The following is a 281,672-nucleotide window of genomic DNA, read 5'->3' on the forward strand; positions in this document are numbered from 1 at the left end:
TATGGGTTAAATGCAGAGGACAAGTTTCGTTGTGTGCTGTGGTGTGTCAACAATGACTACTCACCTCACCTCATTTACTGGTTGAATGAACACCAGAGGGCAGTATTGCGGCGAATTGCTTTTACGGGAAATTTTGCAGCGTTAGCTTATTGTGAAACACATAACGGCTACACAAATTTTCTGTAAAACAGGACGGCTTGATTGCTGGATGTAAAATTATAGATTTGAGTTCCTACATATTGTTTCACTGTCTGCACAAACCACATTTTCCCAGATATATTGCACAATGTGTTTGCAGCCTAAGAAGGTGTTTTCAGAGCCATTTTGTTTTGTGCTTGCAGAACTTCATTTTCTTGCTCACTTGTTAAATTTCTTTCCTTCTAAAGTGGGAAATACCAGTATGAAGTGGACATGTGGAGGCTCAGGTAGCATCCAAAACCAGCCCCTATACCCAAGCAGCATTAAATGGAGAGGCATTGCACCACACATGCAGACAGGAAAACCTGGGGAGAACAGAGAAGATGCACAAAGGTGAAAATCTCTACCACTCTTAGTGCTGCCCCATTGCAGAGTTATATTATGCAATTTCAGAAGCAGGGTTGTCAACTCTCACCCATCTGGTGTGACACTCAATCTTTCTGACGCAAGAAATCTTACGGAAAATTTATATTATTCCATTATAAATCTAAAATTAGCTACATCTAAAATGTTGGGGTAGTTTGCAAACCCTACAGACTGTTTACAAGTTAATAAAACTGTTACATACATGTACATGTGTGTGCAGACTAGTCTCTAATGGAATATTGCACGCCAGCCAGCTGACCAAAATTGGTGACACTGCAGAAGGTTCATTTAAGCCATTTATTTCCATCACATCTACACCTCATGCTGCAATAAATGGGCTTCACTTAAATCAACTCCACGTTCAACTCCACGTTGCTGCAAATATAAAAAGGGAGGCTGATACAACAATGCATCTCAATGAACATCCTCTTTTAGCTTATCGGAGTGAAAATATGATATAAATGACACTTTATACAAGTACAAATGCCTTGAAAGTCCATGCCATGGATCGCTTCTTAATAACATTTTAGTTATATAAACTGTCCTATTTTTGTCATGCAAACAAACGTTGAACCGTGTAAACCTGTAGGGAACATTTATAATAAATACAAAAATGTCCAAATCAAAAAATCTTTAGAAAAAGGACATAATAAATAGAAAACGAAAAAATTCAAGACTGGAATGAAGGTCTAAAGCCCCAGGAATACTGACCATAGCAAAACCTCATTTGACCTCAGGAAGTGGAAACTTGCTGTATTATTTCTCTGGCAGTTAGTCAGGATTGTTTTTCCTTACGTGGGATCTGAGTCACATACAGAACTGCCACAACAACTGTTTTTCTTTCCTCATAACAGAAGGAAGTGCCACAAAGATGAGTAAATTACGTTAGAGATGGCTGAGCAGTTAAGACTTGAGGTAGGGGAGAGGGAAGAACTGCATATTAATAGATGCTGGTCGGAGCCCCAGGAGGGAAGTTTGTGCAGCTAAACAAATAAGTGAAATGAAGCAATAAACAACATGCTGGGTTCGTGTGGGAAAGAGGAAAACGCAGGATCAGCATCCTTCATCAGAAAACCATTATGCATCCAAGATTCTCAAGGCATCATGAATGCTTTGTTAATGAAAAAAAGGTTGATTAAGAGGCTGCCGTCTTGCTGTTCGCTGCCTGCTCATGTGACATTCTGCAGTCTGCATTGTGGATAAAGGGGATGGAGGCGCTGTGCTCTCAGTCCCCGTTGGGGGGGCGTGTGTTCCGCGGCATTCTGAAGCTCTTCTTGTGTGGCTCCTTGCTCATGCTGACAGTAGGTTAAGTCAGACTCCATATGTGCTGTGAAGCCTCACAGGTGACCTTCTCTGTCACCGTGTCATCCACCCTCAGGAAAGCATGGGGCTGTCAGTGAGGCATGGATACCCCGGCAGGTTCAGGGAGCCCAGCACTATAGAGGAACCCCAACCCAGGGGGACCCCTCCCTCCCGGTCGGCAAATTATATACTGTACAAACCCCAAATCAGAAAAAGTTGGGACGGTATGGAAAATGCAAATTAAAATGCAGTGATTCAGAAATTTACCTTGAATTTAATTTAATTGCAGATAGTATGAACTGATGATGTTTCATGTTTTGTCTAGTCAGCTTCATTACATTTGTTAATATGCATCCATTTCTGCAGTGATTGTACTCATGATTTGGTACAAAAGCAGGATCCACGAAAGCCTGAGACTTTGAGGAGCAAAGATGGGCAGAGGATCAACAAATGTGTGAGAAAATGATTGAAATCTTTATTGAAATTTTTTCAGAATTAAAGTGCCTACTCAAGTGGGAGGCCTAAGGTGACGGGGGGGTCAGGGGGCTGGAATTTTTAGCTATGACTCTGAATGAGAGCCATAAGGTGCTAACAGGTTTGAAGGACATGGGGCGATGCTGTGTCTCATGGTGAGTCCTGTGGACTCCTCTGTCAGTAAGGCTGAGCGCCAGGAAGTGCCTCGCAGCCAGATTCCATCCACGGCACCCGCCGCCTCGGATTGGCTGAGACAGAGACGGGGCTTCTGCGTGGCTTTGTGCTCCTGGCTCCAGTAACTTGCAGTCTCAAATGCTTAAACATTTTTTTTTAATCTTAGCTGGAGTGAAAATGGACCCCATCAAGTCTGGACTGAGTAAAAAGTCATAAATACTGGGAAGCTAAACCAGGTTTGAAACGTCCCCCATGGTAACAACGGCTGCTTGCTAAGCCTCCAACCCACTGGGTCCTGCTCATGACCCTGAATGTGAAAAGAAGTCAATAAAATTATGAAATGGTGCCCTATATTCACAAACCTGAGTACAGGTCCATTTCATTGCTTCTTTTCGCATATCCCATCTTGCTTTGAGATACACAACAAACACGGGGGGCTGAGCGCCTGCCCCTTTGGCCTGGACAATCGAAAGTCCCCTTTTTTGATCACTGACAATAAGACAAAAGTCTCTGCATGGACGCGGCACCGACATGCACACACATACTGTATATACCAGGGGTAGGCGGCCCTGATCTTGGAGGGCCAGCGTCCAGCAGGATTTCTATCCTCCCTGGTCTCTGACGAACCACAGCTGATCTCAGGCAGATAGTAACTCATCAGCTAGGGCAGGAAACCTGCAGGATACCGGCACTCAAGTATCAGGGCTGCCTATCCCTGGTATATAAGATCGAGAGCAAAACTTAGGGTACAAACACAGGGTCAGCCATTCATCCGGTTCCCCGGGGCATTTGCGTCAATATACCTGTATTATTAGTGTAGCAGAAAGCTTGGTGTGAGCTTTGTAGCTGCAGAGCATATAATGGCTGACTTTCTGTGTAGATGTACTTCATACCTTTGGTCCTCCTTTGTGAGTCTTCATTGGCACCATTCTGCCTCTCCCTGTGGCTTTCCGACAGAAAAGAATTTCTGTAGTAAAATAGATGATTTTCTTCACTGAAATGTTGTTATTGCTGGGACAACTGTGCTTTAAACCCTCTAGTTGCATTTAAATCTTTCAGCTAATGTTTGTTCCCAGTAAAGCACATGCCAAGGTGAAACTTGCTCTGTTTTTTGAAACGTTGTATTTTTCCCCAAAAAGAGACACTTCTCAGGAACATCCATATTAACGAACCTCGGTAGTGAAATCCTTAACTAGATTTTTCCTCATGATTTTCAAATATAGGAACCTTGTCAGTATAGATGCCTTGGATTTAATAGGAACCAAACTATGCATCTGGAAGCTCAGCCAAAACTGGACTTCAAATCAAGATTTCCTTGCTTGCAGTAAGAACATGCCAACTTATTCAAGAGGCGTCCATATTTCCTGGAGAGGTTCCTGTTGGATCTGTACCATGTTTGAATCGCACAGTGAGTTGTACCACAAAAAAATAGTTTAATAGTATCATGTATAACATATGAGGAGGCAATGGGGAAGTGAGGATATGTAAATGATTTATGGGTAGGGATTAAGGGGGGAGGAGTGTATAAAAATGACCCCCATTGACACTTTATTTTTAATGTCATTACCAAAATTATTAAGATTTGAGGCAAAGCATTTATTCCTTCAAAAATCCTTTTTTTTGTAGTGAAGAATACGCTGCCCCCCCCCACCGGCCAACAAGGCACTTAACCACAATGCATAATTCTGAATACTGGCTTAACTCCCAGTCCAAGATAAAATCTTCCTTGCAGAAAAAAAGCATTGATTAGGCACGAATATGCTGGAAGAACTTAAGCATAAAGATTGTGTTTCTGTTTCTTTATGTTACTACTGTGTAGTATATAAGTACAAAGTACTACTGCTGCCTGTGTTTTCAGAGGCACACAAACGGTGCTCCTTGGCATTACATGGCACAAACTGAAGTCCTTCTCCCAGCCGAATCTTAACCTGACATCTGTTGCTAAATATTTACGATAGAATTCACCCCAGCATTTCTTGCAAAAACATAAATGACACAGTGCTATCTCAGTGCCCTCAGAACTGAAGCTCCCTACTAAGAAAGTGATAAGAAAAAAAACATACAATATAAAAACTCAAAAGTACCTTATTTAAAGTGAAAGAAAGTGGTGATTAGATAACATGAAAGCAAGAATAAGAACTTACTCTCTGCATTATCCACATGAAAGGGCTGTTAGCACAGGTCTGCTGTTAATCCCTGTATTCTGAAGGGTTTAAGATGCACTTGCCTCTTAAACACAGATTACAATCTCCCTTTGGCAGACAGAAGGGGGCGATATTACCTGCTAACTCACTTGATAACCTGGGATAATGTCCTGGAAAATGGGTTCCTATAGTACTGCAATTGCTGTGCTCTTTGTTTAAAGCCATCTGTGCCACAACAACTGTCATCACCGACTGTCAAATTAGAAGTGACTTTGTGGTTCTGTACCTGACATTTTTTAAAACTTAATTTCCATTCTTTCAGTGGATAACTGCAATCCCTTTGGTCTGATCAGGAGGACCCGCTGTTTGCTTTGAATGCTGTGAGAAGTAATAGTTTCCTTCACATACTCTGAAAACCAAAGGATGACATTAGAGGTCAAACATGCGAATCGTGATTTATTTCTGTACCCACAGTGAACAGCATAGGTTGTAGCCTCCGCTGCCTCTAATCAGGCTCTGAGCCTAAGCCTCAGCATTGTGTAAGGCTGCTTGAAAGTCTGCCTGAATTAGATCAGCATATTTCCACTTCAGTTGACTCTGATTAAAATGATATTTGCTCTGAAGTTCTGGAAAGAAAGTACAGCACGTTGCAATGGGTTTTCTAGACTGGGGGAAGAAAACAATGTGTCTCAGTTGTACAGTAAAATCCAGTTATAACAGACTTCAAGGGACCTGGCAACACAGTTCGTTATATCCAAAGTCCGTTATATCCAGAGTTGCTGTATGCCCAGAATACAACTACAGGACACCATTTACTCATGCCACACCCCAGCAGACACACTTGTGGTATAGATTATTATATTGTACATGTAGTAATCCAACTTTACCTGAGCAGATGCGTGACTATTAATAATCCCGACTACGTATCTGCACTGGAAATCACCCGCACGCCAAGTGCCTTGTGTGTGTGTTTTGAACTGCCCCTGATGCTTTTCATGGAAAATGTTGACTTGGCTGGTACCCTGAGTGAGCTCTGATTGGCAGAGGGACCTGTCCGAGAGGCACGAGACTCAGAGGCATGGTCCTTTGTCCTGCCTGTGAGTGTACTGTCTTGCTTGTCAGTGTACTGTCCTACCTGTGAGTGTACTGTCCTGTCTGTGAGTGTACTGTCCTGCCTGTGAGTGTACTGTCTTGCTTGTCAGTGTACTGTCCTACCTGTGAGTGTACTGTCCTGCCTGTGAGTGTACTGTCCTGTCTGTGAGTGTACTGTCCTGCCTGTGAGTGTATTGCATTTGTGCACCCACCCAATTTCAGCCCTGTCCATATGATGTGCTTTTATACTAAGTTCACATGTAGACTTTGGGCCTGATTTACTAATGGTTTGCGCCAAACCCTCTTATGACATTAAAATACTATTGCCAGGATACACTAAAGATGCGCAGTGAAATGTTAGAGGTGGAAAGGAATTTGACACAGTTTATTTTGTGACTGGCTGTATTGCATATGCATCCGTAGGAGCTCCCTTTCAGATCGCAAAATTTGGGAGAGGAGAGCATTTAAATGAATCATTCAACGTGATCTGCTAAGGTTTTGGTAGGCAATTTATTGCAAATGGAATTATTATTTAACGCTAAAAAAAGCATGTCTTATTTTGTACTGCCCTTGGTAAATTGGGTCGGTCATTATTTAAATAAACTGACTATATCTGTGCTCATAAATTTGCCCATTTTTAATAGATCACCCACCAAACTGGCCGCTTCCATCGGCGCTTTTTTGTTTGCACTCTCACGCTAATCTGATCTTTTATTGTTTGTATATTTTGGTTTGACATCATCTTTTAATTTTGTAGCTGCTACCCAGCTGTGAGACAAGATGAGGGCGGACAAAATCTGTGGTCAGTGCTACCAGTGCTGCCGATGTGTCTTGTAACCAAATCGGTTGGCTACGCTGCAGAATATGGAGTCAGAACATCCAGATCATGTGTGTCGACTGTCAGAGTTGAAACTGGGTAAGGCTGCACGATCTGAAGGAGGCTGTTTTGAAACCGCAGGCTTTAGAGGCTGCAGCTGAAGGCTGACTCTCACGGGAGCAGAGGAATTTGAGAAAGCTGGGGAGACTGTGTTGTGAGGGCAGACGTGCAAGGAGACCAGACAAGGACAGGTGGCATGGGGTAATTAGCTAGTTTACCAGATATTTTGTAACTGGATACTCTGAAGTTGGAGGGGTGGGTGTGAGACTGGTCTCTGGGTGCCAAGAGGGGAGCAGAGGATTAAGAAAAGAAGGGCAGCTCTGGCTCATATGTTCAAAATATGTGCTGAATACTGGAGTACTTAAAAACACTAAGCTTAATGTCTATTAATTTCCTAGTTTGCTTACTAGTTTATATGAAATGCTTTCTTACTCAATATCCGGATATGCACGTTTGTGGTGTGGAGTTTTGGATTTGGTGGAGTGATGGACTGGGAGTACTGTCAAAATAACTATCAAATAACTTTACCACTTCACTTTACTTATAGAATTCAAGATCGTCACATGGACAGTAAGCAGTCAGTTTCGCTATGCGAAGAGATGCAAATCAAACACAATACACAGAGAATAACTGCATGACAGTATGTAGACATGGTGCAATGTACATTGTGCAATATAAACGTAATTGGTAACACTTTACATTAACTGCTCCTTCACAATGCATTTATTATGCATTCATAGAACATTCATAAGCAGCATATAAGCATACCATAACATGCTTACATATTTTAACAGCTTTAATATACTTTCTGTGGGAGAATGTTGCCCATACAGATAAGGCCCATACAGATAAGGTGCATCAAGAAATGTATAAAACCTGACTAATGAGGGTTGTTTTGAGTTTTCACCACGTAAGATGTGTTTGTACAGTAGAATTTGTGTGAAGTTAGCCCTCTGCTTTGAGCAAGAAGAGTATCTGAAAAGTGTCTCAGGCTGGGGTTTTTGTGTGTGTGTGTGGGGGGGGGGGGGGGCAAGCACTGATATTATCCCTCATAATTACACAGCTTTGTTTTAAGACTGCTCCTTTTCTGACAGCTGACTCTCAGCCTGAGGCTATTTGCCTGCGATGTGATTTAGAGCAAAACACGCCGAGGCAGCTGCTTTCGTGCCACGAGCTGCATGGTGACGGTGTTTTTCATTTAAACGTCCCCGCATCTGAGGAGTTTTATCCATTTTTAAAATCTGTCTTGCATCTGAAAGATAGTAACTTCTGCTTTTTACAACAGTGCATCTAGAGCGTCTTTGAAATTTTGACTTTTTACACTTTTGCTTTGAGACACAGCTTGGAAGACAAAAAAAATCCTCCATCCTAAGATAGTGTTTTAAGCAAACCTTAGTTTTCGGGCCTGAACCTGAGGCATTTTGTTCTGGGGATGTTGAAGGCATAAAGGGCATGAACATGAGATGAAAGCAGGGTGAAAAGCAGACACAAAGGGAACGGATACATCAACGGAAGTTATTTGCATTGTTCTCTCTTTCAGGTGTACTGTGAATAACAATGCATTATGTAATAACACAACAGAATTTAACAAATTGAATGATGATAATAATAACAATGATGATGATTATGATAATGATAACAGGGTAATGTTGCAATATAAAATTATAATGTAGTCTATAAATTTGCATAATGCAGTGTTAATACATAATGTGTTGTTACATTGCATTTTTGAGATGAAAATTAGTTACATTTTGTCAAGTTATTACATAATGTGGCATTATTATATAATGCGTTGTAACAATCATGGTTCTAGGACAGCCTCCTTTTCTTGCTGTCCTTGACCCATCAGACCTACACGGCAGGCCAAGCACTCTGGGGATAAGCCAGTAACACACATCTGTCTCTTGAAGTTGTAGACCTTAGAGGTCTAGCAGCTGTGGCTGGGAATTCTCCCTGAGTCCCCCCCCCCCAGATGCATCACAAGCCTGGGGCATTCAGAGCTGAAGCCCCGAATGAATCCAAATGAGCCCTCTATGATTTGTTTAGCTCAAATGTTTTAACAACCATGCTCTCAGTTGCTAAGTCCAACTTCAACTTCAAAGAGAGATACCAAATTCAATATAATGACCCTTGATATCTTTAGATCTTAGTAACATCCCCAGTCTGCACTACTGTCTGACCATATGTGTGGTCAGTGCAGGATCACACTGTTTCTTTGTCCCCCTGAATGGCCTTTGCACAGAATGCATGGTCTTGCTCTCATTTCTTCACAGGTAACCTGGCGGCTCTCTGTACATCATTCACAGTCTGGCTCTCCCAGCTTCTGGTCTTTCCACTGTGATTCATGATCCTTTCATCTCTCATCTGTGATAAAATATCAGTTTTGTAATACTTAGTCTCTTTTTGCACATTTCTTTAACATTTATAAGCAGGTCCCATGAAGTTGTGACCTCTTTCATGCTTCATGTTTCAATGCACAAGAAATTTACATGGAAAAACATTAATCAAATTAATCACACATCCTCCTGCCACTCCTACCCAGGAAAGGGTCACAGTCAGTCTGGAGCCTCTTCCAGGAAGCACAGGGCATCCACTCACACGATGGGCAATGTATAGTTCATTTCAAGGTATGTTTTTACACTGAAGGGAAAAACTCACACAACACAAGGATAATTTTGTGATCTGCATGCAGACATTGGAGGTGTGAGACTGTGCTGTTACCCATCAAGTCACCCATTAATAAAAAATATTCAAACTGAAATTTTATATAAAGAATGTATTTGTTGGTGGATTAAATGAGGTGACCTTTACTAGGCCAAAAACAAAGAAAAAAAAGTAGCTACTTACTTGCAATGTCTTGGTTTAAAATAGTAATGTTCACCTAAAAGGCCTGACTTTATCTTCTCAGTTTGGGGTGGTACTGCTGGACTACCAGTGCTAATGAGTTTCAACTGTGACTCTCCCTGGGGAATTTAGAGAGGGGGGGATGAAACTGGAGCTGAAGCTCTCCCGCTCAGCGCACTTTCAAATGGAGTGAAAAATGATTTATGAGGAAATGCGCTAGTGTGCATTCTGTCCTCTGTTTTCCCCACATTGTTTTGCAGGCACTGGGGGTGTGATTGTAAGGAGCTCTGAGCCCCCTGTCGTTATACTGAAAAGCACGCGGCGTACTCCCATCTAATGTCTCATCCGCTGAGTCTTTCATATGGATCGACTTAAAATCCATTCCAGGTTCATCTCAGAGTGTCATGGGCACATGGCTGCATATGCCTTACGCTGTCATGTGGCGCTGTTAGGATTCAAAAGGATGAGTGAGCAGTATTCAGATGGGCAACGTGCCAGTTCTGGGTATTTGCCAAAGTGCGATGGAATCGTCTGTCCTGTCACGGTCCCATATCGGTGCCTGTGTACCACTGGTATCTGCATTCATCTCCCATTGGTGTCCAGCAGCTGTCTGCCCAGTTGCCCCAGACATGCTCTAAAATCAATTGCACCTTGACTCGGTGCACGTGTCCAGCTCCGCCCCGCTGGTGTGCCACAAAAATGGCCAGCCCAGATTAAAGGCTGCAAAGCCTATCCTTCACCTAATGCTCATTAAGTTCCCCACAATATTTCTCCCGTTCCTACCCATTCATTAACACATGTTGCCCCAATACAGCTGGACATGTGACGTCACGCAAGGGAGACAGGTAACAATAGCTGCTGATTCCGGATAGAGATTGTGATGCTGTTCACGTGCTTCAAAGCCCTAATTACCCTCTATACGCAAAGGGCTGTCATCCTGTTTTTCTTCAAAGGAAACTGAAGTGTAAACTACAGAGAAGTAGCTGTTGATGGCAGAGTCTTTTTCATTAGGAAATCAGTGGATGACAGATGAGTAGGGAGGGGGACAGATGGGGGGGGGGGGCTCATCGCTACGGGGGAACTGGTAGTTCTGTCCTGTGAATGGACCTTGTGTTTTTGTTTAATGTGCTGGTATTTGTTACTTGCTGAAATATAATGTTTTTTCTCTTACTCATGTAAACTCAGGTGAAATCTACATCAAAGCATTTGTTCCATGTTTAATCAGTCTGCAGGTGAAAGCTATGACCCAGAATCCAGGTGGCATTAGAGAGATTTTGATATTGTGATATTGGGGGGGGGGGGGCATCTTAAAAATTTAATTACAAAGGTCTGGTGTTTGGGGGTGGGAATCAAGTCAAATTAAATATTGGGGGGTACATGTCCCCCCTCTCCCACGGTTCCTGTGCCCTTCATCCTACCCTAAACTGCTGAAACCTTGCAAAAAGAAGCTTTAGTTTAGTTAAGGGGCACATTTTTGTGAAGGAGGTATAAATAAATAGAAAGAATGAGCATTGGATGGGGTCAGTTACGAAGAAGAGACATGCAAGAGTCAAAAGACAAGAGGACACAGTGGTATCCGGCATGAAACTGTGCCCAGAGTTCTTTTTAAAAGTCTGGGTGACCTCAGGTCAGAAGGGTGAGGATTTTAAGGGTTATGAATTCCTATGGCAGTAGGGAAGACAGGGCTAAATGAGGGCCCAGGAGAGGGGAGGGGCGTGTGTGGTGTCAGAGCCTCACACGACCACCAGCGGAGATGGATACGCTGGACCTGCCTCTGGGTCTCATTTACCTGCCTCCCCCCCAGCCCCACCTCTTTGTTAAGTTATATTTAGTTAATTCAGATTAATGGTAGCTTTCAACCAATCTGACATTGTTCCCACCAGCAAGTCTGTCTTGTGACAGGAGACAATTCACTTTGGTCCACTGTCTATTATAAGGTAAATGTGAATTATATGCAAGTATCAATTAAGCCTTAGGCTGCTTGTTTTTGTATGCAGTTTTGCAGTGAAACGGCTCTATGATGAAATGCATCTGGTTTGGCATGCTTGTGGCTTGGACAAATAAGTACCCCAAAATCCCTGATTGTTACATTTCCTTGTTTGGTTTTGTTTTGCAATAATAACAAACAAACAAAAAAAACCCCAGATGAAACATAACCGTCAGACAGCTTTCAAATGTAGTAAATAAATGCTAGCTGACCTCAGTCTGCTACATGCTTTCCTCTATGAGGCCAGTGAACATTGCACCTTACATACAAGCACCACAGTGATCCTTTGTATGGTCGATTCTTTACAGTGTCACCTATTGATGGGGAGAAGTGATGGGGGCAGGGTGGGGGCTGGTGTTCTTAATTATTGGTCCTTGTTTCATGCCTTTTACAAGCAGAACCTCTTCCTGAAAAATCCATTTCCTTGCTGAAACTGGCAGACAGGCCAGTGCAAGGGGACACCCCCGGTGACTCATGCACATGCATCGACGCCGCTCACATCTGGTTCCCATTGCCGCTATTGAGCTCCGTTGAGGTGGAGGAGGGGAGGCGCCGAGCTGCGGCTTCAGCGCAGGGCCTTGCGCTGACTTTACTCTGCTTTTGAGAGCATCAAAAAAGCAAGCTGTCCGACAAAGGTGGCCCATCTGTTTAGAACTGTTTACCATATGCCACATCCAGTCTGTTTGTTTGACCTGAACTTTAGAGACGCTGTCGTTAAGAATGTTTACCCTAAAACATTTGGATGTGGCAGATTCTATGGAGTGACTCACAGGTAAAGTAATCATAATTATTATCGTCCGTCTATCGGTGTCGTCACGGTGCTCCTTTATGGGCGTCAGATGTCTGCGTGCAATAGGAACAATTGACCCAGTTGCCCACGTGTGTCGTGACATTCCGTGACGTGACCCCTGCCTTTAAATCTTAAAGATGTGAGCTCCAGGTATATGGGGGAGGGGGGGTGGCACATAAAAAAGTATACCGGTAAACCAAACTCCACCACCATCCCCTCCTGGTTCCACAGTCAAGGCCAGGCTTTTAAGATGCAGAAGGCTAGGAAAAATCACTTTCCTGTTCCAGCTTTGAGTCTAGGCCAGTTGATGAGTTCCGTAGACGGGCTTTCACAGAGTCACTGGGCAGTTAGCATATTCACTACAGTGAGCTTTTCATCAACTGCACTAGAGTGTGACGGTTAGGAAAAAAAAAAGACTCAGAGAGCATGACAATGTAAATCCTTTCAGCTGCACTGTGTTTGCATTTGGAATCAGAAGCACATGTGTCTAAAACCCCCAAACGATGCCCCCCCCCTTTTTTATGTTTGAATGCAACATCCATATTCCATAATCGGGGGGGGGGGTCATGATTTAAGTATGGTTATACTCCACCCTCACCGGGTCATGCATGAATAGAGTAAAAAGTTCTGTAATAGTTTAAGAAGGCTGGCTTTGTACTTTGCAGCACAATGGGTGTAAATTCAAATTATGGGAGGGGACTAGATGTTAGGGTGGTAAACAGCCAGATGTAGCAATGTGCAATAATATAGCCCAGTAAGATATGTAAGCTGTGTAAATGAAAAATGTTTAAACTCAGAATGGGCAAGGCCTGTTAACAGAGTTGTGTCTTTCAGGATGGATTCAGCTGTATCACAGGAAAAAGGTGCCCTCCCACCACTAAGGGGTGCTGTCCTGCTCTCCTGAGACTCATACCTGTCATATCCTGCACGTCATGTGTCTGCCTGGTTTTCCCATCTCCTCTCTGATGTAGCAGAGGTAAACTTTAAACCGATTTTTGAACATATACCACATAATCTTTCAAAAAAATAATCATTAAAATTGCAATGCTTGCTAAGATTTTTCTTTATGACACAGTAAGACGTTCCAGACCAAGATCCAGGCCTTCAATGACTTCTTAGGCACAGCCATCAGTAATGTGTTTGTCTGCAGGGAGAATGTCGACCTTATTTCGGCAGTTACATTCAAAGTCAAAGTCAGCTTTATTGTCAATTTCTTCACATGTACTAGACATACAGTACAAAGAAATCGAAATTACGTTCCTCACTGTCCCATGTGCAGACAAGACACGACCGGATAGGACAAACAGTAAAGTGCAAAGGGCACAACAAAAAACACATTGTAACTACTGAGTAACAGTATATACTGTAAAGTGCAGGTAGCTTAAGGTATATACTCTTAGAAATTAGAGTGTAATAATAAGTGTTTATATTATAAAGTTTATATTATAAAGTGTTTTTGTGCTGAGACATTCAATAATAGCAGCTGTAATGGTAATAATAATAATGGTAACATTCATATCTCTGGTGACTCTTCTTATGAAGAGGGGGTGAGGTAGGTAGCTTGATGCCATCAGGTTGGGGCACTTGTGTAAATTCCAGCTGATCAGAGAAGTTCTCACAAGCCCTGGACCAAACTGTTAATGGATATCACTGGATTTGTACTCTCTGAACTTTCCACCTCTGGTTATTAGTATGGAAACTAGCCTGTATCTACTGCTATATGCTGTTGTGGATTTTACATTTTAATTTGATTTGGGTATGATTTGTTCTGTCAATGGAAGAATAGTCATGGATAGATGGAATGTCAATATATCCATTTGGGGAGAGAACTGGGAAAGGTTATGTCTGTAACAAATGATTTATTACCTTTGATCTAATGATTCATGTTTCCTTTTGCATTTTGTAATGAACTGCATTCTTAACATTCAAAAGGCAACAGACCTCTGAAAACCAGTGAAAGACTATTCCCCCAATTTTCCATGGTTGTAAAGTGGTTATTGAGTTTATGCTATTGTTGAATCACAACTGAGAAAATGTAGCAGTAAGCAAAATTTATTATCTGTGACTTAATCACGAATATAAATTTAAATACAAAAAGCGAAGAAAAACAGAAACATCTAACTAATAGTGACTAAGTTGAATATTTGCAGCAAGGCTTGGTGGGGCACAGTAATAGATGACTTCTGACAAAGTTAATCTATTGCAATGACATCTGTAAGTCCTTCCAGCATCTAGATCTAGAATGATTTCTTAATCTCTGGTCGGTGTTTTGGCAAATTTTTTGGATGCTTTTCAAGAAGTGAGTTGAAAATGAAAAGGAGACCTTTGAAAAATATCCTAGGGAACTAGCTTCTGATATTGTTGTTTAGCTGGAAAGAAGATGCACACCCATGTAAACCATGGAAACTCAACAGTTGATGGTCCTGTAACATGTTTAACCTCCTGTGTAGAAAGAATTACCATGTCATGTAAAGAATGAGAAGTGTTAATTTGTAAAGACCATTTAACTCAATCTAAACACCTTCTCTGGGCCAATTTAGGACTGCAATGTGTCACAGTTTGGCAAGCGGGCGAGCGGAGAAGCAGGGGAGCGTGGCACACACGAGGATTGTACAAGCTGGACGTGACAGAACCCCCCCCAAAGGCATGCACACCGGGCGCACTCCAGGAGAGGCGACGGACGAGACGAGACTGAGGAAACAGGACCTGAAAGACAAAACCAAAACCATCACTGGGGCACAGGAAACAGGACGGAAACACAAAACAGGCTCAAGGGCAAAAGCCAGGACAGGACCTGACACAGAACAGGGAACGCAGACAAACAGACCAGGAAAGGAGAGACAGAGGAACAAAAGGACCAGGAGTGAACGGAGGCACGACAGGGGGACGAGGAGCAGAGACAGGAGGGACAAAGGGACCAGGAGCAGACAGGGGAGACCAGACAGGAACGGACGGAGGACAAAGGGGAGCCCGAGGGAGCCCAGACGGGCGACGGGCGGAGGGGCCGCAGGCGACAGGGAGGCAGGAGCAGGAGGGGAACACGCAGAGGGCAAGAAGACAGGCCAAGGGACAAACGAAGGGGACAAGGAGGGAGTCGGAGGGGACACCAGCGAAGGCAAGGAGGAGGGGGAAGCTGCAGCAGGCGACGGCGCAGCCACAGCTGGCAAAGGCGGCATCTACCGACGCGCCGGAGCAGGGGGACCCGCAGGCGAGGAGTCGGAGGCGGGACCGAGGCCGGGCGACGAGGCGTTGGAGGGGGACCCGCAGGCGACAGCCGACCCGGAGCCGCAGGACCCGCAGGCGCACCCCGAGCCCCAGCCAAAGCAAGCGAGGGTGAACCAGGGGGCAGGGCGGGCAGGACCACGGCCCTATGCCTGTGTCCCCTCCCCTTGCGAGACACCGACAGGCGGGGCTCCAGCCGGGATCGCCCTTCGCCGGGGCGAGGGCAAAGAAGTCATAAGGGAGGTCCCCGAGGGGTCCCATTCAAGCTCCTCTTCCTCGGGGTTAGGAGCAATTGTTAGGTCATCCGGGACATCCTCAGGGACTGGGACCAGAGCTGGGGGAACTGGAGCAGGAGGCAGAGGCCTAGGAACCCGGGCAGAGCAGGAGCGTGGCGGCAGGCGGTGCAGCCGGAGAGACAGGTCGGACGGGCAAGACGAGCAAGCCGGGCTGGACAGGCGAGCCGGGCTGGACAGCAGGCGCTGCAGCAGCGGCAGGCGAGTGCGTTGCGGACAAAGCAGTGGCTGGTGAGGGCACAGTAGCAGGCGCCACCGATTTATGGCCAGCTGGGGGCACCGTAGCATACACCACCAACTCATGGCCACAGCAAGAGCCTCGGGTGCAGCCTGAGGTGGGGCCGGTGCAGGATCCCCAGCCATAGCTGCAGGCAGAGGCGGGGCTGTAGGCGGCGCTGGGACCTTAGTCACAGTGGCAGGTAGTGCCGCAGGCGAGATGGGCAGGACAGGCAAGGCAGACAGGACAGGCAAGACGGGCAAGGCCTCAGGCGGGACCTCTGCCATAGCAGCTGCAGGTGGAGGCGGCGCCGACTTGTGGCCATCAGGGCACGCCGCAGCAGGCACCGCAGACTCACAGCCATCAGGGGGCGCCTCCGCAGGCACTGCAGACTCGCGGCCATCAGAGGGCGCCGCCGCAGGCACCGCGGGCAGAGCGGCGGCATCAGCAGGCACCTCGGGCGTGCGGCCAGCAGGGGCGCGCCGGCCGGTAGCTGTAAGCCTCCAAGGGAGGCGGCTTCTACTCGCAGAGGCTGATCAGGCGGGCGACAGCGGTGTCTTCACAGGTGAGCGAGGAACTGCCTCGCCCACTGGCGGGGAACAAAGAACAGGCTCCCAGGAAGATCGTTGGGGCTTCTTCCTTCTGCCCTCTGTTTCTCCTTCCCCGCATCTTCCGGCTGCAGATTGCGGAAGGCGGATCCAGTTCGGGTAAGCTGCCCAGGCTCCAGGCGATGCGCTCTTCCCGCCGCTCCGTAATGCGTTGTATCAGGCGTCGGAGGCATTTTCTTGCCCTACGGAGGGGATAGTCCTGCCCGGGCGGGCGCTCCTCCGCGAGGAGGTCCACGCCCCGGTTGGCGAATTACAGGGCTACAGGGCCTTCTTGAACCTCAGGCTGGGACCGCCAGTACACAACTTCTTGCAGCAGACCGAGCTGGTGGTGCTCGATCTGCTGCGCTGTGTCGTTGGGGAGTTCTGTCATTCTGTCACAGTTCGGCAAGCGGGCGAGCGGAGAAGCAGGGGAGCGTGGCACACACGAGGATCGTACGAGCCGGACGTGACACAATGTATAGGATTTTATATTATCAGATGAAAATAATCAGGTTCCATACAAAGTCCATGCAAACAACCTGGTAAGAAATGGCTACAAAAATAAAATTCTCAATTAACTTTCAAGTTCCAGGGAGCAAAAAAAATACTGAAAAAATTTTGCAAGCCCCAAGTCATCAACTTTGGGTCTTTTACAATAGATTGAAGGTACTGCTGAGATTTGAACCCAGGATCATCCTATTTATTAGATAAGCACTTTAACCAACTAAGCCACAGCACCCCCAGGTAGGAATCACACCTCTAACTTCAGGGATTGTCCAACTACTACAACTAGTAGCCTGACAGCATAAAATGTTTAGAACCAAGCCGATTGTACACTCTTCATTATCTGAGTCAGTCAAGACTCCCCTGCTTCTTCACTCAATGGATCGAGATGGTGGCAATTGAGATAATGAAAATCTGCTTAAACTTCAGCCAGATTTCAGTGATTTACTACATAAGGAAAGTAAGGTATGGGCCCAAGAATATTGTGTGGACATTTTTGAGAAAACACTGACATAGTGTACTGAGACACCTTGAGTCAGAAGCTCCTGTAATAAAGCTGACACTTTTCCTCTTAACATACAAGGTCTACACTTACCATGCCTGCAGCAGACATGAAGGTTGTTCTTGGCAAAAGATTCATCAACATTAACAAGGTGCTGCTGGGATTTGGACCCAGGATCTCCTGTTTACAAGACAGGCGCTTTTGACCACTAAGCCACAGCACCTGCCTTTAAGAGTTGCCACTCACATTTCAGAGATTATCAAACTACTAAAGTCAGTAGCCTGACAGCAGAAAATGTTTAGAACCAAGCCAATTGTACACTCTTCATTATCTGAGTCAGTCAAGACTCCCCTGCTTCTTCAATCAGTGGATCGTAATGGTGGCAATTGAGATAATGAGAATCTGCTGAAACTTCATCCAGATTTCAGTGGTCTACTACTTATGGAAAGTAAGGTATGGGCCCATGAATTTTGTGTGGACAACATTTCTCGAGAAAGCACTGACATAGTGTACTCACACACCTTGAGTCAGAGGCTCCTGTACTGTAATCAGTCAGCGTGTGCTATGCACATGGCAGTGTCTGGTTGGGCCATGCTGAGATTATGAACTCAAGCCTCACCTGGAGCAAGTGATTTGTTTCTGACAGCTTTTTCCCACAATGACTGCCTTCAGTTGAAAAAAGGAAAGAACCTCACAGCATGTCATTTCCTACAGTGAAATTCAAGGCACTGCTGGGATTTGAACCCAGGATCTCCTGTTTACTAGACAGGCACTTTAACCAACTAAGCCACAGCGCCAGGAGACAGGAAGAAGTAGGGCCACCACTGCCCTTGTCTGTCAGTTACGTATTTTACAATTACGTGATCGTGGCTATGATCCTTCCCAGCCGTTGAAATTGCTCAACACTTCCTCTACAAAACCGCTTCAAATTCTTTCTTCTCCATAACTTTCTTTCTCCAGGACATTGCTGTTCACCTCTGTCATGTTCACTGCCCAACGAGGAAGGTAGCTGTGCGGCTTCTAGCAAACTCTTCAATATTGAACTATTTTCTCGAGCAGCACTATTGTAATGCCTCCATGGCATGAGCAACAACATGTTGTGCGAGTGCATAGCTGACACTTTTCCTCTTAACATACAAGGTCTACACTTACCATGCCTGCAGCAGACATGAAGGTTGTTCTTGGCAAAAGATTCATCAACATTAACAAGGTGCTGCTGGGATTTGGACCCAGGATCTCCTGTTTACAAGACAGGCGCTTTTGACCACTAAGCCACAGCACCCGCCTTTAAGAGTTGCCACTCACATTTCAGAGATTATCAAACTACTAAAGTCAGTAGCCTGACAGCAGAAAATGTTTAGAACCAAGCCAATTGTACACTCTTCATTATCTGAGTCAGTCAAGACTCCCCTGCTTCTTCAATCAGTGGATCGTAATGGTGGCAATTGAGATAATGAGAATCTGCTGAAACTTCATCCAGATTTCAGTGGTCTACTACTTATGGAAAGGAAGGTATGGGCCCAAGAATATTGTTTGGACATTTTTTGAGATAACACTGACATAGGGTACTGAGACACCTTCAGTTAGAGGCTCATGTACTGTAATCAGTCAGCGTGTGCTATGCACATGGCAGTGTCTGGTTGGGCCATGCTGAGATTATGAACTCAAGCCTCACCTGGAGCAAGTGATTAGTTTCTGACAGCTTCTTCCCACAATGACTGCCTTCAGTTGAAAAAAGGAAAGAACCACAAAGCATCTCATTTCCTACAGTGAAATTCAAGGCACTGCTGGGATTTGAACCCAGGATCTCCTGTTTACTAGACAGGCACTTTAACCAACTAAGCCACAGCGCCAGAAGACAGGAAAAAATAGGGCCACCACTGCCCTTGTCTGTCAGTTACGTATTTTACAATTACGTGATCGTGGCTATGATCCTTCCCAGCCGTTGAAATTGCTCAACACTTCCTCTACAAAACCGCTTCAAATTCTTTCTTCTCCATAACTTTCTTTCTCCAGAACACTGCTGTTCACCTCTGTCATGTTCACTGCCCAACGAGGAAGGTAGCTGTGTGGCTTCTAGCAAACTCTTCAATATTGAACTATTTTCTCGAGCAGCACTATTGTAATGCCTCCATGGCATGAGCAAAGACATGTTGTGCGAGTGCATAGCTGACACTTTTCCTCTTAACATACAAGGTCTACACTTACCATGCCTGCAGCAGACATGAAGGTTGTTCTTGGCAAAAGATTCATCAACATTAACAAGGTGCTGCTGGGATTTGGACCCAGGATCTCCTGTTTACAAGACAGGCGCTTTTGACCACTAAGCCACAGCACCCGCCTTTAAGAATAGCCACTCACATTTCAGAGATTATCAAACTACTAAAGTCAGTAGCCTGACAGCAGAAAATGTTTAGAACCAAGCCAATTGTACACTCTTCATTATCTGAGTCAGTCAAGACTCCCCTGCTTCTTCAATCAGTGGATCGTAATGGTGGCAATTGAGATAATGAGAATCTGCTGAAACTTCATCCAGATTTCAGTGGTCTACTACTTATGGAAAGGAAGGTATGGGCCCAAGAATATTGTTTGGACATTTTTTGAGAAAACACTGACATAGTGTACTCACAGACCTTGAGTCAGAGGCTCCTGTACTGTAATCAGTCAGCGTGTGCTATGCACATGGCAGTGTCTGGTTGGGCCATGCTGAGATTATGAACTCAAGCCTCACCTGGAGCAAGTGATTCGTTTCTGACAGGTTCTTCCCACAATGACTGCCTTCAGTTGAAAAAAGGAAAGAACCTCAAAGCATGTCATTTCCTACAGTGAAACTCAAGGCACTGCTAGGATTTGAACCCAGGATCTCCTGCTTACTAGACAGGCACTTTAACCAACTAAGCCACAGCGCCAGGAGACAGGAAGAAGCAGGGCCACCACTGCCCTTGTCTGTCAGTTACGTATTTTACAATTACGTGATCGTGGCTATGATCCTTCCCAGCCGTTGAAATTGCTCAACACTTCCTCTACAAAACCGCTTCAAATTCTTTCTTCTCCATAACTTTCTTTCTCCAGGCCACTGCTGTTCACCTCTGTCATGTTCACTGCCCAACGAGGAAGGTATCTGTGTGGCTTCTAGCAAACTATTCAATACTGAACTATTTTCTTGAGCAGCACTATTGTAATGCCTCCATGGCATGTGCAAAGACATGTTGTGCGAGTGCCTAGCTGACACTTTTCCTCTTAACATACAAGGTCTACACTTACCATGCCTGCAGCAGACATGAAGGTTGTTCTTGGCAAAAGATTCATCAACATTAACAAGGTGCTGCTGGGATTTGGACCCAGGATCTCCTGTTTACAAGACAGGCGCTTTAACCAACTAAGCCACAGCACCCACCTCTAAGTGCTGCCACTCACATTTCAGAGATTATCAAACTACTAAAGTCAGTAGCCTGACAGCAGAAAATGTTTAGAACCAAGCCAATTGTACACTCTTCATTACCTGAGTCAGTCAAGACTCCCCTGCTTCTTCAATCAGTGGATCGTAATGGTGGCAATTGAGATAATGAGAATCTGCTGAAACTTCATCCAGATTTCAGTGGTCTACTACTTATGGAAAGTAAGGTATGGGCCCATGAATTTTGTGTGGACAACATTTCTCGAGAAAGCACTGACAGAGTGTACTCACACACCTTGAGTCAGAGGCTCCTGTACTGTAATCAGTCAGCGTGTGCTATGCACATGGCAGTGTCTGGTTGGGCCATGGTGAGATTATGAACTCAAGCCTCACCTGGAGCAAGTGATTTGTTTCTGACAGCTTTTTCCCACAATCACTGCCTTCAGTTGAAAAAAGGAATGAACCACACAGCATGTTATTTCCTACAGTGAAATTCAAGGCACTGCTGGGATTTGAACCCAGGATCTCCTGTTTACTAGACAGGCACTTTAACCAACTAAGCCACAGCGCCGGGAGACAGGAAGAAGTAGGGCCACCACTGTCACGCCCACAGGGGCGGGGCAACACTGCTGCAGGCATTCATCACAATCCAGCCAAGTTATTTAAGCCCAACGCAAATCTCCACCGGTTGCGAAGTATTGTTGCCTACCCATGACACATACCGAGCGCTTTTCTGTCTTCTGTCGAACCCTTCTGTCCTCCCTGTATCGTCGTCTCCTATTGTCACCCCTGCCAAGCTTCCCTGATCATCTCCGCCTGTCCGCCCGATCCTGCCGTCCTGGTTTCCCTTCGTCTACGGTCCAGTCCCATCGCTCCCTTGTCTTGTCTCTTTCTGTAGGATTGACAACCCCGGCTTTTGACCTCCCGCGACCAACTCGACGCTCCGCCTGTCTCGCCCCTTTGGATTTGGATGCACCCAGCGTCTTGTCGAATAAAACATTCTCCTGCATTCCGGGGTCCGCTTCGTCTCTGATCACTAATCATAACAACCACTGCCCTTGTCTGTCAGTTACGTATTTTACAATTACGTGATCGTGGCTATGATCCTTCCCAGCCGTTGAAATTGCTCAACACTTCCTCTACAAAACCGCTTCAAATTCTTTCTTCTCCATAACTTTCTTTCTCCAGGCCACTGCTGTTCACCTCTGTCATGTTCACTGACCAACGAGGAAGGTATCTGTGTGGCTTCTAGCAAACTATTCAATACTGAACTATTTTCTTGAGCAGCACTATTGTAATGCCTCCATGGCATGAGCAAAGACATGTTGTGCGAGTGCCTAGCTGACACTTTTCCTCTTAACATACAAGGTCTACACTTACCATGCCTGCAGCAGACATGAAGGTTGTTCTTGGCAAAAGATTCATCAACATTAACAAGGTGCTGCTGGGATTTGGACCCAGGATCTCCTGTTTACGAGACAGGCGCTTTTGACCACTAAGCCACAGCACCCGCCTTTAAGAGTTGCCACTCACATTTCAGAGATTATCAAACTACTAAAGTCAGTAGCCTGACAGCAGAAAATGTTTAGAACCAAGCCAATTGTACACTCTTCATTATCTGAGTCAGTCAAGACTCTTCTGCCTCTTCAATCAGTGGATCGTAATGGTGGCAATTGAGATAATGAGAATCTGCTGAAACTTCATCCAGATTTCAGTGGTCTACTACTTATGGAAAGTAAGGTATGGGCCCATGAATTTTGTGTGGACAACATTTCTCGAGAATGCACTGACATAGTGTACTCACACACCTTGAGTCAGAGGCTCCTGTACTGTAATCAGTCAGCGTGTGCTATGCACATGGCAGTGTCTGGTTGGGCCATGCTGAGATTATGAACTCAAGCCTCACCTGGAGCAAGTGATTTGTTTCTGACAGCTTTTTCCCACAATCACTGCCTTCAGTTGAAAAAAGGAATGAACCACACAGCATGTTACTTCCTACAGTGAAATTTAAGGCACTGCTGGGATTTGAACCCAGGATCTCCTGTTTACTAGACAGGCACTTTAACCAACTAAGCCACAGCGCCAGGAGACAGGAAGAAGTAGGGCCACCACTGCCCTTGTCTGTCAGTTACGTATTTTACAATTACGTGATCGTGGCTATGATCCTTCCCAGCCGTTGAAATTGCTCAACACTTCCTCTACAAAACCGCTTCAAATTCTTTCTTCTCCATAACTTTCTTTCTCCAGGCCACTGCTGTTCACCTCTGTCATGTTCACTGCCCAACGAGGAAGGTATCTGTGTGGCTTCTAGCAAACTATTCAATACTGAACTATTTTCTTGAGCAGCACTATTGTAATGCCTCCATGGCATGAGCAAAGACATGTTGTGCGAGTGCCTAGCTGACACTTTTCCTCTTAACATACAAGGTCTACACTTACCATGCCTGCAGCAGACATGAAGGTTGTTCTTGGCAAAAGATTCATCAACATTAACAAGGTGCTGCTGGGATTTGGACCCAGGATCTCCTGTTTACAAGACAGGCGCTTTAACCAACTAAGCCACAGCACCCACCTCTAAGTGCTGCCACTCACATTTCAGAGATTATCAAACTACTAAAGTCAGTAGCCTGACAGCAGAAAATGTTTAGAACCAAGCCAATTGTACACTCTTCATTACCTGAGTCAGTCAAGACTCCCCTGCTTCTTCAATCAGTGGATCGTAATGGTGGCAATTGAGATAATGAGAATCTGCTGAAACTTCATCCAGATTTCAGTGGTCTACTACTTATGGAAAGTAAGGTATGGGCCCATGAATTTTGTGTGGACAACATTTCTCGAGAAAACACTGACATAGTGTACTGAGACACCTTGAGTTAGAGGCTCATGTACTGTAATCAGTCAGCGTGTGCTATGCACATGGCAGTGTCTGGTTGGGCCATGCTGAGATTATGAACTCAAGCCTCACCTGGAGCAAGTGATTAGTTTCTGACAGCTTCTTCCCACAATGACTGCCTTCAGTTGAAAAAAGGGAAGAACCTCAAAGCATCTAATTTCCTACAGTGAAATTCAAGGCACTGCTGGGATTTGAACCCAGGATCTCCTGTTTACTAGACAGGCACTTTAACCAACTAAGCCACAGCGCCAGGAGACAGGAAGAAGTAGGGCCACCACTGCCCTTGTCTGTCAGTTACGTATTTTACAATTACGTGATCGTGGCTATGATCCTTCCCAGCCGTTGAAATTGCTCAACACTTCCTCTACAAAACCGCTTCAAATTCTTTCTTCTCCATAACTTTCTTTCTCTAGGCCACTGCTGTTCACCTCTGTCATGTTCACTGCCCAACGAGGAAGGTATCTGTGTGGCTTCTAGCAAACTATTCAATACTGAACTATTTTCTTGAGCAGCACTATTGTAATGCCTCCATGGCATGAGCAAAGACATGTTGTGCGAGTGCCTAGCTGACACTTTTCCTCTTAACATACAAGGTCTACACTTACCATGCCTGCAGCAGACATGAAGGTTGTTCTTGGCAAAAGATTCATCAACATTAACAAGGTGCTGCTGGGATTTGGACCCAGGATCTCCTGTTTACGAGACAGGCGCTTTTGACCACTAAGCCACAGCACCCGCCTTTAAGAGTTGCCACTCACATTTCAGAGATTATCAAACTACTAAAGTCAGTAGCCTGACAGCAGAAAATGTTTAGAACCAAGCCAATTGTACACTCTTCATTAACTGAGTCAGTCAAGACTCCCCTGCCTCTTCAATCAGTGGATCGTAATGGTGGCAATTGAGATAATGAGAATCTGCTGAAACTTCATCCAGATTTCAGTGGTCTACTACTTATGGAAAGTAAGGTATGGGCCCATGAATTTTGTGTGGACAACATTTCTCGAGAAAGCACTGACATAGTGTACTCACAGACCTTGAGTCAGAGGCTCCTGTACTGTAATCAGTCAGCGTGTGCTATGCACATGGCAGTGTCTGGTTGGGCCATGCTGAGATTATGAACTCAAGCCTCACCTGGAGCAAGTGATTCGTTTCTGACAGCTTCTTCCCACAATGACTGCCTTCAGTTGAAAAAAGGAATGAACCTCAAAGCATCTCATTTCCTACAGTGAAATTCAAGGCACTGCTGGGATTTGAACCCAGGATCTCCTGTTTATTAGATAGGCACTTTAACCAACTAAGCCACAGCGCCAAGAGACAGCAAAAAGTAGGGCCACCACTGCCTTTGTCTGTCAGTTACGTATTTTACAATTACGTGATCGTGGCTATGATCCTTCCCAACCGTTGAAATTGCTCAACACTTCCTCTACAAAACCGCTTCAAATTCTTTCTTCTGCATAACTTTCTTTCTCTAGGCCACTGCTGTTCACCTCTGTCATGTTCACTGCCCAACGAAGAAGGTAGCTGTGTGGCTTCTAGCAAACTATTCAATACTGAACTATTTTCTTGAGCAGCACTATTGTAATGCCTCCATGGCATGAGCAAAGACATGTTGTGCGAGTGCCTAGCTGACACTTTTCCTCTTAACATACAAGGTCTACACTTACCATGCCTGCAGCAGACATGAAGGTTGTTCTTGGCAAAAGATTCATCAACATTAACAAGGTGCTGCTGGGATTTGGACCCAGGATCTCCTGTTTACGAGACAGGCGCTTTTGACCACTAAGCCACAGCACCCGCCTTTAAGAGTTGCCACTCACATTTCAGAGATTATCAAACTACTAAAGTCAGTAGCCTGACAGCAGAAAATGTTTAGAACCAAGCCAATTGTACACTCTTCATTATCTGAGTCAGTCAAGACTCCCCTGCCTCTTCAATCAGTGGATCGTAATGGTGGCAATTGAGATAATGAGAATCTGCTGAAACTTCATCCAGATTTCAGTGGTCTACTACTTATGGAAAGTAAGGTATGGGCCCATGAATTTTGTGTGGACAACATTTCTCGAGAAAGCACTGACATAGTGTACTGACAGACCTTGAGTCAGAGGCTCCTGTACTGTAATCAGTCAGCATGTGCTATGCACATGGCAGTGTCTGGTTGGGCCATGCTGAGATTATGAACTCAAGCCTCACCTGGAGCAAGTGATTCGTTTCTGACAGCTTCTTCCCACAATGACTGCCTTCAGTTGAAAAAAGGAAAGCACCTCAAAGCATCTCATTTCCTACAGTGAAATTCAAGGCACTGCTGGGATTGGAACCCAGGATCTCCTGTTTACTAGACAGGCACTTTAACCAACTAAGCCACAGCGCCAGGAGACAGGAAGAAGTAGGGCCACCACTGCCCTTGTCTGTCAGTTACGTATTTTACAATTACGTGATCGTGGCTATGATCCTTCCCAGCCGTTGAAATTGCTCAACACTTCCTCTACAAAACCGCTTCAAATTCTTTCTTCTCCATAACTTTCTTTCTCAAGGCCACTGCTGTTCACCTCTGTCATGTTCACTGCCCAACGAGGAAGGTATCTGTGTGGCTTCTAGCGAACTATTCAATACTGAACTATTTTCTTGAGCAGCACTATTGTAATGCCTCCGTGGCATGAGCAAAGACATGTTGTGCGAGTGCCTAGCTGACACTTTTCCTCTTAACATACAAGGTCTACACTTACCATGCCTGCAGCAGACATGAAGGTTGTTCTTGGCAAAAGATTCATCAACATTAACAAGGTGCTGCTGGGATTTGGACCCAGGATCTCCTGTTTACGAGACAGGCGCTTTTGACCACTAAGCCACAGCACCCGCCTTTAAGAGTTGCCACTCCCATTTCAGAGATTATCAAACTACTAAAGTCAGTAGCCTGACAGCAGAAAATGTTTAGAACCAAGCCAATTGTACACTCTTCATTATCTGAGTCAGTCAAGACTCCCCTGCTTCTTCAATCAGTGGATTGTAATGGTGGCAATTGAGATAATGAGAATCTGCTGAAACTTCATCCAGATTTCAGTGGTCTACTACTTATGGAAAGTAAGGTATGGGCCCATGAATTTTGTGTGGACAACATTTCTCGAGAAAGCACTGACATAGTGTACTCACACACCTTGAGTCAGAGGCTCCTGTACTGTAATCAGTCAGCGTGTGCTATGCACATGGCAGTGTCTGGTTGGGCCATGCTGAGATTATGAACTCAAGCCTCACCTGGAGCAAGTGATTTATTTCTGATAGCTTTTTCCCAAAATGACTGCCTTCAGTTGAAAAAAGGAAAGAACCTCAAAGCATGTCATTTCCTACAGTGAAATTCAAGGCACTGCTGGGATTTGAACCCAGGATCTCCTGTTTACTAGACAGGCACTTTAACCAACTAAGCCACAGCGCCAGGAGACAGGAAAAAGTAGGGCCACCACTGCCCTTGTCTGTCAGTTACGTATTTTACAATTACGTGATCGTGGCTATGATCCTTCCCAGCCATTGAAATTGCTCAACACTTCCTCTACAAAACCGCTTCAAATTCTTTCTTCTCCATAACTTTCTTTCTCCAGGCCACTGCTGTTCACCTCTGTCATGTTCAATGCCCAACGAGGAAGGTATCTGTGTGGCTTCTAGCAAACTATTCAATACTGAACTATTTTCTTGAGCAGCACTATTGTAATGCCTCCATGGCATGAGCAAAGACATGTTGTGCGAGTGCCTAGCTGACACTTTTCCTCTTAACATACAAGGTCTACACTTACCATGCCTGCAGCAGACATGAAGGTTGTTCTTGGCAAAAGATTCATCAACATTAACAAGGTGCTGCTGGGATTTGGACCCAGGATCTCCTGTTTACAAGACAGGCGCTTTAACCAACTAAGCCACAGCACCCACCTCTAAGTGTTGCCACTCACATTTCAGAGATTATCAAACTACTAAAGTCAGTAGCCTGACAGCAGAAAATGTTTAGAACCAAGCCAATTGTACACTCTTCATTACCTGAGTCAGTCAAGACTCCCCTGCTTCTTCAATCAGTGGATCGTAATGGTGGCAATTGAGATAATGAGAATCTGCTGAAACTTCATCCAGATTTCAGTGGTCTACTACTTATGGAAAGTAAGGTATGGGCCCATGAATTTTGTGTGGACAACATTTCTCGAGAAAGCACTGACAGAGTGTACTCACACACCTTGAGTCAGAGGCTCCTGTACTGTAATTAGTCAGCGTGTGCTATGCACATGGCAGTGTCTGGTTGGGCCATGCTGAGATTATGAACTCAAGCCTCACCTGGAGCAAGTGATTTGTTTCTGACAGTTTTTTCCCACAATCACTGCCTTCAGTTGAAAAAAGGAATGAACCGCACAGCATGTTATTTCCTACAGTGAAATTCAAGGCACTGCTGGGATTTGAACCCAGGATCTCCTGTTTACTAGACAGGCACTTTAACCAACTAAGCCACAGCGCCAGGAGACAGGAAGAAGTAGGGCCACCACTGCCCTTGTCTGTCAGTTACGTATTTTACAATTACGTGATCGTGGCTATGATCCTTCCCAGCCGTTGAAATTGCTCAACACTTCCTCTACAAAACCGCTTCAAATTCTTTCTTCTCCATAACTTTCTTTCTCCAGGCCACTGCTGTTCACCTCTGTCATGTTCACTGCCCAACGAGGAAGGTATCTGTGTGGCTTCTAGCAAACTATTCAATACTGAACTATTTTCTTGAGCAGCACTATTGTAATGCCTCCATGGCATGAGCAAAGACATGTTGTGCGAGTGCCTAGCTGACACTTTTCCTCTTAACATACAAGGTCTACACTTACCATGCCTGCAGCAGACATGAAGGTTGTTCTTGGCAAAAGATTCATCAACATTAACAAGGTGCTGCTGGGATTTGGACCCAGGATCTCCTGTTTACGAGACAGGTGCTTTTGACCACTAAGCCACAGCACCCGCCTTTAAGAGTTGCCACTCACATTTCAGAGATTATCAAACTACTAAAGTCAGTAGCCTGACAGCAGAAAATGTTTAGAACCAAGCCAATTGTACACTCTTCATTACCTGAGTCAGTCAAGACTCCCCTGCTTCTTCAATCAGTGGATCGTAATGGTGGCAATTGAGATAATGAGAATCTGCTGAAACTTCATCCAGATTTCAGTGGTCTACTACTTATGGAAAGTAAGGTATGGGCCCATGAATTTTGTGTGGACAACATTTCTCGAGAAAGCACTGACATAGTGTACTCACACACCTTGAGTCAGAGGCTCCTGTACTGTAATCAGTCAGCGTGTGCTATGCACATGGCAGTGTCTGGTTGGGCCATGCTGAGATTATGAACTCAAGCCTCACCTGGAGCAAGTGATTTGTTTCTGACAGCTTTTTCCCACAATCACTGCCTTCAGTTGAAAAAAGGAAAGAACCTCACAGCATGTCATTTCCTACAGTGAAATTCAAGGCACTGCTGGGATTTGAACCCAGGATCTCCTGTTTACTAGACAGGTACTTTAACCAACTAAGCCACAGCGCCAGGAGACAGGAAGAAGTAGGGCCACCACTGCCCTTGTCTGTCAGTTACGTATTTTACAATTACGTGATCGTGGCTATGATCCTTCCCAGCCGTTGAAATTGCTCAACACTTCCTCTACAAAACCGCTTCAAATTCTTTCTTCTCCATAACTTTCTTTCTCCAGGCCACTGCTGTTCACCTCTGTCATGTTCACTGCCCAACGAGGAAGGTATCTGTGTGGCTTCTAGCAAACTATTCAATACTGAACTATTTTCTTGAGCAGCACTATTGTAATGCCTCCATGGCATGAGCAAAGACATGTTGTGCGAGTGCCTAGCTGACACTTTTCCTCTTAACATACAAGGTCTACACTTACCATGCCTGCAGCAGACATGAAGGTTGTTCTTGGCAAAAGATTCATCAACATTAACAAGGTGCTGCTGGGATTTGGACCCAGGATCTCCTGTTTACAAGACAGGCGCTTTAACCAACTAAGCCACAGCACCCACCTCTAAGCGATGCCACTCACATTTCAGAGATTATCAAACTACTAAAGTCAGTAGCCTGACAGCAGAAAATGTTTAGAACCAAGCCAATTGTACACTCTTCATTACCTGAGTCAGTCAAGACTCCCCTGCTTCTTCAATCAGTGGATCGTAATGGTGGCAATTGAGATAATGAGAATCTGCTGAAACTTCATCCAGATTTCAGTGGTCTACTACTTATGGAAAGTAAGGTATGGGCCCATGAATTTTGTGTGGACAACATTTCTCGAGAAAGCACTGACATAGTGTACTCACACACCTTGAGTCAGAGGCTCCTGTACTGTAATCAGTCAGCGTGTGCTATGCACATGGCAGTGTCTGGTTGGGCCATGCTGAGATTATGAACTCAAGCCTCACCTGGAGCAAGTGATTTGTTTCTGACAGCTTTTTCCCACAATCACTGCCTTCAGTTGAAAAAAGGAATGAACCGCACAGCATGTTATTTCCTACAGTGAAATTCAAGGCACTGCTGGGATTTGAACCCAGGATCTCCTGTTTACTAGACAGGCACTTTAACCAACTAAGCCACAGCGCCAGGAGACAGGAAGAAGTAGGGCCACCACTGCCCTTGTCTGTCAGTTACGTATTTTACAATTACGTGATCGTGGCTATGATCCTTCCCAGCCGTTGAAATTGCTCAACACTTCCTCTACAAAACCGCTTCAAATTCTTTCTTCTCCATAACTTTCTTTCTCCAGGCCACTGCTGTTCACCTCTGTCATGTTCACTGCCCAACGAGGAAGGTATCTGTGTGGCTTCTAGCAAACTATTCAATACTGAACTATTTTCTTGAGCAGCACTATTGTAATGCCTCCATGGCATGAGCAAAGACATGTTGTGCGAGTGCCTAGCTGACACTTTTCCTCTTAACATACAAGGTCTACACTTACCATGTCTGCAGCAGACATGAAGGTTGTTCTTGGCAAAAGATTCATCAACATTAACAAGGTGCTGCTGGGATTTGGACCCAGGATCTCCTGTTTACAAGGCAGGCGCTTTAACCAACTAAGCCACAGCACCCACCTCTAAGCGATGCCACTCACATTTCAGAGATTATCAAACTACTAAAGTCAGTAGCCTGACAGCAGAAAATGTTTAGAACCAAGCCAATTGTACACTCTTCATTACCTGAGTCAGTCAAGACTCCCCTGCTTCTTCAATCAGTGGATCGTAATGGTGGCAATTGAGATAATGAGAATCTGCTGAAACTTCATCCAGATTTCAGTGGTCTACTACTTATGGAAAGTAAGGTATGGGCCCATGAATTTTGTGTGGACAACATTTCTCGAGAAAGCACTGACATAGTGTACTCACACACCTTGAGTCAGAGGCTCCTGTACTGTAATCAGTCAGCGTGTGCTATGCACATGGCAGTGTCTGGTTGGGCCATGCTGAGATTATGAACTCAAGCCACACCTGGAGCAAGTGATTTGTTTCTGACAGCTTTTTCCCACAATCACTGCCTTCAGTTGAAAAAAGGAATGAACCGCACAGCATGTTATTTCCTACAGTGAAATTCAAGGCACTGCTGGGATTTGAACCCAGGATCTCCTGTTTACTAGACAGGCACTTTAACCAACTAAGCCACAGCGCCAGGAGACAGGAAGAAGTAGGGCCACCACTGCCCTTGTCTGTCAGTTACGTATTTTACAATTACGTGATCGTGGCTATGATCCTTCCCAGCCGTTGAAATTGCTCAACACTTCCTCTACAAAACCGCTTCAAATTCTTTCTTCTCCATAACTTTCTTTCTCTAGGCCACTGCTGTTCACCTCTGTCATGTTCACTGCCCAACGAGGAAGGTATCTGTGTGGCTTCTAGCAAACTATTCAATACTGAACTATTTTCTTGAGCAGCACTATTGTAATGCCTCCATGGCATGAGCAAAGACATGTTGTGCGAGTGCCTAGCTGACACTTTTCCTCTTAACATACAAGGTCTACACTTACCATGCCTGCAGCAGACATGAAGGTTGTTCTTGGCAAAAGATTCATCAACATTAACAAGGTGCTGCTGGGATTTGGACCCAGGATCTCCTGTTTACAAGACAGGCGCTTTAACCAACTAAGCCACAGCACCCACCTCTAAGTGTTGCCACTCACATTTCAGAGATTATCAAACTACTAAAGTCAGTAGCCTGACAGCAGAAAATGTTTAGAACCAAGCCAATTGTACACTCTTCATTACCTGAGTCAGTCAAGACTCCCCTGCTTCTTCAATCAGTGGATCGTAATGGTGGCAATTGAGATAATGAGAATCTGCTGAAACTTCATCCAGATTTCAGTGGTCTACTACTTATGGAAAGTAAGGTATGGGCCCATGAATTTTGTGTGGACAACATTTCTCGAGAAAGCACTGACATAGTGTACTCACACACCTTGAGTCAGAGGCTCCTGTACTGTAATCAGTCAGCGTGTGCTATGCACATGGCAGTGTCTGGTTGGGCCATGCTGAGATTATGAACTCAAGCCTCACCTGGAGCAAGTGATTTGTTTCTGACAGTTTTTTCCCACAATCACTGCCTTCAGTTGAAAAAAGGAATGAACCGCACAGCATGTTATTGCCTACAGTGAAATTCAAGGCACTGCTGGGATTTGAACCCAGGATCTCCTGTTTACTAGACAGGCACTTTAACCAACTAAGCCACAGCGCCAGGAGACAGGAAGAAGTAGGGCCACCACTGCCCTTGTCTGTCAGTTACGTATTTTACAATTACGTGATCGTGGCTATGATCCTTCCCAGCCGTTGAAATTGCTCAACACTTCCTCTACAAAACCGCTTCAAATTCTTTCTTCTCCATAACTTTCTTTCTCCAGGCCACTGCTGTTCACCTCTGTCATGTTCACTGCCCAACGAGGAAGGTATCTGTGTGGCTTCTAGCAAACTATTCAATACTGAACTATTTTCTTGAGCAGCACTATTGTAATGCCTCCATGGCATGAGCAAAGACATGTTGTGCGAGTGCCTAGCTGACACTTTTCCTCTTAACATACAAGGTCTACACTTACCATGCCTGCAGCAGACATGAAGGTTGTTCTTGGCAAAAGATTCATCAACATTAAAAAGGTGCTGCTGGGATTTGGACCCAGGATCTCCTGTTTACAAGACAGGCGCTTTAACCAACTAAGCCACAGCACCCACCTCTAAGTGTTACCACTCACATTTCAGAGATTATCAAACTACTAAAGTCAGTAGCCTGACAGCAGAAAATGTTTAGAACCAAGCCAATTGTACACTCTTCATTACCTGAGTCAGTCAAGACTCCCCTGCTTCTTCAATCAGTGGATCGTAATGGTGGCAATTGAGATAATGAGAATCTGCTGAAACTTCATCCAGATTTCAGTGGTCTACTACTTATGGAAAGTAAGGTATGGGCCCATGAATTTTGTGTGGACAACATTTCTCAAGAAAGCACTGACATAGTGTACTCACACACCTTGAGTCAGAGGCTCCTGTACTGTAATCAGTCAGCGTGTGCTATGCACATGGCAGTGTCTGGTTGGGCCATGCTGAGATTATGAACTCAAGCCACACCTGGAGCAAGTGATTTGTTTCTGACAGCTTTTTCCCACAATCACTGCCTTCAGTTGAAAAAAGGAATGAACCGCACAGCATGTTATTTCCTACAGTGAAATTCAAGGCACTGCTGGGATTTGAACCCAGGATCTCCTGTTTACTAGACAGGCACTTTAACCAACTAAGCCACAGCGCCAGGAGACAGGAAGAAGTAGGGCCACCACTGCCCTTGTCTGTCAGTTACGTATTTTACAATTACGTGATCGTGGCTATGATCCTTCCCAGCCGTTGAAATTGCTCAACACTTCCTCTACAAAACCGCTTCAAATTCTTTCTTCTCCATAACTTTCTTTCTCTAGGCCACTGCTGTTCACCTCTGTCATGTTCACTGCCCAACGAGGAAGGTATCTGTGTGGCTTCTAGCAAACTATTCAATACTGAACTATTTTCTTGAGCAGCACTATTGTAATGCCTCCATGGCATGAGCAAAGACATGTTGTGCGAGTGCCTAGCTGACACTTTTCCTCTTAACATACAAGGTCTACACTTACCATGCCTGCAGCAGACATGAAGGTTGTTCTTGGCAAAAGATTCATCAACATTAACAAGGTGCTGCTGGGATTTGGACCCAGGATCTCCTGTTTACAAGACAGGCGCTTTAACCAACTAAGCCACAGCACCCACCTCTAAGTGTTGCCACTCACATTTCAGAGATTATCAAACTACTAAAGTCAGTAGCCTGACAGCAGAAAATGTTTAGAACCAAGCCAATTGTACACTCTTCATTACCTGAGTCAGTCAAGACTCCCCTGCTTCTTCAATCAGTGGATCGTAATGGTGGCAATTGAGATAATGAGAATCTGCTGAAACTTCATCCAGATTTCAGTGGTCTACTACTTATGGAAAGTAAGGTATGGGCCCATGAATTTTGTGTGGACAACATTTCTCGAGAAAGCACTGACATAGTGTACTCACACACCTTGAGTCAGAGGCTCCTGTACTGTAATCAGTCAGCGTGTGCTATGCACATGGCAGTGTCTGGTTGGGCCATGCTGAGATTATGAACTCAAGCCTCACCTGGAGCAAGTGATTTGTTTCTGACAGTTTTTTCCCACAATCACTGCCTTCAGTTGAAAAAAGGAATGAACCGCACAGCATGTTATTGCCTACAGTGAAATTCAAGGCACTGCTGGGATTTGAACCCAGGATCTCCTGTTTACTAGACAGGCACTTTAACCAACTAAGCCACAGCGCCAGGAGACAGGAAGAAGTAGGGCCACCACTGCCCTTGTCTGTCAGTTACGTATTTTACAATTACGTGATCGTGGCTATGATCCTTCCCAGCCGTTGAAATTGCTCAACACTTCCTCTACAAAACCGCTTCAAATTCTTTCTTCTCCATAACTTTCTTTCTCCAGGCCACTGCTGTTCACCTCTGTCATGTTCACTGCCCAACGAGGAAGGTATCTGTGTGGCTTCTAGCAAACTATTCAATACTGAACTATTTTCTTGAGCAGCACTATTGTAATGCCTCCATGGCATGAGCAAAGACATGTTGTGCGAGTGCCTAGCTGACACTTTTCCTCTTAACATACAAGGTCTACACTTACCATGCCTGCAGCAGACATGAAGGTTGTTCTTGGCAAAAGATTCATCAACATTAAAAAGGTGCTGCTGGGATTTGGACCCAGGATCTCCTGTTTACAAGACAGGCGCTTTAACCAACTAAGCCACAGCACCCACCTCTAAGTGTTACCACTCACATTTCAGAGATTATCAAACTACTAAAGTCAGTAGCCTGACAGCAGAAAATGTTTAGAACCAAGCCAATTGTACACTCTTCATTACCTGAGTCAGTCAAGACTCCCCTGCTTCTTCAATCAGTGGATCGTAATGGTGGCAATTGAGATAATGAGAATCTGCTGAAACTTCATCCAGATTTCAGTGGTCTACTACTTATGGAAAGTAAGGTATGGGCCCATGAATTTTGTGTGGACAACATTTCTCAAGAAAGCACTGACATAGTGTACTCACACACCTTGAGTCAGAGGCTCCTGTACTGTAATCAGTCAGCGTGTGCTATGCACATGGCAGTGTCTGGTTGGGCCATGCTGAGATTATGAACTCAAGCCACACCTGGAGCAAGTGATTTGTTTCTGACAGCTTTTTCCCACAATCACTGCCTTCAGTTGAAAAAAGGAATGAACCGCACAGCATGTTATTTCCTACAGTGAAATTCAAGGCACTGCTGGGATTTGAACCCAGGATCTCCTGTTTACTAGACAGGCACTTTAACCAACTAAGCCACAGCGCCAGGAGACAGGAAGAAGTAGGGCCACCACTGCCCTTGTCTGTCAGTTACGTATTTTACAATTACGTGATCGTGGCTATGATCCTTCCCAGCCGTTGAAATTGCTCAACACTTCCTCTACAAAACCGCTTCAAATTCTTTCTTCTCCATAACTTTCTTTCTCTAGGCCACTGCTGTTCACCTCTGTCATGTTCACTGCCCAACGAGGAAGGTATCTGTGTGGCTTCTAGCAAACTATTCAATACTGAACTATTTTCTTGAGCAGCACTATTGTAATGCCTCCATGGCATGAGCAAAGACATGTTGTGCGAGTGCCTAGCTGACACTTTTCCTCTTAACATACAAGGTCTACACTTACCATGCCTGCAGCAGACATGAAGGTTGTTCTTGGCAAAAGATTCATCAACATTAACAAGGTGCTGCTGGGATTTGGACCCAGGATCTCCTGTTTACGAGACAGGCGCTTTTGACCACTAAGCCACAGCACCCGCCTTTAAGAGTTGCCACTCACATTTCAGAGATTATCAAACTACTAAAGTCAGTAGCCTGACAGCAGAAAATGTTTAGAACCAAGCCAATTGTACACTCTTCATTACCTGAGTCAGTCAAGACTCCCCTGCTTCTTCAATCAGTGGATCGTAATGGTGGCAATTGAGATAATGAGAATCTGCTGAAACTTCATCCAGATTTCAGTGGTCTACTACTTATGGAAAGTAAGGTATGGGCCCATGAATTTTGTGTGGACAACATTTCTCGAGAAAGCACTGACATAGTGTACTCACACACCTTGAGTCAGAGGCTCCTGTACTGTAATCAGTCAGCGTGTGCTATGCACATGGCAGTGTCTGGTTGGGCCATGCTGAGATTATGAACTCAAGCCTCACCTGGAGCAAGTGATTTGTTTCTGACAGCTTTTTCCCACAATGACTGCCTTCAGTTGAAAAAAGGAAAGAACCTCACAGCATGTCATTTCCTACAGTGAAATTCAAGGCACTGCTGGGATTTGAACCCAGGATCTCCTGTTTACTAGACAGGCACTTTAACCAACTAAGCCACAGCGCCAGGAGACAGGAAGAAGTAGGGCCACCACTGCCCTTGTCTGTCAGTTACGTATTTTACAATTACGTGATCGTGGCTATGATCCTTCCCAGCCGTTGAAATTGCTCAACACTTCCTCTACAAAACCGCTTCAAATTCTTTCTTCTCCATAACTTTCTTTCTCCAGGCCACTGCTGTTCACCTCTGTCATGTTCACTGCCCAACGAGGAAGGTATCTGTGTGGCTTCTAGCAAACTATTCAATACTGAACTATTTTCTTGAGCAGCACTATTGTAATGCCTCCATGGCATGAGCAAAGACATGTTGTGCGAGTGCCTAGCTGACACTTTTCCTCTTAACATACAAGGTCTACACTTACCATGTCTGCAGCAGACATGAAGGTTGTTCTTGGCAAAAGATTCATCAACATTAACAAGGTGCTGCTGGGATTTGGACCCAGGATCTCCTGTTTACAAGACAGGTGCTTTAACCAACTAAGCCACAGCACCCACCTCTAAGCGATGCCACTCACATTTCAGAGATTATCAAACTACTAAAGTCAGTAGCCTGACAGCAGAAAATGTTTAGAACCAAGCCAATTGTACACTCTTCATTACCTGAGTCAGTCAAGACTCCCCTGCTTCTTCAATCAGTGGATCGTAATGGTGGCAATTGAGATAATGAGAATCTGCTGAAACTTCATCCAGATTTCAGTGGTCTACTACTTATGGAAAGTAAGGTATGGGCCCATGAATTTTGTGTGGACAACATTTCTCGAGAAAGCACTGACAGAGTGTACTCACACACCTTGAGTCAGAGGCTCCTGTACTGTAATCAGTCAGCGTGTGCTATGCACATGGCAGTGTCTGGTTGGGCCATGCTGAGATTATGAACTTAAGCCTCACCTGGAGCAAGTGATTTGTTTCTGACAGTTTTTTCCCACAATCACTGCCTTCAGTTGAAAAAAGGAATGAACCGCACAGCATGTTATTTCCTACAGTGAAATTCAAGGCACTGCTGGGATTTGAACCCAGGATCTCCTGTTTACTAGACAGGCACTTTAACCAACTAAGCCACAGCGCCAGGAGACAGGAAGAAGTAGGGCCACCACTGCCCTTGTCTGTCAGTTACGTATTTTACAATTACGTGATCGTGGCTATGATCCTTCCCAGCCGTTGAAATTGCTCAACACTTCCTCTACAAAACCGCTTCAAATTCTTTCTTCTCCATAACTTTCTTTCTCCAGGCCACTGCTGTTCACCTCTGTCATGTTCACTGCCCAACGAGGAAGGTATCTGTGTGGCTTCTAGCAAACTATTCAATACTGAACTATTTTCTTGAGCAGCACTATTGTAATGCCTCCATGGCATGAGCAAAGACATGTTGTGCGAGTGCCTAGCTGACACTTTTCCTCTTAACATACAAGGTCTACACTTACCATGCCTGCAGCAGACATGAAGGTTGTTCTTGGCAAAAGATTCATCAACATTAAAAAGGTGCTGCTGGGATTTGGACCCAGGATCTCCTGTTTACAAGACAGGCGCTTTAACCAACTAAGCCACAGCACCCACCTCTAAGTGTTGCCACTCACATTTCAGAGATTATCAAACTACTAAAGTCAGTAGCCTGACAGCAGAAAATGTTTAGAACCAAGCCAATTGTACACTCTTCATTACCTGAGTCAGTCAAGACTCCCCTGCTTCTTCAATCAGTGGATCGTAATGGTGGCAATTGAGATAATGAGAATCTGCTGAAACTTCATCCAGATTTCAGTGGTCTACTACTTATGGAAAGTAAGGTATGGGCCCATGAATTTTGTGTGGACAACATTTCTCGAGAAAGCACTGACATAGTGTACTCACACACCTTGAGTCAGAGGCTCCTGTACTGTAATCAGTCAGCGTGTGCTATGCACATGGCAGTGTCTGGTTGGGCCATGCTGAGATTATGAACTCAAGCCTCACCTGGAGCAAGTGATTTGTTTCTGACAGCTTTTTCCCACAATGACTGCCTTCAGTTGAAAAAAGGAAAGAACCTCACAGCATGTCATTTCCTACAGTGAAATTCAAGGCACTGCTGGGATTTGAACCCAGGATCTCCTGTTTACTAGAGAGGTACTTTAACCAACTAAGCCACAGCGCCAGGAGACAGGAAGAAGTAGGGCCACCACTGCCCTTGTCTGTCAGTTACGTATTTTACAATTACGTGATCGTGGCTATGATCCTTCCCAGCCGTTGAAATTGCTCAACACTTCCTCTACAAAACCGCTTCAAATTCTTTCTTCTCCATAACTTTCTTTCTCCAGGCCACTGCTGTTCACCTCTGTCATGTTCACTGACCAACGAGGAAGGTATCTGTGTGGCTTCTAGCAAACTATTCAATACTGAACTATTTTCTTGAGCAGCACTATTGTAATGCCTCCATGGCATGAGCAAAGACATGTTGTGCGAGTGCCTAGCTGACACTTTTCCTCTTAACATACAAGGTCTACACTTACCATGCCTGCAGCAGACATGAAGGTTGTTCTTGGCAAAAGATTCATCAACATTAACAAGGTGCTGCTGGGATTTGGACCCAGGATCTCCTGTTTACGAGACAGGCGCTTTTGACCACTAAGCCACAGCACCCGCCTTTAAGAGTTGCCACTCACATTTCAGAGATTATCAAACTACTAAAGTCAGTAGCCTGACAGCAGAAAATGTTTAGAACCAAGCCAATTGTACACTCTTCATTATCTGAGTCAGTCAAGACTCTTCTGCCTCTTCAATCAGTGGATCGTAATGGTGGCAATTGAGATAATGAGAATCTGCTGAAACTTCATCCAGATTTCAGTGGTCTACTACTTATGGAAAGTAAGGTATGGGCCCATGAATTTTGTGTGGACAACATTTCTCGAGAATGCACTGACATAGTGTACTCACACACCTTGAGTCAGAGGCTCCTGTACTGTAATCAGTCAGCGTGTGCTATGCACATGGCAGTGTCTGGTTGGGCCATGCTGAGATTATGAACTCAAGCCTCACCTGGAGCAAGTGATTTGTTTCTGACAGCTTTTTCCCACAATCACTGCCTTCAGTTGAAAAAAGGAATGAACCACACAGCATGTTACTTCCTACAGTGAAATTTAAGGCACTGCTGGGATTTGAACCCAGGATCTCCTGTTTACTAGACAGGCACTTTAACCAACTAAGCCACAGCGCCAGGAGACAGGAAGAAGTAGGGCCACCACTGCCCTTGTCTGTCAGTTACGTATTTTACAATTACGTGATCGTGGCTATGATCCTTCCCAGCCGTTGAAATTGCTCAACACTTCCTCTACAAAACCGCTTCAAATTCTTTCTTCTCCATAACTTTCTTTCTCCAGGCCACTGCTGTTCACCTCTGTCATGTTCACTGCCCAACGAGGAAGGTATCTGTGTGGCTTCTAGCAAACTATTCAATACTGAACTATTTTCTTGAGCAGCACTATTGTAATGCCTCCATGGCATGAGCAAAGACATGTTGTGCGAGTGCCTAGCTGACACTTTTCCTCTTAACATACAAGGTCTACACTTACCATGCCTGCAGCAGACATGAAGGTTGTTCTTGGCAAAAGATTCATCAACATTAACAAGGTGCTGCTGGGATTTGGACCCAGGATCTCCTGTTTACAAGACAGGCGCTTTAACCAACTAAGCCACAGCACCCACCTCTAAGTGCTGCCACTCACATTTCAGAGATTATCAAACTACTAAAGTCAGTAGCCTGACAGCAGAAAATGTTTAGAACCAAGCCAATTGTACACTCTTCATTACCTGAGTCAGTCAAGACTCCCCTGCTTCTTCAATCAGTGGATCGTAATGGTGGCAATTGAGATAATGAGAATCTGCTGAAACTTCATCCAGATTTCAGTGGTCTACTACTTATGGAAAGTAAGGTATGGGCCCATGAATTTTGTGTGGACAACATTTCTCGAGAAAACACTGACATAGTGTACTGAGACACCTTGAGTTAGAGGCTCATGTACTGTAATCAGTCAGCGTGTGCTATGCACATGGCAGTGTCTGGTTGGGCCATGCTGAGATTATGAACTCAAGCCTCACCTGGAGCAAGTGATTAGTTTCTGACAGCTTCTTCCCACAATGACTGCCTTCAGTTGAAAAAAGGGAAGAACCTCAAAGCATCTAATTTCCTACAGTGAAATTCAAGGCACTGCTGGGATTTGAACCCAGGATCTCCTGTTTACTAGACAGGCACTTTAACCAACTAAGCCACAGCGCCAGGAGACAGGAAGAAGTAGGGCCACCACTGCCCTTGTCTGTCAGTTACGTATTTTACAATTACGTGATCGTGGCTATGATCCTTCCCAGCCGTTGAAATTGCTCAACACTTCCTCTACAAAACCGCTTCAAATTCTTTCTTCTCCATAACTTTCTTTCTCCAGGCCACTGCTGTTCACCTCTGTCATGTTCACTGCCCAACGAGGAAGGTATCTGTGTGGCTTCTAGCAAACTATTCAATACTGAACTATTTTCTTGAGCAGCACTATTGTAATGCCTCCATGGCATGAGCAAAGACATGTTGTGCGAGTGCCTAGCTGACACTTTTCCTCTTAACATACAAGGTCTACACTTACCATGTCTGCAGCAGACATGAAGGTTGTTCTTGGCAAAAGATTCATCAACATTAACAAGGTGCTGCTGGGATTTGGACCCAGGATCTCCTGTTTACAAGACAGGTGCTTTAACCAACTAAGCCACAGCACCCACCTCTAAGCGATGCCACTCACATTTCAGAGATTATCAAACTACTAAAGTCAGTAGCCTGACAGCAGAAAATGTTTAGAACCAAGCCAATTGTACACTCTTCATTACCTGAGTCAGTCAAGACTCCCCTGCTTCTTCAATCAGTGGATCGTAATGGTGGCAATTGAGATAATGAGAATCTGCTGAAACTTCATCCAGATTTCAGTGGTCTACTACTTATGGAAAGTAAGGTATGGGCCCATGAATTTTGTGTGGACAACATTTCTCGAGAAAGCACTGACAGAGTGTACTCACACACCTTGAGTCAGAGGCTCCTGTACTGTAATCAGTCAGCGTGTGCTATGCACATGGCAGTGTCTGGTTGGGCCATGCTGAGATTATGAACTTAAGCCTCACCTGGAGCAAGTGATTTGTTTCTGACAGTTTTTTCCCACAATCACTGCCTTCAGTTGAAAAAAGGAATGAACCGCACAGCATGTTATTTCCTACAGTGAAATTCAAGGCACTGCTGGGATTTGAACCCAGGATCTCCTGTTTACTAGACAGGCACTTTAACCAACTAAGCCACAGCGCCAGGAGACAGGAAGAAGTAGGGCCACCACTGCCCTTGTCTGTCAGTTACGTATTTTACAATTACGTGATCGTGGCTATGATCCTTCCCAGCCGTTGAAATTGCTCAACACTTCCTCTACAAAACCGCTTCAAATTCTTTCTTCTCCATAACTTTCTTTCTCCAGGCCACTGCTGTTCACCTCTGTCATGTTCACTGCCCAACGAGGAAGGTATCTGTGTGGCTTCTAGCAAACTATTCAATACTGAACTATTTTCTTGAGCAGCACTATTGTAATGCCTCCATGGCATGAGCAAAGACATGTTGTGCGAGTGCCTAGCTGACACTTTTCCTCTTAACATACAAGGTCTACACTTACCATGCCTGCAGCAGACATGAAGGTTGTTCTTGGCAAAAGATTCATCAACATTAAAAAGGTGCTGCTGGGATTTGGACCCAGGATCTCCTGTTTACAAGACAGGCGCTTTAACCAACTAAGCCACAGCACCCACCTCTAAGTGTTGCCACTCACATTTCAGAGATTATCAAACTACTAAAGTCAGTAGCCTGACAGCAGAAAATGTTTAGAACCAAGCCAATTGTACACTCTTCATTACCTGAGTCAGTCAAGACTCCCCTGCTTCTTCAATCAGTGGATCGTAATGGTGGCAATTGAGATAATGAGAATCTGCTGAAACTTCATCCAGATTTCAGTGGTCTACTACTTATGGAAAGTAAGGTATGGGCCCATGAATTTTGTGTGGACAACATTTCTCGAGAAAGCACTGACATAGTGTACTCACACACCTTGAGTCAGAGGCTCCTGTACTGTAATCAGTCAGCGTGTGCTATGCACATGGCAGTGTCTGGTTGGGCCATGCTGAGATTATGAACTCAAGCCTCACCTGGAGCAAGTGATTTGTTTCTGACAGCTTTTTCCCACAATGACTGCCTTCAGTTGAAAAAAGGAAAGAACCTCACAGCATGTCATTTCCTACAGTGAAATTCAAGGCACTGCTGGGATTTGAACCCAGGATCTCCTGTTTACTAGACAGGTACTTTAACCAACTAAGCCACAGCGCCAGGAGACAGGAAGAAGTAGGGCCACCACTGCCCTTGTCTGTCAGTTACGTATTTTACAATTACGTGATCGTGGCTATGATCCTTCCCAGCCGTTGAAATTGCTCAACACTTCCTCTACAAAACCGCTTCAAATTCTTTCTTCTCCATAACTTTCTTTCTCCAGGCCACTGCTGTTCACCTCTGTCATGTTCACTGCCCAACGAGGAAGGTATCTGTGTGGCTTCTAGCAAACTATTCAATACTGAACTATTTTCTTGAGCAGCACTATTGTAATGCCTCCATGGCATGAGCAAAGACATGTTGTGCGAGTGCCTAGCTGACACTTTTCCTCTTAACATACAAGGTCTACACTTACCATGCCTGCAGCAGACATGAAGGTTGTTCTTGGCAAAAGATTCATCAACATTAACAAGGTGCTGCTGGGATTTGGACCCAGGATCTCCTGTTTACGAGACAGGCGCTTTAACCAACTAAGCCACAGCACCCACCTCTAAGCGATGCCACTCACATTTCAGAGATTATCAAACTACTAAAGTCAGTAGCCTGACAGCAGAAAATGTTTAGAACCAAGCCAATTGTACACTCTTCATTATCTGAGTCAGTCAAGACTCCCCTGCCTCTTCAATCAGTGGATCGTAATGGTGGCAATTGAGATAATGAGAATCTGCTGAAACTTCATCCAGATTTCAGTGGTCTACTACTTATGGAAAGTAAGGTATGGGCCCATGAATTTTGTGTGGACAACATTTCTCGAGAAAGCACTGACATAGTGTACTCACAGACCTTGAGTCAGAGGCTCCTGTACTGTAATCAGTCAGCGTGTGCTATGCACATGGCAGTGTCTGGTTGGGCCATGCTGAGATTATGAACTCAAGCCTCACCTGGAGCAAGTGATTCGTTTCTGACAGCTTCTTCCCACAATGACTGCCTTCAGTTGAAAAAAGGAATGAACCACACAGCATGTTATTTCCTACAGTGAAATTCAAGGCACTGCTGGGATTTGAACCCAGGATCTCCTGTTTACTAGACAGGCACTTTAACCAACTAAGCCACAGCGCCAGGAGACAGGAAGAAGTAGGGCCACCACTGCCCTTGTCTGTCAGTTACGTATTTTACAATTACGTGATCGTGGCTATGATCCTTCCCAGCCGTTGAAATTGCTCAACACTTCCTCTACAAAACCGCTTCAAATTCTTTCTTCTCCATAACTTTCTTTCTCCAGGCCACTGCTGTTCACCTCTGTCATGTTCACTGCCCAACGAGGAAGGTATCTGTGTGGCTTCTAGCAAACTATTCAATACTGAACTATTTTCTTGAGCAGCACTATTGTAATGCCTCCATGGCATGAGCAAAGACATGTTGTGCGAGTGCCTAGCTGACACTTTTCCTCTTAACATACAAGGTCTACACTTACCATGTCTGCAGCAGACATGAAGGTTGTTCTTGGCAAAAGATTCATCAACATTAACAAGGTGCTGCTGGGATTTGGACCCAGGATCTCCTGTTTACAAGACAGGTGCTTTAACCAACTAAGCCACAGCACCCACCTCTAAGCGATGCCACTCACATTTCAGAGATTATCAAACTACTAAAGTCAGTAGCCTGACAGCAGAAAATGTTTAGAACCAAGCCAATTGTACACTCTTCATTACCTGAGTCAGTCAAGACTCCCCTGCTTCTTCAATCAGTGGATCGTAATGGTGGCAATTGAGATAATGAGAATCTGCTGAAACTTCATCCAGATTTCAGTGGTCTACTACTTATGGAAAGTAAGGTATGGGCCCATGAATTTTGTGTGGACAACATTTCTCGAGAAAGCACTGACAGAGTGTACTCACACACCTTGAGTCAGAGGCTCCTGTACTGTAATCAGTCAGCGTGTGCTATGCACATGGCAGTGTCTGGTTGGGCCATGCTGAGATTATGAACTTAAGCCTCACCTGGAGCAAGTGATTTGTTTCTGACAGTTTTTTCCCACAATCACTGCCTTCAGTTGAAAAAAGGAATGAACCGCACAGCATGTTATTTCCTACAGTGAAATTCAAGGCACTGCTGGGATTTGAACCCAGGATCTCCTGTTTACTAGACAGGCACTTTAACCAACTAAGCCACAGCGCCAGGAGACAGGAAGAAGTAGGGCCACCACTGCCCTTGTCTGTCAGTTACGTATTTTACAATTACGTGATCGTGGCTATGATCCTTCCCAGCCGTTGAAATTGCTCAACACTTCCTCTACAAAACCGCTTCAAATTCTTTCTTCTCCATAACTTTCTTTCTCCAGGCCACTGCTGTTCACCTCTGTCATGTTCACTGCCCAACGAGGAAGGTATCTGTGTGGCTTCTAGCAAACTATTCAATACTGAACTATTTTCTTGAGCAGCACTATTGTAATGCCTCCATGGCATGAGCAAAGACATGTTGTGCGAGTGCCTAGCTGACACTTTTCCTCTTAACATACAAGGTCTACACTTACCATGCCTGCAGCAGACATGAAGGTTGTTCTTGGCAAAAGATTCATCAACATTAAAAAGGTGCTGCTGGGATTTGGACCCAGGATCTCCTGTTTACAAGACAGGCGCTTTAACCAACTAAGCCACAGCACCCACCTCTAAGTGTTGCCACTCACATTTCAGAGATTATCAAACTACTAAAGTCAGTAGCCTGACAGCAGAAAATGTTTAGAACCAAGCCAATTGTACACTCTTCATTACCTGAGTCAGTCAAGACTCCCCTGCTTCTTCAATCAGTGGATCGTAATGGTGGCAATTGAGATAATGAGAATCTGCTGAAACTTCATCCAGATTTCAGTGGTCTACTACTTATGGAAAGTAAGGTATGGGCCCATGAATTTTGTGTGGACAACATTTCTCGAGAAAGCACTGACATAGTGTACTCACACACCTTGAGTCAGAGGCTCCTGTACTGTAATCAGTCAGCGTGTGCTATGCACATGGCAGTGTCTGGTTGGGCCATGCTGAGATTATGAACTCAAGCCTCACCTGGAGCAAGTGATTTGTTTCTGACAGCTTTTTCCCACAATGACTGCCTTCAGTTGAAAAAAGGAAAGAACCTCACAGCATGTCATTTCCTACAGTGAAATTCAAGGCACTGCTGGGATTTGAACCCAGGATCTCCTGTTTACTAGACAGGTACTTTAACCAACTAAGCCACAGCGCCAGGAGACAGGAAGAAGTAGGGCCACCACTGCCCTTGTCTGTCAGTTACGTATTTTACAATTACGTGATCGTGGCTATGATCCTTCCCAGCCGTTGAAATTGCTCAACACTTCCTCTACAAAACCGCTTCAAATTCTTTCTTCTCCATAACTTTCTTTCTCCAGGCCACTGCTGTTCACCTCTGTCATGTTCACTGCCCAACGAGGAAGGTATCTGTGTGGCTTCTAGCAAACTATTCAATACTGAACTATTTTCTTGAGCAGCACTATTGTAATGCCTCCATGGCATGAGCAAAGACATGTTGTGCGAGTGCCTAGCTGACACTTTTCCTCTTAACATACAAGGTCTACACTTACCATGCCTGCAGCAGACATGAAGGTTGTTCTTGGCAAAAGATTCATCAACATTAACAAGGTGCTGCTGGGATTTGGACCCAGGATCTCCTGTTTACGAGACAGGCACTTTAACCAACTAAGCCACAGCACCCACCTCTAAGCGATGCCACTCACATTTCAGAGATTATCAAACTACTAAAGTCAGTAGCCTGACAGCAGAAAATGTTTAGAACCAAGCCAATTGTACACTCTTCATTATCTGAGTCAGTCAAGACTCCCCTGCCTCTTCAATCAGTGGATCGTAATGGTGGCAATTGAGATAATGAGAATCTGCTGAAACTTCATCCAGATTTCAGTGGTCTACTACTTATGGAAAGTAAGGTATGGGCCCATGAATTTTGTGTGGACAACATTTCTCGAGAAAGCACTGACATAGTGTACTCACAGACCTTGAGTCAGAGGCTCCTGTACTGTAATCAGTCAGCGTGTGCTATGCACATGGCAGTGTCTGGTTGGGCCATGCTGAGATTATGAACTCAAGCCTCACCTGGAGCAAGTGATTCGTTTCTGACAGCTTCTTCCCACAATGACTGCCTTCAGTTGAAAAAAGGAATGAACCACACAGCATGTTATTTCCTACAGTGAAATTCAAGGCACTGCTGGGATTTGAACCCAGGATCTCCTGTTTACTAGACAGGCACTTTAACCAACTAAGCCACAGCGCCAGGAGACAGGAAGAAGTAGGGCCACCACTGCCCTTGTCTGTCAGTTACGTATTTTACAATTACGTGATCGTGGCTATGATCCTTCCCAGCCGTTGAAATTGCTCAACACTTCCTCTACAAAACCGCTTCAAATTCTTTCTTCTCCATAACTTTCTTTCTCCAGGCCACTGCTGTTCACCTCTGTCATGTTCACTGCCCAACGAGGAAGGTATCTGTGTGGCTTCTAGCAAACTATTCAATACTGAACTATTTTCTTGAGCAGCACTATTGTAATGCCTCCATGGCATGAGCAAAGACATGTTGTGCGAGTGCCTAGCTGACACTTTTCCTCTTAACATACAAGGTCTACACTTACCATGTCTACAGCAGACATGAAGGTTGTTCTTGGCAAAAGATTCATCAACATTAACAAGGTGCTGCTGGGATTTGGACCCAGGATCTCCTGTTTACAAGACAGGTGCTTTAACCAACTAAGCCACAGCACCCACCTCTAAGCGATGCCACTCACATTTCAGAGATTATCAAACTACTAAAGTCAGTAGCCTGACAGCAGAAAATGTTTAGAACCAAGCCAATTGTACACTCTTCATTACCTGAGTCAGTCAAGACTCCCCTGCTTCTTCAATCAGTGGATCGTAATGGTGGCAATTGAGATAATGAGAATCTGCTGAAACTTCATCCAGATTTCAGTGGTCTACTACTTATGGAAAGTAAGGTATGGGCCCATGAATTTTGTGTGGACAACATTTCTCGAGAAAGCACTGACAGAGTGTACTCACACACCTTGAGTCAGAGGCTCCTGTACTGTAATCAGTCAGCGTGTGCTATGCACATGGCAGTGTCTGGTTGGGCCATGCTGAGATTATGAACTTAAGCCTCACCTGGAGCAAGTGATTTGTTTCTGACAGTTTTTTCCCACAATCACTGCCTTCAGTTGAAAAAAGGAATGAACCGCACAGCATGTTATTTCCTACAGTGAAATTCAAGGCACTGCTGGGATTTGAACCCAGGATCTCCTGTTTACTAGACAGGCACTTTAACCAACTAAGCCACAGCGCCAGGAGACAGGAAGAAGTAGGGCCACCACTGCCCTTGTCTGTCAGTTACGTATTTTACAATTACGTGATCGTGGCTATGATCCTTCCCAGCCGTTGAAATTGCTCAACACTTCCTCTACAAAACCGCTTCAAATTCTTTCTTCTCCATAACTTTCTTTCTCCAGGCCACTGCTGTTCACCTCTGTCATGTTCACTGCCCAACGAGGAAGGTATCTGTGTGGCTTCTAGCAAACTATTCAATACTGAACTATTTTCTTGAGCAGCACTATTGTAATGCCTCCATGGCATGAGCAAAGACATGTTGTGCGAGTGCCTAGCTGACACTTTTCCTCTTAACATACAAGGTCTACACTTACCATGCCTGCAGCAGACATGAAGGTTGTTCTTGGCAAAAGATTCATCAACATTAAAAAGGTGCTGCTGGGATTTGGACCCAGGATCTCCTGTTTACAAGACAGGTGCTTTAACCAACTAAGCCACAGCACCCACCTCTAAGTGTTGCCACTCACATTTCAGAGATTATCAAACTACTAAAGTCAGTAGCCTGACAGCAGAAAATGTTTAGAACCAAGCCAATTGTACACTCTTCATTACCTGAGTCAGTCAAGACTCCCCTGCTTCTTCAATCAGTGGATCGTAATGGTGGCAATTGAGATAATGAGAATCTGCTGAAACTTCATCCAGATTTCAGTGGTCTACTACTTATGGAAAGTAAGGTATGGGCCCATGAATTTTGTGTGGACAACATTTCTCGAGAAAGCACTGACATAGTGTACTCACACACCTTGAGTCAGAGGCTCCTGTACTGTAATCAGTCAGCGTGTGCTATGCACATGGCAGTGTCTGGTTGGGCCATGCTGAGATTATGAACTCAAGCCTCACCTGGAGCAAGTGATTTGTTTCTGACAGCTTTTTCCCACAATGACTGCCTTCAGTTGAAAAAAGGAATGAACCGCACAGCATGTCATTTCCTACAGTGAAATTCAAGGCACTGCTGGGATTTGAACCCAGGATCTCCTGTTTACTAGACAGGCACTTTAACCAACTAAGCCACAGCACCCACCTCTAAGCGATGCCACTCACATTTCAGAGATTATCAAACTACTAAAGTCAGTAGCCTGACAGCAGAAAATGTTTAGAACCAAGCCAATTGTACACTCTTCATTATCTGAGTCAGTCAAGACTCCCCTGCCTCTTCAATCAGTGGATCGTAATGGTGGCAATTGAGATAATGAGAATCTGCTGAAACTTCATCCAGATTTCAGTGGTCTACTACTTATGGAAAGTAAGGTATGGGCCCATGAATTTTGTGTGGACAACATTTCTCGAGAAAGCACTGACATAGTGTACTCACAGACCTTGAGTCAGAGGCTCCTGTACTGTAATCAGTCAGCGTGTGCTATGCACATGGCAGTGTCTGGTTGGGCCATGCTGAGATTATGAACTCAAGCCTCACCTGGAGCAAGTGATTCGTTTCTGACAGCTTCTTCCCACAATGACTGCCTTCAGTTGAAAAAAGGAATGAACCTCACAGCATGTCATTTCCTACAGTGAAATTCAAGGCACTGCTGGGATTTGAACCCAGGATCTCCTGTTTACTAGACAGGTACTTTAACCAACTAAGCCACAGCGCCAGGAGACAGGAAGAAGTAGGGCCACCACTGCCCTTGTCTGTCAGTTACGTATTTTACAATTACGTGATCGTGGCTATGATCCTTCCCAGCCGTTGAAATTGCTCAACACTTCCTCTACAAAACCGCTTCAAATTCTTTCTTCTCCATAACTTTCTTTCTCCAGGCCACTGCTGTTCACCTCTGTCATGTTCACTGCCCAACGAGGAAGGTATCTGTGTGGCTTCTAGCAAACTATTCAATACTGAACTATTTTCTTGAGCAGCACTATTGTAATGCCTCCATGGCATGAGCAAAGACATGTTGTGCGAGTGCCTAGCTGACACTTTTCCTCTTAACATACAAGGTCTACACTTACCATGCCTGCAGCAGACATGAAGGTTGTTCTTGGCAAAAGATTCATCAACATTAACAAGGTGCTGCTGGGATTTGGACCCAGGATCTCCTGTTTACAAGACAGGCGCTTTAACCAACTAAGCCACAGCACCCACCTCTAAGCGATGCCACTCACATTTCAGAGATTATCAAACTACTAAAGTCAGTAGCCTGACAGCAGAAAATGTTTAGAACCAAGCCAATTGTACACTCTTCATTACCTGAGTCAGTCAAGACTCCCCTGCTTCTTCAATCAGTGGATCGTAATGGTGGCAATTGAGATAATGAGAATCTGCTGAAACTTCATCCAGATTTCAGTGGTCTACTACTTATGGAAAGTAAGGTATGGGCCCATGAATTTTGTGTGGACAACATTTCTCGAGAAAGCACTGACATAGTGTACTCACACACCTTGAGTCAGAGGCTCCTGTACTGTAATCAGTCAGCGTGTGCTATGCACATGGCAGTGTCTGGTTCGGCCATGCTGAGATTATGAACTCAAGCCTCACCTGGAGCAAGTGATTTGTTTCTGACAGCTTTTTCCCACAATCACTGCCTTCAGTTGAAAAAAGGAATGAACCGCACAGCATGTTATTTCCTACAGTGAAATTCAAGGCACTGCTGGGATTTGAACCCAGGATCTCCTGTTTACTAGACAGGCACTTTAACCAACTAAGCCACAGCGCCAGAAGACAGGAAAAAGTAGGGCCACCACTGCCCTTGTCTGTCAGTTACGTATTTTACAATTACATGATCGTGGCTATGATCCTTCCCAGCCGTTGAAATTGCTCAACACTTCCTCTACAAAACCGCTTCAAATTCTTTCTTCTCCATAACTTTCTTTCTCCAGGCCACTGCTGTTCACCTCTGTCATGTTCACTGCCCAACGAGGAAGGTATCTGTGTGGCTTCTAGCAAACTATTCAATACTGAACTATTTTCTTGAGCAGCACTATTGTAATGCCTCCATGGCATGAGCAAAGACATGTTGTGCGAGTGCCTAGCTGACACTTTTCCTCTTAACATACAAGGTCTACACTTACCATGCCTGCAGCAGACATGAAGGTTGTTCTTGGCAAAAGATTCATCAACATTAACAAGGTGTTGCTGGGATTTGGACCCAGGATCTCCTGTTTACAAGACAGGCGCTTTAACCAACTAAGCCACAGCACCCACCTCTAAGCGTTGCCACTCACATTTCAGAGATTATCAAACTACTAAAGTCAGTAGCCTGACAGCAGAAAATGTTTAGAACCAAGCCAATTGTACACTCTTCATTACCTGAGTCAGTCAAGACTCCCCTGCTTCTTCAATCAGTGGATCGTAATGGTGGCAATTGAGATAATGAGAATCTGCTGAAACTTCATCCAGATTTCAGTGGTCTACTACTTATGGAAAGTAAGGTATGGGCCCATGAATTTTGTGTGGACAACATTTCTCGAGAAAGCACTGACATAGTGTACTCACACACCTTGAGTCAGAGGCTCCTGTACTGTAATCAGTCAGCGTGTGCTATGCACATGGCAGTGTCTGGTTGGGCCATGCTGAGATTATGAACTCAAGCCTCACCTGGAGCAAGTGATTTGTTTCTGACAGCTTTTTCCCACAATGACTGCCTTCAGTTGAAAAAAGGAAAGAACCTCACAGCATGTCATTTCCTACAGTGAAATTCAAGGCACTGCTGGGATTTGAACCCAGGATCTCCTGTTTACTAGACAGGCACTTTAACCAACTAAGCCACAGCGCCAGGAGACAGGAAGAAGTAGGGCCACCACTGCCCTTGTCTGTCAGTTACGTATTTTACAATTACGTGATCGTGGCTATGATCCTTCCCAGCCGTTGAAATTGCTCAACACTTCCTCTACAAAACCGCTTCAAATTCTTTCTTCTCCATAACTTTCTTTCTCCAGGCCACTGCTGTTCACCTCTGTCATGTTCACTGCCCAACGAGGAAGGTATCTGTGTGGCTTCTAGCAAACTATTCAATACTGAACTATTTTCTTGAGCAGCACTATTGTAATGCCTCCATGGCATGAGCAAAGACATGTTGTGCGAGTGCCTAGCTGACACTTTTCCTCTTAACATACAAGGTCTACACTTACCATGTCTGCAGCAGACATGAAGGTTGTTCTTGGCAAAAGATTCATCAACATTAACAAGGTGCTGCTGGGATTTGGACCCAGGATCTCCTGTTTACAAGACAGGCGCTTTAACCAACTAAGCCACAGCACCCACCTCTAAGTGATGCCACTCACATTTCAGAGATTATCAAACTACTAAAGTCAGTAGCCTGACAGCAGAAAATGTTTAGAACCAAGCCAATTGTACACTCTTCATTATCTGAGTCAGTCAAGACTCCCCTGCCTCTTCAATCAGTGGATCGTAATGGTGGCAATTGAGATAATGAGAATCTGCTGAAACTTCATCCAGATTTCAGTGGTCTACTACTTATGGAAAGGAAGGTATGGGCCCAAGAATATTGTGTGGACATTTTTTGAGAAAACACTGACATAGTGTACTGAGAGACCTTGAGTTAGAGGCTCATGTACTGTAATCAGTCAGCGTGTGCTATGCACATGGCAGTGTCTGGTCGGGCCATGCTGAGATTATGAACTCAAGCCTCACCTGGAGCAAGTGATTTGTTTCTGACAGCTTTTTCCCACAATGACTGCCTTCAGTTGAAAAAAGGAAAGAACCTCACAGCATGTCATTTCCTACAGTGAAATTCAAGGCACTGCTGGGATTTGAACCCAGGATCTCCTGTTTACTAGACAGGCACTTTAACCAACTAAGCCACAGCGCCAGGAGACAGGAAGAAGTAGGGCCACCACTGCCCTTGTCTGTCAGTTACGTATTTTACAATTACGTGATCGTGGCTATGATCCTTCCCAGCCGTTGAAATTGCTCAACACTTCCTCTACAAAACCGCTTCAAATTCTTTCTTCTCCATAACTTTCTTTCTCCAGAACACTGCTGTTCACCTCTGTCATGTTTACTGCCCAACGAGGAAGGTAGCTGTGTGGCTTCTAGCAAATTCTTCAGTATTGAACTATTTTCTCGAGCAGCACTATTGTAATGCCTCCATGGCATGAGCAAAGACATGTTGTGCGAGTGCATAGCTGACAGTTTTCCTCTTAACATACAAGGTCTACACTTACCATGCCTGCAGCAGACATGAAGGTTGTTCTTGGCAAAAGATTCATCATCATTAACAAGGCTCTGCTGGGATTTCCTGGAAATCATCATCATTAACAGGCGCTTTAATCAACTAAGCCACAGCACCCCCTGATAATAATCACACCTCTTAATTCAGGGATTGTCCAACTACTACAACTATTAGCCTGACAGCAGAAAATGTTTAGAACCAAGCCAATTGTACACTCTTCATTATGTGAGTCAGTCAAGACTCCCCTGCTTCCTGCTGAAACGGGCGGATTTTTATGTTCTGGAATGCGGGCGGGTAATTCATCAAACACGGGCGGGTAGCCGGTCAATCAAGACAGTATTGTAGAATGCAAGAATATCATATAAGTGAAAATATCTATGTATTAGACTATCATGTACGAATTGTCATCATCACTGTGTGTTCAGTATGTCGGAACTACCTTATGGTGCTTTCGATTATTTCTCTCCAAGTCGGAACTCGGATGAAAACGTCACTAACGTCACGATAAGCGTCATTTCTTGTCGGAAATACGCCTCTTTTATGACGTTGATGTCGGACAAGATTTTGTTGTCCGAGTTGCCCCTGTGATGTAATTTCAATATGGCAGCGTACACACTCAACAGTAATTCTATTTTATAAATCTTTAAAAATGTTTATTTTGTAAAATGTATTAATAGTTATAAATGTAACTGCACGTGTTCGATTTAGAGAATACAATATCATGACCGTAAACAGTATCCTATCATGCAATATCAGATTTTTACCAGACTTGTTAGTGTCTTTGGTTTCTTTGTAGTTTGTTTACCTCTCGATAAAAGAATATTGCTATGAATGTTCTAAAATATTTTATGAAACTTTTAATGTGGTTTGATTAGTTCGTGTTTCTTTTTTGTTTGTCTCTCGGAAAAAATAATCTCACTCCAAATCTGCTAAAATATAAAGAAACAACACACAGCAGCGTGTTCATGGAGGCAGCCATGTTTGTTCTGAGATGTGGTAGCTGGAACGGATGATTGTCGGACGTGATGTCACTCAACTTGGAATTTCCGAGTTCCGAGAGAAAAACGAATGCACCATTAGATAACGGCCTCGACAAACATTCACATACACGTCTGAATCCTTGCTGAAGCATGTCGTCGTGTTCTCTCTTTCACGCTCGTCACAATATGGATAGCTTAGATCTATCTGATTTGATTTTGTGTTAAACGGACTTTTTCATTTCAATTCAAAATTCATGTAGGCCTAGTGTGGCGTTACATTAGTGCCAAAACTCTCGCGCATAAAAACCAAATGATGGGGAAATTATTCAGTTTGATGGATGATTCAGGGCTCATGGTTCAAGCCACTCTTTTCTGAAAAACTAAGATCTCACACTGACTGAAAACGAACTAAGATCTCACTGTTCTTATTTATTCCTTTTTAGGCATTTACACGTATGTACACACAACATTATGAAAGTATGAGAGTAGAGGAAACAAGGTTTGTGTTATGTGGGGTCTTTGGTTCTGCTTGTCTGATTGCTGCTTGTATTTCTTGAACTTGTTTTTCCAGTGGAACATTTTGTAAACCTTCAGGTTTTTGGACATATTCCCTCTGTGTCAGGGTCAGTCCCTGCCTTGTCCCATTCTGTCTGTTTCCTAGTTTGGCCAGCAGGTGTCACTGGTCATCCTGGTCCTTCTTCAGTGTTGTAGTCCCTTCCTTAGTTCCTAATGTGTTCTCGTAATTCCTGGGCTATTGTGTATCTGGATGGACTTCATGGGTACCTAACAATTGAGCATCTCCTCCATCATGGGTTTGACGCTAACTAAAAGACAATTTGGGACTGTGCTTCTTGTACACAGTACCTTTTTAAATTCTGTTAAGTTTTGTATGATTCCTTGTTCTTATTTCTTTGTCAGGTTTACCTGTTTGCATATAGTTTGTAATTGTTTCACCTTTTTCCCCCCATGTCTCCAGTGTAGCCCTAGTCCCTAGTCTTTGATTAATTGTAACTACCCTCACCTGTTCCTCATTACTCATAGTTTCTAGTGTTTGGTTAATAATAATAATAATTTAACCTTTATTGTACTTCATGGGGAAATTCTTTTTACGCCTCCATCAACTTGCTCTTTGTCAAACAAGCTGCCGGTGAAGGGCAGCCACCTTTTGGGGTGCCCAGGGAGCTCAAACATGTTGAGGTGGGGTTTGAACTGACAACCTTGTGATTACAAGCACATAGGCATAGCCCACTGAGCCACACGCTGCCCCCTAATTGCCTGTGGTTCTCACCGGTCCCTCATCTAGTCTTGTTATCTGTGTATACCTGTGTATGCCCTTGCCCTGATCCTTCAGTGGGTCATTTTATATGGTTATACAGTATGTGCTACCTGCCAATCTGTCACTAAATATTTACTTAATACCTTTTATTCAGCCCTTGTTTACCCATGAGATTTTTTGGTGTGTCTCCCTTTTTAGTCGCTAGTCTTGCAGCTCTACCTGCTTTCGTTTGACCCCTCGTGGGCCCTTTGTATCTTGTTTTGTGAAGTTCAGTTTATCTGTAAAATCCCCTGGTCATCTGTAAGCCACATCAGGATTGCCCTTCCATCATGCCATGTCTTTATACTTATTAACATATTAACATATTAACTTTCCTTTAAAGAAAGGTGTCTAGTTGCTATGTTGAAGATTTTATATTTTGTGTTATTTTAGGTGAAAACTTTTAAAAAGCTGTTTTTTAGCTTCAGAAAATAATGAAATATCTCAATTGGCATTACAGGAGAGCTTTACAGTGAAAAGAAGCCAAAGTTTTCCTGAAGGTAGGTTGACTACTATGGGAAAGTAAACTGCATGATGAATCCAAGTTAAATAGGAGCAAAGGAAAAATATGGACAATATAATTTCTTTTATTGCCTGCAGAAGAAAGTGGCTGAGCTGTGCTTTGCCTGCAGCCAAGTTGTTGAGAGTGTAATTTGAACAAGGTGTGTATTGTTGTGTCATTTCACCTGTTTCTTAACTTGGTACAGATGAACCTTGATGTTTTGTGGTGAGGAAATGAAAAAAGCCCCCCCCCAAAAAAAATAAAATAAATATATTAATAAATAAAAACAAAAAATTTGACTTTCTGCCAGCATAAAATAATATTGCTATGGAGATTTGCTTTTTGAGGGATATTATTTAAATTTCACTGTTATTAGCTGGAACCAAATTGTTAGTTTCAGTTGAGATGGTTGCGCTCCTGCAAAGGAGACTGATAAAAACCAGTACAATCCAAGACTGGTTGCCTCCCCGGACGGTGAAGGAGCTCCGACTTCTATTGAAGATTCATCCAAAATTTTTGCCGGATCGCAGCGCCTCTGACATCACTTACCCGCAACCGTCTCAACCAGTTTAGGTGGACCCCGGAAGCTGACCTGGCCATCCGACGCTCTTTCTTGCCAGCATGATCCCTCCACATCCGACGACTCAGCTACACCTGTTCTTCCTCCATCCTGTTTCACCGCCACCATCTCCTGGTCCCTCGATGAAACTCTCCGACCCCTGAATGACCGGTCACCTCCTCCCGTGGGATGTCCACCGGACCGATGGTACGTACCCCAGGTCCATCGTCCTGCTCTACTCCATTGGATCCACACCGCTCGCAGTTCTGGTCATCCAGGGACCTTCGCAACCCTACGACTGGTGGCGCGACGCTACTGGTGGCCAAAATGGCGGAAGGATGTGGAGGAGTATGTGGCCTCCTGCTCAGAGTGCACCCAGGTAAAGGCCTCCCATCAAGCCCCTGCGGGTCTCTTACATCCGCTCCCTATCCCAACTTGTCCGTGGTCCTCCCTGGCCATGGACTTCATAGCAGACCTACCGTGTTCCAAAGGTAACACCATCATCCTCACCGTTGTGGACCGCTTTTCTAAAATGTGCCGGTTAATCGCTCTCTCCAAGCTCCAAACAGCAATGGATCTGGCCGACCTTCTCCTTACCTGGGTGTTCCGGTACGACGGCCTCCCAGAGGATATCGTATCCGACCGAGGACCCCAGTTTGCATCCCAGGTTTTTCGTGCCTTCTGTAGTAAACTCAATATCTCCCTCAGCCTGACCTCAGCGTATCACCCCCAATCCAATGGCTTGGCTGAACGGACAAACCAAGAAGTTTCCAAAGCCCTCTGGCTCCTGTGCCGTGGTCAACCGGGGTACTGGGCTTCTCACCTCCTCTGGGCAGAATATACCATCAACACTCGGGTGAGTCCAGTGACGGACCTGTCTCCCTTCCAGTGTGTGCTAGGGTACCAGCCTCACCTATTCCCCTGGGACTCCCCCTCCTGAAACGTCCCATGGATTGAGGGTTGGTTTCGGGACGCCCAGAGGGTCTGGCGCCTGGCTAGACGGGCTCTACTTACACACTCGACCTACGTCAAAGCCCAAGCCGATCGTCGCCGGCAGCCAGGTCCCACCTACAGGGTAGGGTAACAAGTCTGGCTCTCCACGCGGAACCTGAAGTTGCCCTCGTGCCGTAAGCTCTCCGCTCGGTACATAGAGCCGTTCCGTATCCTTTGCCGAGTCGGGCCCTCTTCTTATTGCCTTCAGCTCCCCAGCCTGTACCGATTATGTCCCACCTTCCATGTTTCCCTCTTGAAACCTGTCCGTTACAGCTCCACACATCCTTTGTCGGCGCTAACACCTCCTCCCTCGACGACGCTGTCCGATGGTTCTGCTGCATACACGGTTCGTGCCCTTCTCGACTCCTGGCGGCAGGCCGGCCGCCTGCAATACCTGGTCGACTGGGAGGGATTCGAACCAGATAAACGTTCCTGGGTACCCGCTTCAGATATCCTGGACCGTACTCTCATCTTGGACTTTCACGCCGCTCACCCTTCCAAGTCTGCGCCGAGGCCGCGGGGCCGTCCTCGCCGTCTTCGGCCTCCAGGAGGCGGCCGTCAAGGGGGGGGCACTGTCATGCCCACATGGGCGGGGCAGAGCACCAGAGGTCGATCACCATTGGATCGGCCAGCTATTTAATCACACTCCACCCAGCAGGCAGTGCGAAGTATTGTTGCCATTCTAGTGATGTGCCTTACAGAGCAATTTCTCTGTGTCCTGTCTTCCCGGTCTGCCTTCCCTACTGTGTTCTGCCTGATGGCCTGTCTGCCTTCCCTGCTCGTCTCATTCATCGTTCCTGCCTCGTCTCCCTGTTTCCTCGTCTACTCTCCTCCGCCCTCCCCGGATCCTCGTTTCGTCCACCTGTCCCGGACTGATCTCCATGGTTACCGACTCTCGCCTGCCTCTCGACCACGATTTAGCACAGGGTTCTTCAACTCTGGACCTTGGTTCCAAATCCAGGCCGTGTTTTCAGTTCTCTCAGGTAGTTGTTTAATGATTACTGATTCTGATTGGTCAGAGGCTTCACACCTGACTGACAGGTAAAGGAAGGCTGGAAAACCAGCAGTACTCGGACCTCAAGGACCGTGAGTTGAATAACCCTGATTTAGCACGTCCCCCTTGGTTTCTGTTCTCTCCGATCTCAGAAATAGAAGCCTTTGCCTCCGCATCTCGGGGTTCGCCTCCTCCCTGCTCGGCCGACATAACAATCTCCGACTGCACACGAGAGTGAGTTGGAATACAAGTGTTTTTTTATGTGTGTTTTAAACCTTTAGTGCATCACTGAAATATTGTTGTAGGCTAGGATTTATTTCAACTTTTGCAGAGCAAATTGTAATTTCAGATCAATTGTTCTATGACATCAAGTTTTTTTTTTTTTTTTTTGCAGTGTGTCCTGGGGAAACTTAATTTGAAGCATAAACTAGCAAATACAAAAAAGCACGTAAAAAATATTAGATAAATTCAACCAACTGGAATCTAAATGAGTTCCTTGATGGCATCACAGGGGAACCAATTAACGGACAAAGCTTCATCAGAACATTGAGGATTGTATTTTAAAAGGTTTTAGGAAATCGCATGAATCTGAGCGTGAAGGCTAGATGCAGGGACTTCCTTTCAGGGCCTATGTTTTTGACAGACTACAGTAACGGCCCATACATGAGGAAAAACACGTTTCCATTCAGTAAAAAACGTGTGGCATTGTCTCCTAGGCATCTGAATGAGTACTCACAATACCAAGCAGTGGGAGCGAGACCAAACTGGGCAATGCTGTTAGCTGCAAAGCCCCAGGAAATGGACCAGGATTGCATTTAAAGTGGAATGAAAAATGACAACTGACTGAAATAAGTGAAACTGATACCTATTAGCGCAAGCTTGTATTTATTATAAAAACGAAAATTCCCGATATGGCAGATAGTCCTGAATGACTATAACTTGAGAGCTTCTCTGTTTAACATTGTAATTGCATACGTTACGTCGACCTGATGCAAAACTAGTTTACATACAGTTTGTTGAATACTCATACTTCATTTCATCTATGATTATACTGTATATGCGAAATTACCGCAATACAGACTTACGGATGTCTGTCTCATTTGCTCCACTTCGGTCAGAAGGAGATATTTTATAATCCGAATGAATGACTACATAGGGACTTTTCCTATTTTTCTGCCCCTCCTATGGATTTTCTTGTGAATCAAAAGCTCCTCCCCATCAATGTTTGTTGGGATGGGTGGGGGGATCCCTCCTGGACTCTCTCTCCAATACTCCATCCAACAGAGCGGATAGACTTGGAAAAGAGAAAGGAGTGAGTGAAGGGGACAGATCGAACAACGTTAAATTCAGAAGCGCTAGTAATATGAGCGCATACTAGACAATACGGATGAGATAATACACTGCGGAGGTAAAGATACGTATAGTGAATGAACTCAGCGAAAAAAAATGAATCTCAAAAGACGACTGTCGAGAAGTTTTAAGAAGTTTCTCTCATGCGGCTTTGCGCTTCGAGCCTTTGCCAGCACTTTTGCTGTGGTTCTCCTGCCGTGGTGCGCAGCTTTTAATCTGGACGTGAGCAACCCGGCTGTGTACTCTGGACCTAAAGGCAGTTACTTCGGCTATTCCGTGGAGTTTTACTTAGCCAATTTCTCAAGGTAGGTTTCTACATAATACGCGCTCTTACATAAAGCCTGGAACTTTGGAACTTTTGTGTCTGAGTAAGAGTATCCGAAAATGCATCAAAAAGGTTATTTTCGTTGTTTGGGAATTAGTACTGCATCACTAGCAGAGACAGCAAATAACGCTTATGCCTTACATATATTACAGCTTTTCATTACTCCAGTTTTTTTCTCAAAACTGTTACAAGCCTGTTACAGATGCTGTTCATTTTGCATTACACTAGCAATCATAGATATCAATGTCCAGAAATCACTAAAACAATTTATTTTAATATAATTTTGCTACCGACTGACCCGTCCAGGGCGATATTCCATAAAATTATGCGTTTTACGTGATTTATGCGATGCATCAATAAAGAATTATTTACTATTAAATTTAATATAGCAAGTCGACCAACTCTTCCCATTCATTTAGTTTAAATTCACCGTCCGAATTCGCTTTCTCTCCGCTTCTGCACATGGACATTTAGCAATCTCAGCACAACGTGCCTAATTTGCAGTTGATTTCTAATGCAACCCCACAGTACATAAAGACGACATTATTTCAACATGCTTGTAACTAAAGTCAAACTAATCACTTTATTTTTCGGGTGGGAGGGAGGGCAATGTGTAGTTATTGCTTAGCCTACCTATTCATACATTGTGGTACAGTAGCCTATTTGATCGGTAGTATTCCGGCAGTGCGAATAGAAGCACGGGGTAGTATGTTCTGATTCTTTTTGAAGCCGTGAGTTTCACAGGGCCTTATTCTAGGGCCTTATTCCAGTCAATTCAATGATCAAAAGTCAGGCAACTAATTCTGAGACGTTAATAATAGTGTGATATGTGATGTTTGAACCAACGCAGTTTGGATTTTGATTGAACAAGTTTCAATCATGGAAATTACCCTTGTGTTTTTGTACGAGCTGCAGAACATTAGGTGTGTAATTTGGTGAAGCAGTATTAAAAAGGTGGGTGTGGTATGGATACGTTAAAGAAATCTATACAAAATCCAGATGCGTAGCAGTACGTGATGTACGCGCTAGGCGCAGTTGGTTGTACTTCCACTTTAGATGTAAAACTGCATGATTAGAACAAATCCGTGCTGGTTTCTTAGTGCAGCCGCTTAAGGTGTTAGATTTTGCATCTCCTGAAGTTCAGTCTGTCCTGATGTCGACGCGTTGGTTATCGGCGTTGATCATGCACAGGAGAGAGGGTTTAATTCACTAGGTCGCTCGTGCCGCTCAGAATCGTCGTGGCACAGCCCCCTGTCGTGGCCTTGCTATGCTCAGTGTCTCCAGCTGCGGGCTGCGCAGCTGCAGACCGCAATATTTGGCTCTAGCACTCCTCACAGCTGTGCAATACATTTTCGCGACTGTTTCATAAGTATAATGTCCGGTAACAAATTAGCTCATGCTAACAGGCTTGTGGTAGCATAGGAAGACATGCGTGTAGTATCGGATGATCCATAATAAGTAACTGCTAATACTAATGGAGAAGCTGCAGTTTCTTAATGGGTCCTCATATTCCTTGGCTCTGGATGGATATCACGCTTTTTTGGTGCACTCTGCTGTGACAGGGGTGTGAGTGTCTTTGTCTTCCATTCATTATAGCTTTTTTTTATGCTTTGTGATTTCTGAAATGGTTCTGATTATTTTTTTCTTCGTAGGAAAAAGCTGTGTCGCTTATGGCTCGTTGCTTTTGCGAGGCATGTTCAGCGCTGCCCTTGGTTTGAGTTCATCCCAGAATTTGTTTGGTTCCAAGCACTGGTTCTGATTTGCCTCTCCCCAGGCATGCTGTGCAAATAGTGGGAGTGAGAGAAGTTTAGTGGGGCTGCTGTGTTGTACAGAGCACAGTCTTGACCATAAAAATAGCGTCTCTCCTTATTTAGGAAATAAATCATGAGACATTTGTATTGCTCTTTACATTTTCCAGAGCGGTATGGCTGGGTTCCCCTTTGACACCACCCTCTTTTTGTTGGATGATTAGCATGCCACACCTAGAACGTTGTCAGTCACCAGGGTGTGGCAGGATTTGTCCATCGGCTCAACTGTCTGAATTGTCGGCCATGTGGATGCCCAGCTGGCAGTAAATACCGCTGTGAGGTGATGAGGTTGAGGGAAAAGAGCTGTCTGACCTCCGTCCTCATTTTTTGCATAAAATACACACAGACACATACCCTGTGTGACAGTGACGTGCCCAAAGGTTCTTGAAAATCCTGTAGGAAAGCAGTAGCGACTGAGCTGCCGCAGCCAGAGTCCAGTCTGGACGCGGTTTTCTTTAGGACAGAGTAACTGTGACTGCGTTTGTGCAGGCCACTTGGCTCAGGTGTGTAGCCTACACCAGGAAGTGTGAGGCAATGGGGAATCAGATTTGTTATGCTCTGCAGTGTCATAAACCAAGATCCCTGGTTACTCATGCATTGCTTTTAGGGATCTGATAGGGATGAAATTGTGTGGATGAGGACAATTTGCCTTACAAGGACAATGCGCATTACAAGCAGCGGCAATCATTCCAAACCCCCTATAGGTCGTGCGTCACACTCATTCTTGTCACATTTATTTATTTAACAGACACTTTTGTCTAAGGAAACGTGGAAGTGAGTATCGGAACGCGGGGGCAGGCAGCATCCCTGGAGCAGCGAGGGTACAGGGCCCGGCTCAAGTGCTCAGCAGAGATAAAAATGAGATCTTGACCCTCAGAACAGACACAGATCGCTAATCTGCTGAGGCACAGACTGCCCAAGGCATGACTGATACCGGGGGAACAAAACTCACATTGTCTGCATAATGAACATCCACGCTGACCCACCAGAAATACATTGAGTGACTTGTTACTGTTCTTCGTAAAACCTCTCCTTCATACAATTAACAATTCAGTGGTGTTTATATCCACCACTGTGCTAAAGTCTCAAGCAGTCATTGACTTGTCAGTATCCTCATTCTGGAGAAATTCCTGCCTAGACATTGGGTCTCTTTCACAGTAATGGGCAACATTTGTGAGAATCAATGGCACCCACTCGCATAAATATTATTGGCATAAATATTCCTATATCTGTTAATTCCTTGTGACGTCACATCCTTGACTGCCGCCTCTGTCCGTCTGTGCTGGTGACATGAATATAAATGTTACCAGGAGGCATCATCCTCACTGACCGGACGTCATGTCGCATTTAAAGCGACGTAATTTTAATTATTAATTCAACGGCACAGTAAAACTTTTGTAAGTAAGTAAAATTTATTTATAAGGCTACTTTTGCGGCCAAAGTTCACAAGGCACTGAACAATTTGTATTGGATTACACAATTGTAATGCACCCCACAGTAATTTATCATCAAAAAAACTGGGAAATGGGTCATGAAGCTACTTGCCTTTGCATGTTTATTAATTTTTAGCAGTCACTAAATAAAGGAGCGAAACATCGCTCCTTTATTTGTTGAAGTGGGAAAATGACACCATATAATCTTCCATTAGAATTGTGGTGAAAACGGATGTGTGACCCTCCATATTTGCCCTTTGGGGTGATGGCTGTAGAGAGGTGGCCTCCTACATGCTGGGTGGAGTTTGGAGCTGTGCTGAGGGAACATGGAAAGGAAGCTGAGCGTGTGGGCTCCGGCTCCGCATGGCTTTTTATGGGCTGCCTAGGGCTGATCTGGCAGAGACGTGTGGAGCAGCTTTGTTCGTGATTGCCCTGCTCCCTGGATAGGTAGATTTAATCTCTAATGTGGCTCGATTTGGGTTAAATGCAGCAATTGTGCTGATTCTAATCTAGCCTCCCACAAATATAGACTTTTACTGCCCAATGTTTAGACCCCTTCGTTCATTCCAGGGCCATAATAATGCAGAAAAAAATGTTTTACCCTGGATTCTGACATTGGTTTGTGCTTGCAACGCCATCTCCTGGCTTAGTTTTTCTGTTTTCTCCCCTATTTTGTTGACCTACAGAACTTCTTTTTACATTTTCACATTTTATTATAAAAATAGATGAGTTTAATAATAAGCTGATTTTGTTTCATGGTTGTCACATTTCTGGTGTTTCACCTCAGTCTGTATGCAATGAAGCAATCAAAAGGCTGCTTTGAATCTAGCGGATTAAATGCTCCCTGTACACACAAAAAAATCACTCTCACCATCCCAACGTGTTGTATTTCAGCATGTTGTGAAATGCGTCTGTGTAAAAATGGTTTTATTGCAAAAACAGGAACCATATACCCCTGGTTGTGATTGTACTGTGAATGTGCAATTGTGCAACAGACTTTAACATGACATAAGCTTTGGTCACATTGCACAGTCACACGTACAATGCTATAAATAATCTCTGTGTTAATACTTCCCTCAAATGGAACATGGGGTAGGATTTGAACAAGATGACTCAACAAATACGGGAACCAGGGTCACATTTTTTATTCATAGAGTAGCTGGTATTATCTATTGTTCATTTCCCACAAAAAACACCCCACTGTTGGCCACGTAAGGGGAGGATCTTGCTTGGTATGACAGAAATGTTCAGCTGGACTGAGAGAGTGGATGTAAATGTGGAGAATTTGGTGTATTAGGGCAGTTATTCAAAAGCCTATTCTAGAACATGACACTGAACTCTGAGACCATATCTACCTTTTTCCACTGCGTTGAAGATGTATTCATATCGGCTGGTGTTCTCTGCCCATGTCTGAAGTCCGTGCAGTTGTGCTATCTAACCATATCCCAAGGATTTTGCAGACTAAAAAGGAGAAAAGATCAAAATCAGAATCAGCTTTAATGGCCAAGTATGTTAACACATGCAAGGAATTTGTCTCCGGTTTGCTCTCAATGTGCTTATACAGGACAGACATACAGCAAAAAAATGAGACTCCCAAAATGAAACAGTGCAGTGTGTACAGAAGAGGCGTAAGCCAAAGGGCTTCGGTGCAAAGGTGCAGAGCGCAAAGATGCTGCTTACTATACATACATGAGGTACGGTGGATGCTGGGTGATAGCGGATTATAGCACAGAATTGTCCTTGAGTCTTAAGTCTGCTGATGTGTCTGATTGTTTTGGTGTACGGTGCTCTGTAGCGCCTGCCAGAGGGGAGGAGTTTGAACAGGTTGTGTGTGATGGATCTGCAGTGATTTTGCCGTTTCCTGACTCTGGACAGGTACAGTATAAGTCCTGAATGGAACTGATTAATGTATCATACCTGGAAATTACTGAGTTGGAGGGTGGCTTTCCTTTATTAAGACAGAAACCGGCCTGTGCTGGTGAGAACATAAAAATTTGGTGATTTTGGGCTTTTTTGAGTGACATCCAAGATGTCTGTTTCTCCTCAAATTCACAAAGGCCACGTTTTGTCGAGGTAGGCCTGGACCGAAGCCCAGAGACAGAAAGACTGGCGTGTGCTTCTGTTTGATACAGCAGTGTGCGCATTGCTGCGTTAGCATGCGTTTGCTGGTTAAATGTTTTTTAGCTTGGAGTAATTTAGCCCTTCGTTATGATTGGTAAACGAAGCATAGCAGTGAACTAGCCTTGCTGATTCATGGAAGCTGAGCTCCTTCACTTTTACTGGGAGCCAGTTGGCTCAAGATCTGTTACCCGGCTGCAATTTGTATTGGTTTCCTGCTTTAGAAGAATGTAAAAATATATATATATATTATCGTTGTAAAACTAATGATGGTATTAGCTAACAAAGAACTAAACTCCAATAAGTAAAATATGATACTGGAGCCACACCAGAGTAGGGAATTGAGGGGTTTTTAAAGATGGTTGAGTGGAAAGCGTCTATTACGTATTGAAATTTCTCTGCCAGGACATTTGCGCTGGTTTTCCCCCGCTGGATGGGGCTCAGACCAGGTGTCTGCTCTAATGAAGCCACCGCCCTGTGCTGGTCAGTCTCTGTAGCCAGTGGCCTTTCTGGCTGAAAATTCTCCCTCTCGTGGTAGGAAGGGGGGCTGTGATTCACTGTGCCTGCTTTCTTCCATTCTCTCTTTTTTATTTAGTATGGCTCTGATAGAAATGTCCTTTCAAAGGTATGTAAGTGTCTCTTTGTTGAAGTTGCTGGGTTGTTTGTAAGATAACTGCTACCACAGTGCACAAATGGGGGTAAAGCTTAAAAGCTAAGCCTTTAGAATTTCATCTTTGTTGGAATTTTTGTTTTCATGTTGAAATTGGATGTCAGGGTGATGCAGACAGGTGTAACTGTGATTCCTTGTTTTATGTGGATATCCTGCTTTTTTTATGGGACTCCTAATGTCATACAGGGGCCCTTGTGATTCAGTTTCCATGGTGCTAACATGACTGAGCGAAGAGTCTGTGTGTCTGGGTTTGCGAGGGTCCTGAATATAAACAAAGATCCAGGCCTTTAATGACCTTTTGGACACGGCCATCAGTAGTGTGTCTGTCTGCAGGGAGAATGACGACCGCATCGAGAGGTTCACTTACCTTGGCAGCGACGTTCATGTCTCTGGTGACTCTTCCTATGAAATCAGTAGACGGACTGGGAGAGTACATGGGGGGGTTATGAGGACCTTTAAGGGGGTGTGTGGCACTCCTGATGTCTTTGCAAGAGGACAAAGGTCTAAGTCTTTAGAGTCCTGGTGCTCCATGTCTTGCTGTATGGCTGCGAGACATGGACGACCTAAGACCAAGCCAACCAAGATCCTGTGGTGTTTCGTCATGGGTGGCTGCGGCAACACACTGTACCAGTGCATGCTCCCCAGTCTGACCTCACCTGTCCTAACATAGAAGCCAAAGAACTGGTTTGGTCTTGGTTGTGGTTGGCTGTGTTGGTTCTGCTAATCCAGGTTTCCTTCTCCCTTAACAGTTTTTGGTCTCGGGGCACATGGCCCAGTGTGTCTTGTTAGTACCCTGCCTGACCAACCCCCACCCCGTCCTCCCCCCCGAGCAGAGAAAGGATGCAGCACATGAGAAGCTCCTATTTCCACAGAAAGACAGGATCATTGCTTCTAAGTCATAGTAGCTACACTGAGCATAACTGTAAGCCTTGACGTTTGACGTTTTTCATAAGATGACTGGCATAGGTTAACCAGTTGGTGGCTTGTGTCATCTGTCACACAGCATCACTGCAATTTCACAGTCTTTGTTTCCTCTGTTTTGGGCATCACATGAGTGTCAACCATCGTTTCTCTGCTGTTGTGATATTCAGCTGACATGATAGCTGCCAACGGCGGCGCAGTGGAGAGCACAGCTACAAGCTCATGGCGTTTTCGCTTTGAGCGATTAGTGTAGCGTGTGAGCAGTGTAAGCGTTTTAGCTGAGCTGAGGACCATTAAGAGTGGAAAAAGGGGGAAAAGTTCCTTTAATTAACAGGAGCTAAACTTTTGATTAGGCATTTGAATACCTGTTCTAACCCTGGTTGTAAACTGCTGAGTAGCAGACAAGCTGACATCAGCAATTTCCCTCAGTGTCTGGAGTGGAGAGTTAAATTTGGGTTATTTTATTTGCTAGTTGTTAATTTAATTTTCCCACAAATCAGAATGAGTGCCATTTATTAGACCTCTTTTATTGTCCCATATGTACAGTGTGCTGCTAACGAGGCAATTCCATATGCTTGTGAAGCAGCTTTCTCACCGTAATAATCTCCCAGCCCAAACAATTAAGAGAGAAACCCTCAGCCGCCTCCTGAAGCTGTAGGTGGCCACTGCACGTCAGCCTACAAGCGTCGAGGTTCAGACCTCAAAAAGGGTTTCCATCAGCTCACTCCCTTCCCCCAAGGAAATTACTCATGGGTTCCATAAACACGGCCCTGATGTCTTTACTGGTGAATGAAAAGCGAGGCAGAGTTCTAGTGCAAGATTTCCTCAGTTTAGTAGAATACCTGAAAAGCAGGGCCTCCTTCTGCTGGGTCCTGAAAGTGAGTATGGCTTTCACCCCAGGTTCTGGGCTGAGGAACCATCAGTCTTCTCCCAGCCTTGATCCAGACAGGCGCCGGGAGAAGTTATGATGCAATGACCTGCTAATATCCATTTCCAACAGTCTGATTGGATTGTGCCTGCTTGGGTTTTAAATGATGCAGTAAGACCTCGCAGCTGCATCAGTTACATCTAGGACTATGATCGCAAACCTTCATCTCATTAATGGAGATAATGGTGTGTTGGCATGTGTTTGCTTTGAAGCCACTGGCACAGTGAAATACATCTGACCACAACTGCCCTAAGCTTCCAGCCTGGTGCTCTCTCACACTCTGAGGTTGTGGCAGACTGGATGCACCTCTTGCGCCTGGTCACCGACTCTGCCTCCTTCTGTACTTTTACCAGTATCTGATTCCAAAAGCTCATTCTGCTGCCCTCTATCAGGGCCATAGGGTTGGTCCTGGAGGCCAGAGAGATGCTCAGCAGTGATAAAACCCATTAAATTACAATTTTCTTTCATCTGAGCTACTCAGATTTTTATCGACCGGTGTAGTAGGACTGAGGGGAGGGGTCTTGTCCCAGAAGTGTTTCCGTTATGCTGATTAAGGCATTTGCCATGTTTCGTTTGATTAGAATCTTGGCACAGTTTTGGAGAGAGGTTTTGTTGAAAAATAGTAAAGGTAAGTTTAGTTATTTCATTCAAATACAGATGTTTAGAACAGAACAGAGAGGTGGCAATGACTGAAAAAGTAAAGAAATAATACAGTGCAATGAAAGTCTAGCTTTGCTTTCTTAACGTATACACATAGTTTTTTCATTCGTTTCTCTTTTCTTTTGAAAAAGTCTGACACTTTGTAGCTATTAAATCTATACGTGGAAGTCTGAAGTAATTCTTCAGGAAGCAGCATTTGGCCCTGGTCGGCTGAAGCTATAGGAGCGGCAAAGGATAGAACTGGTAAGAAAGCAGACTACAATGCTTCTTACAAGGGTTTATCACTTCTGCCTGCTAGAAATGAGCAAACCACTCCGATGGCTTACAGTTAGGGTTCGAGCAGACTTAGGAGAATGTTGGGGGTTTTAAAGGTGAAGGGTTTTCCAGCTTGGGAGATGTGGGGGCCTCATGGCGTTTGAGACTCCGACAGCCATGCCACGGAGACACCTTCCTTACTTTCCAGACATCCGGGCCCCAGAATGTCAGAGTGACGGCTAGACTTTTCTGGGAATGTCATTACTTATGCCCAGGGCTGCACAGACCTTCCAGTGGCTGGGGTTTAGCCTGAAAACAGAACACTGTCAAAACTTCAAGGCTGTTTTTAGCTAGGAAAACAGACCTGCTGCTTTGTCCCCTTGTTATCTAGTTTGAAAAGGTCGGGGTCAGAAAGTGAAGAGGTTGCTGTAACACCTCCTCTAATTTGTTTTGCCTTGAGCATCTCTTGTTTTGATTGCGGGAGCCACAAAATACCAACCACATCCTCATAGTCCAGCTCAGCTGCAAAATTAGCTTGAGAAGCCTAATCTCTGGCTTTGTAGTGCACTCTTGGATCTTTCCTGTGGCTCACAAGGCTTATGAACTTTTTTAAGGAGGGTCACTCAAGTTTTGGTGAAGATCATCGGTGTCTTTGACGAATACTAAGTATAAACAAATTCAGTCTCTGCTCTGCCAGTCTGGATTAGATGGATCTAGTGGCACATCAGCTTGTTAGTTTGAAACAAGCCTTTAAATGGAACCGTAGCCCTGGGGATGCAGGGAAATGGAGGGACATCAGTTTTGCTCCTTATAAAACGGAGGAGCCTTGACATGAATCAGACTCCAACCACAGAGCAGGTCGTCACAGCTATTAGAAATTAACATCACATCCGGTTTATCCAGTTAGTAATTTCTTTCAACATGCGAAAATTGTTACTGAACTGTCAAAATCTCTTTGGGATCTTGTACATTCCTGCAGTCACCTCCTCTTGATGATCATCTGCTCTTCCAGGATAAAAACAACTTGTGCTTATTTTGGGTCACTAAGTAAAGTGTTGACAAACCCACAAAAAGGCACTACGCTTTAACTGGAAGGTGACCATGTGCTACTGATTGCATAAAAAAACTGTTGCTGATATCTGCTTAAGGCAGCCTGGGGTTAGCAAGGGGCTGATGTGTCCTTGAGTTCTGGAATTCGCAGTTCATGAATCTTGTCAGGACGTTTGGGCTGACCCTTGACCACAGAAGGTGGCATAGCACACAAGGTCAGCAATGTGTTGCTGGGTAACCTGTTTGCCTACTGTTAATCAGTGTTCCAGATATAGCAACAGTGATGTCAAAGGTCTGATGGTGTTGAATAAGCCGACTTAGGAATATCAACATCCAGTAGTCAAAATAGGTTTTGGCCTATTATTTAAATTATGAAATATAACTTAAGCCTGTTTCTCAATTAAACCAAGCTGAAAACTTACTGTGTTTATAATTAACTGTTGTCAATGTCATTCCTTACAGTGTCAGCATTTTGGTTGGTGCTCCCAAAGCCAACACCAGCCAATTAAGCATCACAGAGGGCGGATCTGTGTACTTCTGCCCCTGGAGTGGAAGTCAGTCACAGTGCACTGTCATTGAATTTGACACTGAAGGTAAGCCTTTCCTATGATCTTGAGGGGTTTAATCAGTGAAACCAGTTGTTTGCTTTTTTGATTACCTGTTTTCAACCTGCTTTCCTTGGAATATGCAGTGGGAAGGTGTTTTGCACAGAATGATTCTCTTGACTTGATGTTGGAAACAATGTAAGCATTACTGTAGATCCCCTAGGTCAGTGTTTTTTAACCTGGTCCTTGGGGGCCCCCATAGGGTCCATGTTTTTGCTTAATGGGACCTGGGAGGGAGCAAAAAATGTGGACTGTCTGGCAGGTAGCTGGGAGGGAGCAGAAACATGGACTGCGCCTTGGACAAAATACTATCCCATCCCAAGGCACGCACACACACACATGCACATGTAGGGTAAACATATCCTTATGGGGACCGCTCATTCATTTCAATGGGAAAAATGCTAACCAGGAAACCGATCCCCATAAGGGAAAAAAAACCGGATATTTATCACGTTATGGGGACATTATGTCCCCATAAGGATAGGTAAACCCGCTCGCATGCACACACACACACACACACACAGCAACCATACCAGTCTTCAGTGTTTCCCTGCTTGAGATGTATAGAAGCTGGTAAACTCTTCTTTGCCTCAATAATGGACATTCTCCCTTAAGCACCTACAAAAGAGCTCTAAGGCTGTAGACCATGCCTACAGAGGGTTTAGTTCAGCTACTGGGCTGCTGAAATTGCTTCTTTATTTAGGCTAGACTCATTAGGGAAGGCGGCTTCCCTACCCCTTTCTTCATCTTAGATCTGATAAGTAGGAGCTGATACGGTCTTGTGTCAGACATCCCAAAAGTCCAACCCCTCCACCTCACAATCACCACCCTGGGGGGCGCTGACTCGATGACTGAATTTAGCCATTTGTTGTTGTCGCAAGACTTTATCTAAGCTGCCTGTACACAAACACCCCCCCCCCCCCACCCACCCAGAGCCAGCACAAGCTCTCTTGCACAGTTCAAAGGGCAAGTCTCACAGGGGGTTCAATGAGGTTTGTTTGTTGGTTTGATGTGGATAGAGAGAGCAGAAATGCAAACAAGTTTGGCTGTCTAATAATGAGTGTTTATTTTATTAGCAAACTGATTTCATTGTTGTAGCTTTATTGAACTGATTTTATTATTGTTGTGGCTTTATTATGGTTGACAATCTAAGGAAGGGCAAATACTCTTTGACTTAAAACATACAGAAGAAATGCCAGTGACTTTCTTATAAAGCACTTTGTAAGTACTTATCACCAACAGAGCAAACACAGCACGATAAGCCATTCAGTTTAATTGGATTTTATTTATTTATTCAATCAATTGTAATCAATTACTTGTTATCAAGTTATCAAGAAGAAGAACTAGCTATCAGAACCAGGGTTGAAAGTCATTGATTTTTTCAGTATGGCTCAAGCTTGTGATCTAACAAAATGTTCAGAAGGCAAATCCTCAGATACATCAAGCCCTGCAAGGAGTCTCACCTTGTTCTAGTGACATCATTTTGATTTGTGACATATAGCCTATGAGATTTGTTCAGACCCCTTGCATTAATACACCCTCTCAAACTCCACCTAACATAAAAAATGACTTTCCCATTGGGGGGGGGGGGGGGGCGGCATGATCCAGCTTTGTTTTTCCCCATACAAACAGAGTCCATCTGGAAAGGACCTGCCTCCTTTGAGACCAAGATTTTTGTGTCTGCCTGGGCTTGAGTTGACGATACTGCAGATGTTCTTCATGTCAGTGAAAAAGCTACATAAACTCTTGGAAGTTTAGGAACGTAGAGGAGGGAGTTTTTTGAGAAGGCTGACTGACAAGATGCTGTGAGCAAGACTATGAGTCAGGGACCCTGTTTGTTTTGGGCGGCTCGATAACATGCTGGAATGAGCCGCCCCTGGCCTTTGGGGGGGCCAGCAGGATGATGTAATGCAGCCCTCGTCGTGTCTTCTGCCTTATGCCATATTTTATTCTGTAGCATGCTTGTAATTATGGCTTGTTTCTGCTTGTGTACATGGCTGGTTGCTACACACAAGTCGGTCCCACTGGTCTGTTCCACAAACACACTGCTTTCTATCTACTTCCTTCATGTTGTCATGCAGATCTCTGGCCATACAGATTTCTCAAATGATGACCTGTATTTTAAAGTGGTGCAGATATAGGACCAACATGGCTATGTGGGTGTTTGCTCAGAACCATCAGCATTTATGTATGGATATCATCAGATTTTTGGAGGTTTTCACTTTTAATTTAGACCACACTTTTCATTGCGGAAATAATATACTGTCTGTGAGCAAGATACAAAAATTTATATTCATAGATTATGTATTACAGTCTTTTTCAGATCTAAGCCTGTGTTTCTTTCGTCCAGGAGATCGCAGTTACCATGTCAATGACACAGATCTACAAGTGGAATTTAAGTCCCATCAATGGTTTGGCGCCACAGTGAGATCCCACGGAAGCACAATACTGGTAAGATCATTAATTCAGGTATAAATCTTTAATCCTGGATTTCTTTGGTAACCAGCACGTTTATAACCAAGGTCAGCCAGATTTATATGTTTTTTATTATACAATGTTTCTCTGTTTATAATTATGTAAATGATAATTATATAATGTTATAGAATTACATAGAATTAAGAATTATTTAGTTATATAAAGTTTATAATTCTATATTTACAAAATGTGCTGAATATTTTAAATGAAATTATTGTGTAGTGGCATCACCTGTGTAAAATGAATTTTAATGAGTTTCTACATGAACCGTTATCCTCTGTCTGTTTTCTGAATGTGCCAAAGGCTTGTGCTCCTCGATATTACTGGAGAACAGAAGAAGACATCCCCAAGTCTGATGCAACAGGAACCTGCTTCCTCTCTGTAGATAACTTCTCCAAATTTGTGGAGTATGCCCCATGTCGTACAGGTACGCTTCGACTGCGGAATGTAATCCTCTCTTGCAGTATCTGAATTTACATTCTGCATGAATGTCTCAGCCCAAAGATCAGGTGCTGATCTAGTTCTCCTCTTCTTATGGCTCAGAAATACATGGTCCTGCTGGCCAGGGCTATTGTCAAGGGGGATTCAGTGCTGACTTCACTAAGGTAAGTTATGATTATTCATACTAGATATTTTCCAGCTGGTCATTGTCAAAAATGTGAAAGAGGCTGAGCGTGGTTCCCTAGTCTTACAGTGTTGTGTCTTCCAGAGTGGGAAGGTGGTTCTTGGAGGTCCAGGCAGCTACTACTGGCAAGGTGATGATAGCGTATGTGGCTAATGTGTTTGCAGCGAACGGCAAACAAAACTGTGAATGAGACCGGACCACCTGCGGGGGTGGGGAATAAAGGCCTCTGGTTTTACACTTCCCAGGTCAACTTATTGCTGCCACAAAGGAGGAAATCGTCAAGGCCTACTACCCTTCATACTTCCTGTTGTCTGTTACGGGGCAAACTCAGACTCGACAGGCACAAGGGCACTATGATGATAGCTACCTTGGTACGTTAATCAAATTCTGCTTCACCTGCAAGTAATTAAATGGCCATTTCTGGCCAGGAAGTATGCTGGTCTGGCAGAGCATTATTTTATTAATAGTTTGCATTCACCAAGGTGCATGGGTCATGTGACAGTCATAGTTTATCTTCTTTTCCAGGCTACTCAGTTGCAGTGGGGGAATTCAGTGGTGATATGGAAGAAGGTAAGCCTCGCCGTGGATACCAGTGTTTATGGGGTGGTCACATTAGTCAGTCAGTTACCTGTTTAATTTTTTTTTAACTACTTTTGAGTTGAAGTAAACTCCATCTATCATTATGCCTTTGCATAATGGCAATAAAGTTTCTGATTCAGATTCTGATATATGCCAACCAGAACTTGTTTTGTGAACCCAATTATGTCATTTCACCTTCACTTTGTATTTTTCCTGCAGATTTTGTGGCTGGTGTCCCAAAAGGAATCATGCTTTATGGTTTAGTAAGGATTCCTTAATATTTGTTATAGTAAACAAGAAACCTCAAGAAAACCAATATACAGAATCCGTTCAGAACTCCGGATCAAATCCTAAAAAGTTTGGGTTGTTGTCGAACTTTCCCCATAAGAAATAATGGAAAACCAATTAATTGGTTCCCGACCCCAAAAAATTACAGCTAAATATGTTTTTTTTTTTTTTTAAGCATTTAAACACAAAATGAACTGGATAAAACAAGAAGAGCATATACTGTACTGTACTAAACACATCTAATGACATTTATCAAAACAGTCATCTTAAAACTAAGAAAATAAATGTATCCAAACAATGTGTAAAGTAAAAAAAAAACAATGTGCCCTGCCCCGATCGTCCGCTCCTTCCCTGTGCCACGCCCCCTCGTTAACCCCGTGTGATCAGCTGTTTCTGGTTGTTGTCATTAGTCCTCTGTATTTAGTCCACGTTTCCCAGTCCGGTCATTGTATTGTCCTTCTGCGTAATTTTCTGTAATTTTTTTGGGGCCGGGAACCAATTATTTATTTTTCCATTATTTCTTATGGGGAAAATTTGATCACAACTCGAACTTTTTACAATTCGATCCGAAGTTCTGAACGGATTAAATTCGAGTTCTGAGGTACGACTGTGTGTGTGTGTGTGTGTGTGTGTGTGTGTGTGTGTGTGTGTGTATATACTGTATATATATATAAAATATCAAAGCTGCTGTCAGTGTGTGTGTTATACAGATATATATATATATGCCATTGCAGCTGTTGAAGCCATGGTCACCTGTGTTTCTAAAAAATGGTAAAGTGGGTTATAGCAAAAGAGGATAAAATTGGTGTAACAGGTGGTTTAGACTGTGGTGTAGTGGTTTGTATTTTTTTAAACAAGCTCCTTGTGTGCAATTACACGGATTAGTGATAATGGTGAAATATGTTGGCTGTCGTTTTATGTGTTCATGTATTTGCTCTAACACCCAGGTGTCTATTTTGAATGGAACTAACATGAAGTCAGTGCTTAACATCACAGGTGAACAGGTGAGTTTGTAACTTTGGTTTTCTTGTTCGTTTTGAAAGCATAGCCATTTGTGACAAGGGACACGTTAATATAGTTGGCATGTGATCCAGGGTAAACTCCAGTGTCATTTTAACCCTGCAATGATTAAGTTTTGATGGAATGAGTGGGTTATTCGTGATGTGCAGTTTTGTTGGATGCACTGTTCTGAGTTGATTTTGTTTTTGTTGTCACCTATGGAATAACCCCTAAACAAAGGAGATCTGACGTATCATAAATGACAGAAGAATTACATTTGTTTGTTTCTGTGAGGGGAGAGGGGATTTGTTGGATGGTACGTCGGAAATCTCATCCAAAATATAGCTTGATGGTCCTTTGAACATGCTGATTGCATCTGCTGGCTAAACAAAACATACTGTACGTCTGTTTGGTTACCTAAGAGTAAAGGAATTTGGACTTGGGATTATTTAAGTTCAACCGCCAAAAAGCTGTATGCAGAATGCAGTCAAAAGACCAAAAAGGATCATGCTGAACAAACACTGTTAGCAGATTCGAAAATGGCAGAGTCACAGACTATTTTACAACTCTTTCACTGTTGGGAGATTATTGTTAGCTATTGCTCCCCACGTTCGCCTGTAGAGAGCGCAACATGTTGATATATCCTTCTTGATATGAGGTAAACTGTTGTTAAGCTTGAGTCAGCTGGGTGGCCAGAGGGGTGGATATTGGAGTGGACTGGGGGGGGAGGAGGTTTCTGGTGGGACAGCTAAAAGAGGGAGGGGTACTCTTATATCCCTGAGGAGGGCTGGACAGTGATGTCTGCTGTAATATTTTCCAGATGGGCTCCTACTTTGGCTACACTGTGGCAGCCACTGACATCAACAACGATGGGTGAGTAAGTGGACAAGCTGGTTTTCAACACCCTGGATAAGGGAGCATAAGGCAGAGGAGTCTTACTGTCACAGTAAAGCACTTCAAATACAGTCACTTTCAAACTTTAAAGGCACCGTATTGCCAGATATTCCAGATAATAGGACTTTGTTCTTACGTTCACTGTTTATTTTCTAGTTATAACTGTCTTAGAAAGGTATTGTAAAAACAGTAGCTCTGTAAGGAGTTATTGAGTCAACTAAGTCTAAATGAGGCACTGAGATGACAAAAAGACAATTATGTATGAACAATATACTAAGTTATGAATGAGACTGATGTATGAATGAGATAACGATGTATGAACAATGAATGTGAATGAGACACTGGGCTATGAGTGGAATACTGAAGCATGACGATGTTGTTCCTTCACCAGTCTGGATGACCTTTTGGTGGGAGCCCCCATGTTTATGGTCCGTGGATCTGATGGGCGGCTGGAGGAGGTCGGCCGCGTCTACCTTTATCTTCAACGACACCCCCTGGACTTTGAGCCTGTCTTCCCCCATCTAACTGGGACACAGATATTTGGGAGATTTGGAAGCTGCGTCGCCCCCCTGGGAGACCTCAACCAGGATGGATTCAATGGTAAACAATCTTGGAAAGGTTGGAGGGGGTATGGGTGGTGAGGAAGTTGCCAGGCATTGTCAGTCTTCAATCCTTCTTTTCTCTCCGCATCAGATGTAGCTATCAGCTCTCCTTTTGGGGGTGAGGAACAGCAAGGACTGGTCTTCATCTATAATGGCTATGCAGGAGGGGTCAAGGACATGCCCTCCCAGGTCCTCGCTGGCCAATGGGCCTCGAGCACCTTTCCTGCCAGCTTTGGCTATGCCATGCGTGGAAACAAGGACCTAGACATGAACGGATACCCAGGTGAGCACTGCTCTAAAAGGTCTGTGTTGTACACTGGGTCTTGTTGGCTTTCCTCAAGCTAACTGACCATGGGAAAGTCTGCTAAACACTGCTAAATATTGAAAAAAAAATAGTGCAGGGGTCAAGCCACTGCAGGCTGCACAGGGGGAAGATTCAAGTGTAATTGCTATCATTATATCATCAATGGGGACCTGTTTGTGAAATATTACAAAAAAATAATACTGTTTTTTTCTCCCCTTAGATCTCATAGTAGGTGCATTTGGAGTTGATAAGGCAATTCTTTACAGGTAAAATATCACTTGTATCACTTCAGCAACTTGTCACATTAAGTGTGGTAAAGCTAAAATATAATTTCTATTACTTACATACATAATAAATATGCATCACACCAATATCAATTGCTTAAATAAATATCCTATAATGGATATGCAGTTATAGATTAATGAATATAATAATACTTTTATGAAATTATTTAATTATCATATATAGTATATTATATAGTATACAATTTTATTATTGATATTATTAGTACTAATAGTAAGTAATGGTATGGACATTTTGTGAAATGGTGGTTTAGATAATTGCAGCTGTTGGCAGAGAGAAGCCAATTCTCATGATTTGTTATTGTTTTGGTCAGGCGTGAGGTTTAGCCTGAAGGGGGCGTTGTCCTTGTTCTGTCTGTCGTCCACAGAGCGCGACCTGTTGTCAACACCAGTGTCTCCCTTTTGGTGTTCCCCACCATGATCAACCCCGAAGAGAGGAGCTGTATCATCTTGCGTGGGAATGAGACTGTCCTTGTGTCCTGGTACGGTCAGAACCCCACCCTCTGTTCTCAGACACGACTCTTGGCTCTTTCCGCTGCCCAGTTTACTGTGAGCCTCAACTAAATACATCACATGGTTGGATTGTTTTGTGTTTGATTATTCTAAAACGTCTGTAGTTCTGTTCTGGATAAACAGTTGTAAGATGGATGGATGCGAATGAGGTCTTGGAGTGAGTGGGTTAGTCACACACAGTCAGTCATGGGCTTGTTTAAACCCACCTTCCATTCAATTAGCTAGCGTGGGTTTGAAAGGCCGCAGTCCTGTGAGTGATAAACAGCTTTGGAGGTGTAGGGAAATGGGTGGGTTTCATCTCAAGTACGTCTCTCACATTGTCGCCCAATATCTGCCGTAGTACTTGCCTGTCGGCAGTGGTATGAGATTTTAGCTGCCATGCAGGACATGCATTTCCAGACCATACATGTTTAAATGCTGATTTCAAATGTGAAGATGTAGAATCAATGATATTTCGTAATTTTCATTCTTTATTGGAAAATATAGATCAGTAGAGTCAACAGAAATTGCAAAGAGAGTTTCCCCATCGGTATTGTTGAAAACTGTGACGGGTCATTGATACTGACAGAATGATGCATGAGCCTGTCCACCGGGGCAATTACATGATGCTCTTCAGAGAGACGGCAAGGGCAATTTCAGGGAACAAGACTCCAGTATGGGAACATGCTGGGAATAGTAGCTTACTGGGGTTTGCGGTATCAGTTGATGTACACGAGAGGATCTTAGAATAAGTTTCATTAACAATGTCTGACTTACTAGACAAAAATATTTGTTTAAGATCAACTTAATTTTTAAACTGAATGAAAAAATGATTTTTATCTACTGCTACTTATATTAAAGATTTATATGGACACAGAAAGCACCTGCTTAGTAATAACAAGATTTGTGTCTCTTCTAACACCCTTGTGCACCTCCTCTATTCCTTTTTCATCCTTTTAACTGGTCAGTAGATTGAGACCAGTTTAGGTTGCAGACTTGAGACAAAGCCAGTGTCAGCTCTGTGTACCTATTAGCCAAAAGCAGGACCTATATATATATCTTACTTACGGTTTGCATTGCCATGGAACCGAAGGAATAAAGTGCCAGGCCTAGTGGGAGAAGTGGGCGAGTACAAGGGGAGTTTGGCTCTTGCTTTGGGCGGAGCACATTTGGGAAACATCAAGGCAAATCCCCATGTGGCCATGGGCAATGCGGCTGCCCCCTCCTTTCTGAACCGGCTGTAACACAATTTGACTGGCAGTTTGCTGGTTTATACAGGCTCTCAGTGTCCCTCTGTGCTGGAAGCAATGCTAAAATACTGCTGACATGATGCGTAAACTAGCCCACTGCAACTGGTGTCTTGCCTGACCAGCATTAACCTGACATTATTCACCTGTATAAATTCTGTACTCAATAAGTTTGATTAGTGAAACAGGCCATTTAATTTTATGACAGTTGCTGAGCAAGCAAAGCAGATTGCCTCACTAGTTAGGTGCTTAAATTAACTGTACCTTGGAAAGACTTTTTCTGTCTTTGTCCCTCCGTGTCCAGTGTCAACCTCAGTTTCTGCCTCTCAGCCAATGGGAAACACCTACCCGACGATTTAGGTAAGTCGACACAAATACTGTAAATCCCCCTCCCACCCACAGACCCAGCCATCCTCCAGAGCATTAAATATACCTGAATTCACTGTAATTAATTTGTTTGAGAGTTACATTTAGCTGAGTGTATTCTAGCCTAATGAAAGGAAAATTGCTACACTTCAGGATTGCTATGCATTAGTCTACAGTAGCATGTAGTTCTGAGATCCATAGACCCATAGCTTAGAAGTTGCTGGTTCAGCTCCAAGTTTCCCTCACGCAGTGTAACCTGAATTTACTTTTCATTAAATGAATAAATCTTCTAAGTTGCTTTATGTACTATGAGGAGGACCGTAGCAATCCAGCGGCTTCTTGCGTTTGTGTGTGGTGTAGACTTTGTGGTGGAAATCCAGCTGGACAGTGTGAAGCAGAGGCAGAAGGGGGCGGTGAGGAGGGCCCTCTTTGTTGACACGCGGCAGCCCAGCATGCGGAAGAGGCTGCGGCTGGCCAATGGGGCGCGCATGTGCCACGAGACCAGGATCTACCTACGGGTCAGTGCCTGACGTCTCCCAGAAACCCAGTGGAACGGGGTGTGGTCGGAATCTGGCAAACACTTTCTCTGTTCTTTCCAGGAGGAAAAAGAATTTCGGGACAAGCTGTCACCCATCTATGTCTCACTCAACTACAGCCTGGACCCCCAGGCCGCTGTGGATTCCCATGGCTTGAGGCCCATCCTTAACTACCAGACCCCTGATCTCATCGAGCAGAAGGTAGGACAGTTCACTAGCTACTCTGATCCATTGGCTCAGACATAGGAGCCTGTATCATCTCATCTCAACCTATCCCAAATGCTAGAGGAATGAGATGAGATTCTATCCATCCATCCATCCATCCATCCTCTTTTCAACCATTTATCCAGCCCAGAGTCAGGGTAAACATGGAGCCTATCGCAGGAAATGTAGGGTAAAATGTAGGACAGGATGTCAGTATATCACAGGGGTTAATATACTGTCCTATACCTTAGAGAACAGAGATGCTTCTTAAACTATGTCTTTGGAATGTAACAGTAAACCTGCACAACTGAAGGAGAAAATCCAAGCACACATATTGGGATTTGATCCTTGGAGGGATGAGGTCACAGACTCAAGATTTATTTATATTTTAGTAAATGCTTTTGGCCAAAACAATGTTTGAGGGAGGGAACCTGAGATCAGAGATGTGATTATTTTTGCCACTTATGGGATTTGAACCCACGACCTTCCACATATGGAATGCCTAATCCATGCCCCACCTCAGAGAAAACCATTCCGTGCTTAAAGCTTGTAAAACAACCTGGACCCTTTAAGGGTGTTTCTTATGGGTCTTTACCTTGCCGTGAGACTAACTTCCCTCGCAGAAGTGTAAAAACCCTTGAGTCACTGAAAAGCCCCTCGTCAGTGATTCCTCTCCATTCAGCTCCCCGACAGGAATCACGCACACTTTTTCCATTTTTAACATGCACAACTGGGAACTGACTCAGAATGTCTGGAAAGCAGTTCTTGAACAGGGAAACTTGACGCTGGTACAGCAGAGGGCACCTAGGTCAGCTCACGGGGCTGGCTGAAGCAGCCTGTGCGGCGGGGGTGCAGGAGAAGTACAAAGCGGAGGCCGCTGGATGCTTTTGGGTGGGACCTTTCTGATGGCATCTGGCAGCGATTTGTTTGTGTTCTGCTGACGTTCCCCTCCCACCCCTGAGCTGGGGCTCAGCATGCAAGCTGCTCTGTGGCGTAACGGTATGCAAGTGTGGAGAAGATGTGCAGGTCTCACCGTACGGCAGTGCCAGGAGAACATGCAGATGCCCTCTGCTGCCTTTGGCTTATGAACATGCACCTATCAGTGACAAGGCCTTTCTTACGCCTATGCAAGAATGACGTCTGTCTCAGTGCATCGGCTCCTATCAGTGTGACACACTTGTGCGGTGCACATTGCCAATAACGCCCCCCCCCCCCCCCCACACACACACACTCACATTGGACTGTACTCTGCATCCGAAATAACTCTCTCTTTCTGTGAATGATTATATATGGGCAGGACATGATGCCTATATGGGCGATGCTGGTGATAAAAGTCGCCATGTCCCCTAATTACAGGCCCCCCCAGTTGTCTAATTACAGGGAAGCCTGAAAGCTTTGAAAGACCTTTGCTTGGCCCTGACTCCACACCCTAGCTCTTTTCATTTTTTCCCGCTTTCTTTTATCATATTCATCATCGCCTTCCTAACAATTATTGGTTATGTAGAGGTTGTTCCTGCAGTAGAGTAGTTAAGGATGACAGGGTTAATTCCTAGCGTTTTTTTTTTTTTGCTTTTTGAGTTGATGCTGTTCTGGGTTCTTCCCTGCAGCAGATTGATTACTTGACCTGTCTGTCTTTGTTTCCGCCTGTGGTTCTGACTCTATTTCACTGCCTCGGACTCTAATTGTGTTTGTCCTGGTAACTCTGTGTTTCACTAGCGCAGACTCTGAATATGTGTTTGTACTCATACCAGACTGTATTTCACTGGCTGCGCTGTTTCTTTTAATGGCTGATTCTGGCCTCTCTGTCCTTGTACCTCCAGCCTTACTGCCTTTCTTTATAACTTCTGACTGTCTATTTCTGGCTCCACTTGTAACTGCTCTTGCCACGTTTTTTTTCCTGCCTGTTGCTGTCTCAGCTTTGTTTCCGGCTGTTCCTCTTGGGGTCCTGCTCTCCGCGGCCCAAGCCAACGTGCACACTGTCGAACAGCAGCACGTCAGACCTGCAAACAGAAAGACATCTGGGAACGTCGTCCCGGCTACCGTTCCTTTAAGCGCAGTGTGCACTGAAGCTGGATCTCTTCCGTAGGCAATGCTGCTCAGCTGAGGATTAATTTGAATCACTGCACCCCCCCCCCCTCCCCCCCCCCGCAATAAGGTGCATTTGGTGAATGTAGTGTGAGTGTGCCAGGACATTTATTATGTGAAATAATAAAAGTAAAATCAAAGGATTTATTAAGTTGAAAGCCTCAGCAGTTTTCCTGTTTCCTACCCACCGGAACAACGGGAGGCTGTTTGTCTTGGCCGTGTGGTTCTGGTCGTGTTTCATTGTCTGGGGGGGGGGGGGGCACACTCATGGATTTGTTCTGGGTGTGGGTTTGAACCCCCTTCCCAAATCCTTTCTGTGGTATCACTGTCCTGATGTCCTTCACCAATTGTCCTTTTAACATTGGTCTCACAGGCTCAGATCTTGCTGGACTGCGGAGAAGACAACATCTGTGTTCCTGACCTGAAGCTGGCTGTATACGGGTATGTCCCCCGCACGCTCTGCTCTACTGACATAGCCAGGCTGCGTCGATCCAGTCACCCATCCCCCCTGGCACCCCAACACCTCACAGTTCATCCATCGGGCTCTGACAGGCCAACCCCCCCCCCCCCCCATAAAAAGACCAGTAGCCATCAGGAGACGAGTGCAGTATATCCACGCACGTTCCCTCTAGGGGCTGCGGGGGGGTTCCAGCGTGTGCCAGGCAGGAATTCAGAAATGATGGCGAGGTTCTCCCGATGGTAGCCAGGGGCCAGGGGGAAGGAGACAGAATTGGTGGGAGGTGTCGCAGTAATATGAAAGGAAGGGGCTTGGAGGGAGGAGGGAATTCTGCTCCAGATGGCTGTGAGGTCCATCACCACGCTCACTTTCTGCACAACAAACCCCAAAACCTTTTTTAAAAATTTTGCACTCCCAAAAGCACCCCCCGATTGCATGTCCTTCTTGTTCACGAGACTCTCCACCTTTTAGAACATACCTGTGTGAACCTTCGAGCATGTTTCTCACAGAGAGAAAAGCAGCAAAGACTGATCACTCAATGCATCTTGGAGCAGTGCATTGTGGGGCTTGGCATGAGCTTGGAGCGTCTTGGGTTATGCGTGCCTTGGCAGATTTCCCCGTGTGACCTACGTCAGCGCACTGGGTGTGTGAGTCTCGCACTGCAGGGCCCGTGTCACGCGTCCTCATGACGCACTTCTGTCACCACGTCACTGACCAGCTCAGCTGCTTTGTTTTTGGTTTCATTTATTTCTCTTGTCCTTATTTAGTGGTTTACAGAGGCCCTGCTGCCACCCCCCCAAGTCAGCTCAGCCCTGATTCAGAATATTGAATCTGTTACTACCCCCCCCCAACTCTCATAACATTAAGAGACCTGGGTGTAATTGGAATCATCTGTTTGCCCCTCATATGGAATTTCTTATTCTATCCAGACCTGTGCAGTGGGGTTGGGGGGGGGGGTGAAGGGGGGTGGGGTCGATTGCCTCAATGACTTTATTACTGCAAAACTTGGTCATGGTGGGGGATGGAGGAGTAGTTGCTGAGAACAGGGAGGGTTTCCTTTGAGAAATCGTAGGTCTCTTACTGTGTCTGCCGAAATACCTTGGCTGGAGGGGAATATGTTAAAGGCCACGTTTCTGGGCCCGGTTCTGTAACAAAACTTGCGGACAGCACTTGGGATGCGGTCAGCGGGATGCTTGTGGACAGGATGTCGAGCACTGTCTGTGTTTTGTTAGTGTTTGTGCTGACGAGAAAGCGGTATCAGGTTATTGTTTAAGAAGCACTCTATGTAACTGTCACTGCGGTCACTTTTGTTGTTTTTTTATGTTGTATATTTTTTTTTAACCACTGTGATGAGAAAAACAGCTTAATTGGATGTGATCTGCTTTGTGTTTTAAGTATTTTTAATGGCCTCCTACTTAACAAGCTTGTTAATCCAGGGAACCGGACGTTTACTAATCAGGCATTGATGACATGCGTTTGATTAAATGGACGCTGATTTTCAAACGGCGGCCAACTTTTTGTTTCTGTGGGTTGCAGGGACAGGAAGGAGGTGTACTTGGGTGACGACAACTCGCTGACCTTGATGTTCAACGCTAGAAATGAGGGAGAGGGAGGGGCTTATGAAGCAGAGCTCTACGTGGTGTTGCCTCCGGAGGCCGACTACAGTGGCATCTCGCGGAACAACGAGGTGAGGATTTCGTCACGCGGCGGAAAGCGTGCCCTGATGTTTTGCTTACCTGCGTGTCAGCAGCGTGCCTCAGATTCACACGGGGGGCCTTTTCCAGAGCCTGTCCCAGTTGACATGCAGCTACGAGACGGAGAATCAGACCCGCTACCTCATCTGCGACCTGGGAAACCCAATGAAGTCCGGAACAAGCGTAAGCATCTGCATCGTGACCAATCCCTGTCCTCACTCTCTGTCACATGACAGGCGGCATCGTTATCATGCCCAGAGCTGAGCAAGGATAACTTACATGATGCCTTGTACTTCAAAGGCATTAGTCAAGCTAGTGGCTCCATTTCAATAGCATGTGTCATGAGTTGGGGCGGGGGGCGGGGGGGTTAATTTACTGTCAAGAAATCTCAGGAATATTTAAGCAGCTGGGTGTCTCAACTCCTGCCAGAACTTAGTACTTTTATAGAAAGTCTCTTAAATTATATATTATATAAACATTTTACATAAATGTGACCTCAGACATTCTCACTCAAATACAACAGTGTGGTTCTGAAAAAAATGACAGCAACAGCTGCCAAGTCTTCAGCAAGATCCCGTGTTCCAGTGTCGTATAATTTATCAGTTTTTCTGTCTCGCTTTAATGACCATCTGATATGCATCTCTGCGGGTTAAAATAATGCTTCGTGTCGCCGCTCGATTTGGAAGCCAGCTCTCTGTCGACATCACGGTTGGCGTGCTTCAAGCTGCACCTGGTGACCTAAAAGTCATTAAACATAAACACATCCTACAGTGCATCTGTGGACCAAGAAAAATATTTATATAGAAAATCATTTATTTTAATCATCCATTTTTAACATTATTTGTGCTATGCATTATGTATGGTAAACTCAAAATGCATAATTACGCAAGATGAACAAATTCCACCTGAAACATAAATATTGTTTCACAAGGACCATTAATACAAGGATGTTGTGTTATATTATAGGAAGAACAGTCAAAATTACACCGAAGTTGCATTGTTTGACGTTGAAACAATTCACTGAAAGTTTGTTTAAAAGGGGATAATATTTTGGAAGGAGCCTGTTTTCTCTCGAAAGTGGTAGGGGGGGAAACCTGCGAGAGTCAGGTTGTGTAAAAGGGGCATAAGCGCCTCTGAGGCAGCCTCTGAGGCAGACAGTTTGGCTTGGCGTGTTCTTGACGCACAGCTCGACCAGACTGTAAGTGATCGCTATCTCCCCTTTTTTCTGTTCCTCCAGCTTTTAGGTTGACCCTCATTAATAGGGGCTATGTAGTCTGGCTCCATGTTTAAAAAAGCAAAACAAAGAACCTCAGTCTGCCAGCTCACCCCCTCCAGCCCCCACCCCCCCACACCGGTACAAACTTGCACATGCACGCACACATATGCCTCGTTCTCACAATTACAGTTTTTTTTTGCAAGTCTGTGGAAAATATAAAAACCCACGGATGTTAAAAAGCGACCAAAAAGGCAGCCACACAGAGAGGTCTGACCCAGATCAGGTGCTTGGCATGTGTTCTGTAGGTGAGCGGGGGTGGGGAGGGGGTTGGAGGAGAAAAGTCCGGAAATGCCATTGGCTGTGGACTTGGGCTAAGTCCAGACCGATGTGGTCTTGTTTCCGGTCAAACTAGATTTACCTCCACATCCTCTGTCAGACTCCTTTGGTCCCTCACACTCTTGGTAGTGTTTCCGGTGCCAGTGTGTGTTTGTGTGTGTTTATGTGTGAGCAAGCCCCTTCTGATGTTTCTCCTCCTCCATGCCACCTGACCACCTGACCACCCCGGTGCTTCGTAGCTGTGGGCAGGCCTCCGCTTCACCGTGCCCCGCCTGAAAGACACGCACAGGACAGTGCAGTTTGAGTTTCAGATACGCAGGTGAGTCCCGATGCCAGGCACCCCTCTTTCTCCCCCATCTCCTCGCAAACCTGGATGTGAACCAGCTTTGCACTGATATACCACAGAATTTGACTGTGAGCAGCATGTGTGAGCATTCTAATTGACGACACAAATGTCAAGGTATAGAGTCAAGCATTGATTAAATCCAAGAAAATCGCCCCTTATCTTCCCAGTAAAAATGAGAATAACTCGCGGAGCAACGTGGTTCCATTCAGGCTGGAGGCCGCCGTGCTGGCTGATGTCATTCTGCAGGGGTGAGTCTCGTTGCGTCTCCACCTTCTTCCACCACGTTCACAACAATATTCTGGAAAAGAAAGATGAGAAAGAGAATTCTGAGCCGTATGTCACGTTTGCAGCTGTGTGATGCAGCGATAGGAAGATGACAAAAGCGACGAATTTTGCTTTCAGAAGCATCTTTGCTCAGACTCCCTGACTGTACCATGTGACAGTTAACTGATTCCCCCTGTACTTAAGATACAACACAACAGACCAGTGCAGCCCAAAGTCTGGTACTGTGGCTAAAGACCTGGACCTGCAGTCTCCAGATTAGAGGGTCACATCCTATGATGGATCTGCTGTGGCACCTTTGATTAACCACTTGACCTGCAAAGGTTCATTAAAACATCCACCTGCACAAACTCTCTTACGTAGCTTGCAGTGAAAGCTGCTGTCTATTATGCAGGTAAATGCTTTATTCATAGCTATGGAAACAGCAGCTGAGATTTCATGTTGTGCCTGGATTAAAAGCTCTGTTTTGTCTCTGTGTTTAGGGTCTCCCGGCCGGACAAGGTCATTTTCCCTCCGGCCAACTGGAGAGTCAACCAGAGGCTGCAGGACGAGCAGGATGTTGGCCCCCCTGTGCAGCATGTTTATGAGGTGGGGAGGCAGAGCCTAATGGGGTGGGGGGTCGTTCTGGGCTGTTACTAAAGCCTGATGGAGTTTGTTACAACTTCCAGACTTTCAGGTGATGGATATTCATGTGAACCTTTCCCCCCCACCCCCTCTGTTCGTTCCCCCCCCCCCCAGCTCGTGAACAATGGACCAAGTGCCATCAGCAGTGCCTTGCTGGAGCTGCAGTGTCCCATGGGAAGCCGTGATCACAGGCTGATGTATCCCCTGGAGGTGACCATGCAGGGACCACTGAACTGCACCACCCAAGGTGTCATCAACCCCATGCGGCTGAAGGTCTGCACCGCTGCGTCTCAAACAGCTTCATTCGCCTGTCCTCTGCAGAGTCATGGAGCTGCTGGTAGATTTACTGGACTTTCTGGGTCCAGGACCATCTGATGCTATTTCTGAAAGACATTGTTATATGTGACCTGAGCTTGAGTGTTTGTGTCTGTGTCTGCCGTTTCAGTAAAGGTAATGTATAGCGTCTCTCTCTCTCTCTCTTTGCCTATCTGGAATTCAACAAAACTATCCATTTTTTACCATTTATTTCAAAATGATACAGTCCCAGCAGCAAAGACAAAGGAGCCCATTGTGAGGATGTTATAAATGCGTCTCTTCCCATAAGGCCGTGCTCTCCGCTAACTCCCGCGGAAGACACTTGCCAGAACCCGGCGCAATCTCGCGCAAACATAAACATCCATATCCCTAGAGTGGGAACCATTTAAGTCCTCTGCCAAAAAACACACACTTGCACTCAGACATACACGCACGCAGGTTTGTAATTATATCTTTGTGGGGACTCTATGCTAATTTCTAAGAAGAAAACACATACGCACACGTGCTTGGATGCAGCACACACAGAGACGCACACACGCTCTCCTTCACACACAACCCCGGCCTGCAGCTCTTGGGAGTGACCTGGGGCTTCCTGAGGAGAGTAAAGCACCGCGACTCTGTCAGCTTAGGCCTGAAAGTACTCCCATTGCAGATGTCAAAGTTTGTGAACCCTCAGTGATTTTTTTCTACTCGGTGATTAATAACCTTCTTTTGCCCTACACATGAGCTCTCACTGGAGAGTGATCAACCACTTTTCAATGAATCTTTCTTGGGCTTCGGTGTAACTAAATAGCTTTTTGAACTAAAATAAGCCCCGTTTCTGTTCTTCCTCGCTTAGGCCTTAGCTGGTTAATTACAGACTTCTTGTGTGTGCATTTGCATGCGTGTTCCCTGCATATGACAGAGAGTACTTTCAGATATAAGCCGTACCAGATGTGGCAGCCATTTTTAATGTGGTTTAAGTTCCCCTATTTTCATGCGCTTGTGTGTATGTGTGGACGCCCCATTCCCTCCTGTCGGGACCGGCAGCCATAGTCAAAATGTACCGTTGTTTTTCCTTTTATAACTTCTGAAGAGAACCGGCCAACCCAGAATGCCCCTAAATCTCTCCTGAGAGCCGGAGGGCCGGCCTACTGGTGCGTCCAGCAGTGTGTGTTTGGGCATGTGTGTGTGTGCGCGCGATCCCTCTGACACACGCCTTCTCGCCCTTTGCCGCAGCTCCAGAAGGCTCCCGTGGAGCAGCAACCCCCAACGACAGCCACCCCGGATCACCATGTGAGAAGGAGGGAGGTCCACAGAGACCGGCTGTCTGAGATGGGCAACCTGGTGAGACTCAGGGCTGGGAGGAGTGTGGACAGCGCCCTGCCAAAAAACACAGTGCAGTCCCACACCCTTGACTTGCACCCCCCATGACTGAGCGCTGGGGAGGAGCCCCATATGTCTGAAAGTCGGACAGCTGCTGTGGGACCGTGGACACCGGGCTGAATTCTTACTAATGTTCTCAAAACACAAGCTGCTGGCAAAACACTAACGTCACACCCCCTCCTGGTCTGAAGGAAACAGGGCTGCCTGTGTATAAAACCTGGCAACACATTTAGATACAGGGTATGGATGGTTCCTCACCAGAGATTTATATAAAGGGGGGGGGGGGGGCTGAATTATATGAAAATGAATGAGAACACTCAATGTAAACTGATTAGCATGCATTTATTTTTATTTTTTTTTTGGGGGGGGGGGGTAAATACAGCCCCCCTAAAACCGTCCTGCCCCTGGGGTACAGTACTGAAAATGAGCATCCTGGCACTTCAGCACATTTTTGCTTTTGCTCATCGTCTCCAATCCATTTGCTTATGTGAGCAGCAGTGAGCTGGGCTTTGGGCCCTACCTTAACCTCTGTCAGGTGATCAGAAGGAGGCGCTGTGACTCATTCCCAGGGTATGTGGGTGACGGCACAGCCCAGACGTGCTCAGACGCCTCAGAGAGGGGTTTTCAGCCAGGGGTGTCGGCCCTTTGCTTTGGTAGCCCATAAAAACAGAATTCATAATTGTTCATAACATTGGTGTGGCACAGCTCAGAACATCAGGAAAAACCGCCTTCGTAGCCTGACCCATGGACCTTGGTTTTAAGGTAGGCTGCTTAAGAAAGCTGCATTTTAAGGTATTTCAGAAGAGGAGAGCCCACCAGTCTTGTCGTGAATGTTCCCTCATCTCCTGTGAAGAACCTGTAGTACTGACATTATAGGCCTTGTCTGCTGCATGCCTGCCCCTTCAAAGAACTATATGAGCTGTATTAATTGTGAGCTGGGACACTGTGTATGAATATCACACCATAAATATGAATTTGAGTAAAAGCTGAGCGGGTGGCTGGCTGAGTCTGGCAGCAGCAGACACACTGTGTGCTCTGTGGATGGTGAAAAGGTTTTGGCCTCCTTCTGGGATGGAGAGTGACAGGGTGTTCTGATCACACCCCACATATGGTCATATGAGACAAAGTTTTCCAGAAACCTCCTCAACTGCCCCCCCCCCCCCACACACACACACACACAACCCCACCTCCCCAAAAGGGAGGGCAAATGTCACAGAGCCCAAGGCAGGAGCGTGCTTGCCAACAACCTGTAACTAACCTACCCCATGGGCCTCAGGACGCGCCAGCCGCCTCCCCCCCCCATCTGTATATTTTCATAACTGAGGGTCCTGGGGGCCTCTTTCTCATTCACATATAGAGGGTTTTTTCTAGGGGCCAGAGTGTTTAAAACAGTGTGTGTATTTTCCACTCAGACAATAGTAGCTGAACCTGAACCTGACCCTGAACAGGAGAGCTGAGGAGTCGGCAGGCCTTCAGCCCAAAAATCCTCCATGTGTCCAGCGCCTCCTTGGGCTAGTTGCTCCTTCTGCTTCTCTTGTCCTTTTGTCCTCTTGTTCCCCCCCCCCACCCCTTTTACTCTGCATTAACCGCAGCCTGTGTGGGGGGCTGGTTGTGACCCTGTGTCCTCCTGCGCTTCTCCTCTGTCCAGTCCTGCTTGAGCGTGGACTGCTGGACGCTGCGGTGTCACGTGGGCCTCCTCGAGAAGGGCACATCCGCCATCCTCAAAGTGCGCTCGCGAATCTGGGCCGAGACCTTCATAGAGGTGAGGGCTTCTCCCGTTCTCTCTCGCATAAAGACCCGCAGACAATGAAGCTTTCACCTGAAAGGGCTACAGAGAGCTTTAATGTCGGCGCGCCTCCAGCTCACATAAATTTGCGATTATTACTCCGCTGCAGTTATTCGGAGCAGCTCCCTTCTGTTTTTAATATCTTGCTGCATCAGTTCAAGTTAGTGTTCGAATGAAGGTCCAACATACGAGCCCGTCTCTGTAGCTTGGAACAGGATCACAGCTCGCTGGCCAGCTGTGTCACCTGCTGGCTTGTCCAGCTTCTGATGAGTGTCATTATTAATGATTCGTGTCAACAGCTATGAATAGCATAATAATATCTTAATGACAGCGCTAATAACATCGTCGTCAGTCCTTCTAGAGGTATAAAGAGCTGATACTTGGCAGATGAAATTTAACACAGATAAATGTAAGGTAATCCATGCAGGGAGCAGAAATATAAAGTACAGGTATTTTATGGGTTCCACTGAAATAAAGGTAGCTGATTACGAGAAAGATCTCGGTGTGTATGTTGATGTTTCCATGTCCCGCTCTCAGCAGTGTGGGGAAGCAATAAAAAAGGCCAATAGGATGTTGGGTTACATTTCTAGGTGTGTGGAGTTTAAGTCAAGGGAGGTGATGTTACATTTATATAATTCCTTGGTAAGACCCCACCTAGAATACTGTGTGCAGGTTTGGTCACCATACCTTAAGAAGGACATTGCTGCCTTAGAAAAGGTGCAACGGAGGGCTACGAGAATGATTCCTGGTCTTAGAGGAATGTCTTATGAGGAGAGGTTAGCTGAGATGAATCTGTTTAGCCTTGAGCAAAGGAGACTAAGGGGGGACATGATCCAGGTCTATAAGATTCTAATGGGTCTGGATGTTGTTCAGCCAAATGGCTATTTCAATATTAGTTTAAATACTTGAACTCATGGCCATAAGTGGAAATTAGCGGGAGAACATTTTAAAACAAATTTGAGAAAGCACTTCTTTACACAGCGTGTAGTTAGAGTATGGAATAGTCTTCCTGCTAGTGTAGCGGAAGCTAGAACCCTGGGTTCCTTTAAATCAGAGCTAGATAAGATTTTAATAACTCTGAGCTATTAGTTAAGTTCTCCCCAAACCAGCTTGATGGGCCGAATGGCCTCCTCTCGTTTGTAAATGTCTTATGTTCTTATGTTTTAATGTTTAATGTTTTAATGTTTAATGCCCCAATACAAGTCTGTCCTTCACTCTCAGTCCTGCAATTCAGCACCTGGCTGACTTATTGCGGTGCTGGTGGTGATGTCACGGCTCTCAGGTGCTCTGAGAAACCGTATGTGAATGTGCACATGCACTGAAAATACATTAAGTTGTGGTCAGCAGCCCTCATAGGATAGGAATGCCAAAATGATCCCGTGAGCAGCGCTGTGCGGCCCTTTGACGAGCCTCTGGCGCCCTCTAGTGTGCTTATGCTAGCCCATTTTATCCTTTTAATATGAACACTCTGTTCCCAACCAGGCAGCAGTCAGCAATGTGAGCTATTAGTAATGCAGAAGACTTAGTAACAGGGTTTCTGGCAAAAATGCAAAGTAATTAAATGCTAACAGCAGGAAACATGTCAACGAAATTTGGATGGAAACGTTTGCATTTAATTTAGCCAATATATTTACTTAAGGCAGGTTCAGACAGTCTATGAAGAGACTGGGGGTTAAGGGTCTTGCTCTGGGCTCCAAAAATGAAAACACTGTCAACACTGGGATTTGAACTGGCAACCATCCATCCATAGTCACAGAGTCCGAACCTGCAGAGCCCCACACTGCAGGCTGAGATGTGACCTTAGATGGCGCCCACTCATTTCGGTATGAAAACCCCATTCTTTTCCCATGTTTCTTGCAACAGAGGGCCTTCAAGCAGTATGTGCTGGAGTGCTCTGCTCGCTACGTTGTTCACAAGATGCCGTACGCCATCCTGCCCAAAGAGCCTCCCCGAGGAGCCAGAGCGGTAAGTATCTCCCCGGTCGCACCAGAGAGAGAGCCGTCCCGGCGGCCAAAGAGACTCTGACGTGCCCCCCATCTCCCCGACAGGTGGTTACCCCGGTGGTGTGGAGCAAACCGGACAGCCAGTACGCTGTACCACTGTGGATCATCATACTGGCAATACTGGCTGGTCTCTTGCTTCTGGCTCTGCTCAGCTATGTCCTTTACAAAGTGAGTCCACTGCAATCCCAGCCTGTGTGAGCGTCAGAGGGGGAATCGGGTCACGCCTGTGACAAGCTACGGTAACGGGATCCCTGGAGCCTCACACCTCACCTGTCTCTCCTGTTACCCCCTTGCAGCTGGGTTTCTTCAAGCGCTCGCTTCCCTACGGCACAGCGATGGAGAAGGCACACCTTAAGCCGCAGGCTGCCTCCGAGGCCTGAGGCAGGAGACTGCGGCAGACCGCAACTGAGCCGAGCCGAGGCAGCAGCAGAGGCAGCGACGTCAGCCATCAGACACTCAAGACCAATTTAGGTTCCGGAGGGGAATCTGCCAGATTAACTGTCAGAAGAAAAGGCTGCAGATTTTTAGAGGGAGGGTCACTTAAACACCCCCCGCAGCATCCTAAAAAAAAAAGAAAAGCAAATTTGTTTTTCTGAGATGGATTATGGAGGTTGATTTTCACCCAGTTGATTGAACAAAACAATGTCAACGTGATGGCATTTATACCCTAAAGCTCATCAAACGGCGTCCGCTACGACGTGCACTTCTCTTGTTCGCTCTTATCTTAAGCGTGCTCAGTATTGATGTGAGGGATTATTTGATACTTTGGCAGGGATCGATGTACATTTTTCGATGTGTGCTTCACCACCTGCACAAAAGCGACGTCCTTGAGGAATCGATGCTTCGGAAAGGTCACGGCGAGGTCACAGCTGAGCCTGCGTGACACGCGGCAGTGGAGAGACGTTCGATACCAAAGAGACGTCCCTGTGTGGGAAGTCGTGCATAAGCCACCTTGAAGCTCCCGAAGTGCCTTTTTACTTTCGTTTTTCTTTCGGCCAGTAGCTTTTCTGGATCATCTCCAAAACGTGAACGTCTGATACGGCTTAAACATGCAGGGCTGGAAATGAAGAGGACAGTAAACACAGGGGAGATTTTATCATTTCCATGCCGTCTTTGGAAGGGGCATACTGTATAAAGTATGAGTCTGAGCTGTACACAGGCTGCCCCCAGAACCGTATGTTTTTGCCTTTTCAGCCTCCCGTTGGCATGGAGGGCACTTGGCAGGGAGAATCTGATGTTCTGATGAACAAACAGAAGCAGAGCGGAAAGTTGGACTGGCTGTCCTTCAGAGGGTTTGTTTCTGCTCATCCCGTCCAGGATCCCTCCGTGTTTCTCACACAAAGAACACAGAAAAATGCAAGACCAGCAGAACGAAAAGGCAGCGCGATGAACATCACGCCACCTGGGATATGACTGGAGACGTAGCGGACACATGAAATGTACTGCAGCCTTAAAGTGTTCCAGAGCTCTGTCTTTCATACAGATGATAAAGTATCTCAGTCTCAAAGTCATATGATGAGAAAAAAGATCAGGCTTTGTACCGACTGTATGTAAATTGTATGCATTGTTACAAGTTTTGCTTTAATGTTTTGATAGAATTATCAGATATAATGAGAGAAAGAACTCCTGCATGTGCGTTGGCTGTTTGTGTCCCCAGACACTTGAAATTCAGTTAATACTGTAACCTGTTAGGTTTCATAACAGTTAGCAAGTTGGGTGGGGGGGGGTGATTTAACCTGACACTGGTTTGATTTGAATTTCTATGCATTTAATTGGTCTAGAAGCCATTGAAGAGGCTTCAGATTGTAATTCTCTACAGTACAAAGGAAAAGTCTGGCTCTGAAGGCTCGAGGTATGAATATTTATAGGCAGAGGTAAATGTGGGACTCTTTGCTGTAGGAATCCTTTGAAAAGTTACTTTTAAGTGCAATATTATTTCTGTGTATTTTTACTTTTTGCTTTGGTCGGTGCGCTGACACACAAGCGGCAGATTTGATTTAATCCACACATTTTTTGCTGAAGACACAAGAAGGTCGTCTGGGGTCCTCACCCTTTGGCTGTGGTTGATATCTGTATAACTTTCCATCGGTGAGTCTTTCAAGGAATTCACAGAAAGTCTGTGACTTTTTTTTTTTTCAGTTAGCTTTACAGGAACAGCAAGGACACTTATAAGAAAATGTTCAGTCCACAAGTTTCATAAGCTGATAGAAAAGCAGGACAATTGATTTTTAAATGCAACATTCCTCCATGCAAAATTGCATTTGACTATGTTTGTATTCTGCATTATTTCAGAAACCACAGTTTGTTACATGCGGTAGCACAAGAAATTGTTGAAGTGTCATAATATTTTAGAATGGGAATAAGCACTGGGTTATTCCTTCTGAAGTCTCTACTTCAAGCTAGTAATCATATTAAGTTGTAAATATGTATGTGCTAACTAGAATATTTGAAAATTCTGTGGGAAAACATTTTGTTGTTAAATTTTCTCTCCCCATATTGGGGGAAACATATTTTAAATAATTGTTTTATTGTTGTATGTTACTGTTTACAACTCTAATAAATCTTTGAATTTGTATAATTTACATTTTGTAATACTTCACTTGTCATTAGCTTGTGGGTACTCAACAAGACCAAATATTTGCATTGAAACCTGATACTGCATTTGTTAATGGGGAAACCGCTCAAGAAGGAAAAGTGAAAGACTGTAGACGGTACAGTTTTCACAGCATTGACCTTAGTGGTGATGTGAAAGCAGGTTGCCCATCCTGACCCAGGCACGTACTGGATGTGGGGTAGTTGGGTTGCTAATGGGTGTTATTTGTCCCTGTGTGAATGCAGCAAGACTTGTGTCCACATACTTGGCAGAGCATGAAGTAATTTAGAGTGGTTCTTGGCACCTGGGAAGTGGGCATCTTCCCTCTATGCCCGTTTGTGATTTTCATGGGCTGGGTCTCAAGGTGAAGCCATCAGAAGGGTGTCTGGTGCAGAGCATGGCATCCCTGCTCAGGGCTGTGCGGAGACTTTTTGAGGGACAGGTGCTTGATGGAAAAAGTTGTCAACTGAGTTGGGGGGGGGGGGGGGGTGCCGTAAGTTTGCTAAGTCGGTAGCCAATGCTCAAAAGTAAAAAGGTGCCGTGAATGAGAAGTGACGCAACATCACATTATCTAATAACTCCATTTTCCATTTTCACTTCATTATGTAACAGCACCAGCATTTTGTAATAGGTAGCTTATCGTAAAGTTTTTATGTGGCTATTTAGACTAAGATCAGAATCAATTATAACTCCGATATAATGTAATATTTGGGAAGTTTCATTTAGCTTTATTGTTAAAATATAACATGTATAGATGGAGACATCTATTTTGGTTGTTTCTTATGTAACTAAATTAATTTCATTTTATTGTAAAAAAGAGCAACTCCAGCATTTTGTAATAATCATCGCAATATGTAATGATTTATTACAAAATGCGGGGAAATTTATTACGTATTCCGTTCAAGCGGTATATTACAAAATGAGGCAGATTGTTACAATATGTGGGTTTTATTACATAATGAAGTGAAAATTTGTTGTGTTATTAAAAAATGTGACGTTATTACATAATGCGTTGTTACAAGCACTTTTAATACTTTGGGGCAAATTGGGTGGCTGCTCAGGCGGGTGCTCAGGCAGCCCAAGCCTCCCTATTTGCACGTGCCTGTCCATGCGATTTGAAGATGATGATGTGCTTCTGGTATCATCCATTCAGGGCTTCCAGCTCGAGCTACCATCTGTTCCATATTCAATGGGATCGGCCCACATTGGAAAATAAAATGCTGTGTTCTGTTGTGAAGCGATACAGGACATGATTGAAAGTGACAGCCCCACTTCAATCAGCCTTGAGTGGTTCAGCGTTGAGGATGAAGATGGACACCTCCTTATCCAAGGCCAAAGTGTCCGTCAGTATATTGGTCTTTTTAGGTTAAGCAGCGGGACTCTGCCATTAGTGAAATACCTAAGGGTCAAACGTGATGGTAAGTGGGAATGTGTGATGGACAGCCTGATCAGTTTGGCGGCTGCAGATCTGAGGGCATTGAACGAGTCTGTGGTGATGAAATAGGTCATCTGATGAAGCTGAGGGTTTACCGGTCAGTTTCACCTGTGATCCTTATGGGGATCCATGGCTCCTTCATATACAGAGTAGCCAGCTAAGTGGTTCAGGCATCTTATAAGGATGCAACTCCAAGGGGATGTGTTTCAGGGAAGATATGCCAGGGGCGCTATATCACCCAGCTACACTGTCAATGTCTGGAGAGGTTGGGTATTAAATACTTAGCATGCTGCTAGCTCAACCCTGACTAGGAAGAGCACTCTGAAGAAGATGAAGTTGTGTAGGTCCAAAAAAAAAAAAACCAGCAGAATTCAAAGAGCAGTATGCATGATGTCATGCCATCTAGTGGACAGATATGGTTATTGCTACAATATTTCAGCCTCCTTGTGGCCTTGAAAGTTACAGTAAGCTTTAATGTCAGCGGTTATTCCAGTCACCCCAAGCTAGAGACAGGTATGTTTCTGACACCTCTGACAGAAACGGCATGCCAAAAGGTAAAGCCTGTAGTGGACAATGGAGCAATACTGTTAAATAGTCCAGGCCACTTAGTAAGGTTAAACTGTAAATACTGAACTGCACCAAATGTCAGCTTACCTTCTGGTATACACGGACCGTTTTCAGGGAGAGGTCACCGGTGCATGTGTTTCACGACAAACACACCCAGCCTCTGCTTTATCACAAGCGTGTGCATTCTAACTGTTTTGGTTTTATTTCACACCTGCAGTGGATATGCAAATTTAAATGGCATAAGGCTCAAGTGTCCCACAGCAAAATCAGCAAGTTAAGCTCATTACTAACAGACCAAGGCCGTTCAAGCATACTACTAGATTCAATTCCATTTAGATTTTAGAATAAATTAATTTTTGATAAATTCGTAACAAGACACAAGTGACACAGTCACATTTATCATGCATGTGACTGCAGACTAACATACATTTTTGGTACACATCTCTGCAAGATCATTAAAAAAAAAAAAAAAGATAGAAATAGACAAAAATTAACCTTCCGTCTAAAACCACACACAATTTTCCCTTTTTATCCCTAAAAACTGATATTCCGTTTATTTTTAAGAGGTGCTTTTGTTGTAAGACAGGATATGTGCAGCCTGGGGTTAAATTTGACGTTTCCTCCGCCTCGACAGGGGGCACTCTCGGCACACTCCTTCGCCTCATCAGCATCAGCGTAGCCGAAGAAGGCCAGTTCCTAAAAGTCGGCGATTAACGGCTTTGCCTTCGCATCTCCGGGCGTCAACAGGCGCTATAATGTAGCTGTCAGGCGGCACGGCAGGAGCTCCCGATCGGCCGTGGCTGACAGCTGTCAGTGCGCTCATGCGGTGTATCCGGGCCGGTGTCGCGGCCGCTGCTTTGTAGCCTGTTTTCGCGGCAGGGGGGATTAGTACAAGAGCTGCGGTTTTAAAATCCCCTTTATTTTAATTATTTTTATTGGTCGGTAGCGCCTGTTTTCCCGATGGGAATGAATAAAACGCACATCAGCGTAGCGTACGCCTCTATAGGGGTCCTGATCGGCTTGTCGGCTTTCCTGGTGTGGAACATCGCGTATAAACAGCCATGGACAGCTGCGATGGGGGGCTTGTCAGGTACTGCTGTCCTCGTAGCCTACCATTGTTTATGCCCTGTTTATACTTTTTATTGCTAGCCTCGGATAATAATAATAATAATAATAATAATAATAATAATGACAGCGACAACAACAACAATAATAATAATAATTCAGTATGTATAAGTAATAGTTATTGTTGTTGAATGTTTTTGTTGTTGTCCACTGTATTGTTTTCAATTGTGGGTATTTGTAAATAATGCCAGGTTAAGTATACTTATTACTTAATTATTATTATTGCTATTATTGTTATTAAGAATGTGACTGTTTCGTTGTTATTATTATTATTATATAAGTCATGTGGTATAGGTATAAGTTGTTCAGTCCAAGTGAATGATGTCATTTGCTTGTGTGTTATATATCTGTCGTCACGCTACGTCAAAGGTGATAAATGCATATGTCACTTTTATAATTATGTGTTTTAAATGTTTGTCCAGTTAACAAACTAAGGTAATATCCGCTGTTTGTCTTTCTGGTGCTGGTGAGGTGCCCCATCAATGTCTACTGCCATCTGTGCGGTGGGGGGTGGGGTTCCCCCCTCCCCAGCACGGTCACTTGGTAGAAAAATATGGGATAGTTTTTATCATGTCATCTCAGCTGTCAAGAGCTTGGCCTGACCAGGCTTCCTTCTGGGTATTTGTACCACGGCTCCACACTTTAATGATAGTTTTTACACAAAATATTGTTATTTTATGGTTTTAAAAATCCTTTCCATAAAGTGACCGTTTGGTTGTACTTGTGCCCATCACAGTTTTTTCTGTGTTCCACAAATATTTTATTTTCCACACACTTTTTATGCATTTTATACATTTACTCCCCCCCCCCCCCACACACACACACACACACACACACACATACATACATACATACAGACAGACAGACAGACATACAGTACATGCTATACTACTATAATATAGATAATATTTCATTTTATTTTCATTTTTTAAATTGTCTTCAGCCAAACCTACTGGGCAGCATTTGGTTACTCAGTATTTGTGGTCTTTGAACTCATATTGACATTCCTTTTGTGTCAGCCGGCTCTTTGGCTTTCAGTCCCCGCAAATAGGGATTATTTAAACTGTAATCCAATTAGACTGGGAGCAGCCTCAGAAAATCCTGCCGGAGATTTTGAGCAGAAAGGCTGTTTTTTGAAAGCTTTTGAGCCGAAGCAGCCATGAGTATTATATAGCGAGCTTTTGCATAGTTGGCCGATTCCTTTCCTAAATTTTGCTAGTTCCATTTTCTCATTCTTTTTCGAGGTGGGTGGAGACAAAGGGTGTTAAAGTTAACATTTGATAAGAAGTAGCAGTTATTTTGTCTGTAGTTTCTGTGCTAAACAGAAGGTAGTCATGACACTGCGTTTCACGTTGGCCAGGAGGCCACAGTAAGCAGGATGGTGACTCGGTACTTTCAGATGCCACTGCATGAGCTTGGGACTCGCCTTCAAAACCAGGGGCCGCTTTTTTATTTAACTCCAGTGTTTTCATTGTATTTGCTGGCAAAAATATAGGGAAAAAATAGAAATGTCCCATGAAACAGAGAAGTGATTATGCCGCAGAGGAACAGAAAAAAGGAAGGCATGGATGTGTGATTTCTGAAACCCTGACAGGGTGTTTAAATGTGCTGTTTCATGCTTCTCCCCTTCCCAGCCTGCACTGGGAGTCTGAGCACGGGTGCACTGACCCTTATGCTGAGTCACTGGTAGAGACATTCGTTCCAGTTGGGCAGCTGACTCTAACAGGATGTGTGGTTTCAGTCACCTCTGTCCGGGCCACAATAAAAAGTTTCCCGTTGAAGACCTTTGAAACTCATCTTGTCCATCCAGCCCAAGGGCACTCTCTGTTCCACTTTTATTGTACTTTTTACTCTAAAATTCAATGTCTGTTTCCTGCATGAAATCCTTTGAAAGGATGAGGTCCTTCAAAACCCTTCTAAATTCACTCAAAATGTCATTCAAATCATATTATTTTAAGCAAGAGAATCTCCTGGTGGTTTTTGCTCCAAACAAATGTGGTGGTTTGTGAAACCAGAAAAGAACATCATTGAATAACGATAAATTCATTCATATGTGCCCAAAAAAGCATCGTATTTGCATATATTTAGCTTGATTGATTCAAATGTTGTTTCCTTCACATTTACAACAAAGTTTTGTGTAACTGTCTAACATAATAACAGATGAAACTGTTACTTGATACACACTGAAAATATGAATAATTTTCCCCACACTAAAAATGTGTACTATCTCCCCCCACAGAAGAAAAAAATGAGTCTGTCTGGTAAAGTTCAGTCGATTAGATGCTGCTGGTAAATTTGATTTGGAAAAGGATAGGTTAGGTGTAGACTTCATTGTTTTTTTTTTTTTCGTTTTAACTCTGACTGATCTGGAAAGCAAGGCTTTCATTTGAGGATTATGTTATGGTTTCTTTTGTCTGTGTTTCTACAGGTGTGTTAGCATTTTGGGCTCTCATCACCCACGTTATGTACCTGCAAGACTACTGGCGCACATGGCTGAAGGGGCTGAAGTTCTTCATCTTCATCAGCATCCTCTTCTCCGTTCTCGCCGTTGTGGCATTGATCGCGTTCCTGTCCCTCGCCATTACCCAGAAGCAGTGTGAGTGCGCTCTGACCTCTACCTACTGCCCCTCACTACCCCCTGTCCGCCTGCCCCCTCTGGTGATCTCCGTGCCTGCAGTGGTCTCTCTCAATCACGCACATTCTTACCATCTTAACTGGAAAAGCTGCTTACTGCTCGATTTGCAGTAGGGTGGTAACAGTGCAGTATTTTGCAAATCCAAAATATGACGATATGCATTGTAGGGGTGTAGCAGTGCACCATGTCATGAAATAATTTATTAATATTAATGCAAGAGGGCACAATAAGCATAATCTCAGATTTGCTTTGAGATTTTATTATTGTATTTTTCACTGAAGTCTGCAGAATAACGAAAAAACTGCAGGAAAAAAATTAATTGTTTGAGATCAGCTTACTGTACATGCTTACAAAGGAATAAACAGGAACTGTGAGATCTTAGTGTTTTTCAGTCGTATACATTGTTGATACATTAAGGACTTTCTGATTTGTTCTTATTCTTGTTTTTTTTTTAAAGCACTTTAGGTTAAGAGATTTTGAAATCTTATTTTCGCATTTTGTACTGGAGTCTGCAGAATAACGAAAAAACGGCAAGAAAAAAATAAATGGATTTTAAAATGGCTTTTTTTGTAAATGTACATGCCTAAAAAGGAACAATGGGAACTGTGACATCTTAGCTTATTTCCAGTCTGATTTTTTTTTATGTATTGTGAGTGTATCGAATTGTGAGCCCTGAATCAACTATTGAACTGAATGTATCAGGACACCCCTATTTTGGAGGGTTACGTCTGTAAGAAATAAATTCAGTATAAGAAGTAGAAGCTTTAAGAACTAAATGAGCAATATGGTGCATTAGTGCTTAGCATTGCTGTGGTGTAAGTGTTGTGTAAAGGCAGAATAGGCTTCATCTTCAACTATCTCAGCTTTCTTGTTTTCTTCACTTTTATTGTTTTTATGTTTTTGTCTATACGCATTTTAATAGTTTGTTTATGGGAAGATAAATGTCAGGATCTTGTGTTGCCATTCGCTTCACAGCTCTGGCTGAGCCCAGCAGCTTCTACCTGTCTGCGGTGTGGAGCTTCATGAGCCTGAAGTGGTCCTTCCTCTTGGGTCTCTACTCCCACCGCTACCGCAAGGAGTTCGCCGACATCAGCATCCTCAGCGACTTCTGAGGACGAGGACAGAGGGAGCCATGGCAGCAGGCAGGGAGCCACAGAGCAACAGATGCATGAGAAGTCACATGACCGTCCCCTGCTCTGCCCTACCCTCATTTCTCATGGTTTCTGGAGTCTGTTGATCATCCTGTTGATCCGACCTAAAAGATGCACTCTACTCCAAGTTTACTCTTATGAGTTATGCATTTATGGTATATGCCAGTACTGGTATATGCGTTATTTCTTAGTTGCTTTCCCAGCACTTCATGTTAATCCAGCCTGCAGGGGCACCGTAAAGTTGGGGAAGGTTAGGACGATTCCAAGGGCCCCTAAGTGATCGCGGGCCAAAAAAGTTTGGAACATAATCCAATTGATCTTGGTTGGGGGCCCAATATTCTTTCATGGGGCCCAAAATCTTTAGTGGCATCCCTGCCAGCCTGTCAGAGTTATGGTAGGTGAAAACCACTCCACCTAAACTGCCATGTAAGCTGTCTCGAATCCATCACTGTGCGTTCAGTTTTTCTGTGTCTAACATCTCTGTAGACACATGGCAGAAGGAAGAATATAGCGGCTTGTGTACATACATTTCTTATCAAAAGTCTGCTGTAGTCCATTTAATTATGGCCTAGCGGTGTTTCATGCTCAAAGCACGGACATTGCTTTGTTACACTTTTTGCCTCGAAAGCTTAAAAGTACTTCTGTCGTGCATATAACTTAAAACATTCTGATTCAACCTTTTCTACTATTTTAATTTTTAAAACGAAGACGTGCTCTTTTCGACTTGTCATTTTTTTCAGAGATCAGAGAACCCCGTTTTATCTTGTGCAGTGCGGCTGGTGTGCATTGTCCCCAGTGCAGATTTACTCCTCACCACTGGGAGGTGCAATGGGTTACACTTAAACATATCTTCGATATAATATATGAAGTCTTCTTTAATGTTTATGTGTGTATGCAGGAAGTGGAATCACATTTTAGCTGGTAACATAACTAACGTTGAGTGACGTGTCTTTAACCACATCGTTTCTGAAAATACAAACACACTTTATAAACATTGCAGGCAGACATATTATTTAGTGTCTCAGCCTGCGTCGTGATTCATTCATGTTGACGGTGAAGTCAGTGCGACCTCCCGAAAGATTTTTTTTTTTTTGGCCTGTCAGGGAGGAGTGTCTGTCCTCTCCTGACATGTGGTGTACCTTCTAAGGCCATCTGATGCGTAGCTGAGTTGCCTGTCTGCGTGAGAGGCTTGTCTGTCACACATGTCCCTTTCCTGGGATTTGAAATCGGTGACTGACGGTGCTCATTTGACCTTGTTGATATGGTACCTTCATGACCTAAACCTGGCTAACAGGGGACTTTTAAGCATTTACTCCAACACTTTTAAGAGATATAATCGCGGAACCTTCAAACAAGAGTTATATTTGTGCTATTTATTTTTTAAAGTTTTAGCAGGGTTTTAATTGGGGAAGGGGGTTGAATTTAATGTGTGCAATGATTTTAAGATCATTTGGGGCCACTGCATTTGTACTGTGCAATCCTTTTTAGTGACTATAAATTTATTATGATAGACTGAGAAAGGGGCTCGTGTTCGTAATAATTTCCCTGAAATACAAGGGCCCAGTTCCTTCGTACTCTAACTGCATGCTGGAACTACAGAAAATATTATTGTTTGTTTTTGTTTTGTTGTAATATATTCTGAGATTTAAAAAAAACTTTCTTCCATTGGTCACTTTCACTTTAGCCCCATCTTCTGAGTGAAGATACTCCCCTCATTCTCTAAAATGATGATAAAGTCAGCGCTCTCTCTGTATTTGTGCGGCATTTGTGAATATGGTTGTGTGAATGGGATGTCAATAAAATATTGTTTTATGATGCTGCCCTTTTGATCTGGTAACTGTTGGCCGGGGTCGGTGGGGGCTGGAAAGACAGAATCTAGTGCTTATTTGTTTTGATTTTGGTTGGCACTGTATGTACATATATATACAGTAGGGTCATTTTTTATATGTATTCATAATTGTTCTCCCATAGCCGCTTGTCCTAAAAATAAATATTTTACATTTTATATTTATATTTATCATTTATTTCTGAGTGATCTGATATTCCATGATCTGATATTTTCTGATCCGTGGCATGGTGTTTATAATTAGATTAAAGGAAATCAGATTACTGATGTTTATATCTTTGTGTAACGGAAGGACGGAGCAGTGGATTCCTGCGGAAGAAAGCCGCGCAACGATCGAGAAGTGATGCTGCGCTCGGAGACCGCTGGCGTTGGCTCTGCCAGCCGGAACGGAGGAGCAGATGAGCTTGCCCCAAACCACGCTCAGATACCTTCTGCTGACTGGGACATGTGTGCGATGGCTACGGGGAGACCCAACGGGCAAAGGGCTTCAGACTAGGAATGTCGTTCTGTGATGCTGGGTCGTGTCGAGCCTGAATGACAGATTTAGGATTTTCTCAGCAGACATATAAATCAGGGTGGCAGACTTATATGTGTGTAATAACTGGCTCTTTTAAGCCAGACAATTATTTAATGTGTGTGCCCAGCTATTCTCCACTAAAGGGCAACTTGGGAAAAAACGGTAGAAAATTTTCAAGGTCAGATCACCCCCTGAGCCCCAGTCAGTCCCGTAAATGGTCACTAGGCTATTTTCTTTTTTTTCTTTTTTTCTAGTATTCTTATCATGTTACAAATTTCCATGTTAATTCACATTATTATTATTGTTATTTTTTGTAATCGCTCCATCCATTTTCTAACCACTTACCCTGGTCATGGTTGTGTGGGGACCTGGAGCCTAGCATAAGGTCGGGGTGCATTGGCTAAGATGTCAGTCTATCATAGGCCATATACTGTATATATGCACGCAGTCACACGCATTGTTGGTTGGATCCTTAGAGGTATGATGCAACATTACAGACTATAGTGCTGTATTTTTAACTTCTCATTTCTGTTGCAGCTGCAACATAAACTGTTCCAAATTCCAGCCGCACTGCACAGACGTCACACTGCAATCTGTTGCACTTTTATGCTGGTGTCATTACTTATTATTTATGATAAATAAATATTCATAATCACTTGAAATACAGGCTAGTATATTGATGATAATTCATGCAAATGCAATACTTTTAAAAATCTTTTTACTAGCCATTAGCTTTGAGAGTAAAGGTACCATACAGACTCAGAAGCTTATGTTACGAGCTGCTGATGGTACTGGGCTTAATTCTCCAGCTACAAACCTGAATTGCAGCCACTGAAGGTAAAAGACTGACACGCGTAAGACAAGAGTGCAGTGCAGGGCCCTGTTTGTTTTACGGCCCCGGCGGTCAATTTAATGGAGGGTAGTTTTTGTGACACCGAAGTAATCTGGTGGTAGCCTCTGTCTCATTTCTGCCGACAACAGCAGCTACAGCGTCATTTTAACAAGAGTTTTTTTGGAGCAAAGATAAGCGAGCAGAGTGATTTTAAACATCTGGAGGAGCACACTTCAGTCCTATTAATAGCTCGTCTTTGAAACACACTAGGTGTTGGATGACAGCATAGATGGTAGGGCTACGATCTTCTGAATCTTGGGAAAAGGCTTGAGGTGGCCTTATTTAAATTCAAATTCCATTTTGTGCCTGGAAGTCCAGGAAGGAAACAATTACAGTATTAGTTGGTGGGATGGATGAAGAGAAAAGGATGCTGTGATTGTGTAAACATCCACACACATATACACTGGGATCTTACAAGAGCTAGTTGCGATCGTCTCACATGAAAATTACATTTTCATGTATGCAAACTGTGTTTTATTGGATTACATAATATATCCCTTTGTAAAGGTATTTTAAATACACTCCTCTAGGACAGTGCTGCGTGTGAATGGCCAGGAAATTAATCCACTTATTTTTGCTTGGCAGTGAATGAACGGTCCGCACCTGCAGGACCTCCGGCTCACTGTTGCACATCCTTTACAGCACCCCCCCCCCCCCCAACCCCGCTCTTATGTCCCATAAGCTGCATTGGCATGTGGTATGTTGAAATGCTGTTGCCTTCAGCCCAGTTCAGCCTGCTCTTGCAGAGTACTTCAGAATGCTAAGTGCCTCTTTCAGTATTCTTCACTTCTGCAGAACGTTTGCGGCTAGATTTGTGCAGAACTCTTCTGTGTAATATTTATAAAACCTAATATTTGTGGCAACGCTGCATAATACGTCAATACCCATGAGTGCCCTTGAGCAAAAGACTCATGGTTATTCTGCATTAAATGCTAGAAATGTCCTTGTAGGCTGTGTGATGAAGTACCAAAGTACAAAAAATGGCATTAACCTTTATTCCACAAAGTATCTTTTAAAGCATTATTTGTGACACAAAGCTGGCACTCCTGCTGTCTGATATTCAATGAGGGCCCCAAGCCAACTCAAACTCAGAAAACCAAGATTAGCAGCCTGTGTCTGGTCACTCACAGGGATGGACAATCCTAGGCGCCAGGCAGGACGCCATTGGTCCCTCCCTGGTCACCTGACCATACCATTGTGCCACATAATGACCATTCTGAAAACGTAAGATGTTGTTCCAGTGGGCCTCCTGGTAAAGATGTCCATATTGCACAAGACAGTATGTCAGTTTAATATATGTACTTATTAACATCATTGTATAGTCAACAACAGTAGCGTGTCTCTTTGTTCTCATTGGGTATATAATCTAACCAATAGCACTGAACCCTAGTGCCCTGTCACCGCCTCCTTACCACTTTCTCACATTTACTTCAGAGACAGGGTCCCAAGACACGTGGAATCTATTAACAGAGCCCGCAAATATGTGATATTTTTCATTTTCTTTTTTCATACGTGAACCTTGGTGTGTCATTGGAGTTTGTTCAGTAATGTGTGGTTGTTGTGGTGGTGTTTTTTTAATTCCAGTACATCTCTATTATATTTCTATTTTATTTCAGTAATTCTGCTTAGTAATTGTTACTTCTTGTTTGCATTCCGTTTTGCGTTCTGAATGACTCTGTTCCTCAAGGTCTGAAATAAGGTGCCTGCTGACCTGGACGTAACGTACCTATAGTTGTCTGCCCAAGACATACCAGTCTGATCACCTTCTCTTACAGTAAATGCACAAGACAGATTGCAGTGCAATGTCTATGTAGTGCGGCTGGGTTTCTGAAAAGAACAGTTTATGTTGCAGCTGTAACAGAATTGAAGAGAAGTTAAAAGTGCAGTGTTATCATATTGAAGAGAGTTTGGTTTAATTGCCGTAATAGTTCCTCAGTTCACAGTTTGCAATCTCAGACACTTAAGCTCCCATTTCATATATTAACTTACCCATTTTAATATCTCATATTACTTTCGGAGATATTTAAGCGCACGTTTACAGGTATGGCTGTGTACCTTTAGGTAAAATGCAGGAGAGAGGGTCCACTGTTTCAGGGTTGAAATGTTTCAGAAAAAATGTTGCACAGCTTCACAGACATTTTGGTTTATAAGAATTGATCAAAACAAGTGAATGGAAAAAAAAACATCTTGAATCGGTAGAGAAACAGATGGCTGCTCTGACTTTAAAAGGTCTTTTGAAAAGGCTGCTTCAGAATGATTTCCGAGGAACTTCCGCAAACGCAGAACAAAGCCCACAGATATTTAAGCAATATCCATAGCAATTTACTGTTTTATTTACAAACTGAAACACATGTCCTCAGACCTCCTCCTTCTTTTCCGCCTTCTGCTCCACATTTTTGTTACTTTCTTTTCTTTCATAACATCAGACGGAGAAGATCCAATTAACCGTTAAGCTGCCATTCATGCTCTGTAGGTCTGTGTTGTGTACTACCAGACAGGGAATGCTGGTTTTGACGTGAAGGCCTTGCAGAAATGCAAGATTCTGAATGTCGTGTCTATTGGATTCGCTCTCAGTTGAATCGCAAAGCAGATCAGCAAGAAACATTCATTCTAGGTTTGGGATGTAGCCTTCATCGCTGCAGCTGGCTTCGCTACCCGGCTCTCCTGCTAGAGGGCAAAAATCTCAAGCCAATGTTGGTGCTTCAGTATTAGGGTGTTTCAATCTTTTTCTAGAGGATCACAGTTCTGGATGGTGGGAATGTCTGGCTCCATCTCACCAGACTGATTTTACTTTCGTAGTTGTTGGAAATACATTCAAACTAGATGAACAAAAGTTCATTAACGTCACTGAGAAAAATATTTGCACAGACAATCTAACAGTCTCAGGTGCAGGAGAGAGTGTGATAATGGAGGCACATAACTAAATAAGGTAGTACTTAGTAGGCTGTGTTAACCCACGCCAATCGTGTCATGACAGAGAACATGAAAATATCTCAGTTAGCCTGAAAATGACTAAGAAAATGCATTTTTTATTTAAATTAATTTCACATTGATTTCAATTGTCAATTAATATTGTTTTCAGTACATATGACAAATTACCACAGTCTTCTCATGTGGTGGTACATATGCCACAGTTTGAGGACCACAGGCTTAGGCTGATCTTGTTCAGGCTGGTCATGGTGGCCATGATTTAGGTTCTTGGTGTTTGTACAGTCGAGGTTCCTGTTCACTTATTCATGGTCAAAGTACGAAAGTAAATCTCCACCAGGTTTTTATAGACCACAGCGGGATTATGGGCCATAGTGGACCATAACGGAACCAAGTGGACCTCTTTGCCTAGTTAGACGGACAGCTTGTGTGTGTGTGTGTGTGTGTGTGTGTGGGAGGGGGGGGGGGGGGTGGATCTGTAGAGTGGGTCTGTAGAGGAATTCCTGAGGGTGAAGGTCTGTACTCCAAGCTGCCTCAGTGGAGCACCCAGCTTGGTCTTCTCAGTGGGCCCTGGACTTACACATGGAAACCGGAGCCATCCCAGGATATCGGCTAAATTACACATGAAAGCGGGGGAACTTAAGAGGAGCCCAGGCACCAAGTATTATGATAAATTATGTCCTAATGCAGGGAGATAAGTCTGGTAGAAATGAAGAATGAATGTTAGCACGCATCATAAAAATGGATTCAAATTTAGGGTTTTTTTTTTTTTTTTTTTGCTTTTGGCATTTCCTTTGATTCTGCCTTCAATTCTGTGATATTTTGACATCTTTCCATGGAAATAAACAGCAGTGCGCTCAGCACTGCCCCCTGCAAAGCCAGCAGGAAGAGCCTCACAAATCTGAGAGCCATCTGAGACCGTCCTTTTTTTCATTAACTGGCACATCGACTGGCGAGTCTGTTTCTGGAGGTCGGGGGGGGGTGGGGGGGGGGGGGGGGGGGGCAGATGCCTCAGGTGAAATTAAAAAAAGTCTGATAGTGAACCAAAGGGAAGGACATTGGGAATCATTTGGAAGAAACAGAGCTGTTTAAACCATTTACTAAAATTATGTTTAAAACCCCTAAAATCCAGGATATTTTGAGAGAGGGAAAAAAACTGTGTATTGTTCAGTTAAAAACTTGAGATTCAAGTTGTATTACATGCATGGATTAATTCCATAACAAATGCCAAGTATCACTGTAATGGAAAACTCCTTTTGTTTGCAGGATTAATGACAGGCATGCATGAGAACAATATCTTGTGTGATTTTTCTTGTTAAAAATTGTCTTTGCCCTCCTGTTGTTTGTCTTTACAGCCTCGGGGGGCTTGAGCTTCACAATGTGACCTTGAGTCCCTGACCCTGCTCTGCTGCACCCCTACCTATGATCCCTGTTACCTTGCCTTTACCCCCCTCCCCCCAAATAACTCCAACCACTGTCACTAACACCTCCTTGAAGCATGCTCCCTTCCCCCATCTCGGCCCCCCCCCCCAAAAATGAATTATCCCAAAGGAAGTGTTCTTTCACTTGGGGAAATGGATGCCAGATGGAGGAGTGTGCCCCAGCGCCTTGGGGAAACGGGCTCTGGAGGACAGAGGGGCACTTCGATATCACCTCAAACCCTGAGCTGCAGCGGCCCTCCTGAGCTTCTCTCTGGGGTCTTTGCCAAATCGCCAAATCACCCGGCATTCTGCTGCCGGCTACGCCTTGACTCTAGGCTTCAGTCTTTCATTGTTTTACCGCTGCATTAGGGCACTGGAAGTCGAAGGATCAACTTGAAGCTTGGCTACACTGTGCAGTTTTTACTTTTGCTCCTAAAGAAGTGCTGATAACCATCACAATATTAAAGACACTTACCGTCTCTATGGTGCGAATGTCACGACTGATTGATCCTGCGTCTTTTCAGGCGTCTCGTGATATTAATTTATTTTCCTTTACATTTAAATCCTTTAGACATTCTCCTTCAGCCCTAAACTGATTCTAATATTTAGACACTGTGGTTAGCCTTGGAAGCTAATTTTGGGACTGTTTGGGAATGTGTTCCACTTGAGGAGGAAAAAAAAAACAGTTTTCAAGGTCTCTTTTGAATCGTTGCACGGTTTCAAATACCGTAAGAAGACACAGACAGTTCTGAGCGGCACAAGAATTCATCCTTCGAGCCGATGAGTCAGCGAGTGAGTCAAAGCTGTGCTTCATGCTGGTCCAGAGCTCTCCAAGAACAAGATGAATTTGCCTCCTTTTCAGAAACAGTGACCTCCTCTTGAAGGAGAACGCCAGCGAATCTGAGATCAAAGATGCCTTATGTAGTTATGAGGACGATCCCTTGTCTCAATCTCTACGGGCTATCGTAATGGTACAAGGCTGGCTTCCTAGAGGAACACAAGAACGTGTAATGCCGCATGATTCACGTAAGGGCCAGCTATCATGAAACAAGACACGGGGGCCTGAATCTATAGGGGCCCAAAGGATGGACAGTATTACACATGCACGTGAATTTTGTGCATTTTTTCTGCATACTGTAATGCCTGTATTTTTGTATTTGTAACCTTGTGCACACTTTCATGGACACGTGCTTTGCATTTTGTAAGACAATGTGTACGACTTAACTATGCTTCCCCGCATCATCATCCTGCAGTTTTGAAGCATTTGAAGCCCCTGCATCCCTTTCACTGCCTCATCCTATTCAGGGATGTTTACAGTTTCTTTAAACACGATTTGCTTTCGCTGTCATACCTTCTGGTTGTCGGCGTCCCGCCTTTAGTCTGAAATTGGGAGGTTAATTGGAGGAGGAAAAAAAAGAAGAAAGAGGAAAAAGGCAGAGTGTTACTGAAACATTATGTCATGTCTCTGACAAGGAAATGAAATGTGCAACATCAATCAGGCCTTAGCGGGGGAGATCAAACAGTCCCCCACACTGAACCCATCTGGTTCTGCTTGGGGAGTTTTTTTCTCTTCCTCTCGTCCCTTTCTTCTGCCCCCCTTTTGTCTCGCTTTCGTTCTCCCCCCCTTCCCCTCGGCATGAGGGCCCGTCCACGTTTTTCCTGTTAGGCGTTCCGTCACGTTTTCCTGTGATAGTGGTGCGGTGGCACGCAGAGGTCCGAGGGCCGCCTGGTGTCGAAGTTGTGCGGGTGCCTTGGTCTCCAAGCCGGCGTGGCCCTTGGGAGCTGGAGAGAGAGGGACAACAGCCCTTGGCAAACCTTTCATGGGATCTCCTTCGGGTTTGATGCTGTCCCTTTGCATTTAGTTTATAGTAAGTCATATTAAAAAGAATTGTACGTTTTAGGGGGTATGAGTGTTTAATCTATCTACAAAGTTCTTTTAAAACAAAAATATCAAGGCCTTCCTTCTTTTACATGGAACTGATGAAAACAAACCTGGTTTCATGTTTTCAGCTGAACCACAAAGTCCAGCGACTCTGAGGGTCGCTGCACTCGGAAGCCTCGCTGCGTGCGAATCATCGATTTTATCACCGTCAGTGTCAGGCCCCTGTTTCCTCTTCTTTGATTCTCTGAGCACTCGGCCATCACGGCGCTCGTCTCCTCTGTCGCCTGCAGACTTTCTGATAGACAGCAGGCATCCGTCTTTCAAAACGAAATGCAGAGCAAAATTCAAAACGCAACGCCACGACATTTAGTTGAAAATAAAACCGATGCGCATGCAGAAAGAAACAAGCTGGTTTGGCCCCAGCAGTGCTGATCCGTTTTTGGGAAGCTCAGGGTTGCTGGAGGTGCTGATGTGGGGCCACTCAGGTAATCGCAGCCAATCTGATGCTGCATCACTTCTGTGTTATATAATCCAGACTTTAATTGTGGCCCCTGCTGGAGGGCCAGAGCAGCTGATTAACTGGGTCAACTACACGCAAGGCCCTGCCTAAAATTGCAGACACATGGAGGTCGACTTGGGCAAACGGCCGTATTTCAATGAGTACTTGATGGGTGTAAAGCTGCCTGATCACCTGAGAATCTTGCCTCTTCTTCTTTGCCATGAGGGTCTGACTGCAATGCCTACTCTCCCTCCCCGAATTTCAGCCAAGAACAACACTAGCAGACCCATGGCTGAAACCCAAGTCCTGAAAACGGACATCACCTGACCCATGCAGACCTGTGGAAATTTAGTGCCAAGTGCACACACAACAAATACGTCCTCCGTGAAAAATCATCTCCTGATGTCAAATTCATCTTTCTGTGAGTGATTCTCAACTCCAGACCAAAAGCCTACCCTCCTTAAACGAATAAACTTTTGTGTCCTACTATAATAAATGGGGCCGGCTCCTCTTACTGCAAACCGTGAGTTAGCATCTCTTGACTTTTGTCGCACTGATTCGCGCTTCGGCTTGCTAGCTGCACGGTGTGAGTTAAACGGCTGAGAGCTAAAACCTCTTCGAAGAGGGTTTCCGTTCTCTTTCAGTGATTTGTAAAGGTTTCTCGTTCGATCTAGCCCATTGTATGAATAAAAAAATCTCATCACATCAATTATGCATTAAAAACAGCCACATCTATATGTTGGTAATTTATTAAACCTGAGTCTCAAGTCTGGCATCTGACGGAACGCCGATGCATTATGTTTTCCAGTTTTTCGTAAAAGCTTGTATGTGCTTTTTATGCTTTAATGTTTTCCAGCTTTTGTGGAAAAGCTGGCAGCTTACAGTGTGTGTACCATTCACGGGGTTATATAGTGCTGCCCAATGTCCTGCCTGTTTTAAAAGATTTGGTTTAATAACAACAACAACAGCAACAACAACAACAACAACAGCAACTACATAATACTACATACTACTACTACTGCTACTACTACTAGTACTACTAATAAGTGTTTAACTTGTATTATAATTGTGAATTAAGTAGTTTGCACTCTTTTAAATTTTGTTTTTGTGTTCTTTTCAGAGAACAGGCTAACTTACATGATTGTAACCATGTATAATAATTTGACACATCATAGTTTCAATAAATTCTATCTTGAACAGAATAAACAAAATGTATCTCCAAAATAGAAATCAAGGAAACATCCTAACGACTTTTAATCATAGTGAAAAATCTTTGTAAATAATGTACATGTAAATTCAAAGTAGAAATGCATATTAGATAATATTTCTACCTGTTGAAGATTATGCAGGTGAAGGCAGGTAAAGATTACTTCCACATGTGTGAAAGCTATTCTTTGTGTAATTTTTGAGAATACATGAGTTCATGAAACCAACCTTGCCAAATGCAGGTTACAGTAATGCTGGAAAACAAAGCAGTTTGGAATCATAAGAAAGATTTATGGTGTTTGTCTGACTGGATCTGCTTTGGGGGGAGCCTGGAGGGCTTGTGGAAAATAGAAGACATAATTTGAATGTGCTTTTTAGCACAAATAATTTGCAACTTTTTGAAGGGAATATTCACCCTAGCATCTATTTAATGGAATGAAGACTTTTTAGTAGTGTCTAAATGTTAGCATATTTTTCAAATATTTTGAGAGCTTTTCCCATTTTATATATCCACAGAATTTAAATTTCAAGACAAATACATGAAATGAAAAACAAATTATTGAGCATATTTACTTTCAGCTCAAACTGTTTTTATATCTATCCTTCAGATACTTTTGAATGTACAGTATCAGACACACTACTTTAGCGTAAAACAAAAGGAAAGTACTATTTAATTCTGTAGTCATTAGGAGTTGTTCTAATCTGCCATAATCATACGTGGCAAAGGGACCTAGTTCAACAACAATACATTGATACAATATAATTAATATAATAGTACAGCTGTAATATAATTAATTATAATTAACTATAAAGCTTACTCTACAAAGAGCAAGTTGAGGGAGGCGTAAAAAGACAATTTCCCCAAGGGGATCAATAAAGTATCAATTATTATTATTATTATTATTATTATTTATTATCATTATTATTATTATTATAACTAATGTAACTCTGTAAATTGTAAATATAAGAAAGTTACCTGACATACAAATGAATCGCTAATAAGAATAATAATAATAATAATAATAATCAGGGACACACTTACTGAAAAATATAGATAATACATGATTTACTGAACATTATAAATACATCATATTCACTTTCATTGTGAAAATATGCAGTATTATTATGATCTACGTATCCATCCATTCAGCACTCTCCAAGACACCTGGATTATCGAACATGATCACCATTTACTGATATAAATTACTCACACGTGTCACATGACAGATATGTCAGCCACAGGAAGGCCAGGCTTCTCGAAGCAGGCTTGTGGAAACACTCATTGTCTTTGCTTGGCTCATGTTTCTTTAGCGATCGCTCGCTCGGATGACAAACGGTCGCTTCCAGTCACAGTGTGAGGGATGCCAGTGACCTCACTTTCTGGTAAAATGATTCAGCACCTTCTCGCCCAAATGCTGACTCTTTCCCTCGTTTGAGCGATATGCCCGCACCGCAGCATAGCATAATGCACTGCGTGTACCGCATATCCGCCCGTGTCCACTTTCACTGACACGGAGACACACACATGCCCTGCTTAATGCATCTATGTTCGTTCATGGTGTGCTTGTAGACCCAGGGATAGTTCCTGCAACTTTCAACACCGAACATGTGTTTAAGAATCGTCAGTACTTTTATGCATATCAAACAAAGTCAAAGGCTTCAAGTCTTCCATGAGCTTGACGTTCTAAGGGGTGCAGATGTGTGCTGTTTGGGGAGAACTGAGCCCACCTTTGGGAGGGAGGGTAGTGTGTACATTACCCCGCAGGGCATGGCTGCTGTTATTAGCGGCCCTCTCCCCTCCAAACGTGAAGGTCGGAGGTCAAGGAGGGGGGGGGTTCGGGTTCTCCAAAGATCACGCTTGGGTCGCTGGCTCGCATGGGAAGACCAAGCACCAAGAGCAGGACCTTTATAGAAACACGACTAAAAAAATTCATGGAAAACAGTTTTGCAAAATAATCTGAGCGCTTGGGGATTCCTGCACAGGTGGTAGTATATCTATATGCCACAAGTTTATGATGCTGCATTGCTACACTAGTGCAATTCTTACACACGTCTAAAAATGGCATGTTTCATTACCATAAAATGCTTCTGTTCTTATGTGCACAAGTGTTTCTATTAAACTTTTACACTTTATGTAAATATTAAACCAGAGTCTCACGCAAGCTTTGAGACACATGTGTTCCATGAATTTCTCCACTAACCTGATGCCTCTTTATGTTCTTTGAATGCTCTAACTTTGCACTTTTGTCCTTCGAATAGTCTTATTAGGTCCTTACTCTGATATCGGCGATAGTCCTTTTGGTCGTGGCATTGCGTACATGGCTCTTTGAACGCCTCCCTCCGAAATGCTCCCCTTCTCTTCATTCCACATTGACGGCTGGCTGGCGTGCAGCCGTCCAGCATCTGACGTGCTAAAATAAAAATCCCCCCAACCTCCTTTTGCCTCGCAGGCACTTTGAAGACTTGCAGGCCTTTAGCGCCATGAAATCCAAATGGGAATGTAAAAAAGAACTGGAGCTATAAAAAGCCTATTGGAGGAATGCTGAACCCTCACGCAGTGTCAGAAAGGGTCTGGGTCACTTATACACAGACTTCAGAGCTTTTCCATGTAGGTCAATCTGAAGGCTCCGGGTTTCCACTTGGAGTAGCTGCAGTAGACCTTTAGTCACCTATGTGATATTATTAATACTTTAATTAATAAGCACATAAAATTTATTTATTTATAAATGCCAGCTATGTAGCTAAAAAACCTCTAAAGTACATTGCTATTATATCAAGAATAAAAAAAAAGCAGTGGGGGATCTGGGGGTGGGGCTGGGTGCACATTGGATTGTTTTGGAGAAATCTGGAACCTATAAACTTCAGACAACTTCTGTAAAAGAGTTAGCCACGCTCCTGCTGATTGGCTGATCTTACTACTTGCCCTCTTCCCATCATCCACCAACCCTATTCACTTCCTGCTTTCCCAGGCTTAAACCACACCCCAGGACCAAGCTTAGCCAATCAATGGCTCTGACTTGCTATACCTCTGGCAACTTATAAGAGCAACCGATGTGGGGACAGGGGAAACAGATTCTCGTCATATGCTTGGGTTGAGATGGGGACCTGGGGGAAGAAGATTTGTCTTCGAGTCAGGGGGATAGAGAGCAAACTTGCTTTGGCGTAGTCATCGCATGGATTTTTAAAAGTTTCTAGGGCGACATTTTGGTTTATACATCCCGCCTCTCTCGAAAAACTTTTTGAAGCATTCCTGCCATCCCCGCACACGTCTGTTGGCGTGCAGAGCATCGCTGTGGACGTAGAGATCAGGAGGGGAGTGGAAACCTGAGGGCAGCATCTCCGAGGCGGATCACCATGAGAGAGGAGCTGTCCTGCACTGATTCTCCTGAGGGAGCGATAGTGGCCAGCGAGGAGGACGTGGAGTTTGGCCCAAAGAAGTGCGCGGTACCTGGAGGGGCCGGTGGCCGCAAGAGGCTACCCTATCCAAAGAAGGGCAGCAGGGTGGAGGACGGTGGAGCAGACAGCCCTGGCTGCCTAGTGCCCCCAGGGCCGAAGCGGCCCAAGAAAAGCCCCCCAATGGTGGCGGCAGGGCCTGAGACACCCCTGGAGGACCTGCACACCCAGCGTGTCATCGCCAATGTGCGGGAACGGCAGCGCACGCAGTCACTGAATGACGCCTTTGCCTCCCTACGCAAGATCATCCCCACGCTGCCCTCCGACAAGCTAAGCAAGATCCAGATCCTTAAACTGGCCTCGCGCTACATCGACTTCCTCTACCAGGTGCTGCAGAGTGATGAGATGGACAGCAAGCTGGCCAGCTGCAACTACCTGGCCCACGAGCGGCTCAGCTACGCCTTCTCCGTCTGGAGGATGGAGGGGGCCTGGTCTATGTCTGCTTCCCACTAGCCTCCACCCTCCCCCCACCCCCGATCCCCTTTCACCCCCACCTTCGTCCCACTTCTCCCCTCCCTTGTTCCGCTCCATCTCCACTGCTTGGCTGCAAACCATCAGGTATTTATATTTCACTGGAATTAAAAACAAAATACTTGGCATTCACGATGTGAAATACAGTGTGTGTGCATTACACTGTATATCACTGTACGTGCATTACAGCCTTCTGAAATTCCGTGTTTTGCTTTCCTAATGTATTTATAGATCACCTTTTCGGAAATAACCCATTCAGGTAGCTACATAAAATTAAAGTAATTGCAACAAAGCAAAAGTACTTACATTAACAATGAAGGAATTCTGTGTTACTGTAAATGTGGTGCACCTTCAGCTGTACGGAAAACATAGAACGTAGTATAAATAGCTTAGGCGAGCTATAGGCTGCGAGTACTTTCGCGTTTGATTAGATGGACTTTTAGGGGCCATTAGGGAACGCTGCTCTGTATCCTGATGTGTTTATATTTAACACGGTCTGCTCCTATTTCGCTACTAAAAAGTGCTTTTGCTACAGTAATAATTTGCATCATTCATACTGCTCAGGAATAATAATGGTTTAGGAATTTAACATCTGTTTATAAACTAAGCATCTGTAAGCTAATCTTTAAATAACCCAATTTCTAAATTAGCCTTCAATTTAGTGGCCATTCAGCATACATTTAGCTATTAATCCTGGAAATTTGGATACTGATCATGTTGAAACTTCAATATTTGAATTATCTAGTTTTTATTTCTGTGATATCGTAATTAGACGCAGTTGCTTGATTATTTATATGACGGCAAAGGTGAAGTTCCTATTACACAAGATAAAAATTTTACTTTGCGAGTCATAAGTCATTCATTTATAAAGCAAAAAAATATAATTTAATACATGATGTATTTATAATGATATTCACATGCACCTAATATTTATCAACCTGAATTTAAGGCAAGAAGATTATTAGCACCATTTATTTCTAGAAAGAATTTATCTGGTTTGTCTTTTGATATCAAAACATTTTCAAATTTTCTGTTTGATGTATTAGATTTAGAAAACAAATAAAAACACATAATATCCACACTAAATTTGAACTGATGCTTCTATTGTTAGAATTCTCACTGCTTCTATTATAATACAGAAATCATACATTTCTCAAAAGCTCTTTAAAATGTCTTTGTTTAATTAAATTAATTTAATTTTCAATGGAAACAGGGGTTTTTGATATGACCTGTATTCCCCATGCAGACCAACGACCCAAGCGTGATACTAAATAATGGTAATGGTATGTAAAATAAATTATTCTTTTGCCTAAAAACAAGCAATCAGACCCGCTAATAATAGTGAATAAAGCCATCTACATTTTTTGCATTAAAAAAAGTTTTAGAAGGCTGCACAAATGACTATGCATTCCATATTGTGAAATAAATACAGTTAAAATAATTATTATATTCTTAATAATTAAGGAAATTGTGCAGCAAAATAAAGTAGCACATAAAATTTCCCTGTGTGTGTAGTGTAGTGTCTCAGTTCCTATCCTGTCTACACTTCTAGTCGTTGCAAATGCTTCAGGGAGAAACAAGGGCCTGTTTTTTAATTACGATTTTTACTGAAACGCCGCATTTGCGTTTCAGCCCATTGCAGTTTTTTTCCCCGCTTTACCATGAGGCCCGCTCTGGATTTCAGATTATACGCCGATGCTTTTCATCCCCGCCGGCGTTGGGCTTATTTAAACTGCCCGGCGAAACAGGAAATACTGCCGCTTAACGAATAGCAGCGCAGGCCGACAGGTGGAGCGGCTTTATAGCTGCTGCCGCGGCTCCCCGAAAGCCCCAAATGAGCGTCGCATTAAATGGTTAAAAATGAGGGCCAGGTAAAGTATACATGACCAAAGGAAAAGGATGGGGAGGGGAGGCAGGAAAAAAAAGACACAAAAAAACACTTTCTTCCCTCCAGCTGTGCCCTTCTGCAGGATCTCGTATTCAGTATCATGCAATCAGGCTCTGCTGAGGCCAGACATGCAGGAACCTTTAGATTGGAAACAGTTGTGAGGTACAAGGTAGCTAGGTGTGTGTACAGCGAGATGCTGGAATTGCAGGAAGAGGGAGATTTGTGTGTGTGTCTGTGTGTGTCTGTGTGTGTGTGTGTGTGTGTCTGTGTGTGTGTGTGCAGCTCCTCCATATCTCTCCACCCATACATTTGCCATTGTATCTGTTTCCGTTTATCCATAAAAATCGTCTTCCATTTTTTATAAACTTAATTTATTTCATGTTTTGTTCTGTTTTGCTGAATCTGCATACACTCTTTTTTTTACCAGCGTGAGTAAGCAATTCACTAACGAGTTTTCATTCAATGAAATGAGGTGCCCAAGGCCCCTTTTGTCAGTTACCTCTTTCTGATGCCAGCGCACCATGATCAGCCGCGATTCACTGCCATCCCGCCCTTCTGAAACAGCCCCTTCTTTGCCATCTTTTGCCTCCCCCATGGCTTAGCTGTGAGCCGCAATCCTCATCGCCATAGCCTTAGCAACCTTCGAGTTTAGCTGTAAATTCCAGGTGAGAAAGTAGCAGTGAATCTGGATGTCATTAGGGCCCTGGAATGTCTGCGTACTGCGGTGCTAAATGGCGGTGCACAGAGATGCATTCTGGGTATAAAACTGATTCAGTTCAGAATCAAGGGAGGTGTAAGTGAAGTGAGCTGTAGACAGGGGAACATGCAAACGCCTCTTGGATAAACTTTATTATTATTTACTTGTATTGGCTCAAAGCAAATTTTTGGACTTTGGGATGGGATCAGCTGATAGATGAGAACCTCTGAAGGGAAAAACGGTGCTCTGGTCAGAAGTAAAGATCCATCCTTTTCCAAAGTCCAACAGCCATTATTTTTTGGAACCCACTTTCCCACAAGTGCTGCCAGAACCTTTGTGGAGCTACCTGTTCTGCCCTGGGCCTTATAGGCGAATACGTCGATGCTGACGTTGATGCTCATGTTGATTTGTTAGATAGATAGATAGATAGATAGACAGACACTTTATTAATCGTAAAGGAAATGTAGACCGGCCGTGGCCCCCGATCCACGCAGGTGGTTCTTCAGCTGAGTGGTCCATGGGACAGACCACTACGTGGGCCATGAAAAAGTACCGCGGTTGAGAGTCCACCCTTCACCCGCAGCTTTATCTGTGTTTTCGTTTTCTTAATCGGTGTATTGTCTGTAAAATTATTATCAAAATGGGGCCTGACCCACGGGCAGGGATTTCCCGAATGCCCTCCATCGGACGTTTTGCGTTGCTCCAACCAGCTGCCACGAGCTTATTATGCAAACACTGGTGAAGGTTAACAGCCTGGGTCAGGTGGCTGAGAACATCAGCGATCGATGCTCATTTTGTCTAATGATTTACTTAACACTGCGCAGTATACCTTAGTAATAATCTCCATTAATAGCGAGATAGAGTTACGCTAAATGTTAAAACCATCTTTACACAGCACCATTTAATTTTATTTTTTTAGCTGAATATTTGTTTGAAATGGGACCAAAACTCCTGTAATTGTTTTTTTTGTGAGCACCCACTTGTATTATATTCGGAGTTTAACTCCTCCATCCGGACATTAGGGAAGACTTTGGTGTGACTTACTGGGTCCTGGTTGTCCTGTTTGGGCTGGTGAGAAGTGCCACATGCTGTTTTGCCGCAGCTCTGTTTGTCCCCACACATTCCAACCCCGGGGCATTTTACTGCAGGTTTATAGTTTTTGCCAGTAGACTCATCATGAGACCCAGAAAAACAATGCAAATTTGACATTGGGGGGTGGGGAGGGGGGGGGGCGGCTGTTCATTGGCTCTGATGGGGGAGGGGATGCAAGTGATACTAGCCACTGCAGTGGACTAACAGAAGTGCAGTCAGAGCTTCACCATCCAGGGTGCCTGAAACGCTACCTGCTAGCTGATCATTACCATATAAACCCAACATATAATTAAAACAATGTGGTGGAGATTTTAAATTGCGTAAAAACAGCTACCAATTTGCTGTCAAAATACAATTCAGTAAAATAATATATATAATATATAATTATAGTATAATGGAGTATATTATAATATAGTATAATATGTTAATAATATATAACATTATATAAGATAATTAACATTAAGACATTTGCTTAACAATATATGGCAAATATATATTGAAATATATAAATTAAAATAATAATGAACGAAGAACAAACTCTTCACACTGATTTAAAAATCATGAAATATTAAAAGCAATTTAATTCTGCTTTATCAAAATATTTATTTTGCATCACATGATGCTGCTCAACATATTATTAAAGGGATTGTGGAAAAATATATTTGGTATAATAATATAAGAATAAGTTATGCAGTATACATTTATCTGTTTGTTTTTGTATTTAATTGTGACCGTTTAATGCTGGATGTTACACTTTTTAATATGAATTATTCTGCTCTTTTTTTGTGTGTCTTTAGTTCGTATTTGTAATGGTTTTGGTATAAAGCTGTCTCCGTACCACATGCTCATACACACTGAATGATCGGCCGGGTTTCATTTCCCTGATGGTTCATTTGGCCTCCACAACCCCTGCCGCTAATTTACATTTCAGTAAATATTAAGGTTTCACTTCCCAAAAAGCTCAGAACAAAATCCGGTGCATGGTTATTGGGGCCTCAGTTCCAGCTGATTGTGACCACTGCTTGTATTCGTCTGTATGTCTACTAGGTAAACTACCCCGCTTCTAATGTATCGGACATAAAATGTATGCCTTGTGAGAATAAACTACTTTAACATGCTAAATTGCTCAGCTTTGGGCATGAGGATTAGGTCTTGCTGCAGGTAGGACACAGCTGTGCCAAGTCGGGCAACATTTGAGTCATGGCTACGAACAGTAATTGAAAGCTGGAGGAGTTAAAGTGACGGTGTTTAGAGGAGATACAGAAAAGAAAATATCAATTCATAATTTCCCCACGAGATTTGCTGGATATGGAATCATGGAACGTTAGAAGTTTGCTAGGCCTCAAATATTCATGGAACATCTGCCATTGCGATGGGGATATGTACTGTATGTCAGAGAGGTCCTGCGTAATTATAATAGGTATGGCAGTCGATTCAAGCACAGTGGTGACAGCAAGAAAATAATAATAATAATAATAATAATAATAATAATAATAATAATAATGACACACTGAAGGTGGAAAATAATCCAGACAGTGGTTTTGGACATATTTAATCTAAATTTGTCTAATGTGATAAAGACGTATACAGCTGGAGGTGTGTGTTCCACTGCCCTCTGCGTCACAGTAGAGTGGCATCAGGAGGTTTTAGGAATGAATCCCTTGAGTCTGCAGCAAATGTTAGATTTTTTTTTATTTCAATGACAAGCCAGACACTACCACCGAATGTGAGGTATATTTCACCACAGTGTAATTTGACAGTCAACGTTATCAAATTAACGTCAAAACATTAAAACATAAACCTTACTCCACAGCATATATAGTTGAGTTTTGTGTAACTGGTTAATTATGATTTATATCATAGATATATCGCATGTAGCTGGAAAGATAGAGTTTGTAGAATCGTGAAGTTATCTATAGCTGTTCAATTGCAGATTATATAGTTATCAGTATGTTATGTTCAGCTGGGTAGGTAGTGTTTACAGCTTGGATGTGCGTTGTGTAACTGGTTAATTCATGGTTGTATGTAGCCTGCTTATTCGTTTGCTGCATGGTTGAGTTGTAGGCACTTGACTAGGTAGTGATTACAGCCTGTGCGTTATTTATTCTTGGCTTGTGTTAATTCCATGGCTAGGTGTTTGCTGCCCCCTACAGCTTGTGTCTATTACTGTCAAGCAGTTAAAAGAACCATGACTTTCTTAGCAATCTGTGCATAACAGCATAATTGCTGTCATCTGATTTTTGAAAACCCACATGCATATTTATGGGCTCACGCCACGTCTCAGCATGCAAACATGACTCTAAACTCCTGTGAACACACTAATGTGAAAATAGCTTTCTGCATTAACACAGTGTACAAATTGAATTCTATAAAACATGGTTAACCAGTTCCGTGAATCTGTGACCCCCCAGGCACTGTATCTGCACAGGAATGCAGGCTGATGCACCAGGATGTCCAAGCAAGGGCTGTGATTACATATTTGGAATGTTCACAGTTGGGTTTATTTTTATGGATACAGAATATGCCTGGAAAAACATAAAATCAGTAGAAATATGAGCCCATAATATTTCAGTGTATAGCTGATCTGTTAATAGTAACTGTTTCTTGTCTCTTCTGTTTATCTCTGAAGAATTCACCCTGGAAGCTGGATCTTTCTCCCCTCAACAGACAGCAAGAACCTTTGATTTCTATATTTGGAAACTGGTTTGCAAGAACTCCTTAACTTTCCCCCATCTCATCAGTGCCTGTCAGTGGAGGTAAACCTTGCCTACGCAAGTGCAATCCAAAAGGACAGAGTTTGTCTCTGGATTGTTCTATGAACTAAAATGAGGTTTTAAACTGGTAGCTGCCTGCAGCCATGATGGGAGACCTCATTCACTGCCACCTCTAAGTCACAGGGCTGAGTGTGGCACAAAGCAGACTTCTAATGAAGAGCGCTAATCACTCTTTGACTTCCACACCGTTGCTGTCTATTTAACAGTCCAGGCTGGTGCTGTGCTCCTTTAATGCTGATCCTCTCAGATGCATAAATAGCATCTTGCTTGCATGCTGTTTGTAGATAATGGATAACAAACAGTAATGTTCTAATGATATCGCACGTTAAACAAGTTAAGACACAAGCTTTAATTACCAAAGAAAAATCGAAGAAAGGGAAACAGGTGAAGCAAAAACGCAACAAATTACTGTAGAGTTATAGTAAAATAAAGGTAAATGTGTGGGCCAAAGGCAGTCATGCTTACTTATTTTCTAGACATTTGAGCAGGCTCTTTGTAACAAGTATATCTATAAAATGTATATGTTTTCTTCACGAAAAGGACAAACGTAGTTTAAATATTGTGCGACACGTTAAAAGATGATGTAACAGACTGAAACTGTAACCCAGGATTACTTGGTGTCGCAAACTTCTTTATGTGAAAAAAGCTTCTCCAGACACTCGAAACAGTCTCCCTTTCTCTCTGCTTCTGAAGTGCAGATTCCTCTGTTCTCCCTGTTCTTTCTGCAGTTCCGTGTGCAGCACGTCTCATTGACTCAGCTTTTGTGGGTAATAAAAAACAAAAAAAATCAAAATTGCGTTTCATCAGCAGAAGCTGTCCAAATCTTTATTACGGTCTAACACCCCCTGTAAGGACACCGTCATGGATGGCCCAGCTATGCACACAGAACTTTAAAAACAACCTTCCAGCTCTCAATTCGAATTACATCTGAACTTTTCATTGGAAAAGCAAAGCCAAGCAATATCTGTCCAGCCAGTGCACTTAGAGTGTTTGAAAGGCACAGAATGTCTAACCCATTATCAGCAGTTACCTGCTTTATTGCTTTGTGCACAGTCAGCTAATTCGATGTAGCTGGTATCTTAAATTAGACCTTTCATTTAACATTGATCACCTGTCCCATTTCTAAACATTACTTATAGTAACACACAAGTGGTGCCAACCTTTTCTTACTTCAACATCTCGTTATCTAAAGTTATATTACTCTACAAGTCTCGGGGTGAGGAAAAAGTATGTAACAAAAACTTGTCACTTCACTTATACCCATCGTATAAGACAGAGTCCTGAAAACAGGTATCCAGGCACCTGTTAAACCAAGATGCACCACTGTACCCAAAGTCTGCCTTTCCTCAGCTGTCAATTCTGAGACCAAAAAAAATCAACCGTACACTTAAGTCAAGAATGTATTGTCCCTTTTAATAAAGAAAAGGAGAAACGTACAAAATAGACAATCATGTCTGTACACATCCAGGTACACAGGTATGAACAAACACTTCCTGTAACATCTAGTTCACACATTGACATTTTTTCTACATAGATGTGAAACTGACATTTCAAGGCACACAGGTTTTGGTCTTGATAGCTATTTACAGCATAGGTAATAAAAACTGTAATTTAAGAAATCCAGCTCGGCGCCTTACGAGGGCTACACTGGAAATGCAGATTTGACACATGTGGTCTAATTACCAGCAACAACCCTTTTAAAAAAGGAAAAAAAAATTCAGATGCATCACCTCATCAGTTCTTCCCCTGGTTCTCAGTGAAATTTTCCATTTTTACAACTCATAAACAATTTATTTGGTTCCTACTACTCATCTATTTTACAATGGAGTTTAATGCAGGACCTACCCATAGTCTTACACTTGTACACAACTCCTGAGGTAATCTGAGTTACCCAGGATGAAATGGAGCACCTGTCCTCGGAGGTAAATTAGATGCACCAACTCGCAATATTTCCAAGGGGATTGCAGGCTCACAAGGAGCCTGCAAAGAGACATCAGCTCCCCATTCCTTCATCACCATTTCTAGTGCTGTGCTCAGTGTACGAGCCATGGATGCTGAAATTTGTTAGCCCTGTTACTTCAACACTGTTCCAGTGTGAGCGACACGCAAGTCTCACACGAACGTTACTTTTGACAAAAAAAAAAAATAAAAGTTTACTAAATAAATAAATGCAAATGTAAGCAGGGAGAAAAGGGCAGAGAGAAATTTTCAAGCACAGTCCATCCGAATCCGAACCTTTACAGTTCAACTGGTCATTTGCTTTAAGTGGTGTTTAACTACTATTTGTCAGAGTACAAAAGACGATAACATGTCATTGGCAACTCAGAGATATGAGCTGAGGTCGCTGCTACCTACAGTACTTCTGCCATCAAAGTCTGCTTGGATGTCTTATCTTTGGTCTTACTCTAATAACGGCTTGTCGAGTGTTAGAAGACTACCAGCATAGAGGATGAACACAAGGCACCAGGTAACAGGCATTTGATGTAATACATTAAAGTATAGCTACATTTCTTCAAAGGAGTCAAAGTTTCTTCAAATGTTTATTGTTTTCAATAAAGAAAGAGTTTTGCAAAATAAATGTGCTTAAGGAGGTTATTTTGTATGGTTGGGAATGAAATTGCAGAATTAAGGGGAAAAAAAGCCTTCTGTTCCCTATTTCATAGAAAATACAGAGAAAAATACAGCAGTGCGGTACGTTTTGCAGATAGGCCACTCAAAGAAACTTCGAAGACTTATGTGAGACCAAGTTCACGCAACTCGAGAAAAGTCGAATTGCGTGTCAATCCAAAAGAAACGTTTCTTTCACGAAACAACCCCATCAGTCTAATTTTCCTCGAAATATCAAGAAATAGACAATATACAAATCTACAGTAGGTACGTTTTTTTTCCCCACAGGTTAAAATACTGGGCCACCTGTTATTATCCATAAGAAAACCGGAATGATTTTTTTGGAAAGAGAAAAAATGCTGAGGCCAAACTGTACATGCAGTCAAATGAAAAATAGAATATTAAGACATTAAGTGCGCTACTCTTAAGACTATCTGAAAAACAACACACAGTTTAAGGCAGACAAAACATTATTGTTTTACAATTTAAGCCGATGTATGCAAGTCTGTTTTACAGAGGTTTTGTTTAGGTTTGTCTGATTTTTGGTCTGTGACATGGGGAATCCAGAGTACGGTTATTTTGGACCCTCAATAACAGCCCATTTGCGCAAGGCTACAGTGCCCCATCAAGGCACGTTGACGAGAATGCCTGCCCCGTAGAGGACATCCCGAAAACACTGTCACCATTCTTACCCAAAATACAACCCACTGCAATTAGTGCATATATACAAACACACACACCTGTCAGTTTACACAAACCTAACACAGTCTGTGCATAAAAGCCATAATATGTAAGTGGTGATAGAGTCCGCTTTCTGAAAGTGTCCTATGAAGGATTAGGTGAACTTTGCATTTGAGGACAACATTTCACGGTTCACATTTTGGAATGCACAGTGCAAAAGTCACAAAACCACCTTCAGCTGACTCATTTCCTTCCCTTCCATGGTTAGTGGTTAAGTCACATGAATATAAATGACACTGGCTGAAAACAGTCTCCCAAGCAGAGACTGGTGTCGGCCCTTGGAGCTCCGGGGATGGCGTCTCCTCCATTTGTTCGGCTTCCCCCAACTCTAGCAGGATGATGTGCTTTCCAAAGGGGTCAGCTCCTGTCTAGAAGGTCACCGTCCCCAGAAGCCGACTCAGACAGCTGTGGTGTACGGAGGGAGTGGGAGTCTGAAGCACCGGAATGGTTGCCCTTGGCTAGAGATGAGGAGGAGACTCTGGGTCACTGAGCTGTACCAAAGCCAGAAGGTCACAGCGTTAAGCCACTGTGGACCCGGAGCTCCACTGGGAGGACTTCAGAAGGACTCGTCATTGTGGTCCATGGGCTCCTCATGGGTCCTGCTGTATGAAAAGGCAGTGGTAAGATCTGAGTTATATTTAGACTGTACACATTACCTAATGAGGTCTCTCCGTTACCGCATTCTGACGCTCCAAAGTCTGCGGATGATTCGAGTCATCCTGGCAACATTTGTGTAGGGATTACCTCTTGTTGTGAAGGACTCCCACCGACAGCGAGGCCAGAGCAGTAACCGTATCGTTTTCCTCATGCTCATGCCGTTGGGCCTGCCGGAAGGACAGGTCCACCGTGTGGACGGTGTGCTTCACCGAGGGCCAGTACTCCCCTGAGACAGACATACGACTCTGGGTCATCACACTGAAAGGCCTGCACTGTTCCAAACACATCCTGCATTTTCCTGCACATTTACAGATGCAAAGGTCACGGAGATTTTAAACTGGAAGGGAGGCAGGCTACACTGACACACACACAGACAGTAATGTCACAAACTTCACAGAGATGACACGCTACCCACTGCGCACTGGATGAACTGGGGGGGGCGGGGGGGGTCATACATTCAGACATCACCTTGAGGTATTGTGAAGTGGGCTTGGTTATGTGTGTAGACAGAAATAGCATGAAAACTTAATAAATGCAATTAATGTGCATGTGTGTATCGTGCATAACATTTTACACACTTTAAGGGCTTAAGATTCCTGCGGTTTTGCAAATATTTCTAATGAATTTAATTGGATTGGGGTAACATTTGTGCGCAATCAGGAAGGGGATGTTATGAAAGTCGTGTGCCAGGGAAGCGTTTGAAGATAATTAGAGGCAGGAAGGCGGTTGAGTGAGGGGGGGTGGGTGGGTGGGTGGAGTGTAAGGGGAAGAGAAGAGTTATGGAGGAGACAGGGAAATGGAGGGAGAAAGTGGGGACTCACCGTGAACCAGCAACACCCTTTGCAGGGAGCGCACTGCATTCACACTGGGTTTCTGCTGCAGGGTCTCCTCCGGCAGTGGCTCCATCTGGACAATGCAGGGCAACAGTGTGAGAGGCAGGACAGGGCGGCCTTTGTAGCTAAAACACGACGAGGCCAGCAGGAAGTCAGCATGCAGCACCGCACTCACCTCGATGCCCAGCAGGGCGCTGACACAAGCCTCAGAGGCGTCGCAGATGGCCGTGAGATCGTAACCCCCCTCGAGGGCAAGGACCACCCGGCCCCCGGCCAGTTCCATCAGCTGCTGTGTCATGTAGCCGAAACCTGGTGGGGGCGTGGATGGGGGGTGCAGGTGCAAGTGCGTTTACACTATGAAACTGACCCAGCAACTTCAAGCTCTATCAACGACAATAAGCTCAATATGAACATGCACAAACTTCACACATACATGTCAAGGGCATCAACTAAACACACGACAGTGGTGGTGTGAGATAACCCTGCTACCTTCTGAACTCGCATAGAAAGTCACAGTGATTATTCAGCAAAAGCTCTATCATGCCCCTCCTAGCAGTGCCCTCCTTGTCTGACTCATTCACTGTTTTACTAGGAACATTCTTCAGGGATATACAGTATATCTCACATCACAGACCTCGAGAAAGCGAGGCTCGGTAACCTCTCACTCTGCACCCGCTCCATGTTAAATCTCTTTGTGTCTTACCATTACCCTTGACAGGCTTAGCTGAAATAATGGTGAAGTAAAAAATGTATTCATAACTTGCACATAAAAACCGCTTTTAACTATTCATTTCCAGAAATCAATAGCTATGCATGCATTGCTGTGTCAGTGAACATGGGGTTTTGAGTCTTCCTGCTGCGGTGAGAAATGGAATAGTATAGCAGTTCAGACCAGCACAGTTATAATATGCATGGATGGATGATTGATTTTTATTAATGCAGTCTGTCTACTATGATGCAGATACAGTCTGAACTATTTATATAGCTGTTCTTGTAAATGATGAATTTATGAGTTCCCCTGGGGACACTATCATTTTGAGTTGTTTGAGCAGTTTAGCATAGAGCGGCAAGTCCACTGCTCTGCACGGTGTAGGACTTACATCTGGCAGAGACCTTGTAGCCCCCCAGAGGCGGAGGGTGTCCCGTGGCAGCATCAAACCCGGACGACACCAAGACCACGTCCGGTGAGAACTCTCGAGCGATTGGCATCACTACGGTCCTACGGACACAATCGAATAGTGAGGTGAGCTGTCAAACAAGGGTCACATGCTCAACCTGTTGGGGGCCAAATGCTCCACCCATAATGGGCCCTCTCAGGTCCCCCCCCATAATGCTTAAACAAGCATCCAACTCATGACAAAGATCCACTTAGTGCCACTTTGCCAACATTAAAAATTACTCCTGATTACCGGTCAGTCCCTTGCATCCTGCTCATTTGCACAGCGAACAGGACAAACGAGGGGTCAGTGGAGGCACGTGGCCATTGTGTGATGGGGGTATATAGATATGGGTGTGGCACACGATGGGGTAGAGTGGGGGTAACTGGCGGCACGTGCTGGGTTTGTTTTTGGTGGCCCACGTCCACCAAGCTGTTGCCGGTGATTTAGCGATGGCGCTGTGCACGTTAGCCTCTTCGCCGCCGAGTTCAAAGGCACCCTCCCGGCGTCTGGTTCCCATTTGGGGCGCGGCGTTCTTCTCACGTCATTGACAGCCCCCATCTGGGATCCATTCGGGATAATTATCTTCAACCTACACTCCCCCCCCCCCACACACACACACACACACATGCAGACCCTCTCCCTCATATTCCCCTGCCTGTGAATTCCTGCATACAACCACTCCACTTCTTTCTTAACCAACAGAACATCACGCACCCCGATGAGACACATGACTCAAGTCCAGACTGGATTAGGGGAATTGTGATAACGCATTAAAGACCCCATTTAAAAAGGAGCACACTGGAACAATAAAGGTTTGTCATTGTTTACCGATCATTCGGGTCCCCTGTCCTAATCCTAACTGGCTATCGGGAGAACAGAGATTTCAGCAAATGCTCGTAATTCACAAAACAATGTTTTATTAACTTTTTTTCCCCCAGAGCAAAGGTTGATGATTGAATCACACTGAAATCCAGGTTGACCTAAATGCATTTAAGTAATTGTAATGTTAAACACACAACATCAAAGAATTCAAGGTGATCCAATTAAATTCTTATCTTTATATGAAATGGCGATATGATATTACAAACCACACAAATGTCAAAACATTTCAGGTTGAAACTGTACTACCTCATTCAGTCAGTACTTATTTTATTGTATTACTGTAATAAAATCCATCTGTATTTAATTACTCTAATAACAATCTTGTTTCCCTCGTGACACAGGGCTTGGCTATTTGATCTCTATCTTAATTTTGATCATCCATCCAAATGAACGAACAAGTGAGTCGGGGACCCATTTTACTACCGCGGGAAAACAGCGCCTGAAAATCACGACAGAGTCATACCGCCATACCGCAATTCTGCGATGGAGGGGGGGCCTGCTTGTTTTTACCTCCCAACTGGTACAAGGACGGGGGGACATGGAGCTGGAAACCTGCCGCGCAAGCCAAATTAAACCACCAATACCAAACCCAACCACCGTTAATAAATTAAACCGCGGAAGTGGCACAGTGAAGCAGAAATAAAGTCTGTGCAAAGGACTGATCAAAGGAGGAAAAGCTTGAGAAAACACAAAGGACAGGAAAAATCTCATTAGACCTGGATTCCATCCTTCTTTTACTTTGTACCTTTTTCGGCAGTTTTTTTGAGTTGCGCACATTCAGACGCAGGAACCAAGGGAAGTGGAAGAAGCAGGACTGAGTTTGTAAACTCATGACTTGAAACCCTCAGGGTGCTTGGCATCAGAGCACGATCGAGCGTGAACGTTTGCGTCAGATGCTGAGGCTGATTTATCGACATATTTGCAGTGAGAATGCTTATTAGGCTTAAATCTGCTCCACCGACTTCCACGCGAAGCGAGTTGGTTAGCAAATGTCTTACCTGAATGCAGCCAGATACTCCGCATCTCCCATGGGGGGGTCCAGGCCGCCCGTCCATGCCACGTTGACGTTGAAGCCTTCGCCTGTGCCTGAGCCCACCTGAAACGTACACACACACATCCAGGAAAACTGTCAAGGCAGCTGCTCCAACTAGCCCTGGCCCACAGACACCCCCAACACTGGACAGAGAGAATTCTGGGAATTTTCACAGCACAGAAACGGTACCTTCTCCCAAAGTTTTTAATTCCAACAGAAAACCACATCTATGGATTTTGAGTCTATGAACCCACGGCTTTATAAGTCGTTACCTATATGCCAATGCTAAGATTAAAGTCAGTGGAGAAAATTAAGAAATTCAGGTTGCTGATTCCACTCATAGAGTTACATCCCAACATCCTCCAAGAAGCAGGAGAAGGTGGTAGAATCTTTAAAAGGTACAGTATGCTGCATCACCTCAGCTGCACAACAACCAACATCGTTGGAAGGGCAACGGCTATTAGGGCTTAGATTTGAGACCTCTGGAGTTATTTCCCATCTGTGTTTTTGTGTGTGAGGGGGGGGGGTAAAGATACGCAGCCAACCAGGCACAGGATCGAATCCTCGGTGCTCTTACACCCTTGAGACCCCCCTGTTTTGGTAATAAATGGGAAGAGAATGAGTAACTTATCAGCTTGACCCTAAAAGTGACATTAAAAAGATCGATATGTCTTTTAAGATACTACTGGGAAGAATTAACCATCACAGAACTGACAGCAATGATTTTGTGTGTGTGTGTGTGTGTGTGTGTGTGTGTGTGTGCACGTGTGTGTCTAGTCAAATTTGTCTTGGAGCCAAAGGTTAAACTGGCTTCAGTCTTTCACACGTGAACTTTAAATCAGCATCATCCAACAAATATTCAGCGTGTTCTCAGCTCAGATGACCTCACCTCTAGGCTTCTGTACAGGTTTGAGTTACAAATTTACGTTCACCACATATAAGAAATGGTTTATCCTGAATAGAAATATCCTAAATTTAACAGGATAAATGAGTTTAAAAAAAGTGGACTCATTATGAAGAGAAATGAAGTTCCCAGCCAAATTTATTAAAGCCAAATGTAAGGATTTGTAATACGCCAAAATACTGGGACAAGTCATGTCATAGGAGTAAGTTAGACGGCATAGCCCTGATATTGGTGGACTTGGCTCTAAAACCGTAAGAAACTGCACATTGCTCTGGCATGTTTGAGCAAAACAATGCAGTCATCTCCAGAGGCTTCTGAACTGTGGATATAGAGGAATAACTGTCTGAATTATGGAGGGAAAAACAAAGCCAGACATAAAAAATGCAAAGAAAAGAAAAACAGGAACAATTGCATAAAATTTTGGAACAAAAAATTATATATTTTGGACTCGTTATAAGAAATGAGAAAATTCAAAACAGCCACCGTTAAAGGGAAAATGGATCAAAGGAGACCAAAGAAAAGGATTTCATGCCTTGCTTCGGTTGTCTACATCCAGTTTAACGATGCAAAAAGGCTTGTGAATTACACAGTGCGGGAAAAGACAGCTGTTGGTTGAGGAACATCATCTGTAGGAGGATGGCCCTTGAACCCTTGGGTCACATGACTGCTCCTAACGCCACGAAACGGTCATTGAAAGAGAGGTACCCACCTCAGTAGGACCCCCGCTGCCTGGGAAGAAGTTGCCATCATCATATCGATGCAAGGAGATGAAGAGCACGCTGGGGTCACTGTAGAACGCCTCCTGGGTACCGTTTCCGTGGTGAACATCCTAGGAGACAAGGAAACACAAATTAGGGATATTTTGACAGTTTCCCCAAAAGACAGACATCTCCCAAAGAAATTATTAGAATCTGTCTCTGCGAACTGCTCCGAAGAAATGTTGCTGACAAAACATGCAAACTATTAATGTAGGATGTCTGTCACATGAAAGCATGTGCATCTCAGACGACATGGCAGGCGAAAGGAGCATCTGGCTATGTACTCTCACCCAGTCTACTATGAGGATCTTGCTGGCGTTCAGCTTGTGTTGCAGTTGCTTGGCAGCGATCGCCACGGAGTTGAAGAAGCAGAAGCCCCTGGGGAGCACAAAGATGGGGCATTGGTGGGGAGGGGGATTAACTGCAAACAGGGCGGCGGACTGTGCAAGGAACGGCAAGGTCAGATCAGAGGTAATAACTAACTGAGGTAACAAACTAATGGTTCTGCACATGCACCAAATCTCTGAGATGGTAGCAAATACACAAACACACGGACTACTTTGGCTCTCCAACACAGGCGACACACAAAAGATCTACTGTAGAACACACACACACACACACACACACACACACGCACATGTAGGGTAAACATATCCTTATGGGGACCGCTCATTCATTTCAATGGGAAAAATGCTAACGCTAACTATGACAACCTTAACCCCTACCCTGCCCTAACCATAACCATAAGTAACCTAACAAAATACAAGAGTTTTTGCATTTTTAGTTTTTTCGTAGCAGTCACCGATTTTTATAAAATAGAGTTTTAACGGATATTTATCACGTTATGGGGACATTGTGTCCCCATAAGGATAGGTAAACCCGCTCGCACACACACACACACAAACACACACACATAAACAGCGGTGTTCTTCATAGATATGTGTGCATAACGCAAAGTGAAACAGCCATCAGAGTCCATGCCAACACATGGCTGTGTTTTAAGGCACTGACAGCAGCTTCAAGGACGTCCTTTAAATTCACTGTGAACCCATTGTTCAACTCCCCGTCTGCTTGGAACGTCGTTCCTGAAGCTCCGAGACCCGTCAACAGCCGCTGAATGACTATGGGGGGAGCTGTGGGGCACTTACATGGGGGCTGAGTGGGTAGCATGATGTCCGGGGGGTCTCACCACCGCAAAGCCATTCTGGACGAGAGACAAGCCGCACAATTACCATTTTTTATCTGCAACAGGCATTGGTACGCTAATCCCGCTAATCCTACAACATCTGCTGGAAAGAGCTATGGAGTGCCAACATTGTCTTCATTTGGAAAGACAATCCCCGCTCTTCTTCTAGACGTCTTTCTCACGAACAAAAAGAAAATAATAATCCATAATGAGACAAAAATCCATAAATCTGCCTCCACTGATCCGCTGCCAGATGACTTGGAACTTTCACTCTAGAAACTACAAAGGAAATTTTGAAGACAAACTTCATTTGGCTTGAAAAAGCAAAGCTTCATTTTAGTGTTGACAGTAGGTGTAGTAACAGTATTACTGGGAATATTACTCACTGCAGTAACAGCAAATCAGTTCATAGAAATTTCACAAGACTTAGAATATAACATTAGTGTTGTTTTAATGAGAGAAATAACAGAAATCGTATCAGTGATAGGGAAGCTTCCATCCTTTCTCCTTCATGGCTGTAGCACTGATTGCCGCCCCTGGCTGTTTGTGGAGTTTGCATGCTTACTCTCTGCTCATGCTCATGTACACTTCCAGCCACAGCCCAAAAACATGTGGTTAGGTGAACAGGTGTCTCTAAAGTCTGCGACTGCATGGTTTGCAATGGACTGTCATCCTATGTATTGTGTGCTCTGCCACATGCCCTACATTTTCTGGGACAGGTTCCAGGCTCACCGTGCTTATGGAATGTCGATGGATGGATGGGAAAAGAGAGCAGGAAGTACATTTATTTCCTGACTTTGTAGGAGTTTCTGATTCCCAGCCCTAGTACAGGATAAACAGAAATTTTGCGTCGGATTCTTTCAGGAAGGGGTGTGTAGGGTTTTACAGGCCCACCTTTAACTCGCCCGTTGCCACCTTGAAGGCCAACTCTGTTACGCCCCCTGCAGCCACACGCGACGCTGTCGATGTGTACATCTCATTCCAGATTGTGTCGTTGTCCACCTGCCAAATCAGGACACAAACTTGAAGCTCAGAGTCCTTATTTGGGGGGGGGCAATCCAGCCTCGCTACACATTTTTGAAGACGGAACATGACACAAAGACCCCGTCTGATATCAGGGGCTGCTGCCTTCTAAGGCGCCACAGCGGTGTGACAGGGCCCTCTTTGGAAGGCTCCAATTCCCATTTCCCGCTCTGCGAAGGATGCTCCCCACTGATCCTTCCATATCCCAAGATTCATTGTGCAGTGGTAAAATGGGTGTGTCCTGGCTCAAGGGTAGGGGCGGGAATAGCTGGTGACTGCCGAACCGTCCCATTTGACAGTGCCTTCTGTTAGACCTTAGAAGAACGCATGGTGGCTTAGACTATATCCTGCAAAGGTTGCAGCCCCTGAATTCAAACTGAGCTATGGAGTAAAATCCCTGAAATAAGCATGACCACCATATATACAGTATATAAGCAAATAGTAGGAGAGCTAATTTAGGGAGAAAAAGGAGGGAAAGCTCCATTAGAGAAATATTTTTTGGATCGTCGGCACGGTTTAAAAACAGAGCTGATCAAAAAAAAAAAAAAACACACACAAGTCACTGTTCCAAACCACTAACGCTCTCAGGAGACCCTGGTCACCAGAGGAGATCAGCGCCAAGCTGACGCTGCCCCCAGCAGTACGCTGCTTCTCCCAGCCGACCCATTTGTCATGTGCGCGATCGAACGTTATGTCAGACCGCATGCATCTAATGGGAAGGCGGGGGGAGCGGGGGTACCGGCAGGAGTGGGGGTTTGTCTTCGGGGGAAGAAGTGAAAAGGAACGGCATTAATTCCTGACTGTATCCCAGAAGCATCCGGACCCGTGCAAAGGTCTCGCAAGCTTCTCTGGCACCTAGCGATTAATGGAGCCGTACCAGCGGTCAGGCATGAGTTACTCTCTCTCTCTCCAGATTCATTATCTGACTGTAACAGGAAACATGCAGGCAGAAGGACCGATAAGAAACGTATCTGCAAATGAGCCCCTTGATTTCGATTGGCAAAGCAGCTCTTGCTCTAATCTGATTGGTCCAGCCATTCGAAGGTGTGCGAAGCTGCCGCCAGGGGTGTCGTGTCAGTATGTGTGCATGCGAGAGGGTCCCAGAGCTTCGGCCATTACTCACCCCAACGCCCCCACATGGCAGCATGACAAACATCCTCTCAGACAGGATTCCTGTAGGACAGAGACAGACAAATGGGCACTTTAAACCAATCACTCGTTAAATACCCAAAGAAATGTTTGGCTTTATCTGAGGACATTCCAGAATGGTCAGGAATATTCTGATGCTGATCCAGAGAAATGCAATGTATGCATTAATGCAGTGGTGCATTAATACTTCATTGGCGTATATCTACATTAGTGTGTCTGCCTCTGTGTAAATCTGTGTGTGTCTGTCTGCCTCCGTGTGTCTGCCTCCATGTATGTGTGTATGTGTTTGTGTATATGTCTGTGTGTCCGCTGGCCTCTGTGTGTGTTTGCCTCTGTGTGTATGCCTCCGTGTGAGTGTGTTTGTCTGCCTCTGTGTGTGTGTGTGTCTGCCTCCGTGTATCTGCCTCCGTGTATCTGCCTCCGTGTGTCTGCCTCCGTGTGTCTGCCTCCGTGTGTCTGCCTCCGTGTGTCTGCCTCCGTGTATCTGCCTCCGTGTGTCTGCCTCCGTGTGTCTGCCTCCGTGTGTCTGCCTCCGTGTGTGTACACTATCTGCAGCTCACCACTCAGCTTGTGGGGGTCCAGCTTCAGGCGGTTCAGCGGGTTGGTTCCGTAAAGCAGCACATGCTTCTCGGAGTGCACCAACTGCAGCTCCTCCAGACTGGCTTTCTTCCCCTGGATGATCTGAGGGGACAGTGGGGGTCAGAGGAGCCGCCCATGGGAAGAGGGCAAGGAGGAGATCAACCCAGTGAGCAGGAGGCTGGAAGAGGGGGCCACACACCTCGCACTGACTCCGCAGGCCGCGCTCCTGCAGTCGCGACAGGATGCTCTGGATCCTCCCAGCATGCTCTGGGTGGCTGCTGTTGTCCCCGCAGTTACACTGGTGCTTCAGCATTTGGGAGTCATACATGAGACCTGCACGCACACGCACACGCACACGCACACGCACACCATGTCACTGTTAAAGATATTTTAGTTTATCGGTTTATCAAAACTTAATCTTAGCACTAAGGAAATGTCTTACTGCTTCCACATTTCTTTCTGCCCAGCTATCAGTTCCAATTGCTTTCCGCAAGGTGATTCTGCCCTGTACCTGTGGTGAAGCGCGGCTTGCTGGGGTTCTCTGGAGTTGGCAGAGACAGGGCCTTATCTGGCAGCGAGAGAGAGGTGGAAGCCGGCGAAGACTGGGTGCGGGACAAGGTGCGGTGGGTGCCCCGGAGCACCATGGGAATGGGCCCAGCCTCCAGATTGATTGCCTGCCTCTGTGAATGCTGTCTCAGCTGCTCCCATAGCAATGACTTAAATGGAAAAATAAGATGGGCAAGGGGTGAAAGATAGAGGATAGATCAGGGTGGAATGCAGGGAATTGTGAATGAAAAGAGGTATTCTGGAAGGCTGGCTACGCTGGCTCTTTCATGTGATCCTATGATGTAGTACCCAAAGCACATGCCCATAAATGTGGTGCTATGGCACCCTCTACTGGTAGGACTGATACCACACCAACACCACAGGGATAAACAGTCAATAAACTTAACCAAGAATTCCATTGAGGTTTAATGTATTTTCCTGTCATAAATAAAATATAATTAAAGATGGTTTAAATGTTGTTTTAACAAAAGATCACATACTCCAGAGCTTAATGTGAAAATGATGTGTAATCAGAAAGTAGTGTAGTGGACCTCTCGCTAGAAACAGGATCCCATGTACAACTGTAACATGTAATTAAAGTCAAAACAAAACACTGCCCCCTTGTGCCCGATATCCTGATAGCATCTGCTGCAGCAGCTGGACCCTGATACCTGGCTAAGCAGGGGATTCTGCTGCAGGTTGCTGCGCCTCTCGCCTCCCGATGGCAGCTTCGCCTCACGCAGCAGCTCCATCCGCGGCCGGCCCGGGGAGACGTCCCCAAGCTCCTGCCCCACCTCCTCCGAGTCCATGTCCTCTGACGGGATCTGCCCCAGACGAGGCGTCTCACTCGACTTCCACATCAGCTAAACAGCAGGCAGACAAACAGATGAAGTCACTCCTGACCTCCTGAACTAAGCGTCGTCTGAGCAACAGGTACAAAGCAATAGGATCTAGGTAACATTACTGCTTTAGTATATTTACACATTACTACATTCTAGATATTATGTACCATATTTCAAAAGGTTATAGATACGCAGCTAAACAGAACATACATACAGTACTTAAGATTAAATGGCACGCTTTTGGGGCTGTATAGATGTGTGCAGCTGAGTGGTAGTAGGTTCCCGACAGTGTATGGTGGCAAAGGCGGCAGTGGGGCAGTGTCACCTTGCTCAGGTGGTAGTAGGTTCCCGACAGTGTATGATGGCAAAGGCAGGGGCAGGGCAGTGTCACCTTGCTCAGGTGGTAGTAGGTTCCCGACAGTGTATGGTGGAAAAGGTGGCGGCGGGGCAGTGTCACCTAGCTCAGTTGGTAGTAGGTTCCCGACAGTGTATGATGGCAAAGGCGGCGGCGGGGCAGTGTCACCTAACTTAGGTGGTAGTAGGTTCCCGACAGTGTATGATTGCAAAGGTGGCGGCGGGGCAGTGTCACCTAACTCAGGTGGTAGTAGGTTCCCGACAGTGTATGATTGCAAAGGCGGCGGTGGGGCAGTGTCACCTTGCTCAGGTGGTAGTAGGTTCCCGACAGTGTATGATGGCAAAAGCGACGGCGGGGCAGTGTCACCTAACTCAGGTGGTAGTAGGTTCCCGACAGTGTATGATGGCAAAGGCGGCGGCGGGGCAGTGTCACCTTGCTCAGGTGGTAGTAGGTTCCCGACAGTGTATGATGGCAAAAGCGACGGCGGGGCAGTGTCACCTAACTCAGGTGGTAGTAGGTTCCCGACAGTGTATGATGGCAAAGGCGGCGGCGGGGCAGTGTCACCTTGCTCAGGTGGTAGTAGGTTCCCGACAGTGTATGATGGCAAAGGCGGCGGCGGGGCAGTGTCACCTAACTCAGGTGGTAGTAGGTTCCCGACAGTGTATGATGGCAAAGGCGGCGGCGGGGCAGTGTCACCTAGCTCAGGTGGTAGTAGGTTCCCGACAGTGTATGATGGCAAAGGCGGCGGCGGGGCAGTGTCACCTTGCTCAGGTGGTAGTAGGTTCCCGACAGTGTATGATGGCAAAGGCGGCGGCGGGGCAATGTCACCTTGCTCAGGTGGTAGTAGGTTCCCGACAGTGTATGATGGCAAAGGCGGCGGCGGGGCAGTGTCACCTTGCTCAGGTGGTAGTAGGTTCCCGACAGTGTATGATGGCAAAGGCGGCGGCGGGGCAGTGTCACCTTGCTCAGGTGTGCCTGTAGCAGCTGTGTGTGCACAGACTGTGGGCTCTGGGGCAGCGGTTCCGACCGGGTCCGGCTCAGAAGCTTGTGCTGGCCCTGTGGCACCAGGAACTCTGCCTGGGAGCCGAACTGCAGAGGCATGTCAGCTAGGCAGGGGACAGGGCCATGCACTGGAAGGCGGGGGAGAGGAGAGAAGAGCAGAGTTAGCAGGATGCATGGGCACGGCGACGGCTCTTTCCCTTGCCGTGTGAACGCCTACACTTCGCAGAAAATGTACTTTAGAAGCTGACCACATCTCCACCACACAGGAAACAGAGACGCAGACCTGTGAAGGTGCTCTCTCTTCTGCGGCAGTCAGTACAGCTTTCTCTAAATCTTCACTCAGTCGCACAAATACAGCCACATAAAGTGATTCATTTTATAGCTTGTTTTTTTGTATCCCACAACAGATTTGCTTACTTTCTAATTTCAGGGTTATCAATTACAGATTAGCATTTGCACCTGGCATTGCAATAAGCATGTTAATTGTGACTATCCCTCAGCCTGGGAAATGAGGTGCAATTGACAGTTCCAGCAGTAGGTGGCAGCACCCTCAATATCGTAGGTCCCGAAGTACGCTTCCAATCCATCAAGCCCTCCGTTCATGTAAAAGACATCTCTCTCCTTCTACGGCCATAGCACTGTATCTCACAATCACCCGGCAGATAAACTTTGGACAGCAGAAGGCGGGCACACGTAAGCACATGAAAAATGTATAACGTTGTCGCTATGTAAACACCGTGACTGAACGGGGCAGACGTTTAACAGAAACTCAGAAGGAGGGGGGGGAACAAAACAATGGTAGAGAGATTGAAGGGGTCAGTATGCCCCCCTCCCCACCCCATACCCTTCATCAGCAGCTGAGTGTGGAGCAAGCCGGACTGCTTCAGGATGACCATCGGCTGGAGCCCTGAAGACGTCCGGACAGGGACCTCCTCCACACCCAGCGGGACATAGACCTGCGGGGCTCCGGGCAACATGGTGGCGTGGTCACTCTGTGAGAGAAGGTAAAAGAAGGCAAGGTCAGGGCAATGTGAATGGGCAACACCATGCAAAGGCTCATTTGATGTCATCCATAATGCAGGTAAAATGCTATGTATCTGTAACCTGTAAATTAATATATGCACAGTGTTGGGGAAGTTACTCACAAAAGTAATCCAATACAGACAGAGGTGAAAAGTTCAGGTCCACATCCAACCAGCTGAGTACTCTGTGACTGCGACTCTTTATTCTCACCTGGTTGGTTGAAACAAAACCTTGGTCTGGATTTTGTACTTTCTGGACCTGAACTTTCTACCCAGGTCTGCAATGGATTACTTTTGTGAGTAACTTCCACAACACCATATATGGACTTTGAGCATTATATAGCTATCAACGTTAAGCTGTTAAAAATAGCGATATAAAGTAACATATTAACAACCCTCGGGAATACAAATGAACAAACATAATAGTACAAGCATAAATATTAGTTAAATAAATGATTTCATGCAACATCTTTTCATTGGTTAAAAAGTGGCTATACGCGTTTTTCATTGGACAGCGTTGCTACAGTGTGTAATTCAGTCAGTTACCTTCGAGTTAGCTGGCCGTCCCAGGGAGATGGTGGGCATGGTGCACGGGGTGCGGACTCTGAAATGGGATGAAGCATCGTCCTGGAGCAACAGCCCGGGTCAGAAAAGACAAATATAAAAGTCTATTTAAATATCTGATACCCCCTCATGACACAGGAATCGAATCCCGTAGCAGGCAGAGTAATCATATCACTGCGGGGCCCTTAACCACAGAAAGAGCTGCAGGAGGAAAAACAGGTAACCCTGCTCCCTGACATCCAGCTTCACCCTCATCTGTGTACGCGTGACCTCGTGGGAGATTAAACTAAAAAATATCCATGTAGCTAAGTTTGTACAAAAAAGTGAAACAAAGTGTTATTGATCATTCGAGTGTGTGTCCAAGTGTGTGTGTGTGTGTGTGTGAGAAACAGACAGACAGCATTTCTGCCCAGTCACGTTTCCATGCCAATGTGGAAGACAAAATGTACATGCATGAGAAAGCCGGTTCTAATGAATTTAGAAAAGATGAGGGGGGGGGTATCAGATGAAAAAAAAAAAAAGATTTAATAAAAAACAATATTAATAATAAAAGGTATCGAGTGTCATGGCTGCAGCCTACAGCTGCCAGCTTGTCTTCCTCGGTTGTCACTGTTTAAGTCATTTTATTACAGTGGTGCAAACAAATCGGGATTAGCAGAAGGTGTTCTCTCTGAGTTCTCGGAAAGAAACCCGGCCCTCTAAACAAGCTCTCCGGGGACAGGGGGGGCAGCGTTTGAGGGGGAATGAGGACAAGGCTCTCAGAAGAGAAGCTCACGGTCTGCCTTGTCCCCAGACCCTCCGGTGTGGCCTTCCCCTAGCCTGGAGGACCTGGGGATAACCTTTGGACAGCGTCCCCCCGCTGCCGTATCAGCCTGATGTTCATCTCTACTCCGGGATGTATGCCTAGGGCTCTGAGAGAACTAGCTTGACCCAAACATAATGACTGAGACTGATCCATGGACCAACTGTGCAAGCCCAAGACCACCAGGCCAGTGACCCAAGTGGAGCAAAATGGCATCAACCTTTGACTGAGGAAGTTAATCATTTCTTTGCCATATATGATGTGAAGTGACATGAAAATTCACTTGCAGGTGCCCCACTCTGAGGCACGCTGATAATCATCTGAACGTTATAAACCCACATGTCCAAAAAGAGGGTGTAAATTCAGTTAAACAATGGAAAATGAATAATGAAAAGGCAACATAGACAGGAGAACTGTAAATTACAGCCAGGGCTACACATCACATTCACTTGGTAGTAGCCTGTAAATTACAGCCAGGGCTACACGTCACATTCACTTGGTACTGTAGTAGCCTGTAAATTACAGCCAGGGCTACATATCACATTCACTTGGTAGTAGCCTGTAAATTACAGCCAGGGCTACACATCACATTCACTTGGTAGTAGCCTGTAAATTACAGCCAGGGCTACACATCACATTCACTTGGTAGTAGCCTGTAAATTACAGCCAGGGCTACACGTCACATTCACTTGGTAGTAGCAGTTTTCGGGCATTAAAGGACCTCACTCATCCCGGCGCCCTCAGCCCTCGTCACGGGGTGTTGGTTTCGCGTGTCGGGGCGATCCTGTTCCTGGAAACTGAACCCGGGGCAGTTGACCAAATTACTGCTAACCCCCCCCCCACCATTCCACTCCGGGGCAGGTGGCTCACCTCATGAGCGAGTGTGACAGTAGGGGGCAGCACGCCGTTGTCAGGAGCCAGGCTGTCATTGGGAGAGCTGGAGCCAGAAACAGGCGTGCTACTGCTGCTTGCGGAAGAGTCTAGAAGAAAGGGGTGTCCGATTACCACATGTCAAAATAAAAGCCTGGTGATACACTGCAATTCTGATTAGCTTCGCATGCAACCTCCTGTTCTTCAGACACAGGTCATCTTGATGACTTACGTCTGAAGAGATAATAAAAGGATTACTTCACCACCCCCACCCCCACCCCCGGCATTTATCTAGTCAGATGGGTATGCACGTAAAGTATCCGAAGTCCTGCCACAGAATTCATGGCTCTATTCTGTCATCACCCACAGATACAAGATATTATCCAACAGCACTAGCAGTTAAGTGTTGTGTCTTAATGTGAGAATAGAGATGCAGCTTGGAAAGGTGAAGATGGACAATTGAGCTTGGGGGAGGCGGGGGGGGGGTTGAACGGTAGAGGTAATGGTGGCCTGGCAAGACCACAAAGGACGGCGGCAAGCACTGGGGCATTAGAGGGCGGTGTGTTCAGATGGCGAAAGCAAAGAGAGGCACAACCCAGGTGGTACCGTGAGGTTCAGAAGTGGCGTGCTTGATGGGGCCCGGGGCGCTCTCCTTCCGGGCCAGCGGGCTCATCCTGGCCAGGTGCTTCTTCGGCCTGAATTTCAGACTGGGCTCTGAAGCTGCGAGCAGAGCAAAGAAGCTGCCAGCTTCAGAAATCTTGTTCATTTCGCATTTGAAAACACATGCGCGCAAGTGTGCTTATGTGTGTGTATGCGTGCGTCCGTGTGTGTGTTATGTTTATATTACATTGTCAGGACCAAATGTTCCCCACAATGTAATAAAAACTTATTTTGACATTGCGGGGACCATGTTTCAGGTCTCCACAAACATCTGTGTACGCAATCAAAAAACTAAAAGTGGCAAGTCTTTTTGTTTGGTTACTTATGGTTAATGTTAGGGCTGGGTAGGGGTTAAGGCCATCATTTTGTGATTAGAGTTTTCCCCATAGAAATAATTACAAACCTGTGTGTGTGTGTGTGTGTGTGTGTGGCTAGAACTTCCATACAGGCTGCACGCTGCTTGGGCCGCAAGTTGACTGGGAAATGACCGAACCGCAGGGGTCAGGCTAAAGCCCAGCGATTAAACATTTTACCAAGTGTAAAATAAAGGCTGAAATGCAAGAATCGTGAGCTTGTACAAATAACGTCAAGGCAAACACAAAAGGACGAAATAAATACCTGGGTGGGGCGGATATTTTTGACTTTTTAATACAGACCATATATAATCCTTTCACTTACGTTTGAAGATACGATAAGGAGCCAAATACTTTTTTTATTATTATTTTGGAAACCTCTTTAAATAAAAAAACACTTCTACTAAGAGTCAATCTTTCCAAGGTGACGTAACCTCAACGAATGATGCATTTAATAAAACTCCATTGTTACAGTATTCAAACAAAATCAGGGAACGACGGCTCCCAGGGAAGGGCGTGCACTCCCTGCTGCCAAACGACTGGAGCTCCACAGGTAAACAATGACATTCTGATGTATTACCTCGTCTCCTTAATCTCGGGCTAAGACTCGTGACCTACATTCAGAGCGGTAAGCCTTACGTAAGCGCCTTCCATGACTTTTGTTGCCGTGTGAGTTTTTTTTTTTTTTTTTTTTTTTTGGAGCACCTGCTCAGAATAGCAGGTCCCAGGGTGGAGCAGCCTGCCTGTGCTGTGCTCAGTCCTGGTCGAGTACAACCAAGAGTGCACAGCGTGCGAGCAGTCTGATTCAGCACAGGGTCGACACAGGCGAACACAGTGCAGAGTCGGTGTAGGCTACCCGAGGGCCGGTACAGGTTAACAGCACAGAATCTGTGCTATATGTTCAAAAGAAAACAGCAGTATCAAAATACAAGGCCTGTTTGTTTGCTCTCACTTTGGGACAGTAAAGGAGACCATCGATACGGTCAATCACAAAAAGAACAGTTACAGTATAAGACACATTAGGGGTTAGCCGCTTTTGCTTTGAAGGAGTTTGTGGCTGACAGATCATGCTCCTTTTACCATTTTCACCCTATAAAACGACCGCGTGGCGTGCACTCTCCTGGCGTGCACTCTCCTGCCGTGCACTCTCCTGCCGTGCACTCTCCTGGCGTGCACGCGGGGCATTATGGGGGACGGCTCACCTGTCCTTCTCAGGAGTGGGTGTTTCGGGGCCTCGCTGGGGGGCTGTGCAGGCGGGCTCAGCAGATAAGACTCCGCGGCAGCGTCAGACTCCAGCGGCAGCTCCCTGTGTTAGCACAGGCATCCCACGGTTCACGGGAGGCCAAACGCACCAGACAGGATCTGGCAGGATAGCGGAGCAGCGCTCGAGCCAGACGGACAGGTTTAGTGCCAGCGATCTGGCCTGCTTACCGACATCTCCCCGGGGAGCCGCTTGCGGGGTTCGACTTAATTCGTTCCTGGGCAGCCTGTTGCCGTTTCTTTAGAATCACTTCTTGGAGTTTCTTCTTTACCGCAGAACTAGCTATGGCACCTGTGAGTCAAAGGTTACCAAGTTATTCTGGGAAAGCTTCACCCCCACCTGCGATGTTTATCGCTCTACCCGAATGACTCAGCTTGGAGCAACTCACAGGCATTTGCCATAATGGAGATTAGTGATACTTTAGTGATCCCAGCAGGGAGACTGCCCTTTCACCTATCCTGTCTTGCTCTCCGTGAGACACAGACACATACACAAGTTTGGAGCTCACAGAGACCCTGCAGTAATTGCGGGCTAAGGGCCATGCTTCAAGATTCGAAATAGCAACCTTCCGGTTATAGGAGACCTAAACCACTGAGATACACACCACCTCCCACATAAGGAGGAAAGCAAGTTTATCGATGTGTCGGAGACCAAGCCTCTTCTGTGACTTTGCCAAATCATTGATCAAAACATAAACAGCAGAGAGAGCAGATGGTTCAGAATAAAGGTCTACAATATGAAAGGGTGAGGACTGTCTACGTCCTGATGCTGGGAGTAAGGGCTTGGGCACAATGTGTGCTTTTCCACACGTCCCCAGTGAGCACACTGAGGTGGCTGGCCAAGGCCACCTACTCAGATCAGGGGAACGCATCCTGTAACGTGACGAGATGTGATGTAACTGCTTTCAACTCGCTTTGCCAGACAGGGATATCACAGAGCTTTACAAGCTTCTCACGGTCCAACACAGAAGGAAAAACAGCCCTAATGATGGAACAGAGACAAACGAGTCTCTGCTCTTTCAGAAACTGGTTTCGGTTCCGGACTCGGAGGCGCTAGATCACCAGATGGAGTGCAGAGACAACAAGGACAAGCAGGAAAGTCGTCGCCACCAGTGTCATTCTTGCTGCTTCCTGGCTTGTACTTTTATGGTTTTCCTCTCTGTATTTCCTATGCATCTCTGACACTGGCGACCATCCCATGGGAAATTCACAAGCAGTCGAGTCGATTCCTTCTCATATTGAAACCTTATGACTGACCTTCCCCGCTCATGGGTCTTAAAGTCTCTGTGTCAGCTCAGTTATTTTAAAATTTGACCTCAGATCTCTACATGCTCTGACACTGCACAACGTATGCCTCCAGTTAAGGGTGCTTTGTGTTCCTTAATCAATAGTTCTCTGCCATATTTTTTTTTAGAAATCTTACGTGTGAAACTTTAGACTGCTTAACAGGTTTTGACACAGGACCAGGAAAGTTAGATGTAACACTGCTTATGTTCTGGCTGACAGGTTTGTAGGTTTGCAGTAAAATCACACATTTCTAAGCTGGAAACATGATGCACGGTTGGGGTGCCATTTTGCCAACAATTTTTTGCACATGAACACATCCATGAATGCCCGGCAGACTCGTGCCAATACTGCTCAGACGCACCGAGAACAGAAAGACCCATGATCGGAAAACCAATCTAGCGGTACCTCCTCTGCTTTTAAGAGCATTTCTAGGTGCCGATGACAAGGGGGACAGTTTACGGAGAATGAGAGCGCGATGCCCTATGGCGTGGACAGGGGGCGCCGCAGTCACTCACTCTGCTGGCTCTTGACCTTGTGTCGCAGCTGCTGCAGCTGCTGCTTTGCTTTCTCCTTCTCTTCCTCCTCACATGGGTCCCTGTTGAACTGAAAGCAGAAATGGACACAATGAGCAGGAGCAGGAGCAGGGGAGCACGCAGGAGATAGAACATCGGCAGGGCGGAGTCTCGAACCCGGACGTGCCGCTGCAGCTGCTGCTTGGAGACCCAGCCGCACGGCTGAAGCGGGAAGTGGTCTAAGTAGACAGGCTGCTGGTTGACGGTAGTGGGAATGGAGCCGGGACGGCCTGACCTCTGGCTGACTCGCAGGTCCATGGGAGCAGAAAGCGGGACAGAGGGCGCTGTAGGGCACCGGGGCGGCACTCACATCTACTGGGGAGATACAAAGAGAAAAAAAATGAGCAATTCGGCCCTGGGAGGACTGAAGTCCAGGTGGGGAAAAAAAACACCAGTGGCCTGTCTCTTCTCTGAGCGTGAAATTTGTAAACAAGCAGGAAAGTGGCAGGAGAAGCAGAGGCAGCATGCATGCGAGAACACAGACCAGGTATTTACACCCTCAGAGAACACAGACGAAACACAGAATGCGTCACCGTCCTCTGCTGCCCGCCCCCCGGCCCCCTGCTTGAAACTCGGGAAGGGGGCATTTTAGGGATGTTTTTGTGGTGAAGTGGCATAAGGGGGGGTCGCGGAGAGCGGATGGCTTGAGGGTGTCTGACAGATCCCGTCTGCATATTGAAATAAACCCGCAGCCAGCAACGGGCCGCAGCACTCTGCTCTCAATCACCCTTCATAAAAAAAACAATCCCATAATTGTTATTATTGGTGCAGGCCGTTTATACTCCATCTGGGCGGCTCATGGGGGATTTCCGGCATCCCTTCCAGGGGTGGACTGGGGGTGCAAACATCTCGACGTCTCCATAATCGAAACGTGACCTTACATGACCTTTACAGTACTTCACCCCCCCCCCCCCCCGATCTCTGGGCCAGATGCCCAGGTCGCAGACTGAAGACTAAAGCATTACTAAAGGATGTTCACACTGACAGTGCCTTGAGACTCACATTGTCACACAGAGGATGAGGGTGTATGGAAAAGCGTTAGAACATCCAGGAAGAATCACTGTGTGTGTCTTCACTTCACTACACATGCAGTCATATGTACCCCCCCCCCCCATCCACCAAATTTAAAAGAATTTAATTCATAAAATGAACTGGAAAATTACACACTAAAGAAAAAAGCCGGGGGGGCGGATGGGCAGAAGCATCACTAGAGATTTATGGGCTCAGCCTTTACTAGCAGGGGTCTGATTTTAATGAACACACGTTGTAGGCTAATGCCCCCCCTAAAACAGCCATAGCAATGCTGCTGGTGGGGGGGAATGAAGTATGGGATCCACAGCACTCAACCATATCAGGGGCTTTGAGGTTCAGGCCATCCCCAAAATGTAATGGCACATATGGGGCAGATGGTGGCGTGGCAGTTAAGGACATAGATTCATCTTGGGATGGTTTGAAAAACCGGTCCCAGCTCTGGAAGAAATGCAATATCTACCAAAACAAAGTGTAAATGCTAAAACTTCAGCCCCAAAACATACATTAAAAACAAGACACAGAATGCTGTGCAAGTGAGATGTGCTGCTTGTACAAAATTCAAATCAAATTAAACCAGTAATTACAACAGTCTGTCTCACAGACTATAAATATTTGACCTTTCTCCCTGTAATTTGAATGAAAAATCAACGGTGCATCTTCACAAGTAAACTATAACTCAAAAATAAAATATTATTAGATAAGGCATTAAACCAGCATGCACATTAACTAAGCAATTAAACAAAGGACAAATCAATGTCAATGTAATGCAGAAGAGAAAAAAATAATACTCCCATGTGATTAGATTTTATGGTGGATGAGGAGTGACACAATCATTAGGTCTATGTTCATTTACCATAAGCATTTACAGCATCAGAGGCTTCGTTTACTTTTAAATGTAATTTAGAATATATCACTAAGCCACAGAGCAATTCTGGTGTATATAGAAGGAATTAACCGCTCAAGGTGACATGGACGAAGGGAGTGTCGAAACGCTGAGAGTGTCTAGTGACACTCCAGGGCTTTAGCTCTGGTTCCTATAGAAACCAACTTTGTCAGGAATGCACATCTGTAATTCAAAGGCCTGAAAGACAGAAACACCTAATTTTATAATAAATGACTCACAGGTATGTCTGCAGACTAGTGCAAAGCAGGACCTGATTGGTTAGTCAAAACGGTGACTAATCAGCAGATCAACAGGTGTGTTTGTGTATTTCTGCACCCGGATCATAGACAATATATAAGTCAAATGTATAATTCTGGTGTGTCTGGTGCTAAAAGCGTTTTACTGGTGTTTTGCTCAGAGTCTTGTACAGGTTTAACCTGAAGGACGACTTATCCCTCACAGTAAAGTCATCAGCACCTGAAAGGAGCTCCCTCTCATTCCAGTCAAACTTCTAGATAATTAAATAAAAATGCATATGCCAGAGGTTATGTGGCTTCACTGCATACAGGAGTGAGGGAAGGAAGGATAGAGAGAAAAAGGATAAATACTTTGGAGCTGAATAAAAAACCAGACGTGGGCTTTTTTAAATAATTGACTCATTCCCAGCTGTGAACCACAAGAGTCTTAAAACAGCAGCACTGAGCTTTTCTCAGCACATCATTCAAAAAAATGAGTCCCGATTCCGAGAAAACACACCACCGATGCAGATGTAAGGATGAGCAACACTGATTCTCTGATCTAGGATCAATTCCTGCAAAGACATCCAAAAGAAAACAAGGGAACGGTGACAGAAGCGGTTACAAGGCGGACAGCCAAACAGATAAAGTCCACAGAGGTCTGGTGGCCCACACACACGCCTCCAGGTCCACGTTGGTCATGGGGACGGCATATCTAGCTCATATCGGTGCTGGGTTTTGGCGGGGGTGAGGATCCGGCGCATTAATCAAGTTCCTTCCTCTGGCTCGGTGGAAATTCCTCACAAACAATAAGAAATGCTGAGAGAGAGCTGTGGGAGGCACTGCTCGATTCCCACTGCAACTGCCGGGCCACTTGAAAAACACGACTTCCCACAAAATCTTTCCTTGTGCTCTGTTTTTCATGCCCCCAGTAATTTGAAAGAGCTATACACTTATTTATTAATAATAAATCATTAATCCTTGTTCAAAGCTGCTATTAAAAGAAAAAGTGACTGAAACCATTCTAATTATTTTCTATTATTAGCACTGAATACCTTCTGAGATTCCAATTCTGAAGAGTGCAAAAAAAACAAAACAGGAGATTCATTACAAAGAGATGCCCCCAGACATGTTTAAACTTTCTTCAGACCTCAAATGGTTTTCATATCTGTCTTTTTGCCCACTGAGGTTTGAACCTTCCTTACATGCATTTTTTGTCTGTTTTGTGATGCTGTGGTTTTCCATTCACAATGCAAGGCCACAGCCGTCCCCTCAACGAGCTTCTGAGTGCAGTATGCAGGGAGCAGACCCCAGTATGCAGGCAACTGACCCACAGGTCCGGGACGTTCATGCAAGTTGTGTGCCCACTTTCGGTAACAAAGATGTCAACAAGAGGGCATGTCAGTAAACTAGTTGGTGATTTGCCTGACTGACAGACAGACAAACAGACACACACACACAATGTCTCCTGTTCTTATTTAAAAACCACCCCTTACTCCTAAACCACTGAAGCAACCAAAAGTCATTAAAGTCAAACAAAACTTTGAAAAAGCGCTTTTTAAAAAACAATTTTTAAAACAAAAAAACTGCTGCTCTGCAGAGTCCTTCCAAACTGCCACATTTCGCACTTTGCATCATACAGTTTGAACCTTAATACAAACAGTGTCCATTGCAGACCCACTTAAAGCAGAGAAAACAGTAAGTTACTATCTGGGTAATACATCTGTGTAATTACAGGGTGCGCACGCGTACACACACACACACACACACACACACATACCTATGAGCATAGAAAACATTCATTTGCTAGAATTTGATGTAGAAATACAAACCGTATTTCATTTAGCATGTGAGTAAGTGAATATATGAACAGTGGTGGCCTCAAATCCCTTAGAGCAGGGGAGGACAATCTTATCCACGAAGGATAAGGTTTTTGCTGCAAATCACTAATTAGATTACTAGGGAGAGGACTAATTGGCTGCAGAGTCCTCACACCTGGGTTTGAACAGCCGTCCTAAAGGTTATCCGAAAAACCTACACAGACACCGGCCCTTTGCGGATAAGATCGCCCACTCCTGCCTTAGAGGGTGCCTCTGTGCTTCCTGGCACAGCCCCTAGGCTCTCTACAATCCAGAACTACACAGATGGGTATTAAAGTATTACATGAGCAATACCTTAAGCAAACATGTTCTACAACACCACTGTCTTCCTTTCCCAGCTGCCAGCTTCGTTTAGAAGCAGGCCTCTACCAAACTGGATGTATTTTTGAACGACATGCCTTCAGCGCTCCAGGATCTGCTGGAAATACCAGTAAAGAGGTAAAAATGCAGTTCTTGCTGATTAGCGCAAGACGTTACTGGTGAAAGTATTGTACCATTTTCCACTTACTAAAGATGACAACACTTTAGTCAATGTTGGAATTTACAGTGTTAGAAAATGCTGATACAGTTGTATAATGAAACAAAGCTCTCTTCTGCCTTTTTTCCAGAACCACAGTGGATCTTGTCTGGCTTTCTGAGATTAAGTTTGCAAACCACTGATATGCTTGCTGCCATGAATGACCGTTAGTCATGCTTGCACTTTCACTTGTTTTCCAGATTAAAAGCTTTCGATACTGTAGTAACCACAAAACTAAAAACTGAACAGCTAGATGAGAAACAAAGGAGAGGATGAGATGTAATGTGAGACACGAAAAGCCAGGTTTCTTCAGCAAGTGCTACATAGGTGCATTTGGGGTCCATAACCTCAGGTACTGATTTGTGTCCAAATTTTGGTAAATGAGCTCATGTTGATAAACACAGAAAACAAAAACATGGCCTTAAGTCAGTATAAAGAGACGTTTCAGAGAAGAAGGTGCGATTATGCAAACAGCATGGGTCCTGTTGCCTGCCAGCTCTTGCTTTTTCCCTGGGAGAGTAGGCATTGGGCTTCTGAAATCTTTATCTCCAAGCACTTCTGAATAGCTTCCATATGGGAAACCCCAATTAACCAAATCCCAAACACATACAAAAAAGTGTGGACATTCTCTTTGGAGAAAACTCACTGAATAAAAATAAAATACTAATGTATTCATCCACCCACACATCCCTCCATCCAATAAGAGCTGCATATCCGGGATAGAGACACGGTGAACCTGTTGCCCATCCCAGCAAGCAACAGGGCACGAGGTTCCTACAGGATTTCAGTCCATCGCAGAGCTATAGCACTTTAATTATCAACAATCACAAATTAATTACTAAATGTTAGCAACTAGCAATTAGTAATTACGTACCAACGTACTAATTATTAAATACCCTGTGATATAATCTTTAACTGAAACACATAAATGGACTTGATGTAGATTTTTAGAAAATGACATACATAACTGTTGAATTAAGTAGACACCAAAAATGTCAAATTTAACTCTTAACAGGAATCTTCTGACTTTGCACGAGCTCCAGCTTAGAGGACAATAATAAGGTGGAAGGACATGAGGACGACGCAGTGGCAACGTGACAAGGGCGAGACAACAATCGGAGGGCGGCGGGACTACAATGGCAGAATGGCAGTGTGACAATGGGGGAACGGCATGAGAACGGCGCATCAAACAGCCCCAGGAAGGTTGGATTTCCAGCGCGGAGCTGCGACTCTGCGGCTGATCCTGTTTCCAGTATCCCTTCACAGGGTCACCCACATGACTCACAAATTAAACTTTTATCCTGCAGCAATTAATATCGTCTGAGGCTGCGGTTTCAAATTAAGCTGGCAGGTATTCAGCTAAATATTTAATACTCGAATGAAACAGTTGACTCCTTGCAAAAACGTTTTACCCACAGCAGTAAGGCGTTCCTTTAAATCATTAAGAATTAATAAACCCAGAGAGTTAAGTCAGTACTAACTATTCTTGTTAGTTATTCGTTTGGGAAGTACGGAACACAGGGAAACAATTACAGCCACAGCAGTGGGAAATAGTTCAAACTGAGAAGCTGTTTAATTAATGCTGGTCAATTAATGTTATCCGTAACGACTGAACATGGTAAACCTTTTAATTATTTTTCTTGTCGTCTCTTCCTGTGTATCCTGACTATCGCCATTGCTATGTTCACCTCCCATCTAGAGCTCTGGAAACTCCATAAACAGACAGTGGGTGGAATCTTCGTAATAAACTCTCAAAATAATACATACACACACTCACACACAATACCCACCCTTCATTCTCCACTGTCTCTGCCTTTTATTAAAAGATGAAGACATACTCTACTAAACATACACATAGGCTTTGGTATTTCAATCCGGTAGAGAATGGTAATTACAATATGAGACACTGAAAACCTGTTAAACAAAGTGCAAATCACTTAACCTAGAAGGCAGATTATAAAGTAAAAGCACCTGAAGTGGCAGCACAGAAATAAATATCTTTCTAGATTCATTAACAATATTGGTTTACTTGGACGTAAACCAGTCAGCACTCAGGGCTCCGGGGAACTTTCCCTCGTCTCTGATGTGCTCTGAGGTCGGCTGCTGTTCACATCCAACGCAGCCGTGGTGAAAGTGGAGAGACGACCGTTCCGCGGTTCCCCCGTCCCCTGACGTGAACCCACTGCAAAGACTGTGGTGCGTTTGTACAGGTGGTGCCACATGCACGGACAGGCAAGGCCTCCCGCCGTTTACCATGCGCGGGCCCCAAACACAGCACTGCAGTGTCAGACAAATGCAGTGCGCTGAACACCAGGGTTGTCGAGAGCCACGGTTTTGCTGCAGACCCCATGGGACGCTGGTGAGCAGCGGAACAGTAACAGCTGACAAAATTTGGTAAGCTCCCCCCGCCAAATGTCCCCAGGGAGCAGAGAAACAGAAAAACACACAGATTTAACGTTAAACGGCTTTCCTGTGACTGTTCAGTGAAGATGTCCCAGGAATCCCATCATCTGCTTAAAAAGCACGAGAGAAGCTTCGTGCTTCCTTTTGCGTTTCAGCGTTTCATCCCCCAGCAGTAATGCTCAAGGCGTTTGCTAAAGGTACAGCTGCCATGTGGAACATGGACTTCTCTCCTCGCTGGCATGTGCTGAGGCTGCGGCAGGGCTACGGTGCTTCCCCCCCCTCGCCCATGTTGCCCCTCTCCCGGGGCGAGAAGGCGGTGGCGGAATCCACAGCTGTCAGGAGCATTTGGGCCCTCCGCCTCCGAAATGGCCTCACTTAAGGTTTGCATTAACACACGCGTGTGTATTTATAGCACGCCGCTGCCTGTGCGCACTTGTGTGCGTCTGTGTGTGCGCAAGTCGTGTGTCTGTCATTCTGCACAGTGTGGCCACACGACCTGAGGAAGCTGTTACCCAGCGGACAGAGTGTGGCCTTTCTGGGTCCTCTGCAATATGGACTCGAGGTCCAGCCAGCTGCCTCCCAGAGATACTTCTCCGTCTTCCCAAAAATCCAGTGTTGTTATGTGGCTTTTTACTGTAAGTATGGCTGAATCACTGCCGTTAACAGGATTTCTCTGTGGAGCTTACGCAAAGAGGGTGATTTTGGGGATTTTTATAACACATGTAACTAAAAATGCAGAAAGGACACCCAAATAAAAGTTTCAAACTGCTCCTTTCAAAGTCTGACTTTTAAGATTTATTTTTAGAATGGCATAATTAAAGTTATTAAACTATATTTTAACTACTTATCCAGGGCAGTGTTTTTACAATGTTATATATTTAAAAATACTGCCGATCCATTATCTTAATTTGATAAAGACTATCATTTCTACTAACTAATAACGGTTTTACATTCATATTAAATTAAACCAAAAAATAACCCGAGACACACAGCAAAGCATGGAATCAGGTACGGAGTAACCTTTTTATTCCAGTCTTTAAGGTCAGCATTGCAGAGTGTATTTGGACTGAGTCAAGCCTTCCAAATTAACACCCCATTCTGCTCCACCAGATTTACTAATGTGAATGTCTGAGGATGTTTCAGCACTGTGATCAATCATGCAATACACTGCATGTGAAAATAAGTACAACTACAGTTAACCTCTGGGTTCAGGGTCAGCTTTTGTAAAGTCAAAATCTTTAATGAAGTGCTCTCACATTGCTGAGCTACAGGCTCAAGATTTACACAACACAAGCATGTGTGTTAGATCTATGACAAAGTCAACAAGGGTGTACTTCAAGCAAATACTGTACAGGCACGGTCGGAATACATTTTACGGTTTTCAAGCTATTAGTGATTAAAAAAAATAAACAGCCTTTCGAAGGAAACTAATATGGCCAGGAGAGCTGACTGAAGCCTCCTCCTCTCAATTGCTACCTCTTTCTAAAACCATCCATGCTATCTAATTAAATGCAAGGGAACACACAGGGGGAAATCCCGAAAGATAAGCAGAGCTGCTAAAAACGGCTCATAGAGGTTTGCATTATGCTTTTTTGCCCCTTGTCACAGCACATTTCGTCTGTTCCCTTAATGCAACTCTCACTGTAACCCTGTACTAGATAAGCAATAATGGAAGATGGATAAATGAAGGAATCACCAAATTACTAGTGAGCATCTAAGCATCTCTCTCAGGGTTGCAGTGTTAAACCAACACCAAGAGCATTAAATGATTACCTCTGCAGGTTTTTGATTATAGTAATTTGATATCCTCCACACTGCAACAATGAAGAGATATACAGATCCTTATTCTCCTCATTAACTGCAGGGAAAACACTGGACAACTTAGTAGATGAGGTCATCAAACATGGTCATATGCTCTAGGCAAGTCATATGGAGGGACTGTGCAGTGGTGTCAGGTGATCTGCTGTCTTTAAAGGGCCCATGACATGTGATTGTGTCTGTGGGACCTGTGATGGACTGACATCTCATTCAAGGTTTCCTTAATCTTGGGCCCTGCGCTTCCGGGCCCCAGGTTCACTGTAATCTTGTACTTGAAAATCAGTACAGAAATTGATGGACTGATGAATACCCATTAAATTCTTAAGGTCAGTGGTTTTCAGTAAATATTGCTAAAGTGAAACAATGGAGCATTACATAAACAAGCCTGACACTTTATCCATCTTTTAACAAGAACTCCTCCCAGGCAAACCGAAGTATTTAAAGTGTTTGTGTTTACAGTCTACAGCCCATAAAATCCAAGACTTTGTCAAACAACTACTATTAATCACAAAGTAAACAAAGACATTCCTTATTTTCAACCACAGTAAACTCACAAGTTGTCCAGTTACACTGCAATAGATTTAAGTGATACTTATATTTTCATGTACATTTTCTAATACTAAAACCAGTTTCTGTTGTTATTTATCTTAATACGTTGTTATGCTTTAAAATTACAGTAATTCATTACGCCATATTAGTGGGGATGTTGCGTTTGTTTTTGCAACTACATGGCGACCTAAAATATCTTTAGTCCCAATAATTCCCTCAACTCTTCTACTCCATAATGAGTGTAGAGAGTTTCTTCCATAATCCCGTAAAGTTTTATTTACAAACCGCTTCTGGAAGTGAGCAAACTGTCAAATGTAGCCAAGAACAGCGTGGACCAGCGTTCGGCTTCCAGCTAGCGATTTCATACACTAGCCATGACCAAATAAATAACCGATTCATTTACGGTTAGTTTGTAGTAACAATCAACAGCGTCATAATCCATCGAGTGCTATCAAAATTATTACCTTGGGGGCACAGGCACATCTCAATTCACTGCGTGCTATGGAACTACGGTCGGTTAATGGTAGTCATCTGAACGCCTACAAATATATATTTTTTGAAATATTGGTTGAAACTGCGTGATAGACGCCCAATTCTGCCGTTCCTGAGCGGACAGGTACTGTATAGTATGACGTCCGCATGGACTGTTTTCGCCCTTCAGTCTCCCTCCCTATATACATTAATGCATTTCATTAGTGGTACGGCGAACAAAACAAGGATTTGCAATATTCTTTTTATGTAGGTTTTGCATTTGAGCTCCAGCTGTGCTCTGGCACTGAAGACAGAGGGAAAAGGATCGCCTTACCTGTGTGGTAACAGGTTACCCGATCCCAGACCGGTGCGACTAATCCGTTTAAGTATAAAAGCGGGTACAGCGATGGCAGGTAGAGCACGGTCTCCCGCCCCAGCCCCATTCAATCCACATGTCGTCATGTAGGCTACTGTAAGGTGATTCACTAGTCAATGTAAATTAAAACTAAGCCCGCATTTAAGCTCAGGGAATCCGCATGCAATTCGGCCAAACATTAATGATCGAAGTAATTTAACACGCCGTTTTTCACCTTATTCTACTGAACTTGCACTCTTCGCAACTCTTGGTATTTACTTAAAATATTGATAAATGCTGTTTGACAGATACTAGTAAGAGCAGGTCCTCGACACCAGAACGCAGATCACATACTGAATAGTTTTTTTTTTCTTAAATATCAGGGGGAAAAAAACGACAGTCACTTTTTAAATTTAATTAAGAAAATGTTCCGTAAAAAAATTAAACACGCTAGACCCAGGGGTGGAGAGGGAAATGTCTTATCAAGAAGGAAAAGCAAGATTGCAGTAATTACATCTACATATGTAGCTAAATAAGCCACAGACACGATTTAGCCCACTGAAGATAATACCACTGCGACAACAAGTTTAATATTACCTCCTAGTATATTTACATCCATATAAATCTAATTTATGACATAATATTGAGAAAACTGTTTGCCGGGCGTCCCTATATATACTATGTAATGCCACAACAATCCCAATAACTAACCTAATTGAACGTAGAGAAATAGATTATAGCTGGTTATTTAAAATTTCTCACGTAAGTTTAACGATTATTGGTTTATGTCGATATTCGAGCTTTTTTATATAAGCAAAAACAACGTTTTACAACTACCATATACCGGGTCACTGCCCTACATGGATGTTGTGCGATTCACTGCCTGATTCTGCTGATATGTCACTGCATTACAGGCGTTACATGAAAAATTAAAATGACTTACCAGTTTGTACCGCAAAAGACCTGTCCCGTTTCTGCGTTTCTATAGTCGGACCAAAAGCCGTATTTCCACCTGTGAGGACAATAAAACAAGGTGAGGGTGATGTTTTAATTCATCAATGGAACGATTATTCTTGCAGCCTACTTCTGTCTCAAGCATGCATTCAAAGACGCGTTTTAATATAGCTGCAATCCAGATTACACAAGCTACTGAAAGCGTTTTCAAAATGTTATTGGAGTGTCACAAACCTGTTTTGTTTCATCGAACACCTACGTTTGTCGCACATATGTCAAAATGTATCATAAATGTTGTCCTGTAAGAGTCGTTTCGCAATATGTATAAAAAAAATCAAAAGACTCACTTCTTCTGAAAAACCATGCCAACTGACCGAAGACTAAACACTAACTGTACGATTTCAATATTTATAAATTGTATTATTTCTTTCGGAAATAAATTCCTTGTGTTAAAATGAGATTTTCAATTACCCTACCAGCAAGATCCCTGATAAGACTTGAGATTTACGCTTCAAATTTGTACGTGTGCGGATATATTTCTAAGCAAGATTCTAACTGTGCTGCATTTTCAGCGTTAACAAACCAGGAAAAGTATAATAGTATGGTATTAATTAGGAGCCGGACACGTCGCTGAGGTAAGTGGCTTGTTTCATCCTCTTCCCTGATTTCACTAAACCGCTTCTTAAATATGCGGATAAGCGCAGGAGCTTAAGAGACGAGGGACGCACAGCGAGCGGAGCAGCGCAAGGAGACCGAGCGGCGAAAACAAGCGAGTCCAGCCCCACAGGAAACGAGAATAGGCGGGCAGCACCAAAAATAGCCTTGACATCAACACGACTTCTGTATCTCATTGTTTTCACGGCGGGGCAGTCTATTGGCGAACTATGCGCCCAACCCGACTCTGCTCCCTCAATCTTCCCTGCGCTGCTGAGACCTTTCGCGGCTCTGTGGCTCCACCTGTTGAAGCACCCGCGGGTTTTCACGGCAAACCGACATGCATCCTCAGACATCAAAAAATAAGCGTGAGGCGAAGAAACAGCTCCGCTAGCAGGGTTCTCCCTGACTTAGTCAGGACTGAAAAACAGCTATGGGGAAGGCCCTGAGGTACACTGTCAGAGAAAAAGTACCAATTGCTGCCTTTGAATGTACAATTACTTGTTACTGGGGCTGTACCCTCAAGGGTCTGCCAGTTGTACCATAGCTGTAGGTAAATTTACCTTTTAGTCTAATTTAAGGTACAGAAATGGATTCTGATGAACATTTTTGTACCATTGTGGTAATGTTACTGCACCTTGAATAAAAAAATTGTACAAGGCTGTACCCTTTTTTTCTGACAGAGCATAGAGCATACGTAAATAGGCCAACATGAATTTTCAACAAAAACATAACCTTGCTACCATGTCACGAAAAGCACTGTTCTTCACTTTCACTACATTCCAAGCAAGTATAGAAAGTCTTTGTGGCTTGATTCCCAAATGAATGCAAGCAACTTGTATGACGGAAGGACATCCATCCAATTTCTGTGACCACTTGACCTATTCAGGGTTGCAGGGCAGTCTGGAATCTATCCTGGAAGATATGGGCACAAGGCAGGGAACGACCCAGGATGGGGCACCAACCCATCACAAGCCACACCCACAAAGACAATTTGGCAACTCCAAGTAACCTCAGCAAGTTTTTGGACAGTGAGGGGGAAACCAGAATATCCAGAGGAAACCCCATGACAACACATGGAGAACATAGAAACATGGACCCCTGGCAGAGACTGGAACCCCCCTTTAACTAAAGGACACTAAAATTGAAATCAGGTATCTGCAGTTATTTCTTGAATTAAAAAAATCAAATGGAAAGAAATCCTAAGTGAATTTAGTGGGTTTTTTTAAATAAAAAAGAACATTCTGGAACTCAGATGGTACAAAGGGTTGGAGTTATCAGGTGCCAAGCTCTAATATGTACAAAGTGAGCCAAGAACTTTACTCGCCAATAAACTTTCTCTTGATTTTCCAGTCTTTTTTTCCCCTCCACAAAGCAACCAGGTTCTGTGGTTGGCTGTGAAGGGGATGGATATACACAGAAAGAAACCTGCTTATTCATCATCCTGTTATCAGCCACTGTCATCAGCTGTGCACATAGACTAAATGAATGTGTTTCTTTACTGTGTTTGGTTCCAGATTCATCTGTCTCTTAATACCTTAATTAATTGTTTACTGCTTTATACTCAAGGGACAAAGGTGAACATCTGCAGTCCATCCGTCCAGGTTCCAACTGCTTATCCAGTACAGGGTGGCAGTATCTTATTTACAATGACAACCTCACGTCATCTGGTTTGTGACGGTCAATACCTCTAGCTTGTAAGGTATCCTAAAACCTTCAAAAACCAAGTCATCTGAGAAGCAGAGAGGGGAAATTGTACAAGACACATGCTCTTCTGCATATACAGTAACTGCTGATAAATATGATATGTGCACTGAGATGGACTGGCATCCCATCCAGGGTGTCCCCTACCTTATGTCCTGAGATTCCTAGGACAGGCGTCAGGATCACCGCAACCCTGTTCCGGATAAGTGGTATGGAAGATGAATGGACAGATAAATATGATATGTATGTGAATGTCATTGCTACCCACTTCTCATGTTTTTTACATTGTCCTTCCTTCTGCTGCCTTCAATACAACAAGAATCTGTAACATATTGGTAGTTTGTTTTGTGTTCCTTGCATCTTTCAATCCTACACCCTTTCATAAAATGTTTTGATTCTCCATAAACTCTCCCAACATTTATTACACTGGATATATAGCACATGATTAATGCCGTTATTTTTGCAGTGCCTGGGAAAGTGAGGCCGAGAACGAAAGCGGGGATGGGATATTCTGGAATGTGATGGAGAGAAAGCGTGAGGGAGCAAGCGGCAGGGAGAATGGGGCAAGGATGTGTGTTGCCTGCAGTGGGATCCCTCTCTCAGGAAGCCATCCGGAATGCCAGGAATGCCGGCAGAGGCAGCAGCCCCAACCAACACAGATGGCTGGGGCCAGGCAGGGAGGTGGTGTGAGAGGGCTGGGCAGGGATGGGTGGGGGCAGTGGGGTAGAGAGAGTAATGAAGAGAAGAGCCAGAAGAAAAAGTAAGAGGCAGTACAGAAAAAAGTGGGTGGAGAGAGGGTGTGGTGCAGTGTTGTTGTAGTTTGGCTCTGAGACTCCAAGATAACTACTCCCAGACCAGAAAAAACTCCCTCTCTGAGAATCCAGAGCATCTATGTGTATACATTTAAATATGCACAAACATAACTGTCACGCATCTGGTGAAACATCTCAAATTAGATACTTGCCATTTTGCACATTTATACCATGACCACATCATGCTGACAACAGCCAGGATGATAAAGGACGACAACATAAGTGTAAAAAATTACAAAAAATCAGGCACGTAAAGTCATACCCATTGGCCTGATGGTGGCTCTATAGCGCAATGTTCTACGTTTTGGCCTACAGTATATCTCCGGAATCGTGAGTCACAAAAACAAAGTTCTTTTTTCCAGACATGCCCTGGTTCATGCCAAGAAATATCAAATTGGGACTATGAAGCTCCAGCTAGATTTTCAGCTAATTTGCATAATATGAACAATCTACATTTTCTGAACTTGTCCTAGACTGTCCATCTGAATTACACAAAACTTGAACTATACCACCCTGAGACAATGCAGAAAAAAAGTTGTCTGAAGGATTTTGATCAGGGAAATTGTTCCTATGTTACAAAGGAAATTCTTGCGTGTCATTTTTGCACTTAATGACCAATTTCTCATCAACAGAACATCAGATCCTCACCAAACTTGCTGTATTTAGCTTCATTCTGAAGCCACTCCACAAATTTCAAAAAAATAACACAGTAGGAGGCGCTACAACTCAAAATGTCTTATTAGTCAGGAACCACCTGACACAAAGATTAAATTTTGTAGACGTATTCATGGCCAGATGTCCCAACTAATCATTTAATAAAAGTTCATCTACTCATTAAACATGGCTGACATTGGCCCTTATACAGCAATGTAAATATCATAAAGCCATATCATAGGCAAAGTGCTTCGTGCCAAATTTCTTATATCCAAAGGTGTCAAGTATCTCAGTTTATCCGTAAGTCACGTTTTTCAGCCCATGTCGATACACAGGTGTGAAATGCAAATCTCACGGACCGCCATGCACTAAAACCAAAAACAAAATGAAGCAGAACGGCCGGGAATGCAGGATTAAAGCCGGCAGCAGGTTGCACCGTCGCCCCCTGGCTGGGAAGTTTAAAGAGATGCCTTTTTTTTTTTGACGGCTCACTATTTTTACCAAATGATAGCCTACATTATCACCCATCTCACCATTTTCACTGGATCTTACCAATGCGATATCACCTAATCAAGCCAAGTGAACAATAAATATTTCGTACAATATCTCATTTTTCTGTTGTCATCTTTCCTTCTCGTCACAGGCTGCGGCAGATAACTTACTGAAACACTCTTTATGGACTGGAACCCATAAATGTGGCAGAATATAATAGCATAAGACAGACTTTTATATTGGAATATTGTGTGTGGGTGCCTTTGGGGGGCAAAAATGATCAAAATGAAAAGGTTCATATTTTTATAGGGAGCGAGGCGCAGTATATACATCCCCTCCACGTTCCTACGCCCCTGCCCTAACAGTAGGCCTACCTTGGCCTCCAGCTCCCACTAAAAAGCCGGTTATATCGGCCTGCCCAGCATGCTTATACCAATGAACGTGGAAGGAGACTTGAGCCGGGTGAGGCAGCAATTTATATCTTAAACACTTTCACTTTTTTAATGTACGATTGTTTTTCCCCAACACCTACATTTCGCATTGCTCATCTGCGGCACAACCAAATTGTTAGCTTTAAGTAATCCCGGGAAATTTCGACAGATTAAATGGTAACCGCAGCTCTAAATAGAACACTTCAAAACCGAAAAAGTGACACCTAACTCCTACTCGTTTCAAAAACAACAAGATCAATGAAGTGGGGGACGAAAAGAGAAAGCGGAGGATGACAAGCGGCCGGCTCCGGCTCCGGCTCCCTGCCCTCGTCGGGATTCCCTTTCTCGGGCGGTGAGTCAGGTCTCTTCCTCCTCTCTCCATGGCTCCGCTGTGCAGGCGCTTCACACTTAGACGGACAGCCCCGCAGTGTACCGGACAAACCACAATTTGCACGAAAATAACAAAAAAAAGTCACATTTTCCACTTTTTAACCTCCCCAATCTGCGCGGCGATGGAATTTGCTAGAATCCCCCAAGTCGCATGATTCATTTGGATGTTTTTCTCGAAACGACAGAACAGCAGCCGTTAACGCATTTGAAAACCGAAATCTGTCCTTCTAATATACAAAGTCGTATATATGCTCAAAAACTGATGATTGCCTTCTGACAGGATTTATTTTAAAGATGGAAACAGACTGTCCATCTGAGACCTCAGCTGCAAAATGAGTTTACCATTAATATGCAAATCCCGACGGCACGTCCACTCGCAAGCAAAGTAATCCGAAGAAAATAGTAATGTATGCGGATCCAGTGCGGCTGAGGCTCCTGTACTAGTATTTCCATACGGAGTGAGATTTGCTAGTCTGATATGAGACCACCTGAAGACTATCCCAGCTGCCACGGGAAAATTTATCTATATTTTCTATAACGACGAAGGAATATAGTTGGGTGTGACCAGCAAACAGAATATAAACAGAAAGAACCAAACATCGGGTACTGCGTCATCTAAACGGAGAGCTCCTTATGTCAGATGGGGACCGTAAAGTAGGTGGCCTCCTATAGCTGAATCGAGAAGATCATTTCTGCTTGAAGCGAAACCAAACAGTAATTATCTTTGTTTGTTTTTTATGCATTATTTACTTAGATTGTTTAGCAACCTTTTAAGTTTATTTAGTGGAAATGGGTTGAATTGGCCTATGTGTACGTTGTAAATGAAACCTTTCAACATAAAAACTTTGTATGTTACCAAGCCAGCTGTCCCCTTTATGAATCGCCAAGTTAATTGTTAAAGATGTGGAAGAAAACAAGGTTAACATCGATCTTAAGACACTGTGTCGTCTGGGGGAAAAGGCACGTGGGACTTTATATTTACAAGATTTATAGTATCGCCACGCACTTGATAACACCGGCAGAACTGAATTTCAATATTTAAAAGATATATTTGTATGCCAAATACTTACTCCAGAGTAAATGGGGAATCAATGCGATTATTAGACATAAATTTACATCTTCAGCGCAACATTACCACAAAGCTCAGTGGTTATCATATATAGTTCAACACTTTACAAGATTTCGTCTGGTGAGTAAATGCAGTGCGTGCATTTGGTCACAAGGTGGAGTGTCAGCCAGCTGCTGAAATTTTTACTGTGAACTAATTGACAAAAAAGAATGAAATACTTATTAAATAATCTTTCTGGCATTGCAGGTTTGTTAACTTGCATGGTAAGCGCAAAGTATTGGGGTATATAGACCTTGAATGGTCACTTTGCAGTTAGATTTCTTAACGTGTTTACCAAGTAGGGGGAGCTAATCAACGACACTTAATCCATCAGCAAAGTGATTAGACAGAGACACTCCTCACTAACAAACATTACAGGGCACAGTATACCAGCCACAGTATTCTGATCCCATCTCTAATGATATTCTCAGTATACCACAACATGCATAGTGCATTAGCCACGATTTTACAGCAAAGATGTTTTGACAGCAGGTGCATCATGAGAATTCACATCAGTTAAACTAGCTTCTTATAGAATTCAATAGCTGCATGAAGGCTACCCAACCCTGCTCTTGGAGACCTACCACCCGGCAGAGCTTAGGTGCAGCCCTAATGTAACACACCTGATACAGAGTAGCATGTCAGCATTAGAGCCAGCAATGTGGTAGGATGGGCCTGCTTTCTGTATCAGGTGTGCTAATCAGGGCGGCCCCTACGCTCTGTAGGGTGGTACATTCCCAGGAGCAGGGTTGGGCAGCCCTGCTGTACATCAATAATCATGTATCTTAGCCAACAGGGCCAGCCTACCTGATACATGACATAGGTGATCGCCTAGGGTGCCATTTTATTAGGGAGTGCAAAAAAGACAAGTGAAACAAACAAATACCTCTAGTTGCATTAGATGATATCTGCCAGTTATACTGGTTTTACTATTTCAGTACTTTTTGTGAAACAAATGTGAGCTAGCTAGTTAGCAGTCAGATAGCCGGTGCTACTGAAATGTTTTTAATATAAATTAATTGACAAAATTTGTTTTCTGTGGCACTCCACAGAATCTTACTTAGGGTGCTAGAATACCCATGGCTGGCCCTGTTAGCCAATCTCATTTTCCTGTGCCAGTTTAACAGAAATGCCCCCTACCACTGCAGTGACAGCTATGGCTAAATCATGTTGATTGTCTGGCCACCTGTTGCTGTCAAAGGACATGTTACACATCAAAGGTGAAACTTGTAGCAACAGTATCATCACAAGAAGGTCCTAAGGTTGCTACTTCAACCAATTAGCTGATTTTTGTCTGGAAACAGATCAGATTCCTTGATCCCCCTGATAGAAAATCATGTGATGAGGTGCAGCTGTTAGTGAGATATACCAGCTTAACTTGTTAACCACAATAAATGCCACACAGTACTTAACCTCTCTGGAAGTAACAAAAAATCATCTGCAATCATGCTAATGCAAGAACAAGTGTTTTACTGCTTAAATCATGGGTGGCCAATCTTATCCGCAAAGGGCCGGTGTGTATGCAGGTTTTTGGGATAACCTGTAGATCAGCTGTTCAAACCCATGTATGAGGACTCTTCAGCCAATCAGTCCTCTACTTAGTAATCTAATTAGGGAGTTGCAGCGAAAACCCGCATACACACAAGCCCTTTGCGGAAAAGATTGGCCACCCCTGGCTTAAATGGTCACAAATCATCTGCAGACCGATTTTCTTGGACATTTCAACGGAGGGCCATATAAGTGAAGCAGGGACTGGACCCAGTAACAAAATGTCTATGCCCTACATCCTCCTTTCTGGCCTCTGCACAGCATCTTGCATAAGGAGGCATGAAGGTTTATGGGGACCCTGTGGGGAGAACTGAAGCGGTATGCGGCGGTTCCGGGGTTGAAATTAACCACACTTGTCAGATCACTCAATCTCAAGGGGTTTCTGCAAGTGTAGTCCAGTGGCAGTGTTTAGTGTACAGTGAAAAGAAAAAATCTCTCATGAACACAACGGAGGTGGGAGGTGCGGAGCTGGGTGACAGGAAACTGACATTTCCTGCCCAGACCAGAGGGGCTACATACAGTGTGATGTACTGCACGTGTAGATGTGCGCACGCGCGTGCATGTATAAAGATGTCAGATAGTTTATATCGATGTTTTCTGGGATTCTGTGTCTGATACTTCGTAATTCTAGCACGATTAAAAGCATGAACGCATTTTTGTTTACCTTGTTTGAAAATCTTGAATGAATGACTTCGAATTATCCGTATCGCAGACGCATTCATCTGCTTTTATATATATAAAACCCCTCATCTTAGCGCATAATTATAGAATAATAACATGTGTTAGTTGGGCGATGCATCATCTATAGTTAACTGCCCAAAGAGGCGGGCGACATAATAACTTTCCGTTAACGCATCAGAAAACACGCGAACATTTAAAACTGACAACTCTACGGTTCAGCTCAGCTAAAGGCGAGCAGTTTGGAGGGCTTTCAGGATGTAAACCTGGGAAGTAGGAGCCGGCAGAGAGACAAATGGAAAACGTGCTGGTGTTTTGTGTATCGTTTTTCTAAATAAAAATACTAAAAGATGAACAAGACAGTCATTCGATCTATACTTACAATACACCGGCTGTATTGTAATAGATCTCTTTTCTGTAAATAAGCTATCAATGAAAATGGCTTTTTCCACTTTTCCAGTACTAAACACTTAAGAATTTGTAGGATCCGTTGTTGCTGTGGGTGTGTCGGAGGATAATTTCTCACAGTTGCTCGTCATATTAAGCAGTTGAAAAATGCGCTGATAGATGCGGCTGTTATTATGCATGTCGACTCGTAACACATGGAGCCACGCAATCAGAAGCGGTCCCACTTCATCGCGTTAACATAAACGAAACGATCGACAGTGTCCGTAAGTCAGTGCTTTGGGACAGCGTGAGGCCCTCTTACGTCTGTGAAGACCCGGTGCATGTGCCGTGCCGTTTACAGTACTTACCAGGAGTGATGTATATAATACTACTACTAATAGTAATAATAATAACAAACTTGAGGCACAAATAATGTAGTAGCACACACTTACTCATTGTAGTAAATAATCAGAAACTAAGTGTTAGTTACGTTCAAAATCCCATGTTCATTTATCATTAATCGATCATAACGTCTCATATATTTCATGTAGTCACTTTGTTCATGATTTGTACTTGAGTAGTAACTGAGTAACTTGAGCCCCCTCAAAGTAAAGTGTCATTTATGAATCTTCCTTGCTGTTGCAAGTACACCTTTTATACGACTTCTGAATTTCAATTTTCAATAAATCTTTCGGCTAACATATATTTACACTGTAGCGGGGAAAGAACTTGTACGAATATCCTAATGAGTATGTCCAGTTACTGTCTGAAACGTCACCTTCGCATAGCCCCCCCTCCCCCCCCTTCGAGTACTTTATTCTGTACTGCCTACATTAAGAATGAGTTCAACTTTATTGATCACAGGGGGAAATTTTGGGATGAATACATCTTATATAGTATACCGAAAAGCAATCTCGTGATTAAATTTTAAAACAAACTTTAAAATAGTAAGATCCAGAGTGACTTAAATGTGAAATACCTAAATAATTTAGATAAATAATTTTTCAAAACTGCGTTTCACATTTAACTTTCTGGACAGTTAACTTCAACCCAAGCTGCCGTGTGACGAGCGTCTCGTTTCCATCTTATAGCAATGAAGCCAGCGGGCTGTAATCTGCACTGGCCGCCAATATCCCGGCATTCGGAAACACTGGAACGTAATCGCTATTGTCAAAAGCGTGCATGAGGTGATATACGGCAAGGGGCTGCCATGCAGAAAGACGTCCCATAGAACTAATTAATTAAAAATACTATTTAAAAAATAAAAATGCTTCGGGACTGCAGTGCAGAAGTGACTGACACACCTTTGCACTTCATCTGGACCATGACTTAACGACTCTGAGGCAAGAGTTCATCTGTGTATCCTGTGTATCATTTAAATTAAAATCCCTTTTGTCTACATGTGTCCATAACAGTGATGACAGCATGTCGTTTGGGTTGTAAATGGATTATTCTACTTTGCCCGGACCCAGGAGAAAGTAGTGAAAATTGGGGCGAGACGGAAAGAGATCTGCTGGTCTCATAAGACATATGGGTGAACAGACAGACTCGGATAGAGACAGATGGAGACTTGCAGTCTTCGCTGCACTGGTGCAGAGAGCGAGTCCAGCCACAGCTCACTTCATTCCAACCATCCACGCCTTTTAAAATCCACTCCCACCTCTCCTTCCCCCTGCCTGGCCTGCCCACCAGCACAAACTTTGGGAAAAAATTACAAAACAAACGAAAGCAAACCAACCTAGGAAATCCCCTGTTTTGGATCTACTCTTTCGTGCCGAAACGTCTTGCTAGATAGACTGACGGCCCTTCCTGACTGACCAACTTACAGGGTGGGGTGTATGGTATCTGTTTTCAATTTCCCCCTCTCTAGGTTCAGAGAAAGACACCTCCAAAACCAACGGGGGGGAATTGCGATCGACAGGACGACTTTTCCCACGGCTGTTCACAAAAACCCCCCCAAAAAAACAGTAAACCTACCAGGGCTTTTCTTAGTTAGCCCTGGAAGGCTCAACGTGTTCCTGAGAGATCTGGATTTAAAAATAACAGAGGCAGTTGCTAGACTATATGAACTCAAGCAAGGGTGAAAAAGCAACAGCAGTCATCAGCATGGAGTACCCTTTTTTTTATAGCCGACATGCATGCAAACACATGACAAACAAACAACACCAAGATGGTAAATCGTCCTGATTAACTGCTATCACCTTTGACTAAAATCGGTTTAAATAACTTTGCCGACGTCTGTGACCTGAGATCAAAATCAGTAGCGCTTTCCTGTCACCACATCGGCCCCCACCACCCCCCCCACAGCATGCGAGGTACACTGCTGACAAACAGATCAGCATGTGCAAGCAAAGGACCTCTCTTACCAACCTGTGGCGTGAACATCCAATAAGGAAACTTAGCGGCTGTCCGGGCTCAATATAGTCCTGGAAACCATTGAGGTGTCGGTGAGCGAGGACCGGGCATGAGGTCCGGAGCAGAGCTTGTAAAAAAAAAACAAAAACAAAAAAACAACAAGCCGGGGCGGCGGGGGGGGGGGGAGGATAGCACGAGAGAGATGGGCACAACAGGCTAACTCACTTTCTGCCCCCTTCTTTTATGTCTCACACGCGTACGCTTGCACAGATACTCTCGCCGCTGGTCTCCCCTCTCACTGTTTTGCAGTTTGTCAGTGCGGCCCCACTTCTTCCACTGAACCAGTGAGAAGAGGAGAGCATAAAGGAGAGTGAGAGAGCATGAGTGGAAGAGAGAGAGAGAGAGAGGGGGAGGGACCAACTCGAAAGAAGCTGGAGGCAGACTTAAACAATAGCAGGAAACCCTATATCTAGGTGCAAAGTACTAAATTAAAAATAATTAAATTATACAGTGAAAGGCTTTAATTTCACATGCGTGTCATGTGCTCCTGTTAAACATTACACCGAAAAGGTCTTCAGAGAGCGGTCTGATTTTAGCTGCTGATGGTGCTGTGCAAACAGGGGTGAGCCGGTTTGATAGCCTGGTTTGGGCTGGTTCGTTGGCTGACAGTGGGGCTCTGTGGTTTTCAGATCAAGTTCACGTCTTTATTCCTTCCCTCATCGTTCCGCCGCTCTGAAACCAGCTTCTCCAACATAGAAGTAAAAACGCAGCCCCTTGTTGGGCCCTCGCTCCCCAGTACCGATCGCTGTGGTGGGTACAGAGTAGAGAAGCGCTACCGTTCCTGAGCGTGGCATTAAACCACACAGACTGGGACTTTACCCTCTGTCTCCTGGTCAAAACAATCACACAAAGTCCGGGAAGGGGGTTTCACTTTCAGGCCACATAAATGTGCCTTGGCTCTCTGTCTCACTGGGCTGCCCTCTACTACCTTAGTGAGCTTGCTGCTCACAGCCGGCGAATAGCGCAGCCGGGATACTGGCCACCGTTTGAGCCTCACCGGCCAGCCACATATCCCAGGAAGGCACCTGAAGCGCTCTGCCAAACCTGCTGCCCTGGGGGCCGGACGCTATGGTCATAACCAGCTCACGTTGCCACCGGACCTGCCTGGCACCAGCATAATAGAGTCATTCTTGCCTCAGCATAATTACTTACACATGGAGACATATTTCACCCTGGTAATTCAATCTTCTCTCTAAAAAAAGGGACAGTCACTGGCAAAGATACTGAGGCAGAGATGACAGAGAGAGATGCTAGAATGAGAAATGGGGTGGGGGGGGCAGGACATAACTTATTTTGGTCAAACACTTTTCAGAATCTTGAAATTTCAGGAACCAAATAAATTAATATACTGGAACATGGCAAATAAAGCAGGGTAAAATTTATACTGCAATAATGATCTAAATCCATCCCAAGGTACTGAACTCCATAATTCAGCATGGAGGGTGGGTGGGGGGGCTGTCTATGAGGCAGTATTTTAACAGCTTTGGAGAAGCACCCAGAGGAATCTGAGTGTGAGGAGTTCCTTAAACGGCAACCCACACAGAGAGAGCGCGGCGAGCCGTAGCCCTGACATATTTTTACATCCTTCAGTAACTCCACCTCAGGGTAAAAAGCCAAGCTTTTGAAAAATTTATATAATGCTGCTCCCCACTCCACCATGTGACCCAACATAAAAAAGTCACAAATTTGATTTCACCTGAGCTGTAAAATACATTATTAAATGTAAAAAAATATCTAGCCTGTAGTGGATTGGCATTCCATGCAGGGTGTCCATACCCTTGTGTTTAGTGCTTCGTCAGAGAGGCTGCAGGAAATCCTGTATTGGATAAGAGTTTAGAAGATGGATGGATGGATGGATGGATGGATGGATGGAAGTTATTTTCTAAGCCGTAACACCAAAACCAAGATTACTGCGTGAATCAGATTCAGTCGCAACAATTGAATCTGTTTAACCTCTAGCATCCATCTTGTAACTTTATTCACTGTTCTGTACTGTAGAATAGCCTCTCAGCCATTTTGCATAAGGTTGGAGCACAGATCACATCACATGGCTGTAAACTTCAGTGAGCCAGTACAGACTGGACAGTGAGGTCCAACCAAAATATTCCAACTGATAGATCCATGGAGAAACGCAGTCCTGCTCGGGGAAGAGTCACTGAACGTGGTAACTTATAATCAATAATGGTACACAAGATATATACCTCTGTAAGCTCAGTTCTGTCTGCACATATTTGCAACAACTCTGGTTGCCATCATTTTCAAGTCTCTACATTAAATTTAAAATATAAATGCAAAAAAGAATATAGACATGGAGGAGCTCAGTTTGTTATTTAGCTCCACAGCACTGAAGGTTCGATTGGGACCGTTGTATTCCAGATCTGTTCATGATGGATGACAGGGTGCAAATTAACATGGAGTCTGGTGGCAAGAATCACACCCTGTCACATACAACACTAGTTATTTATTGCAAAAAGGAAAAAGTGTCACAATGCACAATACTCAGAACTCCACATAGAGCACATTAGTGTTGTTTTCCCAATGCTTGTAAACCACCTGGTTGTCGTTTGGTTTTATCTAAACGTATGTGATAGCTATCTGTTTACATAAATGCATAGTTGTCTTTGTCACTGGTAGTTAAGTCATTGTGTTGGACTAGGCACAGTAATCCACGCAAACACGCATTTCCTTTAAACATAAGTGTCTTTTCTCAGCTAGACTGACAATAAGACCGTAAGAGGGTGGTAAGAATTTCCACTTGCAAGGAAACGTTTCTCAAGGTATGTTCATAATTAGTATCAGTTCCTGTGCTGTGGTGTGTGATTGGGCGATTTCCTAATTGAATTACCTTCAGTTCTCCCAACCTAAAAGTAAGAAGAGGGGTGAAGCATTGGTGTCAAGGCTAAACGTCCTCCTCTAATTTGGGAGCGGACACAGCCTGGAGTGACCAGTGCATCACAATACTGGGAACTGTCCAGCTTCCTGATCACCCCCCCCCCCCCCCAATTCGTTGCTTCTGACCTTCACACATATACACACATGCACATGTAAACAGAAAACATAATGCTTGGTCTCTCCAGGAGAAGAAAAATCTGGACACGGTTATGCAGCTCCACTCTATTCACACAACAGAGATGGATGGTTGTTTCTGAGGAATCATAAAGCCACTTGAGGTCAGATTTTCATAAATACTGCAAGTGATACAGAAACGCGGCTGTGACCAGGAGGGCTTCACTCATCGCTGGGCAGAAATACCCCCCCACTATCCTTTGTCCTGCAAACCTCAGAAAGACATAAAGCCTGAGTCACAACCGACACCCCCCCCCCCCCCCCACTACATCTTACGCTGGCTTTTTATGTTAAGGCTATGTTGATGTGGAGCGATGACCCAAGCCTTCCTGCACCTTCTGCAAAGCCTGAGACTGCCTATAGACTTTGACACACTCCATTTGCACGTCCGGGTCCCAGTCTGCATGCGCTCTGATGAGAACACATTAGATTTCTTGATGTCCTTTATATAAATACTCATTTAGACATTAATTATGACTTATTACTTATGAATGTGTGTGTGTATGTGTATATATACTGTATGTGTACATTATTATTATTATTTTTATTATTATTATTACCTATTCACTCATTTCTGAGGGTCTACTATAAAGGTTGTTGGATTGGGAGGTGGGTTTGGAATTTGGGACTGTCTTATCTATATGTTTCCTACTTGTTGTGTTTTCTTCCTTTAAAAAATGAATAAAAATTTGTTCACAAAAAGATTTCTTGATGTTTACCCTGTGGTGCTGTAGCTGGTGTGCCTTCCACTGTGCTGTACTCTTCACTGAGTCTGTGCTATGGTTCTGCCTGGCAAACACAGGCCCCTAATTCAGGGAGGTGGATCTCAGGCGTTCATTTGAATGAAAACAACCAAAGGTTTAGGGAAGCAGCTAGCCTGGCCACCATTGAAAGATGTGGTCATTTCTGGCCACGTGCAGAGGGAAGCTTCGCGGGAGGCCATGTGCACGTCCGTCCTTTTAGGCGCTGGTGCCGAAAGTGCTCTTTGTCTCCCTGTCAGAACATCTACGCTTATTTGATGCTGCTTTTGCTGCAGATTGTGAGAAATGCACAACAGGGGGGTGAAATTGCAAAGGCCTCTCTGGCAGGGAGTGCGGACAGTCTGAATGTCCATGATCTCTGTGCTGCTGTCAGGAGGACACACGGACGCATGGACACACAGACGCACGGACACATGGCACAGTGACACACGGACACACGGCACAGTGACACACAGACACATGGACACACAGACACACGGCACAGTGACACACAGACACACGGCACAGTGACACACAGACACATGGACACACAGACGCACGGTCACACGGCACAGTGACACACGGACACACGGCACAGTGACACACGGACACACGGACACACAGACGCACGGACACACGGCACAGTGACACACGGACACACGGCACAGTGACACACGGACACATGGACACACAGACGCACGGCACAGTGACACACGGACACACGGCATGGTGACAGTGGGTTCAGTTTTATGTTGAGTGCTGTGGTGTGCTGCATTTCTTGGTTAATTTTCCAGGGTTGAAACTATCAAAGTCAGTCTTTGTGCCTCCACAGTATAAGCAGTACCTGTTTACAGCATCTTACAGTGCCCCCCCCCCCCCCCCCCCCCATGCAGAAGACACAATGTTGCACAGATGCCTGGAAGGCCACAAGGCTAATATTGCTAATCCACATTGCCAATATTAAGCTGACAGAAGCATGGGCGTACTAATCCGTCCTCCACTCTAACTGCAGTCAGTTTGCTATCTGATATACCGCAACATCTGGTGAACTTCCTGATGGTGCTGTGTAAATACACAGGCAAGCAAACACACTGTAATGCTAACAACATTAGCAGTGTTTTGGATTCATATGCGTCTCTTGCCTATGTTCCGGTATTTTGTTTGTACATAATCTGGTACTTCCTTCATACTCTACTCACAGAAAGGCCTCAACAACCCTATGGGGGAGGGGTAGAGCAGAAGGTTTGGGGGGGTAGTGAGTGAGGGGGGGAGGGTAGTGCCCTGGCACCCATGCTGCCTAGTCAGTCAGGCCATGTTGCCACACACCCTGGTGGTCATGAGCTTTGTTAGTGAGATGTGCTCAGTGGTACAAACAAAAAATCTAAAGTTCCATGAGCTACCCTGCAGGCTCTCGCGGTAACGCTAAATTAGACACGGGTTCGAGGCTTCGATAACAGCTAGTGTGGCACGAAATTGTGCACCGAATGCCAAGTCGCCAGCTGACAGAAGTGCCTGGGACGCAGAGTGTGAAAGGAGCAGCTGGAGTAGGCCGAACGCTCCGGACTTGCTGGGATTCATGCCACCACAGGAGTGTGGCAGAAATTTAAAACAAGCAGTTAGAAGTCGAAGCAAGAACACAGCAACGTTTTAAGGCTGATGTTGCAGCACCTGGGTTTAAATACAAGACAGCTGCAAAGAAATTCATGAATATGTTCAACATTCAGCCAAGGGGTCACAGTGAGAACTACTTTAGCATACCCGTAGCTGGTGGAGCACTGTGGCTTTTCAATATCTTCGCATTGCTAGTCCTGCACATTGGACCTAGAAACAACTGGTTGAAAAATCTAGGATAAGAGCTGGTAACACTTTACTTGATGGGACACAAATACTTAGTAATAACTCAGTTACTACTGAAGTACAAATCATGAACAAATATGGTTGCTACGAGATGGATATGACACAATTAATTAATGATGCATTAACATGAGATCATTATGTAACTAAGACTTAGTTTGTGGTTAATTAATACATAAGTAACAGTATAATACTACATTATTTGTGCTCTGTCAAGTGGTGTTATCTTTAACTTAATTAATCCCTCAAATGGAAATTGTGGTACAAACATGATCAGACAATACACACAACATAAGAGCACAGTATGAAGGGACATAAATATACAACAATGTACTGTATACAAACAACTAAATTAGAGCCAGGGACCATGCGACCACGATTGTACTATTCAAAGTGTATATATGCCAACACAGGTGCATAGCAGTATCAGTAATGACAACAACAACAAGAACAACAACAATAATAATAATTTAATCTAAGTAGAACAGGTGAAGACTAGGTCAGTTTTAGACCCATAATATCAGTGTTAAAGATAATAGCCATATTGAAAATGTCTCAGAGATTGAGAAATTTTGATGCTGGTTCAGGCGTATTTAACGAGCAGGCTGCTGTTGGGCAAACCTCCACAGGAGTAATACCTGAGGCAGTGGTCATGCAGCACTGTGCCCGCGGAGCACACACCCGTTACCGTGCCACATGCTCGCTTCAGCCCTGCGTGGCAGAGTGTTCCCAGAACAACCCAGGAGCTGACAGTGCGAATCACTGGGTCTGCCGAGCTGCCTGCTCACACTCACACACAGACGCGCAACAATTAGATACACATTTGTTCATTTACCCGCTGTGTGCATGAAGCAGGAATTGGCTAGAAAAATGGTTTGCATCCATTCTGAGATGTTCTTCTTGGCCCAGGAATTAAGAGGAGAACTCAAGCATTTTAACAGAATAAAAAAGAGCTCTCTGAAGGAACAGATTTTTTTTTTCTCAGTAACTAGAACCAAAAGCAACGCTCTCTACGAGAACCTCATAACTCTGGAGGACTTGGGTCCTGCTTGTTTTATAGGTTACCATGACGTCACTGTAATTAGGGAAAAAGGACTCACGCCCAAGTGGATTTCACACTGACCCACTTTAGCAAAAAACCAAAAGGCCTGTTACTTCCCAAGTCCAGACTTATCGGTGTGTCCTTGTCTGATTATAAACAAATCACATATGAATTCATTAGTATCCCCCCCCTTCAATGTTACACAAATGAGTAACATAGATGTATATCCGTGACTTTAAGGTCACTGTGACGCTCTATGAAGGAACGGTCCCTGAGGTGATGCCTGAATGTCCATGGGCCCCCAGCCGAGGATCCCTCCTGCAATTCCTCTAGTCCCACCCCCCCTTTCCCATTATCTTCTGCCATTCCATCGAGAGGAAAACCATGTGTGAAAAATAGTAACTTGGGGGTATTCAAATCTTTTTGTTCAGTAAAAGAACAGAGATTATTTAACAAAAAAAGACACGGGGCCCTGATACGAAGCAGACTGTGAGGACAGAGAGGAACACAACATTATCTGGAATCTTCTGGAAAGTGAGACGTCAAGGCGGGGGGGGTGGGGGGGAGGGATGTTAATGCATAAACACGCATTACTGTGGACAGCAGTGAATGACAAAGATATCTGTGCACTGAAAAGCGTGCAATAGAAAACCAACTGGAGGGCTGCAGCCTGTCTCTCTGTAAGAAAGACCTTTGAAAAAAAGGGGTGGTCATTGAGTTCAGTTGGCCCACGGTGGGCACTGGAGATCAGAGCAGTAGCTGGCTGTGGAGTGTTCCCTTGGCGGCCAATCAGAGTGGCTAAGGCCCATCCAAAAGGCCTGCTGTAATGCATGGCTGTTAGCGTGTTCGAGGGACCATATCCCCCTGGCCGTGGCTGTGCTCGAGGGCTCGCTGCAGAAACTGTAAAGCGTGGACCTGCTTATACAGGCTTTCCATGTCTCTGTCCAGTCGACCCACTTACCTCTCAGACTGGCTTCAACCCTGGTGATTTGGGGGGGCCGCTAGACCGAAAGCACCTTATCTGCTTATTGCAGAAACTTAACAGACGCTTAGGGTTATGAAATCACCGTGCTTAGCTTAGCTTAGCTGGAAGTTCTCAGGAGGGATGATGTTCCGCTGCACCTCGTACAGCTCGTCCTGAAGCGGGGGCTGTATGTGGAAGCTGCAGCTCTCTCGCCCCCCGTCCCCCCTCTCGCCCCCCCCGCCCTGTGTCTTTATGAGGTTGGACCCAGAATAATCGGGGTCTGAAAAGGAGGGAAAGTGCTGAATTCTGGTGATTAGTCTCCTCTCTCTCTGTTCTGTCTGGACACAGATATAAATAGACCTGTGGGCTGTGGGCTGTGGGGGGGGAGTTAGAGGAGCAATGGGGGGGATGTAGTAATTGGGCCGAGACAAACAGCTGGTGGAGCGCGGCGAGGGTGTGTGGTGATTTTGTCGTCTCTGCAGCTGTGGTCTGTCTGTCAGGGACTTCGGACCTCCAAGGCGACGGAGAGATGCACAGACACACGGACAATCACCCACACTGCCAGCCGGACGAACGGACAGAGAATCACCAGCACTGCCGGACGGACGGACGGACAGAGAATCACCAGCACTGCCAGCTGGACGGATGGACGGGCGCATCATGACCCGTTCCCCTATGCGCCTTAGCGACAGCTGGGGACTCGGGGACCTTGTGCACACACTGAAATACGCACATCCACAAGAACTATAAAAACGTGCCCCCCCCCCATATTCCCCAGAATGTGAAACATGAGGAAAAGTAACAGCTGTGTGGATGGAGAGAGCGAGGAAAGAGGGAAAGCAAGGCAGGGAAAGAGAATAACGTGGGAGTGGTGTCCTTGGGGAGCAGTGAATCTAAATATACAGGATGTGATGTTGAGCAGCAGTCCGGAGGAACTGGCTGGGGGCCAAGGGTGTTGCTGTATGCCCCCCCTCCCCCACCCCAAATGCATGGAGGGGTGGAGGTCCTGCCTCTCTGGCGCGATCTGGCTTTCGGGTAACGGGCCAGACAAATGACCAAATGCAACAATAATCAGCAAACAGAGATGGTGCAGGGGAACAGGGTGGGGGCACCATGGAAAGGGGGCCGTGGCACAGTAGGGCGTGGGATGTGCACACGCACAGTAGGGCGTGGGATGTGCACACGCACAGTAGGGCGTGGGATATGTATGCGCACAGTATGGTTTGGGATGTGTACGCGCACAGGGAGGGTGGAGAAGCACAAAGGCCGCGTGGCCACGCTCACAAACACATTCAGCAGAAGGGGCAGTCCTAGCTAGAAAATATTTTTCAAGAATTCTTATTTTAGTATATCATTCTTTTAAAAACTGTGTTACCAGGAGGAGGGAGAGTTTCTAAAAGGACGGTGCTTGTCCTGAATAAAATCCAAGCCTGGAACCTTGTCCTGTCAAATGACACACTGCATTCGCTCTTCTTTTTCTTCCAATTATTGTGTCGCATGCTACATGTTGCGTGTTTAACAGTTTGAAGAACCGCAGGTTCGACTGCAATTGCATCATGACTTTTACTGCAGCAGAACATAAAAACCATGCAGCTTAGAATCGCAGTAGGTTTTAAAGCCACGCTGTAAATATATACCAAGAGTGTCATCATGTTGGCATGGATATATACCCATCCATCCATTTAACATACTGCTTATCCATTTCAGAGTCATCATGAGTCCCAGGCAGCATGGGGCACAAGGCAGGGGACGCCCTGGACGGGATGCAAGGGCATCACAGGACGCACACAGAGGAAAGTGGAGTACCTGGAAATAATCCATGCAAACACGGGGAGAATATGCAAGTTAACTGTTCACATCCCCATTTATTTGTCGCAACCTGAAAAAAACATCGGTAATTATGTTGTATCGGTTTTTGGCCCCAGAACTGACATCTTTGTCTTTTGTTTTGCGATTCTGGCAGCAAAGAGCTGTGACATGCTTCCTGTAGACAGCAGAGACAGGCTGAGGGGGCTGACGCCGTGTCACGTCCCTCCGCTGGGCCTGGAGTGACAGGGAAGATTATTTCATTGGCACCTTAATGAAAGTGCCACGATAATGAGCGAGCTAGCATCCTGAACCCCCCAAACACACACCGGATCAGCTTACACCATCCTGGGAAACACACACACAGACACACACAGACACACATGTTCCAACCACACTAACAGTGGGTGAGGGGTATAGTACTGACATAACCTTTACACCCCTACACCCCCAAGTGAGTGACCACAGTCACAGATAAGGGCGATAAAAAGCACCTGTATGTTTCAGTTACAGTTCCTTCAGTTTGACAGCACTCAGTCCTAAATGTTGGTGCATGTTTGACACAAGAAATAGCAAAACATAAATACTTAACAGAGTCTTACTACTCTACTACTTACTAAATTGCCATCATGAAGTACTACTTGTAAAGAACTTACGAACAACTTGGCGAAACCTTCATGAACAGTGAATCATCTCTTTCAAGAGCTACATAAATGTTTATACATGACGTAAAGACATACAAAGTGTTAAAATTTGATGTTGTATGCAATGTTCCGACCATCTGCCCTGGGCTGCAGCATGGTGGTGACCCTGGCCAGACGCGTTGGGTTCTCCAGAATCACAGCCATGGTTCAGCAGGCTTTTGGGTCCTGTGTCGACATGTACACATGGTACTGTAGGTGAGCAAACAATCCCCGTTTTTCAATTACTGCTGTCCCATGTAGACGCTTGCGACATACCCCCCCCCCCCCCCCCCCCCCTCTGTGAGCTGGGGGGATGTTATCTCACCATCTCTGCGGTGGCTGAGGTCAGGAGGGCCGATGGGCTCCGCTTCGGTGCACACCTGCGCACGCCGGAAGCACGCGCCGCCTCGCTCTTCCCACCTCGCTCTCCCCACCTCGCTCGCCGATGGTGAGGTTTGCTCACAGTGTGGCGTCGCACGGCCTTTTCATCTCCCTCTGCCTCTCCCTCTCGCCTGGCCGCCGCTGTATATGCCGCGCCTCAGTTCATATTACCTCACTCCGCCTACAGGTACAGCCACCTTTACCCTTTTCCACTCCTCAGACTCGATTTCAGGAAAGCGCAAAGGAAGTTGGCAGTATGCGTGCACCGTTAGGCTGCACTTCTGTAAATTCTAACATCTATGTGACAAGATGGGCTTTCTGGACTTCCTTTAAAGCATTTTGTCTAACTCAGTGCCTTTCTGACACGCTGTACCGAGCGGGAACAGCTGAGATCCTGAATGTGCTCAGGTGGCGAAGCCTTTCGGCTGGGAGGGGGGGCGGGGGGGCTCCCTGAGAATCAGCACGCGCATTTGACAAGTTTCAGGGTACCATCAAAACAGGAAACAACAAAATAATCAAAAGAGCCCTTGATTCTCATGAAAATTTACCAGCCGCTAACTTGTGGCTGCTTTAAAGAAGCATGAGATGCGACTGAACAGGGTTGGGACGCAGAAGGCAAAACTCCCTACACAATGTCTTGTGAATGACTGCTTTTCTACCTACTGCTTGATGCATATTACACACAGAGAATTGTTTTTCTTACTGTCAAACAGGATACAGCCAGCCCAAACCTTAAAGCCCTTTTAGCAGTCCATTAGGTTTGTGTAGGGGGGACTGAAAAAAACTATTTGAAACAGGTGTCAAAGCATAACCACACTATCTTCCATTATATTGTTCAGCGGGGAAAAAAAAAACAATTTTAGTTAGTTTGCTGAACGCCGCTAATGGGTTTCATAACTGTGGGTCTGTTAAGACGCCAGAGGCACAGGAGGCCTGGTTATCAGCGACATTCTCTCAGACGCAGCTGATCACCAGAGATGTTTTTTCAGGAAAAGCTGAAGCTTTGCAGATCTGAATTTAAACATAAGATTTTTTCTATTATAAGCAGTCATCATATACAGACTGACAGCTGCCGTCCTCGTCACGTTTTGAGGCCTCCTTCCTGGATCCCATGACACATGCAGGCCTTTGCTTTGTTGGTGACCCCCCATGACTCTCACGGCCCCTCAAAGAGAGCAAGCCTGTGGGTCTTGGCAGTGGACGCTGAGGGGCGTTTCATCCACCACGTTTCAACGACCTGAAGAGCCTGCACCAAATCAGGTCTCACAATGGACCCTCATTTCCCAGTGTCACTGTTTACTTTTTCCAGATGAGCCCATGGAGACCTTAATTGAGTCCATATGTAAACATATTATTGTCTTATTTTTGGTTTTAGATATTTCACATTGAAGGCAGGGCTCCGCTGAAAGGCGAAGGAGTTTCTGGACCCAATTTGTCAACTTATTATTCACTGGTCGTAGCATGGTGCGTTCTTGCAAAATGCAGAATGCTCCCCCATTGAACGGGTTCACAAAGAGCCATGGGGGAGTAACGGTGAGCCGTGGGGGGTGACGGTGACCTGGCTAATATAACACTTTGAAATTATATCTCGCCATCATCCTCCAGCAGAGTTTTGTGACATGGCATCTACCAGCATGTTAGGCTGCTTTGGAAAATGGCTGACACTCCAGAATCTGCTATTCTGCTGCTCTGCATTGTCATTAAACTCCTGAGTGCTCTAGTTACATTACTCCTCTGCAGTGATAATTAACAAATATCACAAATCCCAACAAAACACACCAAGAAATCTAAAACACTTTTTCAAGTGTGTCACTGGGACTGTAACCATGTCCAGTAGAATAAGGATGCCTGATTTTGCCAGTTAGTGTTCGATTGGTGACAGGTGCTGCAGTCGGACATGGTGTCGCTGACGGAAACCTGAAAAGTCTAATGCAGTGAGAATACCCGGCTTCATTTACATTATAGCTCATTTACAATGGAATGCAGGGTCGCATCTGGCATGACACTCACATTTTCAAACTCAAATGCAAATATGTATCGTTCCATTATAAACCTATAATTTGTTACATCAAAAGCGTCAGGGCAGTATGCAAACCCTACAGATCATTTACAAGGTAATAAAACTGTTACATACATGTAAATGGGTGTGTATGTGTGTGCAGAGTTGGCAAGATTGCTACCCACCCCAAAGACTAGCACACTTCCTCCCACTCCCTGCACCAGTTGGCCATCCCTCTGGGCGATCAGGTGAGCAGGGACAACAAAGAAGTACATGGATTAGATCATTGATTAACGATTTTACATGATGACTGACCTTGGTCAATATGGAGACTAACCAGAGCACCAATTAATGTGCATTGTGTGTCATATGGTGCATCTGTGTGGAATGGCATGGGATGAAGGGTAGGCGGCAATCAGAGACCTACACAGAAAGAGTTCACAGCCACAAAGACAAACACTTTATCTGGACTCCCAGCTACTGATTCCCTCCTTGAGAAATAAGACTTACTCCAAGCCACCACTTGACTCTAAAATGAGAACATATCCAGTCTATTTTAGCACTAGATTGTCGTCCTTCCAGTTATAAAAATAAACAAACACAAAAAGACCACAAGTTCAAATTTAGAAAGTTTTTTAGGGGTTACTCCTCAATGACAGAGTGTGCAAGAGCAACAAAGAGCCAGACATAAGATGATAAAGAACAAGGAGAAGAAAAGGAAGAGGAAGGAAAAGAAGAGGAATAATAAGAAGGGACGGAGAGGGCCGCAAGAAGAAAAACACTGAGTAACAAAAGTTTAAGAGTGGAGGTGAATGACAATGAAGAAATAAGAAAGTGATGTTTTTAAGAGGGGAAATTTGGGGGCAAAGAATAAACAGCAGACGCTGTCTCAAAGTAAACAAATAAGTGCCACACGAAATCCTCAGATGGAGTGCCAACCAATAGCAGCGTCTCTGTCACAAAAACAAACAACGATGGTAAAAAAGGGCAAGAGGGAGAAAGCCATCGGAGCAGACGGGGCTGAAGGCAGCACCTCCCACACCCCCAGCTGTGAGCTGCAGTCTAGGGTTTCTCCGCACAGTCAGAGTGAATTTCTTATGACTGTTAGTCAGACTTTATCCCGACATCACAAACACTCTTTCAGAGATCTTGCTGAGACTCAATATGCAGAGTTTGTTTGTCCAAGTCCCTGTTCACAGATATCTCACATTTTTTTTGCAGGTTACCTGTCCATGTGACTCCAAGAACTTCATCATAGTCCCATGAATTATGACCGAGGAGAGGCCCAAGTCCTGGGGGACGAACCGAATCCAAGGTATCAGCTCACAGCTCCCACCCTCCTCCTTCTTACTATCAATTTGACTCTACATCAAGGGGCTTATTAATTTTGCATGCAGGACCCAGAGGCATTCAATGTGGAGTCCAAACACAACTTCAGGCAACCCTCTAACCACGACATTAGGGTGGAGAGTGTCAGCAAATTCCCCCACGGTCCCTTTTCTTGCATAGAACGACTCTCAAACGCGTCAAAAAGGCAAACTCGAGTATATCGTTTATTTTCAATCTTGAGCTTCCTAGGGATAAGGTTGGGCTGTTTCCTGTCACCGCATGAAGCAACTAGACATTACCAGACATACTTAATATGTGCATATTTTGGTCGCCAATGCTATGAGGATGTTTTGGAGAAAGAATGGAAATTACCTGAAACTTGTTGTATGAATGAGCAAGAGTAAAGAGCCTCATTGCCGGACCACAAGAATTTTTTTTCTGGTAATGATAGATAATAGGGTGATGCTGCTTCTTGTTCCATCACAGGCCCAGGATCACCAGCCAGTCACTCTGTCAGTACCATCCCAACTGATCATCCAGAAAAGGTGCATATTAGCAAAGGTCAAGATGGGTGAAAAGGGGCGGGGGGAGGGGGCATTGCTTTTAAAGGTTTACCCTCACGTGGGCATTTCATCTAATGTCCTTCTGCAGAGCATCCCGGTAGATGAAGAGCCAGACGTTGGTATTATATTGAGTGCTAATGGTGAGTATCAGCATTGTGGCCACAGTTAAAAGCAATGGACAAACAGCAGATCAAAAAGAGAAACACTGAAAGAGCCTGTGACTATGAAGTTTAAAAGTAGGTCAGTGAAACAGCAGGCTTCCCCTCACCGCACGTACAGGTGTCACGGTCCACAGCTGTGATCTCAGGAAGGCGCCTGTGGCTTTTACACAGAAAATTACCTCATGCCGGGGGGGGCTGCCGGCGGTTCGGCTTCTCAGTAGCACCAGTGACCAGTGTGCCTCAGACCAGTGATGCAGCCTGGTTACAGTGTCACGCAATTTGTTATGGTGGGCAGGGTATTCCCCCAGCTTGTGCCCCCCTCCCCGAGCTGTTTGCATATCTCTGAGAACTGGAGATACTTCAGAAGTCATCTAACCCTGGTAGGTGCCTCCACACTCTTCTGACAACATGGTACCGCTTCCATAAACTGCTCCAGAGACCCTGGAATGCTGCTGGAATGTGACCCGGCATTATGGTATCAATACCTGAATACCAGTGTAGGAACTGGGGGGCATGTGCACCCCCCCCCCCCCCCCAATAGACAGACCGTTGCATTTATATTGCTTCAGCTTTTGTATGGCATTGTGTTGTGTTTTACACCAGCAGTGACATCGAACATTTAACTTAAGTCACAGTATAGTCAGTAGACATATAAACTGTTTTAACATACTACTCTAAATAGAAAAGAAAAAAAATGTTCCAGGAGTTTGATTTTTGAAAATCCTCCCTAAATTGTCCTTTTCCTCAATAATCCCACCCCCCTCCCCACCACGCTTTTGGGATCTTAGGACACTTTACCAGACTTCCTTCCCAGACTTGATGGCTTGTCCATGTCACGCCCCTCATCAACACGCCTGGCAAAGCTAGCCAGTGACTATTTGCTGAATGTGGCAGCGCTTGGCGAATGTGGTTTCGAATGGATGTGGAAATGTTTGTGGGCCACGGCAGTGGAACCGGAGCAGGCCTTCGCCGACGGTGGAAAGCGGGGTTCAGTTCCTGTGTGAAACCAGGATGTTTTCCTGTGGTTATTATTTCAGGAGTCCTCCTTTCGCTGAATGGCGCGACATCAAGCTCATAAACAGCCATCAGGGTCAGAGTTCATACGCAAGAGAAAAAAACTCATCGTGAAATCTGGGTCCGCGTCCCGTGTTCGCTTTGCAGTAGTACCGTTTGGGATGTTCCAAAGCTGGTTCCGGCAGCCCGGTGGAAAGAGACGTACCCTTGGGAGCACAGAGATAATGGCAAAAAGTACACAGGGACCACATTAATAATAGTTTAGGAGCATCTATTTTAAATCAGCTATTGTATTAAATAGCTCAGTTTCATAAGACGCTATCCATCCATCCATACATCCATCCATCCATCCATCCACTATGGCTATATAGGGCTGCAGAGAGTGTCCCAGGGATCAAGGCAGGGTGGAGAGGATGCCAATCCAACACATGGCACCTACAAGCAGGCGTAGAACATGAGCAGAAGCTCCGCACACTGGATCTGAGATTCCAAAGCTAAACCCCAGAGCAGGGAAGCTATAGGGCTGCACTCTGATACAGTTATTTGAACTGAAAGAACTGAAAATGTCTTGGTAAGGAAAGCATCCTTATGGGGGGGTGGGTCTCACAGACCTGGAGTGAGTGAGAGGGCCCCTGCAAATGGTGCCACAGCCTGGTGGGGGGCAAGGGGTCGGACAGTTCAGGCTCTGCAATGGCCAAGTGTCATAAGCAGACAGGTCTTTCTGCAGAATTACATGAACCTATGATTGGTGACCTGGAGGTTGAATTCAGTCTCTGTATTTCCGTGAACTTTTTAAATGGTTAAACAATATTTGTGTCGTACTCCTCTTATTTCCGCTCTGACCTATAATTGGAATCAGCTGCCATGCTTGCGGTTAGAGAAGAAGGGCAAGCAGGTGAGTCAGTCACAGTATTAAAAGACAATTCAAAAAACGATGCAACAAATAACATTCAAATCTCAATTTTGAAAATTTGATCTCTATTTTGCCTGAAAAGCTGTAGTTGGGTAATTAATGTTGACTGTGATATATCTGTGACTTTAAATAAGCAAATACTAGAATCAAAAACAGAAAGGCAATCCGGCAGAATGCAGGGAATGTTAACAAGAGCGTACTGTGCTGTGACCTAAGCTAAGAAACACCCAATACTCCTCTTAATGATTCATATGAGCAACGTAACCTCGCTAATTCTGGACATTTTTTTGGTCACTTGTTTACCATCTCATTCGCGAAGCCGTGCACCAATGAGTGAAAGGTTTTATCAGTATCTGGGTTAAGCAAGCGTTACTCTGCCCTAATGACCAGGCCATGCATGTGCCAGAGACACATGCACCTTCAGTCTGACCTGTTGCATGTTCATTGTGTTCAGGGCGCGTTCAGAAGGTCCTCAACACTGCAGCTAGAGAAAGATTGTTCTACCCTGAATGCTGATTGCAAAGAAAGGCTGAGTTTTGCTCTGGTAATGATTACAGTTATTGGGATTCAAAGTCATCCTTGCTTATAAATGGCAATTTGCAGCTTCATTCATGGGATTACAATGCATGACCTCGCACCACAACAGCAGCTAAGTAACTAAGTATGACAGATTCTTTGGAAGTTTGTGTGGAGATTTGCATTGGGAACAGCGGAGGGGGCAGGGTGGGGTGGTGGGGGGTTGGTGGTAAAAAAGGGGCTGAGTGCACATTGCGAAGAGTCCTGTTGGACAAGCCCAAAAGATCAGAAATTACCCTTCTACACAGAAACATGTTTTTTGTTTGTATACATATTTCAGGACTGGTAAGAAGACAAATAGTGTTTAAAATAACTCTTACCAGTGGCAACTGTCTTCATTGTTTCACGGATTTAAAATATTACAGGGGCTTTAAGTTCAGTATAACTGAAGCAGTGTACCGATAAGCATGGATCTGGGTTTGAAACCCAGGCAAAACTACAGGATGCAGTTCAGGGCCAAAAAGCACAGACGGTGAAAGGCACAGATAAAAAGAAAAAATGGAGCTATCCTCATTGTCCAGTGTCCCGCCCTCCAGACACATGTGCGGCCAATCGAATGAGCGCTGTGTCCTTCTCCCATACATTTGCCTGTTGACTGTGGCTGTAGGGGATGCCGGATGTTCACCAGCAGCTGTCCAGCCTCCCCACTTGCTCTCTCAGTAACACAAGCAAACACTGTTAATAGATTCTGTGGCACTTTCCTCCCCTGACAAAAGACAATGTTTTAAAAGGGAGGTGGGTAGGATAGGCACAGTGGAGGAAAGGTGGCGAGCTGGGCTTCAGATGGCTTGGATACAGTCCCGTATGGGAATATTTAATAACAAACATGAAAAATAATAGTTAAATCCCTTAGCACATTCCCACGACCTCACTGTAGCCTATTTGACAGCAAGGTTATAAATACCAGCTTGTGGAACATATCCAACATGAATACAAAGGCACATGCGTTCACACACACGCACACGCAGCAAAAGGGAGATTCGAGTTCCGAGCTGTACAGGCGCACGGATCCAGTGGGCATAGACACACACCCCGGGCACACGCACACGCACACACAGAAGCAGGACAGACGCAGGACAACAGAGAAACCTGCCGTGTTCCACGTGACCCACACACACATGTGAACACGGTGGAAAACACGTGCAGCAGGGTTGCTAACTTTGGGCAGCTGGCTGAAGTGAGATTTTCAATTTGAGACAAGTCTGCGAAGATAGGCACACGCATTTACATGTACGTAACAGTTTTATTAACTTGTAAATAGTCTGTAGGGTTTGCAAGCTACCCCAACACATTTGATGTAGCTAATTTTAGGGCCAATTTGCTGTGAGATTTTTTTTTGTGCAAGCTTGAGAGTCAGAAAGCGTGAGTGTCACGCCAGACGTGCGAAAGTTGGCAACCCTGGTGCACAAATACACAGTTCATGAGGAGATACACAGCCACATGACAGCGTTAAGATGGAGGGGACCCCCCCCCCCCCCCCCACCTTGAATGTGGACCACGGGCTAAACCTACACATCCGTGGTTCAGCATATGTGAGAGGGGGCAGGATCCCCATTCCTACTGCGCAGGCCGTAGAAGGTGAGGATCTCCGCCAAGTCTCTCAACCACCCTCAAGGGGAACCGGCCCATTCAATGAACCAGCAGCTTCCAACTTAAACACGCTCTCCTGGATGCTAAAAGAACAGGGGATTCAAAACAGCCCACACCCGTCTTTGTCCTCTATCACGCTCTCTCTCTCACCCCACTCTCAGCACACACAACGCTGCACATGTAACTGTTTAAGTCCCACCAACGATTAGCCCAGGTAACTGTAACCAGCAAAGAGCACCAGAGGTAGCTAGTTAATCTGACCTTAGCTGGCTCTCAAATCCCCAAAGCCAGCAGAGTGAACTAATCCATCATTAACCTGTTTGGGAGTAACATGACGACACCATCACACCAAAGTCAGCAGTCAAGTCTGCTATACAGGCAAAATATTCCACTACATTTAAATACATTCTACAGAAGGGTCTCACTCAGCTTTGTCACATTTTAATAACATACCTGTGTGCCCAGGAAATTGCTAACAGAAAATAAGATTTTTCTTTTTATTTGTTCTGCAGCTAGATACATTGTATAAAAGTCAATATATGCAAGGTGAAATTCCATATACATTAAACAAGCATTCTATTATTACCTACAGGGCTGCAAATACATACTTATTATGGTAAAGTAAGCCTGACTGGAAGATTAGAATAACAGTGCTTATCTCACTGCAGTTGTGGATTGGTCCAAAAGCTGAAGCGTAGGACGCAAACAGCAGAGAGGGAGAGACTGATGAGATTACAGGTTAAAGACATACTGATATTCACAAGGGGTTTGTGAGATGGAGGCTGGAGCTGAACAAAGGCAACATCCTGCCTGATTGTGCAAGCGAGGGCACAGCTTTGCAGCCCCCCGCCGCTCGCATTCTGGCCCACAGGAACCGCCAGCTGGGCCTTATCGAGGCCTCCAAACCCAGGGGGTTTGCCTGCCACTCTGAGAGTTACCCAGCACCGGAGTCAGCTCTCTCCCCTGGCCTGGTCATGACACTTGGAGATTTTATCCAAGCTGGTTTCCCAATGGTGAGAAGTCACCCTCATACACACACAAGCACGCACATGTAGGGTATACATATACACACACGCACACACAAGCATGCATACACACACAGACAAGCACGCATACACGCGCACGTTTGTATTCACATCTTTGTGGGGACCATCCATTCACTCGAGCATAACCTTAAACCCAACAATGATGACCTTAACCATAAGTAACCAAACAAAATACAAGCCTTATGGCATTTTTAGGTTTTTGATTGCCGTCACAAATTTTGATAAGACTGAGTTTTCCCTTGTGAGGACTGAAAAGGTTGTCCCCACAACGTCAAAATAACAGATTTATCACAAACTGCTGCTTGCTGTATTGTAGATTAAGACAAAGTTGTTGTTCTTTGGACTGAAGCTTTGCTCCTGAAGCCAAATACAGCTCAATGGGACGGGGTGTGGTGGGGGGGGGGGAGTGCATGGATGTCCTCAGTCAGGGCAAAATCAGGTGACCAGCCCATTAATCCATACATGCATGACAACCAAAAATATAAAACAGTGATCCATTCTTTCACTTGCTGACACCACATAGCTGGACCAAAGCCTGCCCCTCGCTCTAGGTCCCTCATGGTGCGTCCAATAGAACTCAATGATGTGGCAGGTCGGCTAAGCAAGTTTTCATATTAAAAATATAAGACCAATGGTTTCCTTGTCATAATTGAATTGACAAAAATGTTTCTGTTTTCTTGCCCCCACCCTGCCTCACACCCCCCCCACACACACACACACACACACCCTGCCTCACACACACACACCCCGCCTCACACCCCACACACACACACACACACCCTGCCTCACACCCCACACACACACACACACACCCCGCCTCACACCCCACACACACACACACACCCTGCCTCACACCCCACACACACCCCGCCTCACCCCACACACACACACACACACCCCGCCTCACATCCCGCCTCACACCCCACACACACACACACACACCCTGCCTCACACCCCACACACGCACACACACACCCCGCCTCACACCCCACACACACACACACACCCCGCCTCACACCCCACACACACACACACACACACCCTGCCTCACACCCCCCACACACACACACCCACCCCGCCTCACACCCCACACACACACACACCCACCCCGCCTCACACCCCACACACACACCCACCCCGCCTCACACCCCACACACACACACCCACCCCGCCTCACACCCCACACACACACACACACCCTGCCTCACACCCTACACACACACACACCCTGCCTCACACCCCACACACACACACACACACACCCTGCCTCACACCCCACACACACACACACCCTGCCTCACACCCCACACACACACACCCTGCCTCACACCCCACACACACACCCACCCTGCCTCACACCCCACACACACACACACACCCTGCCTCACACCCCACACACACACACACACACACCCTGCCTCACACCCCACACACACACACACACCCTGCCTCACCCCCCCCCCCCCCACACACACACACACACACACACCCCACACACACACACACACACTTCCAGCTCTTGCTATCCACTGCTTCTTGCATGGAAAGTAACCAGGCAGGAAATAGGAAACCAAGTTGTTTTCCTTTTCTTTCTTTTAAACAATATGCAGGAAAAAGTCTGGTAAGCTGGACACTTTCATGTTTTCAATCTTTTCCATCCATCCATCCATCTAATAAGTCTCTGTTGCTCTTTCTCTCCATCTGCTTAGTTTTTAAAATATAAAAACATGCTTGTTCATATAGAGAATTTATGAGTAATCATGTTCAAACTGTTACCGCAGCGAAAGTGTGCGCTTCAGGATGCTCTCGGAACACACATCGCATCATGAAGGGGATTGCCGATTCCCTGCTACTCTGCTTCTGAAAAGGTCATGATTAAAGGTTTATGAGTAATACCTGCTTTTGTTATGACTGATTTGTGTCATGAAATAGAGGACAGGTTGTTTTTTTTTTCTCTTTTCTTGTTTTGTTTCCCTGCTGTGGCCATACACCCAGCGAGCCACCCCAGCTGGACCACAAGTACCTCCAGATATAGCTGTGCTGTAACTACATAACTGAAACAGGCGGGTAATGTACACTGTGCTCTGAGTCCACAAGCCAAGCTGCTATCTGTAAAACATCAAATTCAAGGGCTGCCAGCATTAGAGACAAACCGCATTCATAGCCACCTGTTTGCCCGTGTCACTTCAAAACAGGAAGTGAGGTAATCGAAGCAATAGCTGACATGGGGGAGAGGCAGCCATACTTTTCATTTAGACAGCATCCAGTATAAAGGGTCTATCTATGATCAACTTTCTAGTCCCATTACAAGCAAGCTGTTTCATCTTATGAGTACTGATGCAGGGAATTACACATTTAGAAAGACAAATGTGAGATAAGGAGCATGTACTGATTACAAATGTAAAATCGCTAACAATTATTCTGCTTGAATTGGTATCCATGCAAACCACTGGTTATTAAACAGAAGGAGAACATGACATATTTAATCATACTATAGTAAACCTACGCCTTGGTATTTGTGTACATTGCACATTTTATATATGCCTGATTTAACTATACAAGGAGAAAAATTACAGATACAAATATTCTGTGATTCCCTCGACTAGGCCAGAGTATGATTCTAACTTCAGTTTTTTTCCCCTGAAATGCCAGCCCATAATACACTTGAGAAATTCTTTGAATCACATGGTGGGGTTGCAATAATGACTTATGGATGACTTGCATCAAAGGCGCCAAACATTCCCCTCAGCGTTGCTTCCTTGAGAACTTTGGCTGAACCGTTGTGAAACCCCAGATTAAATTTGCAAGGCAGGACGAGAGAAACAGATTGATGATAAACACGAGATGTGCGCATGCACACGCAAACACGTGGACAGGGGGAACACTGTGCACATGCATCCGAGTCTCCATGACGATGCTGTTTAACACATGACCTGGTCCAAATGTACCACAGAAATACTCAAAGCACATGACATATTGCCATGTATACATACATGCACATGCACACACACATACACACACACTCATTCAGTTTGAACACCACCACTGTACGCTCCACAATGTATTGCTTGCAGTTCACGTAAGATTCCGTTTAAATGTTTTCATTTTCCTTCTGTCCTCAACTGTCCTCAATACACACATCACATTCCCCCACCAGCCAACCCTTCGCTTGCTTATTCAGAATGAAAACTGAACATTAGTTTATTGTAACACACTACCGAATATGTATGTGTGTGTGTGTGTGTGTGTGTGTGTGTGGGGGGGGGGGGGGGGGCACGACTGTAAAATACAGAGAGACACACCAAAACAATACACGTCTTCAGTGTGCAAAAGCAGAGTGTAAATTTATCATGATATAGACGGAGGTGTTTCACATGACCACTTTCAACTGGGACACCAGGACTGTGACAGTTTGCACGACGCCCCCCAGGTTCCTAGAAAAATGCATGCCTGCGTTTCAATTAGAAAAACTCAGACATATGGAGGAAGATAAGCTGTATCAGTCAGTTACATATGCAACACAGGTGTGGCCCATCCTACTCCTATACTATTAATACAACAGGACAGAAATAAACTCCTACATCTGCTTACCACCTGATCTGAAACATGCTTATATAACTTCCCCTTTATTTGTCAGTAAAACACATGAATACAGCACTGGAATGGCCCAAGGTAAAACGTGCGGAGGTAAAGCCAGATTGAATGAGTGGCAGGGTTGGCACTGCCTTTGAGGGCGTCAGGCTAGGGGACAGGCAAGCTACGGTGTACCACGAGAACTAATAGCCACCAGTTATACAGCGGCGTTCCGGAAATGCTCTCGGTGACAGCATGCGGAGCACAGCGCCTGCGTTTCCTCGATCTATGACACAGGCCAAGATAACACCTCAGCAGAGAAACGTGGCAGGACATCAGGCAGGAGCTGCCATGGGGATGGTCAAAGACTCGGGACAGCAGACATTAAATACGCTTGCAGTACATAGAAGCATAAAATGGGGATGAGGCCTTTTCACAACCACCAACCGAAACACGCTAACACACCAGAACTTCCTAAAATGACGACTTGGGCCAAACCCTAAGGCCAGGGTTATTCAAATCACGGTCCTCGAGCCCTAGGCCATTCTCCGGACTTCCCTATGCTTCCTTTAACCATCCTCCTGTATCCACGTAGCTTATCATTTATATTAGGGCTTCCCAACCCCTGGTCTTGGCCAGTAGTTAAAAACAAACATGCTTTATTTGCCATTTGCATGTAAAAGTACAAGTACATTGGAAATGCTTCTTTTTACCAACCCCATCTTGTTCTCCAAAACTTTGGGGTCAGAGCACAGGGTCAGCTAACATGCAGTGCCCCTGGAGCTGGGGGGGTCACCAGCCTTAGTCAAGGGCCCCCAGACATGGTGACTGTTCTGTCTGGGCTGAGGCTTGATTGATCCTCCAATCACAGGCAAAGGCTTAGCCTACTGAGCCACAGAACACTGAGTAGGTTATCACCCTTCCTGTATGTCTGTGGGCAAGAATTTTGATGGATGACAGAATGTGTTACTCCTGCATACCAACACAAAAGCTGGTGTTTCTTAGAAGGTAATTTTACTACTGATTTACACATGTTGGATATTAAATGAATTACGGTTTGCAGTGAAGGTGGTTGTTTGTTCACATGCTGGCGACTGACTATGGAAAGTCTATACATGAGCTTAGAACAACTACAATACTGAAAAATTAAGTACTGAGAAATTCCACCAGTGACATATTAGCCAAAAAAAAGCACTAGAGCTTGAACTAAAATCAATCAATAACCCCTTGGAATGGACAACGAGTCGAAAAACATACTCAAAAGCACAGTGGACACACCCAGGGGTGTCGGGGGGGCATGGATACCCTGACATATTCAGCGGGCCCAGCACTTTTCAGGGGATAGTGGAACGGGTGTGGGGGGCCCCAAGGTGATATTTTGTCAGGGAGCCCAGAATGTTTAGCTACTGGACCGGACACGCCTAAGCCAAACCTTAGAGTTGGGGTGACACGCACACTACACTAGCTACTAAAATCCAGAGTGTCATCTAAACACACTGCATTTTTTAAGTAACTTGAACACTGCGGGGACACACCCTTTTAGACAGTTAGCTACACTGGGCCGTTTAACGGCAGCCTCCTCTCTTGCCCCTGTCCCCCCTCTCCCCATCTTAACCTTGCAGGGTAACGGCCTCTCAGAAAGCCAGCAGAGACGACCTCTTATCTGCATACACAAGTGTCTCTCCTGTGGATGAACACTGACAATTAACTGTCTCTGAGTGACTGGATGCACTGATAAATCTTTTTTTTTCCATCTTCATGCCTGCGGACCTGACGAAAGAAATTCAAATCTTTAAGAAGTTCATACCGAGATAACATAATGTCAGCGAGAGGCTTTTTCTGTGTTGTGAAATATTTTTCCTGAAGACGTCAAAAAACTAGAGTAACATTCATGCCTTCCTTATTTCTGTAAATATTTGAGCCATATTTTGAAGCATTCGCAGAATACTATGCATTGAATTGTTTTTGACTGGATTTCTCAGAAGGTTGCTTTTAAGAATAATTATGTGTAGCTATTTATAAATGTAGCTTTTCTAACATTGGCACTCAAGCAGGTAAATTCAAAACTTGGCTATTTTTTTTACCCTTATTGTGTATATGTTTTATTAAAAGCGAAGGTCCTTTTGAGTAATTTTTGTTAATTCAATATAATTTATTAAAATGAATGTGAATGCAATAATAACAAGAATAATAGTAATAATAATGATGACAATGACGAAGCTTCCTGTTCCATCACCACTCTGGCTTTTACTGCTTCCTTTTCATTCCCCCAAAGGGAATGTTTGTTATCCCGTCACATTTGAATGTTACTCATACAACTAATAATAGCAACCTTAATTCACGGGTGTTATTTTGTCAGACTTTAATATGTAAAATATGAGGAGATTAAAGACATGTTCTCTTCTATTCCAGTGAGCAAACATTGGTTTCGAGGTCTAATTAAATAGGTAACTGAAGGAAAAATAATATTAAACTGCTGACATCAGACTTTGAGGTATTGTATAATTATAATAGCATTCATACCAATTTGGTTTAAATGGGGCCGAGTATTATATAGTACTTGGGCCAACTGACTTTAACAATGCAAACAAGCATTAATGGAGGGGAAAAGTCTATGGCAGGAAGTATACGCAGTGAGTTTTAAGCAAGGCTTTGGATGGCAGCAGAAAGCAAAATTTTTACTCTGCATTTGTACAGCCCACGTTGAATGCTACTCAGAAATGGCAACTTCAGGTGGCTTGGTCAAATATGCCAAGGGGAAATGGCAGACATCTGCCACAGCCCAGTGAACGTAGTCGGCAAAGGTCAGCCCAAAAGACAACATATGCTGTCAAAGGCGTTTCTATTCAGAATTGAGTTCAGGGGAAGCATTCAGTCCAAGCATTCAGCTTCTGCGTAAAATACGTCATGCATGCACCATACATGTTTGTGATCTCACACAACCTGCAGATTCAGAAACTGGGACACAGCAGGAAAAATTCAAATACTCAGGAACTCCTGGTACATGCTGTAAGCATGAGACATACACAGCAACACACAATATCACAAGATACTCCAAAAACATTTTTAACGCAATCAAAACTTTGCAAAAATGTATCGCCCTCCTGTGGTAGCTTAGCAAATAGCAATAAAAATCCATCAAACCTCATAACTGTTTATCGTTGTCTCCAAGAGGCCTAGAGCCTATCCCAGGTAGCAAAGGGTAGAAGGCTGGTCTACACCGTAGACAGGATGCCAGCCCATCTTGGGGCACACACACAATTAGATGACGAACTGAGAGACACCACTAGCCTAACTGGATATCTTTGGACTGCAAAAGGAAATCTGCACAACAAAGAGAAAACATCCGAACTTCATCATCATCATTATTATTCCAGAGCGACCTGTACCCAAATCAACAGAATTTTTGGCATGAACCTAACATGACTGATGTGTTTTTTTTCACATCCATCAAATGCGTATACCGATGAAAGGAAATGTACAATAGCAGGGACAGGTGGAACTTTTTTATATAAGGGGATGAACAATGGGACGGAATTCAAAACTTTTCATATAACAATACAATCAGCTGGAATTAATTGAAAACCTTCTCAGCTGTGTCCTTCATCCTCATGATCCAAGATACAAGACAGCATGTTCTGTTGTGAGTCACAAACCAACATATAAAGCGGTTATCTCTGTATGCTGAGAAGCCCAACAAACAAAAACAAACAAACAAACAAACAAACATAAACAAAAACAGCCAAACAACATCTGCAGCACCATAATCAGTACTTTATTTGATTTTCGAAACATACGTGATTTATATATATATATATATATATATATATATATATATATACACATTACATGATGAACTAACATTAAAAAAGAGAGACTGTAATAACACAAAGGACAGTGGAAACTGCAGCACTGCTAACAGAACATGAGATGTAATAAGAGCAATAAGGAGGCCGGCTTCATAACGCCATACGACTAAAGCCCAAACAAACAAACTGCAGGGTCCACAGAACTTGCTCATATGAGTAATTTATCACTAAATGCTTCCGCGTGGGAGGCGTTCAGCCTCATGAAAAGGACTGTTCACCCCGCAACGCCGTGGACAACGTCGTCTGGGACACACACACTGGACAAGAAAAAAAAAAAAAAAAACACTTTATTTGCTGAGGAGGCAAAATGTAGATCAGGAGGTACTGTGTGCCCATGCAGAGCAGTACACTGCACCTCCAGACCAGACGGTGAAAGATTCACTTTGACTTAAGGCATTTGCATCTTTGATTTCGCAAATCTTGCTCGCATTTGTTACATATACATTTGTACATATAAGTGTTACAATGGTCTGCTGCACACACACTGAAGAGGGACTCAAATAACCTGTCCCACTGACTTCAAAGGCCGATAGTAAAAAGCCTGTGAATGAATTACTTATGTTGCTATGGGTAACCAGCTGGCTAGATTCTCTTGGTTATAAGGCATACAGTTATAGGCACAGAGATGTATCCATGTATACTTACTAAAGAATTTTTAAGTCCTATTTATGGATTATTGAGCAAAGACAACATCCAGGTTATTTTACATATCTATTGTGGACATGCATCTACTAGATATTTAAGTTCAGGTTATGTACATTTCTTTCACTGCACATAATACATCGACTTCATGCAGCTCCGAAACAGCTTTTGTGAGCAGCTATAGTTTAATACATTTTTTGCCTATAAAACTAATTACCTGTCTCTCGTATCATTCCTGATCTGTCCTAAAATGTTCCTCAGCAGCAATCTGGGCCTGTCTCGCACTACTAATGGAGTAACGGTATAAGGGTCACAGTGTACGAGAAAAAGTCACACTGGAGCGAACGGCAGAACGACAGTTTGGAAAACGAGCAGATTCTGTTTGGTGTGCAGAAGGCCCGGCCCGCTGGGTGGTGGGACACGTACACCCCCACCACACCTCGTCAACATTCGGAAAGAAGACAGACCGTGTGCTGCCATAATAACGATGCCCACACGAGACGACGATGGGCACCGCGACACGGGCGCTCATCGGACAGCAGCAGTAGTAGCAGCATATTTCATTCTCATCTTTGCTTTCACCAGATACTCCGTCATGCAAGTTGTTGAGGGCAGGGTTGTCCAGGCTCATATACGCCATCTCGCTCCTCAAGCCCTTACACAGTACAGTTTCAACCATATGACCGTTACAAGAGTGAGACAATGAGGCCACAAAAACCAGCAGACTGCTCCGATAAGTCACACATAACAATTAAAAGACACCTTTTGAATGTAGCTTATACTCAGACTGAAAGCGTTTGACTCTGTCAGAAAGAAAATCTTTATTTTTAATACATGTAGCAAGGAGGATCAACTATTTTTTTTTCTTTTCTTTACATGTGCAGATCTGTAATCACACGTATAACCAAACGCGTAGCATAACGTGAGCTGTGGTGATAACCAACACTGTCAGCAAGAAGGAACAGGGAACCGGTGAGGATCGCCTTGTTCTGCGGATATAGGTGAGGCGAAGAAAACTGTACGAAACGAGCCTTTGCCAGCGGTCAAACAGGCAAAGTGGACGCTATGGGACTAACTAGCTGATGAGATGTACTGAGGTAATTGTCCAAAAACTGGATAGTAATAAATACAAATAAGACTACAATGAGAAAAAATCCTGTAAAAAAAATATGTAGTGAGTGGAGAGGTAGTTTAATTTGGTTCCACATACCCTGTCGTGCACTAGGAGAGAACGTGCAGCTATCTACTCAAACCTATTACAGAGCTCAAGAATAAAAGGAAAGCTAAGAAACGAAATACAAACGAAAAAGCTGAAAGTTCACAGAAATCAGATCATGCCGTGATGCCGCACCCTCCAGAATCCACCACGACAGCTGCAAATACATGCATTTAGAAATAACCATTTAAACAGTCCAGATCATCACTTCTTGATCATCAAAAGGCAGACATTAATTAGAATGTCATTCACCTCAAAGTTCTCGGTGCCCTGGGTCAGGGGGAAAAGCGGCTCTCTCAGCTGACCACAACCTCCCCTCTGTCATCGTATCCCAACATGCGGCAAACGAGGGATGACCTGTCCAGTTCTATACCATAACTGCCTGGTACGCAAGACCAGGAGGCCAGTTCTTGAAAAATTCTAACTGCTCCGTTGGCACTTATGGTAAAGGAGCCCTATGCAGAAGCCATCAAAATCAGATCATAAAATCAACAATAAAAAATACTTTCCTACAGAAGGCAGAACTGACCAACAAACATATTTAACTCAAGCTAGTCCTATATTTAACCCACCGTACTCATGCCAGGTCTACGGGGACGATCATTCATCCTCTGACCTGATCATCGCCAAAATACCCCTGAAATCTACACTGCTCAGCACTACATACATACTCCGACACTCCTGCACAAATCACAATTTATGAGAAGAGTTCCCCTGACTGCTCATTCGTGGTGTCTGTTGTTCCCTGTTTCCATACATCCTTTAGTTTGAGTTACTTCTGTTACTTGTCAGGGAAGACAAGAGTCTGTTAGGTGTCAGAGTCACTACTGAGAGCAGCAGCTTCAGGCTTCTGTCCTAACTGCCCTTCTTAAAAGATGCTGTAGTCTATAGTTTGATGTTCCTTGGCATTAGCATGAGCATCAAGCTAGCTAGCTTCAACTCCAGGGCTATGATTCCTACATTGAAAACATTCGGTTGGATTTTTGATTGGCATTCGGTTATGCGGTTTGATCATGCTTTTTTCTTTATTTTTTTAATGCATGATTTATGGCTTTATTAGTAAGCAGCATCGTGTTTAGCATTTTAAATCATTCTCATTTGCTAAACTCAAAGTAAGAAAAAATATAAAAATGGCATTTAAAAATACTGTCCTGCATCAATGATAGTATTGGAAATTCACAAGCCAAGTAAAGAATAAATAAACTAAAGCTCAATTATTTGTAAAAGAAATTATCTAAAGTAGCTATATTTGCATATATATTGAGAATATTTAATTATCTTAGTATAAACTATTTAGCCCTGTATACAGCAAAGAACAAACGAAGAGCTATTTACATAATGCAACCACAAGAGGGCACAACATCAGCAAAGAACGCAAAGGAAGACCTGCACCTTAAAATCCAGCGCTAATTTTACGTCCAGTTCAGAGTCTGATGGAGGCAAGGTCGTGTAATCAAACTGCTATAAACATTTGTGATGTAAATGAATAAAATATGTTACTGTTTAATTAATCGACGAATGATTTGATACAAAAAACTGAATTTTAAAAACAAAGTAATGCCCCAGCATTAGCGTGAACTGCACACTGATGCAATAATCCCTGGCTATATCCTCACATAATCACCATGTGTAGACATCAATCTGTAGGGGCTTCGGGATGAAATTACTGGCTTAGTTCTGCAATCCATTGAATAAGACAGCTAAAAAAAATTGTGTGAGCGCACGCTAACAAGAATGAAACTTTTTAGTGGATAAATAGTAACAAAATCCATCAGTGAAATTACATTTGGTCTATAGGTTGAATATCACACACGCTAATCATGACTAGCTACTTAAGACTAAGCATAAGGCATCTAATGCATTATTACAACTGTATAAAGAACTATTAACAGAGAAAATCCTTACTTGCAAGCTCCCTTTAAAATATTTTATCCATCTTCCAATTTGTGTTGTACAGTGGTAAGGCAGGTAGAAATGTGTGATAAGGCATTTGAATCAAAAACCAGTATAAAACCAGTAAAAGCAGTATCTGAGGGTATATAACAAACAAGGAGTAAACTCAGGAGAGCAGCAGAAGCTTGGAGAGTATGGAGCTCCAACAGACTTTTCAGCTGCATGGCTGTGCCGGAAAGTATCTGAGCAACGTGTAAACACTACAGTGGGATTCACCAAATAGCAACCATGACATGTAACGTAAAGCAGGGACACCAATCTAAAGCACGCCCTCCATCAGACCCTGATGTGCTAGCTTCGAAGTGGTCATAGTTACAGTATGTCTTTGTCCTCATGTGAATCAGAAGGCAGCTTTCACTAGAGGCAGCAGTATCTGTGAGCGTCTTCATGACAGCGTGTTTGCGGCATGCGTGCTAGCGGAGCTGCAGAATGCGCTGCAAAAGCCACACGGACATACATTATCTGATAATACGACTGATTACTCATTTCTTTGAATAGAAACTTCTTCTTAAATATAAATACTCTATATCTCCCTTTATTTATAAAACTATCCCCCAATCCCCTGCAGCCATTCCTACTGTCGCCTCCTACTCCCACCCCCGACACCGCAAGCAGCAGCCCAACCGATTCGCGATCACGTGACCCGGGTGACCTTAGGAGGCCTCGCTGCCGAACACTTCCAGCACGAGTGGCGTGAGCTGCATGCTGTGCTCGGGCTGGAAGGACAGCGAGCGGTACTGCTTGGAGTGCTCCTCGTTCAGGCTCCGCAGGTCCGCCAGCTTCTGGATCATCTTGGCGTACAGCAGCTGCCCGCCGGGGTGATTGATGCGGATGTAGGCCTGCAAGACCTCCGAGAGGCGGTCCTGCAGTGTCTCCACACGGGCGTGGTCCTGGACACCCGGGCGGTCTGCGAGCGAGGGGAAGAAAAAGTAGCTAAACAAAGAGCTTCCCTGTCTGTTTAGAAAATGGTAGTGTCCCAGATCCAAGTTCGTACCAGGAGACAAGAGGCAGATCGCCATGAGCAGCACGTGCTCCTCCTCGTGGAGGTTCAGTTTCTTCAGTCCCACCTGAAATTTGACCAGAGGTTCCAGCAGCTCCAGCGTGTGACCAGCTGAGGCAAAAAGAATCAAAGTGATGTTAGAACAAAGCAGCCTGAGGAATGCAGCCGCTTAACCCTCTGGCAACAAACGCATCGTTGGCAATGCAGCGTATTTTTCATGTCTATTTCAGTTTATAACTCGCTTAAATCTTCATGTAGAATCATGGAAAAAACGCTGACTAAATCCATAATCTGTCTTCTTTTCAAAACGTCCATCGTCGGAAGTATTAAAGTTTTTAAAATTAGGTTAAATCAGCAAAAAAGTAAACCATGTCACCTTTCTTTGTTTTACCTGCATCGGGGGTGTGCAGTACCGCTCTCGCCCGAAGATCGCTATTTGCATTCTAAATAGCCGCATTACTGCGTATTCAAATCGCATTCACATGGTATAATTTGATGAATAATGCAACAGTGAAACGCAATCCAGATACATCCCCATCAGCGCCATAAAAGCAGCGGGGGGGGGATGTGGCCAGGTGTGAATGGCTCATGCATACACATAAGAGCTCCTAAATATGAGTTAGGTTTTTCTTTTTTATTTATCTGCTGAATGTTGCGACTACACCATTTAGTCATCTTCAGGTACCAAAGACTTTGGTTATCAGATATCTGGGATCAAAACAAACTGACACCGTTGCTTATTATGTACTTTTATAATGTTTCTGCAAGTGTTCCAAACTGCATTTTGCAATGTCTATACTTTGATGTCAGATTGCAAACTTAACATAAATCGGACATATGTACATTAAAATTAAGATGAGTGTAATGCCAAAACAAATATATAAGAAATAATTTATTTACCATTAATTAAATTTACGATATTGAAAGAAATGTGTGATCATGCCCCAGTCAGTGAAAGTGTGTCCCCTACCCCTAGACCCCCCCCAGAGGGTTAAGGGAGTTTAATGTTAGAGTCCTCAACATGAGAGAATTCAGTCAGAGGAACTTAACATGAGAAACTGATGCAGAACAGGTTAATAAGTGGAGTTTAAGGCCACAAGGGAGGGAATTTTAAAGAATTTTTAAGAACTTAAACATGAGGGAATCAAAGGTACTTAAGCATGCTGGAATAACAGGAATTTAAGACAGGGAATTTAAGTTAACCAGAGGATACTAAGTATGAGATCAATAAATGGAACGTTTGCAAGCCAAATGTGAGAAACCCAATTATAAGGCAGGTTATTCCATGAGGAACCTTAATAAAAGGAACTTAACCATGAAGGAGGTTAATAGAAGCATCTTACAAAGAGGAACCTAACCATGAAGCAGTTGATCAAGGGGGTCGTAAGTATGAGGGATACCAAAGGTTTCTGCGTTGTGATTCTCACCCTTAGTGACGTCATTGATGCAGTACTTGTAGTCAGGACTGCCACAGCTCCAGGACATGTCCTCCAGGTTGAAGGACTGGTTTGAGCGCAACATGATGACCTCGATCACACTGGACTTCAGCAGTGCGATTTGGTCCTCTGCTGTCAGCTCCCTGTACATTGTGAGGGTGAAGATACCATAGTTTACAACCATGAAAGGGTTCTTCTGACCAAACAGTGACACACCACACAACTTCAAAAACTAAATTTAAGACAAGTTATTACAGGCAGCTATGGAGGCATGAAGTACAGCTACCTTCGTACATGATGTTTCAACTACAAAAAGCAGCTTCGGATCATTGATAAATAACCTCTTAGACTTTGTTTAATACCAGCCAGAGGTGTTTACATCAGAGACACTATTGTTTTCCTAGCGATCCGTCGGCGGTATGAGAACAAACGGTAGAGAGGGCTCATGGTTTCCCACTGTCACACAGACAATGGAGAGCAGCCGACTGGCTGGCTCACTGATATCAATAACCGGCGTACTGAAGGACAGCAGCACACATGCATAATGACCTAGTCTCACGTATCATATTCTATCAATATATTGTATCATCCATCTGTCTTCCATAACAGTTATTCCAGTAGAGGATAGTGGTGAGTCTGGGGCCTTTCCCAGGAAAAACGGTACAGGAACATCTTCTAAGGAATGTCGGTCCATTGCAGGGTCACTCCCACACCCTTTTTAGAGACACCATTACACTCAACTACATGTTTCTGGACTGTAGGGGGGAGCTGGAGAACCTGGAAGAAATCCATGCAATCACAAGGAGAACATCTCCACACATTGAGCTGTTGGTGGAAACTGAACCCTGACCCTACAGGTGTGAGACTACAGTGCTGAGCAATGAGCCACCGTGCCACCCGTTGATATGCTTGACTCCAGCTGAAGGTGCATAACAATGTGGACATGCCAACACAGTCTAACACAAAGCCCAGGGTCTGATTCACACCTGAAGCCTGGAATCATCTTGGCAAAACCGATGACCTTCTGGATGCTGTAGCTGACCAGGTCAGCCAGGTGCGGCAGCATGGAGAGACCTCCGGCGCCTTCTTCGTTGGACTCAGGGCTGCTGTTATGGTCCTGGTACATCATCATCATGCTGGTGAAGTTCATTGGCTTCATGTCCGTGGACTCTGGGACAGGGGGAGGGAACCCTTTCAGCTGACGCCTGGGTGCACCCGGTCCACCATGTCCGAGACGAGAGATCGATTTTTCCCCCGTTTCGTTTAAATATGGCAAGTGCGAAGATATTTCAACAGCACATTAGAGCTCTTTAAGTGTTCGGGTATAATAAGCATGGCGAATGTTGCCAACTTTATAAAACGGCCAAAGTGCGTTTAAGGATTCAAGTGTGCCTGTCTATACATATTTGAGAACACTGAAGGGAGAGACGAATGACTGACTGAAGTCGCCATGGCAAAAAGGGCGGGAAAAAAAAAACCGCCCAAATTGCTGTAGATTCTTGCAGATCAATGCTTCATGATAATAGCAATCAACCTTACTTATGCATAATTACAGCTAATAATTATTATATAGACAACTTTAAGCCTTTTAAAGCAGTATGTAAGCTACTGTCTATGTGCATCTGACTGGCCATGTACTGCTGTATGATCTGTAAAATTGAAGTTTATTGATTGTTTCTGTGCGCAGTTGATAGAGATGCTAAATTAATTCACTCTTTGTACGCTAACATTTTCGAATGCTTGCTAATTACCACTAGACCAAAGTGCTTATCAGCAGTCAACTCTTAGTTGACTGACATCTTTGACAAAGAATTTATCTGTTTGCAGTCGTGCACTGCATTGCGAACAATAGGGCCGACAAATCCACAATTTAGTGGATGAGCCAGTGGAAATTTGTGTCAGGTGAACAAGGGAGCATGTCCAAAAACAAACATACCCCAATATTTCCCAATATAGGTTTTCATTCGATGATCCTTTGGCAAGGTCAAGTGCATTAATTTGTCCTTTTAAATTCTCACCTTCAGAAACTTTTTGCATATTAGTGTATGGTGTAAGAAAACATCAAACTCTTTTGGGTGCCATACAGACCCAAAAGACACAGGTCACTGGAAAAGGAAAACTTTACTCCCATCCTCCAGATATTATAGGCAGGTGAACCAAACCACATACAAAATGAGAATTAAATGGAGAATTCTGTCATTGTGAGCCATAACTCAAAGTCTCTCCCCTTTTCTAACACACTGTAAATTGACTATACACCCTTATGAATTACAGGCGTACTTATAGAGGGCCTCGATCCAGTGTAAAAAAATAAGAAACACATAAAAATACATTTTCAGGAAGCAAAAGTAAGGACAACCAGTTATGCAACTAGTTTTCTCAAAAAGCAATTAACTTAAGTAACTATTTCTGCTGCATAATCAGTTATCTACATACTAAAAATAGGAGATTTGCGCAAGACTAGCAGACACATCTGAAATATTCAGCACTTTTTTTCACAAAATGTCACTGTATAAGGAACAACGGAGAACACTTTCAGTGCCATTTCCGTGTCTCACGATCAGAGAGACCCAAATGACTTTGTGGCTCATTTGCTTATAGTCAGGGTGTCTTGCACCAGGATGACCAAATGTCATGCTTAGAAGATGTAGTGTTTAATGGTACATCTTCCAGCACGGGGCAGAAATTAGTTACTCTGTTTATCCAGTACTTCTGCAAGAGCATGATGTTAACCTTGTGGTCTCCAAGACCCAGGCCTGGAGTCTCACCTGGAGAATGATTGACAGAGTCAGAGGAGGTGTCGGACAACGACTGGAGGGAGGCGGCGCGGCTGGCGCTGCGCGTCACGGGGCCCTGGCGCACCGGGGGCTGTCGTGCCATGTCGGAAAACAGAATGGAGACAAACTTCACTGTGGTGCCGTCTCGAGGATACAACTGGTAAGTGCTTCATCACATGACTTAGACACATGTAACACATACACAAAGTGAAAAAAATGCAAGAAGTTATTTTAAAGATTGATTAATAAAATTAATTACACGCAGCACAATCTGTATACAGCTGTATCTAATGGGCTTATTAACTACGTAGAAACATAATAAATATCTGCATCTAGATATACAGACAAACACAAACATGAATACAGGGTTGGACAAAGTAAGAGGAAACTACTTAACGATATATTAATATCAAGGACCGAATAAGTGGAAGGGCTACGCTACGTCTTCAGGGCGGCTTCAGTCCTTCTTGAAAAGCCAGTGAATTAAAGCGTGGTGCTGTCATAGGATACCACCTTTGCAATATGTCAGTTTGTGAAATTTCTTCCCTGTTAAATATTCCATGGTCAACTGTAAGTGGTATCGCAAAGTGGAAGTGTTGAGGAGCAACAGAAATTCAACCATGAAGTGGCAGAACACGTAAAGTAACAGAGCGGGTCACCGAGTGCTGAGGCGCATAGTGTGTAAAAGTCGCCAACGCTCGGGTGACTCAATAACTGCAGAGTTCCAAACTTCCTCTGGCATTAACTCCAACACAAAAACTGTGAGCTGAGGGCTTCAAGGAATTGGCTTCTATGGGCAAGCAGCTGCATGCAAGCCTGACAACACCAAGTGCCATGCTGAGCATTGTATGGAGTGGTGTAAAGCACGTTGCCACTGGACTCTGGAGCAGTGGAAACATGTTCTGTGGAGTGACAATTCATGCTTCTCTGTCTGGCAGTCTGACGGGTGAGTCGATTTGGCGGGTGCCAAGACAACGTTACCTGTCTGACTGCACTGTGCCAACTGTAAAGTTCGGTGGAGAAGGGATAATGCTTTGGTTTTTTTCCAGGGGTTGGGCTAAGCTCCTTAGTTCCAGTAAAGGAAACTCTTAATGCTTTAGCAAACCAAGACATTTTGGACAATTTTATCCAAAATTATATAGTTTGGGGAAGGTCCTTTTCTGTTCCAGCATGACTGTGAACCAATGCATAAAGCAAAGTCCATAAAGACTTAGATGGGTAAGTTTGGTGTGGAAGAACTCGACTGGCCCACACACAGCCCTGACCTCATCCCCACCGAAGACCTTTGGGATGAACTAGAATGGAGATTGCAAGCCAGGCCTTCATGTCCATGTCAGTGCCTGACCTCGCAAATGCTCTTTTGGATGAATGGGCAAAAATTCCCACAGACTCACTCCAAAATCTTCTAGAAAGCCGTCCCAGTAAAGTGGCAGCTGTTATAGCTGCAATTGAGGGACCATATTGATGCCTATGTATTTAGAATGAGATGTCATAAAAAGTTCCTGTAGGTGTAAAGGCCAGGTGTCCCAATACTTTTGTCCGTATAGTCGGTGGAGCAGATAATGGATGCTGTATGTTGTATGTTGGCAGCATCCATTGACTTTCTCCAATTCTAAACCTGTCTGGGTGCAGGACAAAGTGTCAAAGACAACTCATCAGACCATATTATTTCTTCCCATTGGCTCCTAACGCCAGGATACCCTGTTTGTGCACTGGCCTTGGAGTGGTTCCTGAGCAACTGACTGGTTTTTATCGCCATAGAAATGCTGATTAAATCCTGGGGTAATTTACTAGTCTGTCCCTGATCTTCCCACCACATCTCCTCATAGCCCATGCAGTTTCTCCATATTTGGCATATGCTGTCATCATTTCTGAGAATTTTTTCCTCTTGAAACATTAAACAATTTAGTGTCCCATGTACTGAGAATTCATGGGGTGCCAAACCATCAAAGGGCACATTCATACACCATTCACTCACACATGCACACCTACGGGCAATTTTGACTCCAATTCACTCCAGCATTTTTTGGCCTATGGGGAGAAACCAGAGGAAACCTCAAGATAAAATGGGAAGAACATGCAAACTTTACCCACATGGAGCCACGACAGAGACTTGAATCCTAGTCCCAGAGGTGTGAGTCAACGATGCTAACCAATGCACCACTGTTCGCTCACAATTCTATACATGTGCTAGAGTCACCAGATAATCCATGTCAGGGAAGACACTTTGAGCTAGGACTGGATTAGCAAACTATCATTTCAAACAAAAGTACCCGGATTTCACTTAAGCATTGAGTTCTTGCTGTATGCTGATTAGTTAGTCTCCTATAATCATGCATGAGTCACTCATGGTAATGTGAAACAGCTGGATGAGTCTTTCAATCAAGTAAACAAACCAGGAAACTATTTAGCCAAACACAGATTATCTGGTCACCCTAATACAACATACAGTGTATGTTCATACATGCCTATAAGACAATAGTAAAATCATGCTTTGTTGTACCTGGCCTATACACACGTTCATTCCTTATGCAGCCACAACACTAACCCGGAAACGGGAGAAGTCTGAGTAGGAGTCGTCGTAGGTCTTGTGGTGAGCCTCCACCAGTGTTGCGATGACCTTGCTCTGGTCCTCCGTTAGCCGTGGCTTCTGGGCTTCCCTCTCCGCCTCCTCTGCCTTTCTCTTCTGAATCAGGTCCTTCTTCCTCTGTACCTCCTCATCCGTGAGGATGACTAGGGGAGAACAGAGGAAATGGTCACACTGGCTTGGATTAGCAGGACAGCTATATGCAAAGGACCACATCTGCTTCAGGGACGTCGTCCGGTTGGGCAGCAGAGAAAACACCCTCCTCAGAGCACTTGTGCTAAATGTTTTGCTACACTGGAAATGCATACATTTTACTTTCCAACAATACATTTTAACTTCCAGTGTAGATTGAAATCCTAATAATGTGCACACTCAGATCTTTAGAAAAAGAAAAAGGACTATGTTAATTTTCCACTGTGTATGCAATGACAGACAGACAGACAGACAGATATAAAGTTAATAGGATCAGGTAAATGTGAAGGATTTCCATCACAGAGGGAATGGAATCCCCTTTGAAAATCACAGGAGGTTGAGGACACTTTTAATGCCGGAACTGCAGATGGTTTCTCATACAGCAAAGACACAAACACCTGCCAAATACAGACTGGAGGTGTAGTGAGGACCCCAGCAAACTGCCACAGTTCACAGCCCTTTGAAGAACGTTCTCCACTTTGCATCGCTGTTGTCTGAGAAACTTGGCCAGTGGAGTTTTCCTCACTCTTCTCACATATTCAGAGAGGGGATGGCTGTTAATGGTGGGCGCAGACAAAGCCGGGGGCCAGCAACCTGAAGCCACTGAATGCATCAGCAGGCAAAAGCCAGGGCTGGCTGGAATGAACGTGAGTCAAACACTGACACGGTGAACGGGGAAGGGCCCAAACATCGTGCTAGTAAAGTGAGAAACATAGACAGTATACAAAAATAATCACTCAATAGAATAAGTATAAACCGATAATGTACTTGCAAAATCACTGATATTTACTAGGTGTTCATTTTAAAAGTTTTTTTAAGAGCATTTCTAAAAATTCCCTCCCTTGTGCCCAAAGCTTCTTCGAAAAGCTCTGGACCCCCACAACCCTGCATAAGACAAGCGGGTATCGAAATTGGATGGATGGCACTACTCAAAATTCCAATAAGACATTTACAAATGCTCAAATTTTTGCATTTCTATCATAGTTTTTAGCTGTTCTTTTAACATTTTCACATTTCTGTATAATAGTGATATTTTTATTGTACTTTATATTGTTTAGTATATATTATAGTATATTACACATCTATAGTATTATTAGTTATAATTATTAGTTGCAATATAATTAGTTAAGGTTATTATTCATTCATCATATAAGTATTTAGTGCTTCTCTAATCTTTTCTGTCTTTATCCATTTAAGAGGTATGTTTGTTTATTTATTTAGCAAACGCTTTTGTCCAAAGTGACGTAAAATAAGAATCATAGAGCAGACCTGGTCAGCCACTCTCTGGGCCAAACGAGGATAACGACTTTGCTCAAGGGCCCAACAATGACATCATTCTGCCAGCCACAGGATTTGAACTGGAAATCCTCCGATCGCAGGCAGAGCCGCACTGCGCCACATCCTTCTGTTTCAGTCACTTTTTAAAAGTATGGCTGCCCAGTAATGTGCCCGGCACTCATGTACCCGTGGCGCCAGGCCGTGTCACTCACATTCCTTCATCATGCCAATGTCCACGCAGCGCTTCAGCCGGCAGGCCTGGCAGTGCCGCCGGTTGTCTTTGGTGATTTTGCAGCTGCCGCTGAAGGGACATGTGAAGTTCGCCTTGCGTTTCATGCTGCGCCTGCGGTGGGCAGAGACAGCCAGACGGGAGGGACGTGAACAGGAAGCAGACGCCGGCTGACGGCATGGCCATCGACAGCATCTTCCGCTCTGTTATCAGGACCAAACCCTAAAGCCACTTCACACATGCCCCAACATGCCCACCCTCCTCCCAGTTAACCTGTCACCAGAGAAGAAAGGGACAGAAGAGAAGTGTGACACAGGCTATTACAGAGGAAAGTCAGCAGTGAGCTAAAGTAAAAGTTTACTCTAAAACCTATTTTAGAATTGACACAAATTCAATTCTACACATAACACATAACATTAAAACCACGGACAGGTGGTTTCAAGGGTACCATAATATATTAGCCAAGTGAACAGTCAGCTCTTGAATTTGATGTGTTGGAAGCAGGAAAAACGTAAGAGTAAGAATCTGACCAATTTTGACAACTGGTGAACCAGCAATGGAGTCATGGGTGCCTGAGGCTCACTGGAGCGAAGGCTAGCCTGTCTGGTCTGATCCCACTGGACAGATACTGCAGCACAAAGTACTGAAAAAGTTAATGGTGCTTCAGCGTATGGAGCTGTGTAGCCTCAGACCAGTCAGTACTTATGCTGACTCCTGTCCCCCGCTGGAAATGCCTACAATGGGCAAATGAGCATTAGAATAGAAATATAGAGCATCTCTGGGTCCAAGGTTCTTGAGGCTGATCCTCCAATCAGCTGTGAACCACCCAGTCTTCCTCAGATTGCATGGGTGGTGAATCAGCTGGGGGTAGGGAAGGCCGCAGGGATCTATGGTATCCAGAATAAACGTCTTCAGGCTGGTGGTAAGGCTGTCCTCCTAGCATTATGGGCGATCTTTGCTTCCATCTTTGCTGGAAGCGTCATCTGACTGGAAAATGGGACTTGTAGTCCCTATCTGGAAAGGGAAGGGTGGTTGCCTGGATTGCAGCAACTACAGGGGGATAACACTGCTCTCAGTGCCAGGTAAGGTCCTTGCTAGGGTCACCCTTAATAGGATTAATGATCACTTGTTCGCCTACCAGCGACCGGAGCAGTCTGGTTTCACCTAAGACGTCTACCATCGACCATATCCTGGCACTGAGGGTTCTCATCGAGTGCAAGTGTGAATATTGGCAGAGGTTCTTTGCAATCTTTGCCAATATTCGTAAAGCGTTTGACACAGTTGATCGAGTTGCCCTGTGGGACATCCTGACACTTCACGGGATCTCCCCAAAGTTGCTGGACATCATGGCCGGCCTGTACACTGGTACTGCGAGTGCTGTGCAGAGAGGAGGTTGATTCTGGGGTTTGCCAGGGGTGTGTTCTTGCTCCTGCTCTGTTCAATGCTTGCATAGACTGGGTGTTGGGCATGGGTGTGAGCTCCAGCGGTTGTGGAGCATCTGTTGGTGAAGAAAGACTTACTGATCTTGACTTCACCAACAATGCCATAATCTTTGCAGAGTCAATGCAGGCTCTGATCGGGGCTCTCGAGAGACTGATTGAGGAGTCTGAGTGTCTGGGATTGTGAGTATCTTGGATAAAAACCAAGATCCAGGCCTTTGATAACTTCTTAGGCACAGCCATGGGTAGTATGCCTGCCTGCAGGGAGAATGACGACCTCATCGAGAGATTCACTTACCTCGGCAGCGACATTCATGTCTCTTGTGACTCTTCCTATGATGTCAGCAGACGGATTGGAAGAGCATGGTGGGATGAGGTCGCTGGAAAGGGGTATGTGGTGCTCCCAATATCTTTGCAAGCAACAAAAGGTCCAAGTCTTCAGAGTCCTGTTGCTCCCTGTTTTGCTGTATGGCTGTGACATGGACGCTATCCATTGAACTGAGACGAAGACTGGACTCCTTCGGTACTGTGTCTCTTTGGAGAACCCTTGGATACCACTGGTTTGATTGTGTCGAATGAGCAGTTGCTAGAGGAGTCCAAAATGAGGCACATTACCTGCATTGTGAGGGAGTGTCAGTTACGGCACTACGGCCATGTGGAGCGATTCCCTGAGAGTGATCCGACTCGCAAGATCCTCATTGCCGAGGACCCAAACGGCCGGACCAGGCCGAGGGGACGCCCACGTAATGCCTGGCTGCGGCAGGTGGATGGTTCATTTCCGGAGGGTGGGACTGAACTGTGTGTCTGCCTGGGGAGGTCGCCAGCAGAGATCCTGAGGAGTTCCACCGTGTGGTGGGTCCGGTAACGTGCTGCATCAGCACATACTCCCCAACCTGATCCGAGCTGGTTTTAAAGTTATGGTTGATGTGTATGCGACTATAAAAAGAAGTCATGGCCATGACATGGAATCCAAAATATCTCATTTTGTGGCAACACTGCATATGAAAAGCCTACATATCCTTTTTGAAATTGCAGGTTTTGTGACTTTAAATCAAGACATTTTTCCATCTTTGTAAATCAGAGAGCCTGTAAATCAGAGGGGCTGTAGCAGTATTCAGAAGTAACAATCAAACCATGTGATGTCTGTCCTGTATTTTCATGATTGCATCCAAATGGGAGGACCGTAGTCTCCAATGACCTGACAAAACATCTATGGGGTATTATAGTCAAAGTCTACCAATCAAGAGAGGAATATACAACACTTATGAAAGGCACTGGATGTGAGTGTGGAACGCTGTGAGAACTATCATCAATAAGTGTGGAAACTGTGGCGCCACCGGGCATTGCCAAGATAAGAACAACCTTCCACAAATGATGATGAGACATGCAGAAAACTTATCTGGGAGGCTACCAAGAAGCCCTCACCAACATTAAGGGAGCTGAAGGAACTTCTCTCAGGTACTAATAATCTCCAATACTCTGTATATGTCTGTCCTGTGGGGTAGGGTGGAAAAACATCCAGTGCTGTATAAATCTTGCAAAAATATAATCAATCACACCAAACCATTTGGGAAAATGAGACACAAGGCTGAATTTTCTTTCTTTCTTTTTTTTTTTTTAATTGCCCACCACCACCCCCCCTCTTCGGAGGACAACTTTATTTTACATTAAATTCAAGAGCAAAGAGTGTGGCTGAATTTTCTAACCGTATCTCTAAGAGATACGTTTGGCACAAAGACAACACATCTCATCATCCAAAGAACACCATACCTACTGTGAAGTATGGTGGTGGTACCATCATGCTTTGGGGCTCCTTCTCTTCAGCTGGGAAAGGGGCTCTAGTGAAGACGAGTGGGATAATGTCTAGCTCCAAATGTCAAGATATTTCTGGCCTCTGTCAAAAAGCTGAAGATGAAGAGAAATTTCACCTTCTGACAAGATAATGACCCAAAGCATGCATCCAAGTCAACCAAGGAATGGCTTCAGCAAAGGAAGATCAAAAGCATGGATTTGTTCAGTCAGAGCCCAAACCTCAATCCCGGAGAAGACCTGTGGAATGACTTAAAGACGCTGTGAACTGGAGATCCCCTGATAATCTGAAGAAGCCTGCACAATTCTTTTTTCAAGGAAGAGTGGGATGAAATTGAGAAGTCAAGGTGTGCAAAGTTGATAGAAACATTCAGAAAAAATTACTACTGTTATACATTCAAAAGGTGCTTCCACGTTAGCTGGGGGGGGGGGGGGGGGGGGTCACATATGCTACCAGGATGTTTTAAATTCAATTATTTGTCCTAGAAATGATCTAGTAATATTTGTCATGTATTTTGTTGTTTGCAAGGTCTCACTAGAGATATAAAAATGCCTGACATTTCTCATCTTGCTTTCTGGTTTTACATCACAAACACCTGCAAACTTCGGTAAGGGGACAGTAAGACTTTAATCAGACTTTGTACATCCACTGCACACCGTTTCCAAATATTAAGGAGGCACAGGTCTGACCTGCCTCTGCTGCAGACGCCTTAGCTCACCTGAAGAAGCCCTTGCAGCCCTCGCAGGTCATCGCGTTGAAGTGGAAGCCGGTGGCCTTGTCCCCACAGACGCCACATATCCGTGGCACGTTTCTGTCTGACTCCTCCGAGCCGGCAGCTGAGGTGCTCACCGTCGTGGCCTCCATCACTGTGGGGAGAAAAGGAGCTGGGCTTGGCAGATGCCATACTGGGTTCTGAGACCCGTTTTCAAGAGCGGCAGGCTGCATCTGTCACTCCTGGTTTCTAACCTTGAAATTCAGTGAAATAGGAGGGGCTAATGCAGGGGTCTCCAACTCCGGTCCTGGGGAGCTGCTGTCCGGCAGGTTTTCTATCCTACCTGGCTTCTGATGAGCCACACCTGCTCTCAGGTAAATACCAGGAACAGGTGCGGCTCATCAGAAACCAGGTAGGATAGAAAACCTGCCGGACAGCAACTCTTCAGGACTGGAACTGGAGACCCCAGGGCTAATGCAATAAGCTATGGTAAAGCGTCTACATTAACTATCAGTAAAGTAAATTAATAACGCAGATCCCTCTTAATACAAGTGTCAGACAAACAAAAATTAGGACTTGTTAGCAATTAGCATAATGTTCAGCAACATGGACTCAGAAGCAGCAAAGTAACTGCTGTGCTGAATTTCCCTGCTGTAAAAGATATGCAGCTGGATAAAGTAATAGAGCCATGCTTCAAGTGCCCCCCTCCCCCATCCATCTATCCCTTTTCAAACTGCTTAGGCAGTGCACAACATTAATGACTCTAGAAATCAGGTGGCAAATCCAAACCGAACTGAAGAATGTTAATTGCTTATGAACAAAAATATCTTAAAATACCATATTTTGAAATAGCCATACATCTTTATAATACCTATTGACATCAATGACTCCATCACAGAGAATTTCTCAGCTTTTTATGGACTTTCCACTCTCAATTGATGCTATCACTCAGCTGGCTAGACTCTTCAACATTGTTCTCCATTGTCCACAAGGCCCTCACAGGAACTTCCTCAAGTTCTTTCACAGAGGATGGCGCACAGCCCATCAGATATGAGGGCTTCAAGCATCCAGCTGGAGGAAGAGCTGCAGTATACCCGCTTCGCCCTAATGCCCAGTGCATCAAACCTCTCCCTTCAAATCCCCTACAAGTTTTATCTCACACGCAAGGAACAGCTGCACCTTTGATCAAGGAGCCTTCCCTCTTCCACTATCCAACACCCCCCCATCTTTATCTCCAACCACTTCTGAACTCTCCCCCTCAACCCTGACACCTTCACTGAAGTGGCAAGTGGAAACCAAACTTGGACAAAATCAAGGACCTCACAGTCCCACTGTGGGTGGCCAGTTTCTCAAGAAAAGTAGATACATGACTGTTCAGGGCACCTTTGAACCACACTGTTGGAACCCTCATACTATAAATCATAATTCGCTCTAATATGTAAAATATGTCAAATTTAAGGCAACAGCAATGCTATGCATATTATATTTGCGCTTCAAAGTGATTACAATACCCTTAAAATGTGGTTAAGCGTGCTAAAATTAAATGCAGAAACTGGAATGGGCTAGATCTGCCAAGTATAATCCAGAATGAAGAACAGACGGGCTGCTAGGCAAAAGGCTTTATTCAATACACCCAAAATAATTTTGAATTAACCCATAGAGACACCTTCATTCTTGGGAATGTCGTGCCAGAAGGGAAACAAAAATGCATACGTTTCTCAAGAAGAAAAGGCTGCATATGCTGGACCATACAGGTTCTGTGCATACAATAAAAGGAAACTTGCATTATAATACAATTGAACAAATATAGACATATTGGAATTCCTTAGTTTTGCATATCCTATCTTGCTTCCCTTTTAAGACACATACACATATGTAGGTGAGAGTGGAGATTGAGATTTCAGTGCAGAATCAGTCATTTATCCATTGCCCCAAAGGTTAAGGACCTTGCTCAAGGGACCAGCAGTGATGCCACTCTTCTACCAAGCACGAGACTTAAACCAGCAACCTTCCAGTCACAGGTACAGAGGACTAACCCACTTGAGCCACAATCTGCATCCCACAGAAAGAAAGCTTACTATCTGTAGGGTTATTTGGATATCTGTTGGACCTGTTCAGTTTGCCTTCTGTTGTGTACAGCTACAAGAGAAACAGCTCTCCTAAGTTAAAGCTAGAATAAAGTAGAGCTCTTGTACATTTTGATATGTTACAGCTTCCCTACGAATATTTGTTTTTTAAATCTTGGAAACAATCTGAAATCATGTAATGTGGAACACAAATGTCATAATTAAACTACACAAGTGCTGCAAACCATGAGACAATCTGGAAAACATGAAGCCCCCTTTGGGTACTCACAGAGACGAGGACAGGCAAAAAACACCAGATCCATTCCTGTGACCACGTTTAAAAAGTACTGAGCTCAGCCTATCTAGGTTAACCAACTCAGTTAACTGTTTTCACGTAATTCTTTTTTGAAGTATATGTAATCAAGACATATAAATGCATAAATGGATTAGCCCATATTAGCCTTTTCCTTTTCACTCAAATACAACTTGGGCTAAAAAAACTGGAAAGTTCAGTTCCAGTCGCTCAAAAAATCCTCATATTTGCCAAAACTGTCTGAGTGGTTTCTAGCTGTTTAATGCACAGAGCAGAGTAGGTCAAAGTTCAGCCCCATCTGCAAAATGTGCCGATATGTACTAACGTGCATAGCACGTAGCATAACGTGACAACCTTTCCGTATTCGAGTAATGTGACCCCTCACTCACAGGTTTGACATTAAGCCGACCACATTCACAGAGATGAGGAAGACTTCACTCACCTCTGAAGTATCCAAGCAATGTTAATATATCAGTGAGAATTAATTACAAATGTAACTGGCCGCCACACCCACCACATGACAATAGCAGGACGCATTTATAAAAATGTAATTATTTATTTTAAATACAGGAACAAAAAAAAACGATCAAATGGGAGATGACCAACAATACCAGTTTTCTCGGTTAAGTCTGACAGTGTTTAAAAATTTCAACCCACACAAAAAGAAACTGAAAGAATGAATCAGTGTTAAGGTGCAGGTATTGTATGAGGTGCAGTCCGAGGGCCCGATACAGCAAAACAAATACATAAATAAAAACAACAAATTTAGAGTGAGCAAGGGGCTGAGCGAGGTCACCGCTCTGTATTTGGGTGATCTCTCGCATTACCATGGTGATCGTTCACTAGCCTCCTGCTACAGATTCCGCACATAATGAAACCCAGCTGGCCCTATATAGTCTAATTGCCTTATTATGGTTTAAACAGGGTCAGCCGGGTGAGTTTAAGGGAAGCGCCGCCTTATGAGGTGTGTTGTGGTCACAGCGGTTTGAACGTCAGTGGCTCCTTTGGCACGTCTGAGTTTTGGGGGTTTTGATCGCTTTTCACTCATCGGAGTTTAAATTTAAATTTAAAGGGGACATGGACCCAACTGGTGCTGTATTATTGTTTTTTTTTGCAATAAACACCTATCTAGTGCCTGTGTCCTACCCTTGTGGCAAAGCTGTAAGTTGGCACCAACGAACAACAGGAATGAATCCAGCCTAGAAGAGATGCAGCAGATTGATTTGTTACTACCGCTGGCCCTGAGAAAAAACTGCTTAAGCAGGTTTAACCCAGTGTCTGAAGTATAAAATGACTCATGCTCACAGAGAGTGACCAGTTTCCACTCATGTTTCCAAGTAAGACCAAGTAAACACAGGAATTAGGCGCAATAGTGTCACAGTCCTGTACATTCACGTCGCAGTGTGAGGAAAAGACAGGTCTTAGCACTTTGTGGAATTAATGTTTAACCCACAGTAGGTCATAGTGGGCAAGTCAGACAGGGTTGGTCAACCCAGTTGGTGACACGGGGGGGGGTCCATTGAGGCGCCATCTTCTGAGGGGGAGCCGACTACACACCCAACACAAGGTGGACTGGAGAGCAGGTCCTGCCCAAAATGAGGTAAAACTGGGCGATGGCGCTTTCCAGGTGCCACTGGTGAACGGTGTAATGAACTCGCACTGCCTCTACCAAATAAAAGGACTTTAATACCATTACAACAATCAAAACCAGAATGGAGAATCTCCAATACATTAATTAGTATAAAATGGCCCCATCTAACAAGCAAGACCATATTCTCTACATTCTTATTTTTATGGAATTTTTGTGTGTTTTGTCAATTCAGTTGTATATTAGCTTAAATCTACCTCATTCTGAACCAAAAATTAAGTTCAGCTTTCATCATTTTTATACCGAAAGCCGAAATTGCATCTCCCCAGGAAAATCTATCTACAATTATGTACAATGCTCAATTTTCCTCTTCACAGCTTGTAAACAATTCTCTTTTTAGTAAAATGAAACAACTGTTGGATTTACTGAAACAAGATTGGAAAACGCAAGGCAACAAGAATTTGTATTGCTTTTACTGCAAAATGGACTCATAAAACTGAGTCACTGTAAATCAGGGGTGTCCAATCTTATCCGCAAAGGGCCGGTGTGTTGAAATGTCCAAGAAAATCGGTCTGCAGATGATTTGTGACCATTTAAGCCAGGGGTGGCTAATCTTTTCCGCAAAGGGCTGGTGTGTTGGCGGGTTTTCACTGCAACTCCCTAATTAGATTACTAATTAGAGGACTGATTGGCTGAAGAGTCCTCACACCTGGGTTTGAACAGCTGACCTACAGGTTATCCCAAAAATCTGCATACACACCGGCCCTTTGCGGATAAGATTGGACACCCCTGCTGTAAATAATCCAACTACAGTATATTGACTGTGTATTTCATAACTCATATTTCCGCTAAACAAAATGGCAGAATCAGAATATGCTATACAGTCCTTTGGATTGCAGTCACATAGCAGAGAAGGGGCTTTAAATCGGCAAAGTCCTTGATGAGGTTCGCTTCTCCAAACCCGATTAGCTCCAAATCCTAAATTAGCCGGTGCCGTCGGGATCTTCTGAGTGCAGAGTGTGTTCCTACCCGGCACTAAATTAGAACTGTTTACTTTCCATGTTTGGCGATCTATTCCTCAAACATGAAATTCAAATTTGGGCCACCGCAGCTTACAGTTTTCCGAAACCACAGCGAAGTGCCGCAGAGGGAGGGGCCATTAAAGATGGGAGTCCGAAAGCGCTGCAGCTCCGTGGATGCTGCCATGAAGCCAACAGGCGGAGCTGAAGATGTGACAATAATCAGTTTGTTCATGTCCAGGCTTGTGTTTGCTGATTCTCTCCTTATTATCTTCTGCTTATCTTGGCAAAAAGGAAAAATCACCAGTACCGTGCAGCCGAAACTGCAGGAAGGCCGGAGCACATAATAGTGGTCCGCTTGTGCGAGAAGATGACGTCCCTGCTGCATGAAACGCGGCATTTGGGACAACAATGTCCGCTGTGTTTTGATGCGGATGCTATGTTGGTGGCAGATGGGGGAGTCCAAAAACAGGCCATTGAGAAAACTGCTGGGGGCCACACGTGACAGCAGAAAGGAGACTTGGGGGGAACTGACATAGATATAGAGCGCTACTGTGAGGGAAATTTCAAGTATTTAAAACATTTATAAGAATTTTATATTTCAGTGGACCGCATTTATTTTATTTATTATCCCAAAAATTTTGTTTTCAGCTCATTAAAGTAATAAAAGAGTTAAAAATAAACCACTGGAGCACTATGTTCAAGGTTAATTTTCAATTCAATTTTCAAACGTTTTTTGACAAAGAATGCTCGCGTAAATGCCGGCCAAAGAACAGACACCAAACTGACCACAGTAAGAGGGTAACAGGCTCGGGCAGTAAGAGTGCCTGACAGGGCACCCAGCGAGGTGCTCTGGCCTGCAGGCTTGGCGACACGGCCGATCCCGTGAGGCACTACAGCTCCTGCACATTGCCATGGGCTCGACCATCATCCCGACTCTCCCCCCCCCCCAGAAACACCTGTTCCTTGACCCAATAAAAATAAGGAAAATCTATGGTTGGGTGCCCAATAAGGGGAGCTTCTACAATCATGCCTTGAGTGAGAGATCAATGCAGCTGACTAATTGAGCCTGTCCTGCCGCTCACCACTCCGTGATTTATGCAGTCCTCAGTGGAAAAGGGGCTCTTTGACATAGTTTGTAGCCAGTGTGGTCTAAACAGCCACAAATCATACCTGGTCCTCATCACTAAAATATAGCCACAGAAACCAAAGCAGAATGCATTATTTCAGTATGACTGTATCTGTTAGAATCCTATTCCCAGGGCGGCCGTTGTTTCCTGGGCATCCAGCTGTGAACCATGCAGAATTCTTTTGGACAACTGCTTCAGATATATGAAATGCCCGTGAAGTAAAGCAACATTAAAAATGAGGTGGGGATATGCACGGCACTCCACCTGGGGTCCGGCATGGACCAGTTTACTTGGGGGGAGTTCAAACAAAACACAGCAGTGATTTACACAGAATGCAGGGAAAGGAGGGACAGGCGACACCATCTGGTACCGCAAACCCTGTAAGCCACACCTCCCGAAAGCCTGTAAGCCACACCTCCCGAAAGCCTGTAAGCCACACCTCCCGAAAGCCTGTAAGCCACACCTCCCGAAAGCCTGTAACCAGTTTAAAGCCTCAAATAAAAACTTTGTCAGTGGACATTGGTTTCTGTATGATTACATTCATTTTGAAAACATACTCGATGCATATATAAATGTGTTGCATGTTTAATTAATAACAGCTCCAGGTCGCACAATACATCTAACCATATCCGCATAGGAGCTCCATCTTTCCTGACCATACATAAATTAACGTCAACAGGAAACCCTCCTTTGTGTTTGACGATCACCCAGAAAGACCCCAACAAGGATGCTGATATTTTGCAACATTTAGACTACGGCCTGCCATTCTGGAATCTGCACGATTGTTAGTTAATAAACAATGACTTCTCACGGCCTTTCCTTTGTTCCTAATTTCTTTAGTGGTGATGTTTATTTCAGGTGGCAGTATTATACTCTCAAACCTCCAGGGCTCAGCGTGTGAGGAGTTTTCATGTTCTCCTTGTGAACATGCAGGTTTCCTCCAGCAGTCTAAAAACTTGAAGTTAGGTAGACTGGTGTTTCAACACTGCCCACAGCCTATGAGTATGTGTCTCCTGTGCATTCTGGGATAGGCTCCAGGATCACTTATTGATGTATATATATGGATAAACAAAAAGTCCCATTTATAGGTTTAAGTCATAACCACTGGTGACAACAGAAGGTATTTTTGTGCCATTTTGTGTTAATATTGCCATTACAGACAGGGGGCGCACTTGAGCATTGCAGTAGCCTGTGAATGTGCCCACTCAGGCAGCTTTAGCCACTCCCTTCCCCAGCCCTCTTTGAGCAGTGGTACACAGTTCATTTATCTGCTATATTTCACCTCTAGAACCGAATCCCAGTAATTTATGGGTCTGAAGTTTAGCCGGGCAGTTTAATCATAATAGCCAGTTATAAGACAAACACATGTGCTACAGTAAGTTCCCATAAACTGTCTGCTTAAGCAATATGATGTCTGGTTTAATGGTTTTCATACGAAATAATAATAATAATAAAAGAAAAACTAAACTATCAATATGAGATGACTTCCACTTCTGAAAGTGTGATTTACAATGTGAGACTATTCTTATCAACATGCAATCCCAGATTACTATAAGACTGAGGATGACTAAAAACTGAAAAATAAAATCTACCAAGTATTTTACAGATATTTTATTCAACTTAAAGAGAACTGGGAACTTGGGAATATATACACATATATAACACAATATAGTCTGTGTGTTTGTGTCTATATTTATATTTAATTTCTGTATGTATTACTTCAGAGAGATGCGTCATTTTTGAAAAGTTCGCCTTTGGTCTACAATTCTGGTGTCAATTAAACAAAAGAAAGGCAGGAAAACGACCAGCTCAGCCCTTGGCAGTGAATGCTACTCATCTTTCTGTTGTCCTGCATGCATCGCACCACTTCTGTTTTTTTTTGCTTGTTTCGCAATTCCAGGCAGGAACACCGGAAGCACTTTCGCTTAAGGTAGAACACGCATGAAGACCACCCATCTCATAACGCTCTGGAAGGAGGCTGAGACGGGGCTAGCCGTCATCCAGCTTAGCTCCTTCCACAAACCGCTGGCCTTCGGCGAGACTGAACACACAGTTGTCCGGCTGTTATTTTTTTTGTGTGGCTTGGGGATTGATATATTCAAGGGCATTTGCTCAGCTGGACATCTTAGTCCTCCGCCGCTCACAAAGCAACGTGTCTGCGGCCATCGTCAGACCGCAACTGGCCAGAACATTCCCCCCGCTACCCACCCACCATCTTCCTGGCTTGGCCTATGACCTATTATGTACAAAGAAAGCAATCCGTTTGGTAGGGACAAGACCTTCACACTCCACCCTTTAAGGCATTTTTCATGGATTTCATGAGCTAGTAGGACACAAAGCCATTGCACAGGGATGGGCCTGGGTCATCTTTTGCCTTCCTGTGGTGACTGATCACGAATTGTGTGTCAGTGAAACTCGGCTGGCTCTGTTCGGACAGACTGACCTGCTAGTGCATTACACAGGCTCAGTTGAGGAGAAGCAGAAGACGTGTTGGAGGAAGCATGGCGGAAGCTTCTTGGCTTTTGTTTGCTCCACTTGTTTGAGCTGTAGGTGTTTCTTCGGTCAGTTTTCAGCACTGGTTTACGTTTCACTCCTTAAAGGAGCCCTGTCCCCATTTTTTTCTTTGTTAGATTCATCTCTGCTGTGCTTGTGTCAAATCACTGTGCCACAAGTAGAATCTTATAAGGTGATTTAAAAATCTTTACTATGCAGAAAATCAGTTGCACTGCTTAGAAGCATCAAGGAAAACCAAGCCAGCCTGCAGGAAAGAGACGCATTCTGTACTGGCAGCCATGAAAACCTTAGCAACTGCCCCCTTCGAAATGCCTTTTCAGTGTCAGTGGCTGGGTTCCAGTTCTGTGACCCTCGTTATCGATAGTCGACGCCCCATTCCCACCGTCACAGCCAGCCGCCCACCAGACACGCATGGAGAGCGGAGAACAAGCGGAAGGTGTTGAAGCTAACAGGTCACGCCCCCAAAACACACGTGACTGCAAACCAAAAACTCCTCCTACTCTGAGTTAGGCTGTGTCGATGCTGCACAAATATATGTCAAAATGAATCAAGCGGCCAAGCACTGGAGATGATATCCACTTACAGACAGTCTATAAATGTGCAAAAAGTGTCGCAGACACGATTGGAAAAATTAGACGTCTTTTTTTATATACTAATACTTAAAATGTACTTCTCATTCTGGACATTTTCTGCAGAAAAAGGATATGAAAATCCAAAAAATGCTGCCGGATTTACAGCGATGATACTATGGAAAAGAATCCCCATTGCCTTTCAAAGTCCACTTGCTTTTTCATCATTTACAAACCCTCACGAAAACCTTACGAAACGGTGCGATGTGAGAATAAAACATTAGGTAATATCCAGATAAAATACTGCTGCTCGCACTAAAAAAGCACATTATCACATCACTTCTAAGAGACCCTTGCTAAGAATGCATGCACTTCCACTGCAATTAAGAACTTCCTCACTATAGTGCGCTTTTGTTTCTAAATGAAGCTATCTTCTGTCAATGCTCTGGATAGATGCATTTAATTTCCATCTGGAAGACACAATTATACCCGCTGCCTCGCCAACGTGGATCAGCAAGCTTCTGAAAGCTTCTCAAAAGGACCCCTGGCTTTGAATCATGAGCTGCTTTCACACAAACAAATAACCCGCACCGTGCTTCTCGAAACGCCGAAACCATGTGCGGACCTGAGCGCTCCTGATCTGCACATGAGTTCCAGCGCAAAGGGCGTCTTCAAATAAGTACCAAATGTATACGCTAGCAGCGAATGCATTCTTGGGCTGAGGAAAAACCCGTCGCAGCTTTAAAGAATGTGAGCAACAGGCTGCGGGCTACGCGTTTAAAACTTTTAAACTGAACGACAGAAGCACCCCTATACTTATAAAAGCACAAAAAAAGGGAGCCGTAACCGAAGTTTAAACATATCATTACAAACTGCATCACATCATTTTTCAAACTGCCAGAAACTTGCTTTCTCCCACCCAGATTTCCAGAGAAAATGGGGAGGGGGGGGGGGTGCATAAGGGAAAATGCAGACGCTGTGTTTTACTGCATACCTTTGGCCAATTCACTACAAGCACAGACATAAAACAAATCTGCAGCAAGCAGACCTCAAATGACCCGCTAAGCACAGTGAAGCACTGTGTCTGGCTCCAGATTTACACAGTGCAGCCTCCAAATACAAAAAATAAAAGAGGTTCGGGGGGCAGAGCTGGTAATGTAGCGTTCGAGCTTCCTCTACCCCGCAAAGAGCAGACACGGATTATCAGTGGACTTGCTATATCCAGGCGGATGACTGTGACACCCAGGCCTGGGGGTGTGTGGGGGGGGGGGGGGGGGCCTCCTCCCTCTCGTCAACAAAACCCCCACCGCTTCCCTGAACCGGCTATGAGCAGCAGCAGCAGACGCCCCTAAAATTGGGCCTCTTCAAAGACACAGTCAGTATAAATACGAGCCTATCTTTCCAGCGCCACCGAATGAAGGACGCGGAGAGCGAGGCTGGCGGCATCGGCACTGCAGTGAGTCGACCGGAGGCCAGATATATCTGACTCAAATCTTCTCATCAAGGACACACGTGCATTTAAAACGCCTCACCTCATGTTGTGCTCCTGCCAAAGCCTCTAACGTGGTCACACGCCCGATGCGACACGAGGCAAACAAAATGGGCCGAATGGAAAACTAAGCATCATAGAGTGTCCACCCCTGAAGATTCCTCAGCTCTTCCCGCTGTTCTGGCAATCACACTCTTTCGACAAGCATTACAGACAGCCTGCTTGGCAGAAAGGAAAGCAATGGTGTGCAAATCCAATTTCAGACACCTCAAAGGATAATTATATTTTCCCAAGAGAGAGTGAAACCGCTAATCTAAATAACATTACAATCCATATTAAAAGGTGTAATTTGTTCCTGGAAGTAACAAAAGAAGTTTGATGAAATCCCTGTATTAATTCCTCAGCTATGTAATCAGATTCTTCCCAAACAATTTCATTGATTAAAGAGCTATAATACAATGACCATGTTGATTGTGAGCATCTAACATCTTAAATAAAATAACTAGAATTATCCAACAGTATAACTGTTTCATAGTTTGGACATCAGGAATGTTTAAGCCACACCCCTCTCACTGTCACCATGACAATATCATGCCAAGGCAACCAAATTAAAACGGGTTATGACACTGGCCTAAAATAGTAATTCTATCTGTCCTGATGTTTCAATGATTTCATGGTTAAAGTGCTTTTAGCATAGCTTGTCAATAAATTGCACCACCCCTGTACATACTTAAATGACAGCCACCCAATGATGCCTCTGAGCCAGGGGTGGGCAATCTTATCTACAACGGGCTGGTGTCTATGCATGTTTTTGTGATAACCTTTAGGTCAGCTGTCCAAACCCAGGTGTGAGGACTCTTCAGCCAATCAGTCCTCTAAGTAGTAATTTAATTAGGGAGCTGCAGCGAAAACTCACATGCACACCGGCCCAACCTGGGTAAGACTGCCCACCCCTGGCCTAGCCTTTTAAAACAGGGTAGATACAGGCTGTTTCATGATATATAAATTGGAAACATTGTAATGTTGTTGGAGCACAGCCAACTAATAGAATATTAAATGCTTTGGATTTAGAGAGGACCTAGAAATTACCTGAAACAAAAACATCACCGAATTAAGCAGTTAGTAAGACATGAGGCAATGAAGGGTATTATTGATAACATTTTTTAAGCAAGACATATATGTCTAGTAATAATCTACCCATCAATTTCACCAAAAGCTTTGGTGATCCTAAAGTTATATATTAAAACAACAGCAATATAACACATTGCTGTTTTTATCACATTGGTGTAAGGTGTACTGCGTATTGAAGTGTACTTGTACTTGACTTTATAGACTGTGAAAGCCAGAATAAAAATGACGGCAATTTTCTCGAAATATATGTCATAATAGTAAAATATTATATCTAAATGGATATTCTGCAAATGGGAAAATCACAGATTTGTCGCATAAATCAGCAGCTGAATAAATGTTTACAAATAGTGCACGGGATACCTACATCTTCCCAGAAATGGGCGGAAATTATGTTAAAATAAACCATAAACCATACAACTGGTGGACGATCCCCATGTGACCACATCGCAACCAGCGAGCCACGGTTCACTTACGGCCGAACTGCCGTAAACCTGGTTACGGACATGAGTAGTTGGGACAAAAGCAAAGGACAAGCGCTCACCTGCGGCTCAGTCATGACTCCCGTCCGAGCGGACCGGTACTGGCGAGTTTCACCTGTCAGCAAAAAGCGCACGTCAATGAATGGGCGAAGACGGGCAAAGCGAACGTCCCGGGGTACCGTCTCCACACCGTGACCGGAGACCGAGCCGCGGGTCACGCCGAGTGGGCGCGTCTGCTTTATTCCGGGGGGGTGGGGTGGCGATCGCACGCAACTTCTGCGCCAAACAGGGTTAGTTAACCTGCGTCGTAACTAAAATATGCCGAAGCCTGTTACCAAACAAGCCAACGTGGTTCATCTCCTGTCTGCTAACTTCTTGGCCACCTGGACTATGCGACTCGAACCGTGCCAAAACGTGCCTGGCCGGGTTTCCCCTCTCCTCGAGCCAGCTGCCTCTTTTCCGCGTAGGGTTACGACTTCAACTTTGTCTTCTTTTTTTGTTTAAATCGAGCCTGTCTGTTGATAAGCGTACTAGCTGAGCCGCGCGTTACCTCGCCGTATCTGCATTATCTCGGGCCGTCTTGTAACGAAAGTATGGAAAACGACAATTTTTAAATAACACGACTGGACGCAGTTAAGTCGTCCAACTGACCCAGATGTCTAGCTAGCTGCAAGGTACGATGATTTTATGCTTTCCTTTATCGCTCTCAGTATTATCAGTATTATTATTTTTGCTATTATTTGTACACACGCAAACTATAGATTCATGATCGCTGCCTTACTGTGTGAGATGGCATGCCAAACAACGTAACTGAACAGAGGTGGGTGAAAAGAGAAACACAACTCAGACTCACGTTTATTCGGCCGGAGAGCTTATTTCTTCAGCTTAAACCTCTAAATACATGAACATAATTTTGCAGAACTCTTGACCCGCCCCCTTCGCCTCCCTCCCACTGCGTGGATCCGCTGTGCCCGTCATCATACATTCCGATAGCCAATCGGAGGAGCACAGGCGACCCACACTGCAATACGATTGGCCGTCGGCGCGTCGCGGACGCGATGCGCTCCAACGAGGCGAATGGCTCGTAGGCACATGCGGGGTGGGGCCAGGATGAGGGGGGCGACTCCCTCCTACGCCAGAATTAGGGGTGTGTCGTGACGTCACACGCAGCGAAGAGGTAAACAACTCTGCCCTCGTGAAGTTTAAATGACAGCATTGATTTAGACCTTAAAGGAAAACTTCAGGGCGTGCTAAACCACACACACACAAAATATGTATTTTACACAAGTTTACCTATGCATACAGATATACTGCTTACATACATACATAATTATAATTCCAATACCCGTTTCAAACCGCATGTCACATTTTTATGTATTTTAAAAAAGCACAGTAATAAATTAGTTACATTACAATTAAAGATTTTTTTGCCTGCAAATAGTATAGGAGTGTCTGGAATGTTTATCTTGCTCTGCAAGTATGTATGGTATGGCTGGGGTTAAAGATAACATGACCCATGAATTCGATCATCATGCATGGTGTAATTCAATGAACATTTTGCAGTATATTTAAACGGATAGATATATTTGCAGATCAAAAATAGATCAATCCAGAATACTCAAACATATTTTCTCCGTAAGTACTACAGTGCATTTATTTAATTAAGGGAATGTTGTAGAGGACAGGATTTAGATGACTGAATTAACACATTGAAACTGATGTGATGTGATTCCTCTGAATGAATCTCATGAAAGGTGACCGGAAATACAGGTGAAAAAAACACACAATGAGGTAGGTTCACCAATGCAAAGTCATATATCTTATTCCTATATTTGGAACATCTGAATTATTTTTAAGGAATGTGAGAATCAAAGTAGATCGTGGTCTGCTGGACATTGAGTGTAGCCTTGTGTGTGCTGGGGCTGTCCTGTCACAGCAGTTTCTGTGGGGATATTTCTGCTGTGCAAACACTGAGGGGAACAGAGGAACAGGAAAGAGGCCCCCCGCCGTTTTGTTTTTCTCAAAAGCACCACTCCACCCCCCTTTTAACCCGCACAGAAGTGGCAGAAGGTAAAATGCAACAAGGCTTAGATATCAATATGACTCACCATAAGTTCAGCTTAGAAGATAAGTACATATTACAAAAAATATATGTTTATAAATAAATGATTAATAAATGATATGTGACAATCAATATATATATATCAAAAAATGCATATACAACCATATTCAAGGGAAGGAACAAATGAGACAGTTGCATTTATTTGTGTTACCGTTGATCTTCAAGCAGTCATTGCAAATACATTTAAAACAGGAGAAGAGACAGTAACTATTCCATGCTGAAACATAGCGGACTGGATGCACGTCAATAGTAATGAAGGGGTGGAGACAGATGTGAAGAAGGTGACAGAGGCCAGGCAAGTTATTTCCCCCTACTTTTAACTCAAGAATGACAGGAAGTCAGTGAAATCATGGGACCAGGCAGATATAGAAATTACATTATATGTGTGTGTGCGTTTGTTTATTTGATTGTTTAACATTGACATATATACACAAATGACATTAAATGTCAAAGAAATAAAAAGCTAAATCTCTTCTACACCCTCCTGGTCCCATGTGTTTTTATCTGTTTGCATTATATAGACAAATAAGACAATTACTAATAATATTAAAGCAACAAATAATACAGTACAATCACAGTAATATTTCACTACCAGTTAAAAATATTTTCCCTTTATTCCATTTTGCGTAAATTCTTGATAAAAAAGCTATCAATATTATAATATATATTTCTTTAAAATTTTATTTTAAAGGAGTCTAGTATTACTTGCATTAATGAGCCATTGAAAATTCATAGTCTGTGGATTGTGTGTAAAGTCAGATATATGAAATCGAGGTATTTAAAATAGCATTTTACAAATTACTGAAAAAGACATAATATTGCCAATAGAGTTAGCCATGCTTAGCTAGATGAATTGTTTAATGATCAACTGAATGGTAGTAGTAACTTTTGCTGGTACAAAACTGATTAATAATTGAGGTTTTCCACAATTAAAGTAAAAAAGAACACGAGAAGACTAGTTTATAAAGTGAATGTGAGGTATTGGGTGAGTGAAGTCATTTTGGTTTGTATGTCTTTCAACTCATGGCTGCTACAATAACGAAAGATTACTTGAAAAACAGAAAGAGTGTGGAGTTCAGATGTGATTCATTCCCTGGATGTTACATAAAGTATTTTGCATGTAATTATAAAATGACACCCTGGTTGTTTTACACCCACCATTATTGAAACAATCCTGCAACATTTTTGCCATCATTTACAGATTTTGGTATTAATCCCTGACATACACTCACAGTCAAAAAACACTAATTGACAGTCTGATTGGATCAAAACAAGAAGGCATTCTGCTCATCTTAAACTTAAACTTACTTACTAGAGATTTTTTTTTCTTAAACTTACTAATTTTTGTACTTGTTCTCTGTGGATTCTTATAGTTCAGGAGTAATTACAAACATTAGTGTGACTAATGTTTTATGGCATTGTATATGTTTTGATGATGCAAATGAGAATGCATTGAGCTACTAAAATATATAAATATATAATACATAAAGTGTGTTAATAGTGCGAATATTTCACTAGCTGGCACCTGCGAGAAGCTCGACTCTTTGGCAGCAACAGTGTTAATCTGCTTCTGTGACATCTCAGTGGGACGCGATTTCATCTTCCCCCTGTCCTCAGCAGCACTGCTATTGGTCAGCCAGACTCGCCTTAGAGAGGTAAACAGGGGGAGGGGGAGATAAAAAAAAAAAAAAACTTTTTTTTTGGGGGGAGGAGGAAAAGGACATTGCTCAAATGGAATCATCTGTGTATAGCATGAAACACTATTTTTTTCTTCTTGAAAAAATGTTTGCTTGATGTGTTTTAGTTCTGACAAATTATATACCCCTCTGGAAATTCTTTTTGCAGTGTATTTTTGAGCCTAACAGGACGATAAAAGGGGAAGCATCTAACTGTAATGTACATTTGTTTGTTTTAAATAATTAAATCATTATACACAGGAGGTTTTAATCTCCCTGTATTTCATTGCTTCTTTGTTGCCATCTACCTTGGCTCAGAGCCTTGTACAGATGTAAGATTATGTACCATGTTTTCTATTTTAAGGTGGGATGTTGTAGATATAAAGTAAACAGAACAAAGGCCCGGAAGCATCAGTCCACTATTGCTTTGAACTGACGAATGTTTGACTTGATAAATCTGTACCCCTCATTGTGGAATGGGACTGGAAAAGTAGCAGTATCTGAACTTCAGCCTCACTGTTCATGTGTTTTTCTGCTGATAACATTCTGTCCTAATGAAAAACTTGTGTTTAAAAAAATAAAAAAAAAACGGAAATATAAATATTATTGGAATGACAATAAATATCCTAATAATATTGCATTAATATTCTGTATTTTATTTTACCTTTATCTTTGTACAGTATATACTTCTTTTTCTTACCATATCTTCCGTTTGTAATTCAGCACTTGATAATGCTGTTTAAGTTCTCGCTTTCATGCAGTGATGATGAACTGTAGAAATTCTCCAAAAAAAACACACATTTACTGCAGTGTTCTCCAAAAACACACACACACACACACACACACACACACACACACACACACACAAAAATGGCTCAATGACAGCTTAAACGTTTGTTAATTTTGTGTGGGTAAAATCCAGCCGGCTCAGCTATCAGAACCACATGACTCAGGGAATTCAGAATGGACCAGAGCTTTATCTGGGCAAAAAGCGGAGCAACAAAAGAAACGGTCCCATATGTATGAAATGTCAAACTGCTGTTTCAGTGTGTCAAACACAGGAGAAAAGGCTGGACAGTGCAACTTGCGATACAAGCATGCTGACGCCAGACTATGCCAATAGCAAAGCAAGACTAATCACACCAGTAATTACAGACACAGGGGATGATGGACAGGTAGAACAAATCAATATAAACGACAGCATTCACCTGACTCACTCACACTTTCACTCTAACACGAGGCGAGTTGTACTTTTGTTTGTTTGTTTGTTTGAAAACTCATGTTTCCAAACACATCACAAGTAATTTATTGAATGAATAAAAAACAATATAAATCAAAGTATTGTTGTTCTTTCACTGTAAGCTGTTTACATGAGCATTTCTAAACGTAGGTAATGTGCAATAATACCCACTGCACAGCCCTAGTTGCACAGCACACTGTGTGCTGCACATTGATTTATTTATTTATTGCAGTTTTTTCTATTAGACTGCTATGTTCTGCATAAAGCCCTTTTTGAAAGCTTAGATAAATGCTATTTCATTTCACTGTATGCCCACGTAGACTTTCAGGGACAGCTTTTCCTCAAGCCATCATTTTGAGAATAACCATTGACCTGCATCTGTCCCTGCCACACTGCACTATATTACACACTATTGTCAATTCCACTTTGGCACTTTATTATTCTGCACATCCTTCTCTCATGGACCTCCTACTTATTGCGCATTTATTGCATATTTATCATTCCACTTCCTATATTGCACTGTCTTGTCTTTTTTTTGCGCTGTTGTTTTGCCCTTTATCGTCCTGCTGTCCCCTTCACTGCAACTATGGCACAAGTTGTTCCCTGTGTTTTTCCGAACACGTAAACATAAAACTTGAAAAACTTGAAATGCCGATTAAGTCCATCAAATTACCATTCTTCTTTGTTCTCAGCTATTACTGATAGCAGTGTTGGGCATTTCCGGTCGAGAAGTTACAAATCCAGCTGAGCGTTAAGAGTCACGGTCACGGAGTACTCAACTGGTTGGTAGAAACAAAATCTTGGTCTGGATTTGTAGCTTCTGGTCCTGAAATGTCCAACACCGACCAATACACACTTTGAATCTTCATCTCGGTTGTGTTAATAGGCACTGTAAAATAATTTGAGCAACAATAAGTCTTAAAGTGTATTTAGTGATGGTGACAGTGATTGGAGCGAATAGAATAAATTCAATGTTAAACAATTGCCAGTTCAGTGAGAAACAACATTTTGATTACGATGACTATTCCCACACTTCTTTACACATTGTAACGCGATGATCCACCAGGAATCCGCCGTGCACCAGCAGGGGGCAATAAGAACCATACAGGCAGATGGTAACCATTGTTTCCTTATTGTTGGCCATAATGAGTGCTAACAGGATGCTGCTGGCAGCTGCTAATTGCCCCAAACAGGGGACAGGACTGTCTCTCCTACTACAGCTTAGGACTATGCTGTGCTGGGGAGAAGAAAGTAAGCGAGTTCCTAATGCTATCTTTGTCCTCCAAGCTAGACAGCCTATAGCACTGTATCCCAATCCAGACCTTGGGGACCCACAGATTTTCCAGGTTTTGGTCCCGCAAAATTATGTACTGTCTGGCAGGGAGCTGGGAGGGAGCAAAAACATGGACCGGATATGGGTCCCAAAGGAACGGATTGGGAAACACTGGCCTACAGGACTATTGTGCTGATGAGACTGCTACCTGCTGATCAACCGATCTGTGCTGCAGGAACCTTGACCACCTGTTTGGGGGAAAAGGTAATTCCTCCTGACTTGGTGACCACAGCCCCTTTGTCACTACAACCAGAATATATTTTCTTGCATCCCCTGACTAAATTTCTTCTTTCCAGGACTATTTGCATTCATGAATACTGAATCCTATATCCTGGACTGCCTGCTGCACTGGTGCAGGATGTGGTAGAAGTTGACACTGAAGTCAACATGAAGGACCTTATCCATGAATAAGGACCAAATGGAACCTGGATTGTAAACGTCCTGCAACAATTCTTGCAGGTGTCCCTGTGGAGAGACCAGGAAATTTGGACTGTACATCATCTTTAGGCATATCCAGTCCACCACTCATCTGGGACTAAAGAGAAATCGGCAGTGTTCTTGCTGTGCCAAGACTGGATTGGCATCATGGCTCCCTATCTAACAGAATGGCACAGGTCGCCTACCACTCCCTACCATGGCCACTGGCTAAAGATTATGATGCCCTGAAGGCAGAGATCCTGCCTCACTGCAGGCTGTCCCCTGTCACTGCAGTACTCTAATTTCGCAGCTACACCCCTAGACCTGCTAGTTCATAGCCAGATTTTCTAACAAGTCTGACCCTGCATGTAGGGGGAAGATTGACTCATCTGCCAGGCAGACGCAAGAACCTCCTTTAAAAGGGGTGTTGCCGTCCCTTGAACAACCCTTACCTGTAAGATACAGTGCTGCTTGAAACATGGTCATTGTTTTCTAAAAATAAATTGAAATAACCTTATGAAACATTTAAATTCCAATTTGTAAAGCAGACCTTCCAAATAAGGGACACACAGAAAAAAAAAAGATATATTTTCATTATGTCTTCAAAGAAAGTAATTTCTCTCTCAAGAAACAGAAAATCTGCCAAATTTTGCAAAAGTATGTGAAGTAGCTGAGTCAGTAGCTTGTGGCAGGTCCTTTTGCAGCCATTACTTCAAAGAAATGTCTTCTGTAACCACGAACCAGTGTCTCACATCTGCTTTTGGGGATTTTTGCACACTCCTGCTTGCAGAACTCAGCCAGTTGAGAGAGGCTGGAGGGACATCTGGCATGTACCGCCTGCTTCAGATCTTGCCACAGCATTTCTATGGGATTGAGGTCCGGACTTTGACTGGGCCAATCCAGAGTGCAAATCTTCTTTCTCTTAAGCCATTCCTTGGTAGTTTTGCTGGAATGCTTTGGATCGTTGTCTTGTTGCATAGTCCATTTCCATCCCAGCTTCAACTCCCTGACTGATGGCAGGAGATTCTGGTCAAGAATTTGTCGATAGGCCTCGGAATTCATGGTTCCCTGGATAATATGGAGTCGTCCGGGTCCGGAGGCAGAGAAGCAGGCCCAGACCTTCATGTTTCTACCACCATGCTTCACTGTAGGTAAGAGGTTCTTTTCTTGATATGCAGTGATGACTTTTCTCCAAACATGGCGCCTGTGATTGTGGCCAAATAATTCAACTTTGGACCCATCTGTCCAGAGAATGGACTCCCAGAAGGCCTCTGGTTTGTCCAAGTGCTCTCTGGCAAAGTTTAAATGGGCAACTTTGTTCATTCTTGAGAGCAGAGGCTTAATTTTAGCAGCTCTCCCATGAATGCTATGTCTATTCACTTTTCGCCTAATGGTAGATGCACGTACATTTATCCCAGATGCTGCCAGAGAGGTCTGCAACGCTCTGGAGGTGATGTGCGGGTTGGCCTTTACCTGAATTATTTTTCTGGTGCTTCCTGGTGAAAGTTTTGATGGCCGTCCACTTCTGGGCAGAGTTGGAGTGACGCTGGGCGTGACGCTGAGTTTGATGCTGAGTGCCTTCCATTTGTAAATGACTTGTCTTATAGTGGATGAATGGAGCTGGAATCTTTTGGAGATGGTCTTGTGGCTTTCCCCGAACTGATGGGCTGTCACCACCTTCTTCCTGGTGTCCTCGGATGTTTCCTGTCCTCTCGTCATTGTTGATCTGTGTGCTTTATGCCTTTGCACAACAGTGGTTTGGTTGGTTTCCTCTCTCTTTTAATCACTGCTGCTCAAAACAGTGTCACGTTTGATTGGTCTGCTTAATTGATTACTTCAGCACCCACATGTGTTTCACCTGAGTCTATTACCTATTACCTACTTGACTTTACCAACACAGCTTTACTTACTTTTGCACATGCTCTGATTCCATGTTTCACGTAGTCTGTTGGCTACTTATACAGTCCCCTCAAAATACGAACATGGAATTGATAAACATAAACCTAACATTTCATATATAAAAATTGGTAATGATTAAACAAAAAAATCACGGTACAACGAGAGAAAACTCTAAACTACTCAAGGGGTTCACAAACTTTCAAGCAGCACTGTAGACCCATGCTTACTGACCCTGGGTTGTGGTCCAATCCCAGCCACTGCCAGGCTAGCTGCAGGATTTACCAAAGTGAACTTGTTTGCACATTGTAGGTCTAGGGCCGGCCCACACCAGCATTCCTGGATTAGGGAAGCATTATCACCAAGACCAATCCCCCTGTGAACTTCCAGAGGGCTTCCTACTCCTTTCCTGTGTACATGGGGATATGAGGACTGCCTGGGCCAACATGGTATACATCACTGACCCACATTTCGTTGTTCCCAACCTCCTGGTACCTATACTATTGGCCCATTCTCCAGCAGGTCCCCATTATTCCTGTCAAAGTGACCATGCAGCTCGTGCTTCATAGTCTACGGGGATTTCACTTCTACTCGGGACTCTGGTATACTTGCACAGTAGTTCAGGTTTGCAGAGATTCTGGGGCCTATCCCAGGCAGCATCAGGCACAAAGCAAGGAAACACCCCAAATGGGATGCCAGGTCATCAAAAGGCACACCCACTATGGGCAATTTAGAAACAATTCACCCATGTGTTCTTGGACTGCAGAAGGGAATTTGAGTATCTGGAAGAAACCTCTGAAATATGGGTAGGACATACCGCATACTGCATACATACCAAGCACGGGTGGGATGCTAATCCCCATTCCTGGATGTCTGCAACTACAGTGCCACCCTCAATTGATAAAATATAGTTCAAGTTTTTATAAAGAATATTTTTAGCTCATGCACAAACATGCCATCATTCACGAAGCTTGGAAACTGTGATATCTAACCTCAGTGAAAACAAGCCCGTACTTTTCTTCTGGACTGAAATAGTACATTCAGGGGAAAGACCTCAGGTTAATGTTACAAACCTTAAAAAAACATTATTAATGCTAATTAAAAGAGATCACTCCCACATTATGCCGTACTAATGGCTGTAGTTATTATAACAACAAAGATATTCCTGAATGGGCTCAGAGAATTTCATTGTGGAGGAATTGTGTCCTAGGGGCACGGAAGGTGTGTAATCATCATCCCTATGATGTACTGCCACAATACCTGAAACATGAATCTGAGAAACATGAGTCTGAGAAAAAAATCTGTTAAGGGCACTCTATAAATTTAGGTGGACTGGTGTTTCTAGCATACTTAATAAGGGACAGGTGCTCGAGGGGCATCCCTTCAGTTAGACATGGAGAGGATCCCCTTGGTTTCTTTTGGGATGGGGGGGTTCCCTCCGGCAAGCCAAAACAAAATTTGACTGTTCCACTGTGTTCACCTACCAGATTACTTCTGGGTTAAAATTTCACTCTATCTATAACCCTGTGCTGGATAAGTGGTTGGAAAAAAATATATATGTTTCCCCCGCGACGCTGTTAAAGATGAGCCTTTGGAAATGGATGAACTTTATAACACCCTGAGCGGAAGAAGTTTATAAGCTAGGTGGCGCTAGTGATCACAGTGTTTTGAGTATACATAGTTCTTGATGAAGCAGTATGAAAAGAGCCAGAAGTAAGGTGTATATAGTGTGCCGTGCTGTCTGCTGTTGCCAAGTTTTAATAAATATAATTTTCTTCGAACCTGGACTGTATACGTTGTGGCACCGAATACACTAGCAATTTATAGCTTATTATTCACTAGCTGTTAGTATCTGCGTATTAGCTTGGTGGTATCTGCGGCTGTAGTTTGTATGTGAACATATATTTCATTTTGTGGAAGGCATCTGTAGTTTTAGGGGGACGTGGTTACATAAATTTACACACGAAGCAGTTCAAATCACGAAAAGTGTCGGGGGAAATCAAGATCTTCCGTGTTTCCCTAACGCATTCTGTCTCAGTGCTAGAGAAATAAGAATCATAGCTTTATTCGTTAATTGCACCAAGAGAGGTCATTAAAATCCTCTGGAAACATCCAGCTGTGGTATGATGTCCCCAGTTAAGCGAACAAACTAATTTTTATAGAGGAGAAGCGCTCTCCCGTGGATGACCGTCATCATGCCGCACGGTACGGTTTTCTTCTGCCGCATTGGCTCAGCACTGTAATGGCAGTCCTCAGTTTCAAACGGGCAGCACAAAAAATAAACGTCTCGCGGTCATACGGTCATATTGTGCATTGTAATCTCAATGACTCGTAATCGACAGCTGGACAGGAAGTTTAAAAGTATCGTACTAATTATATGACACGAAATGATATGATACTAGTTATATAACAGTAGGGACTTTGAACTACGTTAAATGTAAGAGGCAAGAATTCGTGACTTTGCAAGTTTAATGACATGCCTCTTACATACCTTAATGATTTAAAAAACTATACAGTTAAGATGAATTCTTCTGTCGAGTTTATGCACAGCCAATATGAATATGTAGGAAGCGAATATCGGAAACGGAAATCCTTAAGAAATCATTTTAGTTTTTTAAATATATATATATATAAAAAACAACGTTAACATAAAATAACAAATCAATAGAAATTAAATAAATATGCAAACATACAATACACAATTATAATAGATAAGTTTTCAAACATGTGGTTGTGCTTGGTCCCATGGTGTAATGGTTAGCACTCTGGACTTTGAATCCAGCGATCCGAGTTCAAATCTCGGTGGGACCTCGTAACCTTTTCTTTTGTCTTCGTAAATACATTTTTCAGAATTTCTAAAATAAATTTTGCACCGCTGGATTTCTACAACAGCCAAATTCACCCTTATAAATAACCGAATAAGCACATTATTATGCAAACAGCAATGCAATATATGGATTTATTATAGATGCGATATGAAATAATGAAAAACATTTGACTGATGGGATTTTTGTAATTTATTACTATGTTTATACGGTATTCTTTCATTATATTAATCTTTCCGCATAATTTTGCTACTTTAATTTAAACCTTTTGACTAAATTCGTTTTTAAAAATAGATAGCCCTAGTATCTCATCCAATGACACGCTGTGTGTCCTTAGATAAAGGGTCATCCTTCGAGGGTGGAACCTGTCTTTTGGCTTGAGATAAGCTCCAAGCTCACCATGACCCTATATTATATTTATGTGTGCCTATTTTTGTCCTCTTTCCTCAAAGGTAACTATCCTTGCCAAAACGTAGTGTCATACTCAGTGTATAGAATATAATCACTGACTAAGAACAACCGAAAGCTTTATTTAGTTGCTTGTGGAGCAATCAGTAATTGCATGATGCTTCTTCGGCAGCATGCGGCAGAGTGAGCTGCAGCAGGCACTGCTGACGAATGCAGCTTACTTTCATTTAGCCATGGAGGATACGCCTAAGGACCCGCTGTGTTTCTGCCTAATGTACTCCGGAGCTTTGGAGACCGCCTGAGGTCCTGTCAGTGATTCTGTCTCTACTGAATTTTTTCCCAATATACTTAAAAGAAGAGCCCACCCAAGCTCTACACTTGCAGTCTTTAAAGTTGGAGACAAGCAAAGACGTAAGTGAAAAGGCACTGCCAGGATTTTGCATGCCTGTGACGCCTAAAAATTACTGTGACACTGCCAGTACCTTCACAGAAAATAACGGCTGAAAAGACCTTCCCATACAGCCCCATGTTTTTCTTATGTTATGCAACGTTAGAAGAATACAGCAGAGACATTTGCATGCTAGTACCCCTACCAGCACTTGTCAGGAAGCAGCCTTCTGACTGTGCCAGGCAGCACAAGCGGAAAGGCAGACACCCTCTCTGCAGGACGACAGCATATCACAGAATGTGCACAACAGACAGCTTAGAAACTCCAGGTAACCTAATTGCATGTCTTTGGATTGTCAGAGAAAACCAGGACAGCCTGTGAAAACCCACAGGACATGGGGAGGACCCAGCTACTCACTAAGCTGCCATAAACGAGTGACAGTTGTTGGTAATGAACGCACTGGTATATTTTCAGAAGGGAGGTAACACAATTATACTTGTATGGTGAATATTATACCCAAAGGATATTTCATTCAAAGCTAATAGAAGGAATGAGATATTCAGAAACTATAGGCATATTTGTGTTTTATTTCACAACAGACAATGAAAGCATCCAACCCCTAAATGTGTAAACGCCTTAAAATTAAACCCATTTGGCATATTGCATTCATCATTTCTATGAATCGTTTTCATTAGTATCCAGAGTCAAAGTTAAAGAACAATATATGTATATATATAAAAAAACAGAGTCACTTCACTAATGCAAGTTGTTGCATATTTGTTTTTAGTTATTGATCATTTTAAAAAGCATGTTATAGCATTCTTCACTTCCTGTTATATATTACAAAACACTGTCACATATAAAAATGTTCAATATTTTAAAATGTTTTAAAAATCTATGACAGAAAACAATCAACACATGAAACACCTTAAATCTATATAAAACAGACTAACTAACAAAATATAAATACATGGAAATTCAACAATGGATTACTAGAAAACCAATAATTCAACTTTATTAATACTGTATTATTTATTTTAGCTTTTCTTTTAATTGTGCCACTTTTAGTACAGTGGGCCAAATCAAAAATCTGATAACCAAGTTTAACAAGTTTAGCTAAATTCAAGAAATTTCCGCCCATCCATCTGGGCACTTACTCAATTTGGGGATGCAGGCTTAGAGCCTATCCCAGGCAGCTAGGGGCACAAGGCAGCGGTACACCCTGGAAGGGATACCAGTCCACACTATGGGCAATATAGATACGTCAGTCAGTCTGCATGCATGTCTTTGGTCTTTTGCCGGAAACAGAAGTACCCAGAGGACATCCACATAATATGGGGAGAACATGCAAACTCCAAATAATTTTGTTTATCCTGCATTGTGAAAAATTCCCTGAAGGTCTAGTCCACTGCATGAGGCCCAAACATCTGCAGCTAATTAAGAGGAACCATAACACCTGGAGTCCACTGGTCCCCTTTCCCTAGATGGAGGTTCTTCATAGGTGGTCAAGGGGAGCCAGCATCTGGCTAAACTTAAGGAAGTACCAGACACATATAAACACAACAGGCTACCGCATGCTAGGTCTCCCAGTTTGTGTTATAAAGTATGGGCCACATTGCAAGCAGAATGGAGGAAAATGTTTGAATACCACTGCCTGGAAATGATTTCATTACAATTTCCTTTCTTCTATTAACATTACAGTCATTATTGTACAGTCTCCATGATCTGCATTTTTCTTGACTACACCGTAGAGAAATGGCAGAGTAACAATCAGGCATTGAATGAGTTGCCTGTTATAATGCAAGCACAACAACCACACTTGTGTTATTACAACTTGTTCCATTCAAAGCACCACTTTTGGTCAGCTCAGGCTGTATGAAATCATCCACAATTCCATACTTAATTTTCCTCCACCTACATTGTCGTTTCACCTCCAGAGTCATCAGCATCTTCAAACCATCTTCAAAACAATTTGCATATTATTAAGCCCAGACAAACACACAGTGCTAAAATTACAATGGTATCTTATTTGTTACTGCTTATTTCCTTATGCATTTATTATGCTTTCACATGTATCATGTTATCTCATTTGAACTGCTTCATGTGAAAAACAGCAATGTAATAATTTTTCACGACCCACTTGGGTTTGTTGAAAGATCTCTGTGAGAACTCTGCAGCTGTGTTTATGGAGACAGACACAAGATTCTGGCATTTTCCATCGTGCAGATCCATACTGTGTAAGCAGTGCCCCAGGGGACACTGGCCACACCTTCCGACTCTCTAGCTGTCTGTGCCTTTCCCCTTGAGGGCGACTATCTGTGATGCAGCCCCAGCAGCACTTTGTTAATGAAGTTGACGATGGCAGTGGCCGGCTGCTCAGCCTCGAGCTCCGCAAACAAGTGACACACGTTTTCCGACTCACCGCCCGGCTTCTTGGCCACAAACCCAAACATCCTAGACAGAGGGCAGAGAATTGAGGTTACATAAGATGGGACGCAGCTGACAGAGAAAAGGGAGGTGTAGGGACAGATACTGTTAGAAGAATGAATGTGAGAAGGATGAGAGAACCTCTGCTGGAACCAGACTTCAGGGTCTTTAGACTAAAGACCAGACGATGAACCATTGAGTCAGGAATACATAGCGGGCTGAAGCATGGATGGGTGATACAGGTTATAAAGCTACATGAGAAGCAGCAATTCAAAGATGTTTTGTCTAAGAAGGATTTGGCCTTTGTGACGACTCTTATCAGTAAATTGAGAAAATTAATTATTAATTTGGGGTCCCTGAGAGGCAAGGGCAATCAAATATACATCTCAAACATGAATCTCAGTTAAAAAGTGACTTATACAGTCACCCCATATACACTATCATGCAGGAAGTCACACACAGAGAACACTTACTTAGCATTTGGTCTGTCAGCGCTGGTCCACCTGAAAGAGAGGATGTGGAGACTCAAAGGGAAAGTCTGAGGACAACTCAGATAGCTAAAGAAGCGCAGCCGTGCTGTTTGACAGCGTGCTGACAATAGGATAGCATACTGCAGCCACATCTTAACGTGCCCTCAAGATAAGAGATCTGAATAGTCCTGAGCTGGTAGATATCTTAGCAATGAAACTGCGATATCCTTAAAAATTACTCTTCTAAACATCCTAGCAATACCATTAAGGATCTCAGAAGGCCATTTGTAGTACTGAATTTTTTTTAAGGACTTTCCAGGATCCTAGGATCTCTAGCAGGGTGGTCTAGTGAACTTTTGAGATCATTACATGGAAATGCAGTCAGACAGGCCTACCTCCTGTCCTGTGGGTCAACGCTGCTGAAGGTCACGCTGTTGACATGGTAGTGTCTCCTGAAAAACAACCTGCAGAGAGGAAAAGAACAAATATTTGTTCTGGCATTTAACTGTTCAGCATAATTTGCCTTGGTCTCCTTTCAATTTTTTGCAGAAACTCAAGATGGTGCAAATTTAATGTTATTAACTTTCGTGCCTTCTACAACAAAGACCCCTGTGTGACTAGCTGGGAGTGATGTTTCCAAACAGCCAAAGGCACATTTTGATGTACATACCTGCGTTCCCGGTCGGTGAGTGTGATTCCCTGAGCAGACACCTTAAAATGCACCATAATGGCAGAAGGACGAGGGTCTTGAGACAAGACGGAGCGGGCAGCTTTGGAGACCGCCTGAGGACCTGTCAGTGATTCTGTCTCTACTGAATTTAGGTAGAGCACACTGCAGGCTGCAGGGAGACAGGCAGCATGCACGCTACTGTCACACCAGTGACACAGGGCTACAGAATCGTGTCACCCACTGTTAATGCTACACACACTAAGGGCATGGATCCTCATCTAACACCTTTCCACCATGTAACTCCTTTTCATGCAGCAAATTCATGAATTGACAGAATCTTGTCAAACATTGACAGGGTATGCATTTCTTTTCAAAGCAGACATTAATTTTCTGTCTTTTATGCTGTCTTTCTGAGTTTTGCTCTAAGGATGTCAGCGGTAGATAAGGCCGCTCACCTGCACCCTGCTTGAGCAGCTCTGCTGCTGTGCAGACGATGTTGGCAACATGCAAGTCCTGGATGTCAGTAATTGGGTCTGTAATTAAAAAAAAAAGAAAAGTAAAACCATCAGAAATATACAGTCCCCCTAAACTGCACACCAGTGTCACTGATGTTTACAGTCATCCATCCATCCATTCATCCATCCATTCATCCATCCATCCATCCATCTACAGTATCTTCCACAACTGCTTAATTAGCACAATGTTTCAATGAACTTGGAGCCCATCCCAGGAACACAGGACATGAGATAGGATGCTAGCCCATCATTAGGCACCCTCATAGACATAATTGTGATTTTGGAGAATTTAAAGACACCATATTATTATTATTATTATTATTATTATTATTATTATCATCATTATTATTCGGCTTCAAGCCACCCTGTGACACTGACCAAGATAAGATGGATACATTATAATTAAAACATCAAACTAAACTTGGAATGAATACAAAGCAATGAATCCCCTGCACTCAAATGATCAGCCTGGCAGCACCTGGCACTGGTTTTCTGTGGGTCTGCTACTCACCGGACTCCGGGATGCGGAGGACGCAGGGGAGGGAGATGGGCATGATGGAGTGCTGGTACACCAGCGAGGAGAGGCTCCCTGGGAACGACAAACACACACATGCCAGTGCTGAGGGAGGTCCTGAGAAACACGGCACCACCACTCAGTCGTACGTCGCAGATGCCTTCCATATGTGCCTTTTGAAAGGTAGTGTGAGCACTGCTAGTTAAGCAGACTAGATCTTTGTGGTTTGCATTCCCAAAACAATGTGTTACGTGTTGGCTCGTAGCATTCCACAAAATTCTACTTCTGAGATGTAACTTCTGATTAAATTCTCCTGCTCAGGCATGTAACTTGTTTTGATGGAATCCTCTTTTCTCCTTCCTCACCAAAATGGGGCTCATTTGGACAGCCCCTGATCTTCACACCCCGCAAGCTCTTCTCAATCAGGAAGTGTCTCACAAGCTGCTCCTGAAGGTCACCTAGGGGGGCCATAAAGACGGATGAGTTGGCTCTGGTGCACCATACATGCCCATATACTACATATATGGCATTAGTGTCACTTCCTACCGACCAAAGTCATACACTAAAGTGAACTGGCAGGTTGCATGTGTGTGTGAGCCCTGCGATGGACTGTCATCTCATCCAGGGTGCATCAAGGCCTTGTGCTCTATGATGCTTAACGTATGCTTCATGTCTCCCCCCTTTGCGACCCTGTAGTAGTTGGAAGATGGAAGGGTGTAGGACCCGGAGTGGGGGGACAATATTTATTTTCAACTCATTAACTCACCCCAATAAATAGACCTTTGTACTTAATTAAATTTGACATACAATATCAAACTCTCTCCTACGCCACTTGATGGATGGATGCCAGAAGGAGAGTTCCCTAAAGAATGCTGAAGGAATGGGACTGTCGAAAAATTTTAAATGCCAAACACAACAACATGAAATTTCTTGTAGGTATAATGTACTAGTTGAATGAAGTCTGATTCTGAATCTCAGTATGTTCAATTACCTTTGCTGCTAAGACTGTTGGCATTTGGAGGAAGGGTAGCGACCTTTAGTGCCAAGCCATAAGCTCCTTGGAAGGAATTACTGTCCCGGATCAGGAAAGCCCCGGGCTCCATCCCCTTCAATGCGGCGATTGCTATGGAAAGTGGGTTTGTGAGACACCTACTGGTAGCCACATGTATCGCAACACTGGTCAGTGAATTGTTAAGGCTTTGTGTTGCGAAAATATTCACAAGTCAGTAAGCATCAAACAAGAAAATGTGTAGGAACAAGCAAAAATTTCCAGGTATGGTAAATTGCACTGTATGAGAAGGTGAGAAAAGTATAATGATTTTCAAATCAGGACCTTAGAGACTATTTTACCTTGGTCCCTTGAGATGTCAGGCTTGTACCAAAACTGTGAGCTGTCCTGGACGAACTTGGCACTGACCCGCTTCTGTGTCACCCCGGCCAACGTAAGGGACCCTTCGTTTGATTTTGTGGAAGGTGGCAATTTTTCTTCACTGGTAGAGAATGATGTGTGATGGAGGTTGGGGCAAACCGCGGTCTGGGTGCTTGGAAGAGCCATGGCAGTACTCACACAGGAAAGCCTTTCATGTTGTGACTCTGGAGAAAATGCACCAGAGTCTTCAGGAAGCTGAGGCTGACTTGAGGGGATGGTGACAGCAGTGTACCCAGTGTAGGGAACTGCTGGGATGCTCAGTGGGTAATACTTAGTCGCCATCGGAAAAGATGGGGTAGAGCAGCCATCCACTGAACGGGGTATGTGATAGGTGTCCTCACCATCTGTCTCAGGACTGAGTTGCAGATTGCCTGAATTTCCTGGCCCACGGATTGATGCATGGTGTTTGGAGGAGGGAACTCGCTGTGATGGAGTTTGAAGGGAAGCAGGGGAAAGTCTTTGCATGGCATTAAGGCCTGAAGGCTCTCTTGTGCATCTCTCTGTCTCATGGCCTGTGTCACTCATAGTCTTTACTGGTCCCAGACTTGTGCAGGTGGTTTCTGGGCCAGATTGGACGTCTGTTTGCTGAGGGCTGGTTACTGTAACTTCTACTGAGGGTTCCACAAGACTCTCTTTCACCACGAAGGACTTTGCATGTGCAATGACTGTGCAAGCATCACGGTGGCTCAGTGATACATTAGGATCTATTAATGCTGTTTGTGAAGTGTGTGATTCTGGGATTTCTGGGGCACAGTTCACTAGATCTTGGATCTGATGTCGAATTTCTTGGAGCTGAACGGACGAGGTCTGGTATTCTGGGCCTTTACATTCCTTGCTTTGGTAGGAAGCCAAGCCTGGAATGAAATTATCTTCAGCTATAACAAGATGTGTGTATTCTGTGCTAGGGCTGAGAAAGAGAAAAAAAAACAGTTAACTCAATTTATTCATTTTCCATAACCACATGTAGAATGTATGGGTTTTGCGAGCCAAGAGCCAACTCCAGGATGATTTGGGCAAAAGAGGCCGTGGATAAGATGCTAGCCCATCACAGACCTCGTATATATAAACAAAAGCTAAAGGCACCACAAGGACAACTTAAGTAAACTGAATATTTTTGGACCGGAAAGGAAAGCAGAATCCCCAGAGGAGATCCATATGGGGAGAACCTCACACATACAGATAGGCCTAAAATCAAAGCCACAACTCTGGATGCATGAGGCCACAGGAATCCACAATGAATGGCCTCAAAGGTTATTTGTTTATTTATATTTACTCTTTCTTCTCTTGAGGGATTTCAAATACATATGACATATCTATAATTTATGCAGTTATAAGTGAACAAGCAAAAAAAAAAAAGAAAATTATAAGAACTGACAATAATAATCCAAATTAGCTACCTCTGAGCATGTGGACAGCTAGTATGATCTGGGCTGTGTGGTCTGGAGACCAGTAAAGTTGCAGAGGGGGCAGCTTGTGCATCTTTGGGGGTGAGGTGACCCAGACTGTATCCAGCACCTCCTGGCACATGCGCTGCAACAGGAGAGTAGGTGGAGTGAAGCGGAATGCAATGTCTGGCTGAAAAGTCAAGTTGAGAATCAATGCCCAGAGAAAGAACTTACCAGGCCTGTCAGGAAGAGGGAAAGGTGAGGAATGGTTTTCGGGGGAAGCCCATTGTGGAGAGATGGTACTAGGTAGGCCTGTGTATTGACTGGAGATAATGGAGTTTTCAGAATATGTGGGCAGAGGGGACGTGGAGTCTGACTGATAACCAGAGGTGTAACCTTGGCTTTCAGATGAGGAAGGCTGGTATGGGGAGCTAGGGCAGAGTTTCTGGGGAGTTTGGTAACCACTGCTGCTGCTGTCGAGGTAGGATTGGGACCTACTGTTTGACTGGGAGCAGGAGGATTCTGGGTAAGCAGGGTGACGAAGAAGTAGGGATGCGGTTGCTGTTTGATGCCAAAATGTTTCCTCCCTTTCCATCTGTATCTCTACATCTTTTTCCTCCTCAGATGGCAGTGTGGTTTCCTCACTCTGTTGCCGACCTGCTCCTTGGTATAGTTCTGCCTCCCTGTTCCAATAGATGTTTGTATCTCCTTGTTGCTCCAAATGTGACGCTTCCCTTGGTACATTGCCCCGATGTATTTCTGCCTCTCCACACCAATGCACTACTTCCCTCTGATTGAGCTGCTTGTTGGGAATGGAGCCAAAAGCTTGGGCAGATTTGTCCCACTGGCTGCAGCACCTGGTGAGCACTGGTCCACCAGTTATAAATGGTTGGAGGTAACGATTGGGTAATTGGCATAGATGGGAGCAAAGCTGGTTGCCCTGGGAATGATGATGGTATGGCGTGCATTCCTCCACTCCACAGAGCAGCCTGCTGGTCGCAGGGAGGGTGCGAGCGTGCGGGGATATAGGGGCATCACAAGATCCGTAAGGATACAAGTGAGGAAGGGAGCATTCAGAGTAACAGCGATGTGGGTGCCATGGGAGAGACAGATGAGAGGGGCCATTTTGGTGCTGGTAAGGGGTAGGCAGAGTCTGGGAGGCTTTGGAATAAGGTGAAATTGATGGGAGAGGACGAAAGACACTGCTGTCACATCGATCCAGACAGCATACTTTTGTCAGGCACACTGGGGCCTTGCATACAGGTTTTTTGTAGCTCTGGGACCAGCAGCTAACTCTTACAGCCTCTGTACACTCTTGGGGAGCAATCTTGGTGTCATCCAGGATGGCCGTCTCCTTGTCCTCTCTCTCCTTTGTTCCTTTTTCATTTCTGCCCTTTGGGCTACCTACCAGGGACCCCTGCTCCTTCCTGCCCACCTGAGCAGGAGGCCAAGGAGGGTCTTGGAGGTACTCAGTAGGGACTTTCTGCAAATGCTGGCTAGGCCTCTGCTCGCCTTGGGCTACAGGGCTCCCGTTAACGGAAAACACGGTACTAAAACCGGGCCCACGACGCTTCTTCACTTGGGCGTATAGGCTGCCATCAATGGGTCCACGAGTGTGGGAAATATCTGAGAAATAGACAGTGAAGATGTGTTTTAAACATGCTGGCACATGTTCAGACTTATTGTCACAGGCCTCGTCAATCATATATACCTTATGTTTGGCCGCATAACACACAAGAAATAAAGGAAACTTTTAAAATAAAAATAAATTCTTTACAAAAGATGGATTGTTAAAGCTCATGGGAGGGTTACTCACACAAAAATGTTCTGAGGACAGAAGGAAACATAATTGGTTCAGAACGATAACCAATCAGATTGAAGAGGAGGTGGGCCCAAATAACTAGAGGAAGTGGGACCAATCAATCAGATGTCTTGGTCCTGCCTCTTCTAGTTGCTTGGGCCCACCTCCTCTACAATCTGATCAGTTATCTCTCTGAACCAATCATTTTACCTTCTGCCCTCAGAACATTTTTGCCTAGGTAAAATTTCTACAAGCATTGTTAAAGATACCTTCCATGCTGTCCTGATGTCGGAGATTGAAGTTCTTGTAGGAGTCCCAGCATAGCAGGGGGCCAGCAGAATATTCAACTGTGATTTTAGGGTCATTCTTCTGGTAATCCTGTTCTAAGATTTGAACATGCAGAATGAACATTTTTGCAGTATAATTGAGAGAAAATGTGGAAATAAACCATCTCAAACAATACTGGAGGCAGACATGAAAACCATTGTATAAAATGAAGAATACCTTTGAATTTCTCTGGTCCAGAAGAGAAGACAAATTCTACTTTAGCATCCGAGGGAAACTGATTATCTATAAAATGGACAAAGTTATGAATTCCGGTCATAGAAGAACAGAAACTGGGGAATTCAGATCCCACAAATCAATTTACTTGCACCTATTCGCACTTGTGTTTGTTCCCATTCTTCCTTTTCAAGCTATTCTTTTCTTGTCACTGTCAATGACATTCTGTTGCCAAATTCCTCTCTTCCGCCCATCTCTACAATCTCCCTCCCACTCATCCCCTCCAAAGTACCAGCACAGGCTTCATCCAGCTCATCTTTGCCGAACCACAGTTGAGTCCCATGGATGGTGCCGGTGTGGAACTGCAGTCGAAAAATCATGTCCTTCCGTCCATCCTGTGAGCACCAGTGATAGCACTTCACCTGTGGGTGGAGACAATGGAAGTAGGTTACATTCCTGTGTAGGGGAAAGACATAAAGTCCACTTTCCACTGACACTTCAGTTTTACTTACCATGATGTCTCCTTTTAGCTGAAGGGCTGGTTCGACAGTCACACATAGACTCTGAGCAGTGGAACTCTGTGGATTACTAAACAGACCACACAGGTATACTCACTTGCATTACTCACATGGCGCTCAGAGCATTAAGAATAACAACAAAGCAATGGCTATCCAAATATACATATTATTCCTACCATACTCACTAGACTGCTGAGGTATAGACCAACTTCATGGACTCATAGATCTTCAGGAAGGGGAAATACCCTGCATGATCAGTGACCGAAAAATCCATGTGAACTGGCATGATATTCTAACAATTCTCGGTTATCCATTGTGATCACAGGCAGAATGAAAATGACTGCATGAAGGTCAAGATGAAAAAGTCTGCCTTTCACCAGTATTTTACTAAACACATACTGATAAGCACAACAATGTACAATTTTTGAATATTAAACAATACAGCGCTCTTTGTCTGTTTGACAAGGTTTGTAAAAGTGGAAACATAGCTGACATACACATTTTACACTGGATAGAATGACAAAGGAAGTTCTCCCACCTCTGCCTGCCTGAAAGTCGGTCAGATTGGGAATGCAGACTTGGTGGAGGAAGAGGGGGCTGCTGTTTAACTTGATGGTCCCAGAGAGGAGTCCACCAAAGTAGTAGACATACCTAATGGGGAAGTTTTTAATCGTCCATAAAACATGAAACTGGAGATTAAATGCTTTAATAAAAGAGAGATCCTTTGGAGCAAACAGGATGGAAGTTATTATTTTTTTTTACCTGTTTTGAGATGGGTGGAGAAATGATGACAACTTGTCCTCACAGAACTTCTTCATGGCTATTGTGCTGAGGAGGTGGTCAGCCCTGTGCACATAGATAGAGACCAGATGATACATTCAGCCAGCAAAACATCCACACACAGCTGGGATTTAGTGACCATCCAAAGTAATGCAATATCGTCGCATGTTACCTAGCTGAGACGCTGTACTGCATGTAGGCTGCGACAATGACCCCTGTTTTGCCTTTGTCCCCCTGAGAAAAAGGAAAAAAAAGAATGAAAACAATTAGGAATTAAGTAATGTCTCCTTATGAGCCGTGAGGACTTGGAGTGCCCCCACCTCATCGTTTATGACTTGATGTCTCATTTATTTCCATCAGCACTTCTCTTATTTAATGGAAAACAGTTTATATATTATACATATCAGCTATTGTTGCTAGTAATTCAGGTTCAGATTCCCGACCTTGCAGTGCAAGACAACCACGTGCTGAGGGTCGGAGGTCAGCCAGGCCTCCATGGCTCTGCAGATAGCAGTGATTTTGTCAAGCTGTGGGGCATGTTGGTCAGGCCAAGCAAAGTCATGGACCTGAAGACAGGTAGAACCCAGACAATTAGGCCAGGCTGGTGATGGAGGTTTAGGAAACATGATATAAGGAGAACGAGGCACATGAAACACATGACATATTTACACAATTTCAGGTAATACAGTATAATAATTTCACAAAACAATCGACAGAACATGACATAAGTACAAAATGAAACATACGAGTAGATTATGACATCAGTATTATGACAGACAACCAGATTGTCCTTTTCCATTGATTCAATACCTTTGGGTTAAGGTGGGTGATATCATGACGCCTTTCAGACAGATTAAAGATCTGAGTTAAAGAAAAAGTAAAAGCCTATCAGAATTTTCACAAATTACTATACGTGCCCCAGTATTGAACACAAACATGTTTTTCTCATCATGACAAATGTTTTACATTGCTATATAATACTTTAGCTACAATAAATGACCATACTGTTAATACACTATGGACAGCAGGTGGTTAATGTTGAGGTACTTATAGTAACATTAACAGTACAAAAAAGACGTAAAACATGAATGGGGGGGAAAGATGTCTCTTCCAGACAGACCACAAAGTTGTCCTGGTGCTTTGACTTGAGCATGGCGGACACTTCCTTGAGGTTGGCCTGGTATTGCTGTTCCTCCATTACAGGCGGGAAGAAGACAGAGATGATCTTCTCAGTGATGTAGGTCAGGTCGAAGTTATAGCATCTCTCCATCACTCTGTCCATCACCCGAAGAACACTGTGGCTGCAGCACCAGAGGAGGAAACGAAAGATGATCTAGTATGCAAATGATCAGGAAACCGCACAGACACTGAAGAAGAGAGGGAAAAGCTAAACAAATGCATTGTGGATAATAACAATGAGGTTACAATGAAACAAATGATTAAATAGGGTGTGATGCAGTGAGTGATGGACAGAGAAACACTAGCTAGTGAGTGTAAGAAGATCCATGATACCGGGCGTGGAGACTTCTCTCTTCGGTGTAGGACACAGCCTTAAACAAATCCTTAAACCAGAGAGAGAGAGAAGGATAGTTCAAACAAATTGATCTATCCACCTTCAAATTGCTTGTCCTGAACAAAGTTGAACAGACGCCAAAAAATCACAGCCTTAAATCACCACAACAGCAATATTAAGAAGTTGCAGAAGGTAAAATAATCATCTTAATCATTACAATCATTTTTCGCTAAACCTTCCTTACCATTGAAATGTTTGCATTATCAGTTGATAGATACAGGTAATAATATTAAACATATAGAGACTAACAGTCCACATCATGACCATCAACCCAGACTGCTGCAGGATAACTTGCACCTACAATTTCAATCAATATCTTACAATTTTGAATCTTGGCTTGGCAACAATGAACAAGATCATAACAAATTTATTATTGAGAGGAAACAGCACAGAATAACAATGTTGTATGAGAATATGTGGAAGAGACTGGAGTATTTGTTTAAGAGGTAACATTTATAGCAGAATTTGCATACATACATTGTACATCAAATTAATAATCATACCTGGTCCAGGCAGACAGATGGGGCACAAGGAGCTGTCTCCTAAAGCAGAAGAACATATTTCTCCATTTAAGAATACTTTCTTTAAACCAAAATTAATACACGTGTATAAGACTAATGGCACAACACATACTGTACACACCAATCAAAAATAACATACCGAGGAAGCAGACATACCAACGCAAACAACTGAACAGAGCACAAACAACCGAACAGAGCACAAACAACCGAACACAGCAAGTTGGATTCAACAATGTTTGTGTTGATCCTACTAAATGGCTGAATATGGCTAAGAGAACATGAAAATAAAGAGAAAATAAAGGAAGAGATACATTTAATGGAAGTGACTAGTGGAAACTGAATGGAAATTCTTAGGCTTGCATTCAGATAAAACAGCTCATTCTTTCAGATAGCAATCTAATGCTGCACTCTCCGAGTGGTAATCACACACCCTGTTAAAATGTACCTTCAGTCTTCTCATATATAAACATAATCCCAACCTGAACGCCAGTCACAACCCTAATGCTAAGCTCTAACCCTAATGGCAATCCTGAAGCTAACCCCAAACCTAATGCTAACCATAATCTTAACTCTAACCCAAATTCAAGCACTAATCCTGACCATATCCGTATCCCTAATTCTAAATAAAATTCCAACCCTGAGAAGCAACTGTATTCCCACTGAGCCATCATGTCACCCTCAGTCACCTGCTCAATTATTTTCAAAACCAATGGTTAAGTTGATGGTTACTACAAATTTATTGAGGGCAGCCTAGTTCCGGTAAGCTCCACTCAGTGACCCTTCACTAAAATCATGTCGCGTTAATTTTTACATTTTTCATATCGACTTATCTGGTACAGGGTCATAGAAAGACTGAAGCGTATCACAGGAATCACATGATATGAGGCACAGACACTTTAGATCAGTGTTTCCCAATCCGGTCCTTGGGGACCCACAGATAGTCCATGCTTTTTGCTCCCTCCCAGCTCCCTTACCTTAGATATCAGGCTGAATACAATTTTCTGCAAGAGAGGTAAAGCAGACAAAAAAACAGTCGCACTAAACACAACTGTGGAATTCCCATGACCACACTAACGAGGAAATGCATGGAGCGTACAGCCTACTGACGAAGGAGCTGCACCTGTGCCCAAAAGTCATTTAATCAAATCTCAGCCAACTGGGAAAGTGATGCTTCGCTCTTAATTCAGGAGCATAGCATTTAATTTCCCTGGAGCTGGTGCACATCTATTCAAAAACAAAACACTACCATTTTTCTTGTCTTGATCACCACGTTTTGAAAGCCCGGTGGAGCATGGATGTAACTTTTGTGCTGTATATCCTACTCATAGTTCAAGATGCTTTCTTTGGACATACACATAAAGCCACTGTGAATGTAGTAGTCATTTTGCTAATGGTGATCATCTGCTTTTAATTAGGTTTTATTTCAGTGGTACCAAAGAAACAAGACAGCTCCTAACATACTGAATGATATTACCGAAGTTTGTTTTTAAAGCACTTGACTGGTTTCACAGTAGGCTGAATTTTTCACTGATTGACTTAACTGGTATTTGACTGGTGATTCCAGCTTTAAAATGTTCTCCTGCTCAACACTAAATCTAAGCCTTTCTTTCCACATTTTTTTCGTTTTATACAGCAAGACCTTGAGAAAATGGCTGTCACCTACACAGATGGACCCGTAGCTCTGCTTGCAACACAAGCTACCTGCAAAGATGCCCACACACACAACAACCCCAACATTGCATCCATTATCCAACAGCAGTAACATTATGAAAGAAGGGTGAAGAATCCGCACAGATGATGGTCACTGTCCTGTGGGAATCCTTGGTTACTGTGATAATGCTCACTAGCAAGTTACTCAATAGAAATGTAAATGGCTACCATTTTGCTTCTGCATCTTCTCTGTTTCTCCATTCTCTTTGTCTTTTTAGGGACACTAACAAGTGAAGGCCATGCACACAATACTTGCTTCCTGTACCAGGGGATGTGGAGTCAATAAATAATGTCAATAACAACCAAAGCAACTGTTCTGCAGGAGACAAGTACATTATTTTAGAAAAACGTGCGTAAATACTTCAAGCATAGATTAGCCATACTTTGAGTTTTCTGGCCCTGCCATTATTTGACACTAACAATCCTGTCCTGACAGATGCTGACTGAATAATTTCCATTCACCTGAACAGTCCATCTCAACAAATAGGAATCCCTGTCTCCCTTAAATGGTATTCAAATGTACTATTCTCTCTTAAAGTCCCAAAAAAGTTTGGTTTATGATGATCCATGTGATGTTTTCTGCTATCTCTCTGTCCAGAGAATTCTTTAGCAGACCTCAAGAATTATAGACTTCTTGTTTCTTTCTGTGGTTTGAAGTCCAACCTTAGGTTTTTCTTTGCTTGTCTTTTCACATCATGCTGTATCTAAAATAGTACGGACAAAATATGAAGACTCCTATGGCCCAGCACCACTTTTCTGTACTGTGTACTGCACGGAGGAACGCAGTGTCTGGAATGTCTGACATCATTTCCTTCCAGGTTAGAATTTAAGCCTTAAATTCCCTACATCCACCACAAAACAAAAAATACATTGTACCTCTGAATGGGAAGCCGTGACTTTTGAATACTGCCAAGGGGAACTCAATGAGAGAACTCAATGAGGAGTGACCAATAATACTCCCCCCAAATACCCTACCCATAACACAGTTCTCACTGTAGATGCCAAGGCCCCGAGTCAGCTTCTCCGATTACTGACGCCTGCCTTTCAGGAAGGACCCTCATTCTGGGTGCCTGTCAGGCTAAGCCAGTGAACGATAGAGGTCTGTGCTGCAGAGAGATTCACACGCAAGGACCTTCACTGAAAGATAATCTGGCATTTATTTCTAGCATATATCAATGAAATCCCATACAGCATTATTAAAACAGTTCATATATAGAAGGGATATTCTATTGATAGTAATTTTAATCATTACATTGGGAAGTCTTTAAACCTTTGTTAAAGCAATGCTTCAGTTATGTGTCCTGCCAGTAAAATAAAAGGAACCACTGTTTGCATACAAAATAGCCATGGAAAGACTTTGAGTTAACTATTAAGTCTATTGTGTTTATTATCTAATGGTGTGCAACGCGTTTATTTACAGTGCATCATGTATAACACACAGGAAGCAGAGAGATCAACAAAAACAGCAGTATGTTGATATTTAAAATACACAAAACTGTTCCCGCCTGCATCTCAGCAGTAACCAGCGTGAAAGCAGCCAATCTGAAACAGGAAAGTCCCCCAAGTGAAGTCTGCGTATTACTGAAGGCTGCATATATTATGTTTTTTTCTGTTAATGCACCAGTCAGCTTTTATGTATACTACTAAACAGCATAATTGTTGGCCCATATTACTTAAATTATCTTCCAATAGTACACTGCCTGGTGTCCTATGCTACCTAAGATAAGCTTCAGGCCCTCATGACTCTGTCCTGGATACACAGTTGAAAAATGGTTGAATTCTCCATAACTAACTAGCAATCCGTCTGCTTAAGAGTGTATAAAAATGTATATAATTAGAAATCAATGCTTTATGGTTATGGTAATTCTCTTCCCTTGACTGCTGCTAAAATATTGCACATGCTGTGAACACTGCTTGTACAGAACACTGACTGCACTTTCTCTATATTTGCACAGACCATTGAAAATATTGCACAGAGTCTGTAGTCTCCACCTCACTGCTGTTGATATATTTGCATAGACTAGATCAGACCTTGAAAACACTGCTGTTGTTCAATGGAATGCACATAAATTTTCTCTTTATATCAAAATTGTTAAAATTGTAGGTTGTATATTGTATGTAACATTGCCTCTTTCTCTCCTATACTGTAGTTTAAAAACTTCATATTTTTTCTACTTCTAGTTAAGTTTAAATTGTAAATTCCTTATTCTATTTATATTACTTATTCTTTGTGACCTTTTTGTTCTTTGTACTGTTTTTAAACAGGAGCCACGTCGTCTCGTCTCTCTGTACACTGTAATGTATATAGCAGAGATGACAATAAAGTTTACTTTGACTTTGACTATGGTGTTTCACAATGTCTTGATCATAATGGGTGGGCAAACCAAATGACATTGAAATACATATTTTGTTCTTGAATATGGGGTTACATCATATATTACATGATGCAGGCTAGACATCGATAAATTTTTTTATTTAGTAGTAATACTTATGTTTATTTTTCTGTTAATCAAGTCTGAGCAATACTCCATGCTTATAATGTTTACAATAAAATAATCTTTCCTGGATTACATTCTGGCAGTCCTATCTAAAACAGGATGGGCAAGAACCAAAATGGCAGCAGGCTGACATTTAATTTAATGACACTTTATTCTCTCTTTGTCCACCCAACCTTCCTCTCAATGAGGCATACAAGTGGGTCAGAGTAAGTTTGGAGTTGACATTGAGGAGTGTCATGGAGCTGGAGGTTAAAGGCCTTACTCAGGGGCCTATGGACATGTGACTATTTTGCCAAGGAGAGACCTGAACTGGTGACCTTCAAATCACAGACACAGTAGTTTAGCCCACTGAGCCACAGCCGCCCCCCCTCTCAAAAAAGACATGCAGCATCCATTAATTTTCAGGGACTGTTTCAGGCCAAGGCATTTAATATAGCAAGAGTCAAGGTGTCCTGTAGACTGGTGAAATGTGATTTGCTAAGTGGATTGCTGTTGAGCGACAAATTTATTGAGAGGGTGAGAATACAATGAGGAGCAGGAAGGTTGTCATAAATCAAATTATGTGGGTCTTCATTGCATCCTACGGCTCTTCTATCTTACTGAGAGCAAGCCTGTGTCTAGAATGCTTTGCACTCAGTCACTGCATGTGTTATGCCAGTGGAAAGCAATGAAATAATCAATGAGCAGTGGGTAATTGACAGCAAAGGAGGATGTTGTTTAACACTTGTAAGTTAAGGCTATTCTGTCTGAGCATCTGAAGGAAATGGATCCAATATAGGGCTGGATACCAATTACTGGAACAATTAGGACAACAATCCAATAGGTCTATTATGTGCAGTTACCTTTATTTGTAATGCTTGATGTAGCTTTTGTGGCTGTAACCAGCTTTTCAGTTACGCTGGGGACAATGAGAATTGCCCAAAATGCTTCTAATCTCTCCAGTAGGTTTAACCTATAAATGCACAACTGGACTCTCTTATAAAATAAAAGGCCATAGCTAAACATTACCATAGTTTGCGTATCTTAAGTTGGTGCATTAAGGACGCATACAGCAGTGGATTCATATTAAAAAATAGATTCAATTCCTTAATAGTTCCTCGCTCTCAAATGCTGCTCTCAGTTTTCACTTTAAATTGAAGCCTAGAAACGTTTGAAATAGGCGATTAAGCATAAACTTTCCCCTAATTGCCCCCTTGGGTCCTGACAGTTAACTCAGATATTGCAAACTACATTATGCAGAGGTTAGTTTACCATTAATATCAGGCATTCCTTCCTAGTTCAAGCTTTAAGTGATATTCAATATCATATATGGAGTCTATATGACTATATCACCTATTTGTGAAATATAAAAACCTATAGCTCCATTTTATCATACTTATTTACTACTTTACTATTTTTAATGCAAAGTAACGTGCTTATTTGTTTGTAGGTATTGCAAGCAAAGGCCAAAAGTGAAATATGCTGCTGACCTTTGCAATCAAACCTCAGACACCTTATTTGGTATAGTGTTTGGTATAGGCGTCCTTCAGCACAATGACAGCTTTGGGGATTTTCGGGCAGCCACCTTAGTATTTGGTATAGGCGCCCTTCAGCACAATGACAGCTTTGGGGATTTTGGGGCAGCCACCTTAGTATTTGGTATAGGCGCCCTTCAGCACAATGACAGCTTTGGGGATTTTGGGGCAGCCACCTTAGTATTTGGTATAGGCGCCCTTCAGCACAATGACAGCTTTGGGGATTTTGGGGCAGCCACCTTAGTATTTGGTATAGGCGTCCTTCAGCACAATGACAGCTTTGGGGATTTTCGGGCAGCCACCTTAGTATTTGGTATAGGCGCCCTTCAGCACAATGACAGCTTTGGGGATTTTCGGGCAGCCACCTTAGTATTTCGTATAGGCGCCCTTCAGCACAATGACAGCTTTGGGGATTTTGGGGCAGCCACCTTAGTATTTGGTATAGGCGTCCTTCAGCACAATGACAGCTTTGGGTATTTTGGGGCAGCCACCTTAGTATTTGGTATAGGCGTCCTTCAGCACAATGACAGCTTTGGGTATTTTGGGGCAGCCACCTTTGTATTTGGTATAGGCGTCCTTCAGCACAATGACAGCTTTGGGGATTTTGGGGCAGCCACCTTAGTATTTGGTATAGGCGCCCTTCAGCACAATGACAGCTTTGGGGATTTTGGGGCAGCCACCTTAGTATTTGGTATAGGCGCCCTTCAGCACAATGACAGCTTTGGGGATTTTGGGGCAGCCACCTTAGTATTTGGTATAGGCGCCCTTCAGCACAATGACAGCTTTGGGGATTTTGGGGCAGCCACCTTAGTATTTGGTATAGGCGCCCTTCAGCACAATTACAGCTTTGGGGATTTTGGGGCAGCCACCTTAGTATTTGGTATAGGCGCCCTTCAGCACAATGACAGCTTTGGGGATTTTGGGGCAGCCACCTTAGTATTTGGTATAGGCGCCCTTCAGCACAATGACAGCTTTGGGGATTTTGGGGCAGCCACCTTAGTATTTGGTATAGGCGCCCTTCAGCACAATGACAGCTTTGGGGATTTTGGGGCAGCCACCTTAGTATTTGGTATAGGCGCCCTTCAGCACAATGACAGCTTTGGGGATTTTGGGGCAGCCACCTTAGTATTTGTTATAGGCGCCCTTCAGCACAATGACAGCTTTGGGGATTTTGGGGCAGCCACCTTAGTATTTGGTATAGGCGCCCTTCAGCACAATTACAGCTTTGGGGATTTTGGGGCAGCCACCTTAGTATTTGGTATAGGCGCCCTTCAGCACAATTACAGCTTTGGGGATTTTGGGGCAGCCACCTTAGTATTTGGTATAGGCGCCCTTCAGCACAATGACAGCTTTGGGGATTTTGGGGCAGCCACCTTAGTATTTGGTATAGGCGCCCTTCAGCACAATGACAGCTTTGGGGATTTTGGGGCAGCCACCTTAGTATTTGGTATAGGCGCCCTTCAGCACAATGACAGCTTTGGGGATTTTGGGGCAGCCACCTTAGTATTTGGTATAGGCGCCCTTCAGCACAATGACAGCTTTGGGGATTTTGGGGCAGCCACCTTAGTATTTGGTATAGGCGCCCTTCAGCACAATTACAGCTTTGGGGATTTTGGGGCAGCCACCTTAGTATTTGGTATAGGCGCCCTTCAGCACAATTACAGCTTTGGGGATTTTGGGGCAGCCACCTTAGTATTTGGTATAGGCGCCCTTCAGCACAATTACAGCTTTGGGGATTTTGGGGCAGCCACCTTAGTATTTGGTATAGGCGCCCTTCAGCACAATTACAGCTTTGGGGATTTTGGGGCAGCCATCTACAGACTCATCACATATATAAACACAGGACCATCATTACTTTAGCCTCACTCAAAGCACTTTGCAAACCGTCCAAAAAGCTCAGTCTTGATCTCTTCAGACCATAAAACACTTTTTAACTTTAGCTAGATCACTTTGGTGCTAATTTCCACACTCACATGGTTTGTCTGAAATAAGCACTTCTCCCATGTCTCCCTCTTATACAGACCAGTGTAATGCAGGGCTCTGGATACAGTCTTCTGATGTGCCTATACTCCATGTCTGCCACCAGATTCTCTGTGACAGTGGTTATGGTTGGCATCTCAGTAGCTTTCACCTTCTGCGAAAGGTGAGCTTTGCAGGTTAGTTCATCCTAGGCAGTGTCTGGGTGGTTCAGTGCGCCCTCCACTTGGCAATTGAGCCAGCGTTGCTCTTAAATAATATTTTGTAACCATTTCCTTCTCTCTACATTTATATAACTTCATCGGAGCCTTTCTTTCAGGTTCACTGCCTGAATAATCCCTGCATAGACTGCGATTGTTAGCCGGAAGAAGGACGCAGTTTCTTAATCGGTGCATGGACACATGCCAATAGTGAGGCAAATACGTAACTTTCTTAGGACAATTTCTCTTAAAATGATGCATTATCTGCCATTTGCAGAAGTACATTGCAGTACTTCCATTTTGCTCTTCTTTTTGAGTATATAAAATATTGAGATAAAAGCAAAGGTTGGGGTCGTGCCATCAGTCTGGTGCTGAAGGGCTCAATGGAGACATAGCGTTTCTGCTGAGGTTTGAGATGGCAACCTTCTGCTCATAGCTGCAGCCACACACTGCCCCCCTTTAAGCTACCAGAGTCTGAAACGATGCACAAGCGGTACATTAAGTTTTAGCCTTTGTTTTCAATCTGCAGACAAACAAGAAATGTTGGCTTTACATGTTTTCTCTTTGAGCGTGCCACTTTGCCTAAAGATGAGATAAACATGCCAGTATCCTGAAATCCAGAAATATTAGTAAAAGTTTACTAGCATATACTGATCTAAGCTGAAAAACAGGAATGTCTCAGTGGGGGGGGTTGGGGCAGGGCTCATAGGCGTGATGATACCATAAACACTTTAATGAATCAATAAGATCACTGTGTACTGGACATTTTAAAGCAAAATGAAATAAATGCTGTAAGATAATTAAGTGTTTGAGGAGTGGTGAGTAGACATGCATATTTCTGTTCTGCTTACAGCTCTCTCATTTCCCCCCCACACAGCTGATGTACCCCCCCCACCCCCCATCCTATCCTCATTTAGTAAACAAACACGTGCACACACACACACACAGACCTGTACTCATATCTTTCTGGGGACCATCCATTCATTTGTATGGGCCAAACCGAAATCCCACCACTGGTGACCTTAAGGTCACCCCTATCTAGCTCTAACCTTAACCAGAAGTTACCAAACAAAACACAAGTCTTTTGCCATTTTTAGTCTTTTGATTGCAGTTACAGATTTTTATAAAACTGAAAAAATAGACTGAAAAAATAGTCCCCACAATGTAATGTATACCTGGACCACACACATAAACACACACATACACACACACACACACACACACACACCGCTGAACTGGTAAAGCTAGGAATCCTGGACACAGTTAAATGTACATCCTCACGTTTCACATTCCTTCCAGGACGGGTCTGGAGCAGGTGGCCATGTAATGTGTGTCCTAATACTTTATTTATATCCACTGGAAGCCTTTTCCTCCCCCTTGCGTGTTTTGGGGAGTGCCTGTGAAATGAGGTTTGCAGGAAGGTGACACTTTTCATATCCCATCCTTTATAGATGGCTGGCATACTTGCAAGACATTGTCGGGCGAGGGGGAGGGGTGATATTCATTCACCAGACAAGCAGTATCACGAGGAATGAATGCAGATTTAAGGTAACTGCTTTAATATGTCACAATCACTTTGATGTTTCACCTTCTCAACACATTTCCACTTAGGATATGCAACATCATCGACCAAAGCTCAAAGATTTTAACATTAATCAACTGTTTTTGGGGATCCGGTTTTTTTTAATGAACCACTTATTTTTTGACTTTGTGCAGTGTCCTTTTATCATGCCCATACTGAAAGAATAAGGCTTTACTGGTTCATGGGTTTCCCTGGCATTGTGGATTAATAGTCTGTCTTTGATGTAAAAAAAGAAATAATGTTTTAGACTAATCCAAATGTATGCATCACATCTATGTCAGACAGGAGGACATGACAGGCGTAAAATCATCCTGCCAAAGTAGTTTTGACAAACTGGCTTTGACAGACGAAGAACAGACACCGATGAACCTTTTGCCCTGACACAGACTGGTGTAAGACACTCCTTGACCTCTAAAGTCTAGAAATGCATTCCTCTTTCCTGGAACATAGTCATATGGACTGCTATTGAGAGATGCAGAAAGGTGTTGACAATTTACAAAAAAAAAAGAATTTAGACAAAAATTTTCGGGTCTTTTGAGTCGGTCTTTATAATCACTTGTGGTAATGTGGCTTATTTACATACAACTTTTATACACTAGTCTTAAAACAATGCCTTTTGAAATCATTTTCCTCTTGCTCATTTTCCTCTTGCTCTTGTTCTCAACATTATCAGTCTATACCAATATCACAGTGATCACTGATGACCAATGTGGCAAAATAGCACAGGAAACCACTGCAGAAGCAGGTCAAATCCAGCCCAAAAACTTTAAGGAACCAAACTTACACAACATCAGTGTTTTCAGACCCTAATGTGGCTCGTCATTGTAAAAAGGTCAGTCCAGGCACTGCAAACTACTCTTACTAGAATCCATATTACTACCATAAAATCAACCAGACCACATTAAGGTAACATGGCACTCAATCCGGCAGACACCTATGATGCTAACTGAAGAGCAGATGCAACACACCTACCATGTGTGATAGTGGTAACCGGATATCACCAAAGCGGGGATTTTTAACTTTAAGCTTACAAGTTTCAGTCCATGAGAAGAGGAATTGCAATGCCTTCAAAGAAGACCTGTAACCTTATAAAATGTAAGCTAATTGAATATTTTTTTTCATGAATCAGCTATACTACATCAGGTGGTGTACGTACGTATGTATGGATGTACGTTCTGACTAAAGACCTCTGTCATATAGCGCCTTACCTTGGTCACCCTGGTTTTGTCACAGTTGCCATCAAAGTGACCCATCTTTGCCGGCTCCCCTTCATCCACGGTGCCGGGGCCCCCCCGGCAGCACCACCTGCTCAGCACACACCCCATGGATCTTGGGACGCCCTTCTGTCCTCCCCAGTCCTGTGTTAGTCTCCCTGCCGTCAGGCCCTTGGCACGGTTTATGACTCTGCGGTGAGGCAGCTGTTTTTGTCGGTTGACAGGGGGCCACTCCCCCCGTTCCCAGGGCTCCATTTTGGCCTGGCAGTTACCCACAGGAAGGCAATAGATTCTCTACAAACTTGGCAGTCTTCAGTCAGATCCTAACACAACACCTGCACTTACATCATTAAACCATGATTGGTTGTCCTTCTTTACTTTCTGAATGAAAACTAAATTTGTGCAGTTCGAATGTTTCATGTCCAACTCGCCACAAACGACATGCAGTGATTTTAAGGCATGCGGCATGATTTGGGTTGATGACTGAATCGCATGTAACTCACAATTTCCATTGAAACCTTCTGTAGCAACTCTCCATTGTACAACTTCAAGAGAAACAATTACAGGTAACATACAGAAATAGAACAAGTCATTTTAAAATTGTGTTTTTATGCAAGACTACCATAACAATATTTATATGTGAAAGTACAAATAAATTGTACAAAGTCCAAAGTCTTCTTTGAAGCCCCCACTGTTTTGAATTCATGTGATTCAGGATGCCCTCTTCTGGCCAACTGCAAATTCCAGCCGGGAATCAAAAATAACACCCTTGAGCCGGGGGCACAGTGAGGGGGGGCTGAAAGACAAGAATGACACTGACACCCTGCTTTGCAGAGAACTGCCTCAGCCCGCGCTTCCAGGACAGTGCTGATTCTCCACATTCTCCCAGGGTTCCCCACATTACGTGACAGGGTCATGTGATTCCTTCTCCATGTCAGGTATGGGGTAGGGGGTCCTCAATAAGTTGGTTTGTACATTAGTTAATTAGTAATCATATGTATTTCTGTTCATGATATTAAAGACATAGTATGTTCATTTGTCGGCATGTCGTGTCGCTACTTTAAAGAGATACAAAATAAACTGAAAAATGCGATTAAAAAGTAATATTTATTTGTTTTGTGTATTTTACATATCGCGTGGTTAAGCAGTACTTGAATGTAAATGAAACTTAAAAATTCATCAAGATGGCTTATCGTTACAAGTAATATTTCTGCTTATTCATTTGTATCGTCTCCACGAAAATGCATTAAAATATCAGGTTATTCGCAAATCGCTTCTTAGATGTTCTTACACAGATCTTATATTTAGCTGAGTATAGCTATTAAGTGGTTTGGCGGCAGTACAGTAAGCAAGATGGGTCAAAAAACAAAAACTCAAGACAGAAATCAAGGCATCAAAGCAATCTCATACACTCAAGAACTGAGTATCTGGTCAAAGCTACTAATGAAAATTCAGATTAAAGCTGATTAAAAAACATGATTTTTAGCTCAAAACTGACCTCTTATTAAACATTCACTTTGAATCTCTTTCTAAATGTTGGGACATTAAGAAAATAGGCTAACGTTGAAGTATGCAGAGCTGCGCTCTGGAAAGGTACATTTCAGATATAAGGAGTTGGAACTGGGCTCTGTCTAAATTTAAACCCTGCTTTTAATGATTCTACAGGCTGTGATCTAGAAGCACAAACAGAAGAAAGCAGAAACAAAGCTGTATTATCTATATTAGGTGTATTACCTTGATTAAAAATTATTCAGTTAGTAGCTTGTGCAAGCAAAGCATCGTTGCATGTCTATTATGCATTTTGAGTAAAGGTGGGGATTTGGAAAATCACCTGCATCACTGCAGTTCTGGTAATACATTTGACTGCGCTTTTCAATCGAATTATGCCTTCATAAAGGAAAGCAAGGGTTTAGAGAGGATGCATTTAAAGACCAAAACAAATTGTACCACTTAAAAATTTCAGTGTTTACATATCAATGAGACCTTAAAAGAAAGCTATTCACCAGGCAGATTTGGGGAACCCTCTGAAATGGTTAGAAAATTAACCCAGAGTGCTTGAAATTTCTGTTCCACAGGAGCATGATATTCAACTATAGATTTTCCCTTTTGAACTAATTTGGCTCTCTTTCCTGGAGCCAACATCTTCATTGGCCTGTAAGCAGGGCTGTCCTACAGTCATGCATGATCTTAAGTTCCTTTCTCCCCTGATTTTGATTACCCATTTGTAGTGCTTTGTAAACTTATACCTTAACATCACATCAGAAAATATGGATGAATGCGCTTATATAAAACTGCACTTATGCTACATGTGTGAAACACACCCCATTGTTAGTATAAAGCTCAGGAACTCTATGAGCTGAGGAACATGCAGAGACGGGAATTGCTGTCAGTAAAGAATTGCTTATTTCACGGACATTTACGTTTTCTCACATAAATTTGGATCCTGGTTGATTTCCATGAATTATCTCTCATTTTTGTTTAATACGCATATCAGAAAATATATTTACAAAGACCTGTAAATATATTTGTATAATTGTATTCACAAAAACATGGAGTTATAAATAGGATAAGAGACCAGAGGGTATCTCAATCTACGAAATGTATAAATACTCGCAAGTACATATGCATCGAGTCGAATGTCGACCTGGGCTTGACCGCCACTGACACAAGCAGCTGTTGGGGCTGCTGCCTGATGTCGCCGCCTCACAGGTCTCTGTTCCAGCCTCTGCACGGCATGATCAGTCTGTTTGCCTTCAACATTCCTAAAAACTGAAAGGCATAGCCTACATGTATGCATTGGATCGCCTGAATATCAAAAAGAAAGTCAAACAATGATAAAAACGAAGGAAACACAAAAATATTGTAGCACTCTTGTAATTGTGTTTAATTAACCCATTTAATCCCAAAGTTTTCCCTGCCATGAGAGTGCAAGAATTAGACTGGTCATGTGACTATTGACACTAGCGCAATGTCGTTTCTCATATGCCATGAAGACAAAATCTGCTTTCATCCACAGGAAGCCTTTTGGGCATACAGGCAACAACCACTCTTTAGGAGCTTAAAAAATGTGATATCCTGTGTAACCTGTGGGATTAAATGGGTCAATTAAAAGTTCATGCGGTACAGTGGATTTAAAAAAATGTACATATCACCATTAAAATGCCAGGTTTTTGTGGTGTAAAAAAAAATAAGACCACGGTAAATCATTTAAAAACCTTTCCCATGTTTAATGTGACCTATAACCGTATATATATATTTAATTACAGCATTCAGAGTTTTTGGGTAGGAGTCTATCAACATGCCACATCTTGACTTGGCAATATTTGCCCACTCTTCCTTGTGAAAGTGCTCCAAATCTGTCAGATTGCAAGGGCATCTCTTGTGCACAGCCCTTTTCAGGTCACCCCACAGATTTTCAACTGGATTTAGGTCTGGGCTCTGGCTGGGCCCAGTTTTGAAGTGATTTATCGTGGTCTAATTTTTTTTTTTTTACATCACAAAAACCTGACATTCTAAGAGGGGGTGTGTATAGGTTTTATACCCACGGTGCATGGCGCCGGTGGAATGTCTCCCTCTGGTGTCCTCACTCTGTACGACAGTGAGCCAGACACATCAACAGTTGTACCAGGAACCCACTTTTTATGTCCTTAATGAATCTTTAGAACAAATGGAGAGTGATTAAACATATTAAATTAGGAGTTACATACAGTATGGGTGTGCGGTTTCAAATAAACAGAAAAGAATTATATTATTTATAAGTACTGAGAATTTCCCCAAGTAGGTTTAACAGATTAAGCACCCAAACAGACACATCCAGGTACTCAGTCCTCTCTGAGCACTGTGCCGAAATGTCATAGTCCCTTTCATTTGAGAGGGAGAGTACAGTATTGGGGTGGGATTAAATACCAGTCCTGGAATTTGGATAGGTTCCCCACGGTGAATTTTGCCAGCCGGGGAGGGGGATCCCCCACGATTAATTTACCCGATGCCAGATGGCCAGTCTAGCCCTGCTGTACGGTGCTGTTAAATGAACCTTATTATTACCATATTTAATGCTGGTAATGTTTTACTGTGTGTAATTTATCAATTACGACATGTAAAAATCATGTTATATATGGGGTCCACAGATGGTTCATTATTATCTGCGGTTTTGGCACTCCGTGGTAGGTCTTGGAATATATCCCCCACGGATATGGAGGAAATACTGTATTTAGCTAAAAAAAAAAATAATGAAATCTATACATGATGTTGATACAATATCGATACGTATAACCTTCTCTCCATAGGCAATTTGTATCTTAAATGGGGACAGCGTTTAGGATCTGCACATCAATGCTTTCAAAAGCCTACTCAACACACATACACATACATAAATGCTTCTTTGAATCAGCTCCACTAACTGCTAATTTTGCACATCCCATATATTTATGATTATTACTTAATGTCTAATGTTTGTAATATGTTATGTGTTGTCTATGCCTTGTCTCTAAAACTTATCTACATTTTCACAGTCTGGGGTTAGGCAACCGCATATTTCACTGCACATTGTACTGAGTATAATTGAATATGTGACAAATAAGACTCTGAACATCGAACTACCCCTAATCGCTCCGAGGACTAACCAACCCTGCTTTCTCAAAGTGTATATTTCGTTTCACTTTGGAGAAAAAGCATCTATTAAATAAATATTATGTACGATAGTGGAGTTAAAAAGTATTTTTTTTAATGCTATTGTAGGTCAATGGTAAGACAGTACAAGTGCCCATTTTGAAAGTGGGCGTATATTTTCAGCCACTAGGGGGCAGAAAATACGCAGGAAATCACATTGACCGCACTCGTTGCATAGTTACATGCACTCGGACAGCTTTACTTTATGCAACACACAAACAAGGAACCAGCTTTATGTTCTTCTCAGTGTTTCCGACTCTTCCAACTCTTGCTCATGTAATGCTTTCAAGACTAAAAGATGCATAGCCCATAATTTTCTAAATCAGAAGTTATTTGGTCAACACAAGAGCATTGATAGCTTCTCACAGAACCTGTCAGTTGTACTCACACATAAAAATCATTTGCTACAAGCCTGGTTTTCATTTTTTTACAGCAGTGAATTGCTTTTATCTCATTCCATTTAGGCTATTGCAACTCACTATATTTCAAATTCACTTCTATCTTGTGTGTTTTTTTGTGTTGGCGGGATAGAGGGTGAGTAGGTGTGAAATGTTAAATGTACTGTTTTAAGGAACTGCCCAGCAAATTTCATGACAGTGAAATGTGCAGAGAGAGCATAAGAGGTATTCTGAGTGGCCTGCTGATGTGCACCAGGTCTGCACCTTCATTCTTTGCTTTTAAATCAAGATTGAAAACACTTTGATTCCTTTGCATCTGAAGCATTTAATAGTTAAAATCTTTTCAAGTTGCTCTTTTTACTTCAGTATCAGTAATGTGTTTTTGTATACCTACTGACGTACTGTAGAACACATTGTTTAACACTTTGTGTTTTTAAAATGTGCTTTCTAAATAAATTGACGTGACTATCAATATATGAACAATGAAACAGCAATGTTTATCGTATTTGTACAATGCTCTGTATTGCAAGTGCATTAAGTCGATTAGGCTAAAACTCATTTTAGTTTCTCAGTCACTGATAGCTGTGAATCTGTAAATGGCAACTCAACAATTCACAAAAGTGAATAAAATAAGGATGTGTTTTATAACAATGCCTCTCCCCGTCTTGCACCCATTTAGCTGATGTCCTTCCTCTGTCCATTGTGTGCCCCCCGATATAGTTAGCCCATCTAAAGTCAGCATGGACATCACTGAGGGGTGAATCAACGGCATTATCCGCTACCCAAAACTGTGCCGCTAGAACATTCTAACCAAGTGAAAACAGGTTGGATTTAGGGCTCAGGCAACTTGTCAAAATATTTTACCATGATATTTTTTATATCGAACGATATCAATAATTCTCATGATGTAATTCGTCATTATTTCATTACTCAATGAATTGCCCATAACAGATTAAGAACATTAAAAAATACAACAAATTGATTGCTCTGTGAACTGAAATTAAATTTTGATAAATATATTACATAAAAATTAACATTTTTGTCTTAGGGTATAACACTACAAAATGCCAACAGTATGTGTGGTTGCAAGGGTTACTGTCTGGCTGATTTACTGCTTGCTCCACGAAAGGGGTTTGACACTGCTGGCAGAGTTGTCACCCCATAATGAAAAATAAAATGCTTTGTCCCACTTTTAACCAATATGGGATGAAGTTTGTCCAGCATTTATTCAGATTGAAAGTGGAAACCAAAATTGGTGGTGTTTGTGACTGTAAGCATGTTCTGCTGAATGCAACGCTTCAAGCGCTGAAATAAATTCATAGCATTTCCAGTTTCAATTGGCATAGGTTTTCGGCAGAGATTACAATCCACAACAGCAGTCTGCTGCATATCGGACTTCATAATTATGATTAAGATGCACTTTATTGACCCCCCAGGGTGAAATTACGAGGCATACAGAAGCAAGAAGATGAACATACATATAGTGGCAAACAGACAAGGTGCAAAGACGGTACATATAGTGCAAACAAGTAAATGTAGTGCAGACAAATTTTAAAAACTTATTGTCATGCTACAAAAATAAAACATTTAAGAATAAGAATAATAAATTAATAGCAGACTTCAAAGTATGATTGTACCACAGATATTTGGTTTTGTTTATCCACAGTATCTCCTTTGTGGCTGCTGATCTGTTGCCTTCTTCACTGACACTTGAAACGACCTTTGATAGAGCGCTTATATCTTCCATATTACCAAACCAGTACCATGTGACATGCTGCGCTAACTCAGTCAACCTTGCTGTGCATTTGTTGAGCACAGGCTGTTCATTTTTAAAAGACACTGGATTGGTTGGAATTTGCATTCGTTTCTGTGATGCTGATGTGAGTCACCAAGCAATGTCTCTTATCGACAGTTTATTGAAGTGTCTCCTATTACTGTTTAAATTTTATATGATGATAAATCGATATATCATTTATATCGCACAGCCCTACCCAAATTGCACAATTTACAACATAATGTCCAATATATTGAAACTGTCATGCCCATCTACATATTTTAATACTATATTAATAATTTTAATGATAGCTGTCTAATATGTGGTACAGTGAGAGGAATTACAAACAATGATTGAGCCTAGAATTAGTAGTTTTATAAACAGATGGTTTCCTAGTGTCCCCAAAAACATGGTTCTGTGGTGACTCAGTGGCTAGAGTTGTGGTCTTGCACCTCCATTTTTGTGGGTTTGATTTCCTTCTGGGATTGGCTCCAGGCTTACCATTAGGGAGCATGATTGGATACCCCCCAATATAAATACACTGGGATTGGCTCCAGGTTTACCATTAGAGAACATGATTGGATACCCCCCAATATAAATACACTGACCCTATTTCTTGTTGCTATGAGTATAAGTTTGACATTCTGCTTTCAGGGGATTAGTCTTACCCAGAAATGGCTGATTAACTTTCTTCTTGCGTGTAATAAACTGACTTGAACATAGTGGATGCAACAATTTTGGGTAACAATGTAGGATGACCAGATAATCCATGTCAGGGATGACGCTTTGAGCAAGCACAGGTTTTGTAAACTACCATTTCAATCAAAAGGACCTGGATTTCACTTAAGCACTGAGTTCTTGCTGTGTGCTGATCGGTTAGTCTCCTATAATCATACATCTGTTACTAATGTTAATGTGAAACAGCTGGATGAGTCTTTCAATCAAGGAAACAAACCACTAAAAGCACAAGAAGAACTGAACTAATTAGCCAAGCGCAGGAGCCTTTTATTTTTAAAATAGTTTGTAAAACTCAAAGTGTCCTCCCTGACATGCATATCTGCGGCCATCCTTTACGTTAACAATGAAGTTTTTAAAAAGTCAGACTTTATTTTTAAGATAATGGAAAACAGGCATGAAGCATATGTTACATATCGTGCAATTTTAAAAACTGGGCAGAAGTAAAAGGGGTGTTCCAAGGAAAGCAGTTTACCTGAACTTCGTTTAAACCAGGGTTACTCAATCATGGTCCTCAATGTCCAAGCCCTACTCACTTTCCGCCTGCATTCCTTTACCTGGGAACCAGGTGTGATTCCTCTGACCTATCAACAAACAGTAATTAGTAAGCGAAGTACATGGAAGAACTGAAAACATGGCCTGGATTTGGAATCAAGGTCCATATTTGAATAGCCCTGTGGCCTGTACTACGAAGCCCCGTTACTGGCTTATGGGGGTAACTTGTCGGATTTCAGGTACCACAGTTTAAATGGACTAAGTATTCGCTCACTTACATTTGCCAAGACTACCTTAAATCCGACAAGTTACCCCGATAAGCCAGTAACCCCACTTCGTAGTACAGGCCACTGGTTGAAGCTGATTAATCCCGGTGCTCAGTGCTGTGGGGCCACGGCATCGCTGCCAGCCATTTTAGCAGCGAGTCAGCCGACCGACGTTACTCACTGCGGTTTGTCAAGTCAGTCCTTCTCATGGCCGTCTAAATATAAATGTGTTTCTTTTTACTTTGTTCTTCGTCATTGTTTTTGGCAGTACACCATATATGTGTGTCTCCAAGAAGGGAAAACTTTCTAAACGAAGCCAATTAGCTGTTGTAGCCCTTACTGCATATTTTAGGGAAAGCATCGTAACCAGCTTCGCATTTTCCCCGTGAATATGGGTGGGATGTCTGATCGGTTATTCCGTTTTCAGTTAAACATCAATGTATGATGTTTAGAATAAAACGTGCTGCTAATGAAAACGGAATGACTCGTTTTCATTTTTATTAATTCTATATAGCGTTTTAGAGATACTAACTCCTTAGAATATAGAGTGTATATTTAGACTTATTAAACTATGTATTTTAAAATATTTATTACAACAGTATAACACTAGTAATGGTTCATAATGGTTGAAAACATCTGCTACAAACGTAACACACCGGTCCCACAGCCTGCGTTGTACAGTGCATAAATACGCGGCAATATAATTTGAAATGGTATGCATTTTGTACGTCGCTTTGGAGAAAAGCATCTGCAAAATAAACAAATAAAGGAGGTAGTTGAGGTATATTATTTAAGCCCTGTACTTTCATGTAATTATATTGTATGTATATTGTAATTATGTATATTGTAAGTTAGGGGAAGCAACTTCAAGCAAGTTCTCGGGCTAGCTTGTCATATCTCAACAGTTTGCATATAGTGCGAATAGTAGAACAATAGCGATTTTTATTTTTGATTTTTGGTAATGGGTGTGTTTTTTGTGTCTGTGTAATGCATGCTGAGTGGTGGGAGGTGTCGCCCGTAGTTAACGGGCTCACTGCTTAATATGCTAGTTGCAAAGTCATTTAGTGTCATTATCATGTCAGTATAATTTCACACAGTTACATTACGTAGTATTATTTATTTTTTTGTATTACTTATTCTTTATTATTGATTCTTTTAGAGAATTTTGATTTGCACCGTATGTGTGTGTTTCAATGTATGGCAAGTTACATCTCTGGATCTAACTTGAGTTAGGGGGTGACCCACACCATGCCAAAAGCACAATGGGACCATGGAAAACATGCGTTGACTTTCCTTGGCCGTACTCCAGGTTCACTTATGAGAGGAAGTTTCCAGATTCCTGCTTTTATTCTGTTACCAGTCATGGACTGGTCAGGTTTCACAGGCTGTGCACCAACCCCGCACATCTGCTGAGGGGAGAGGTCATTTTCCTCCATGGTAGAAGCCCCACACCCCTGATTGTGATACAGAAAAGTTAAGAGAGTTTGCCTGGTGTACAGTGAGCTCCACAGTGTTTACTGCTGTCCAGTGAGGGGTTCAGATACTGCATTTGGGTTGTGAAAACTCTTGTTCTATCATGGCTGCCAGCTCAAGGTCGTTTTATCATGGTGTATGTGGTTACCCGAAGTCTTAATTTTGTGGAACATAGCGTATAATTGGCGAACACATGCATAAATGTATAGTTATCATTTTAAGTTAATTTAGTTTGTTGACAAGTCCCTGGTGAGTTCCTAATTTCATTCAATGAATTTTTATGTAATACCTTTTACAATGTAGTTGCCCAAAGCGAGAGTGTGTGGCAATACGTTATTAATGCAAATCTACTAAATGGGAGAGAAGGATGAAGGATTTAAGAAGACAGTAGAGAACATGAACCAAAAACTCCCGAATAAGGAGAGAAAAGCCTCTGGGGGTGCAAGGTTGACTGGCTGCCCGACCCTGCTGGGCATGCTAAAATTATACAATACCAAAAATATTACAAGTCTGCTTGCGTAAAAGTACGGTAGAAGCTGTGGCCGTGGAGCCCATACAGTAAGTGAGCCAATTCTCCATGCAGGTCTGTTAGGTTCTGGACCCCCCATGACCCTGAATATGGCAAGCGGGTACGGAAAATAGATAGATGAATGGACTTCATTTTAATGAACACAGGACAGAAGTGATTAGATATTAGTATATAACTCTTAAGGATACACATGAGTCAATATGCTGGCGAAGACTTGCTTTTATTTAAAAACCGAATTACAGTGAGAGCATGGCAATAGGTGTGGAATGAACAAGCTGGCAGAAGCGTGAGATTATTATTTTGTTCCTTCATTTCTGCTCATAGACGAGCTGTTTTCCAGCCTCCCTGGATCACTTTCCTCTGGATTTCTGCTCCTCAAGAGCATCTTGCAGCCTAAACATCACATGCACGCAGACAGAAGGATTTGATTAATGTTTGCATGGCTGAAGATGTGCTGCTACGGCAAGGCTGCTTATTACAGCTCGCTCATTTTCCCTATCATTAAACCTCACTCACTCCTGCTGCACTCAGCCGCGACTCACTTGAGGTCCCCACCATCCAGCAGTCTCTTGTAGGTGGCAATCTCAGCCTCCAGTTTCATCTTGATATTGAGCAGAGCCTCATACTCTTGCCCCTGCTGCTGGATGTTGTTGCGCAGCTGCATCAGCTCGGCCTCCAGCTGTAGGATGATGCTGTTGTACTTCTCCACTTCCATGTTGGCGCGCAGGTCAGTGTTTCGTAGAGTTTCTTCTAGCGTCGCTTTCTGAGATGGAGACGAGAGAGTGGGGAAGAGAATGGAAGGTGAGAATAATAAGAAAGTCATGAAAACGTTCATCCATCCATGTTTTCAATGACTTCCATGGGGCATCATTTGTTGGGTCAACTCTGAAAGACTCTTACCAAGTTCCTTTGTGACTCAAGCTCAATCTCCAGGGTCTGCACCTGTCTGCGAAGGTCACTCAGCTCTGTGCGTGCGCCCTGGAGGGCCTCCGTGTTCTGTGAGACTTGGGCTTGAACTTCTGAGATCTTGGAGGGGCAAAGACAGAGATGTAGAGAAAGCAGTATTGACCATGGAGAAAGGAGATAAGAAAGAATATCCTTTCCATGGATATTGGCTGCAAAAGTGAACGAGGTAGTCTAAATGTTTGCATCCAATCTAGGAGATAGGTAAAGGGTAAGTGGTCACCTGGTTTTCGTGCCAAGCCTTGAGTTCTTCTGCATTCTTCACTGCCATCTTCTCATAGTTTGCCCTCATCTCCTCCATGACTCGTGACATATCTTGTCCTTTCGGAGCATCGACATCCACCTGCACTCCTGACTGGGCAATCTGGTTACGCAGTTCCGTAACTTCCTGTTATAGGCCAAAAGAAGAGGAGAGAAAGAAGTGATAATGAATATTAAAATAAAAAATGACTCTGTGGGTAGCATTGTGACCTCACATACCCAGGGTTTTGTGTGTGTGTGTGTGTGTGTATGTGTGTGTGTCCTTCTGTCCAGTGAAGTCAAATGATGTAGTTTAAGTGGACTGGTGACTTTAATTGACCAATAATGTAAGTCCCATGTTTGTTGAATAGGCTTACTAAAACCCTACATTGTACAAGTGGCTATGGAAGATGACTGGGTTACAGCCTACATTGTCATGGTTCTTCTTGAGGAAGATCAGCTCCTCCTTCACTGCCTCAATCTCACTCTCCAGGTTCATTCGGCCGACGCTGGTATCGTCAATGACCTTCCTGAGCCCGGCGATGTCAACCTCCACCGACTGACGAATGGTCAGCTCTGCCTCGTACCTGCAGATCACACGGTCAGGCTGTAGGCCCACCCACCCAACATGGCGCTATGCTGCTGCATCTAAGCATGCTTTTCACATGCAGCTTTACTCACTTCACCCTGAAGTCATCTGCAGCTAGACGAGCGTTATCAATCTGCAACACCAGCCGGGCATTGTCCACCGTCATGTCAAACACCTATTTAAAAAAATACAGTTTAATATGGCAGATTTAGTGATTTTGGTAGATTTGGTGCACATAAGTCACACTGTAATCCAAAGCAATGGCCTTGAAGAAGCACTTTTTTGTACGGGCTGAACTGTTTTTCCAGACAAAAGATTAATTGTCCCCCCTCTTCTGCCAGCCCAAACTGTATAATTTGCATTGAGTAGTCCTGACAAAAAGCTGTAGATGCAGAATACAGTAAAAGTTCTGGGGCACAGTGAAGCCAGAGGAATGTGGTTAACTTTGCCATTTCGGGTGATGCGTCCAAAAATTACTCAGTAACACAGCATATCTGTTCTCAGTGCTCTGGCTTGCTTTGAAAGGTTACATATGTTCTCAAGCTGTGAGTGAGGTCAGTCAGGAATGGAACCTTCTTGGATGCAAAAAGGGACAATATTTACGACCATTTCCATGGTTACCACTCCCCCCAACACCAACACACTCAGTTTGGCTAAAAAATTGAGTGACTCATTCCAAAGTAGTCACAAGGGAATTTTCAGCTCAGTTTTTGGACTGCCACACCCCTTACGTGCTTTAAAGAATGGACATATCCTTTTTTGTCAGTCGGCTATTTTTCACCGTTAGGTTTCTTCAAATAAGAAAATGTATACTCTCTTTTTAGTGACCAAGGAAAAATAAGCTCAAATGAGTTTCAGTAAATGCACAAGACATGAATGGAAACTGTCTTTGCTTTTAGACAAATCTTAAGGATTTATTGATTATTATTTTTCTTAATTGTGACTTTTTTCCTAAATTTTGCAGATGCACATTTCCATTGTAAGATACTAAACCCAGAAGAATGATTTTTTTTTATGTTAAAAGATAATCGAAGCACAGAATTTACATCCAAAAGCTGAATTGATTCTATAAGCACCTTCTGCATAAACAAATGAAAAACAAACATATAAATAAATGTTATACTGTACATGAAAAAACATTAAACGTATGAGTAGAATGATGGTTTGGTCTGTGACCAACACATGCACAACAATTCTTTTTCTTTTTTATTACGCTTTTTGTTTTTGCCCAGACATGAAGTACTTACTCTAGATTAATCCAAAGAGCAGTGTGTACTGGATCTGCACCATATCTGCCTGACACCACGATTTGAAACAGATGCTTCCTTTTCCAGCCCTTGGCTATTGTTCTTACTAATATCTGCTTCCTCTCCGTGCCAAACACTGCAAGCACTGCATGTAAGTTACCTCTCCTAACATCACGAAGTCAGCATCTCAATCAAGTGTTTTCTTAAGGTTTTTTAAGTGCTTTTTATTGGGTCTCAAGCTGTTTCAACCTTTGCTTCAGTATACTTTTTCAACCTGCACTCCTTTATTCATCGTTTAATTCCCTTTACGTCCTCAACTCATTGTCTTGTATTTTCCCATCAGAACCATCTCTCTATCACCTTGCCTGAATATTTTCCAGCAGGTATTGGATATTAACCTTCTCCATCCCCTCAGCTGAATTCTGTCACTTGCCTTTCTGCGGAGCTCATCCAGGATGGGGCTGTAGCGGCTGTAGTCGCGGGTGTCGGGCCCCCGCTTTTCCAGGAAGTCCCGGATCTGCAGCTCCAGCTTGCTGTTCGCCTGCTCCAGGCTGCGCACCGTCTCCAGGTAGGACGCCAGGCGGTCGTTGAGGTTCTGCATGGCCCCCTTCTCGTTCCCCAGGATCGTGGTGGTGCCACCTGCACTCCGTCCGGCACCGATCCCCGAGGCCCCTCCGCTCATCTGGAAGGACATGGTGGACCCCGGTGTCATGGCACTGCGGACTCCCGAGTAGGAGGCGGAGGAGATCTTTGCCCCCTTGCCGCCGGCGCCGCCGTAGATGCTGGCAGCATGGAAGCTCGCCGGCTGCGTGGTGCGGGTGACGGAAATTCGCGACGATGGAAGGGCACCAGAGTGCATGGAGAAAGTTGTTGGGAAGCTCATGTTTCTGGAAGAAAAGCTTATCAGATCGTGCAAAGAGTGGAGACGTTTACTTCAGGACTGCAGTGGGGGGGTCACACAGAGGCACACAATGTTCTTATACTCAGCCTCGCCTCCCTCCTGGCCTCCGAGTCCCCGCCCACCAGCCGTCTCCCCTTTCCTGCTCTCCTCCTCCATTCTAGCTGCTCTGGCCGCTTCCACATGATCCCTTTTCATGTTGCCTCCCAAACACTGTGTACCATTGAAGAATGTGACCGAACCGAAAACTGCAGTAAATAACAGAAATGCAACACAAAACCACAGGGAGACAGAAAATAAAACTACTAAAAACACAGCTATCAGCTTACCAAAATGAGAAAGATGGAAAAAAGAATGAGAGAAACAATGGAATGCAAAATTATATATTAAACTATACTGTCTTTGGAATATGTGAAGAACAATGTCGCAGGAACTGAAAAAGCACAGCTCTGTAACCATGAGTGATGAAGTCTCATTCTGGACAAATAAGTAATGATTCACAAAGACATTATAAAATGGCACTTGCAATTAAAAAGGCCCAATGTTTCTGTTCAATCCAAGTCAAAGCAGAGAACAGAGACGAAACCTACACCATTTTATGATTATAATATGGACCTATCATTGTTGCAAGAAATGCCTTTAACCAGGGTCTCATCATTCCATTTTTTTTCCATTTGCATTTTTTGCCCATTTGGTAACAAGATTAACACCATCTGAACAAAAATGTCTTCAGATAGCATGAAAAAACTTGCAGATTCAGAACATTTGCTTCCACTGTGATTCAGGAATTTCTCCCCTGAGTTAATGAGGTGTTCATAAGTTAAGTTAATAAATGTTATAAATAATACATTCCTTTTGTTAAGACTGTGAAGTTGGTGGGGTGGAAATTAAAGAGATGACTGATCAAGGAAAGGGATATAGTTAGTTGAAAAAGAACATTTGTATAAGGCAAATTTAGCGGGGGGGGGGGCAAAGCCCCTGTGACAACGTTCATGACCCCGTGACTCCGTAAATATGTATGCTACTTGGGTCTTAGATAAATGTAATATTATTACTATTATTATTATTTCCATTAATATCTGTGGGCTACAGTTTTGTGCACAGGGAACAGGTGAAAGACAAACCTAAGCACATGTTCTTGACGGAGTGTTAACGAGGGCGTGCCGGCTGGTCAAAAGCAAAGTTAACAGCAGAAAAAAATAATCAAGCTTGTAGATGCAAGACAGTCTAAACAAGAAATCAGAGTGAGTTACATATTTGTAAAAACTGTATACTGTAACTGCAAAGCATTGCATAAATGATTATCAGTTTTCAAAACTGACCTTTGCTTCTTAATGCTGGCAATCTAGTGTAAATAATACTTGGAGGACATTACAGTCAAATGCATCTGGCCCCCCTAACAGAACAACTGGCCCCAGTCTGGCTCCCAGTTGAAATGGTATAAAACCTCCACTGATATTTAATCGTGGCCCGTTTGCCCTTTTGTTGTGGAAAACCTGGGCTCTGGTCTGCCTGTTTCTGGGTGCTTATTGCTGCCCCCACCTTACGTTCCATTCTCTGTAAGCTGATACTGCATATCTACATTCCTGTGGGAGCCTCAAAGTGTTTTCGAGCACTTCATGTGTGTTTAATGCTGTTCCCAAGCCAGGTGGAAATTGTGCAGAGACGTGTGAAAGGATTCTGTGTCAATGGGACACGGGACAAAGACCGTGGCAGTGTTTCTGGGCACGAGAGGTTTTCTCGGCTCCTGCTGCTGCTTCAAGACATCTGTGAGCTAAGGGAAAAACAGAACACAACTCTAAGCAGACCTCTCTGATTTCAAAAGAGCTCTGGTAACAATGGTACCGCTGGTGTAAGCTATCACGGCCTGCTTAACTTGCTTCAGGTCACTATGTAAGCCAAATGATGTCATGATTAGTGTCTGTTAAATATAGCATGTAGTACGCTGGTTGGAGTGCTCTCATCTTGCATGCAATATTGCTGACTGCTACTTCAGAGTAGTGATCTGCTTATTATTACATTCATGTATTTAGCAGGTGATTTTTGTCCAAAGTGAGATACAAGTGAGGCAAAAGTGAGATACAAGTGAGGCAGGCACAAGTGTCACGAAGCCAGCTTAAGCTTACAATAAGTGACCAGTAGAAAGTGCGAGATAATATTGGAACGAAACCTATATAAGTCACCTTAACAAGAGAAAGTGTAGAAAACCTGTTGAAATAAATAACATCAAGATATACACAAGCAAAAAAAGGCCTGACTGAGAATCATTAGATACTCTGCAGCTTGTAAGGTTGGCAAGCTGCTTTTCTTAGATTACCTCAAGGTGTCCATGTTGGCGCACAGTGTTCAGCAAAGTCACTCGCCCAAGCATACAATTACTGACTAATTGCATCAAAATGTGAAACAATTGCCTATTGATTTTCCTGAAGATGTGTCCTGCAAAATGAACAGGAAATGTCAGTATGCACTGAAACCACAAATTTGCATTTCTTTCATTGACAAGTTTCATCCATTTTGCTCAACCTGCAGAAGATTCCTGGACCAAAACTGTCTACATTTATATTCTATGATTTATTCACTTCATACTCAAGCAATAAGTATTTTACAGTACCAGAACTTGCTGACATGCGTTATTAGAGAAAACCTTTTGTTTGGTGTTATTTTCACATACAGTCGTGTGAAAAATTAAGAGACCTCTCTATGTTTTTAAACAAATATGCATTTTAAAATCCTGTTTTAATCATGGTTCTGGTGACAGAAGGATATGCTGGGTAGCAGGTTGCTTCCGGATTCAAAATTTCTAAGATGGCACTACTCAAGAACAAAGTGAAGCAGGAGACATTGGGAACAACCAGAAACCAGCCAGGTAGAGGGAGAAAGCCACATTCTAATGCCAGATATAACTTATCCGACAGTTTCTCATGAATCGTATGATGGCCTCTAGTGACTTTCAAAAGGAATAAGAAACATTAAGCGCAGTGACAGGATCGCATCAGGCTCCTAGAAGCAGCACTGAAGTCCCATAAAGCAAGGAAGAAGTCCTTCATTAATGAGAAACAGGGAAGAATCAGGCTGCAGTTTGCAAAAACAAATACATTATTCACAAATGCACAACCATATATTGAGAAATGAGTGAAATAAAAAATTGTGCTGTGGTTCCTTAATTTTTTCCATGGCTGTATATATCCAGTGTGTTTATTCCAGAGTTTTAAAACTAAAAAGTACTGTGTTATTTATTATGGTGCAAACTCTATCTTTAGGTCAATGTTTTCCAGTTAAACATTAAGCTTCATTATCTGAGCATTGCTTGGTGCGGTTGCCATTGCAGTCAATTTCCTGGTTTCCATCCCAGGCAGTTAAAACTGAGTCAGTGGAGTTTATGTGCTGTCCCAGTGAGTAGCTGAGGTTGGTGCCAGACATTCAAAACAGATGAAATGTTTTGTGGAAAATGTCCATCTCCAGGAAGAACTGTTTTAAGCAGAAAGCCGACTGATTCCCGCGTTGCTGCATGTAATGGCCAATTATGATGGTTACCCAGGTGCATAACTCCTGTTTTACACAAATCATTAAGAAAATAACACATTTCAAGCTTCCTTATTTTCTTTATCGACTTCCACGAGAAAGGATAAAAATGTAGTGAGATGAAATGAGGACCTTAGCAACAGGAATAAACAAATCACTTCTCTGGCTCATGTTCTTGCATCCTGGTCCTTAGCACCAGCGCTCCGCAGCACAGTATGCTGGCCCCCTGACTCAATCCCTGTACATGCACAACTGTGTGGCCAGACTCTGCTCCAATTCCATTATCAAACTGGTTGACGACATCACCGTCATAGGCCTGATCACCAAAAACCATTAAATAACCCATGGGGAGGTACAAAGGCAGAATGGCGCCAGGACAGCAGCTCCTCCCTGAATGTCAGGAGGATTAAGGAGC

The 281,672-nt window shown here is 43.9% G+C and overlaps 7 protein-coding genes, 4 long non-coding RNA genes and 68 other non-coding genes across 90 annotated transcripts; 7 read left to right on the forward strand and 72 right to left on the reverse strand.

The window, feature by feature from the left end:
- Positions 1–17,722: 17,722 nt before the first annotated feature.
- trnat-ugu (transfer RNA threonine (anticodon UGU)) lies at positions 17,723–17,796 on the reverse strand. The gene has a single exon. It is a non-coding gene; the product is annotated as a tRNA-Thr (tRNA).
- Positions 17,797–18,296: 500 nt separating this feature from the next.
- trnat-agu (transfer RNA threonine (anticodon AGU)) lies at positions 18,297–18,370 on the reverse strand. Its single transcript has one exon. It is a non-coding gene; the product is annotated as a tRNA-Thr (tRNA).
- A 411-nt stretch (positions 18,371–18,781) lies between these two features.
- trnat-ugu (transfer RNA threonine (anticodon UGU)) lies at positions 18,782–18,855 on the reverse strand. The gene has a single exon. It is a non-coding gene; the product is annotated as a tRNA-Thr (tRNA).
- A 497-nt stretch (positions 18,856–19,352) lies between these two features.
- Positions 19,353–19,426, reverse strand: trnat-agu (transfer RNA threonine (anticodon AGU)). The gene has a single exon. It is a non-coding gene; the product is annotated as a tRNA-Thr (tRNA).
- Positions 19,427–19,837: 411 nt separating this feature from the next.
- trnat-ugu (transfer RNA threonine (anticodon UGU)) lies at positions 19,838–19,911 on the reverse strand. The gene has a single exon. It is a non-coding gene; the product is annotated as a tRNA-Thr (tRNA).
- Positions 19,912–20,408: 497 nt separating this feature from the next.
- trnat-agu (transfer RNA threonine (anticodon AGU)) lies at positions 20,409–20,482 on the reverse strand. Its single transcript has one exon. It is a non-coding gene; the product is annotated as a tRNA-Thr (tRNA).
- Positions 20,483–20,893: 411 nt separating this feature from the next.
- Positions 20,894–20,967, reverse strand: trnat-ugu (transfer RNA threonine (anticodon UGU)). Its single transcript has one exon. It is a non-coding gene; the product is annotated as a tRNA-Thr (tRNA).
- Positions 20,968–21,467: 500 nt separating this feature from the next.
- On the reverse strand, positions 21,468–21,541 carry trnat-agu (transfer RNA threonine (anticodon AGU)). The gene has a single exon. It is a non-coding gene; the product is annotated as a tRNA-Thr (tRNA).
- An 865-nt stretch (positions 21,542–22,406) lies between these two features.
- On the reverse strand, positions 22,407–22,480 carry trnat-cgu (transfer RNA threonine (anticodon CGU)). The gene has a single exon. It is a non-coding gene; the product is annotated as a tRNA-Thr (tRNA).
- Positions 22,481–22,980: 500 nt separating this feature from the next.
- On the reverse strand, positions 22,981–23,054 carry trnat-agu (transfer RNA threonine (anticodon AGU)). The gene has a single exon. It is a non-coding gene; the product is annotated as a tRNA-Thr (tRNA).
- A 411-nt stretch (positions 23,055–23,465) lies between these two features.
- trnat-ugu (transfer RNA threonine (anticodon UGU)) lies at positions 23,466–23,539 on the reverse strand. Its single transcript has one exon. It is a non-coding gene; the product is annotated as a tRNA-Thr (tRNA).
- Positions 23,540–24,039: 500 nt separating this feature from the next.
- trnat-agu (transfer RNA threonine (anticodon AGU)) lies at positions 24,040–24,113 on the reverse strand. The gene has a single exon. It is a non-coding gene; the product is annotated as a tRNA-Thr (tRNA).
- A 411-nt stretch (positions 24,114–24,524) lies between these two features.
- Positions 24,525–24,598, reverse strand: trnat-cgu (transfer RNA threonine (anticodon CGU)). The gene has a single exon. It is a non-coding gene; the product is annotated as a tRNA-Thr (tRNA).
- A 500-nt stretch (positions 24,599–25,098) lies between these two features.
- Positions 25,099–25,172, reverse strand: trnai-aau (transfer RNA isoleucine (anticodon AAU)). Its single transcript has one exon. It is a non-coding gene; the product is annotated as a tRNA-Ile (tRNA).
- Positions 25,173–25,583: 411 nt separating this feature from the next.
- Positions 25,584–25,657, reverse strand: trnat-cgu (transfer RNA threonine (anticodon CGU)). The gene has a single exon. It is a non-coding gene; the product is annotated as a tRNA-Thr (tRNA).
- A 500-nt stretch (positions 25,658–26,157) lies between these two features.
- trnat-agu (transfer RNA threonine (anticodon AGU)) lies at positions 26,158–26,231 on the reverse strand. The gene has a single exon. It is a non-coding gene; the product is annotated as a tRNA-Thr (tRNA).
- A 411-nt stretch (positions 26,232–26,642) lies between these two features.
- On the reverse strand, positions 26,643–26,716 carry trnat-cgu (transfer RNA threonine (anticodon CGU)). The gene has a single exon. It is a non-coding gene; the product is annotated as a tRNA-Thr (tRNA).
- Positions 26,717–27,216: 500 nt separating this feature from the next.
- trnat-agu (transfer RNA threonine (anticodon AGU)) lies at positions 27,217–27,290 on the reverse strand. The gene has a single exon. It is a non-coding gene; the product is annotated as a tRNA-Thr (tRNA).
- A 411-nt stretch (positions 27,291–27,701) lies between these two features.
- Positions 27,702–27,775, reverse strand: trnat-ugu (transfer RNA threonine (anticodon UGU)). Its single transcript has one exon. It is a non-coding gene; the product is annotated as a tRNA-Thr (tRNA).
- A 500-nt stretch (positions 27,776–28,275) lies between these two features.
- Positions 28,276–28,349, reverse strand: trnat-agu (transfer RNA threonine (anticodon AGU)). The gene has a single exon. It is a non-coding gene; the product is annotated as a tRNA-Thr (tRNA).
- Positions 28,350–28,760: 411 nt separating this feature from the next.
- On the reverse strand, positions 28,761–28,834 carry trnat-cgu (transfer RNA threonine (anticodon CGU)). Its single transcript has one exon. It is a non-coding gene; the product is annotated as a tRNA-Thr (tRNA).
- A 500-nt stretch (positions 28,835–29,334) lies between these two features.
- trnat-agu (transfer RNA threonine (anticodon AGU)) lies at positions 29,335–29,408 on the reverse strand. Its single transcript has one exon. It is a non-coding gene; the product is annotated as a tRNA-Thr (tRNA).
- Positions 29,409–29,819: 411 nt separating this feature from the next.
- Positions 29,820–29,893, reverse strand: trnat-ugu (transfer RNA threonine (anticodon UGU)). Its single transcript has one exon. It is a non-coding gene; the product is annotated as a tRNA-Thr (tRNA).
- Positions 29,894–30,393: 500 nt separating this feature from the next.
- trnat-agu (transfer RNA threonine (anticodon AGU)) lies at positions 30,394–30,467 on the reverse strand. The gene has a single exon. It is a non-coding gene; the product is annotated as a tRNA-Thr (tRNA).
- A 411-nt stretch (positions 30,468–30,878) lies between these two features.
- Positions 30,879–30,952, reverse strand: trnat-ugu (transfer RNA threonine (anticodon UGU)). Its single transcript has one exon. It is a non-coding gene; the product is annotated as a tRNA-Thr (tRNA).
- Positions 30,953–31,452: 500 nt separating this feature from the next.
- Positions 31,453–31,526, reverse strand: trnat-agu (transfer RNA threonine (anticodon AGU)). Its single transcript has one exon. It is a non-coding gene; the product is annotated as a tRNA-Thr (tRNA).
- A 411-nt stretch (positions 31,527–31,937) lies between these two features.
- trnat-ugu (transfer RNA threonine (anticodon UGU)) lies at positions 31,938–32,011 on the reverse strand. The gene has a single exon. It is a non-coding gene; the product is annotated as a tRNA-Thr (tRNA).
- Positions 32,012–32,511: 500 nt separating this feature from the next.
- trnat-agu (transfer RNA threonine (anticodon AGU)) lies at positions 32,512–32,585 on the reverse strand. The gene has a single exon. It is a non-coding gene; the product is annotated as a tRNA-Thr (tRNA).
- A 411-nt stretch (positions 32,586–32,996) lies between these two features.
- trnat-ugu (transfer RNA threonine (anticodon UGU)) lies at positions 32,997–33,070 on the reverse strand. Its single transcript has one exon. It is a non-coding gene; the product is annotated as a tRNA-Thr (tRNA).
- A 500-nt stretch (positions 33,071–33,570) lies between these two features.
- On the reverse strand, positions 33,571–33,644 carry trnat-agu (transfer RNA threonine (anticodon AGU)). Its single transcript has one exon. It is a non-coding gene; the product is annotated as a tRNA-Thr (tRNA).
- A 411-nt stretch (positions 33,645–34,055) lies between these two features.
- On the reverse strand, positions 34,056–34,129 carry trnat-ugu (transfer RNA threonine (anticodon UGU)). Its single transcript has one exon. It is a non-coding gene; the product is annotated as a tRNA-Thr (tRNA).
- A 500-nt stretch (positions 34,130–34,629) lies between these two features.
- trnat-agu (transfer RNA threonine (anticodon AGU)) lies at positions 34,630–34,703 on the reverse strand. The gene has a single exon. It is a non-coding gene; the product is annotated as a tRNA-Thr (tRNA).
- Positions 34,704–35,114: 411 nt separating this feature from the next.
- trnat-ugu (transfer RNA threonine (anticodon UGU)) lies at positions 35,115–35,188 on the reverse strand. The gene has a single exon. It is a non-coding gene; the product is annotated as a tRNA-Thr (tRNA).
- A 500-nt stretch (positions 35,189–35,688) lies between these two features.
- Positions 35,689–35,762, reverse strand: trnat-agu (transfer RNA threonine (anticodon AGU)). The gene has a single exon. It is a non-coding gene; the product is annotated as a tRNA-Thr (tRNA).
- A 411-nt stretch (positions 35,763–36,173) lies between these two features.
- On the reverse strand, positions 36,174–36,247 carry trnat-cgu (transfer RNA threonine (anticodon CGU)). The gene has a single exon. It is a non-coding gene; the product is annotated as a tRNA-Thr (tRNA).
- A 500-nt stretch (positions 36,248–36,747) lies between these two features.
- Positions 36,748–36,821, reverse strand: trnat-agu (transfer RNA threonine (anticodon AGU)). Its single transcript has one exon. It is a non-coding gene; the product is annotated as a tRNA-Thr (tRNA).
- A 411-nt stretch (positions 36,822–37,232) lies between these two features.
- trnat-ugu (transfer RNA threonine (anticodon UGU)) lies at positions 37,233–37,306 on the reverse strand. The gene has a single exon. It is a non-coding gene; the product is annotated as a tRNA-Thr (tRNA).
- A 500-nt stretch (positions 37,307–37,806) lies between these two features.
- trnat-agu (transfer RNA threonine (anticodon AGU)) lies at positions 37,807–37,880 on the reverse strand. The gene has a single exon. It is a non-coding gene; the product is annotated as a tRNA-Thr (tRNA).
- A 411-nt stretch (positions 37,881–38,291) lies between these two features.
- trnat-ugu (transfer RNA threonine (anticodon UGU)) lies at positions 38,292–38,365 on the reverse strand. Its single transcript has one exon. It is a non-coding gene; the product is annotated as a tRNA-Thr (tRNA).
- A 500-nt stretch (positions 38,366–38,865) lies between these two features.
- trnat-agu (transfer RNA threonine (anticodon AGU)) lies at positions 38,866–38,939 on the reverse strand. Its single transcript has one exon. It is a non-coding gene; the product is annotated as a tRNA-Thr (tRNA).
- Positions 38,940–39,350: 411 nt separating this feature from the next.
- trnat-cgu (transfer RNA threonine (anticodon CGU)) lies at positions 39,351–39,424 on the reverse strand. Its single transcript has one exon. It is a non-coding gene; the product is annotated as a tRNA-Thr (tRNA).
- Positions 39,425–39,924: 500 nt separating this feature from the next.
- Positions 39,925–39,998, reverse strand: trnat-agu (transfer RNA threonine (anticodon AGU)). The gene has a single exon. It is a non-coding gene; the product is annotated as a tRNA-Thr (tRNA).
- A 411-nt stretch (positions 39,999–40,409) lies between these two features.
- trnat-ugu (transfer RNA threonine (anticodon UGU)) lies at positions 40,410–40,483 on the reverse strand. The gene has a single exon. It is a non-coding gene; the product is annotated as a tRNA-Thr (tRNA).
- Positions 40,484–40,983: 500 nt separating this feature from the next.
- Positions 40,984–41,057, reverse strand: trnat-agu (transfer RNA threonine (anticodon AGU)). The gene has a single exon. It is a non-coding gene; the product is annotated as a tRNA-Thr (tRNA).
- Positions 41,058–41,468: 411 nt separating this feature from the next.
- On the reverse strand, positions 41,469–41,542 carry trnat-ugu (transfer RNA threonine (anticodon UGU)). The gene has a single exon. It is a non-coding gene; the product is annotated as a tRNA-Thr (tRNA).
- Positions 41,543–42,042: 500 nt separating this feature from the next.
- On the reverse strand, positions 42,043–42,116 carry trnat-agu (transfer RNA threonine (anticodon AGU)). Its single transcript has one exon. It is a non-coding gene; the product is annotated as a tRNA-Thr (tRNA).
- Positions 42,117–42,527: 411 nt separating this feature from the next.
- On the reverse strand, positions 42,528–42,601 carry trnat-ugu (transfer RNA threonine (anticodon UGU)). The gene has a single exon. It is a non-coding gene; the product is annotated as a tRNA-Thr (tRNA).
- Positions 42,602–43,101: 500 nt separating this feature from the next.
- Positions 43,102–43,175, reverse strand: trnat-agu (transfer RNA threonine (anticodon AGU)). The gene has a single exon. It is a non-coding gene; the product is annotated as a tRNA-Thr (tRNA).
- Positions 43,176–43,586: 411 nt separating this feature from the next.
- On the reverse strand, positions 43,587–43,660 carry trnat-cgu (transfer RNA threonine (anticodon CGU)). Its single transcript has one exon. It is a non-coding gene; the product is annotated as a tRNA-Thr (tRNA).
- Positions 43,661–44,160: 500 nt separating this feature from the next.
- On the reverse strand, positions 44,161–44,234 carry trnat-agu (transfer RNA threonine (anticodon AGU)). The gene has a single exon. It is a non-coding gene; the product is annotated as a tRNA-Thr (tRNA).
- Positions 44,235–44,645: 411 nt separating this feature from the next.
- On the reverse strand, positions 44,646–44,719 carry trnat-ugu (transfer RNA threonine (anticodon UGU)). The gene has a single exon. It is a non-coding gene; the product is annotated as a tRNA-Thr (tRNA).
- A 500-nt stretch (positions 44,720–45,219) lies between these two features.
- On the reverse strand, positions 45,220–45,293 carry trnat-agu (transfer RNA threonine (anticodon AGU)). The gene has a single exon. It is a non-coding gene; the product is annotated as a tRNA-Thr (tRNA).
- A 411-nt stretch (positions 45,294–45,704) lies between these two features.
- Positions 45,705–45,778, reverse strand: trnat-ugu (transfer RNA threonine (anticodon UGU)). Its single transcript has one exon. It is a non-coding gene; the product is annotated as a tRNA-Thr (tRNA).
- A 500-nt stretch (positions 45,779–46,278) lies between these two features.
- Positions 46,279–46,352, reverse strand: trnat-agu (transfer RNA threonine (anticodon AGU)). The gene has a single exon. It is a non-coding gene; the product is annotated as a tRNA-Thr (tRNA).
- Positions 46,353–46,763: 411 nt separating this feature from the next.
- Positions 46,764–46,837, reverse strand: trnat-cgu (transfer RNA threonine (anticodon CGU)). The gene has a single exon. It is a non-coding gene; the product is annotated as a tRNA-Thr (tRNA).
- Positions 46,838–47,337: 500 nt separating this feature from the next.
- trnat-agu (transfer RNA threonine (anticodon AGU)) lies at positions 47,338–47,411 on the reverse strand. The gene has a single exon. It is a non-coding gene; the product is annotated as a tRNA-Thr (tRNA).
- Positions 47,412–47,822: 411 nt separating this feature from the next.
- Positions 47,823–47,896, reverse strand: trnat-ugu (transfer RNA threonine (anticodon UGU)). The gene has a single exon. It is a non-coding gene; the product is annotated as a tRNA-Thr (tRNA).
- Positions 47,897–48,396: 500 nt separating this feature from the next.
- trnat-agu (transfer RNA threonine (anticodon AGU)) lies at positions 48,397–48,470 on the reverse strand. Its single transcript has one exon. It is a non-coding gene; the product is annotated as a tRNA-Thr (tRNA).
- A 411-nt stretch (positions 48,471–48,881) lies between these two features.
- trnat-ugu (transfer RNA threonine (anticodon UGU)) lies at positions 48,882–48,955 on the reverse strand. Its single transcript has one exon. It is a non-coding gene; the product is annotated as a tRNA-Thr (tRNA).
- Positions 48,956–49,455: 500 nt separating this feature from the next.
- trnat-agu (transfer RNA threonine (anticodon AGU)) lies at positions 49,456–49,529 on the reverse strand. Its single transcript has one exon. It is a non-coding gene; the product is annotated as a tRNA-Thr (tRNA).
- A 500-nt stretch (positions 49,530–50,029) lies between these two features.
- On the reverse strand, positions 50,030–50,103 carry trnat-agu (transfer RNA threonine (anticodon AGU)). The gene has a single exon. It is a non-coding gene; the product is annotated as a tRNA-Thr (tRNA).
- A 411-nt stretch (positions 50,104–50,514) lies between these two features.
- trnat-ugu (transfer RNA threonine (anticodon UGU)) lies at positions 50,515–50,588 on the reverse strand. The gene has a single exon. It is a non-coding gene; the product is annotated as a tRNA-Thr (tRNA).
- Positions 50,589–51,088: 500 nt separating this feature from the next.
- trnat-agu (transfer RNA threonine (anticodon AGU)) lies at positions 51,089–51,162 on the reverse strand. The gene has a single exon. It is a non-coding gene; the product is annotated as a tRNA-Thr (tRNA).
- A 411-nt stretch (positions 51,163–51,573) lies between these two features.
- On the reverse strand, positions 51,574–51,647 carry trnat-ugu (transfer RNA threonine (anticodon UGU)). Its single transcript has one exon. It is a non-coding gene; the product is annotated as a tRNA-Thr (tRNA).
- A 500-nt stretch (positions 51,648–52,147) lies between these two features.
- On the reverse strand, positions 52,148–52,221 carry trnat-agu (transfer RNA threonine (anticodon AGU)). The gene has a single exon. It is a non-coding gene; the product is annotated as a tRNA-Thr (tRNA).
- A 411-nt stretch (positions 52,222–52,632) lies between these two features.
- On the reverse strand, positions 52,633–52,706 carry trnat-ugu (transfer RNA threonine (anticodon UGU)). Its single transcript has one exon. It is a non-coding gene; the product is annotated as a tRNA-Thr (tRNA).
- Positions 52,707–53,203: 497 nt separating this feature from the next.
- On the reverse strand, positions 53,204–53,277 carry trnat-agu (transfer RNA threonine (anticodon AGU)). The gene has a single exon. It is a non-coding gene; the product is annotated as a tRNA-Thr (tRNA).
- A 6,964-nt stretch (positions 53,278–60,241) lies between these two features.
- LOC111851704 (integrin, alpha 5 (fibronectin receptor, alpha polypeptide)) lies at positions 60,242–96,110 on the forward strand. Its single transcript, XM_023826855.2, has 30 exons — positions 60,242–60,638; positions 70,964–71,094; positions 73,457–73,557; positions 73,885–74,008; positions 74,125–74,186; positions 74,291–74,336; positions 74,452–74,577; positions 74,732–74,776; positions 75,005–75,048; positions 76,021–76,077; positions 76,893–76,945; positions 77,358–77,566; positions 77,660–77,851; positions 78,093–78,138; positions 78,543–78,656; positions 80,218–80,273; positions 80,640–80,797; positions 80,879–81,016; positions 83,478–83,545; positions 85,098–85,248; positions 85,346–85,438; positions 87,047–87,126; positions 87,321–87,401; positions 87,918–88,023; positions 88,174–88,332; positions 89,593–89,700; positions 91,388–91,501; positions 93,389–93,490; positions 93,574–93,696; positions 93,825–96,110. The coding sequence occupies exons 1-30, from the start codon at positions 60,430–60,432 to the stop codon at positions 93,906–93,908; spliced, it is 3,180 nt and encodes a 1,059-aa protein (XP_023682623.1). The 5' UTR covers positions 60,242–60,429; the 3' UTR covers positions 93,909–96,110.
- Positions 96,111–98,771: 2,661 nt separating this feature from the next.
- Positions 98,772–105,039, forward strand: LOC111851680 (heme transporter hrg1-B-like). The gene is made up of 3 exons (XM_023826805.2): positions 98,772–99,213; positions 101,677–101,844; positions 102,859–105,039. The coding sequence occupies exons 1-3, from the start codon at positions 99,084–99,086 to the stop codon at positions 102,993–102,995; spliced, it is 435 nt and encodes a 144-aa protein (XP_023682573.1). The 5' UTR covers positions 98,772–99,083; the 3' UTR covers positions 102,996–105,039.
- A 5,660-nt stretch (positions 105,040–110,699) lies between these two features.
- LOC111851691 (uncharacterized) lies at positions 110,700–116,686 on the reverse strand. The gene is made up of 3 exons (XR_002840080.2): positions 115,437–116,686; positions 112,631–112,815; positions 110,700–112,420 (listed from the first exon to the last, which is right to left on the reverse strand). It is a non-coding gene; the product is annotated as an uncharacterized lncRNA (long non-coding RNA).
- Positions 116,687–117,271: 585 nt separating this feature from the next.
- twist3 lies at positions 117,272–127,178 on the forward strand. The gene is made up of 2 exons (XM_023826826.2): positions 117,272–118,236; positions 124,456–127,178. The coding sequence occupies exon 1, from the start codon at positions 117,580–117,582 to the stop codon at positions 118,129–118,131; it is 552 nt and encodes a 183-aa protein (XP_023682594.1). The 5' UTR covers positions 117,272–117,579; the 3' UTR covers positions 118,132–118,236; positions 124,456–127,178.
- On the reverse strand, positions 125,993–170,904 carry LOC111851686 (histone deacetylase 7-like). Of its 8 annotated transcripts, none has more exons than XM_072715400.1 (26): positions 170,574–170,904; positions 159,335–159,403; positions 148,365–148,559; positions 148,191–148,278; positions 146,560–146,680; positions 146,331–146,434; positions 144,722–144,835; positions 144,116–144,225; positions 142,426–142,506; positions 141,702–141,849; positions 140,816–140,985; positions 139,330–139,521; positions 138,624–138,828; positions 138,312–138,445; positions 138,094–138,214; positions 137,508–137,557; positions 136,256–136,363; positions 135,324–135,379; positions 134,466–134,553; positions 134,127–134,246; positions 132,479–132,576; positions 130,539–130,657; positions 129,614–129,747; positions 129,427–129,511; positions 128,693–128,831; positions 125,993–128,550 (listed from the first exon to the last, which is right to left on the reverse strand). In XM_072715400.1, exons 3-26 carry the CDS (start codon positions 148,503–148,505, stop codon positions 128,505–128,507), a joined length of 2,772 nt encoding a protein of 923 aa, XP_072571501.1. In that variant the 5' UTR covers positions 148,506–148,559; positions 159,335–159,403; positions 170,574–170,904; the 3' UTR covers positions 125,993–128,504. The 8 variants fall into 8 exon arrangements, with proteins under 8 accessions (XP_072571501.1, XP_072571500.1, XP_072571502.1 ...); XM_072715399.1 differs by having other exon boundaries at positions 148,365–148,562; XM_072715401.1 differs by having other exon boundaries at positions 148,365–148,562; positions 170,570–170,904.
- On the forward strand, positions 151,993–154,371 carry LOC111851688 (uncharacterized). Its single transcript, XR_002840077.2, has 4 exons — positions 151,993–152,096; positions 152,617–152,716; positions 152,996–153,147; positions 153,811–154,371. It is a non-coding gene; the product is annotated as an uncharacterized lncRNA (long non-coding RNA).
- LOC111851689 (uncharacterized) lies at positions 164,002–180,982 on the forward strand. Its single transcript, XR_002840078.2, has 3 exons — positions 164,002–164,123; positions 164,347–164,444; positions 179,992–180,982. It is a non-coding gene; the product is annotated as an uncharacterized lncRNA (long non-coding RNA).
- A 2,776-nt stretch (positions 180,983–183,758) lies between these two features.
- Positions 183,759–196,301, forward strand: LOC140592281 (uncharacterized). The gene is made up of 5 exons (XR_011992622.1): positions 183,759–183,961; positions 184,375–184,468; positions 184,969–185,027; positions 185,134–185,185; positions 195,541–196,301. It is a non-coding gene; the product is annotated as an uncharacterized lncRNA (long non-coding RNA).
- A 1,371-nt stretch (positions 196,302–197,672) lies between these two features.
- Positions 197,673–228,329, reverse strand: LOC111851692 (vitamin D3 receptor A-like). 4 transcript variants are annotated; one of them, XM_023826828.2, is made up of 10 exons: positions 228,210–228,329; positions 227,419–227,471; positions 215,065–215,212; positions 211,081–211,211; positions 209,360–209,544; positions 206,803–206,902; positions 205,021–205,204; positions 204,026–204,177; positions 202,593–202,709; positions 197,673–202,505 (listed from the first exon to the last, which is right to left on the reverse strand). In XM_023826828.2, the coding sequence occupies exons 3-10, from the start codon at positions 215,208–215,210 to the stop codon at positions 202,252–202,254; spliced, it is 1,269 nt and encodes a 422-aa protein (XP_023682596.1). In that variant the 5' UTR covers positions 215,211–215,212; positions 227,419–227,471; positions 228,210–228,329; the 3' UTR covers positions 197,673–202,251. The 4 variants fall into 4 exon arrangements, with proteins under 4 accessions (XP_023682596.1, XP_023682598.1, XP_023682597.1 ...); XM_023826830.2 differs by lacking the exons at positions 215,065–215,212; positions 227,419–227,471; positions 228,210–228,329 and adding exons at positions 214,307–214,374; positions 214,465–214,572; XM_023826829.2 differs by lacking the exons at positions 215,065–215,212; positions 227,419–227,471; positions 228,210–228,329 and adding an exon at positions 214,307–214,441.
- Positions 228,330–238,779: 10,450 nt separating this feature from the next.
- Positions 238,780–238,851, forward strand: trnaq-uug (transfer RNA glutamine (anticodon UUG)). Its single transcript has one exon. It is a non-coding gene; the product is annotated as a tRNA-Gln (tRNA).
- A 1,386-nt stretch (positions 238,852–240,237) lies between these two features.
- On the reverse strand, positions 240,238–263,629 carry LOC111851681 (tensin-2-like). Its single transcript, XM_023826807.2, has 25 exons — positions 263,455–263,629; positions 252,748–252,786; positions 252,184–252,233; positions 251,792–251,972; positions 251,482–251,532; positions 251,115–251,237; positions 250,844–250,905; positions 250,654–250,737; positions 250,430–250,542; positions 250,077–250,137; positions 249,886–249,961; positions 249,666–249,795; positions 249,377–249,442; positions 249,142–249,255; positions 247,306–248,697; positions 247,084–247,216; positions 245,608–246,593; positions 245,249–245,380; positions 244,623–244,715; positions 244,255–244,332; positions 243,684–243,761; positions 243,229–243,397; positions 242,954–243,022; positions 242,562–242,591; positions 240,238–242,115 (listed from the first exon to the last, which is right to left on the reverse strand). Exons 1-25 carry the CDS (start codon positions 263,569–263,571, stop codon positions 241,974–241,976), a joined length of 4,569 nt encoding a protein of 1,522 aa, XP_023682575.2. The 5' UTR covers positions 263,572–263,629; the 3' UTR covers positions 240,238–241,973.
- Positions 263,630–273,999: 10,370 nt separating this feature from the next.
- Positions 274,000–277,809, reverse strand: LOC111851700 (keratin, type I cytoskeletal 18-like). 2 transcript variants are annotated; one of them, XM_023826851.2, is made up of 7 exons: positions 277,271–277,809; positions 275,683–275,765; positions 275,432–275,588; positions 274,985–275,149; positions 274,699–274,824; positions 274,341–274,561; positions 274,000–274,191 (listed from the first exon to the last, which is right to left on the reverse strand). In XM_023826851.2, exons 1-7 carry the CDS (start codon positions 277,718–277,720, stop codon positions 274,149–274,151), a joined length of 1,245 nt encoding a protein of 414 aa, XP_023682619.1. In that variant the 5' UTR covers positions 277,721–277,809; the 3' UTR covers positions 274,000–274,148. The 2 variants fall into 2 exon arrangements, with proteins under 2 accessions (XP_023682619.1, XP_023682620.1); XM_023826852.2 differs by lacking the exon at positions 274,000–274,191 and having other exon boundaries at positions 274,337–274,561.
- Between the last annotated feature and the right edge of the window lie 3,863 nt (positions 277,810–281,672).

Source organism: Paramormyrops kingsleyae, chromosome 8, assembly GCF_048594095.1.
Source record: "Paramormyrops kingsleyae isolate MSU_618 chromosome 8, PKINGS_0.4, whole genome shotgun sequence".
Lineage (NCBI taxonomy): Eukaryota > Metazoa > Chordata > Actinopteri > Osteoglossiformes > Mormyridae > Paramormyrops > Paramormyrops kingsleyae.

Bases quoted from the DNA above. Each gene is read 5' to 3' on its own strand.
- LOC111851681 (XM_023826807.2), bottom strand. From the start codon at position 263,571: ATGGGGTGTGTGCTGAGCAGGTGGTGCTGCCGGGGGGGCCCCGGCACC. The intron at 249,443-249,665 runs GTACTTTGGAGG...TCCATTTTATAG, and splicing joins GCTGGATGAAGCCTGTGCTG to ATAATCAGTTTCCCTCGGAT. The intron at 242,592-242,953 runs GTAGGCCTGTCT...CCTCTCTTTCAG, and splicing joins GTTGACCCACAGGACAGGAG to GTGGACCAGCGCTGACAGAC.
- LOC111851680 (XM_023826805.2), top strand. From the start codon at position 99,084: ATGGGAATGAATAAAACGCACATCAGCGTAGCGTACGCCTCTATAGGG. The intron at 99,214-101,676 runs GTACTGCTGTCC...GTGTTTCTACAG, and splicing joins TGCGATGGGGGGCTTGTCAG to GTGTGTTAGCATTTTGGGCT. The intron at 101,845-102,858 runs GTGAGTGCGCTC...TTCGCTTCACAG, and splicing joins CGCCATTACCCAGAAGCAGT to CTCTGGCTGAGCCCAGCAGC.
- LOC111851704 (XM_023826855.2), top strand. From the start codon at position 60,430: ATGAATCTCAAAAGACGACTGTCGAGAAGTTTTAAGAAGTTTCTCTCA. The intron at 60,639-70,963 runs GTAGGTTTCTAC...CATTCCTTACAG, and splicing joins TACTTAGCCAATTTCTCAAG to TGTCAGCATTTTGGTTGGTG. The intron at 76,946-77,357 runs GTGAGTAAGTGG...TTCCTTCACCAG, and splicing joins ACTGACATCAACAACGATGG to TCTGGATGACCTTTTGGTGG.
- LOC111851692 (XM_023826828.2), bottom strand. From the start codon at position 215,210: ATGGAGGCCACGACGGTGAGCACCTCAGCTGCCGGCTCGGAGGAGTCA. The intron at 211,212-215,064 runs GTGAGCTAAGGC...TGCCCACCGCAG, and splicing joins GGCTGCAAGGGCTTCTTCAG to GCGCAGCATGAAACGCAAGG. The intron at 206,903-209,359 runs GTTAGTGTTGTG...ATGGCACGACAG, and splicing joins CAGACTTCTCCCGTTTCCGG to CCCCCGGTGCGCCAGGGCCC.
- LOC111851686 (XM_072715400.1), bottom strand. From the start codon at position 148,505: ATGGACCTGCGAGTCAGCCAGAGGTCAGGCCGTCCCGGCTCCATTCCC. The intron at 144,226-144,721 runs GTACCACCTGGG...CCTTTCTTCTAG, and splicing joins CGCCACTTCTGAACCTCACG to ACTCTTCCGCAAGCAGCAGT. The intron at 130,658-132,478 runs GTAAGACATTTG...TTGTGTCCGTAG, and splicing joins GAGTATCTGGCTGCATTCAG to GACCGTAGTGATGCCAATCG.
- LOC111851700 (XM_023826851.2), bottom strand. From the start codon at position 277,720: ATGAGCTTCCCAACAACTTTCTCCATGCACTCTGGTGCCCTTCCATCG. The intron at 275,766-277,270 runs GCAAGTGACAGA...TTTTTTAAATAG, and splicing joins TGGATGAGCTCCGCAGAAAG to GTGTTTGACATGACGGTGGA. The intron at 275,589-275,682 runs GTGAGTAAAGCT...TGTGATCTGCAG, and splicing joins GCAGATGACTTCAGGGTGAA to GTACGAGGCAGAGCTGACCA.
- twist3 (XM_023826826.2), top strand. From the start codon at position 117,580: ATGAGAGAGGAGCTGTCCTGCACTGATTCTCCTGAGGGAGCGATAGTG.